This window comes from Dryobates pubescens, chromosome 5 (genome assembly GCF_014839835.1).
Source record: "Dryobates pubescens isolate bDryPub1 chromosome 5, bDryPub1.pri, whole genome shotgun sequence".
Taxonomy (NCBI): domain Eukaryota; kingdom Metazoa; phylum Chordata; class Aves; order Piciformes; family Picidae; genus Dryobates; species Dryobates pubescens.
The window spans coordinates 7,064,206-7,307,998 of NC_071616.1; the positions used below are offsets into that span (position 1 = coordinate 7,064,206).

The 243,793-nt window shown below is 43.8% G+C and overlaps 3 protein-coding genes across 3 annotated transcripts; 1 reads left to right on the forward strand and 2 right to left on the reverse strand.

The window, feature by feature from the left end:
• The first annotated feature begins 16,785 nt into the window (after positions 1–16,785).
• Positions 16,786–55,899, forward strand: LOC104298874 (cytosolic phospholipase A2 beta). The gene is made up of 21 exons (XM_009898984.2): positions 16,786–16,902; positions 23,965–24,037; positions 25,032–25,208; positions 25,842–25,978; positions 26,754–26,885; positions 28,192–28,250; positions 30,032–30,074; positions 33,021–33,084; positions 33,508–33,635; positions 33,757–33,867; positions 35,157–35,194; positions 36,620–36,755; positions 38,392–38,528; positions 39,377–39,599; positions 40,610–40,727; positions 41,694–41,831; positions 43,409–43,513; positions 45,868–46,053; positions 49,449–49,615; positions 51,025–51,211; positions 54,790–55,899. The coding sequence occupies exons 1-21, from the start codon at positions 16,882–16,884 to the stop codon at positions 55,032–55,034; spliced, it is 2,625 nt and encodes an 874-aa protein (XP_009897286.2). The 5' UTR covers positions 16,786–16,881; the 3' UTR covers positions 55,035–55,899.
• Positions 55,900–65,075: 9,176 nt separating this feature from the next.
• Positions 65,076–196,515, reverse strand: SPTBN5 (spectrin beta, non-erythrocytic 5). The gene is made up of 67 exons (XM_054161511.1): positions 196,405–196,515; positions 191,658–191,825; positions 189,492–189,611; positions 188,674–188,831; positions 187,609–187,837; positions 182,314–182,945; positions 180,582–180,720; positions 178,577–178,809; positions 177,338–177,491; positions 176,092–176,292; positions 173,178–173,384; positions 170,334–170,522; positions 168,652–168,804; positions 168,022–168,152; positions 165,793–166,044; positions 164,851–165,138; positions 163,962–164,208; positions 162,171–162,310; positions 159,757–159,856; positions 158,970–159,140; positions 158,715–158,879; positions 157,769–157,995; positions 156,548–156,734; positions 155,072–155,272; positions 153,832–153,948; positions 153,070–153,233; positions 150,915–151,047; positions 149,928–150,073; positions 148,750–148,864; positions 145,997–146,107; positions 142,704–142,883; positions 137,945–138,148; positions 136,248–136,397; positions 122,409–122,513; positions 120,940–121,125; positions 113,514–113,669; positions 112,698–112,889; positions 111,971–112,066; positions 108,634–108,752; positions 107,906–108,020; positions 107,274–107,387; positions 105,180–105,301; positions 103,354–103,516; positions 100,115–100,303; positions 98,007–98,084; positions 96,301–96,473; positions 95,177–95,267; positions 94,301–94,447; positions 92,635–92,772; positions 91,669–91,925; positions 91,315–91,501; positions 85,584–85,796; positions 84,638–84,834; positions 83,615–83,819; positions 82,683–82,877; positions 81,359–81,514; positions 80,615–80,832; positions 78,204–78,393; positions 75,131–75,307; positions 74,192–74,296; positions 72,307–72,921; positions 71,150–71,221; positions 68,284–68,370; positions 67,792–67,883; positions 67,342–67,427; positions 66,740–66,875; positions 65,076–65,396 (listed from the first exon to the last, which is right to left on the reverse strand). The coding sequence occupies exons 1-67, from the start codon at positions 196,513–196,515 to the stop codon at positions 65,207–65,209; spliced, it is 11,685 nt and encodes a 3,894-aa protein (XP_054017486.1). The 3' UTR covers positions 65,076–65,206.
• Positions 196,516–210,341: 13,826 nt separating this feature from the next.
• Positions 210,342–243,572, reverse strand: EHD4 (EH domain containing 4). Its single transcript, XM_009898982.2, has 6 exons — positions 243,298–243,572; positions 235,764–235,940; positions 229,821–229,918; positions 218,837–219,249; positions 214,905–215,069; positions 210,342–211,707 (listed from the first exon to the last, which is right to left on the reverse strand). The coding sequence occupies exons 1-6, from the start codon at positions 243,531–243,533 to the stop codon at positions 211,171–211,173; spliced, it is 1,626 nt and encodes a 541-aa protein (XP_009897284.2). The 5' UTR covers positions 243,534–243,572; the 3' UTR covers positions 210,342–211,170.
• Between the last annotated feature and the right edge of the window lie 221 nt (positions 243,573–243,793).

The window sequence follows — 243,793 nt, forward strand, 5'->3', positions numbered from 1 at the left end:
GAACGTTAAAAATTCAGTGGTGCTGGACTTATGCTACACTTCAGTTACAGTCATTTTCTTTTCCTCTTGTCTTTGTATATCTAAGTGCACAACATCCTTTGGCTCTGCTGAGCAGAGGAAACTTGGCCTTATTGAGCTCAAAGCAACGTAAACTGCAGCTCCAGGGACCCACTAAATGCCATTTAATCCCAGCTAGTCCTGAGGAATGCTTTGTACAGCACACCTGCTCGAGAGAGCTGTGCCAAAGGCAGATGTATTGGCTGATTAAGGAGTTTCATAACGCACAGCTATAGCAACAGTGAGAGAAACAGTTGCGTGCAGATATGGTAGGAGATTTAGCCAAGAAGATGGTATCTGGCTCAGGGCACATGGAAAGACTGCAGAGGAAGTGTTGGTGTGCATTGTGTCTTCTCTGCCAAATGGTGAGCATAGAGTAGAGGCCTTATGCTAACATCCTGGTAGTCTGTATAGGTTATATTGAGACCTTATAGAAAGGATAAATGTCTGTCAATGACTTACCACCCCTGCAGAGTGCAAGGTGCTCTGCTTTGATTGCTAGGATATTAGGTAGCTGGAGTGCTTCTCCAGCCTCCACAAACCTGAGTGCTTGTGGTAGGTTGGACTCAGTGATCTCAAAGGTCTTTTCCAACCTGGTTAATTCTGTATTCCTAAGTCAGCTGCTCTGCTTTGTAAGGAGCTTACTCTCCACATCGCTGCTGAGAATGATAGTGCTGCTTTAAGGTGGATAATTCTTAGTGATTGTTTTGCTGCTGATTTTGTTTGGGCCAGGAGTTCACTTGTAATATAGCTGGTTTGATAGAATAGAATAGAATAGAACAGAATAGAATAGAATAGAATAGAATAGACCAGGTGGGAAGAGACCTTTGAGATCATTGAGTCCAACCTATCATCCAACACTATCTAATCAACTAAACCATGGCACCAAGCACCTCATCCAGTCTCCTCTTAAACACCTTCAGTGATGGTGACTCCACCACCTCCCTGGGCAGCACATTCCAATGGCCAATCACTCTCTTTATGAAGAATTTCTTCCTAACATCCAGCCTAAACTTCCCCTGGTACAGCTTGAGACTGTGTCCTCTTCTTCTGGTGCTGGTTGCCTGGGAGAAGAGACTAGCCCCCACTGTCTACAGCCTCCCTTCAGGTAGTTGTAGAGTGCAATAAGGTCTCCCCTGAGCCTCCTCTTCTGCAGGCTAAGCAACCCCATCTCCCTCAGCCTCTCCTCATAGGGCTTGTGCTCCAAATCCCTCACCAGCTTTGTTGCCCTTTTCTGGATATGTTCCAGCAACTCAACATCTTTCCTAAACTGAGGGGAAAAATCCAGGTGGGCAGGGAAGGAGAGGGAGGGGGTTTGATGGCTATATCTTCAATTTAAGCTAAGTCATGTTTAGAATTATTCGGTCTACAGAGCATGGCTCTGTGAAAATTCTGGTGCTTCAGTATAAATTTTGGTTCCATGGTATGAACTGAGGAAGTGGTGGTGTTACTTTTGCCTTGAAAGTGACAGGAGACTAAGCACTAAAACCTGACCCACCAGATCTCTCCAGCGAGACCAGAGGAGCAGAAATGCCTTGGAGTATGTGACTCCCTTGAAGAAACAGCAGCAGCATCCAGGGTGGATTCAGAACACCAGAACACATTTGTGAGTAGCAGATTGTGTTGTGTTTGCTCTTCTTACTTGCAAAGCAGAAACAGCTTAGAAGTATGTTCAGTGACGTTTATTTAGGAGCACTTGAATATGATTTTGGCCTGTGAATCCTCCTCTTTTCCACTCACCATTGCTTCTGTAAATATCTTAACTGGAAGAATTCTCCATTGACCTCTGTGCTGGTGGTAGATCTTCTGCAGAGGATAAAAACAGTGTGTAGTTCATCCCGGGGGAAGAAGAGCCTGAAGCAGGAAGCAGCGTTGAACAGTGATCTGGAAAAGTAGATAGGGTCTGCTGTAGGAGAAGGTGGTGCAAGGAAACTTGGGAGTAAACCAGGCACCATGCCAAAACAATTTGTCCTTGTTCCACAAATCTTGGAAATTGCTGACCTCATTATCTAGACACAAAACTTCTCTTGGTAGTCTGCAAGGGAGTTTGATCATAACTGTAATTATCCTAATGGCCCTGCTGCCATGATGGTACATAAACAGGAAAGGCTGAAACCCCACTGACACAGATGAGATGCAAACGAAGAACTGGTGCCTCTGCTACAGGGATAGGAACAAGAAATGGGAACTGGCTGAGGAAATCCCTTAAGGTTTGTTTTCAGGAGCTGCCTTTGCAGCGTTTGCTCAGGGAAGAAAGGTGTGAAGAAGGGGAGGGACGTGTGCTTCCTCCCCTTGTGGTTTTATGAAGCCCAGGCCCTGGAACCAAGGCTCCTTCTGGGAAAGGTTTTCTGTGTTGCTCTGTGCAGTGTATTTTCTGGGAAGCTCTGTTACTCTGTATTTGTTGGAAGAGGTACACTACAGAGCAGTGCCAAGGGCGTTTAGTTTCCAACACTGTTAGACTACAGAGCAAGTCTCCCTGAAATAATGGAAACAGCCTGTCTCTACTTGGGACTGTTTTTCTAAGGCATATAGACCATCACTGCCTGTTCATTCAGCCTTACAACAGGGCTCTGAAGCCCTCAACACAGGAAGGGCATGGACCTGATGGAGCAGGTTCAGAGGAGGGCCATGAAAATGATCAGGGGGTTGGAGCACCTCTGCTATGAGGACAAGCTGAGGGAACTGGGAATGTTCAGCCTGGAGAAGGGGAGGCTCTGGGGAGACCTAATAGCAGCATTCCAGTACCTGAAGTGGGCTACAGGAAGGATGGGGAGAGACAGTTTACAAAGTCCTGTAGTGATAGGATGGGGGCAATGGTTTCCAACTAGAGAAGAGTAGATTTAGATTGGATGTTAGGAACAAGTTCTTTACCATGAGGGTAGTGGAACACTGGAGCAGGTTGCCCAGGGAGGTGGCTGGGGCTCCTTCCCTGGAGAGATTCAAGGTGAGGCTTGAGAGGACTCTGGACAACGTGATCTAGTTGAGGATGCCCCTGCTTATGGCAGAGGGGGTTGGACTGGATGACCTTTAGAGGTCCCTTCCAACCCATTCTATGATTCTGTGCATGTTAGTCAACTGCAGGCTCCTAATGCATATTTGAGATGCAAAGAAAAGCTTGATGCATAGAAGAAAAAAGAGATTTTTAAAGCTAAGGCCACCTATGGTTATTTAGTCTGATCTACACAAAGCATGCATTTTTCTCAGTAATTCCCAAATCAAGTCTCTGATGTGTGATTGAGCTCCACACAAAAGATAATCACCCAGTCTCGATTTAAATTTAGCCATCATGTGGGAGGGAAATGTGGTGAGGAGGCTGAGAAAAGTCAGGGGTCACAATGTGATAGGAAGGTGTAGGAGGGAAAAATACATAGTTTAGCTATAACACAAGTTTCAAAGATCAGAAATAGACTTTATTATCATTCATGGCACTGAGGCTGTACAGAAAGTCAACAGAGAAGTGAGCCCCATTTTGTTGGAAGTGCAAGAAGTTCCCAGATAAGCAGCTCAGGAAAAAACCCAGCCCTGCAATCTAAATAGATGACATGAACACCAACACAAACACCAACAGAAATGCTAAAACAGCAGTTAAAAGGACAGGAGTAGGGCAATATTTAAGCCTATGAATAAGATGTGGCATGTTTGATTTTTGTGGGGAGCAGAGAGAGAAGCCTGGGCTAATGCTTTGTGCATAGTCCTTTACCTATCCCGTTCATCAAGCACTTATGCACCTCAGGTGACCTCTTCATCCGTGAATTATCTTATTAATATCAGGCTGTTCCTGAAAGGAACATGTGCAAGTGCTTGAGAGGATCATATCTTTCAAGTTTTTAAATGCATGAGATGATAACTATAGAATGGATAACAGAGGAGCTGGCATTGCCTAACCACACCACCTGCTAAGCCATCACCTGTCGCTGCAGATCAGGAAGATGTCTCAGAATCTTTTCCACACCTCATTTTCCAACCCCACAGAGACAACTTTGATCGGTCAGAATTTTACTGCAGGGTGGTTTTTGACTGTCTCAATTTTGCCTAGCACCCCTCAGGAGGTGTAGTGTGGGAGATGAGGATTTTATTCACACTTGGCACCACACAGGGAGCAGTAAGAGCCCTGAGATGCTCTGTTGTCAGCTTGATTGGTGTTAGACGCTGTCCTTACATGGACAGACCACATAATGGTGATGCCTACATGTGTCAGGAGGAAGGAAGTGAAGCTGCAATAATAACAACCAGAACTAGAATTAAGAAATCAAATAGGTGTTCTTGTCTCCAGAGGCTAAAATGGATTGCCATGGGTTCACCTGTAGTGCTTCTTTCAAAATGTTAGGTATGAAAGCAGTTGTTAATAGGCAGCTATTAAGCTCTGCTTCCATTTAGGAAGGCACCAAATAGCTTCACAGTATCTTTGTTTCTTGGTTTTGCAGTGAATACCATAAAATATTCTGCTGAAGTTGTTAATATAGACTTCTTTGGACATGAGTATACTGACATGAGAAGAAAGCTATCCTGCTCACTGCTCCTTGCAGACTGTCCCTGGTGCTGGCTGAAACCATTAATTAAGTTTCTGACTCCCAGGTTATTCCCCGCAGAGCTGAAGGATGTTTTGCTGGGGGCAAGCAAACAGCATTGAGCTGCATCTGTAATAAAGTACTGCAACCATTCATTTAATTTGATTCAGAGCCACATCAGGCTAGAGAATGTCCTATATGGAATAAGAAGTATCTTCAAGTATGAATTCAGAGGGTGGGACACATGCTGACCCATGCTATGGCTGCTGGACGTTTTTGTGCTCTCTAGACCATGTGTAAAGTGATCTCTTCCATGACACAAACACTTAGTGGGAAATACACACAATTTCTCTGAACCCTGACAGTATACAAAGTTTGGGTTCATAAATGGAAGATTTCTCAAAGGGGTGTTTACAAACAGTAGGCATTTAGAGGAAGGACCAATGCTGTTCTGTAACAAGAGATTAATGATATTTTTTCTTTGCATTTGTAGTTTGTCTTCCCTCTGAGTCGCTCCAGTTTCTCTGCTCTCAGGTGAACTGGCTGCTGCTACTTCCATTTCATTTCACACCACAAATTGTTCACTAACTTGCCTAAGCCGTGCAGAGCAGTCTTGACAGAGCTAAGGAGTATTCAGATGGGGCAGGGATCCCACTGCCATTTTAGTTCTCATTTCCTCTCTCCTCTTTTTCCTGCAAGCAAGAGAGCGCAGCTGTTGCACAAGGCATTCTGTGCTCCACATATCTGTCCCTGTTGTCAGCTGTTTGTGTATCAAGTTTGAGGAGGAGGTAGAAATATGAGGTGTGCTAACAACAGTCAGGTACTTCCCATTCACAGTTTTAGCATCCACGAGGAAGTGATGTCTGATTAATAGAGCTGATCATAAGTTTCCTGACGCAACACTTCTCCTTTTGAAAACGCTGACTGGGTTTTGTATTACTGGGTTGGCTGGTTCTCCAGCTTCGTAGAAACCTGCTTGGAAAGTTGTCATGCTGTTGTGAACCTTGTGACCTGCTCCACTGGCTACCCACCATTCTATGATGCCATGACACTGCTGGCTCCTTCCAATTACTGAAGGCTACCCCCTAGGCTGGTCAGCAGCTGAATAAGCTACCCATTAGATGTCCTTCATCTGATTCCTTTGCTTCCAGTTTCCTAGATCTCTTAGCTTCAAAGCTTGCAGCCTGCCCAGGTGACTGCCTAACCACCCAGGTGGCAGCAAAACAGCTAGGCAGGCAGAGTCCTAGCAAGAAAGCTGGTGAGGGACTTTTTAGGGTGTCAGGTAATGAGAGGACTAGGGGGAATGGAAGAAAAAGTAGAAATGGGTAGATTCAGATTGGATGTCAGGAAGAAGTTCTTCACCACGAGGATGGTGAGACACTGGCACAGGTTGCCCAGGGAGGTAGTAGAAGCCTCATCCCTGGAGGTTTTTAAGGCCAGGATGAATGTAGCTCTGAGCAGCCTGGTCTAGTGCGAGGTGTCCCTGCCCATGGCAGTGGGGTTGGAACTAGATGATCCTTGAGGTCCCTTCCAATCCTAACAATTCTACAATTCTGTGCGAACTGAGGCATCAGCCCAGAAATGTTTTGAAGTTTTTCTTCTGTGTGTGAACGACACCTTTTTGGGAAGGGTGAGGGGAAGTGTGCCAACATGATTTCCTCTGTGGGCTGAACATTCCAGTTCCCAGCAGTGGTGCAGGCAAGTCACAGGACATTTTACCTTTTTGTGGTTCACAGCTTGCCTGCTAGTACTTGGCTGACAAATGCGTGCAGTATGTGTGTGAGTACACAGCGGGGAAGACCAACAATTAGTGGACTTGAATCATACAAGGCGAGGGTCTCTGCCACTTTGCATGGGGACAGATTGCAGAGTACAAACTGTGCGTGTTGCAGGGCTGGCACCATGAGTGGTTTCTCCTCTGCTGCGTTGGCAGGCTGTGGGTGAGGCTTGACTCCTGGAGATATTGATGAGATTGGTCACTGCCTGAAATCTAGTCTCCCATCAGATCTCTGCCCCTGGAAGATAGAGTCTCTGAGTGGGTGCATGTCTTCTAGCCAGATTCTCCCTGCCTAGGCTCAGGAGATATTATTTTGGACCTTTGGCACATAGACTTGGATCCTCTGGCAAAGGAGACAATGTAGGTATCTTATTTTGATGCTCCCTCTGAAAAGGCTCAATGCCTCTCATGACCTACACAAAAATGTTCTGGCTTGTTGGCCACATCATGTTTCACCTGCCACATAATGTTGGAGGCCTAAGGTTTAAAAAAAACAACCCTAGTTCCTTGAGATGCTGAAGGCTGTACATTTCTGTTAGCTTTGGTTTGAATTCCTGCTCTGAGTTCTCAGGTTTCAAGAAGCATTGTATAAACATCTTGGCAGCTTCAGTCCCAAAGCATTATATGAATTGAGGTTAAAAAAGTTTTGTACCTGTGAGACATCAATTTTCTGCTAGAATGAAAGCATTTAAAACTGCAGTCAAGTGGCTGAAACAGAAGAATTAACCCAGCCCTGATATGCGTGTGTAGAGACACCCAGAGCTAGCATCAGGCTCCATGGAGGACTCTGCCTTGGCTTTCATGGGACCAGCTGAGATGCTCAGTGTGTTAGAAGTGCAAGGCTCTCTGCTCACATTTGGCTGCCTCATACACAGGGCTAAGGGGAGCAGGTGACAGAACACTGCTTTCACACAGCTGGGATGAAGCTGGGAGTGCTTTCAGCAGGGCGAATTCCCAGTTACACCATCAGCAAAACTCTCTAACTTTCTTTTGCCACAAGAGTTGTGTGAATGGACTGGAAGATCAGGCACACACCTAAGAGAGACATTTTTCTCATCAGAAATATTTCCCACAGGGGTAAGTATCAGTGCAGAAGAAGCTTTTTGTATTAAGAGCCTCATGACTCTGTAGAGCCCATGAAGTCCTCATGAAGTAGTCTTCTGCTGTTGGGAGTTAGAACCCCCCAGGTCTGAGTCACAGGGATCTTAATTGCCGTATAGAAGCTTGCAAGGCTCGTAAGTCACAACAGCTCCAATGGCTAAGCCAAACTCTATTACTTTGTTTTAAATTGTTGCTATAGCTCACCTAGAGACTTTGTATTTTATTTTTTGTTTCCCAGGAAAAGAGACACAGTAGTGAACATAAGTGAAGGAAGGGGAAAATTGAGCTTTCAGTTTTGACAGCCTTTCAGTAACCTCAGAAGAACCCATACGAAAAGGTACTGAAAACCCCCACAAGTCTCTGGCACTTGCAATGATCCACTCACAGGGATGTGCACTGAATGATCTAATATCCTTTCCACCTCTGATACTCATTTCCCCATGGGTCTTCATGCTTTTTTGTCCATTGGAATGGGCTGCCCGGGGAGGTGGTGGAGTCGCCATCATTGGAGGTGTTCAGGAGGAGACTTGATGGGGTGCTTGGTGCCATGGTTTAGTTGTTTAGGTGGTGTTGGATGGTGGACGTGATGATCTTGAAGGTCTCTTCCAACCTGGTTTATTCTATTCTATTCTATTCTATTCTATTCTATTCTATTCTATTCTATTCTATTCTATTCTATTCTATTCTATTCTATTCTATTCTATTCTATTCTATTCTATTCTATTCTATTCTGCCCTGCCCTGCCCTGCCCTGCCCTGCCCTGCCCTGCCCTGCCCTGCCCTGCTCTGTTCTATTCTTTAGGCAGCTCTTATGGACAATGCTATTTGTCCGTGGTCAGATTCTCACTGAGCTTAAGGTGAATTTGTTCTGGTAAGCTGAGGTAATGACTATAAAACCACTGAAGAAGGGCAGCCCTGGATATTCCTCAGAAAAAGATAAAAATCAGTTTGCTACTGCTTCAGCTCCTCAAATGAGCTTAGCATTGGGCTAAAGGAGTGCCAGTGCTGTTCAGAACTCTCGAAGCTTGGGATTGGCAGGGGAGCAAGGCCTCCTCTTCCAGTGACAACTTGGTCTTAGATGAGTTTTGCTGCAGTGCAAAATTTTACCCGCAGATATTTTTAAGTCTTGAGCATTTGTAAGCTATTTGGTAAGGATTCTGTGCCAGTGTTCACTTCTTTGTGATTAGTATGCCTGCCACAAGGGCATACTTTGCAGGTAATTCCCAAGATGCTGCTGATACACTGGGATGTATTCAGTTCACCCTGAATTGTCTGTTTCTGTATTTCTTTGCTCCATCTCTATGCTCAGATGAGTGATTTTCTTACATTTGCATGCCACTGAAGTCTTCCAGATTACCTGAGCTGGGCCTTTAATTAAAAAGCCAACCCATCAGCTACACCAACCTACGAAATAACATAGTGAGGATATGGGCTACTGTCTTTAGTCTGGTTAATTTTGGAGGGTGTCCTGGTTTCAGCTGGGGGGCTACTACAGAGGGTTACTTAAGAGGATAAGCCATTGCCAGCAATGAATAAATTGAACCCTGAAGGACTTGCCTATCATTTGAAGTACATCCTTGTACATCTTTCATCCCCTTTTTAGCCAACAGATGTTGGTTGTGCTCAGGTAAAGGCAAAACCTAAAAAAAAGTCACATACGGAGCTGAAAGAGGATTTGACATAGTACCAAAGGAAATATTGATGTGTGTGTGTGTACCATACAATCACAGTAACCTTTGCTTTTTAATTACTCTCCCCCAGTATAATAACATTCAGTAGCAGACATTTCCTTTGTAGGTCTTGCCCCAGAGAGTGAAAAGCAACAGGAGAAAACAAGAGTTACTCTCTTGATTCTAAAAAGGTGGCTATTAAAAAAATACAAGAGGCTGATGGCAACTAAGGAAGAAACCCTTCTCTTGATAATTTGAAGCTAAATACCAGGACCATAAGTCAAGTCTTCCTGTCAGCCAAGTGGTGAAGTGTAATACTTACTTAACTCTTCTGAGGTCTTCACTCAAGCAATTTCATACTGACATCAGTGTCAGACTATTTGAGTAAGATCTGAAGATAAAGGTTTCAGAAACTGGCTTGAGTGGAATGACATGGAGATATCTTAATTATTTCAATTAGATGCTCTGCAATCACTTCATTTAACAATAAAGGAACAAGTGCTAAACATAAACACAGTGGGCTTCAACCTGTGGCTTTACATTGACGTGTCTTGGAAAGATAACACCTCCAGTCCTCAGATAGCCCAGGTAAGTAATAAGCAGCTTCCTCCCATCTTGAAGCTGCAAAGATCACTATCTTGCTGTACTTGCAACCACACCTCCCAGGTGTCTAAGGAAATTAGTAGCTCTCTTACTCTGGCCAGGAAAAAGGGCCAGTGACACTGGCTTTACTGTCTGGTATCTTTGCTTCAGATCACAGTGGTTCAGGAGATCGGTAAGAGGATGTAGCACCTTTTACTTTTCTGAAACAGGTTTAGATCTTGATAGCCAGAAGGATGGTTCATTTACAAATGCTGCTATCACCTCACTGCTACTCAGATAGGCAGCCTGGTATTTTGGTCTGATTAACATCAAGTGTACCAAAAAAACCCCAAAAACAACACCCAGAAATCTGTGTTTGGAAAGCATTCAAGGACCTCAAACAATTTCAAACTGAAAGGGAGGTTGTAGCCAGGCAGGGGCTGCTCTCTTCTCCCATGCAACCAGCACCAGCACAAGAGGACACAGTCTCAAGCTGTGCCAGGGGAGGTTTAGACTGGATGTTAGGAGGAAATTCTTCATAGAGCGAGTGATTGCCCATTGGAATGGGCTGCCTGGGGAGGTGGTGGAGTTGCCATCATTGGAGGTGTTTAGGAGGAGACTTGATGGGGTGCTTGGTGCCATGGTTTAGTTGATTAGGTGGTGTTGGATGATGGATTGAATGCAGTGATCTTGAAGGTCTCTTCCAACCTGGTCTATCCTATTCTATTCTATTATATTCTATTCTATTGTAATTCTATCCTATCCTATCCTATCCTATTCCTAGCTGTGCTGTTTTGCTCCAAAAGGATGAGGTGAAAAAGAAACAGTGAAAAAATTAGAAAGCTTTTGTTTCAAAAATGTAAATGCTTCAGTTTTGAAGGATCCCCAAACCTGGCATTTCTGAAGCTTTGCTTTATAGCTTCCAGTTTCACATGGCAATGTTGAACTGAAAAATGGAAATACATTTTGATACACTTTTTTGTTCTGTTTTGATTAATCTTTGCAGTGATGTCCTGGGTTAACAACCCATGACAAGTGGTGAAATAACTGAAATATGGGAAAAAAAAGGTAGGAAAAAAAAGAAAGAAAAGATTGTGCACGAGCCAGGGGGAAAAAATCCCACCCTTTTTTCCCCAATTTCTGAGGACAGGTTGAAAATGTTTGGTTTGAGTTTGAAAGTAGACAATTATTTTCTCAGATTACTCTAACTTTCCTAAGCTAGACACTGAGCTGAACAAGGTATTAACTGGGTTAGGATGGGCAGAATCCAAGAGCATGAGATTTAACACATCCAAGTGCTGGGTTCTGCACATTGGCCACAACAACCCCATGCAGTGCTACAGGATGGGGTCAGAGTAGCTGGAGAGCGGCCAGGTAGAGAGGGACCTGGGGGTACTGGTCAATAGTAGGCTGAACATGAGCCAGCAGTGTGCCCAGGCAGCCAAGAGGGCCAATGGCATCCTGGCCTGCATCAAGAACAGTGTGGCCAGCAGGAGCAGGGAGGTCATTGTGCCCCTGTACACTGCACTGGTTAGGCCACACCTTAAGTCCTGTGTCCAGTTCTGGGCCCCTCAGTTTAGGAAGGAGGTTGACTTGCTGGAACGAGTCCAGAGAAGAGCAACGAAGTTGGTGAGGGGTTTGGAACACAAGCCCTATGAGGAGAGGCTGAGGGAGCTGGGGTTGCTTAGCCTGGAGAGGAGGAGACTCAGGGGTGACCTTCTTGCTGTCTACAACTATTGAAGGGAGGTTGTAGCCAGGTGGAGGTTGGTCTCTTCTCCCAGGCAGCCAGTACCAGAACAAGAGGACACAGTCTCAAGCTGTGCCAGGGGAGGTTTAGGCTGGATGTTAGGAGGAAGTTCTACACAAAGAGAGTGATTGCCCATTGGAATGGGCTGCCTGGGGAGGTGGTGGAGTCACCATCATTGGAGGTGTTCAGGAGGAGACTTGATGGGGTGCTTGGTGCCATGGTTTAATTGATTAGGTGGGTTGGATTGGTTGATGGGTTGGACACGATGATGTTGAAGTTCTCTTCCAACCTGGTCTATTCTATTCTATTCTATTCTATTCTATTCTATTCTATTCTATAGGGAAGAGTCTGGCATCTCCCACAGCCACTGTTGGGCACAACAAGTAGTCTGTGCAAAGCTGCATGGCCTTCAGCCTCTACCTCCTCAATGGGGTGGCTGCATCCAGCCCTAGGAAGATCCCCAGCTTGCATGGGTGTGGATAAACAAATGTTGTCAATCAAATTCATAAGAGATTTATTTATATTTATATTTTTTATGTTATTTTTTATCTTTAGTTATTGGCTGGTTTTATTTGTATTTATTTATATTTCTAGTTTTAACTTTGATAGTTATAGGCCTATTTTATTTATATTTAGTCCTATGTATATTTTTAATTTTAATTTTAATTTATTGTTATAGACTTCTTTTATTTATATTTATATTTATAATTATATTCCTATTTATATTTATATGAGTGTTTCAGAAACTGCCATCCTTGCTTATGACGCTCTTTGGGATCGTGTGTGCCAGGACTAATGAGACAGTGGCTCAGTGAGGGCTGTTTTTGGACACCAAAGCTGAGACCTGTTTGTGTGAAATTTTACTGTGCTCTTGCCATTGCTGGGGAAAATAATGAAATCCACTAAATGAGTCTTCAGTACCTCCCATTGGTTCTGACCCACTTAGCTCTATGTTTCTGCCCGTAGGATGGAGCAGATCACAGCCATTTCGAGTTGGTACCATGCTACTGCTTGGTTTCTGGCAGCTCAGCTGTAGCTCTGAGTAGCTTCTTGCAAGGGACTGTTAGTGAGCAGTCTGCTGCTGAGTAAGTTGCATGAAGCTGAACACTGCATTAATTAACTTTTATTTCTTGCATACTGGGAGCAGCATGGGCTTGCATTCCTTCTGACACTGTTTCACGTGCTATCTTGTGTGAGTTATCCCACTGCCAGCAGGTAGTGTGTGGAGCAATTTAACCGCAGTGTAATTTGATATGGGGATTTTATGTCTTCTCCCCCCACCCCCTGCTTATTTCCAAGTGCTTTCTTAACATTAGCTCAGAAAAGAAGTAAGATTCAGTCATAAAGGTGGAATGACACCAGCTGAATTAACCCTTAAAATCTGGAGTCCCTCTTCACTTTGCCTCCTGAGCTGTCTTTTCTAAACTCAAAACTGCAGATCCACTGTTAGGTTTTCTCAATCTAACTCCACTGGTAGAAGGTTGACATGACTGTCCTTCCCCTAAAAGGGGCAGGGAGATGACGTTCTGTACCCCCATGAAGCTATCTCCTGCTATTGAGCTAGTGCTGTGCCCTCTTTGCTTTAGATACCACCTTTTAGTTTGTCCTTCCTTCTTTAGGCAGGTGACTTTTTTTGGTCTTACTTTCCTTATACTGTACTTTTTTTGTGTCTGTGGTAAGGCCTGACACTACACAGCCTATCTCTCTCATGTCCAGGAGGAAATGGACATGGTACTTTGTCAGTGTGCATGTTGACAAGCAACACAAAATGTTTGAACTGTTTTGGCCATGCTGTTCTACTGGAAACTGGAGGGGCTATTGGAAAAACTACTCTGATAACACTCCAAAATAACTTTTGCACCTTGGTTTGAAGACATGCTGGGAGCTTTTTTCCTTCTTCCCTGTTCCACTAAGACCTGGGTTTCCCTGCTGCAGCTGTTCTGTTTTTAATGTGTTGCTGCGTTTCCAGGCAGACAGACCCCTCTTTGTCTCTGGCTGGTTTTCCATTTTCCTTCTCTTTAGGAGGCAAAGTTTTCAGGCTGCTATTTTGATCTTTTGAGTTCACTACAGCAACAGAACCTGTGATCAAAGCTGCATAGGCAGCAGCTTTTTTCCCCCTCCCTGATCTCTGGAAATGGAATACTACAGACTCCTGGGCCCAAGGAAGCGTGGAGAAGAATGTGTACAACACAGCCTTGACTGGTCCTGTTAAAGCCCCCAAGTGAGGCTGTCAAAACAGTGTTACCACAGGAGCACAAGACCTGCATGGTTAATTGCTCTGATCCCCAGAGTGCTTTCTGATGAGTTTGGCTTCTGGTTTTATTTTCCCTGGGAGTTTTGCAGCTGCCCTTTTGATTTGCTGGAAGCACACAGCAGGCCTTTAGATGAGTTATATTTCCTTTTAATAGTTCAAAGATGGCAACATAACTGAGCACTTGAGTTCTCACCCTGCTGCGTGGTTGTGGTAGTTTTAGGCTATGCCTTTAAAATTCAGCTACAGATGTCGAGCAGGAAAGTAGAAAAATGTAAATCATAGAATCATAGAATCAGTAAGGTTGGAAAAGACCCCAAAGATCATCAAGTCCAACCTATCACCCAAGACCTCATGACTACTAAACCATGGCACCAAGTGCCACATCTAATCCCCTCTTGAACACCTCCAGGGATGGTGACTCCACCAGCTCCCTGGGCAGCCCATTCCAATGGCTAGCAACTCTCTCTGTGAAGAACTTTCTCCTCACTTTGAGCCTAAATTTCCCCTGGTGCAGCTTGAGACTGTGTCCTCTTGTTCTGGTGCTGGTTGCCTGGGAGAAGAGACAAATTCCCTCCTGGCTACAACCACCCTTCAGGTAGTTGTAGACAGCAAGAAGGTCTCCCCTGAGCCTCCTCTTCTCCAAGCTAAACAATCCCAGCTCCCTCAGCCTCTCCTCATGAATCACTCTTGGGTGTAAAAAGGAAAACAAAGTATTATTCTAAACAAATACATTGGATAACTGCTCTGGGGTAAAAGCAGCTGTATCATAACAATTCTTCACATTTCACTTCCATTCCCATTCCTTTTATCTTCTTCTCTGATCTTGGCTGTTCTGCTTTACCTGGGAGAAGATAACACTGCTGGCTGACCTTGATATAAGACTAACACTGTTTTCTCCCAGTTTCATTATCTCTCTCTTGGTACAAGGGGGGTTTTGGGAGGTTGGGGGGGGAGGGCAGTAGAGCAGCTTCCCCGCTCTCTTTTTTTGACCAGGGGGGTTTCTGTGTTGTTTGCTAATTGTAAATATCTGTATGATATTGTAAATACTGTATGGCTTGTACATATTCATTGCATTCCATTGGAGAGTATAGTTTTTGTTTGTAAACACAGCTTCATTTGCTTCTGACTGAGTTAGTCTGGCTAAAGCTAATACTGGTGGAAACTTCAACCCACCACATTGGGTAAGCCAGCATCCATGGTGGCTGCATGGCCAGCCACAGCAGAGCCTTTGTGAAATGTCTGTTTGAGCTGTTGTCGCTTGTATAAGCCCAGGAACATCTGACTACAGCTGGTTTTTGACAGTTTTTAATGGAAAGTTCTTTTAAAGTGGTTTAATTGTGATCCACAGTGTGCATCTGAGTTTCAGGGGAAAAAAATCTAGAGCCAAAGATTTCAGGTAAATATCCTCTTTTGCTAAAGAATAACTGCAAGTACATTTCATGTTTTCTCTTCTCTTTCTAAAAACGAGACTCATAGCTACTATTTAATAACAATTAACTCTTGGCACCCTCCCTTTCCGTCTGTGTAAGGCCACATTCGTCTTTTTGGTGAGGATTGGTCCTGTATGATATTACTGTCTCACAGTGAGGACTTGCCTTACTGCAAACTTGACTCCTGGCCTTTTTCACTCTGGGTCTGTATGACATCCAACATGAAATTACAAGTGTGAATTAAGGTACAGTCAGAATACAACACCTGAGAGGCACTGCATGGGTTGTCCATCAGTGGTCCACAGTAGGCATGGGAGAGGAGGAGGAAGCCAAGCCTGTGACCTCTCCAGAGGATGCCATCATTGTCGCCAGCAAGCTGATGGGGGAATACAATGGGCAGCTGGGAGGTGTGTGATATTGTCATGTTGTACAGAGAAAAGCCCAGGAAACATGCAGCTTTCCCTGCCAGCATTGGGTCTCCTTTTCTGGAGTCACCCTAGGTGATCCTGCTTTGGCAGGGGGGGTTGGACTCGATGATCTCTGGAGGTCCCTTCCAACCTCTAATGCTCTGTGATTCTGTGATCTCTGCATTGACCTGGTAATCTTCCAGTAGGTACTTGGAAGTAAAGAGTTTTGATTTACTTGTTGGTAGGAAGATTCCAAATAATATACCAAACCAAGGGAGAGTTGAAAAGAGCATCCAGAAGTGGGTTGGTTTCCCACCAGAAATGTTAATAGATGAGATCTGGCTATTGCTTTGCTTGGATTTTTAATTATTTTTTTCTCTCATTTTCTTTTTTTCTTATTTTTCCTTTTTCTTTTTCCTTTTTCCTTTATTATTTTCCTTTTTTATTTTTACTTCCCCCCCTTTTTTTTTCTTTTTCCTTTTTCCTTTTCCTTTTTCTTTTTTCCTTTTTCCTTTTTTCTTTCTTTTTTTCCTTTTTCCTTTTTTTCTGTCTTTTTTCCTTTTTCCTTTTTTCTTTCATTTTCCTTTTTTCTTTCTTTTTCCTTTTTTCTTTTTCCTTTTCCTTTTTTCTTTCGCCTCTTTTCTTTTTTCTTTTTCCTTTGTCCTTTTTCCTTTTTCCTTGTTTATTTTTTCTTATTTTTCTTCCTTTTTATTTTTTCCTTTTTCCTTTTTTTCTTTTTCCTTTTTTTATTTTTATTTTTAAAAAAAATTTTCTTTTTCCTTATTTTCTGTTTTTTTTTTCTTTTTATTTTTCCTTTATTTTTATTTTTCCTTGTTTCTTTTTTTCTTGTTTGTGGTTTCCTGTTTCTTGTTTTCTTTTTCATCTTTATTTTTTCTTTCTTCTTTTTTCTTTTTTCTTTATTCTTTTTTAGTTTTTTTTTTAAATATCCTGGAGTGTTTTGTAGAGAAACTTAAAATACTGAAAATTTAGCTACAGAGTAGATAAGTGGAAGAGATGGGAAACGCAGGAAGACCTTTTTGAACATGGCAGAATCCACCCCAAAACCTGTCAGGGCAATAACAAATTGTGAGAGGTACTAAAGCGACAGGCAAAGATGTGGTAACTGCAGCTCTCCTCTCGCCTCTGACACTGCCTATCTTCCTGTCTCAGCTGTAGGCAGAGACTTCTCCACACCGAGGAGGCAGAGGGTGGAGCTCAGCGCCTGTATAAATTATATGTGTCCTTCAGGTTTTTCCAGCAGCAACAACAAGCTGTGAGCGTGTTTGTCAGCTGACAACAGATCTGTTACCCAAACTGGGCTTTCTGTTGCTGTCGCCATCTTGCGTGTCATGGGGAGCCCACCGGCCAAGGTAGGACAACTGTAGCTCCATGCTTTTGCTCTGGCCCAGCACCTGGTTGTTGGGACCTCCCTGCTCCATCTCTCATCAGAGAACTCTCTTCTTTCCATCTGCTGAAGTGCAGAGACAAACTGCTGCTGGTGCGATGTGGTGGTCTTGAGCTTTGCAAACATTTGCTTTTCCTCTTCCACCTCTCGGTAACCAGCGTGTAAGCAAGCTACAGCAAAACCACAGCCAAATGTGGCCTTTTTCTTTGATCATGAGGTGTACATGCTGGAGGGAAGAGAGGGGCTCTGGCCATCGTGAGTTTACCTGGCTGTAAAATGAAACTGCTTTAGCCCTACTGCCTGCCTGTCTTGGGGTAGTACTTGTTTGTTGCTTGCCCCGGCTGAAAAACCCATCAGAATTTCTAGCAACACAGCACAATTTACATTACTTTAGCTGCAGGGGAGAGTTCCGATCAGCTCTTTGGCTAATTTAGCTATCTTTTAATGTAATGTGATTCCAGGAGAACTGTTTCATGTCTGGACTTGAGTTTTCTAGTAGTAAGTTCCATTCAGAGATTTTTAACTGATAGTTTTTAGCATAAAGCAACAGAACTACTAGCTGCAAGTTGTTTTCTCTTTTATATCTTAAAAAAAGTAAGGAACACAGAGTCTGAAAGGCCAGATGTGAATTATTTGCATCTACCAAACCCCATGTCAAATTTTGGAGGAAATAAAAGAAATATGGGCATTCATGGTTTGAAATGTAGTGAGATACAACGATAGGTGCCATGGCTTATTAAGGAGTCATTAATCATTAAGAATAGAGAATATTTACTGTACTTGTGTCATGCTAATATTTGCAGATGAAGCTAAAGATTCAGGAAGATATCAGTAGCTTGAACTGAGAGGTCAATCAACAGATGAAAAATATTCAAAGGTTTGATGCTCAGGGCAAAAGAAGAGATATTGTAAAAGTAATGTGCTTTCTGGATAACATCTATGTCTAATCTTGTCTCCCTGCTAGATCCAGAGTCACCTATCCATCATAGATATCTATATTATCTAACAATTTAACGTATCAGTGTCCTAACTAATAAGACAATTTTGGATCTGATAGATGAGTAAATAGCTCTGATTAAAATGATATCTACGAAGCCTCAATTACAGCAAAAAGTTCCTGCAGCCGATGTTCCATGTAGACACACTCCTGGTTAACAGGCACCACTGCCAAAAAGTTAGAGAGCCAGGCATGGCTTCAGGTCAGAAAAGTTTTGTTCCTGAGGAAGGAAACACTGCAGGTAGCTCTGCAATTCTGCCAGGCTAAGGCATTTTTTCAGTCTGTGCAAATTGGTAGATGGCAATGAGAACCAAGACAGTTTGTGTTTATTATTTTGTGTGTGTGTGTGTGTGGCTTTTTTTTTCCTCTCCTTCTATATTAATTTGAATATAAAGTTAACATAAAGGCAAGTTTTAATCTAAAGGCAAGTTGACTAGAAAAGGCTGGATACTTTGAACTACGAAGACACAGTAGAAGTCTCCCAGTTCGTCTTTTGCTGTTTAAAAAAAAGCTACTCAGTGATGGGTAACATTCATTTGCAGCTTGCTGAGAATGCTTTTGATATTCTTAACAGGGTCTTTCCTTCTGCTCAGACAAGAATAAATGCTCTTTAGCAGTTTAATTTTTGTGGATGATGGAATAATTTTCATGTAGTCAAATAGACAGAAATCCTGTCAATACAAAGCCCAGGAGACACCTGCTCATGCATGTAAAGAGGTGACAGAATGTTGGGGGTTGGAAGGGACCTTGAAAGATCATCCAGTCCAACACTCCTGCCAGAGGAGGATCACCTAGAGCAGATCACACAGGAACACACCCAGGCAGGTTTTGAGTATATTCAGAGGAGAGTCCACAACCCCCCTGGGCAGCCTGTTCCAGTGTTCCATCACACTCACAGTGAAAAAGTTTTTCCTCATGTTTACATGGAACTTCCTATGCCTCAACTTCCACCCACTGCCCCTTGTTCTGGCAACAGAATGGGAGTATGGGGATGCATCCCAAATCCACAATGTCTCCTGAAACACTCCATCAGTAATAACATGAAATAGACAGTCAATGTTTGTAAGGCAAATCAGATTTACTCACTAACTGGTCAGCTTCCACCGATAAGATTTTGATATCATGATCCCTGAGGAAAATGTGGCTTTCATGGTCGTGCTGTCTTCCTTCTATCCTCTCTCCTGGGTCAGCATATTTCCTCAGCCAGTCAATTCTCCTGCCATTACTTTGTATTCCTCTAACTTTAACAAAATCAGGCAGCTGGTTGGAAGGACAAATTGCTAGCACTATTCTCACTGATTGAGGAGCAAATAAATTCAGCCCATACCAGGTGTTGAAGGATCTATGTGGAAGAGAGTAATGTAGTGACAGACTTGGTGGAGTGGGTGAAATGGCTGGACTTGGTGATCTCAGAGGTCCTTTCCTGGATGATTTTGTGAGAGCACTTTGGAACCAGCATGGTCATTAAGCTTTTTATTTGTGTGTGTGTGTGTTTTAGAACTATATATCTTTCACCTTCATTGATGTATTTCCATGTTGTTGTTGAGCAAAATCCTCAGTATCTAAAGCAAACTAAGTTGTGAGAAAATGGCAAATGGTCATATTGGATGTGAGATCTTGTGCATAAACTACTGTACAGCTTCTAGCACACCACTGAAGAAAGAAAAGTAATCTGTGATAGGAAGCAATCATTCCTGTCTGAAAGACACTGATAAAGCTGAGTGATAAATCTTACATCTATTTACAGAATGTCAAAAGTCAGAGAGCAAACTTCTCATATAAAATGCATGTGTTATAACCTGTGGTAATATTTCTGCTCAGAGAACTGCTGAGGTTTGGTGCAGGGGGAGCAAAATGCTGAGATTCCAATCTACCAAAAAATGAAAATTAAAAAGTGGTGGTAATGGGAGGAGGCTCCTGAATTGCCAGGCTGTGCAGAATTTACCCACCCCCACCTCCTCTAGAAGATTAACATTCTAGTGGAGGTAGCCATGAGATCTTGTTCTGGAGGCAGCATGGGGGGACAATAAGGAGTTAAAAAAATATTAGTTGGTGTTTCTTCTTCCACTGCTATCCAAAGACCATCTTGGTCGGCTCCTCATAATTAATGAGCTTTGAGATGTCATACTCTCAGTAGGGATGAAACCTTGACATGACTAAGCACCTATAAACAGGAGAATTATGTGTCCTCCTGAAGCTGGCTGGCATATGACTCTCCTCTGGAAGCCAAACAGTAGACCAGCAAATGTGCATTATTACAATCAATGAGGTGTTGGCAACAGATGTGTTAAGGTTTGGCACAGCTGTGGCAATTCTGCCATGCTGCTTCTATCTCTTGTTCACTGACTTGTCTATATTTCAGTCTTGAAATAAATGGCTCCCCCCAAAACTTGCTTTGAGAGTGTAGAAATGTAGTTTAGTGCTAAATGCTATCCCATGAGAAGTTTAGCTTGTTTTTCCCCCATTCTTCCCCCACCCCCCATCATTTTTTAGCTTACTCTTTGGGACTTTGGGCATGATGCTGCTTCTTGGTCTGGAGTGTGAATGTCTAGCATGCAAACAGACACATGCAGCTGAATCCTGACATGCTGTCATTGGCCTCAATGTGGCACTACTAATTTCCCAAAGGGAAAAAAACAAACCAAAGGAGTGATATGCTTCTGGGAAAGCTGCCTTTGACTCTGGTTATCCTCAGAGGGGGGTTTGTTACTCTCTTTGTGGCTATGAAGGAAATTCTTTCTCCCAAGAAGGTGAACTAGTAAGGACAAGAGCAATATAGCTGCAAGACTGTCAAGAGCTGTCCTGGATATAGTGTCTGTGCATATCAATTTGCATTAATCATTAAATTGGTTTAGTTGATTAGATGGTGTTGGATGATGGGTTGGACATGATGATCTTGAAGATCTCTTCCAGCCTGGTCTGGTCTATTCTATTCTATTCTATTCTATTCTATTCTATTCTATTCTATTCTACTCTACTCTACTCTACTCTACTCTACTCTACTCTATTCTATTCTATCTCTGCTTTTCATATTATGAAAATATCAAATGGTAGCTCTAACCATATTGATTTTTTCCCCCACTGGAAGGGTATTCTGAAGTGTCAGCACTTTTGGGCAAGGATATTATTTTAGATCACTCAGATCAGATCCTAACAGTCTGCTCTGGACCTTTGTAGAAGAAAACTAGTTCTGCCTTTTTCTGATTAAAAAAAAAAAAGGAAAGGAAAGAAAATTAATTAGCCCAATTCTGAATGGTTCAGGATGGAGTCAGTCAGTCTTAGGAGTGCACTGGCTTCTGGCTTCCCCTGGGTTCACCATGGCCACATTTACTCATCTGATCCTGTTTATCTTTTACTCTGTGATGACACAAGGACCAGGCTGCACCTTATCAGAAGAAGCAAGTGGTCATCTTTGATGATGTTCCCATCGGTGGGCAGGTGTCGACATGTTTAAGGGAAATGAGAGGGGATGGGAGGAGGAGTGAGGCTCTCTGACTCCAGTGGAAGATGAGGGTGAAAACACAACACTTAATTAGAACAGAAAGTACTCTGTTGATGAACTGCAGGGACACCATTTTTATAAGCAATCAGAGAATTCTGATCACAAAGGATTCAAAGCAAACTGTATACCGGCAGCTGCTTCTCCACTGAAGGCAGACTCTGAGTATGGTTTAGGCTTCTGTTGAGCAAGGGGGAAATTAATTACAAAATAACATGGAATTAACATATTAATTAAAACCAGTCAGCTCTGTAATTGGCTACATAATCTAATATTTTATGTTAATAAAACCCATTAGGAATGCTGACTGAGTGTTCCAGTTGGTACTTCCATGTTAAATAACTATTTGCACAGGAAAATTAAAGTCAAAATGCTGTTAGTGGGCAACTGGAATAATATGCAAGTGTCCTAACTGGAACTTGTCCAAAATGCATTAACTTCAGAACATCACATATATGTCAGTTTTGAACTGGAAGAAAGCATAGCAACAACAGTTCCTGACACGCAAGAGCAAGTGGGTCTTGCATTTTTATTCAGAGAGGATTTCAACCAGCCAGTAAGAGGCCAGGAGACAAAGTAATCTGATTTAGTAGGTTTAACGAGGTTTCCCTGCTCAGAGAGACTCTTGGATATTAAGCCTTTATTTCAGAGCATTAATCCACAGTTCAAATGGCATCCATTTGATGCAATTTACATCAAAACAAAACATGAATGAAACTGAACAAAGTTATGTTCTCCTCTCTACTCAACATGCCCAGTGATCTCCACTCCATTTAAAAATAATGTCAGATTAACTTTAGCAAGTGACTCCTTCTGTAGAGAAGTTCCTTCTTGCACAGCAGTTTGTCTCTCCAAAGTTAATCATTTCATTGTCAGGAAAACAGCTCATGGTGTTAGCTTTCAAAATAGAATTGTCAAATAGTTTCCTGAGAGTGTTACTGGGATGCTCTCATTTAGACAAACAGATCAGGATCTTTTAGAATAGAATAGAATTAACCAGGTTGGAAAAGACCTCAGAGATCATCAAGGCCAACCAATCACCCAACACCATCTAATCAACTAAACCATGACACCAAGCACCTCATCCAGTCTCTTCTTAATCACTTCCAGTGATGGTGACTCCACCACCTTCCTGGGCAGCACATTCCAATGGCCAATCACTCTTTTTGCGAGGAATTTCTTCCTAACATCCAGCCTAAACCTCCCCTGGTACAGCTTGAGACTGTGTCCTCTCATTCTGTTGGTGGTTGCTTGGGGGAAGAGACCAAGCCCCACCTGGCTACTACCTCCCTTCAGGTAGTTGTAGACAGCAATAAGGTCTCCCCTGAGCCTCCTCTTCTCCAGGCTAAGCAACCCCAGCTCCCTCAGCCTCTCCTCATAGGGCTTGTGCTCCAGACCCCTCCCCAGCTTTGTTGCCCTTCTCTGGACATGTTCCAGCAACTCAACATCTTTCCTAAACTAGGCAGTGTGTCCTTAAAGCTGCCATTTGAACTAATGAAACACTTCCAACGTGGTGTGGCCCTGTTTAATTTACTAGTAAAAGCAGAACTGCATGCTATTATTGCTGACAAGGTGTGCAAAAAAACCCAGGTAAAACACTCAGATGCAAAAAAAATATATGTAAATGTTCTTATTTGAAAAAAAATAAGGCACTGTTTCCCCCCAGTTAGTATTGTTATGTGCCTGTGTTCTGTGTATTCATTCAGGCTTATCAGGAGGTCTTTTGGAAATGGCAAGTATCTTCTGACCAGCTTAGGTTGGGAAGCTTAATTCTTTGTTAGAGTTTGGAACAAGTAATGGTTCAGGAAAGGATATTTAGAGGTCATCTAGTCCAACCCTTCTGCAATAAGCAGGGACATCTTCAACTAGCTCAGGCTGATCACAGTCTCATTCTGCCTGACCTTAAATTCCATTAGGTAGTTTCAAGATGCCTAATGATGTTTGATTAGATGATATTATGCCTCCAAAGCAGGGCACTTTTTTCTTTATCTGAAGGGTGTCTGCTGGACCTTTGGTGCATGCACTCAAAGTCAGTTCATTCCTCTACATGCCTTTTGGTGAGCTTGGCCACTTGCTTACAAGTGTCATGATAATTTAGTCCTAGCTGGGATACAGATAAGGTTTTAGAGCGCTTTGGTGAACTGTCATTCCCAGGCTGTGCTACAGAACCCAGACAGGCAGCTGCAAGTTCTTAGTATTGCCTTTCAAAGGCCCAGTTTTGACATCCCTGTGATAGACTGGCATTACAACCATCACCATGGCCATGCATACATAAAGTTGCATCAAAACAGGCACCTCTAGGGTGATTACAAAACCTTTCCATACCATTGTCTGAATCTGTGTTTTCTTTCTCAGTCTTCCCTTACTCAAGCTGCTTAGCAAATAGCCCAACAAACACATATCATTTTGGCATGGTGTACTTCCACCAGGTGGTGGTCCCCTAACTTCAGACAGACCTGCATGGTTGAAAACACACCTTGGTTTTGGCATTGTGAGCTGATGAAACTAATTTCACTTGTTTTCTCTTGCAGATGAAGTTTTGCCCCATCCACATGCTTTCTGTCAGAATCATACAAGCTAGGAACATCAAATCAAGAGACCTGCGTGAGTTGTGGTTTGATTGTGTTTTTAGTCACCTCCAGAGATGACACAGTGAGCAATGTTCATATGTTTTGAAAGTATACAAACAATGTACATAAAGCACAGCAACAGAAGTACTATTGGCAGGGCTAAAATTAGATCAGTTGCCTGAGGTGTCAGGAGATTGGAGGTTGCATGTTGTAGCATTCCAGGAAACTGGTAAAAACCAAGACTCTCAGAGGAATTTCCTGGGCCAACAAGGGAAGGTAGACCTTGCAAGGACACTGCAATCTGTACATCTACTTGGGGTTGGTAGGTTTTGATGTTCACACACTGATGGATCTTTCACTGAAATGCATCAGTGATACACAACAATAAAAATCTCTTGAAACAGAGAATTTCAAGACTTTTGAAATATCTTCTTATTCCAGGTATTTGCTGTTCTCAGGTGACCTGTCGTGGTAAATCATGTAGGTCGATTCTGATGAAGGAGGGCCTCATCTAAGCAGATGCTGAACATGCAGGCAAAACAGACTTTTCTGTTTACTTTTGTATTCAGTCTTCCTTAACTTATCTTATCTTCACAGCCTCCTCTGGCTGCTCCTCAAGGTGTCCTATGGACCAGCCATTCAGCTGCCATTTTTGCAGAGATCTCCTGTGGGTTCCTCAGTTAGGATGGAGACCTGGAGCTACCTTTTTCATTCTTGAAACCTCTGATCTGTGTATTCCTCTAGTGAAACCCAGCATGTTCAGCTAAAAGAGCATCACTTTGCAGCGAGTTAGAGACCACTTACAGCTCACCATGCCAGCCAAGCACAACGTTGGCCTAGCCTGGATGCAAGGGAGACCAGAGGGAGTGAATCCTCTCTTGGTTGAGTAACTACAGTCCAAAGGACTTCCCATATTCCCATGGCAAATGCCATGTAGCAACATCTAGAGGTGGACACTGGAAAGGTGGTAGTGTGACAAGGCCTGTGTTTCTGAGTTTCAATGATCTCTTCTATCTACTCTATTGAAGGGTCAGTTCCACTTTCCTGCCAAAACCTTGCTGGGCATTGTTATTCACTGCTTGATACCAGTCTGAAGTATTTAGGCATCTCGGGCTGCAGTAGAAATCTTCCATCAAGTCCAGACTCCAGCTCTGAAAGACATCACCTTGGAGATTTCCTTTCACACCGTTGTCAAGCATCACAAAGTAAATGTGCTTTCCCACCCTGGCTCTTCTCGAAGGATGGCTGCACGAGGCACTGACTGCACTAACCCTAAGGAGTAGATCTAGGCTGGAAGTGAGAGGAAGATTTCTGACTTGCTCAGGCCCACGCTGGCCTTCAGCTGCAATAGATCTTCTTCCCTAGCACCTAACCTCTCCAGGCAGACAACACATCCCCTCCGCGTGTTTGACTAGACCGAGCACGCCAGCCTCCTCTGATCTTCTCTGTAATGCGTGGTCTCCTTTCCCATAATCATCCTAACAGCTCCTCTTGGAACTAGCTCTAGTTTCAGTTAAACTTTTTTTAACATTGTTGACTGGACTTGTAAGGAATGTGGCCAAGGAGTGGTCAGTGGGGTCTTTTATATACCTCTTTCTCTTCATGTGGGAATTGTGGCTCTTGGTGTACTTTGTGTGGGCATGAGTACGTTTGCAGTTTGTAGTTACTCAGGAATCAGGTGGTTTCCCTTGGTTGCTTCCAATTAATGGTCTCTTTACTTTTTTCTTTTTTTTTTTATTAATTTAAGCATTAATATTTATTAGTCCCCAGAATCATGGCCATGCTCTACTTCTAATCTATGATATTGGCATCAGGTTTTTAATTTTTCTCTGCTACAGTGACTGCATCAGACTGCTATGTGCGCTTGTGGCTGCCATCTGCTTCAAAGGGAAAGCTTCAGACCAAAACCATCAAGAATTCTGACAACCCAGTCTGGAACGAGACTTTCTACTTTAGGATCCAGAGAGAAGTTGAGGTAGTGAAAAAACAAAATAGAAATGTCCCCATTTTGAATAGCTGGGAATCCTCAGTTGACCCCCTGTCTATCAGCTGTGCTAAATAACTTCAGAAAATGCTTGTCTGACTGAATTTACAACCCACTGGTTAGCACAAAAAGGAGCCTTCTGCAGAAGGTGTTCCCCTGAGCTAGTTACAGACATCAGTGATAGAAATGCCTACATCTAAGGTGGCCCAGATTCCCTTTGTTGTCACCTGGGAAAAGTAGGTAGTGCGGTAGCATGTTTCACTTGGGCTATTTTGGATGGTTAATTTAGACAGAGGTTTCCCTCCACTGGTAGAAAGGGAAGGGCTGCTGTGGAGTAGACAGCAAATTTAATCCTATGCTAAGATGTGTGAAGAGACTTCAGTGATGAAGAAACTGAGGGTGTTCTTTGGGCAGGTTGTCAGTGTGGTGCAGAGCGCTGACATCTTTTCTGTCTCGGGATAGCAAGAGCTGTCTGTCGTAGGTAGCTGTCCTCTATTTCATGGTAAGTATCCAAAAGTTGGGTTTAATGGTGGCATTCCACATTAGCAAACTCCAGAAGGAATTCTTAGTTCTTACTGCTGTCCTAAGCAAGCAGCTGCAAAAGTTTATAACCACGTTGGTCTAGTAGTCATGAGGTCTTGGGTGACAGGTTGGACTTGATGATCTTTGAGGTCTTTTCCAACCTTGTTGATTCTATGATTCTATGTTTTGTTTCTGTGTCATAGCAGCTCAATAAGAGTTCCTATTTATTTTCTTGTACTACCAGAACATTTTAGAATTGGCAGTGTGTGATGAAGATCCCCTCACCAAAGATGACATGCAGTTCACAGTTCTTTTTAATGTTGCTAGAATCAGACCTGGGGAGACAGTCCGTGAGACATTTGCTTTGAAATCAGAGGTAAGGACTGAAAACAACAGGGAGAGGTCAGCAAGACTGCATTGTCTGCATTGGCTTCCATGTCAAGTAGGGTTTGGGTCTGCATAAACAGACATCCTTGTATATGATTATCAATATCTCATCGAAACAGGTATCGTTGTGCTGGATTTTGGGGACTTCATTAACCTCTTTTCACAGATTCAGAAAGTGAAGCAGCTTGTCTCTCATGCCCACCATCTCTGTGGGGGAAAAAATATGTTAACAGGGAGCATCTGTAAATAGTAATTTTAATCTTTTATAATCCAAATAGATAACTTCCTTACCTTTGGGCTTTATTCCACTTTTGCCACGCTTAGAGGATATTTCCTCTTAAATGGCAACTTTTTATTAGAAACACGAAGACAATCCACTCACCACTTGAATTAAATGATTCTTTCAAGGCTTCTCCTGTTGGTGTTCATGCTGGGTTTCATTCTAAGTGATGCAGGTTTCTGTAGCTCATAGTGAAGGGGCACCTGCTTTGCTAACATCTTTGGTCTTATATTAAGTAGGTCATGAGAGAGTTGTCCAGGGATCAAAGCTAGGATAAGTCTGTGACAACTCCTGAGCTTGCCTGAGCTGTGGTTGAGGTACTGCTACATGCTCATTGCAGGAAAGAGGCAGTCCATAGCCAAAAGAACAGCTACTTCCCAAATGCTGAAAGCTTTTTAACATGGATCCTCCTTGTGACTCTGCAGGCTGGTGCCATGCACATCTCAGCCAGTGGGTGAGTCACTGGGAAACAAAGTGATTCAATAACCACCTCAGTCCAGAGTATTCTTCCCAACTGCATCTCTACAGGTTTCAGTGTGAATGTGAATTAAAGCACAGAATGTTAAGGGTTGGAAGGGACCTCCAGAGATCACTCTGCTGAACCCCTCTGCCAAAGCAGGATCACCTAGGGCAGGTTGCACAGGAGCGCATCCAGGAGGGTTTTGATGTTAGTCACATTTGTTGCTGGACTTCAAAGCCTTTCCCCCCCCCACACCATCTGTGCAGAAAGTCCTTACCTTTCTGTTTCAGTCAAGCTTCCCCTCTCTGATTGTGTCTTTGGAAATATGTACATTTCTCCCTATCCCACAAGGGGAGGCTATTAATCTTGTGTGCCTTTTGCAGGCCTGTGGTTTCCATTGCAATCTCAGCCTTGGAAAGAGGTAGCACACAGCTTTTTATTGGTAACATTAGCAGAAGGGAACACTAGCCATGGAAGTGCTTCTTAAGTATGTCCATACTGCCAAATTCTTCCAGCCTCCAATAATCAGTATTTATTTTACCATCTTCTTTTCAGAAAGAGACGTGTGCTAAGAAATGGGAAAGTTTGGAAGTAGAATTCTGGATGGAAAGAATGTGAGTACAATTCCAAACTGGTAAAGTATAGATCTGCCAGGGAGTAGGGTATCTCAGAGAAAGAGAAACTCCTTCCAGCTCTTCCTCTCAGCAGGCAGCCAAACCAAGAGTTTCAAACCTTTTTTCCTTCCTTTTAATCTCAACTTCCCCAGTTAAATCTGCCTTTCAGTGTATTTCACACAAACCTTACCTTTTGCTTGTCGTGTATCCTGGTCATGGAAATGCAGTAACATTGGCATGAAGTGATAACTTGTGCACAAGATGCACACAAAACTGAAGAGATGCTCTTCAAGTTGTTGAGACTAATTGAACAGTGCCTAGAACACTCTGGTGTTTCTGGAAGGCCAGGAAATTGTATTGTTATAAAGATGTAGAGAGAGAGAGTGACGGGGACAGTGTCAGAAAAGTCAAAATGTCACATTGTAATGTCAACATACAACACAATACAATAAAAAATAGTAAAATTAAGACCACCCCCCTTAAGCTGACAGTCAGCATTGGTTGGAGGAGAACAAATTCCATAAGACAAACTTTTTCTCTCTTCCAAATGCTACCACAAGCTTGGTTGAAAAAAAAACACCACCCAAACCCTAACATGTTCTGACATACTTGAGCTTAGGATTTCCCAAAGTGAAAAAGGAATATAGTTCAATCAAAACTGACTACCTGCATGCTTAGAAGAAGGAACTGTAAATAAAGCTTCTTATTCTTAACATGGAAAAGCTGCAGAGGAAAATCACTGAGGAGCTTGGTTAATTTCTGCCACAAGGAAATTCAAGAACATCTATCTGATTTATCTCTGAGAGAGACTGTAAGAGATGGGATAAGGATCTCCTGTGAATGTGGAAGCTGTCAGAGCCAGATATATAAAAAAGCAGAATAAGCTGTGGTGCTTTGAAATAGGACTGAGCAGGTTCAGACTAGAAAAAAGAGGAATGTCTTTCACCATTCAAGTTACAATGCATGCAGGGGATCCTCTTAGGAAATCAGACCTCATTATTTATGTTTAAACACATTCTGCAGCTGAAACAGAATTTTTAAGGCTTAGAAGTGGTGCTTGCTAAAATATCCTGGACTTGGCAGAAGGTCTGAGACTACATCCTACATAACTTCAGTGGTCCTTTCAGATACATGAAAGCACTTAGGAATGTGTGCAACGTAGTGATGTTTGAGTATTGGCCTTAATGAGAGATGCTGTTAGTAGACTCGGAGGTTACTCACAGGATTAAATAACTACATCCGTTCAGTGGCAGATCTAGGTCTCCAAATGTGTGGGACAGAGAGTTTTTATTACTTGCCTCTGTGTTTTCCAGTCATACATATAGCACATTGGGAGCTAATTCTCTTTTACCATTCATCTGTGATCAATAGTAAATTATAATCTGGAACAGTCAGAAGTGTCTTTCCTAATAAGTATTTGCAGACTACACTAATAGCAGTCTTTGCTTTCTGCAAGTTGTGCAGTCATGTGTTAATAGCAGGACATGACTCCACACAGACCAGTAGGTCTTTGTTCTGCTGTATCCCAGCATATAGTTCTAAGCATTGGTATTCTTATGGGCTCTTCTGCCGCTCTCCTTGTTTGGCTACTACATTTTGCTTCATATGCTTAGCAGGTGATAATGTATCAATAAGCCCTTTAGAAAAGAGATTGTGATACTAACACAACTGTATGCAATTCTAAGCAAGAAAGATCATAAAACCATTTAAAAAACATACCAGATGCTCATACAGGTTTGTTTTGTTTTGGCTTTTTTTGCATATTGATTCTGTCTTTTCAGTCCTGGCCCTCCAGAGCAACTCATTACCAATGATGTCCTAGTGGTAAGTTTCACATATGAATTTAGTTTGGAGTGGCTTTTCCTTCATTTTGGTTCTCTCTTCTTGCCCTCAGCCATCTGATGTTTTATAGAAACAACAGGAGCTACTGTGATAGAAAAGAGCATTATAAGGTGAAAGATGTGGGACAATTCCCATTCCCAGCTGTGGCTTAAGTGTTGACCTCTCCATGCAAAAAATAGAAGCTGCGTTACTTGAAGTCATCCAGTGTTAAAAAATCACAAGATCACAGGATCACAGAGGTTGGAAGGGACCTCTGGAGATATTTGAGTCCAAACCCCCTGCCAGAGCAGGACCATATAATCTAGTGCAGGTCACACAGGAACACATCCAGATGGGTCTTGAAAGTCTCCAGAGGAGGAGACTCCACAACCTCTCTGTGGAGTCTGTCCCAGTGCTCCGTGACCCTTACAGTAAAGAAGTTCTTCCTCATGTTGAGATGGAACTTCCTGTGCTGTAGTTTGCATTCATTACCTCTTGTCTTATCACAGGGTGCAAGTGAACAGAGTCTGTCCCTTCCTTCCTGACACCCAGCTCTCAGATATTTATATACATTTATTAGATCCCCTCTTAGTCTTCTCCTCTCTAGACCAAAACACCCCAGATCTCTCAGCCTTTCCTCATAAGGCAGTGCTCCAGTCCTTTAACCACGCTTGTAGTCTTCTGTTGTACTCTCTCGAGTAGATCCCTGTCCCTCTTGAACTGGGGAGCCCAGAACTGGATGCAATATTCAGGGTGGGGGCTCACTAGGTCAGAGTAGAGGGTGAGGAGAGCCTCCCTTGATCTGCTGGGCACACTCTTCTCAATGTCAATATTTTGCCTAGCTGTGGTTTGTTAACTTTGCAGAACCCCATATTTGTTGGTGCTCAAAGCAAAACCTGCTTGTGTTTCATGTAACACAGCACGGCACTTGGGAGGAAACCCAAAGGTTATAAAAGGGATGAGTCTGTAGAAGGCAGTGGTAAGTATTCAGGGTGCTTATGACTGGAAGGTTATCTAATATAACAGCTTTTTTGGGCCATTAGTTTTTTAATAAAGAGTTATTCTAATAATTGAACAACAGAGCCCCTGTTTGGTGCTAGTTAGCATGTGGTACATTACCTACCTCCTTGAGCTGGCCCAGCAGCTAAGGAGTACACTTTGTGCCAACTACTCCAAGCCTGCACATGATTTCCTTTAACACCCCTGAGGCAAAGTAACACATATTCTGTTCTTTCCCCCTCATTTTCTGTGTGATGCATAAGTGCTGTAATGACTGGCACGCATTGTTCCTGAAATGGTTTGGAAAACTCTCCTGGCACGAGTTATTAAAGGTGAACTGGAATGACTCAGGAGGAGGGGAGGGTGGAATAAATCCATGATCTCCCTACACCAAGACCAGCCAGAAGATGCTTTCTAGACTAATCACTGCCACAATACACAGAAACTCATCATCAGGTGTTTCCCCCCACCCTTCCTAAATAATAATGAGATCTATGTGTAGCAGTTTGGGCAACAGTACGTTGCACAGAGTTTCCTGGTTTTGGCAGAACTCAAATGGGTATAACAACCTCTGGCAATGCACCAGCTAGTTCTGAAACCCAGTGTAACTGGGCTACTGTCCTGGGATAATGAGCTCTGAATGTACTCTTGTGCAGCTGGATTGCTTCCAGCACTGAGACCAGTTTAGTTGGCTCTGTGTTGTAGGCAGCATTTGTCTGCATGATGCTTCATTATTAGCTACAGATGTGGCATTTGCTATCTGGCCTGGTGGATGTGGGGAAGGCTGTGGATGTAGCCTAGCTGGACTTCAGCAAGGCCTTTGACACCATCCCCCACAGCAAACTCCTGGCCAAGCTGTCAGCTCGTGGCTTGGACAGCAGCACTCTGCACTGGCTTAGGAACTGGCTGGAGGGCTGAGCCCAGAGAGTGGTGGTGAATGGCGCCACATCCAGCTGGAGGTCAGTCACTAATGGTATCCCCCAGGGATCTGTTCTGGGTCCCATCCTGTTCAATATCTTTACTGATGATCTGGATGAGGGGTTTGAGACAGTCATCAGTAAATTTGCAGGTGACACCAAGCTGGGAGCAGGAGTTGATCTTCTAGAGTGTAGAAGGGCTTGACAGGCTGGACAGATGGGCAGAGTCCAACAGGATGGCATTCAACAAGTCCAAATGCAGGGTGCTGCACTTTGGTCACAAGAACTCCATGCAGTGCTACATGCTGGGGACAGAGTAGAGGAGCAGCCGGGGGGGCAGCCAGGCAGAAAGGGACCTGGGGGTACTGGTTGACAGTAGGCTGAACATGAGCCAGCATTGTGCCCAGGTGGCCAAGAAGGCCAATGGCATCTTGGCCTGCATCAGAAATAATGTGGCCAGCAGGACAAAGGAGGTTATTCTTCCCCTGTACTCAACACCAGTCAGGCCACACCTTGAGTACTGTGTCTGGTTCTGGGCCCCTCAATTTAGTAAGGACATTGAGACTCTTGAACGTGTCCAGAGAAGGGCAACGAGGCTGGGGAGAGGCCTTGAGCCCAGGCCCTGTCAGGAGAGGCTGAGGGAGCTGGGGTTGCTTAGGCTGGAGAAGAAGAGGCTCAGGGGAGACCTGAGGTTGTAGCCAGGTGGGGGTTAGTCTCTTGTCCCAGGCAACCAGCACCAGAACAAGAGGACACAGTCTCAAGCTGCACCAGGGGAGGTTTAGGCTGGAGGTTAGGAAGAAGTTCTTCCCAGAAAGTGTGATTGGCCATTGGAATGTGCTGCCCAGGGAGGTGGTGGAATCCCTGTCCCTGGAGGTGTGTAAAAAGGGATTGGACGTGGCACTTGAAGCCACGGTTTAGTTAGTCATGAGGTGTTGGGTGATAGGTTGGACTTGATAATCTCTGAGGTCCTTTCCAATCTTGTTGATTCTATGACTCTATGATCTTCACGCTTTTCCACTACTGTCTCTTACAGTCCCGTGAGGTTTGCTGCTTGGCAGTGCAAGTGGACGCTAATGAAAGCAAGAAATATTTGAAAGGTATGCTGATTTCTTTGTGAGGTGAGGCCGTGACCAGATCAATCCTATCGTTATCATGCAGACCCAGATGGAGGCACTTAGGACATCTAAGAATACTACAAAGACAATAAAATGTAATGCAGTCAAAGTCCCTGAACTGCCTCGAGCTGTAACATCCATCTCTGCATATTTTCCTTGAAGCTACCAAGTCTGAACACAGTAAACTTTGCTGGTGGAAGTATGAGAGGGTGTTGACTTGGGGAGCACTCCAAGCTCTGGGTTGAAGGCAGGGGTATGAGTCCCTGTGCTGTAGGGAACGTTGCCAATGTGGCAGCTTACAGAGGAGTTACTAGAGGGAGTGACTCCAGCAGAAAGTTTGCCAGCTGTGTTAGCTGTTGTGCCTGAACAGCATTATTGTTCTCTAAACAAATCTGTTTTCACTAGAGGGTAAAAACCTCGTGCTTTCGGTGCCTGCATCTCATGAGGGAACACAGAGGACTACAGAAGACACAGATACTTTCTACTTCCATTGCGTGAAGGCTTGGGAGCCAGTCCTAAGAGTCAGGCTGCAGGTAATGGGCACTATGCAGTACCACTCTTCTACTGCTTCCTTGTTCCCAGTGTCACCAACACTGTAAAGAACTGGATTGTTTCTGTTCTGTGAGTAAACCCCTTTCATTTTGCTCTCTGTAGAAAGTTTCTGATCAGGAAGATGACAACAGCAATTTGAGTGACACCTTAACAGTACCACTGAAATTTCTCCCTGTCGGACATACAGTGAAAGTAACCCTCCCTGTAAGACATGTAAGTGCTTCACCACTTGTATCATTTTTTTTGGAGAGAAGAGTAGAAAAAGCCTCAGTATTTAACACCATCACATTAAATAAATAACTAGATTAATAAATCTGAGTGAGAGGTCTGTGCAAATACAAGTTTTCTGGGAGAAAGGTTAGGTTTTTCTTGAGAACCAGACATTTTCTGTCAAGAAGATACTTGGTGATGCTTGGATACTTGGGAACTCAGCCTGGCCAGTTTTAGATGCATTTCAGGCCAACCTCTGCTGTGCTTACACAGTTGAACAGTCAATACCCCCCAACAAGGCTTTGGGATGCCCCATTGCTCTTTATCAAGCTCAGGGGGTAGCTCAGTCTATAACATGCAAATTCAGGATGCTAAACTTAGATGAGTTGAATGTTGCCCTCAGAGAAAAATTCTGTTGCATTCTTCTATGTGTGCAGTCGTGATGGTAATTGGTGGAGAGACAAAACTCTAAGATGCTATAAAAGCAGTAGTGATGCTGCTTTGGGGCCAGATGTCCTTTCCCAGACCTTGCAGCAAATGAGAGGCAAAAATAGGAGGTGAATTTCTCAGCAGCCTTTTCCATGAAGAGCAGGGAGAATGAATGTCTGTTTCACCACTAGTGATTCCCCACCCCTCTGTTTGGACTCTCTTTTATGTTCAGTAATGTTTTGAAAAGATGTGGTGACTTGACTATCCCCTTGATAGGACAAGGGGCAATGGCTTCAAACCAGAGAGGAGCAGACTTAGATTGGATGTTAGGAACAGGTTCTTTACTATGAGGGTGGTGGAACACTGGAATAGGTTGTCCAGGGAGGTGGTTGGGGCTGTGGGCAACATGATCTAGTTTGGGGTGTCCCTGCATACTGGAGAGGGGGTTGAGCTAGATAACCTTTGGGGATCCCTTCCAACCCAGACCATTCTATCATTCTGTCACTGTCTTTATGTGGCTGCTGTTCTTCATCCTCAAGAACAGGAGAGTGGCAATGTGATACTGCTGCTGGCTTAGGATGGTTTATGGAAAAGGCATATTCACAGCAATGAAGAAGTCGTTTTTCACAGCCTACTCATCTAGTCACTTCCACCCAACCTGCCTCTTTTGTGTTTTGGGTGTTTTTTTTTCTTCTTGTGTAATATGTTCAGTGTTTAGTTGCTTTCCTTCTCTTGCTTGGCACAGTTTTCCAAAACACAGGGTGGTAGTGGTGGGCCTTTCCAGGAGGCACTGAAAATCTGGAGCTCAAAACTTCTCTTTTCTCCAGTCATTCACATTCCTGCTGTCATTTCTTCATTTACAGAATGTGCCACTGCAGTTGTACCTCCAGTTAAATGACTGGTAAGACAACTCTTTTTTTTCCCCCCCTCTAAAGGTTTTATTACTCTTTGAGCTGTGGATTCTGGAACAGAGAATCCTTTATTTAGATATGAGGAATGCACAAGACTAGGGGCAAAACATAACAATAGTTAAGCTGCTATTAAAGAGTCACCACAACAGATCAAAGTTAAATGTCCTTGGGGCAAAAGACTCACACCAAGATGTAGCATCAAACAAACAAACAAACAAACAAAAAAACCAAACCAAAACCCAAACTAAACCAACAAAAAACCCCCAAAACATTATGAGACTTTCAAACAGTGAGGAACTTAGTCACTGAGCGAGAGAACAAAGGACTGAGATTGAAGGGACATGGAAGCAGGAAGAAGGCAGAGGGAAAAGAGAATTTGAAATAATCAAAACATCCAGAATTCATGTGTTACTCAAAGCACTCAGATATTCTTAACTAAATGGATTATGGCTCTGGTGATATCAATGGAAAGAAGAACAAGCTAGGGAAGACAAAATGTGACACTGTAAAATAATGACAACAAATAAACCAAAACTATCATAGTATCAGCCAGGGTTGGAAGGGACCACAAGGATCATCTAGTTCCAAGCCCCCTGCCATGGGCAGGGACACCCCACACTAGATCAGGCTGGCCAGAGCCTCATCCAGCCTGCTCTTAAACACCTCCAGGGACGGCACCCCAACCACCTCCCTGGACAACCCATTCCAGGGCTTCACCACTCTCATGGTGAAGAACTTCTTCCTCACATCCAGCCTGAATCTCCCCACCTCCAGCTTCATTCCATTCCCCCTAGTCCTATCACTACCTGATATCCTGAGAAGGTCTTCCCCAGCCTTCTTGTAGGTCCCCTTCAGATACTGGGAGGCCACAATTAGGTCACCTTGGAGCCTTCTCTTCTCCAGACTGAACAGCACCAACTCTTTTCAGTCTGTCCTCATAGGAGAGGTGCTCCAGCCCTCTGATCATCCTCGTGTCCCTTCTCTGGACACACTCCAGCACCTCCATATCCCTCTTGTAATAATTATCTGAACATCTTTTTTATCTTACTGTTTCTGTACAAACCTGTGGTACAAATCCCCACAAAAGACACCCTTGACTGAGCAATATGAAGCAGAAACAGAAAAGATTCAGCTTACAAAGCTACTGAAAGACACAAAGAAGCCTGCTTTCCCCCCCCCCCCCCCCCATATTAGCTATCCTTAGCTGGCAGTAAAACTCATATTGAAACATCAGAAAATAAACTGCACAGAAGCAAAGCAGTTGATGTCTTTGAAACTGGACGCTGTGATTCTCTCTCTAAACCTGAACAGAGAATCATGATTTTTTTATAATGATGTCTAGTGGAGTGTAGTTGCTGTAAATAGCCTCATATACATTTTAAACACCTGTGCCTCTGGGCTGATTTATGTTTCAGCACTGAAAAGCTGGATGTGCGCTTTGGGTATGACCTGTGCCGAGAAGAGCAAGAATTCCTGCTGAAAAGGAAGAGAGTGGTTGCCAATGCCTTGAAAAGGGTTCTTCATCTGGGAAGAGATCTACATGGCCATGAGGTCTGTGAGCTGGATTCCAAGCATGGGGTGTGGGGTCTATTGAATTAGAACTGGCACAACTCCCCACAAAATTTCTAGTCATTTTTGCATGTTGATGCCAAACCCATTGGTATGAATAGCAGCAGAGCAGAAGCTCTCAGTGTGGCATACCCCATCCTCATCTGTTCATGTCTCTATTCTTTTCAATGGGTCAAATTCCCAAGGACATAGAATGGTCTGGGAAGGGACCTCAAGGATCATCTAGTTCCAACCCTCTGCCATGGGCAGGGACACCTAACACTAGATCAAGTTGCTCAGAGCCACATCCATCCTGGCCTTAAAATTCTCCAGGGATGGTTGAGGCTTCCACCACCTCTCTGGGCAACTTATTCTAGTGTCTCACCACCTTCATGGTGAAGGATTTCTTCCTAGCATCCAATCTGAATCTACCCATTTGTAGTTTTTTTTCCCATTCCCCCTAGTCCTATCGCTACCTGACACTCTAAAAAGTTCCTCCCCAGCTTTCTTGTAGGCCCCCTTCAGATACTGGAAGGCCACAATAAGGTCTCCATGGAGCCTGCTTTTCTGCAGACTGAACAGCCCCAACTCTCTCAGTCTGTCCTCATGGGAGAGGTGCTCCAGCCCTCTGCTCATCCTCGTGGCCCTTCTCTGGACACACTCCAGCATATCCAGATCCTTCCTGTAATAGGGGCTCCAGAACTGGATGTAGCACTCCAGGTGGGCTCTCACCAGAGCAGAGCAGAGGGGGAGAATCACCTCCCTTGACCTGCTGGCTATGCACATAATACACAACTCTTCAGAGCCAGAGCTTCCAACATTCTGATGCAGTGGGTGAGCAAGATACGAGGTGCATTGTGTTAAACACAGCCCAGCCAGACAACCCCAAACAAGTAGGAAAACAGATGCATTTGAAATTCACCTCACATGGATATTCATGAAATCACTGTGATGTCCCTTCTTTAGGCTTACCTGTGGGTTGGTTTTTCATTTTCAAAACACTTTTCAGAAAAAAATCAGAATTCTGTAGAGTGGAGAAAGACCATGTTTTTAACAAGCTCCAGCTGAAGTATGCTTGGTTACCAAGATCCAGTCTTAATTCTTCAGTGAGCATTTATTTTCTTGCTGGAATTATACTGGCTGAATGGGTGCTGTCCAAAGAATTGGTTTGTTTGCCTGATAGATATTTTCCTTCTCTGAACTCTACTCAGGACATCACTGAATCCATTTTCAATTCCATTTATTACCTTGAAAAAAAATTGTAGTAAAATCATACCATTATCTGTTATGAATTTGTGGTGGGTTGAAGTTTCTCCCCAGCATTAACTTTCAAGCCAGACCAACTCAGTTAGAAGCAAATGAAGCTGTATTTACAAGCAAAAACTGCAGTCCCAACTATAAGGAACAAGGAGATGAAGGAAAGTGGAAATCATTGCATATTGAAACTCATCCAGGCATTGGGGTTTGGGGAAACCCACTGAGTATCTGGAGGTTGATTTAAAGAAGGTACTGGTAAAGTCTGACTGAATGTTGATTTAATGCCATTGTCCTCCAAAGTCTGCTGGGGAAATTCTAAGAGCTGTAATTAGGCCTTTCCAAGTGAGTAACTTTTTGAAGATAATGCTTATGTTTTGAACAGGTCCCAGTAATAGCTGTTATGGCAACAGGTGGCGGCCTCAGAGCAATGTCAGCTATGTTTGGCCACCTCTTAGCTCTTCAGAAGCTTCATCTGTTGGACTGTGTCACCTATGTCACTGGGGCGTCTGGCTCCACATGGTGCGTACAGAGCATGAGATTTGTGGTTTGGCTGGCTGTGACATTACATTCCCACAAAGGGAGAGAGAGGCACCTCTTTCAAAGTCTTGCATTGTTCATAAGTTTGATTAGTTCAGAGAGAGACAGATGCTCTTCTACCTCTTCCAGAAGGGGTGAAAGGAAAACGCTCACACAAAGGATGGGGTAGCATCGGAAAGTTGAAATGGAAGTGCTATCCATAGCTACATACAACAGTACAGAGCATGTAACATACACAGAATCCATAGTCTGGGTTTAACACAGAAGCTGATTAAGCTAAAGCTTCACACAAACCTCCTTTTAAATGAGGCCAACAAACCCATGCCTTCATGCCTCCCCCCAGCCCCCTTACCCTGGTGCCTCTCTGCCCCTCACACCACACCATCGTGACGCAGCTTAAATTCAGCTTGGCAGCTCCAAGTCCCAATTAGGCCACTCCAGACCTAACTGGCAGCATTGCCAAGGCCAACACCAGGCTTCCCCTGCAAGAGATAACAGCCTGTGTGTCCTCCAGGTAGGAGAGAGGGATGGAAAGGGACAGAAAACTGACTCTGCAGCCAGTTTTGTAGGGATGCAGGACTTATGGGAATAAAGTACATTCTTGTCCACCTCCTGGGTTCTCTGGACCTCCTGGAGGTTTGTAACTTTGTGGTTCTTAAAGGCACCTAGCCTCTAAACCATCACATAAGTAAACATAGTACCCTGCTAAAGCTATTACTGTTGGCTCTCAATCAGAACTTCAGTTTAGGCTTCCTTTGGTGAGAGTGGTTGGGTAAATTTCCAAACCTATCTGAATAAGTCAATGATTTTCTCATGTTTCTGTTCTTCAGGACCCTAGCAGACCTATATGAGCATGCTGACTGGTCACAGAGGTCTCTGGAGGGGCCACTTAAGGCAGTAAAAGAACAAGTGACAAAGTGCAAATTCAACCTTATGTCTATAGAGCATCTGAAGTACTATCACAAGGAGATCGCTGAGAGGGCAAAAGCAGGACATGTGTCATCTTTTACGACTTTGTGGTCACTTGTTCAGGAAATGTTCTTGCATGAAAAGGTATGTCTGTGGTCCTGCCACACATCCAAGAAGCATCCACTCATTTTCTTTAGAGCTTTACTCTTTGAGAGCATGACATAATGCGTGGAACCAATCCAAAGTGACGGAGGCATCCCTGTGTGATTAGTAAACAATGACAGAGGATAGAATACAGAATAGAATAAACCAGGTTGGAAGAGACCTTCAAGATCATTACTTCCAACCCATCATCCAACACCATCTAATCAACTAAACCGTGCAACCAACCTCCCTGGGCAGCCCATTCCAATGGGCCAATCACTCTCTCTATGAAGAATTTCTTCCTCACCTCGAGTCTAAACCTCCCCTGGTGCAGCTTGAGACTGTGTCCTCTTGTTCTGGTGCTGGTTGCCTGGGAGAAGAGACCAACCCCCACCTGGCTACAACCTCCCTTCAGGTAGTTGTAGAGAGCAATAAGGTCTCCCCTGAGCCTCCTCTTCTCCAGGCTAAGCAACCCCAGCTTCCTCAGCCTCTCCTCATAGGCCTTGTATTCCAAACCCCTCACCAACATTATTGCCCTTCTCTGGACATGTTCCAGCAAGTCAACATCTTTCCTAAATCACATAGCCAGGATTGTCCAGACTGGCTAATGTTTTGAAGCTGCCTCTGTACTAGGGCACCCAACAGCTAGTAGGCAAACTATCAGAGAGAACTGTGCAATGCCCCCCAAAATTCAGGTCTTCAGTCTGACACTTAAAAGCTAGAGTTATTTGTCCTCATGAGAATGTCAGTCTGAGCCTTAGTGAAGATTTGTGGGGTGCAGGCAGTCAAGGCACTTAGATATTAATGAAGAGGTTACTAGGCAACAAAAAGGCAACTCGGAAGGAAGAGCTGGAACATGGAAGAAGAGACCTCATAAAGATGTGACTCATTAATTCCTCTGAGTTGTAAAACATCTGTTATCTCTCTGCACCCAGGTAGATTGTGGCACAATGTTTTGCCTGTTGCTTCTCCAGAGATTTACTGTGCTATTTTTTAATCTCTTTGATTAGCCAAGAAAGTACAAACTCACAGACCAGCGCAAGGCTTTGGAGCACGGACAAAACCCACTGCCTTTCTATGCAGTCCTCAATGTGAAAGGTGAAAAGTTTGGTACCTTCAAATTTAGAGGTAAGCATTCCTAGAGTCTCTTCTGGCTCTGAATGAAGAGTAAAGAGAATTTGGAGGGAGAGTGTGTGAGTGTGGAGAGTAGCAGGGACACACACCTGTTGCTGGCCCTGGCTCAGTATTCATCTTTTAACAAAGTGTCTGTTTGGCAAACTGCTGGGTGTTGATTGGAAAGAGCAGATCTGCTGGGTAACATGCTCAGGCATGAACAGGGCATTTCTGAACATCTGGACTGAAGCTCTACCTATAAAATGGCTTTGCAGAGGTGCTGTGAAAAGTGGCTCTGTCACTTCCTTGAATACTACAGTGATGAGGGTGTAAAAATGGGGTGGAGTATGGCTGCTAAATGGGTGTGATATGACACCCTTTAAGTGGACACAGGCTACTTTCAACAAAAGGTGTTTAAAAAAGCAGATATTGGTAAGAAAAAACCCCAACAGTAGTTGTATTTGGCTAGGTTTATAGCTACTGTTCTACTGCAATACCCATCCAGGGCAGCTTGAGTCGGGAAACTCTGTGGCCATGCCCACACTGTGATACTTTCTAGTTAGGAGCTGGAGTGTCTTCAGGCTGCTTTGTTATATCATGTAGACTGACAGGTTTGGGTTAGTAGAGGTTGCATGCCAGTCATACCTGGTGGGTTGGATCACACTTGCATTGTTGTACCTTTGATGCTCTTGATTTAGAGAGGCAGGTGGGATCCCAGAATCTTAATACAGAAGTATATATATATCTGAGTTCATGAAGCTAACTCTTTCTAAGGAGCAAAAGTGAGTTCCTTTTGTATGCAAATCACCTCTCAGTTTTTGTGGGACTAGACAGAGTAATTTGCAATGCAAAGCTACTGATAGTACAGAGCTGCTGAGACAAGGAGGGTTTGTGGAGCTTGTGGGTAGCTTTATCCACAGGGAAGGCTTTGTTTTGTTGGTTTTGGTACAGTAAGCATGCCATGTGTCAATTCTTTTCTAGAGTGGGCAGAGTTCTCTCCTTATGAGGTGGCCATACCAAAATATGGAACCTCCATTCCCTCAGAATATTTTGACAGTGAGTTCTTCATGGGAAGGAGAGTGAAGAAGCTGCCAGAATCCCGGATCTGCTATCTGGAAGGTGATCTATCAGCGCAATGTAATTAACCACAACATGGTGGAAATCATGGCACTAGCTAACCACTGTGTTGTGTAAACACTCATTCCAGCAGGTCTGCTCTGTGTCTTGATACAATGGATTTTTTTATCTTTTTGTACACTTCTGCTCTCTGTAAAGCTTGTTTTCCTCTTGCATTCACTTTTAACCTGGGTGGATTTGGGAAAGTTGCAGCAGGTTCTCCTTCCCATTTTCTGAACCAAACAAGAAGGTGGAGAAAGCAAGTTGGGGAAATAATAAGCCTTTCTTCCCTGCCTCTTCCACATCATTAACTGTATTTCTAGGCATTGCTGGGGTAGAACTGGAAGGAGCAGCAAATAAAATATAGATTACTTAGGTCAACCCATCAAGGTGAGAACTATTTGAGCTTAATGGGTTCATAACAGTGTACTAATCTTCCCTGCCCATACAGATGAGGGAAGTCCTTTTAACTTCCAGCTTTGACTGGCTCTTCTGCTTCTAAAGGTGAAGGGGAAAAGCAGCAAGTCAGAGAAATCTATCTGCCTCTTGCAGATTTTGAATCCTTGTCAGAATTTTAGCTTTTGATACCAAAACCAAGGGTGTTCAGTAGAGACAGAAATTGTGTTTCTCTCACTGTGAAGTCTGCTAGAGACTGAATTTGTTCCTGGCATGAGGCTTAATGACAAAGGATAGTTCTCTCTTTTCCAAAGGCAGACTCACCTACAGAGCAAATTGTCTTTTGATCTTGGATCAGCTGAACTCCAGAGGAGAAAAACATGTCTGAAAGGGTGGGGAGGGGGAAGTGTCTTGCTCTCTACAACTACCTGAATGGAGGTTGTAGCCAGGTGGGGGCTGGTCTCTTCTCCCAGGCAACCAGCACCAGAACAAGAGGACACAGTCTCAAGCTGCACCAGGGGAGGTTTAGACTGGATGTTAGGAAGAAATTCTTCACAGAGAGTGATTTGCCCATTGGAATGGGCTGCCCAGGGAGGTGGTGGAGTCACCATCACTGGAGGTGTTCAGGAGGAGATTTGATCGGGTGCTTGGTTGCACGGTTTAGTTGATTAGATGGTGTTGGATAATGGGTTGGATGCAATGATCTTGAAGGTCTCTTCCAACCTGCTTTATTCTATTCTATTCTATTCTATTCTATTCTATTCTATTCTATTCTAGTCTAGTCTAGTCTAGTCTAGTCTAGTCTAGTCTAGTCTAGTCTATTCTATTCTATAGAATAATTCAGTTTAAAGAAGGGCTTTGTGCTTGTGGGCCTTACCATGCTTTCAAAGCCTGCTTGCTTTCTTAAGGACACAGCAAACACTCAAAAACCAGAGTCTGAGTGACTGATACCTCTTATTTTGTTACTCTGTGCTATACAGTGACTGGTCTGCGAGTTGTTACCTTGTGAGAAAGGACACTGAAGTACTGACACCATTATGTTTGAACTCTGTGAGACCTATTGCTTAAGCTGTGTCACAGCAGGGTCAGTTCATGTGGGCCAGTAACAGCTAGCATGGGTACTTCTGATGTCGGTGGTCAGCGTATGGCGGTGCAGTATTTTTCCCATCTGGTCTGACTTGCAGGTCTTTGGACAAACATCTTCACGAGGAATTTGCTGGACGGCTTGTACTGGTCCTCAAATTCAAATGAGTTCTGGGAACGCTGGGCCAAAGATATGGTAGATATAGGTAAGAGTTTTAACTCTTCAGGGGAGGATTAACTCTTCAGGGGAGGATTAAGACAGATGCGCTATTGCTGCTGCTTGTGAATAACCTCTCACATGTTCTCCTTAAACTGCTGCGTGTTGTGTTGCCTCACTGTGTATCTTCCTGCATGATGTTCACCTGTGTCAGAATGATTACTATGTGAGGTTTTAATTTCATTTCATTTCATTTCATTTCATTTCATACATTTAATGTATTTATTTTATTCTATTTTGTTTTATTTTATTATTTCTATTTATTTTACTTCATCCTATTTTATTCTATTTTATTTTATTCAATTTTATTCTTTTTAATTTAATTCTATTCTATTCTATTCTATTCTATTATATTTTGTTTTATTTTACATTATTCTATTTCATTTTATTTTACTTTATTTTATTTTATTCTATTCTTTTTAGTTTACTTCATTCTATTTTATTCTATTTTATTTTACTTTATTTTATTCTATTTTATCCTTTTAAATTTAATTTTACTTTATTCTATTCTGTTTTATTCTATTTTATTTTGCTCTATTCTATTGTATTTTGTTTTATTTTATATTATTCTATTTTATTTTATTTTACTTCATTCTATTTTATTCTATTCTTTTTCTTTTACTTCATTCTATTTTATTCTATTTCTTTTACTTCATTCTATTTTATTCTATTTTATCCTTTTAAATTTAATTTAATTTCACTTTATTCTATTCTATTTTATTCTATTTTATTATGATTTTATTTTATTTTACTCTATTCTATTCTACTTTGTTTTATTTTATATTATTCTATTTTATTTTACTTTATTTTATTCTATTCTTTTTCTTCATTCTATTTTATTCTATTTTATTTTACTTTATTTTATTCTATTTTATCCTTTTTAATTTAATTTAATTTTACTTTATTCTATTTTATACTATTTTATTATTATTTTATTTTATTTTATTCTATTTTATTATGGTTTTATTTTATTTTACTCTATTCTACTTTGTTTTATTTTATATTATTCTATTTTATTTTATTTTACTTTATTTTATTTTATTCTATTCTTTTTCTTCATTCTATTTTATTTTACTTTATTTTATTCTATTTTATCCTTTTTAATTTAATTTAATTTAATTTAATTTTACTTTATTCTATTCTATTCTATACGATTTTATTATTATTTTATTTTATTTTACTCTATTCTATTTTGGTTTATTTTATATTATTCTATTTTATTTTATTTTACTCTATTCTTTTTATTTTACTTCATTCTGTTTTATTCTATTTTGCTTTATTTTATTCTATTTTATCCTTTTTAATTTAATTTAATTTTCCTTTATTCTATTCTATTTTGTTCTATTTTATTTTATTCTTTTAAATTTAATTTAATTTAATTTTTCTTTATTCTAATCTATTTTATTATGATTTTATTTTATTTTACTCTATTCTATTCTATTCTATTCTATTTATTCTATATTATTTTATTTTACAAATATTTTTCTTTTAAAGCTTGAGGCCTGCTTCAAATGTTACAAATGTTTTCAGTTCAAAATTCGCTCATGGTCTGCTCAGTAGCTCCTCCCATGGCAGCAAATGAGAAAGGTAGCTTTGACTTGTAGGCAAAAGTACAAAGCCTCTGTGTAGTTTGAAAAAGTAAAAGGCAGAAGCTGTGCTTGCTTTGAAGAAAACCAGCTGTCTCCTTGTTGAAATGGGATTGGTCATGTGCGTGTGTTTCATAGACTCATAGAATCAGTCAGGGTTGGAAGGCACCACAAGGATCATCTGGTTCCAACTCCCCTGCCATGGGCAGGGACACCCCACACTAGATCAGGCTGGCCAGAGCCTCATCCAGCCTGGGCTTAAACAACTCCAGGGATGGGGCCTCAACCACCTCCCTGGACAACCCATTCCAGGGCTTCACCACTCTCATGGTGAAGAGCTTCTTCCTCATGTTCAGCCTGAATCTCCCCACCTCCAGCTTCATTCCATTTCCCCTAGTCCTATCACTACCTGAGATCCTGAGAAGTCCCTCCCCAGCCTTCTTGTAGGCCCCCTTCAGATACTGGAAGGTCACAATAAGGTCACCTTCTTTTCTCCAGACTGAACAGCCCCAACTTTTTCAGTCTGTCCTCACAGGAGAGGTGCTCCAGCCCTCTGATCATCCTTGTGGCCCTTCTCTGGACACGTTCCAGCACCTCCCTATCCCTCTCATAATAGGGGCTCCAGAACTGGAGGCAGACTGCAAGAAACAGAGAGGGGAGGAACCCACAGAATGAGTTGTGAGGGCAGCTGGGCAGAGAGGGTGCCCAGCAGAAGAGATTGCTGATGGTTTTCCTTACAGTTCCTTCTCTGTTTCAGAAAAACATTCCCCTGAGGAGGACATCACCGTTATCGAGCCTCCGTCTTGCTTGTCAGGGAAGCTGTATGAAATGTTTCAGGACATTATGACCAAGCGTCCACTGCTGGCAAAGTCTCATAACTTCCTGAGAGGCTTAGAATTTCACAAGGATTATATCCATCAGAAAAAATTTATTGAATGGAAAGGTAACTGCAACAAAGAGTTAGCTGCAGCGTGCAGGTAACATCTCAGATTGTTTGGGTTTAAGACTTTGGAAATCTCCCCTTTAGAGATATTTTCTCGGGGCTTGGATGTCTGCTGAGGTGGAACTATGTTTATGGTGTCTGCTTCTCTAGGGTAATGGGTTAAAATTAAGTAGTTCATGTGCCAATCTTTCACCTCCTGAAGATATATGCAATGACAATCTTTCACCTTCTGAAGATATCTGCAGTGTGTGTCAAAGGGTGGGGTTTTTCTACAGGAATTTTGTCGCTCCGTGTAGGTACAGCAGTCAAAATATTCAGAAAGGGTAGAAGCTTTTCAGGTCAAGAAACAAAGGTGCCACTAGAAACATGAGGCAGCAGGTTATTATGTGGGTCAGATGAGGAACAGGCCTGGCTGCAAGCATGTGGTTGCCCATGTGTGGTATGTCTGCCTGATGATCCTACTTATCCAGAGACCTCTCTTTAAACCTTCAGAAACACAAATCCCAAGATCCAACGACAGCAAGTTAAAGCCACATGTTAAACAAGGAGAGTGTGTAGGCTTGATGTGTAAATTGAACAGCAGCTATCTATGGCCTGTGCTCTGCATGTAGGCTGAATCAACAGTCATGATAGTTGCACTTCAAAAATCTGTGAAACGATCTATGAAATGAAAGCAATCTATGAAATGATAGCAAGGTGGTGGAGCTGACATTTTGTACATCACAAGCCTTCCTGTAATCCCAGCATCCTCATTTGTTCCATGAGCTGTGTGGGAGGACCCCACTTTATTAAGATTAATCTGACTTCAGCAAGAAAACATGTGTTCTCTGCCTCCTCTGAGCCCTTCCCTTTGCCAGCTTGTATTTTCTCTCCTCTGCTTCACAAAAGTTACAGCAACTTTTGTTGCTGGTTGCCGCTGCTACATGGTTTAATGACAGTGGCAAGAGATGGTGGAGCTTTTTTGTGGATTAAGGCAGAGCCTACAGTGTACTGAGACCTGGGGTCAGAGTGGCTGGAGAGTGGCAAGGCAGAAAGGGACCTGGGGGTACTGGTCGATAGTAGGCTGAACATGAGCCAGGAGTGTGCCCGGGTGCCCAAGAAGGCCAATGGCATCCTGGCCTGCATCAGGAATAGTGTGGCCAGCAGGAGCAGGGAGGTCATTGTGCCCCTGTACTCAGCACTGGGTAGGCCACACCTTGAGTACTGTGTCCAGCAATTTAGGAAAGATGTTGAGTTGCTGGAATGGCAACAAATCTGGGGAGAGGTTTGGAGCACAAGCCCTCTGAGGAGAGACTGAGGGAGCTGGGGTTGTTTAGCCTCAGGAGGAGACCTTATTGCTGTCTACAACTACCTGAAGGGTGGTTGTAGCCAGGTGGGGGTTGGTCTCTTCTCCCAGGCAACCAGCACCAGAACAAGAGGACACAGTCTCAAGCTGTACCAGGGGAGGATTAGGCTGGATGTTAGGAAGAAGTTTTACACAGAAAGAGAGATTGGCCATTGGAATGTGCTGCCCAGGGAGGTGGTGGAGTCACCATCACTGGAGGTGTTTAGGAAGAGACTGGATGGGGTGCTTGGTGCCATGGTTTAATTGATTAGATAATGTTGGATGATAGGTTGGACTCGATGATCTCAAAGGTCTCTTCCAAACTGTTTAATTCTATTCTGTTCTGTTCTATTCTTATTCTATTCTATTCTATTCTATTCTATTCTATTCTATTCTATTCTATTCTATTCTATTCTATTCTAAGATTTTTGTGTCCTCTTTTGACTGCCTGCATGAGACCAGTCTAAAACTAGGTCTGGATCCATCTCTAGGAGCAGAAATGATAGCCTGATAGCCTTGTGGGAGTTGCAGTCCCCAGAATATAGCTGTGTTTTAACAGCTTCTCTGCAGCTCAAGTAACCTGACACATTAAACCAAGACTTTAAATGCCATGTGAAAAGCCTGATTTTTATGGTAAGAAATTTGAGAACCATAGCCTGGAATGAGTGTAAAGCATTTTCAGCAGGGTTCATGCTTTCAGGGGAATTCCTTGGGCAGAGTCCTCTTTTGAGTGTGGGATGGCAGAGGAGACTTCCCTAAGGAAATGCCCACTTCTAGCTCACATATCCAGCCATGGAGAAATGCTGCATTGCTCCATCTCTGTGTTAAAAAAACGAGTAAGAGAATTTTAACAACAAAACCATATTCACTAGGCCATAGAATACTCTGTGCTCTGTTTCTTCTGTGAGGGGCTGTAGGCAAATGTCTGTCATTGCAGCAGAACCTGTGAATTCCAAGCAGCCATGGATGCTGAAAGAAATAATTTTTATAAAGACCTGACAGTGAGAGAATGGAAAAACAAATGAGTTATTACTTCAAGCTGCTGTCAAACATTCCAGGCTATGGAACAAGCTGGAGTTACTCTGCATGGTTTAAATCAACTCTACAGAATGAGACCGAGGAGGCAGAGATGGAAAGAAGGGAAGAGCTGGAATTTACCTGCAGTGTGTTTATGATCCTCAGTTTCTTACGGTGCCTAAGCACAAATGATTTAGGGCTCAAGAGGTCTGCTCTGGGCTTTGCTACCTCCTTTTGTAAACTTGAGGAACATTCTTAAAGCACTCTTTTGATATTTAAAACCATGGCAAAATGCTTCTTACTTCATGGGACTAGAAATGGTACCAGAGGAAAAACAGTGGACTTGCTGGCTGTGGGTCAGGGTGGAGAGGTTGCTAGCAGAGAAACAAGGGTCTAGGTGTTAGAAACTGGCTTTAGATCTCAACTTGCTTGTTGTTATAATCCCCTTTTGGCTCCTCTTGGTGTTAATATGAGGTTTAATAAATTCAAGCAATATATTGAGCTGTTGGTAGGGGATGCTGTGTGCATGATGTGTTGGATTATTCTGTTTTGCAGCACGGCTAAGATAATTTCTATGAGAGATCACTGAAGGGTTTTTTTCACCTTTTGTAAGGACTTCAATGCTGAGAATGGAAAAGCAAAAATAACCCAATGCAAATGTGCAGTGATGTACTGCATTTGTTAGCTCTGTTGCTACACTGTGAAATTGGTTCTGTTCACGCTTTCCCCTTCTCTTAGGGGGAAAAAAACATGGCAAAAATTATGTTCTGTGAAAAAACACTCCCCAGAGCAGCTGTGAGAGCAATGGAGTCTGTGCTTCACTTTTCTCTGCCTGGCTGCCTCATGGCCTGCCATGTGAGTGTGTCTAGGAGAGTATGGGAACAGGCCAGATGTGTGCACAGATGTGTAGTTTGGAGGGCATGCTCCTGAGGCCCCGTTTGTGGACTCACAATACAGAGGGAGGTGAAGGGGCTGCCCTTAATGTGCAGCACAGAGAGAATTACTGACTCCTTTCCTACCAATGCAACTCTAACTGTGTTAAAATATTTTTCAGACACTGTGCTGGATGCTTTCCCTAACAACCTGACACCGTTGCAGAAATACCTTTGCCTGATAGATGTTGGCTATTTCATCAACACCAGTGGTGCAGCACTTTTCAAACCAGAGAGGAACGTGGATGTCATCATCTCACTTGATTATGGTTTGGGGAACGTGTTCAAGGTGAGAAGATCATAGTATCATAGTATCCTAGTGTCAGTCAGGGTTGGAAGGGACCACAAGGATCATTTAGTTCCAACCCCCCTGCAGGGACACCCCACACTAGATCAGGCTGGCAAGAGCCTCGTCCAGCCTGGGCTTAAACACCTCCAGAGATGGCGCCCCAACCACCTCCCTGGACAACCCATTCCAGGGCTTCACCACTCTCATGGTGAAGAACTTCCTCCTCATGTCCAGCCTGAATCTCCCCACCTCCAGCTTCATTCCATTCCCCCTAGTCCTATCACTCCCTGATATCCTGAGAAGTCCCTCCCCAGCCTTCTTGTAGCCCCCTTCAGATACTGGAAGGCCACAATGAAGTCACCTTGGAGCCTTCTCTTCTCCAGACTGAACAGCCCCAACTCCTTCAGTCTGTCCTCATAGGAGAGGTGCTCCAGCCCTCTGCTCATCCTCGTGGCCCTTCTCTGGACACCTTCCAGCACCTCCAGATCCCTCTTGTAATAGAGGCTCCAGAACTGGAGGCAGTACTCCAGGTGGGGTCTCCCCAGAGCTGAGCAGAGGGGGAGAATCACCTCCCTTGACCTGCTGGCCACACTTCTCTTGCTGCAGACCAGGCTCTGATTGGCTTTCTGAGCTGCAAGTGCACACTGAGAGCTCATGTTGAGCTTCTTGTCCACCAGCACCCCCAAGTCTCTCTCCTCAGGGCTGCTTTCCAGCCAGTCACTGCCCAGCCTGGATCTGTGCCTGGGATTGCCTCAACCCACATGCAGGACCCTGCCCTTGGTCTTGTTGAAACTCATGAGGTTGGCTTGTGCCCACCTCTCCATCCTGTCAAGGTCCCTCTGGATGGCATCCCTTCCCTCCAGTGTGTCTGCTGCACCACACAGCTTGGTGTCATCAGCAAACTTGCTGAGGGTGAAGATTAACATGCTCTGTTATTGTGTTATTAAAACTTCCAAGTAAGTGTCGCTCTGAATTTTGATCATATGCTCAAGAGCAAACCAGTCACAATATCTTGGAGGAGGAAAGAAACTTCCTTCAAGATCAAGACTGTAGAAACTGTTAGGCTCTTTTCTCTGTAGTGGATTACAATATACACTTAGAAGCCCCAGGGAATTGCAGTTGCTGGGCACATGACATTGGTTTCTCCTGGTCTGTCCTCATGACAAATTCTAAGTGTTGTTTTTTCCCTCTGGCTGTAAAAAACCACCAACATTATAGGCAGGTAAGAAACCTCTTCTGATTTGTGATGAGTGGTGGCAAAAAGGAGCTGTAGCTAGTTTGGATTACACATTCATTGCTGGGCAGTTCTAGGGACCGGGTTAGAATGCTGTAGTATTTCTATGATACCTCAGTAAACCTGATTCTTGTCTTAGTGCTGGCTTTAAGGCATTGACATTCCATGTCCACAGCAATTAGAGATGACATACAAGTATTGCAAGATACAGAAAATCCCATTCCCCAAAGTGGAGCTAAGTGAAGAAGATGAGAAGAACCCAAAGGAATGTTACGTGTTTTCGGATGCAGAGGACCCCAGAGCACCCATAGTCATCCATTTCCCTCTGGTGAATGACAGCTTTCAGAAATACAAGGAGCCTGGTAAGAGCAGCCAACAAAACTATACTTTCTAATTGAGTTCAGGCCTTTTTCTTGGAGGGGGGGTGAGGGGGGAAAGGAGGGAGAGGGGGAAGGAGGAGGTTGGGGGGGGGCACAACACGGGTCCTATTTGTCCTTTGTAGCAATAATTTAGAGTGAGGACACAGCCTTTATGTGAATAGAGTTGAATAGAATAGAATAGAATAGAATAGAATAGAATAGAATAGAATAGAATAGAATAGAATAGAATAGAATAGAAAAGAATAGAATTAACCAGGTTGGAAAAGACCTTTGAGATCATCAAGTCCAACCTATCACCCAACACCATCTAATCAACTAAACCATGGCACCACATGCCTCATCCAGTCTCTTCCTAAACACCTCCAGTGATGGTGACTCCATCCCTGGGCAGCACATTCCCATGGACAATCACTGTTTCTGTGAAGAACTTCTTCCTAATATCCAGCCTAAACCTCCCCTGGCACAGTTTGAGACTGTGTCCTCTTGTTCTGGTGCTGGTTGTCTGGGAGAAGAGACCAACCCCCACCTGGCTACAACCTCAGGTAGTTGTAGAGAGCAATAAGGTCTCCCCTGAGCCTCTTCTTCTCCAGGCTAAACAACCCCAGCTCCCTCAGCCTCTCCTCACAGGGCTGTGCTCAAGGCCTCTCCCCAGCCTCATTGCCCTTCTCTGGACACGTTCAAATGTCTCAAACTGAGGGGCCCAGAACTGGAAATAGTACTCAAGGTGTAGCCTAACCAGTAGCCTCCAGGGCAGGCTGGCAAGCCACAGCAGCCTCACTGATGTTGATTGAGACACAGGAGAGGAAAAGGCTGTGCAGGGCACACTGGAGAAGGCAGCACTTGCAGTGGGAAGATGTTGGGGAAAAGACAGAGGCAGAATTCCTCCTCAGTTTGGGAAAGACCAAGAACTGGTTGCTTCTCCCATACTCTCATGCTTTTGTGCCACCCACTGTCTAGAGGGAGAGAATTAGCAAATCTCCCCAGCAATAATAAGAAGGATATTTGTGGCCCAAGAGTCAGAGCAGCAGAAACAGGCATGTGGCTGCTAACAGCTGGGTCAAGCAATTCTGGTGTGAATATATTCAGAAAAATAAATAGCAGGAGGTGGAGGAGATGCAGTGGTTGAGTGGCCTAAGGGTAAGAAGCATAAAAGATACTGGCTGCCCTACCTTGGCCTTGCTATTACATGGTACTGGTACAAGCATTGTGGGAGAAGCAGTTTACTTCCTTTAGTAAGAGACAGTGAGCAGAAAAAGCTGCCAGAGGAGCTCTCTTACTCTGTGGTATACACAAGGGAAAGCATTAGCTCAAAGAGCAGGGCCATGTCCTGTGCTTGCTAAAGAGCTTTGCACATGGGTTTGGCAGCCCTGTGCATGTAATTAACAGACTGCAAGACCTGGAGTTTTCCAGGTGACACAGCTCACATCCTTCCTCCCTTTCTCCAGGGAATTCAACAACAGACTTAACTTTGCTATAGGGATATATGCAGCTGGGTTGGTTCTGCATGGAGGCCTAGAGCAGTGGGGTCTGCTCTCAGGTGTTGTCTTTGAATGCAGCAGCAAAGGCCATGGAAGAACAAGAGAGCCTCAGTACAGACTAGGTTTTTCCAACAGCTTGTGGGATGCTCCATGAAAAACCAGACAGGCAGGATCATTTTGATGCCTCTGCTGTCTGACTTTCTTAACCTGAGACCTTCCTCTGAGCTGGAGCTCTTGGAACAAGAAATCCTGAAGTGTCTCATGCAGCACCCTTTGAGTTATCAGGCTAGGGGGAACTTCTAGTCTCCCTTGCTACTGCTTAACACAGCAGACAGAGCATTCACTCTCCTTCCAGCTTTACCCAATGTGGTATTGTGGTACTGAGACCACAGCAAAATGGATGCCTCTGAGGGAACATGTGGGGAAAGTTATGAACAGAAGTAAAACAGGTTAAGTAAAGCTCCTTTTCTGCTATGATGTTCAACAGTGCTCAGAACATTTGTGCAGTAAGAGGCACACCAATAAAATCACATCTAGAAACTCTAGGGTGGAACAGAGGAGATGCCCAGTGGAAAGTACTGGGCTTGTTAGATAGTGGCTGAAGGTGGTTCAATTGGCAATGCATGGTGAGAGGTGGTCGTTGAGCTGTGGCTAGCAAGGTGAGTCTCTCCAAATAAAAGCTGGATGAGATTACACAGAGCAAAGCAGCTGCTGCAGCTTCTCAGTGCTCCAGGCTCAAATCTGTGGGCTGTGATGCTCACCTGCCTGTCTCTGAGTGGCCAGTGATTCATCAATCAAACTGACAGCCGGCAACTGAAGTGGGTGGCTGGGGGAGGAGGGACCTTGGCAACCTGCTTGCATGGATTTCAAGTTTAACAGTGAAGCTTTTCATTTCTAGATGTCTGAGAGACACCTTGTGGAATGTGGGTACTTATTTTTATTGCTTTTAACTGTTTAAATTCTAGAAAAGATAATTATCTTGTGCCTGTTTAGAATGCAGCTACAGACTCTGCTTTTGTGTGCTTGAAGCAGATGCAGCTCTACCTGGATAGCACAGACTATTCAGCTCTCTGAATATTGGGAGGCTCAATAGAGGAAAACTTGGACATTTTTAGTGCAGACACTTCTAGTGCGCAGCACTCTGAGATCACAGAATGGAAAGGACTGGAGGAGATCTCTGAAGATCATCTAGTCCAAGATCATCAAGCCAAGAAACTCCTAGGATAGAATAAAACCTGCTATGTCTCAAGCCAAATTCACATGTCATTTTCATCAGGTTCTGGTAGATAAGGAATATATCAGCAGTCTGTTTGTAGTCATCTCACAACACACTTGTGGTTTGGGCATGTTTGCCTCAGACTGCAAGGAGCTAAGTGAAAAAACCCAGATGGTAAACTTAACTCTAGACACTTTGTAGAATCACAAGCAGAAGGGTGCTGAAATCCCTGGCAGAGGGTCTCTGGTGGCCTTTTAAAGCAAAAGGATTGATCTAACAGGGAGGATGGATGCTGGCATCTCCAAGAGATTGGGTTAACCTGAGGCTAAGTTGAAGGATTGGAAAGATCAGAGGGTGATGTGAAGCGCTCTGTTCCCTCTGCCCCTCAGCACTCTGTAACACACAGTCCTGTGTGGTGTCACAAGACCTCTATCTATGTACTCGATTGTCCACTTGCTCTAGTTGGCAGATGTGCTCTTGTCACTGCTAATCAAGGCCTGATCATGAATTTTGAAAGGTATTTCAGGTGTCTGGCTTGCCTGAGAATCAGATTTCTAGGGTTTGGGAAAGGATGTGGATGCAGGGCTACTCTGCCACGGAGTGATTGTTTGCATAGGATGAGGAGGAAGGTAACAATTCCTGCCAGTCCTGCTTAGAGTTTTCCAGATATGATGAGGAGGGGAAAGGAGGATTGGCTGGGGAAGTGGACCAGGAATGGCTCTTTCAAGCTGTGGGTGGGTGCAGTCTTTCCTGGAGGCTGTTTTTAGCAGCACTTTCTGCTGTGTAGTCCAGTCTCCTCCAGCACCCTGTGTTTTGTGTCCCAGGTTCAGCTCCCTGTGATGGATGGCTTTTGTGTTTCTCTGCAGGGGTAAGGCGCTCTCACTCAGAGATGGAGGAAGGCCAAGTAAATCTGGAGAACAACTGCTCACCCTACTACCTCATCAGGCTAATCTACTCCTCTGAAAACTTTGACAAACTTGTGAATCTGAGCAAATACAACATCCTCAATAACAGAGAGCTGCTCCTCCAGGCAATCCGCAGCGCCGTAGAACGGAAGAGAAGCAGCAGGACTGGGAATTTCCCCAGCTACGCTGGAGCTGGATACCTCTAGGCTGGGAACAGTGCCTCTGGCTCTGTTTCCCACTGGAGGCTGCAGCACATCACAGTCACATTACATCACAGTCACACTACTACATACCACAGTGTTGATTATTTGCAGGAAACTGAGGAAACCTCTACATTTCTCATCTTGCCATGTTCCAAGTGTCTAGCTTTCAAAAGGGCTTATTTAATCTCCTTCCTCCAAGTTATCAGACCATGAGAGCCTCACATGGTTGTCTTTCTTGTTAAGAAATTAGGGTCCTGGTTAGCAGAGGCCATCCAGGACCTCCCTGGTAGATATCCTATAGAATATGGTGGTGGTGATAGCTATAGTTCTTTGTATGTGCCTGTCCCCTCAATCCTGAGCCCACTCTCAGTGTCTTGTCAATGCTCTGTTGCAAACCCAGTCCTGGCCATTTGCATTCAGTAATGTCCAGATTTTCAGACAGGCTGAGCTAGTAAAACTTGCACTGAATTGATGGGCTCAGCTTTGAAGTCAGGCCAAGGAGTCATATATATCTGTGAACAATGGCCAAACTGCAACAGGGGCAATTGCATTGTCCTCTAGCTGATTTTGAAATCATTCCCTTTTTTCCCCCACTTCCCTGCAAGAGTTTGGCACAGAAATGCTGCTCCAGACTGCCATGAGGGGGGCAGTTACATTTCAAGGAGAGAGGATGTTAGCTGCAGTGAGCAAGTATGGTTCCCTTGAGCCTCGGCTGGTGGAAAAATTGTGCATAAGGCATGAGTGATGGTAGTGATTTATACAGCAAGCTTTTGATACCAGAGACTAGAGAGGAATGATTGCCGTAGACTCAAGTACATTTAATTCAATGGTCTTGACCAAGACATAAGCTGGTGCTCCTTACAGATGTAAACTGAATGTAGGCTAACCCATCTCACTGACAGAGCGCACAGCCGTTGCGTCTTTGATGATGAGTTTTTCCCTTTGCAGCCTTCTATCCCTAACATCACAGGCAAGGTATTTTTAACAGGTGCTACACTAAACCAGAGCACAAATACAATTAAAACAAAAAAGAAAAAGGAAATTCTTCTATTACACCTCCCTGCTGGAGGAAAATATTTGGCTTTCATTTGGAGGGCAATGAGAGACTTCGCCTTGAACTAGGAGCTTGGAATATCTTTGCAGCCCTCCACTATGTTAAAAATGGTAGGGAAGGATGCTGAACAATACAAAACAGAGCTCCACAGAAGTCCAAGTTTCCTGACTTCCAGGCACCAGGATTTGGACCTGCTTCTGCCTTATTTAATCCAAGCACAGCGTATTCATCGTGACCTCCAAGGAAAATCTTACACATTTCTCCTGTGTTGGAAATTTACTTGACATTTAGAATTATTTTCACTTGAAGTCCAAAACTAGACAGAGAAAGAAGAAGAGAGGTCTGCCTTTTCAGGCTATGCAGACAGTATTCAAGCTCAGGGGGAGAGGATTTACAAAAGGCCTCGCTGCCTGAACCCTGCATCTTACTAAATGCTGTTATGTTGCAAGCAAAGGCAATGAACAAGCCTCAGCAATATTCCTTGTCCAATACTTCTTTGCTGAGCTAAGGAATACCATGTGGAACCTTGGGAGTCTGAACAGCTGGAATGCAACTGTATGACCGAGTTCAGAACATGGGAAGATAAGAACTAGTCGTCAGATACTGGCTGCAAGAAAAAGAGCCATTTTGAGTTGAAAGGTGAGATGGCAGCAGAGGGCTAGCTCAAAAGAGAGAGTCCCACCAGCAGTATCTGTTCCCTTTGTGTAGGAGAGCAGCTGCACGTCCTGGCAGAGCGTTGCCATGGTGCAGGTGTGTACATGTACACATCGCTGGGTGTGCACTCTCTGTGCTCCTCTGGCTGGCCCTGTAGAGAAACCTCTTCCTAAACTTGCTTGAATCGAACAAAAACTGATTCCAGTGTGACTGTGAAGAGGGTGTATGTGCTGTCATGTCCCAGGGTCTGTGGCACCTGTGTTCTGTGGCCTGGTGCACCCTGATTCACCTGGGCTCCAATCAGTGTTTGAATGCCTGCTCACCTCGGCTAGCTGGTGGGAAGAGAAAGGGTTGACAAGGAGTGGTGTCATCATCCTGCCTGTCTCCATGCCCTCACCATGTTGATATGTGTGTGTGGCATCAAAATTTTGCTCATGTCTTCCAGCATTACACCATTATACAGGAGGTGCAGCAAAGGGCTGAGCTGGAGGAGAGGTCTGAGGGGGGCTGAACAGCTTAATGGGAGTCCCAACAATAGCAGCCAATGGTGGCTTTCCTGCTGCAGTGGTTAAAGGGTGCAGTTCAGTCAAGGACTCTGATGTTCTCCACAGCAGACTGGGATTTCTTTTGGCACTAAACCAATACCATCTAACTGAGCTGGAGGACTTGGCTGTCAGGAACAGAGATTCAGGGCAGCCCCTGCTGAGGAGATTTGTCAGGAACGAGCCCAGCAGTGCTGCTGTGCCATTGCCTTTTGTTGTTCTGTATCATCCATACTGAGGTTTTACCTCTTCTGCCTGATTGCCATGCTATGCTGCTGCAAAAAGCTATCCTTGTTTTGTCCATGGGCTGCTGTGAGTCATCTGTAACCCTCCTGAGCCTTGGCAGTACATGTCCAGCAGAGAGGCATTTCAGTCAGGATGAGAAAACCCATGTGTTTGTAAATGCTCCAGAGAGAGATGGTTGAGGTGTGTTTGGTGCATTCAGAGTGCTGCTAATGCAACAGAGATGCCCTCTAAAATGGAAATGAGCCAAAAATCTCCTCACAGGGCTTTCAGGTAACCCACAGAGAATAACTTTTCTGAGGGACCATTAAACTCTGTTACAGAGGGAGAGAGGTAGCCGTGGGTAGGGAAGAAGGTGGCAAGGTGGTGTGACTCTCCCTTTGCTGGGAGAGCCATCACCCAGGGTTGTGCAGACACAGTATGGCTGGGGACTGCCCAGAGGCACATATGAACATGTGCCCCTTGATTTCCTTGGATGCCCCTGTAGCTTTAAATGGTAATAGCTGGTTTTTTAATCTATTTTTGCATTTCAGAGCCTGAAGTTACATGAGGGCTGGATCATTGCCCCTCAGGGTGTTTGGGTTTATTTTGGGGTTTGATTTTGTTTGTTTGTTTTTGTAGCATAACATTGAAGGAGTGTGTTGCTGGCCTGATGGTGGGGCAGAAGGACAGGCAGGACATTTCTGAGGGCAAAGGGTGCTGGTGGACTCTGCAGGGTGGAGGGACCCACACCTGACGTGGTCTTGTCCATGCAACTTGTTGGGACATGGTGGCTCTTACATGCTGTCCCCAAGGCACAGCTGCAAACTTGCACAGCCTGAACCCCCCCAACCCTATAGAGCTGCAGTGATGTATGGCTGATCTGTGCTTGGGGCTGCTCCTTGGACTTTGTTTCCTTTAGTGTGTAGACCAAGTCCAAAGGAATGGACCATCGAAATCGTGTGTGCTTGTTGCCCAAAGGCCGTGTGTTTGTTTCTTGTCCCCAGTCTTGCCTGGCCCGGTGCCACACGTTGCCAAACGGCTGTTTGAGCAGCGTGCATCAAATGCAAAACAGGCACTGCAAGGAGAACACTGTCTCTCTGCAGCTTGCCATCAAAAGGTGTGTGTGTAATAAGGCTCAGGGCCTTGCTGGTCTGGCCTGGTGTTTGCTTAAGCACTGAAGATGGATGCATGCCTGCAGGAACCTCATCCACAATGCACCCCAGATCACTGCTCTCAGAGGAACGTTTTGCTGGAACCCCCCTGCAGGGACAGAGCTTGCTATCTGCTGCCAAACACGAGGAAAGCATAAAGTTTGTTCCTTTAACTGTTAACTCTCTTCCTAGAAACTGCTTGCTTGTGCCTTTTAGCCATTTAATAATATATTTATTAAAAATTAATGATTGCAAAGGAGCACCAGACCCATGACAGTCTTTATGCACTTCAACACAAGGCTGCGTTTCTCCCTGTGGTATTAGCTAGATGCCTTCTGCTAGATGCCTGCTGAGCACTCTGTAGCATATTTACTGGGTGGAAAAAGGAAAAAAAAATATGACAAATATGGTTTACAAAGGCATTGAGAGCCTGGAAAAAAGTGGAACAAAATCTACCTCCTATATTAAAGTCCTCTTTAGTGGAATGGCACAAGGTAGGGTAGCTGCACTGAGCCATAGCCAGAGGCTTGATTTTGCCTCTTGGTGATTTGATTTAAATGTGTACAAAAGCCTGCCTCTCATTGAACTTCACTGTTACTGGTCAAATGGAGAGTTTAAACCACCAAAGTTTACTTCTGTAAAAGCAGTTGAAAATGATTATCAATAAAGGAAAATGCATCAGTTTCCCATTACTTTAATTTTCTGTATTGTTTTGTGACAGGCAGCAGTTCTGGCAGAGGTACAGCAGATGAGAGAGCTGGACTAGACAAAAACCATAACGATTAGATCACCTTGTTGGATGTGAGTGGCTGATCTGGATCAGTCTGAACACAAATTTAAACTCTAGGTGTTGTGTTTTCCCATAAAGTATTTACATAAACTTGGTGCTATGCACTCTCCTTCACTGCCACTGGAGTCACAGAAGCACAGAATCAACCAGGTTGGAAAAGACCTCAGAGATCATCAAGTCCAACCTATTGCCTAATACCTAACACCTCATGACAATTAAACCATGGCTCCAAGTGCCACGTCCAGTCCTCTCTTGAACATCTCCAGGGACGGTGACTCCACCACCTCCCTGGGCAGCACATTCCAGTGGCTAACAACTCTCTCTGTGAAGAACTTTCTCCTCGCCTCAAGCCTAAACTTCCCCTAGTTCAGCTTGAGACTGTGTCCTCTTGTTCTGGTGCTGCTTTCCTGGGAGAAGAGACCAACCCCAACCTGCCTTTCAGGAGGCTGTAGAGAGCAATAATGTCTGCCCTGAGCCTTCTCTTCTCCAGGCTAAACAATCCCAGCTCCCTCAGCCTCTCCTCACAGGGCTGTGCTCAAGGCCTCTCCCCAGCCTCATTGCCCTTCTCTGGACACGTTCAAGAGTCTTGATGTCCTTCTTAAACTGAGGGGCCCAGAACTGGACACAGGACTCAAGTTGTGGCCTAACCAGTGCTGAGTACAGGGGCACAATGACCTCCCTGCTCCTGCTGGCCACATAATTTCTGATGCAGGCCAGGTTGCCATTGGCCTTCTTGGCCACCTGGGCACACTGCTGGCTCATGTTCAGCCAGCTGTCAATCAGTACTCTCAGGTCCCTTTCTGTCTCGCTGCTCTCCAGCCACTCCGACCCCAGCCTGTAGCACTGCCTGGGGTTGTTGTGGCCAAAGTGCAGCACCCAGCACTTGGACTTGTTGAATGTTGGACTCTGTCCATCTGTCCAGCCTGTCGAGGTCCCTCTGGGGAGCCTTTCTACCCTCTAGCAGATCAACACCTGCTCCCAACTTTGTGTCATCTGCAAATTTACTGATGATGGACTCAATCCCCTCGTCCAGATCATCAATAAAGATGTTGAACAGGATGGGGTCCAGAACTGATCCCTGGGGGACACCACTAGTGCCTGGATGCCATCTGGATGTGGCACCACTCACCACCACTCTCTGGGCACAGTCCTTCATCCAGTTCCTACCCCAGCACAGAGTGCTGCTGTTCAAGCCAGGGGCTGACAGCTTGGTCAAGAGTTTCCTGTGGGGGACAGTGTCAACGGCCTTGCTGAGGTCCAGGTAGACTACATCCACAGCCTGCCCCACATCCACCAGGCGGTCACCTGATCATAGAAGGAGATAATTTTGATCAGGCAGGACCTGCCCTTCCTAAATCCACATTGGCTATAATTTAATCCCATAGCGTTTTCATACATTCATAGAATGGTTTAAGTTGGAAGAGACCTTGAAGATCATCCTGGCATTGGCAGGGACACCCTGCACTAGAACAGACTGCTCAAGGCCTCATCCAACCTGGCCTTGAACAGCTCCAGGGAGGCGACATGCACAGCCTCCCTGAAGGACCTGTTCCAGTGTCTCACCACCCTTATGGTAAAGAGTTTCTTTCTAATATCCAGTCAAAATCTACCCTCTAGCATTTTTAATGTGTGGATCACCTTTGAAAGGTCAACTGCCTATCCTGCAAGAATCTGGCAAACCACAGAAAGTGCTTTTTATTAGGAAATAACTGCTCTCTTTTTTCCCCCCCCCAGGAGTGATGCTCAGGTGGCTGCCAAGAGACTTTTTGTTTTTTTCATGGATCACAGTGAGGTTGCTGCTGACATTCAGCTGCTGTGACTCTGCAGAATGCCATTCAGAGCACTGCAGGCAAATCCGTTGTGCTGAAGCTGCCCTGACTCCGCAGGGCCACTGATTCAATGGATCCTTTACATCAGCACCTCAAGGCAAAAATAGAGCATGAAAACATCATAAGACAAGCATTAAGTGCAATTATCTTTCATCATTGGAGGCTGGAGATAGGGTTGCAGTTATTCTTAGACTGATCTCATCTAAGACCGCAGCAATGCAGTTTGGTCTGACCAACAATCTCTGCAGGTGAGGCTCAGACCCAACAGCTTCTAATGTCAATAACAACCTCAAACCATTTAAAGACTGAAGTCTTCCATGGGCCTGCAGTGTGGGCCACCTGGACTGCTACAGTTCAGCTTCTGGGAATCACAGAACAGTGAGGGTTGGAAGTGATTTCTGAAGATCATCTAAGTTCAATCCCCACCCTGCTAAATCACCTCGAGTAAATCACACAAGAACATGTCCAGGCTGCTTTCAAATGCTTCCAGAAATAGAGACTTCACATTCTCTGTGGGCAAACTGTTCCAGTGCTCTGCTACCCTCAAAGTGAAGAAGTTTTCCTTTATGTTTACAAATGTTGACAACTCTTTTCTGGCAATTGCTGCCATTATGATTAGATTATCATTCCTCTCCTGGAATAGCATTTTGACTTGTCATCTAGTTTCAAATGCAGCAAAGTGGTGCGAAGGGAAGGAGACCTTTGTACCCAGAAAAATCCCTGCAGTCCATGTGAGGCTCTAGAACTTCTTTAACCAGGGTTGGTGATTTTTACCCTCTCAATCCTCAGCCTTAACCACTGAAAGGAACTAGTAAAACAGCATTGCTGTTGGGATGGTGAGTTTGGAACATGACTGTGTCCTAACACAGGTGCATGTGTGGGTGTGCACACATCTGTCCATCAAGGAGGTTCTGTCTAGCTCCCTCCAGGAAAAGATTCAGGTCAAGATAGCTGTCCACTTAATCCATCAGGTTCATAGCAATTATTTTCTGAAGTTCCAATTTGTTATCTCTACTTGGACTGCTAGAAGCTGCAATGAGGCAGCCTGGAGGCTATCAACCTAGCCAAGAAGAAAAATGGACTTAACAGTAAAAGTCTACAAAGTCTGAGCGGTCTTCATTACATAGATTCAGGTTTCTGACTTGACATATGAAGAGGCATCCAAGAGCCCTGTCAGGAGACTGTCTCCTGTGTGGGACAGAGGCACGAGTCAGCTGGCCAGACCTTTTGTCCTGGGACCTTTGCTCCTTGTCCAGAACCCAGGCTTGCAAGAATTGCTGTGAGTTCACTTAGCTATAATTTGCTCTTTAACCATGTAGATATCAATGACAGAAATTCAGTGGGGCCACTACAGAGACAAATGGATGAGTAAAACCTGATCATGGACCATATAGAAGAGGCTGAATTATTCCATACTTCTTTTCTTCTTTTTCTTCTCAGTACTCATGGATAAACTCATGGTCAGGGAAGGAGTTGGGAGATCACACACTGGGGAAGCAACATATCAGGTCTACTTAGAGGTCAGAGTGAAGTGCTGCACTAGCAGGATGTGTGACACTGAAACTGCTGCTTTATTACCTATGAAGTATTATGGTGGCTGGAGGAGATCTCTCATGAAAGACTACAGTCTAAGGTGAAGGCAGGAAGGGCTCTAATAAACTATACATGAGTCCAATCAGCCTCACTGGTGAGATCATACAGCAAATCCTCCTGGACTTCATTCCAAGCACATGAAGGACAAAGTGGCAATCAGGAACGTTCAGAAATGGATCTACTAAAGGGGCATCAAACTTGGGCCACATGGTTGCTCTTCACTGTGAGGCAACTGTTAGGGTATGTGATCACCTGGAGAAAAGTAGATGTAATACACTTCAGCTTTATTAAGGCTTGCACCTTGTCTGTAAGAGCATTCTCTTTGGATGCTGTCTTGTGGATAAACAGACTGTTAGAGGGCTCAGAAACTGGCTGAGCTGCCCTGTACAATGGCAGCAATTAAGGCTTGACTTCTAGGCATTGGCTGGTGACAAATGGGGTGAATACTGTGACTAGTGTTGTTCTGTGACTTCATTAAGAGCTAGAGCACATCCTCAGCACATTTGGGGACAACACTAAAAAAAAAAAATCAGAGAGTGGCTGGCGTGACAAAGAACAAATCTTCAGTCCAGAAGGACACTGAGGAAATTGGAGGGTTGAATCAAAAGATATCTCATGAGGCTGAATAAGGCAAAGGGCCAAGCTCAGCATCAGGTGCAGGATATGCCCCTTGGTCAGCTGAGACTGAGCAGCAGCTGCCTGAGTAGCAGCTCTGCTGAAAACATCTGGCAGTTACAGGGGAAGCCACAGTCAGTATGAGAAGGCAGAGCAAATAAAGCAAAGCACATAATGGGCTATGTCAGGAGTGTAACCCCACTTAGCTGGGAGTGATGAAGACATGCATGTAATATGGAGAACAGTTTGGGGATGTTCAGGGCAAGGGGGAACCAGAGAGACAAAAAGTGGTGTGATGGATGGTCAGGGGGTTGAGGGCACACAGCCTATGATGAGAGGAGGCCGGGAATGTTGTATGTGCCTAGTCTGGCAAAAGAGAAGGCAGTGTGACAGCGCCTTCAACTGCTGAAGTGCAAGTACAAAGCTGATGGGCCATGCTCTTCTTGGTAATGGTATAGGATGTATCAGGAGACAACAGGCACAAGTCCTGGCTTGGAAGGTTCATGCAGAAGTGTAGGAAAATATTTACTTAGACTAGAGCAGCGCTAGGCAGGTGACCCAGAGGGACTGTGGGATTGCCATCACTGGAGGGTTTGAAAGGTTCATCTAAAGAAACCCATGTCCAATATAGTGTTGATGATTACCTGGCTTTGGGTAAGACACTGAATTACAGACTCCAGAAGTCCCATCCCACCAACAGTTCTGTGTTTAGCCCGAAGGGTGGTGACTTTTCAAAGTAAGCCTTGTAGCACTTGCTAGAAAGAAGAGCAACCTGCTGATGTAGCCACCTGTTGCCACTGCTGCTGTGGCATCATGCTAGGACTTCACTGTATGCACTCTGGGGATTCAAATATGGTAACTGTGTGTGCCTGAGACTGTTCAGCTGGAGGGGTTTAGGAGCATGAGAAAGGCCAATCATGCAAAAGCTGAGACCACACAGATAACATCCTATAGCACAGGGCTCTTCTTTCCTTCCCCATGTTTCCCCCCCAAACTGTTATATAATTTCTACTCAGTCCAGCCTCCCAAGAGGCTCTTGCTTACCTACCTAGTTTTTGGCCTGAGTGGAGCAGCCTGGGGGAGTAGGCTTCCTCCTTACTCCCCTGTGCTTCCTCTCCTTTTACACCAAAGACTGACTGCCCATGTGTTATTTTGGTTTCAGATTCCCTTAACAATGAGTTACCATGCAGGACTTTCCTCCTGGTAACCTCATCCAGAAAGAATTGGCAAATAGTTAAGGAACTGTTGGTTATTGTGCTGTAAAAACGAATGACAACAAAACAGTGCAGGAAGTGTATTACAAACATTCCCCTTGAGACTTCTGCTTCTGTGGAGTACGGAACACCCATTCCTCTTACGTCTTACCAGCTGCTCTCTGCTGAGCTACTGGCAGCTGGCTGCTGTTCACTCACAGTTTGCATCTTGTGTTCTGCTCAGTGCTCCCCATTTCTGTCTCACAGACACTTCAACTTGAGCCATCTGGCTTGAAGGCCCCTTTCCTTTTCCATTAGGGAACTTGGAGTGGGTATCATATAGATGATAGGACGAATGACAGAGGTATCATCTATACAAAAGCATAGCAGCTGCACTCTTGTTTATTTGCATTTAATGGCTTTACTAGATTTAATGCATAATTAAGTTCCAAGGGTAGTGATTAACTTAAACCACATCAGTACATTTCCAGAAGGCTGGGTTAAGATATATTGGTAAAAGGTCTGGCATTCATTGAAGCAAATGCCATTTTTCTCTTCCTGCTTCTGGCACAGATGGAAGCAGTTTTGATTTTCTATCACTTTGGTTGAGGCTAAGGGTGGTGGTGGAGGCTTGTGTCACTGCAGTCCCATCATCCTTAAAATCTCTGGAAGACTCTGCAGACTCTCTCTCTGTTTTGATTTTGAATGAAGGTGTTCTCCTGTGAACAACATGCATCACCAGAAGATCAGGTATGGGCTGGAGGAGCTTTAGTCACTTAGTATACGTGAGAACTTGTTGGGCATCTAGCTCAACAGCAAAAATCTAGCAGGCAGAGGGACCAGGATTTCACACCATAGCCTGTAAGACATTCACAGGCTCCAAATGCAACAGAGGCTGCCCTACACTACAGGAGAAATTTCTCAGTTTGCCTGTGTCTGCGCTTTCCATGCACTCTCAAAACAGCCTTTGAGGAAAGCATTCAAACCATGCAACAGTAGACAACTGCTTTGGCTCCTTAAATTAGGAGGGTGGGTTCCTTTCAGACCCTGCTGGGGAGAATGTTCAGAGGAAAATCCAAAGCACCTATGTAGGCTCCTGCTCTGATTCCCTCATCTTTTGGGACAAGCCTCTCTCCTTTGAGCACCCAAGTAACTCAGGCTTCAGATCAGATACTTTATTTCCAAAACTTTGGTGCCTACAAGAGGAGGTACAAGAATTCCTCTGGGTGCCCCAGTTTTAAGTCCTTGACCACAGGCAAGATATGGCTGACTAGAGTGAGACCCATTCCTAAAACCTGGCTATGGCACATCATAAAATGGCACAAATTAATTGAGACAGGGTCATACTCAAGAACAACATATTTTACTGGAAGAGAATCAGAGAATCTAGTTTGGAAAAGACAGTTAAGATCATTAAGTCCTCCCATTAATCTGGCACTGCTGAGTCACTACTAAACCCTGTCCCTCAGCACCATAACTACACATCTTTAAATACCTCAGGGATGGTAACTCCACCGTTCCCCTGGGTAGCCTGTTGCAGTGCTTGAGAACTCTCTTGGGGGAGAAATTTTCCCCTATACCCAGTCTAAACCTCTTGTGGAACAACTTGGTGCTGTTTCCTCTTATCCTATTGTTAATTGAGAGAACAGACTGGCACTCACCTCGATATGACCTCCTTTTGGGTAGTTGTAGAGAGTGATAAAGTCTCCCCTCAGCCTCTTTTTCTCCAAGATAAGCATCCTCACTTCCCTCAGCCACTCCTCAGAAGACTTGTGCTCTAGACACTCCACCAGCTTCATTGCCCCTTCTCTGGACCCACTCCTGCACCTCAATATCCTTCTTGTAGTGTGGGGCCCAAAACTGACCCCAGTATTCAAGCTGTGGCCTCATCAGTGCAAAGCACAGGGAGACAAATACTTCCCCATTCCTGAGGGGGCACACTATTTCTGTGACACTGGTGAGGAGGGGAACTGACTTTAGGGCAATCTCCCTTTGTAGGTGACTGTTACCTGAGCACAAATAGCACTGACATCTCTTTATTCTTGTGGCATAGAGCCCCTACCTCAGGAGTGAGCTTCTGGTTGATAACCTTTCAGTAGAGTCTCTATCTGGGAAGCTCCACAGTCTTGTCTGGGAAGTCTCTGTGTTTGGAGTTAAAGTCTGCACCACCACTGTGGAATATGATCTGTTGCTGTGTCCTGCAGAGTCAAAGAACACAAACAAAACCCTTCTGAAGTAGCATTACAGATGTTTTCCCACTCTGGGTCCATGAAAATTTTCTTTCAACATCATTGTTGTAACTGTGCTCCGGCTTCCTGTCCAGTAAGCCACCACCTAGTGAGGTGTACAGACAGATCTACATTCAGAGGAAAAAGCTGTTAATCAAGATTCAAAGCAAATCCTTACTAAGGGCATGAATACAGTCTTTGGGAAAGGTGCTTCCCTGGCAACATCCTGATGCTGGCAGCGGTGCAACTGCTTTGCAAGTCATCCTGGGCATGCTCCTGCCAGTTTGTTATGTCATGAGATGGCAGGTGACTTGCACACTGCTGTCTAGCACAGGCAAAAAGGGCAGCTCAAACTGCCACAGCCTAAGGAGATCTTCTCAGTCTCTGTCACCACTGCTTGCTGGAAACACGGTTCATTCCTGAAGTGAGAACATACCTATGTTATTCTGTAATGATTGCAGCCAGTCCTCCATCAGTGTCTGAGAAGGTGCAGAGAAGAAATATTCTGCCCCATCAATCAACCTGTAAACAAGGATAGGAGGATCACAGAATCATAAAGGTTGGAGAAGACCTCTAAGGTCATCAACTCCAACCTTTCACCCAACATCCCAAAATGCCACTACTCATTTTTTGAACACATCTAGGGATAGTGACCTCACCAGCTCCCTGGGCAACCTGTTCCAATGCCCCACCACTCTTTGGGTAAAGAAATGCTTCCTAAGAAGGTGGATTACAGTTAGTCCTTATACCTTCTGTCCTTGTGAGTGGGGCAAGCACTATAAGAAGACATTGCAGCTACATCTTCTAACAACATACAGGCTTAGGTGACTGTAGGCAAATTCAGCTGTGCAGGCTCCCCATCAATGCTTTCCTCCATCAGACTTACCTCAACATGAAGGTGTTCTCTTTCCTGATGTAATTTGCCAGCCTCTCACATTTGGCACCGGGAAGGCTGATGGACAGGAGTGTGGATGAGTTCTGAAGGAGGATGAAATGAAACAAAAATATCTTCCATGTCTTTTCTGCTTGGATTCAATTCCATTCCAACCTGCAGGCTGACTACACACCCACATTACCCTTTTCTGGTTCTAACTTTATAACTGGAATTGTGAATAGGAAGACCCACAGAGGAACAAGGGGCTACTGCCTTGTATCTTGAAGGCAATTCTTGAATAAGATACTTCTTTTAAGGAAGCTTTTCATTCTGTCTTATAGTTGGTCTCAGCTGAACAACTGCTGATTTATAACTCAGCTGACACATGGAAGAGAATTGATTACCCCAGCCCCAAACCAAAGCAAGTGTAACTCTGTTTTCTTTTAAATAAATAGGTAAAACACAGAGATTAGTAGAAAGATTAAAAAACAACAACTAAATTACCTTAGATGCTTCTTGTTCATCATTGTAGAAATCAAGCTTTAATCCATCAAGTTTTACATAGAAGGGTTTCCAAGACCTTGAGCCTGGCTACATGAATAGAAATGGGAATTAAATCCAATTATTAGCTACAGGTTTTATTGGAGTAGTGAAATCTTTCATGTGCAATTTCCACAAGAAGCTTGGAGCTCACAAGAAGCTCTCTTAGTCATGATTATCTCCTAGGAAAACCAGTGGGTGATTCATGAAGGGTCTCTCTGTGAGTCAAGACTGAAGAAACAATCTGATGCAAGCAAGCTCAACACCATGTTGGGCTCAGCAACATCTTTAAGAGCAGGTGAGCAATCAAAGTTATGACTATTTTTGGCCACTAAACCCTCCACATTTTTCCCAGATGGAATGCTGGTCCTTGCCTACTGGTAACAGTTTAATTTTATGAAGTGAGTGGCTTCAATCCAATGTGGCTGCTGAATTCTTCATAATTTCTGCTACTGAACAGTGCAAAGGTAGCTACCCAACTATGTATCACTAAAGGTTAGTGCCATGAGACCCTTCTGGATGAAGGACCCATTGCTTTAGTTTGTTATGACAGAGAATGGAATGGAATAGAATGGAATGGAATGGAATTAACCAGGTTGGAAAAGACCTTCAAGATCATTGAGTGCAACCTATCATCCAACACCATCTAATCAACTAAATCACGGCAGCAATCACCCCATCCAGTCTCTTCCTAAACACCGTCAATGATGGTGACTCCACCACCTCCCTGGGCAGCACATTCCAATAGCCAATCTCTCTTTCTATGCAAAACTTCTTCCTAACATCCAGCCTAAACCTCCCGTGGTGCAGCTTGAGACTGTGTCCTCTTGTTGTGCTGGTTGCCCGGGAGAAGAGACCAACCCCCACTTGGCTACAACCTCCCTTCAGGCTCAGCAATAAGTTCTCCTCTGAGCCCTGAGCCTCCTATTCTCCAGGCTAAGCAGCCCCAGTTCCCTCAGACTCTGCTCATAGGACTTGTGCTCCAAAACCCTCCCCAGCTTTGTTGCCCTTCTCTGGACACGTTCCAGCAACTCAACATCTTTCCTAAACTGGGGGGCCCGGAACTGGACACAGGATTCAAGGTGTGGCCTAACCAGTGCTGAGTACAGGGGCACAATGACCTCTCTGCTCCTGCTGGCCACACTATTTCTGATGCAGACCAGGAAGCTATTGGCCTTCTTGGCCACCTGGGCACACTGCTGGCTCATGTGCATCCAGCTGTCAACCAGTACCCCCAGGTCCCTTTCTGCTTGGCTGCTCTCCAGCCACTCTGACCCCAGCCTGTAGCACTGCCTGGGGTTGTTGTGGCCAAAGTGCAGAACCTGGCACTTAGATGTGTTAAATCTCACGCCATTGGACTCTGCCCATCTGTCCAGCCTGTTGAGGTCCCTCTGCAAAGCCTCTCTACCCTCTAACAGATCAACACCTGCCCCCAGCTTGGTGTTGTCTGCAAATTTACTGATGATGGACTCAATGCCCTCATCCAGATCATTGACAAAGATATTAAAGAGCATGGGGCCCAGCACTGATCCCTGGGAGACACCACTGGTGACTGGCTGCCAGCTGGATGTGGCACCATTCACCACCACTCTCTGGGCACAGCCCTCTAGCCAGTTCCTGACCCAGTGCAGAGTGTCACTGTCCAAGCCATGGGCAGAGAGCTTGGCCAGTAGTTTGCTGTGGGGAACAGTGTCAAAGGCCTTGCTGAGGTCCAGGTAGACTACATCCACAGCCTGCCCCACATCCACCAGGTGGTCACCTGATCATAGAAGTGGATCAGGTTGGTCAGGCAGGACCTGCCCTTCCTAAATCCACGCTGGCTGGGCCTGATCCCTTGGCCACCCTGTAAGTGCTGTGTGATTGCACTCAAGATGACCTGTTGCATCAGAACCCAAGCTGACAATTTGGACATTCAGAGAAGAGGAATGAAAAAGTCCTGAGGAAGATAAGTCATGGTATTTCGTGTTTGGTAGTATGGAAGTTCAGTCTCACAGCAGACTAAACTGAGTATATCCAGAGGAGATGAAAATCTGAATTTGTCTTTCAGAAGACAGAGTCTATACCAGATGGATTTTTTTTTTTAATGAAGTCTTTCAAGTTGAAAATTTCAGAGGAAATACTCTCTAGAACAAACAATCCAAGACAACTTGATTATATGCAATCTCTCAGCAAACACTCAGATGTCTAAACACTGGTGGTGAATAATGCAAAATGTCTTGCCCTGGGTACGATCTAATAATCAAAACAATCACAACTGACCTGAAGTGATCTTTTTTTCCCCTGGATGTTACAAGTTACAGCTGAGTTTCATTCAGCCCTGGCTTAAACAAACCACTTCTTCAAAGACAAACAGCAACCTGAAATCTCTTCTAACATGGTGAGAAATCACAAGCATTGGGAGCATGGGAGTGAGGGCTTCCTCAGCCAACAAACTGTCACGTGCTGGTACAGTGTCCTGAAGTATTTACTTTTATCTTAAATATTTATTTTATTTAATTTTAAACTCAGTTGATATATTGAAGCCTGTACTTATAATTATCTTGTTCCTATAGCTTAGGCTTTGGTTCATAAATCCATTAAACATAGACAGACCCTGTTCTGTATGATTTCCATGACAGGCAAAACCTCCCTTGTCTCTTTCTCTTAAGGACTTGGTCAGGTACTGCCCAATTTAATGGAGATTTCTTCAAGCATGTTATTTGTAACTGAATTAAACCCATGGTCCTGAGCTCTTCTTCAGCAAGAGTTTGTTCCTGAAGAAGTTAGACCAAACCTCAACTATAACTCAAGGAAAGGTGTATTAACCCAGAGTGATGCCATTTGTTCCTACCTGTTTTCTTCCTGGAAGGAGCTGGTCTCTTTTTTCTAGGAATCCCTCCATGTGTTGGAGACTTGCAGAAACCTGATTCACAAAAGAACATTGTTCTTTAATTTTTTAAATGGCCATTAATCATATGTTACAATTTCTGAAGGTCTTTGCAGGTAAATTCCACATAGAGAAATTAGAATAGAATCGAATTGAATCGAATCAAATAGAATAGAATAGAATAAACCAGGTTGGAAGAGACCTTCAAGATCATCGTGTCCAACCTATCATCCAACACCACCCAACCAACTAAACCATGCAACCAAGCACCCTATCAAGTCTCCTCCTGAACACCTCCAGTGATGGTGACTCCATCACCTCCTCGGGTAGCCCATTCCAATGGGCAATCACTCTCTGTGTGTAAAACTTCCTCCTAACCTCCACTGCTCCCGACCGTCACATCACAGCTGAAAAAACCTTTCTAGGTTGCAGTCTCCTCTTAAATGAGAATTCATGTCCTTCTAGAACAATTTGCTCATGGAATTTGCTCTGTCACAGTGGATTAATTAATTTATATGTATCATTTTTATGCTTGGGTACATGGCAAATGCATTCCTCTCAAAGTGCAAGAGGGGAAGGGAACAATTTTGACCTGCCCTTAAGTTAACAGTGCATTTCCTGCCAGGGTGGGCCAACAGGAGTTGCTGGTTCTAGTCTTGCACCAGGTCAGCTCTTTGGCAAGGGTGCCATTAAGTGCTGCCTCTCTCTGACTTCTAAACTCAGTGGACACTAAGCATCACCAGCTCATGTGGAGGGGATGGGTAAATCTGCAACCTTGCCTCTTCATGAGACATCATCTCCTGGCTCTGCTAAGTGTTCAGTAGCATGAATAAGCTCTAGTTTGAGAAAGAAAACCAGAAATCAACAGAGTTGTCAAGACCTGGGCTATAAAGGTGAGGAAATTAAAAACGCTTGTAAGCTGTACCTAGCTGCTTAAGTCTGCCTTCTAGGAAAGTTTATCCACTGCAAAAGCCTATAAAAAGCCTCTTGCTGTTTGGATCCACTGAGATGCCCACTTTGTGGGCTTTTTGACTTTCACAGAGAACTTCCTGTATTTCCTTACTTTAACAGGCACAGCACAGCAGGTCTGGGGGAGAGAGCCAGGAATCGCTGGGACTTACCAAAGCTGTGTTTTCTAATCTCTCATAAGAGGAGTTAGACAGTGCTAAGTTTGGTGATTTGTCCAGCGACCTTTGGCTTGGCTCAGGTGGAGTTGTCGTTACTTTTGCCTGCAGGCTGGAGAAAGAGGAGCCTGCAGCACTTTTTTCCTGAGGTGACAAAAGGCCTGTGGATTCTGACAAACTGCTGTTGTGTTGCTGGCTTACGGGACTCGGTGATGAAGGAGAGCTTAGGGAACTGTGACTCTTCAAAGATGTAGGTGGCGGACCCATCATCTTTGGTGTAGGTGGAGTGATAATATCAGTGGGCCTTCCCTCAGCTTTCATTTCTCTTTTGTTGCTGCTTGGTGCTTCTGGAACTTCCTCAGCAAGGAATTGCTGGAATGCCGACTGAGACTTTTCAACGGGGGAGAAAATAGTTTCGAGCGGGGTCCTCCAGGTCGCACTGAGTGAGGGCACAGCTGGCAGTGGTGTTGTGCCATTTGTCTCTGCCACTTTTGGTGGTGCACTCCTTTTGTCAGATGGTTTTCTTTTCAAAGAGGGAACCCGTACAACCTTGCTTCTATCCTTCGGTTCAGTCTCTTCGGTGTCCACTTGTTTGAGAAGATTCATCTCCCTCTGAAGAGCACAAGCATTACATGTTTTAGAATTACCTCCATTACATTTATATGTACTTACCTATGATTTCCCCCCCCCCCCCCATTTTAAGCAGGAGTAGTTCACAGGATCACAGGATGTTAGGGATTGGAAGGGACCTCCAAAGGTCATCGAGTCCAACCCCCATGCCAGAGTAGGACCATAGAACCTAGCACAGGTCACACAGGAACACATCCAGATGGGTCTTGAAAGTGTCTAGAGAAGGACACTCCACAACCTCTCTGGGCAGTCTGTTCCAGGGCTCTGTGACCCTCCCAGTGAAGAAGTTCCTCCTCATGTTGAGGTGAAACCTCCTGTGCTGTAGTTTATACCCATTACCCCTTGTCCTATCACAGGGTGCAACGGAGAAGAGCCTGTCCTCTCCCTCTTGGCACCCAGCTCTCAGGTATTTATAAACATTTATTAAATCCCCTCTCAGTCTTCTCATCTCCAGATTGAAAAGCCCCAGGGCCCTCAGCTTCTCCTCACAGGGCACTGAATTTAAGTCCTGTACCTCCATTGGCATTCTTGACTTACAACTGAACTTGGCTGCTACGTTCTGAGCATTATTTTGTCACCTATGAATGCTGATGGTAGTTAACCACAAATAAGTTGAATTTGCCCTTGCAAAGTTCTCCAGAGGCTGAATATTTAATAAGCTCTAGAAAACCTCAGTTCCTCTTCTGTGGCATTGCTTCTTTAAGTTTGCTGTAGGAACATTGATTATCCAGTAGTGTTCACACAGAGAATTATAGAGTGGAGGATCTTTGTCACCTCCTTTATCCAATTTGCAAATCACTGAACAGAAGTTGCCTTCATCTCCCTTTGTTTTCAGTCCTTTGTTATCCTCCAGCACTGTCAGCTCCCTGCTGAAACTGTGAATGAATCGAAATCCCTCCCACCCCTGTAGCAAAGTATCACCCTGTTTCTCACACAGCAATGTGCACCACACACCCTTTTTGCTGTTCCTGGCAGAAGAAAGCTTCCACTTCTAGCCTAGAGCTTTGGCAAGGTAATCGGACTCTTTGGATTCTTATCCAGGTCTCCTTCTCAGCTGCTCTATCTGCACTACCTCAGCTTTGTTTACTCATTTACTCCATCTCAGCACAGGATTCCAGGTTGGACTCGATGATCCCTGGGGTCTCTTCCAACCTTAGTTATACTGTGATTTTCACTCTTATGTGGAGTGACTGAGCCCAAAACATTCAAGCACCCACATCATCCTGTCTCACATCAACCTTCTACTTCTCACCTTGGTTTTCCTGCTGAGCTGTGCAAATTTCTCCTCCTGAGCTGCAAGCATCTTCTCAAAATCATGATGCTTCTTCAGTAGCTCCTCTACTTCAGACACAGAATCCTGGACAGAAAAATGACCAGATACAGTAGTCCTAAATCAAATTAAGCAGACGAGGTTGTGCCTATGGCCATTCTATTTAGACAAATGATGACTTTGAAATGGTTGTAATTAAATGTCTAAGCCATCAGTAGCATGTGAAAAAAACCAATTTACACTTTAAAAAAGACTTAACAATCTTCCCTATTCTGTGTAGCTATGTGGTACCATTACCTCCAGCTACAACTATTTACAAACAGATGTAGTACTTGGAGACCAGTTTGTGCTAAAGACAGTTTGTTCCTGCCCAACAACATATGTGTCTTAAACCTCTGTCTTGCACCCTGCTTAGTTTTTGATACTTGAGTTTATGGCACTGTTTCCCCACCTTACAAACCATCAGAAGACAGGCAACCACGAGACATAAAAATTATAGTAATAAAAAAGGTCAGGGATGCTGGTGTTTAAAATGGAATTCACAAACGAGCTATCAAGCCATCTGTGCAAAGCATTCTACTGCCCAACTGAGATGGGAAACCCCCTTTTTCCTTTTAAAACAGGCTCTCAGCATGACAGGGCAAGTCAAACCCTCTGCAAGTTATCTCATTACATGAAAAAAATAATAATATGGTCTGGAATTCTCTCCAGTCTCCTATCACCCCCTAAAAGCCACCTCCTCCTGGAGCACATCACCGTGTAAAACATGTTCTGTGAGACGCTGGAGTTCCTGCCCTTTGTAATCTCAAGGGTGCACTGCTGTTCAGATTGTAATTAACTTCAGACCTGAGCTGATACGTGCTCCAAGCACTCTGTATATGCTCAAAGGCATTTCAATTGTGTTGCACTGTTGTTACTCACCCCATAGTTGGGATCTGAAAGAAAGCCCTCCTTGGCAGCCAGCCATGCTTCTGCTTGTTCTAGCTCTCTGCGGAGCAACTGAATCTCCCAGTTTTCTATATATAACTCTCTCCTCACGTCCCAGCTCTCCTTTACTTTCTTCATCAGCTCTGACAGCTCAAGCAGTTTTTCTTCAATCTAGAAAAAACAACATTCGCAATGCCAGGAGGTGAAAAATCCAATTGGACTTTCATGTGATAGCCAACCAGCGTGGAATCTGCCCTCATGATCCAGAAGATGACCAGGGATCAGTGCTTGGCCCTGTGCTCTTTAACATCTGTATTGATGATCTGGACGAGGACATTGAGTCCATCATCAGTAAATTTGCAGACAACACCAAGCTGGGGGCAGGAGTTGATCTGTTAGAGGGTAGAGAGGCTCTACAGAGGGACCTCAACAGGCTGGGCAGATGGGCAGAGTCCAAGGGCATGAGATTGAACACATCCAAGTGCCAGGTTCTGCACATTGGCCACAGCAACCCCATGCAGAGCTACAGGCTGGGGTCAGAGTGGCTGGAGAGCAGCCAGGCAGAGAGGGACCTGGGGGTGCTGGTCGATGGTAGGCTGAACATGAGCCTGCAGTGTGCCCAGGCAGCCAAGAGGGCCAATGGCATCCTGGCCTGCATCAGGAACAGTGTGGCCAGCAGGAGCAGGGAGGTCATTCTGACCCTGTCCACTGCACTGGTTAGGCTGCACCTCGAGTACTGTGTCCAGTTCTGGGCCCCTCAGTTTAGGAAGGATGTTGACTTGCTGGAACGTGTCCAGAGAAGGGCAACAAAGTTGGTGAGGGGCTTGGAACCCAAGCCCTGTGAGGAGAGACTCAGGGAGCTGGGGTTGCTTAGCCTGGAGAAGAGGAGACTCAGGGGTGACCTTATTGCTGTCTACAACTGCCTGAAGAGGGGTTGTAGACAGGCAGAAGTTGGTCTCTTCTCCCAGGCAGCCAGCACCAGAACAAGAGGACACAGTCTCAGGCTGTGCCAGGGGAGGTTTAGGCTGGTGGTTAGGAGGAAGTTTTACACACAGAGAGTGATTGCCCATTGGGATGGGCTGCCTGGGGAGGTGGTGGAGTCACCATCACTGGAGGTGTACAGGAGAAGACTTGATAGGGTGCTTGGTTGCATGGTTAGGTGGTGTTGGATGATAGGTTGGACATGATGATCTTGAAGGTCTCACCCAATCTGGTCTAGTCTAGTCTGGTCTGGTCTAGTCTAGTTTAGTCTAGTCTAGTCTATTCTAGACAGCTGTGTGTTGTTAACAGTTTAGAAAGGATGTCCAAGCCCTCGTTTTTCTGACTTGAATTAATTTAGGCTGTATGTTGCCTAGCTGTAGTTTGTGTGCCTATTCACACAGTTATCATCCACATACTGTATGACCTGCTGTATGCTTTCCTGTGATGAAAATTTATATCTAGGAATTTGTATATTAGAACTAGCCAACAGAAGATGACTCAGCAAATACTCCCATTCATGGCAAGGCAATGATGGAGGACCTGGAACTCTGGAAAGTTCTCTAATATTTTTGACCACACAAGTAATGCAATCTTGCATAAATTCTGGAGATGCTTTTGACAAGGTGATGTCTGGATCCACAGGCAACATCAGGATGAGCTTGGGTCCATTGCGAAAGTCAGAGGCATAAGGTACATAGACTCACAGAGATTTTTAGTAAATTTAGTGGGTTCACAGAAATTTTAACATTCTTGCCCCTTTGGATCTGTAACATTCCTGAAGAACTACATATCTCCTAGTGTACTCAGGGACATCACACCATCCTATAGCTGACCGCATTGTGACATATTTTAACCTGGACCCTGTGCAGTTAAAAGTTGAATTCTCTTTTATATGGTGCATTTTTAGAATAGGATAGGATAGGATAGGATAGAATAGACCAAGTTGGAAGAGACCTTTGAGATCATCGAGTCCAACCTATCACCCAACACTATCTAATCAACTAAACCATGGCATCAAGGGCCCCATCCAGTCTGCTCCTAAACACCTCCAGTGATGGTGACTCCACCACCTCCCTGGGCAGCCCATTTCAATGGGCCACCACTCTTACCATGAAGAACTTCTTCCTAACAACCAGACTAAACTTCCCCTGGCACAGCTTGAGACTGTGTCCTCTTGTTCTGGTGCTGGTTGCCTGTGAGAAGAGCCCAACCCCCACCTGGTACAACCTCCCTTCAATAGTTGTAGACAGCAAGAAGGTCTCTCCTGAGCCTCCTCTTCTCCAGGCTAAGCAACCCCAGCTCCCTCACCCTCTCCTCATAGGGCTGTGCTCCAAACCCCTCCCCAGCTTTGTTGCCCTTCTCTGGACACATTCCAACCACTCAACATCTTTCCTAAACTGGCGGGCCCAGACCTAGACACAAGACTCAAGGTGTGGCCTAACCAGTGCTGAGTACAGGGGCAGAACGACCTCCCTGCTCCTGCTGGCCACACTGGTTTTCTGTGGAATAGCAATAACCCGTAGCCTTAATCAATCCAGTGAATATTCTTTTATGGTTCCCTTCAAAATCAGTTTATTAGAGGACTAAAACCCACAGAATTACAGAATATTAGGGGCTGAAAGGAACCTTGAAAGATCATCTAGTCCAACCCCCCTGTCAGAGCAGGATCACCTCGAGCAGGTCACGCAGGAACACATCCAGGTGGGTTTTTAATATCTCCAGAGAGGGAGGCTCCACAACCCCCCTGAGCAGCCTGTTCCAGGGTTCTGTCACCCTCACAGTGAAAAAAAATTTCCTCATCTTTCCATGGAACTTTCTATGCCTCATCTCCCACCCATTGTCCTTATTCTGTCACTGGGCATCACTGAGGAAAGCCTGACCCCATCCTTTGGGCAGTCACCCTTTAAAAGAACTTGAAAAGGTGCTTTCTTTTTCTACATGATACATGAAGTCTGCAGCTTTCAATAGCAGAGAACCTGTTTGCCCTGTTCAGTTCTATTTTGAAAGACAGACAAAACCCGCAGCTCCTGTCTGGTCAACATATTCTTTGTTCACTCTTTGTAAAGCATTTAACTCATCAACACACCTCCACAGACATGAAATGTCCATTCTTCATCAGGTCACCTCCTGCCCTTTGTATTTCTTCATATTTTAGCCACTGCTTCTCTATCTCACGCTTGTACCCCTCGTGGCGCTTGATTAGCAGCTCTGCTCCCAGGACATCGTTAGCCAGTTCCTCGGATATCACTAGTGCATGCATCTCATTGGCCCACGTCCTAGGGAAGGTAAAAGAGATGGAATCTGAGTCTGTTGGATACTCTGGAATGCACATATCCCGTGGCTGTGGATCCATGTATGCAGACTCCTATTTACTCATGAAAGATACATTGATACACAGATACATTGATGGTGGATTCACTCACACACCTATGTGTTTTTACAACTTGATAGAACATTCCCAGTCCTGGGGCAATACATTGTTAGAAAGGCAACTGCTGCAGCAGTGCATATCCAGATCCTCAGAGGGACCTGTAACTGCCATTTGCAGTACTCTTACACATAGTACTGGGTCACAAACTTTCAGATGTCCATCTAACCTTATCACCATACAGGAAAGTACTTCATATAAACACAGAGCACTCAGGCAAAGCAGCACATTGATAGATATTTCAGGAAGAAGTTCTTCACAGAAAGAGTGATTGGCCATTGGAATGGGCTGCCCAGGGAGGTGGTGGAGTCACCATCACTGGAGGTCTTTAGGAAGAGACTGGATGGGGCACTTGGTGCCATGATTTAGTTGATTAGATAGTGTTGGATGATAGGTTGGACTCGATGATCTCAAAGGTCTTTTCCAACCAGGTCAGTTCAATCCAATCCAATCCAATCCAATCCAATCCAATCCAATCCAATCCAATCCAATCCTATTCTATTCTATTCTATTCTATTCTAAATCTTGAAAGGAAAATTTTCTACTTCATGAGCCTCAGATGGCATAGACAATGCATCTTGGTCTATCCCTTAGCGTAGTAAATGTGCAATGGTCAGTGGTAACCACTTCACACTCTTTGCCCTTCTGCTCTTGTCGTGGATTGCCTCTTTCATTAACTACACTGTGCTAAAAATGTTCCTGTTTAAACAACAATTTCCATCATAATTGTATCAATTTTGATGAACAAGGCATTACAATGATAACATCTGATATTTTATTGTTGACCTGCCACTTTAAGTGTAGCACATTTCTATTACTTATTCCAATTTTACATGAGGCCTCTGCTTATAGATGCTTTGGCTTAACTGATTTAAACAAAATGAGATATTTAGCTCAGCACATATGTTTAAATAAATACATTTTGTAGATGCTTCAAACATTCAGCATTTCATTCTAATTCAGCTTTAAAAAAAAAGAAACACAAACCCATAAAATTTCCCAGTAGCTGAATTCTTGCAAAACCCCTGACTCCTGATATGAGTGAACAGAATAGGATACAACAGAATTAAACTGGTTGGAAATGACCTTCAAGTCCAACCTACCACCCAACACCATCTGATCAACTAAACCATGGCACCAAGTGCCTCATTCAGTCTCCTCTTAAACACCTAAAGTAATGGTGATTCCACCACCTCTCTGGGCAGCCCATTCCAATGGCCAATCTCTCTTTCTGGGAAGAACTTCCTAACATCCAGCCTAAACCTCCCCTGGTGCAGCTTGAGACTGTGTCCTCTTGTTCTGTTGATGGTTGCCTGGAAGAAGAGACCAACCCCCACCTGGCTACAACCTCCCTTCAGGTAGTTGTAGACAGCAAGAAGGTCTCCTCTGAGCCTCCTCTTCTCCAGGCTAAGCAGCCCCAGCTCCCTCAGCCTCTCCTCATAGGGCTTGTGCTCCAAACCTGAAGTGTGTGCATATGGGCAATGGCACTAAACGTGTGCAACACATTTTCAGCACTTGAGGAAGGGATAATCTTTGCTAGAAGGTTGTTTTTAATGTCGTTGCTTGGGATCTAAGAAAAACGGGCACTGGTGTTTCTCTAGGTGTACAAATAGCTAACTAGCAGAGACTTCCCCATCTCCCTACAGAATTAACAGTAATTTTGGTTGGGATTGTGGGACTAGCAAATCTACCCAGAGCGACTGAATTCTCCAAGACTGTCTAGGAAATAAGTCTAAAAAGGTGGGCTTGTCATGCACACTGTGCTGGAGTGGAGTGGCATGGCCACCTCTGATATGTCATAAATTCTGTGAAGTGCTGCTGGGAAGACATCATCTGAGCAACTTGGTCTAGTTGAAGATGTCCCTGCTTACTGCAGGGGGATTGGACTAAACAACCTATAAAGGTCCTTTCCAAGCCAGACTCTTCTGTGGTTATTCAAAGAAATTTACAGGGAAGCTGCAGGTCACCTGGGGCAGGAGTCAAATAACTAACAGGTGTCATTTAGAAAATCCTAGAGAGGAAAGACATGAAATAAGGCCCCTTGCCAAACTCATGGGACCAACACATACATCAGCTCTCTGCAGTCATTGAAGTAAAGCTGGACTTGTTCTGCCTGGCTCAGTCTTGCCTTCCTCTCCTGAAACTTCTTGTCCAGGCTTTCCCAGCACTGATCCACATCTGTGAGTCTCTCCATGATGTTTTCCTTGACTTGGGGGTATGTGCGGCTGAGGTGCCAAGCCTCCCCCCGAATCCGCTCCAGCTCTTTCATGATGGCTCCTAGGTCTCTCTGGAACAGAGACAGAAGGCATTGTAAGACCATCACTGCTTACACCTATCAAAAGCATATTGTAAAGATGGTGCATACATTTTCTATCCCCTGTCTGCACAGAAGCTGGAAATATAACTCTGAAATGTTTCTTCCCAGTTTCCTCCTAATGCCTTTTGACATTCATCATCAAGCATCAAAGAAGCTTCTTCAGATGTGACACACTGATTATTTGGTAAGCGTGGAGCTGAAATCTTCCCCTGCTCAGATGACACCTTTGCAATTATAATGCTGATTTGGAACAGATTTTTAGAAGAGCAGCTCCTCCTTAGAAGCAAAAGCATGAGTACCATAATACCACAATTTTAAAACAAAACAAAAGAAAAATCTCTCCTCCTGTGAAGCACAAAGGATATTTCAGGAAGAAACGGGCTCATCTTTTGTTGGCCTGCAAATGAGACACTTGGGAGGATTTCAACTCAAGCATCAGCCTCCTTATTTTGCCATTTATGTTTTTCTGCCACTGCTGCTTGACAGCTCCCCTTACCTCTACTCCTTCAAGCTGGCTGAGGAGTGTCTGCACACCCGGAAGATCATATCCGTAATCTTCGATATCCACCACTGCCTCTTTCTCCTGCATCCAGCCCTTTACTTCATCCACATCATGATCATATTGGTGAACTTCACGAGCTGCTCTTAGGTTCTAGAATAAAGAAACAATTTAATGGTGACACTATATATTGTCTGCAACACAAAAAAGGGCAACTCTGCTAGGTCCTAATGCAGCACAGACTGAACAAGAATGGGAGTGAAATACCTTCCCAATTATGTCATCTACAAGTGAAATATTTAGAATCATAGAATCAATAAGGTTGGAAAAGACCTCAAAGATCATCAAGTCCAGCCTGTCGCCCAACACCTCATGACTACTAGACCATGGCCCCAAGTGCCACATGCAATCCCTTCTTGAACACCTCCAGGGACAGTGACTCCACCACCTCCCTGGGCAGACCATTCCAATGGCTAACAACTCTCTCTGTGAAGAACATTCTCCTCACCTCAAGCCTAAACTTCCCCTGGTGCAGCTTGAGACTGTGTCCTCTTGTTCTGGCACTGGTTGCCTGGGACAAGAGACCAACGGCCTCCTGGCTACAACTTCCCTTCAGGTAGCTGTAGACAGCAATAAGGTCTGCCCTGAGCCTCCTCTTCTCCAGGTTAAGCAATCCCAGCTCCCTCAGCCTCTCCTCATAGGGCTTGTGCTCGAGGCCTCTCCCCAGCCTCATTGCCCTTCTCTGGACACGCTCAAGTGTCTCGATGTCTTTCTTAAACAGAGGGGCCCAGAACTGGACACAGGACTCAAGGTGTGGCCATCGGAATGTGCTGCCCAGGGAGGTGGTGGAGTCACCATCACTGGAGGTCTTTAGGAAGAGACTGGGTGGGGTGCTTGGTGCCATGGTTTACTTGAATAGATGGTGCTGGATGATAGGTTGGACTCGATGATCTCAAAGGTCTCTTTCAACCTGGTTAATTCTATTCTATTCTATTCTAAGTGCCAGAGACAGCCTTCTATTAGTGGTGGTAAACTGTTAGATTGGTTTAGTTTTCCAAGAAGCCAGAGCTAACAGCAAATTAAGGAAAAACAGAATTTCTCTAGGCTGATAAATATCTTCCAAGTATAAGCCTTATGAGGAACAGTAGGGTAAGCAGTGGCTGGAAAAAGAAATGGATCAGGAAGTAAGAAACCAGAATACACCCATTGCTTTTATGAACCTTGTGTTTCAACATGATCCATGTCCTGGCTTGGGAAAGGAAGAAGGATGTGGGAGCCTGCAGAGAATTCAACACCCCATTTTTCCCCATGTATTTCCTACCTCAGTCCTTGTCTGGATGGTATGGCATAGCCTCTCCCACATCCCATTGATTTGCTTTGTTCGCTTCTGGATGATGTCCACCTTGCTGTGGCCCTCCTTCTCCAGTTTAGATGCTAACTCATTTAAGGAGACAACTTTGGAATGTCCCAGAGGTTTCACCTCATTGACAAAATCTTCAAACTTTTTCTCCAGCACCTGTGGGATAAATGGGAACACAGACTTGGATAAAAGAATTTCTGCTTAACTCTATGAGAGAGGCAGAAGGAATCGGTCTCTCTGTCCTGTATAAAATGAAACCTATGTATTGGAGTTTACAACTGCAAAACATAGGCCCTGGAGTCAGAATGGGGCATCCATCATCTTGATCATTTAACATTTTGCATCACAGCAAAAAATCAGCCACATCTAACAGACAGATACTGCTCAGATCAAAAGCTAAGGAACATAACCTGTTAGGCTGTCCACGTATGCAGCATTTGTTGAGGAGCTGATACTATAAATTATACCTCTTTGTACTCTGTGCCCTGAGGAGAAATTTGTTCTTGAAATCAGCAGCTACAGGTGTGAATCCTGCATTCAAATATTTTCCACTGAAACTGTTACAAAACCATGGCCCTGTTCATGTCAAATATTTTTTTAGGCCCCGTCAAATCTATAGTCAGGGCTAGCAGTGAGGTGCCCTGACCTCACCTTATCCCAAGAGAAAGCTAATTTTCTGCTGCACCTACTTTTTCCTGCTGGAAGAGGATGCTACCTCAGAGAACCCCATATAAGCAGACAGAAACCAGCCTGAGCTCTTGCAGCAGAGATGGTTGGTTTGCTCAGTTTGTGCCATTGTAACATGCTTCACTGTCAGCAGCTACACAAAAATCGCAGCAAATATACTCCTGCTTTGCCACACAATGTGTACAACACTTCTTATTCTCTTTTACCTCAACATCATCTAAGTCCTGCCCATAGTCATCGGATTCTGCTACAGACTGTTTACTGGCAAACCATGCCTCCACCAGCTGGAATTCTCTTTCAAACTGATAAAGCTGGAATTGTTCTTGCAGGCGTTTTCTCTGCGTCTCAGCCTTCTGTAGGAGAGTCTGATAGTCTGCTAGGATCCTGTGGAGCTTTGAAAGTATGGTTGAACTGTAAAGGACAAGAATCAGACAGGTTGAATTTGCAACACTTTCAGAATCCAGAAGAATCCAGATAACATCATGGAGTGACTTGTGCCAAGCTGTTAAAACCAGCTAGTTCAGGAAATTAAAGTGTCTCATATGAGTGGCTGCTCTTTTCACTTCCTCCTCCCCAGATACAAAACCAAACTGGCAATAAAAAGCAAACCAAACCAAACCAGTGAACTGTCAAGCATGTTTGCTTCCTCCTTCCCAGATACAAAACCAAACTGCCAATAAAACACAAACCAAACCAAACCAGTGAACTGTCAAGCATGTTTGCTTCCTCCTCCCCAGATACAAAACCAAACTGGCAATAAAAAAACAAAACAAAACAACAAAACAGTGAACTGTCAAGCATGTTTGCTTCCTCCTCCCCAGATACAAAACCAAACTGGCAATAAAAAACAAACCAAAACAAAGACCCAAAACAAAACAGTGAACTGTCAAGCATATTTGCTTTCTCTCCCAAGCACAGTGCTTTTTGAAGCTTTATGGTAGATGAAAAGTAGATGACAGGTCCTGGGAACACCTGACAAAGATGATGATCAGCACCAATTGGCCCGTTGTTAAAAAAAAACAGAACCCGACATGACAACATTAAATCAATCATCAAAATTCTTTGGGGACTGAGTGTACTTGATGGTGGTGAAGGAAGGACTGATGTTCCCTGAAGTCTCATTTGTACATGAGCCATCAAACTGCTACTGAAGTGTGAACGTTTCTGTATTTTCTTTCTCTGGGCATTTCTGTTAGCTCTGGAGCAGAAGGTGTTTTTCATTTGCCTACCTCTCTGGGCTGTCTTTGTTTATTAAGCTGGAACCTGTCTCCTGTGCTTTCTCTATCCGGGGCCTGAAACCATCCATGTCCAGCTTGGTAGCTTCCAGTTTACGAAGTAAAGCTTGTGTGGATTCTTCATTCTTCCCATAATCAGAGGTTTCCAGAACGAAGCTCCTCTCTGCCAGCCATGCCTCCACCTCCATCAGCTGTATAAAACACAGATATGAGCCTGAGCACAGCTGTGATTTAGGTCAAGACAAAGAAAACTGGAAAGCAGTGATGCCGAAGAGACAGATCAGTGAAAGCAGAGAGCAAGTCAGGTGCTTTCCTCTGATGCAAACCAGCAGATATTGCTAAAAAAAAGGAAAAAAAAGGGGTGAAAAAAAAAAAGAAAAGAAAAAAAAAAGGAAAAGAAAAAAAAGGAAAAGAAAAAAAAAGGAAAAGAAAAAAAGGAAAAGAAAAAAAGGAAAAGAAAAAAAGGAAAAGAATAAAAAGGAAAAGAAAAAAAGGAAAAGAAAAAAGGAAAAGAAAAAAGGAAAAGAAAAAAAAAGGAAAATAAAAAAGCAAAAGAGAAAAAAGGTAAAGAAAAAAAGGGGAAAAAGGGGGAAAAAAGGAAAAGAAAAAAACAAAAGAGAAAAAAAGGTAAAGAAAAAAAGGGGGGAAAAGGGAAAAAAAAGGAAAAGAAAAAAGGGGAAAAAAAGGAAAAGAAAAAAGGAAAAGAAGAAAAAAAGAACATGTACTCAGAACCCAGTAGTTATGGTTGTGTATTCATCCCTCACTGCAATTAGTTGGGAAAGTAACTGTTTCTCCACTGTATCTGTATTTACTAGACATGAAAAATCATGACTGTGTGAGTTCTGCTCCTATCTCAGCTCTTGCAACCACTCCACAGTACAGGTGTTGGTTCTTTTAAACAAAGAAAGAGCAAAATAAATTTCTCCTGAACCATCTTTACCTCATTCAGGAACAGATGGGCCTCATATGACTGCACAAGCCGCTGTCTCCTCTCTTGGGCCTCCGCCTTCAAGGTTTCTACAGAAGTCTCAAGCTCCTTCAGATGCTCCATAATCTTGCGAGAAGCTGAGTGGCCTCCCCGTACCAGTTTCTGCCCCGTACTGAGCACTGCTTTGGTCAAAGCATCCCGACTGCTTATCTCGTTCTCCAAGTTCTGCAGAGAGTAGAGAGTGAAAGGATGGACCAAAACCAAAAGCTGTGGAGAGTTCTATACCAGATAGTCCATTGTGAATTTGTTTTCTATACACAAAGATCACAGAAATCACAGAAAGCTTCAGGTTGGAAAAGAGCCTCAGGATCACCAAGTCCAACTGATAACCCTACTCTACAAGGTTCACCCCTAAACCATATCCCCAAGCAACACATCCAAACAACTTTTAAACACACCCAGGGTTGGTGACTCAACCACCTCTCTAGGCAGTCCATTCCAATGCCTGACCACTCCCTGTGAAAAGTTTTTTCCTAATGTCCAGTCTAAACCTACCCAGGGAGGTGGTGGAGTCACCATCACTGGAGGTGTTTAGGAAGAGACTGGAAGGGGTGCTTGGTGCCATGCTTTAGTTGATTAGATGGTGGTGGATGATAGGTTGGACTCAATGATCTCAAAGGTCTCTTCCAACCTGGTTAATTCTATTCTATTCTATTCTACTCTACTCTACTCTATTCTACTCTACCACGTTGCAGCTTGAGGCCATTCCCTCTTGTTCTACCACTAATTACCTGTGAGAAGAAACCAGCATCAACCTCTCCACAGCGTCCTTTCATGTAGTTGTAGAGGGCAATGAGGTCTCCCCCTCAATCTCCTCTTTTCCAAACTAAGCAGTCCCAGCTCCTTCAGTTGCTGTTTGTAAGCTTTATTCTCCAGGCTCTTCCCCAGCTTTGTTGCCCTCCTCTCACTCAGTCCAGCACCTCCACAATTCTCTTGTATTGAGGTGCCCAAAACTGGACACAATACTCGATGTGTGGCCTCACCAGAGCTGGGTACAAGGGGGCAATCACCTCCCTATTCCTGTTGGACACAGCATTTTGAATACAGGCTAGGATTCCATTGGCTTTCTGGGCCAGCTGGGCACACTGCTGGCTCTATTCAATTGCTTGTCGATTAGAACCCCCAGGTCCCTTTCTACCATGCAACTTTCCAGCCACACTTCCCCAAGTCTGCAGCATTGCTTGGGGTTGTTGTGACCCAAGTGCAGGACCTGACATTTGGCCTTCTTGAAGCTCATCCCATTAACATTGGCCAGATGGGTCAGAGGTGCAAAGTCTGCATGGATGCTGATAGTGTGGCGGAGGAGTTTTTTGGGGTGAAGGAGGGTTTACAGAAATCCAATATAGTCAGGAAGTTTGGACCTTGGATTATATCCACCTCAGTGTGGAGGGAAGAGGTTTTTAACCACAAACCTCTTATCTCTGGATTCCTCTGAAATATACCTATTTCCACTCAATTACATGGTGTTCCTTAAATTAGAATGTGTCTAGGCAAGAACAATGAAGTCACCTGCTTATCCCTGTTTATAATCACTTTCTTTTGTAGAAGATGCAAGTTTGTACAGTAGCCATCTTGCAAACTCTGGGGGTACACACACTAGCGGGCAGCCAAGACAAAAAGGAGAGGTGGAAACTACTGGGACCAGTTCTCAAAGACTTTACTTCTAATTAGTTTTTGAAGACTGGTAGATTTTAAAATCACAGGTGTACCTTCACATACCCCTTCATGATATATTGGGAGCTGGGGTTGTTTAGTCTGGAGAAGAGGAGGCTCAGGGCAGACCTTATTGCTCTCTACAACCACCTGAAGGGAGGTTGTAGCCAGGTGGGGGTTGGTCTCTTCTCCCAGGCAACCAGCACCAGAACAAGAGGACACAGTCTCAACTGAACTAGGGGACATTTAGGCTGGAGCTGAGGAGAAAGTTCTTCACAGAGAGTTGATAGCCATTGGAAAGTGCTGCCCAGGGAGCTGGTGGAGTCACCATCCCTGGAGGTGTTCAAGAGGGGATTGGATGTGGTACTTGGTGCCATGGTTTAGTAGTCATGAGGTCTTGGGTGACAGGTTGGACTTGATGATCTTTGAAGTCTCTTCCAACCTTATTGATCCTATGATTCTATGATTTGTCTGGGTGGGCAAGGACCACACAATCGATTTGTTGGTGGGCAGATGTGCATTCCATGGTTAACTGCACCTGAGCACCTTGAGCACAAACCAGTCCCACCATTTAACAACTGTGCTGTTTATTTTCATAGCTATGAAGCAGGCAGGTTCAACTGAAGTACCAAACATGGCTGAAAAAGAATTCTGATTCTAATCTTGCCTTTAACTTCCCCCTATTAATTTCAGGTCAGCCACCATGCTGTTGAAAAGTGACACCATATCCAACACCAGCAGGATGGAATCCAGTGGCAAAGATTATGAAACATCTTGCACTGTGTATTAATAATCAGCTAGCAGCATGAAGAACAACTTTGCAGTTGAATGTGGAAGGAAGATGTATTCATGGTACTTCCTTTCTAAAAACAGGAATGCAAAAGGGGAAAAAAAAGAAGAGGAGGAAGAGGAGAAGGAAGGGGAGTGAGGGGAATCTCTGTTCCAAGCCAAGCAGCTGTACATAGGGGATCTTACAGGAAGGCTGTCTGGTGACAGGACAAGAGGGAATGGTTTTAAGCAGAGGGAGAGAGTAGGTTTAGACTGCATCTTAGGAAGAAATTCTTCAGCATGAGGATCGTGGGACTCAGGAATAGGCTGCCCAGAGAGACTGCAGATGCCAGGTTGGATGAAGCCTTGAGCAGCCAAGTCTAGTTGAGAGGCATCCCTGCCCATTGTGGGGAGGATGGAGTAGATGATCTCTGAGGTCTCTTCCAGCCTAAGCCATTCTATGATGTTATGCTTGTGTGTAAAAGCAGCTTTGCAAGACAGTATGAACTGAGGGTTTATTTTAGGTTGATACATTTTACAAACAATCACTTTTGTAGTGACAAACCAAGGACTGAATTTTGCAAATCTGGCTCACTAAAACAAACAATAGAGGGTGGAACTGACAGTATGTTCAACTCTTGGCTGTTAAGATACCACAGAGATTTGTTTGTCAGTAAGCCAACATTGAAAACAAAGATGTAGAGACTCCAGCTACTAGAAGATTAAGAATTCAAAGCTTATATTTTAATCCTGCTTCCAGGAGAACAAGAAGCAAAATGGCAGGAAGAATTGGCATTGTATTATGCCCTGCTATTATGGTCTGTATCTCCTTTTCTCACAGTTCATTGAAATATAGCCAATTAACACAAAGATAATTGCAGCCTTGAGCACTGTCTCCACTGGAGCACTATCGCTCAGATTAAGTGAGCCCAAACATTCCTTTCATCTGTGAATCTAAATACATGGTAGGCTATGTCAGTCAGTTCCTACGTTTCAGGAGTAATTGAACACACAACATTTCTGCTTCTCATCATGATGAAACAAGTTTTTTTTGTTCTTACTGTCTAGTCTCAAAGTCACCAACTGCATCTTCCTTAAATACAGATTATTTTTTTTTTTTCACAAGCAGAAGAATTACATTTCAATACTAAGGAGGTATAAACTACTCACAATATACCCTTGAGTTTTACTTGGGAATATTCTATTCTACTGGGATGTATTTTCACAGAATCACCAAGGTTGCAAGAGACCTCAAAGACCATCAAGTCCAACCTGTCACCAAAAACCTCATGACTAAACCACAGCACCAAGTGCCACATCCAATCCCTTCTTGAACACCTCCAGGGATGGTGACTCCACCACCTCCCTGGGCAGACCATTCCAATGGCTAACGACTCTCTCTGGGAAGAACTTTCTCCTCACCTTGAGCCTAAACTTCCCCTGGTGCAGCTTGAGACTGTGTCCTCTTGTTCTGGTGCTGGTTGCCTGGGAGAAGAGATCAACCCCCTCCTGGATACAACCTCCCTTCAGGTAGTTGTAGGCAGCAAGAAGGTCTCCCCTGAGCATTGCCCTCTCCAGGCTACACAACCCCAGCTCCCTCAGCCTCTCCTCATAGGGCTTGTGCTCAAGGCCTCTCCCTAGCTTCATTGCCCTTCTCTGGACACGTTCAAGTGTCTCAATGTCCTTCTTAGACTGAGGGGCCTAGAACTGGACACAGGACTCAAGGTGTGGCCTAACCAGAGCAGAGTACAGGGGCAGAATGACTTCCCTGCTCCTGCTGGCCACACTATTCTTGATGTTGGCCAGGATGCCATTGGCCTTCTTGGCCACCTGGGCACACTGCTGGCTCATGTTCAGCCAGCTGTCAACCAGTACCCCCAGGTCCCTTTCTGCCTGGCTGCTCTCCAGCCACTCCGACCCCAGCCTGTATCACAGTATCACAGTATCACAGTAACTAAGGTTGGAAGAGACCCCAAGGATCATCAAGTCCAACCTGTTCCAACAGACCTCACAACTAGATCATAGCACCAAGCGCCACGTCCAATCTCCCCTTGAACACCTCCAGGGACGGCGACTCCACCACCTCCCCAGGCAGCCCATTCCAATGACGAATCTCTGCATCGGTTGTTGTGGCCCAAGTGCAGCATCCGGCACTTGGATTTGTTGAATGCCATCCTGTTGGACTCTGCCCATCTGTCCACTCGGTCAGCTCCTCATTAAATTTTGAGTATGAATAGGATAAATCAACTTCTAAAGATACTTCATCCTTGTCCTTCTCTGTCACCTGTAGCAGTCTTGAATATTTACCTGAAGGACCTTTCACGTTTTTTTGTGAGTTCAGATTTTTATTTGTAGACATGCAGACTGCACCAAATGCTTGGGCTTACTGCCTCTCTCTACGTGTGTGTATCACACACAGTCTTACTTTCTAAGATCTTCTGTCTTTCCCAGCCTTGTTGCAGAATGTAACAAGATTTCCCCAGAGGCACTTGGCTTGGAACTTAGATGAGCTGTCATTTGCTAGCATTAAATACCAATAGCTGCTGGAAACTTTTAGCAGGGTTTTTTTCTTTTCTTTCTTTCACCTTGTGTTTGCAAAGAGACAGTGCTCCTTACTAACAAAACATTAGGAAGGCAGCTGCTGTTTTATTGGTATTTGAGATGACAGTGTTCCAGGCACTGCTTTCTCTGAGAGCCCATCTCAATCTTACAAAATAATTCAGCAGCTATCTTGAAAGCTACCACTGGAATGAAGGCCAAGCTAAGGACCATCATAATATCCTGCTAACTCCTACCCTCCAGAGAAGAGTTCTGGGGAAAGATGTTTCCCTGGGAGCTCATTCTGAGATGTCTAAGTAATGAACTTTCTTGGATGTACTTACTGAGTTTCAAAGTACATTTGTTAGGACATCTGTTGCCCAAGGAAGCTTTAACAGCATGCATAACAGTTTGTAAAATATATTTTGCTTGTAAAGTCCAAGTTTTGAACTCAGTTCACAGAAAGAACCAATGAGCCCACAGAAAAGCATATGGTGTGATACCTACCCTACTGCCATGACAAGCAGCAAGGAATCTCACATGTTGCCAAAGTCATGGACATATCCTTTAAAAACTGTTGGTATTATCAGAAAAGGATAGAAGTAATCCTTGGCATCACGATTCCTGCTAGCCAAAGCACTGCAGATGAAGTTTGCTGGAGGCAAAGTGAATCCCATGTTCTTTCTGATTCTAAATGCTGAGAATTGTTCTCACATGGCATTACCTGGTGCTTTTCTTGTAGACTTTGAACTGTTGCCAGGGATTGGCCATAATCCCTGGAAGAAGCCATGGGGAGCTTCTCACGAACCCAGGCCAGCTCCTCATCAACATCTCTGAAGAACTGGTACTGAAGTCTGCTTGCCTCCAGACTCCCACGCCTCTCTTGCAGAGGATCACGTAGACGTTTGTATCTGCGGGTTTTGAAGGGAGCCCAGTGAGGATCACAGATTAATAAGGCATGAAAGCATGAGGTTCTATACAGAATGATGCACAGAAGGAAAGAAAAAAATATGCAGGAAAGAAAAGGGCTGACAAAAAGAGGAAAAAGGTGGCAGGGAACAGGGTGGCACTAGCACACCTCTGCACCAGCTGATCCACTTTCTCTTCTAGTTCATCAGCAAGGAAATGTTTCCCACTTTGGAATTGCTGAGCTGTGACCACAAGCTCTTGTAGCCGGTCCCTGTGGCCAGAAATATCTTCCTCCAGTTCTTCTTGTTTCTTCAGATGACTGTTCAAAACCACCAGATCATTGTCGCTATATGGGGCTTTCAACTCATTTTCAACATCATCCAACCATTTCTCCATGTCCTCTATACTTCGCTGAAAATGAAGGCCCTGAGGACAATCAGGAAGAAAAGGTCATTTAAAATTTTAGGACAGACAGTATGATGCAAAAATCTTGGCCACTTTCAGGAAGAATTGCACACAAACACAGAGAACCTTCCCAGAGCTCTGTGAACTATTCCCTGATATGATGGTGGTCCAAATGAAGACGACAATTCAGTCAGGGCGATTGCAAGAACAGATGCAGAGAACACCAGAAGCTAATCTTACTTGTGTTGCACAAAGGTGAATGGTGGACACAGTAGCTTGAAAGGCAGCCATTTAAAGGCAGAGCTCTATTTTACACCTAGAGAGTGTGTGGTAGTCCATGCAAACCTTACAGTCATGAGAACTCATGTGCCTTGAGCTAGAAGAATGGAAGGCAGCTGTGGGCTTCTTTCTCAATGTGTTGGAGAAAAGATGCAGAAAGTTGACATATAAGAGTGAACAGGTTTTCCCTCAGGATCCCTCTCTGGAACACTGATCTAAATCAGCAGTAGAATGTAGAGGCAAAAGAGCCTATAAATCCTTTTCCTTTCATAGGGATATCCAGTCCTCCCACCAATTCCATTCCACTTAAGAGTTTCTTTGCTCAGATAGTCTTGAGGAAACAAATCTGACTGTATGTAAGTCATGTATTTGTAGGTGAGATGTGTAGCAAGGCAGCTGTGTTGTCTCTGGAAATGACACCAAGACCTCACCACCAGCATCCCTGTGTTACCTTGTAAGCATCCTGCAGCTTGGCTCGTTTATCCTGGCAACTTGCTAGCAGTTCCTCCCACAGCTCCTCCATTTCTTGTAGTCTGGAGAGAATGGCTTCAGGGGCATAGTGACCCTCACGGAGCATCTTCTCCCCTTCCTATAGCAGAGAGAAAAGTCAAAGTTTTCTTTCTTTGCTGAATGCACCAGAATGTCACTTTTTCCTCCAAGAACAAAGTCTAATGGCAGCTGCAGCCATCACTTCCTGATGTAACAGACAGAGGCTGCAGAGTCAAACAGATAAAGGTTGATTAAAACTAGGGCAGACAGTGATCTTCCTGTTTTTCTGACCTCTAAAATGATTTCAGATGCTAGAATACAATATTGGAAGACAATGAGTAAAGAAAGCCTTCATTATGCAACAGCTACATTGCCTAAAAGCTGGCAGGGAGCCTGGTTTGCAAGGACTTAGTTTTTTTTCTGTGATGTTCCACATTCTGTGATCAGTGTAGAGATTGCTCAGTCACCTATCCTTTTCTATTCCCTTCCTTGCACATTAAGAGAGAACTATCCTCGTTCTAGTGAATCACCGTACAAGATATTAAAGCCTATTTTAACCATGTGCTGATGTAACACTGCATTATGACTCTGTGTTTTTAATCCCTGAGCTGCAGGTGCTTAACAGGTTGGCAAAAGAAGAGGCAGGGAAGGCCTCAATCAGGTAGAAGAGTCTGTAGATACATCCTTAAGCTGGGACCAAGTCTGTTTTAGAAAGTACACTGAACTATTTCTGCATTTTGCAATGGAGAACAGGAGGCACAGCAAGAGAATGATGCTAACTCAGGACAGGAGAAGTTATTTTTCTTCTGAAAAGCAACTACTTGGGTTATTCCCAATGAAAAGGGCCTATATAGCATCAAGAAGTAATGAGAAAGATTTTGCAAACAGTTCTTTAAAACCAGATTAGTTTGGAGAGAATTGTAACTCCACCCTTTAACCCCCTTTGTGTGTCTGAACACACGGGGCTTTAAAGGCCATAAAAGAAAGAAAGAAGTCTTCTACAATACTGCAGTCAGGTGAGTCTGATGCAGGATTCTATCTTTAATGCTTAGTTATCTATTGCAAAATACACCTAGCAAACACTGTGCTGCAAAGAAGGTCAATAAACATGTAACAGTCTGTCCTTCCAAACTCATCATCTGATCACAGCATCTGCCAAGAATCTGACAAAGCTTGTCAGATTTCCTTCACATCTCTCCTACCAGCATGCCTCTGCAAAGGCAAAACTTGAAGGCTCTTCTTGATCCTTTTCTTGGATACATTTTATCTGACTTGTTGGAGTTCGGCATCCAACCAGCTAGATTTCCTGTTGGTGAGAAGCAGTAATACCTCTGAAGTGACATTCACTCCAGAAAGCAGTTCCTAAATTCAGTGGACTAAGTTGCTCATTGAAAGCACCCATCTCTTTGAACTGCATGCACAGTAAATATAGATAGCAAGCACACACTAGGCAATTAGAGAAGCTGGAAGAAACCAATGGACACAGGAAGTTCTTGATGGACTGAAAAAGAGTAAGTTTCCCAGCCCCTTCAGAGACAATGTGACTGATATCAGTAGGAACAGTGAGTCCTTCTGGCTTGTTTGAGATGACAGTTGCCCACCCTCACCATTAACCCCACTTCTCTCACATATTTAGTGGAGTCCAGGCGATTTCTATTGGCCATGATCTCTGCTTGGAAAGTCTGGTGCTTCTGCAGTTTGGTCTGCAGATTGCTTGGATCCTTCCAGCTATCATCTTGGGCAATGCTGTTCTTCTCATTGATCCAGGCAGCCACCTTTGGGGAGGAAAGAACAGAAGTAGACAAAATCTTCAGCACTTCTTCATTTCCAACTTAGCAGAATCTCCTCTAACATGTACAAAACATGGGACTAGTGAGTGGGGACATGAATGAATTGTCCTTCTGAGGTTCTGCTTCCATTAGCTCTTTCTGTCTTTCATAATGAAGTGACTTCTATACCTGTTTAGCAGCACTGTTACCTGTGAAGGGGTCTGTGTCCACGAGAAAGTTCCTGTGCAGTGTGAAACTGCGTGGGCACATGTGTGCATGTACAGACATGTGCATGGGGCAAAAAGGGCTGTTATTTCCTGATTTCTAACACACTGGCAGTACATCACAAGAAAAGAACTAATTTGTCTCTTCCTATGAAATTAAGAGAGCGGCACATTGCCTCCTAATACATTTTATTTCATTTGGGTTTTGCTGGCATTCAGCGCACAGTACATCTTTCATCTGGTGACTGGAGGAAAGCTGTGACTTAGCTTTTTTTCTGTGATGTTCCACATTCTGTGATCAGTGTAGAGATTGCTCAGTCACCTGTCCTTTTCCATTCCCTTCCTTGCACATTAAGAGAGAACTATTCTGAAAAGTATCCCTCCACAGTTTTCCTCATCTTTCCCAATATCATTTAATTCCAGATTCAGTTCCTTGTTTTTTTCCTCCCAGCGATTCCATTCAGGGATTCATTATGTTCTAAGAAAGCAGAATAATCCTATGTAATTGTACCTCAAAGGAATTCCTAAGAAACTTCTGCAGAAGCCTTGATTCCTCTAGCAGATGTCTGCGAGCAGCGGTGGTCTCCAGCAGTTTCTCTTTTCTGAGATGAAGACAGATGTGTGAGGTAAAAGCCACAGAGTGAATTAGGTAGCACAGGGGGTTTCAGTTTTCATCTCTAACACACATGTCATCTGACTCTCCATTCTCTAGGAGAGAAATGTCCACAACATGCACCCTCTCATGATTTGGACTGTCAGAGAGGATGCTGAGGACAATGTGAGAAGGATTACTAGCAGACAGATGTGTTTAAAGTGCACACAAATTCTGTATATATGATACCTGCCTCTAGAAATCACCATTACTGTCTCTCAGGGTACAAGAGAACAAACTCAGCATGTTTCTTATATGGAAAGCCTGGGAGTGTGATGGTGTTTGTCACCAATGAGCCAAAGCTACACCATTCTTTCATCTTTGTCCAAATGTGGGCCTGCAGCACATGTCAATGCAGTCACGAGCTAGTTTGATCCTATTAAAGAATTCCTATGTTTACTTTAATGTCTCTTCAGAAATGTTACACATATCTTTTCATCTACCACAGCACTGAACAAAACTGCTTTTACTGCCAGCATTTAAGATGAACAATATGCAGTGGGCTAGGAGAAATAAAGCAATCCACGTGAAAGGGCAAGGTCTGATCAGAAAAACTGCAAATGTCCTCATAGATAATTTGAGCAGGGTTTTAAGATCAACCTCATTAGACTAGTGAAAAAGCAGTTGTGTAGCAAACAACCTTTCTTGATGGTATTTAATGATAATGAAATATTAGCAGCACAGCAGGCCTCTGTCTTTTGTTTGCAGCACTGTCCCTAAGGCCAGACCAGAATTCAGAAATACGATGAAACTGCCTTTTTCTGAATCCTGGATCCCCCTTCGCTCAGCTGCAATTTGGAAACCTCCTAATGAAACATTGACTAGGCTCAGGCCAGTTTGGCAAGACCACAGTGCAAAGCACAAAGCTGAATAAATGCAAACCACTTCATGCTTCTCTTAAATCATCTAAAGATATTAGTCACATGGGGAGAGTTTTGTTGCGGAGAAGATGGGTCGCTGACACGGGAAGAGTTTGACTTCACCTCCTCAGGACGGCCTGGCATCTGCTGGTGATGTTGTCTGAGTCATAATGCTTGTTCTGAGTTAGATGCTGAGCAAATGAAGCCATTTCATCAATTTTCTCCATCTGAGCTTCCAAGGCTTTTTCAAACTGTGTATGTTTCCGCTGTAGGCTCTCCACACTAGACACCGAGTCCTGGATAGAATTCAAGGGAAAGCTGCTTTCAGTCAGAGTTTTTCCATCCACACCACAGAATACCCCACATTTGCAAGCGGTCAGGAAAATTTATGGGTCTTTGACATTTATTGGGATTGAGTCTTGAGACTTGGGGCCTAAATAATGCTCTCTGCATAGTCTGAGGCCACTATTTCAGGGTCAAAACTAAACTGCTGGCTCCTTACATTGTCCTGCATATTTTTGTGCTGGGTAGAACATGTTACTTCTCAAGAGATAAAGCACCGATTGTCAACAATTCTCCTTCAGTCTTAAGGCAGGTGTCATTTTGGAAGCAAATGTGAGATGCCAAGTTAGGATCAAAGTTAAGTGAACAAATACGCCACAGAAAGAGATTAAAATTAGAGCCTTGATTTCAACTCATGGAGTTGGGAAGAGCTCAGATCCAGTTATGAATCTGAGGACTGTAGTCTGACATTACAGTTAATCTGGAGAGAAACACAGAGTGTTACTTCTTGTAACATTTCTGAACCTCCATCTAAATGATTCATATTTCTCTTCTCAGCATCCCTCTGCACTTTCAATTTTAGAATCGTTGGTGTCACAATGTTGCTACTGCAAAACACTTTTGCTTTCCCACTATCGTAACTGAAGCAGGAAAGCTCACATCAAATGGGTCAGAAAAGTGTCTAAACTTCTGGGTTCCCATGAGTCATGGGAAGGACAAATATTTACAGAGCATTTCCTGTAAAGTGCTGCACTAAATATGGCTGGGAAATGGGTGGCTGCTTCTTCTAAGTCTCATACTCTTCAAAGGAGGGACTATACATGCATCTATACCTCCAGAACAGGAAGCCTCTCATGTTACAAGCTGAACTTCAAGCCCCATAATACTTTGCTCTGGCCAGCAGTTCATTTTGAAGCTGGCATTGCAGCAGGATGGTTTTGAATAACAGCAACAGATTTCAACTCAGCCCATGACACAGTGACAGACACGAACCACTAGCATTATGTTTTCCATACCATAGGCACCAATTATCTCTACACACTAAACTCTGAGGTGTAATTGCAGTTCATGATGACACAGCTAATTTGGCAGCACTACCTATACCTGGGCAGGGTAAGCTAAACATCCAGCATCCTGCATAGCTCTTGCAACCTGTGCAACCAGTCTGTGGTTTCAGTTATTGCAATGTTACTGGTACCTGAGGTATGTAATTTAAAACTACTGAGTATGTCACCAGTGACAATACTGATGACTTGCATGCTGCCAGCAAATACATATGGGGCAGATATGACAATTTAGAGACATGCAGTTTCATTTTCCTGCTATTATGGGAACAGTTGAACCATTTTGTTACACTTGGTGCTGAGAATTCTATCCTGCATAAAGTATCAAGGAAGGAAATCTGATCCTAAACTGTCAAGAAGATGGAGCAGTAACTTCAGAAGGAGAAAGATGACAGGAAGGTTCAGAACACATCATCATAATTCACAGATCCTTTTCCTCGGGGCAGATTGCAGGGAAAAATCATAATTTATTGGAACACCTACCCCTAAGTCCTCATTAGCTAGGAAAGCCTCTTTGCTGCTGAGCCAGCTCTCAATCTGTTCCACATATCCATAGAATTTCTGTAAAGGGAAAAAGACCAGTCAAAAACATGGAGTAAAAGAGAGGGAAACATGATTTGGGCAGAGTATGCTGAAAGAGCCAAACATCCAGGGTTATTCCAAAAAATCAACTGCATAGCAATAAGCATTAGATGCTATAATACCCACATGTGTAACAATAGTTATTGTAACCTTCTCCTTTATAATATGATTAGTCCTTTTTATCTAAGACATGGGATACAAGTACTTGTAGCTGGTCTGCTTATAGTGTAGAGGTTGCTTTGTAAGGTAACTGGCCAAAGAAAGGCCTGAGATAAGCAGAATGCAATGCATAAAGAAGCGTGAAGGCAAGCCTTCCTGCATCTGGGTCGAGGCAACCCCAGGCACAAATCCAGGCTGGGCAGTGGCTGGCTGGAATGCAGCCCAGAGGGAGAGAGACTTGGGGGTGCTGGTGGACGAGAAGCTCAACAGGAGCTCTCAGTGTGCACTTGCAGCCTGGAAAGCCAATCAGATCCTGGGCTGCAGCAAGAGAAAGTGTGGCCAGCAGGTCAAGGGAGGTGATTCTCCCCCTCTACTCAGCTCTGGTGAGACCCCACCGGGAGTACTGCCTCCAGTTCTGGAGCCCCTATTACAAGAGGGATCTGGAGGTGCTGGAAGGTGTCCAGAGAAGGGCCACAAGGATGAGCAGAAGGCTGGAGCACCTCTCCTATGAGGACAGACTGAAGGAGTTGGGGCTGTTCAGTCTGGAGAAGAGAAGGCTCCAAGGTGACCTCATTGTGGCCTTCCAGTATCTGAAGGGGGCCTACAAGAAGGCTGGGGAGGGACTTCTCAGGATCTCAGGTAGTGATAGGACTAGGGGGAATGGAATGAAGCTGGAGGTGGGGAGATTTAAGCTGGACATGAGAAGGAAGTTCTTCACCATGAGAGTGGTGAAGCCCTGGAATGGGCTGTCCAGGGAGGTGGTTGGGGCGCCGTCCCTGGAGGTGTTTAAGCCCAGGCTGGATGAGGCTCTGGCCAGCCTGATGTAGTGTGGGGTGTCCCTGCTCATGGCAGGGGTGTTGGAACTAGATGGTCCTTGTGGTCCCTTCCAACCCTGACTGATACTATGATACTATGATATATGGTTTAAGTTCTCATGCATACATGAAGCTTTTTAGATGGGACTAGTAGCACCAGCTGATGTTTAAGACACATGCCATTCCCCCTTGTAGAATCTCCATTTTGTTTATTGATAATTTCTGCCAACAGGCCATTTGAGCAGAAATTTTCTGAGTGAGATGACAGCTGCAGGGAAATATTTCTGGAAAGCTGGAGCCAAACCAGTTATTTTCTTAGAGAAAAAAAGCCAGGGGGAAATAGAGTGTTCTGTCCATCCTACATTTTTCTTCAGACAATTACTACAATTAAAGAAAAATAATTTAAAAATGCTTGCTGCCATTATTTGCTGAGGGAGGCTGGAGATTTTGGTAGAGTAGTGATGTTCTGCTTTTCAGTATGTGCCTTTTGCCAACTGTATGAGGGTCTGACCAAATTCTGCTATGTTTTGCAGCCTTTGAAAGCTGTATGAGTACATATTCCACAGAACTTTCTTTGATTTGTTAAAGCACAATTTCTGAATCATAGAATCAATAATGTTGGAAAAGACATCAAAGATCATCAAGTCCAACCTGTCACCCAAGACCTCATGACTACTAAACCATGGCACCAAGGGCCACATCCAATCCCCTCTTGAACACCTCCAGGGATGGTGACTCTACCACCTCTCTGGGCAGCACATTCCAATGGCTAACAACTCTCTCAGTGAAGAACTTTCTCCTCACCTCGAGCCTAAACTTCCCCTGGTGCATCTTGAGACTGTGTCCTCTTGTTCTGGTGCTATGTCCAGTCACCCTGAATGTGCTTAGCCCTCAGCATGCCTTCCAGAAATTGGCAAAATGTACATTAAAACATTGGGTATTATTAGCTTATCTTTCATTATCCCATCTCAGAAATTGGCTGTTTACACTGAGGAAGTGCCATGTGCATTCTCTGTTGAATACCTTTCTACTCACCTGTAAGTCTTGTGCCTGAAATAATTTTCTATATTGCTCCTGCCATGCTTGGATCAATTCAGACCAGGCTTGCTGGAGTCTGGAGAGGGACTGGTGAATCTCAGGGGTTGCATAGTGACCAGATTTGGCAAGTTCTTCCCCGTAGTGACCGAGAGAGTTGAATCTTTCCACTCGTGCTTCAATCTCCTCCTAAAATATATTGCTAAGGTTGATGTCAAGGGTTTATGGAACACCAGTTATCCAGAGTACAAGTCTTAAGGGGAAGAATATGGGCTGCAACTTTCCGACAGTAATATTTCTATGGAAAATAATTAATCTTTGAGCTATGTAACTGGAAGAGCACAGGACTGTCTTAGGAGAAAATAAATGTGGACAATAAATTACTTTATTGCTCTACAAACAGCTGGTGTCCTGCAAATCAGAATTTTGGATTAAGTTAGAAGCAGCTTAGAGAATGCTTAGATATAAATGAACACGGTTTTGAGCATTCATAATACTGTATCCCCCCAAGTCTTCCTGCATAAAGATGGTTCTTATGAGAAACAGTACCTAGAATTTTTCCTCTCCTGTCAAAAAAAAGCTGGCATTAGATTGCTACACTAATGGCACAGTATTGCCTCTTTTTTTTTTTGGTGGCGTTAAAATTAATGATATTTAACTTTTTCTTCTGGTCTGAGGAATGAGTTTTGCCCATGTACTGAGCTGTGAAGGTGAAGGCATGACAAGCAAGTATGACCTTTGCAAACTGAATGTGGAATTCCTAATGTAAACAACTTGCAAAGAAAAACAACCATGCAATGAAAGAATACCATGTAGAGAATAAACAATTATAAATCACACATCTAAATAGAATAGAATAGAATAAACCAGGTTGGAAGAGACCTTCAAGATCATCATGTCCAACCTATCAACCAATCCAACCCACCCAATCAACTAACCCATGGCACCAAGCACCCCATCAAGTCTCCTCCTGAACACCTCCAATGATGGTGACTCCACCACCTCCCCATGCAGCCCATTCCAATGGGCAATCACTCTCTCTGTATAGAACTTCTTCCTAACATCCAGCCTAAACCTCCCCTGGTGCAGCCTGAGACTGTGTCCTCTTGTTCTGGTGCTGGCTGCCTGGGAGAAGAGACCAACCTCCACCAGTCTACAACCTCCCTTCAGGTAGTTGTAGAGAGCAAGAAGGTCACCCCTGAGCCTCCTCTTCTCCAGGCTAAGCAACCCCAGATCCCTCAGTCTCTCCTCATAGGGCTTGTGTTCCAAACCCCTCACCAACTTCATTGCCCTTCTCTGGACACATTCCAGCAAGTCAACATCCTTCCTAAACTGAGGGGCCCAGAACTGGACACAGTACTCAAGGTGTGGCCTAACCAGTGCAGTGGACAGGGTCAGAATGACCTCTCTGCTCCTGCTGGCCACACTGTCCCTGATGCAGGCCAGGATGCCATTGGCCCTCTTGGCTGCCTGGGCAGACTGCAGGCTCATGTTCAGCCTACCATCGACCAGTATCCCCAGGTCCCTCTCTTCCTGGCCGCTCAGGGCTTTTGTGTGGAATGGTGTTCCCCAAACCTAGATAACACTACCCTAAGAATAACCATTCCAATTGATTCTTATTTTTTAAAATTGAGATCAGCACCTCGTGTTCAGTTCTAGCCTCTCCTAAGGCCTTTGGTTTAAGCCACTAACCTCAATGAAAAAAACTCCCATTCTTCTTGCCCTGTCTATAATTTCAGTCAACCCAACACAAAGGAATACTTTGCCTGGATTCCTCTTTCTCTGTATGACTGGCTCCTTAGAGCCATTTGACTTTATAGACATATCTTGCTACCATTTGGTCTATATCTGGAGTACACTACCTCAGTGGTTTGCAGTGTTCCTATTGTGACAAAGAATTATGGACCAAACATTGTGATGTCTGTGACAGAGAGAGTATTGTTAAAGATTGGAAAAAAGAGGGTACTTCAGGTACTTCAAGCTCAATTCAAGTCTAGAAAATCATGGAATCATAGAATTGTTTCAGTTGGAAAAGACCTTGAAGATCATTGAGTCCAAGCACGAATGGATGAATCAGAATGTACAAACAATTTGTGATAAGAATGGGAGCCCAAAGCCACTGTTTTCAGTCATGATTCTGGGAACATGATTTTGAGAAAAAGTTAACAACTGCAAGGAAGAGGTATCACAACAGCTGAAAGAGAGGTTTGACACTGTGGAAAAAGTAAAATATTAACCTTTTTTCCAAGGTTAATTAACAATATCGCTCCTTTTAGAAGGATTATTAGCCTCATTTGTCACCAAATGATTGCATGGTAATTAGCACTGGGATATGATATAGAACACAACAGAATCAACCAGGTTAGAAAAGACCTTTGAGGTCATCAAGTCCAACCTATCACCCAACACCATCTAATAAACTAAACTATGGCAGCAAGCACCCCATCCAGTCTCTTCTTAAACACCTCCAGTGATGGTGACTCCACCACCTCCCTGGGCAGCACATTCCAATGGCAAATCTCTTTGTGTGAATAATTTCTTCCTAACATCCAGCCTAAACCTCCCCTGGTGCAGCTTGAGACTGTGTCCTCTTGTTCTGTTGGTGGTTGCCTGAGAGAAGAGACCAACCTCCACGTGCCTACAACCTCCCTTCAGGTAGCTGTAGACAGCAGTAAGGTCTCCTCTGAGCCTCCTCTCTTTTGTTTCACAACCCATCCCAGAGCTTGTTTCCATCCTTGCCTGCAGCACTTAATTGTTTTTGGTTTTCCTTCTGTTGTAGAACAGAACGTGTGGAAGCATACAATGGGAATTTAATGCCCTGTGTGAGACAAAGTGCTTGTTTTGTTTTCCTTCCAAGCAAATGGATTTTGCCACATAAAAATCTAGCTCAAAGCTGGAATTAGCTGGCATTAAGTTTTTGACAATTGGAATAAAGGTATTGGCAGTGAGCATGTTTTGATACTGACCCAGCTTTTTACCTACAGGTTTGGACAGCAGTACTTGTGAGAGAGCTAATGGGACTTTCTGAGACTTTTTGCAGTGACACCAGCTGCCAAACAGCCCATGAGAGAGAGTTCTATCAAGATGTAAGTGACTTTTGTCCCTAGCCTGTTACTGAGATTAGCCTTTTCACCATGATATTGATGGACACATGGAGCAAAATGCTGCTGTGTCTGCAGCAATTGATTCCTGTGGGAAATGTTCCCAGTATGTTCAATGAAAGCAATGGTGATACTTGCCTTTCTCTCTTGATGCTCCTCAATCATGCTTTCAGCTTCGTTTGCACTTTTAGGAAGTCCCCCTGCTTCCATTAAGCCTCTGATGGTTTGGGTCCAATCAAGCATCTCCTTCACCTCCAAGTTAAACTTCTGCAACTGATAGGAGGCTGCTAGCTTCTCCTTCCTGCCATGCGACGTGCAGTTTAGCATTATGAAACACAAAATCATCTAGTTTCCTCTCCCTCCCCATTTGCAGAGGAACATCCAAATGAAGTGAATTCAGGCCTCCGAGCTTTCCCTTCAGCTCCTAACAGTCTTTAGAATAGAATAGAATAGAATAGACCAGACCAGACCAGGTTGGAAGAGACCTTCAGGATCATCATGTCCAGCCCATCATCCAACACCATCTAATCAACTAAACCACGGCACCAAGCACCCCATCCAGTCTCTTCCTAAACACCTCCAATGATAGAATCACAGTATCATAGTATGAGTCAGGGTTGGAAGGGACCACAAGGGTCATCTAGTTCCAACCTCCCTGACTCCACCACCTCCCCAGGCAGCACATTCCAATGGGCAATCACTCTTTCTGTGAAGAACTTCTTCCTAACATCCAGCCTAAACCTCCCCTGGCACAGCTTGAGACTGTGTCCTCTTGTTCTGGTGCTGGTTGCCTGGGAGAAGAGACCAACCCCCACCTGGCTACAACCTCCCTTCAGGTAGTTGTAGACAGCAAGAAGGTCTCCTCTAAGCCTCCTCTTCTCCAGGCTAAGCAACCCCAGCTTCCTCAGTCCCTCCTCATAGGGCTGTGCTCCAAACCCCTCCCCAGCTTTGTTGCCCTTCTCTGGACTCGTTCCAGCAACTCAACATCTTTCCTAAGCTGGGGGGCCCAGAACTGGACACAGGACTCAAAGTGTAGCCTAACCAGTGCTGAGTACAGGGGCACAATGACCTCCCTGATCCTACTGGCCACTCTGTTCCTGATACAGGCCAGGATGCCATTGGCCTTCTTAGCCACCTTGGCACACTGCTGGCTCATGTTCAGCCTACTATCGACCAGTACCCCCAGGTCCCTTTCTGCCTGGCCACTCTTCAGCCACTCTGACCCCAGCCTGTAGCACTGCATGGGGTTGTTGTGGCCAATGTGTAGATCTTGGCACTTAGATGTGTTAAATCTCATGCCCTGGGACTCTGCCCATCTGCCCAGCCTGTTAAGTTCCCTCTAGAGAGCTCTCCTACCCTCTAACAGATCAACACCTGCCCTCAGCTTGGTGTCGTCTGCAAACTTACTGATGAGGGACTCAATGCCCTCATCCAGACCATCGATAAAGATATTGAAGAGCATGGGGCCCAGCACTGATCCTTAGGGGACGCCACTAGTGACTGGCTGCCAGAGACAACGTGCTTAACTTATGTTCTACATCAGCTCATTAGGACAAGAAAGGTAAAAAGCCCTTCATAGCTGTTGCTTCCAGCAACAGCTCAGCCCTGAGTCTTTCTTGTTTTCAAAAGATGCAAGGAAAAAAATAATCTTCTAGAGCCATACAAAATTAAGCCTTTCACAAAGGCTTCACTATAGATTTAATCTGATAGCCTGGAGGCATTTTGGTAACATTATTTAGTGGGATAAACCACAGACTTCTTGTATCAGTTTTTCCAAAGTCACATCAGTGGAACTTTTCTCCAGTGAAGTCACACATTCTCTAATGCAGCTCTCTGAGCTGCCTGCATAAGCTTAGCAAAGGATCCTCTGAAAACTTTAAAAGGCCCTTTCACAAGTAAATCTGAGACCCCAGGGAGCAGCTGTGCTCGTGCTGAGAGATACACAGACCACCACAACTCTTTACCTTTGTTTGGCCTGTCCCTGGAGTCGCAGCCAGTTGTTTTTCATCTCTTGTTTCTTCATAGTCAGCTTGTCATTTATGGATGGGTTCCTTGTGGAAAGGCGGAAAGATTCCAGTTCCAATGGCTGGGAAGAGATTTATCGTGGGTCAATTTATGCCAAATGCTTATACTCATTCCTAAGTCTGTCTTTCAGGAAAAGCAGTACATTTGAAGAACTTAGTTTTAAAAATCAGGTACTTAAACCACAACAACAAGCATGCAAGGAGACTTATTACCTGCACAAAAAGTACATACGGAATCGCAAACCATCATCCACGTAAAGAAAGAAAGGTGTGTGGTGATTCACACAGACAGAATCACAGAACCACCAAGGCTGGAAGAGACCTCAAAGATCATCAAGTCCAATCTGTCACCACAGACCTCATGACTAAACCATGGCACCAAGTGCCACGTCCAATCCCCTCTTGAACACCTCCAGGGATGGTGACTCCACCACCTCCCTGGGCAGCACATTCCAATGGCTAATGACTCTCTCAGTGAAGAATTTTATCCTCACCTCGAGCCTAAACTTCCCCTGGCACAGGTTGAGACTGTGTCCCCTTGTTCTGTTGCTGGTTGCCTGGGAGAAGAGACCAACCTCCTCCTGGCTACAACCACCCTTCAGGTAGTTGGAGACAGCAATACGGTCTCCTCTGAGCCTCCTCTTCTCCAGGTTAAACAACCCCAGCTCCCTCAGCCTCTCCTCATAGGGCTTGTGCTCAAGGCCTCTCCCCAGCCTCATTGCCCTTCTCTGGACACATTCAAGTGTCTCAATGTCTTTCTTAAACTGAGGGGCCCAGAACTGGACACAGGACTCAAGGTGTGGCCTAACCAGTGTTGAGTAGAGAAGCAGTTTTGCAGAATAGGGAAAAATATGTAAGAAAACAAAATGCTTCATCTAAGATGGGTAATGAAAGCCATGAAAGCATGGCAGCACACAGAAGCCACCAAATTTGTCTTTCAGCAGAAGATTGAAAAATCATTTTTGTTTCTTTCAGCTAACAGCAGCATCAAACCATTGCTTTTAGTGTGGACTGCTAGTTGATGCTGTTTTCCTTAACACAGCCTGAAAAACGGTAATGAACACTCCCTAACCCAGGTTTAAAGTTGGTTTCTTTCTTGTAAAACTCCATCACCTTGATTAAAATGAAGATTCTTAATTATGCAGAGAGGAGAATATGCCAGGCTGATTTTAATCTATACAAAAAGTACAGCTATACTTTGTACATGGTATTTGTGGAAGCATCCAAAAAAAGTCCCAAACCCAGCTCATCTTTCTGTTTCCATGCAGCACTCCTCCATACAGCCTTGCTCTTGCTATCTGTGGAATGCTGACTGGTAATCACCCACGTCACATATGAGAGTTAGCTAACAAAGTCACAATGTGTGAAGTTATCACACATAATGTCACCACTTGCATACTACTGGGAAGAAGAAGTTTAGAGAAAGTTTGCAAAAATATTCTCTACATGAAAAGGTTTCACACTCTGGCCAGCAGTGAACAACAGAGAGGTTGTCAGAGCGTTTCTGCTAGTGTGGTTCAGCTGAAAACTTTTCTTTTCAGTGAAAATACACAAATATATAGAAACTCAGACCTGTATCTAATACTCAGGATTAGAATAGAATAGAATTAACCAGGTAGGAAAAGACCTTTGACATCATTGAGTCCAACCTATCACCCAACACTATCTAATCAACTAAACCATGGCACCCAGCACCCCATCCAGTCTCTTCCTAAACACCTCCAGGGATGGTGACTCCACCACCTCCCTGGGCAGCCCATTCCAATGGGCAATCACTCTTTCTATGAAGAACTCCTTCCTAACATCCAACCTAAACCTCCCCTGGTTAAAAAGGGACTTCTTAGTGCATCAGGAAGAATAATATTTGGTATGATAAAGTAAGATTAAGCATCATGGTATTTTACTGAGTGGGAATCTGTGCTGCAGTGCAGTTCACACAATGAATCTGAGGAGTCAGGCTCATCTTTCCATCCTCTTTCCAAGAAGCAAAAATGAACTTTTTAACATTATCCACCATACTTCCCCACTTCTTACCTCCATTTTGGACTTAATAACACTGATTTCTCTCTCCATCTCTTCATGCCTTCGAATCAGGTTTTCCACACTTTCCATATCTTTCCCGTAGCCCAGTGCTTGTATCAGTGCACTCTGGAGGAAGCAGTGGGATGTACAAATGGTGAAGATGATAAAAAGCAAAAGGATCAGATCTTAATTCTTTCAAACTCTCCTCCACTTTTTTGTATGTCCATCTGAATGTTCTTACTGTCTTTTTTAATAAGACTTTTTTTCCTTTTCATGTTACATCTGTTTGGAACTCTTGTTAATGCAGTTTACACCTCTGACCCTGACCATTTCACTATGGTATTCCAGCTTCCACTTCTCTGTAGCCTCTCAGGAGGTAAAGACAGCACCCTCATTTCTTGCAGACTAATAATCTCTCTCAATACGTTTCAAATGTACCTTTGTCACTCTGAGTGCCCTGGCTTTGGTAACCTGCAAAATATTTAATGCCATTTTAACCTTCCTGCACACCTGATACACAGACAACTACCAAAGGTCACTGCTAGATACTCAGTGTCTCTCTAGCAACTGGCACACTTGGGTTTATCCCTGTGGGCAAAACAGAACATTTTCCCACTTCTATTAATCAAAATCTGAGAACTCACCTTCTCAGTAATTCTCTCTGTGATGTCATCAATTTCTCTGATTAAGGCATGGATCTCTAGGGCTCCCTCTAGCTTCTTCCTGTACGCATTCAAGTTACCATGGAAACTGTTCCACCTTTTGTAGAAAAGAATATTTTGGAGGTGAATTTCAGAGGTGAGGAGTTCCACCACTGAATTTTAGGATGCTCAGATCTAAGTACAAAGACATGTGAAATGTGTAATGATCCCTGGTTCCTCATAAGAGGGGACACATTGCACAGATAAAGCACTGGCCTGACAAGACTGCTTATAGATATTTCAGGTTTACAGAATGGGATGGGGGTTAAAAATCTAAAGATTACTGACACCATTTCCTTAAACTCTCAGTAACCTCACAGTCCCCATTTTCATGGTTCTTCTCTGATGGGCTGTAAAGGAGCCAAAGCAATGTGCACTTCACCAGGCTAACTATGTGAACAGGAGGAAGTGTTTTATCTTCATGGATCTAGTATAATATGTTGTAAAACAGCACATTTGCCTCCAAGGATAGAAACTTTGGCCATTCTGGGTTAGAAATCCTTCTGGCTAACTGCTCTGAGAGTCTTGAAAGGCAGCTCCATTAATAGTCATGATGCTGAAGAAGAAAGTATAAGATATATAACAGACATATATGATCTGTTTATCTCAGCCCAAGTCCTCTAATCTTCCTTTCTTGATTTTGTTTTACACAGAAAGCTTTAAAAACACACTTCTCATTGAGCTGCTTCCGACGCTCATAGATGGTCTTTGTTTCTTCCTTATTCTGTCTCTCCAGTTTCATGGCCAGGGCGTTGATAGACCTGATGTGAGCATCATCCACTGTTGTCTCCTGTAAAGGAGAAAGAAAAGGACAAAGGTGTGCTCAACATGCTTGTGACTGAGGTCACTGAGATGTGAAAAGTAACAGCAACCAAACACTTCAGGCACAGGGGGTTTACTCTAGTTGCAGAACTGCTGGTGTTACCAGTCCCTTATGAGAAAACAGTCAAGGCAAGAAAGAACACTAATGACTGTAGACAGAACAATGATCTAAGTCTAGATGGGGATCCTCAGAGCTTCATTCTTAAGCTAGGCATTCCAGCAAGGGCTCTTTTGTTGAAGAAACACAGGTGCAGTAGATGTGAGAAGTCTCGAGCACAAGCCCTATGAGAAGAGGCTAAGGGAGCTGGGGGTGTTTAGCTTGGAGAAGAGGAGGCTCAGGGGAAACCTTATTGCTCTCTGCAACTACCTGAAGGGAGGTTGTAGACAGGCGGGGGTTGGTTTCTTCTCCCAGGCAACCAGCACCAGAATGAGAGGACACAGTCTCAAGCTGCACCAGGGGAGGTTTAGGCTTGAGGTGAGGAGAAAGTTCTTCCCAGAGAGAGTTTTTAGCTGTTGGAATGTGCTGCCCAGGGAGGTGGTGGAGTCTCCATCCCTGGGGGTGTTCAAGAGGGGATTGGATGTGGCACTTGAAGCCATGGTTTAGTTAGTCATGAGGTTTTGGGTGATGATCTCTGAGGTCTTTTCCAACCTTATTGATGCTATGATTCTATAAATAGATGGCTGCAGTGCAACAGCTGATGTGTGGCAGATTGGTCCTCTGTCAGACAGGTAGTGACCTGTGTCTCCTAGCCCTACTTGCTGGGTTTAATTGATGGGCTTCTGTCCAGAAGTGCCTTCTGTACTGTGGACAACAGACTTAAAATCCTCATAGCCTTGAGAAACCCAGACAAGCCCTGCCATTGCATTCTTCTATGGCAACCTCACTGCATTTTGAAAGGCATGCTAAATCTCTGAGGCAACTTTCTTCTCATGTACATACCATAGAAAGGATAATATTTGCACATAGTGCATATAAATCTGGACTATAGTGGAAAAAATTGTTCTTTTGGAGCATGAAGGATGGCCAATATTGAATACTGCTCCAAGATTCATAAACATTCCCTATTTTTCTAAGGCCAGTAAATCACAAGCTGAGCAGGGAGACATTAATCACCGGTGTAGTAGAGGCACAGCTGCAAGATGCCAGCACACTGTTAATAGAAGTATTGACTCCATTTGTGTTTTATTTATGCTACACCCGTACCAATGTGCATGCTTCCATATGTGCTTTACAGCCGTAATGTAAACAAGAGAAACCAGCAGACAGACAGATATTCCTCAGAAATCCTGCACTGTCCTCTCCTGGGAAATAATAGCAGCAGAATGTGACAGAATACGAATGGAAAGTCTGGCAGCCATCAATGCAGGATGAAGCTCCCTACCCTGATCTCAGATTAGTCTGGTGGGAAACCCAGACTGGATGGATACACACACTATGCCAAGATCAGCATGCTCTTACTTGTAGCACTCTATGAAGTACTGTATCACTAAGCATCAGCTATGAAGGTATCATTGTCCCTGTCTTTCTCTGAAGGAATCATGTTCAGAGTGTTACAAGAGCAACGGCTGCCAGGTGATAGTATCAAAAGCTAAAAGCTTCCTGTGCATGTAAAATCTAACTTGGTTTATGGAAAAGCTTTCTTACTTAGGGCCATGCTGACTGAGAGACTGTGTTCTTTCTGCCTCTATCAACATCTTTCTTTTGGCTAGTACAACCTGTAGGAGAGCCCTTGTTACATCCCTTATGTCACAGGTCGGCTAACAAGGACTGAAGGGTCAATGAAGGTCTCTTCACTAATTCCCTGATGCTGTAGCTTGAACATTGTGCAGTAAATTCTGCTGGGCTCTGGAAAGGGGAGCTCTGGGTTTTCTCCCAGGTGTCAGACATATCTCTACTGCTACTTTGCATAGAAGAGGATTATATCCTTCTGCTATTAGGCAACAGAAGTAGAAGGCGGGAGCTGCCGTAACAGGAATTATCAACAAGATAGCAGGCAAACAAAAGATAAAGAATAATAGGAGTGAACAATGTTGTAACACACATGCTTCCAGACCTTTCTCACAGCTTCCAAGCTAAAAAAAAATCAGCACAGTAATCTTTCCTATGTGACACTCAGACCTGTTAGGTCACATCTGTGGCAGTTCACACAGAGAACAAGAGGCTGCTGCAAATGCATCCCCTCAATGTATGGCCTTACTGCTCTCATCACAAGGCACCTCACAAGGAGGCCCTGTTATATGCTGGTCCTGCTCCCCAGCATTCCCATGCCTTGATGCCCAGATTGGCACATCTTGCTGCAGTCAAGAGAGGCAGCTGACATGACTCAGCACCACACAAGAGGGTCAGAGATCTCAGCACAGAAAGTTGAACTGTGCAGCTGTCATGTCACATGGCTGCTATCCAAAGTGTAAACCATTGGCTCTGTTTTACTAAATGTCTGATTATTAGCATTATGATTCATGTCTAACAACATGTGCTGTATCAACAAAGGCCCCCAGATTGATGTGCTTCATTTGGATGAAGGAATATGAGAAACTTGGCTGATTCTCAGGAGGTGATGAAGGGAGAAACAAAGGAGGAAAATGAAGAAAGTGATTAATTATTTTTTTTTATAGGCTTGTTCATGAAGGCTTCACATAAACTTTCAGAGTCAAGAAATCATGGCTGAAAGAAACCATTTTTAATCCACTTTTGGGTGGAGCTCACTTTGCCTTTGCAGACAGCATAAGCCAAACTAGAAATGTGCTCAAATTCAGGCTCACACAGCCAGCTTTCCAGTCATGTAATGCAGTCCAAAGCTCTAGGTTTTGTCACGAGAGCCTAACAGGTCTGTTTAGACATCATCAAAGCAGAAGGCAGAATGAGGGAGGATTTTACATTTTAATGGCTTATAAAGTGGCAATCAGAGAATGGTTTCAGTCGAAGATCTCTAAGGTGATCAAGTCCAACCACTGATCTAACACCACCATGGCTGTAAACCACATCCCAGAGTGCTGGGTCTACACATTTTTTTAACGCCTCCAGGGACCTTGACTCCACCAGCTCCCTGGCCAGCTTCCTACTCCCTGATCTTTCAACCTCTTCGCAGTTTGGAACTGTATTTGCTACCTGGATATACTGCTGTGCTGAAAAATTACCTGCTCTTTCCAGCCACACGAGGAATGTGCAGGATAAAGACCTCTTACCCCTGATGTAGCTCCACGAAACTCGTTCAGCTTTTTCATGAGCTGTAGGCAGTGTTCATAGTCATTTCCCACGTCTCCTACATTAATCATGACTTCCTGGGGAAATAAGCAGCAGACAGGCCAACATTCAGGCTAATTGTACAAGAACACAGCATGCCCCAATGGTTATGCTGATGCAGTAAGCTCTGTGCCTGTAAATGACTGACTTGCAGCTTCTGAAGCCATTATCCTCTGATCTTTAGGTAATCATGAGACTTAGCCCAAGTTTTCCCTCCAATCTGTTACTGGGGAAGCAAACTCTGAATCAAAATTTAGTGTGACTCTTCCCTCACTCTTACAAAGAGAAACTTTCACATATGATACACAATGAGAGTGAGTGTCAGGTACCAAATGCTTCAAGTCTCTGCCATTCCAGTCTTCTTTCATTCTTCTGTTTCAACAGAGACAAGGGAGGCAACCTCCAGTAGTCACAGTCTCCCTGTGTGCACATTTTACATGAGAACATGTGCTAATACTGTCCAAGTGACTCTGGCATGGACACACTTCAAAAGAATGGTTAGAATTTGCTGAATTATTCCTTTCATAGTGTTTATAGAACATGTCATGATTCTCCTAAGGAAAAAGTCCCTGTGAAAATATCTTGGAAGAAGACACATTTATCAGAAGTTCACTGGTAAATAGCAAGTTTCTGGTGTGATGCTTGGGTCAAAAACTACAATTCATTTACCTTCTCTCTGATCCAGGCTTCCACCTGGTCCACCTTCTGGAGAAATTCCAGGAAGTCCCTGCTGTCCTCCAGCATCTTTCCACGGGCAGCAACAGCTCTCTTCAACTTCTCCCAGCGCTCCTGAAGCATGCGGACTTGGCGACGGATCTCTCCTGATTTTGGGTGGCCTGTTGATATCAAGGCTTCTCCTTTCTTTACATTTGGAAGAAGAAGTTAGAAATGAATGTTGCAACCAATTTCTAATGTGATTACCACGTTATGTGACTTTTCTAGAAGAACGCTCTCGCTTTCCTAACCTGGACTGCACAAGAAATCACTGATATGAATTTTTACTGCCCAAATGATGCTGCTCAGCTGGAAAGCTTTTTCCATCTGAAGGGAAGCAAGAGCTTTGATTATTTCTCTGGATTTGGATATTTCTCTGCCAAGAATGGCATTCATGGACTGGGAGCACCGTGAAAGGTATTAGAGGTGATGGTGTCCTTCAGCTATGCGATTCACACAGTTTCAACATGAATGTTCACAAATTGGGCATGAAATCCTATTTCACTTTTGTAGGACTAACCACCCCAGGCAAGGAAGAAGTTAGTGATATGTTCCTGCTTGGGCAATGAGGAAAGATGGAAGTTCCCTGAACAGAGCTATTAACAAATCTCTGTGGTGTAAAGGAAGAGCATTCCATTTGCATGGCTTAGCAACTGGGCTCTTGTCACACAAGATACAGGGGAGCAAGTTACCCTTCCTCTTTTCATCCTACCTATCTGTCCTTCTTTGGATAACCAGCTGTGATCTGTAGAAACACCAGCAAAGTGTTACCTTATTAACAGCTGTGATGATTTCTTCATTTGCTAGAATCTCTGCCTCAAAGACTTGATGTTTCTGCAGCAGCTTCATTTTGTCCTGCAGATTGCTGGGGTCTTGCATGGAGGGATCCTCTAGCTTCTGCATGCGCTCACTGATCCAGTCTTCTGCCTGCAGCAGCGTGAGGTTTCAGTTAGCCTGACATACTGTCCTGGGGCCTCCTCCCAAGGCATGTCATTGTTTTGTGCAACTGCCTATGCCTAGGCTAGGCAGATCCAGCTGGCAGCTGAGGTGGGCCTCCAATTTCTGAACTATTCTACTTGCTAGGAAATAACAGCAGGTTGGAATAAAGGTGGAATCTGACCAAAGAATAGTTAAAAATTCCTTGAATACTCCAAAACTTATCCCAAAATATAAACAGATTATACAATCATTTAGATACAGAGAAATCCTTAAGCAGATACGCATCCTTGACATGGTAGACACAATAAAAATGAGATTATGACAGCTGAGACTTGGATTTAGAATAGCATAGCATAGAATAGAATAGAATAGAATGAACCAGGTTGGAAGAGACCTTTGAGATCATTGCATCCAACCCATCATCCAACACCATCTAATCAACTAAACCATGGCACCAAGCACCCCATCAAGTCTCTTCCTGAACACCTCCAGTGATGGCAACTCCACCACCTCCCTGGGCTCTGAGCTTCACCTCCTATCTCTGTCATTGACCTACTGGTGAAATAGATTGAGATTCTTAAGAGTTCTGCGCTTCACCTATAAAACAGCACCAACATTTCCTGATCTCAGCAGTGTGGTGAGATCTAAATGGAAAATTCAAAGCAAATAAAGCCTTACTAATGAGGCCAAGCAATAGTCGGATTATTTGAAAGTAATACAGCTCTATCTACTTTTACACTTCATAAAATTCAAAATGGTCTACTTAGGAACCTCAGATTTAGACCAAGCAGCTGACAGTGAGGACTAACAAAGTAAGGGTAATGCATTTCTCTTAGGGAATTATTTTTCAGGGGATTTAAATGCATGAAGATGGGATAGTGAGTTTTCCACTGTTTTCTTTAAAGTCTGCTAAATGTTAGGCCTTGACACTAAAGGAAATATTTTCTATTCATCCAAACACTGAGAGCTGGACACTTGATACATGTTGTAACTGACTCTGTTGTCCTCAGACTACTCAAGTATCCTGATGTTTTGACAACACAAGAACAGCAAATGGAAGCCAGGTTTAGCAGTTTCAAAGCAACTTGGCTGTCCTTGTGGAACTGTGCTGCATGCACACAAGACTTGACAACTGGAGGATTTTCTCAGTTAATTAATGATTTGAAGTGTTGTTTCAGCTGTTGAAATTCTATAAACAATAACAGAAATAGCTTTCACTCCAGCCTGCTCTCCAGAAACTGTTCCCCTCCAAGGCATACTCAGAGACCCAAACAGGAACCGTATGTCAAGGTTGCTCAGGACTGCACACTGTCTTCTTCTGTTTTAATTTCTGACACCCTCCTCACAAGCTAAGGTCTTCTTCCATTACCCAGCCACCCATAATACCTTTAACATCACTCATTTGTGTGGGAGAAGTTCACCCATATGGTTAGGATGATAAACAAATTAATCCTCTGTATACAGCCTCTAAAAGGACCATTTCTCCCCTGCTTTTAATAATAACCAATGGCTTAATGACAAACTGGACCAAGCCATTAAAGCCAAACCAACAAAAAAATCAAATCTGCACTCTTAACAGCTTGGTTTATTTTAAGACTTAATTACAATGGCTCTAGAGAGTGAGAGATCCTTCTTGTGGCCCCATGTCCACATCCAGATGTGAAACAAGGCTCATCTGTTGTCACAAAGCCTTTCTATGGAATGACTTATTGTCTGGACAGGCATTTACCCTTTATTGAAGATAGCAATAATACTAGTGTTATGCTCAGTGCAGACAGAGTCTTGTTTCTAAAGGACTCAAAAAACATGGGCACTATCCATTTAGAAACCTACCTTTTAAAGGTATCAGTTGCTGTAGCCTCAAGAGCACAAGCTTATTGTAAACTGCACTGATTTTTAATAGCAGAAATATATCAAACATGTAAAAGAATGTACCTGTTCTAGAGATTGGGAAATAACTACTAATCCTCTCACTCATCTGAAATAAAGAAGCAAGTGGGGTTTATTCTCATTTACAAAGAGGGCAAAAGGGAAAAGAAGTTAAGTGACATTAATACAATGACCAGGTTTCAGAGTGTGGTAGTTTTATGCTGATGCCTAGAAAATTCTCCACAGATCTTGAACAGAAAGTAGCAGAATGTAAATAAATTACCTTTGGATGCGAAGGGAAAATAATGATAAGGTCTAAATAGTCCCATTGCCCTGGTATCACAGTATCACAGTAACTAAGGTTGGAAGAGACCCCAAGGATCATCAAGTCCAACCTGTTCCAACAGACCTCACAACTAGATCATAGCACCAAGCGCCACGTCCAATCTCCCCTTGAACACCTCCAGGGACGGCGACTCCACCACCTCCCTGGGCAGCCCATTCCAATGACGAATGACTCGCTCAGTGAAGAACTTTTTCCTCACCTCGAGTCTAAACCTCCCCTGACACAACTTGAGACTGTGTCCCCTTGTTCTGGTGCTGGTTGCCTGGGAGAAGAGACCAACCCCCTCCTGTCTACAACCACCCTTCAGGTAGTTGTAGAGGGCAATGAGGTCGCCTCTGATCCTTCTCTTCTCCAGGCTAAACAATCCCAGCTCCCTCAGCCTCTCCTCATAGGGCCTGTGCTCAAGGCCTCTCACCAGCCTTGTTGCCCTTCTCTGGACACGTTCAAGTGTCTCGATGTCCTTCCTAAACTGAGGGGCCCAGAACTGGACACAGTACTCAAGGTGTGGCCTAACCAATGCAGAGTACAGGGGCACAATGACCTCCCTGCTCCTGCTGGCCACACTATTCCTAATACAGGCCAGGATGCCATTGGCCTTCTTGGCCACCTGGGCACACTGCTGGCTCATGTTTAGGCGGGTGTCAATCAGCACCCCCAGGTCCCTCTCCGTTTGGCAGCTCTCCAGCCACTCTGACCCCAGCCTGTAGCTCTGCATGGGGTTGCCGTGGCCAAAGTGCAGCACTCGGCACTTAGACTTATTAAATGCCATCCCATTGGACTCTGCCCATCTGTCCAGTCGGTCAAGGTTCCTCTGCAGAGCCTTTCTACCCTCTAACTGACTAACATCTGTTCCCAACTTGGTGTCATCTGCAAACTTGCTGATGACTGACTCAATCCCCTCATCCAGATCATCAATGAAGATGTTAAAGAGGATGGGGCCCAGCACTGATCCCTGGGGGACGCCACTGGTGACTGGCCGCCAGCCGGATGTGGCACCATTCACCACCACTCTCTGGGCTCGGCCCTCCAGCCAATTCCTAACCCAGCACAGAGTGTTGTGGTCCAAACCACAAGCTGACAGCTTAGCCAGCAGTTCACTGTGGGGGACGGTGTCAAAGGCCTTGCTGAAGTCCAGATAGACTACATCCACAGGCCTCCCCACATCCACCAGACGGGTCACCTGATCATAGAAGGAGATCAGGTTGGAGAGGCAGGACCTGCCCTTCCTAAATCCATGTTGGCTGGACCTGAGCCCTTGGCCATCCTTCAGGTGCGCAGTTATTGCCGCCAGGATAATCTGCTCCATCACTTTCCCTGGCACTGAGGTCAGGCTGACTGGTCTGCAGTTTCCAGGTTCCTCCATCCGTCCCTTCTTGTGGATGGGGACCACATTGGCCAGTTTCCAGTCATCTGGGACCTCTCCAGTGAGCCAGGACTGGAGGAAAATGATGGAGAGCGGCTTGGCCAGCTCATCTGCCAGCTCTCTCAGCACCCTAGGATGGTATCTGACATAAAGCTAGTTGTGTCAACTCATTTTCTTCTTTCCTCTGGCAGATACTAGCTGCTACTTCTGCTAGCTTGCTGACCTTGGATGCATTTCTTAGTTGTGTTAAGTACTAATAAGCTCTCTCCCTGCTTTTCTCCTTTTTCTGCTTGTCCCCTGTACAGGGGGTAGGGGATGGGCAGGAAGAGGAGGAAGCTGTTGGTAATCCCCTGGTTTTGTCCAGGAGGGTTCTTGTGTTGTTTATAAATTGTAAATATCTGTAGATGTTGTATATTTTCTACATATTCATTGCATTCCATGTTTTTAGATTGCAGTTTTGCTTGTAAATACAGATTTGTTTACTTTCAACTGAGCTGGTGTGGCAATTTTATGTTGGGGGTGGGGGGTGGGGTAATTTCAACCCACCACACAGAGTCAGCACTAAAGTTCAAAAGTCAAAACTTTGAGCTGTATGAACCTTTCTCTGCAATAATTTAAATAAATACACATATTTCTGAGTAATAATCCTTCCATTTGCCTTCCACGTTAACAGTGAGATACAGACTTTGCCCTATTGTCACAGCCTGTCTCTCTCATTTCTTTGGCACTAGAAAAGCACCCTATTTCTGCTGTGGGAAAGGGTGCCCTATTTTGTGAGCTCCTGAAGTAGTTGTTGAGGATTTTGTGCAGAAAAACACCAAAGTCTTACGCTCTGAAAAGGGTACAAACTGCAGCAGCTAGCATTCTAAGGAGACCATACCAAGCTGAAAATAGAATAGAATAGAATAGAATAGAGTAGAGTAGAGTAGAGTAGAGTAGAATAGAATAGAATAGAATAGACCAGACCAGACCAGACCAGGTTGGAAGAGACCTTCAAGATCATTGAGTCCAAACTATCACCCAACACTATCTAATCAACTAAACCAAGGCACCAAGCACCCCATCAAGTCTCTTCCTAAACACCTCCAGTGATGGTGAGTCCACTACCTCCCCAGGCAGCACATTCCAATGGCCAATCACTCTTTCTATGAAGAACTTCTTCCTAACATGCAGCCTAAACCTCCCCTGGCACAACTTGAGACTGTGTCCTCTTGTTCTGGTGCTGGTTGCCTGGGAGAAGAGACCAACCCCCACCTGGCTACAACCTCCCTTCGTCTTCTCTCATCAGTAGTCACAGACTGTTGTCTTTGTACTGATGTGTGTATCTCCCTGTATAATTGCTTCTAGACAGCAACTAGGAGAGTGTTAACAATGGCAGTGCTCATTATTTTCTGCTGACACAAAAAATTCTCTTTGATCTGTCGAAATGACTTGAGATGATTTCAGTAGGGAGAGGTTTTCAGTGGAGTGGGAGCTGAGCTAAGGGATTTGTACTCATAATTAGTAAGAACAAGCAATGACCTCACTGATTTCACAGCTCAAAGCCAAACTCTGCAACTTCACATCCCTTTGGCGACTGTTGGCTTATATAAACTCGTACACACCCAGAACATCATTACAATCAAATTAAACATTCCATTCTACCCAACAAAGAGGAAGAGACACATTACTGTAAGATTATAAATTTTTTTAATTCCTTGGTGGAATTCACGTTCTACAGCAGTAGGCAATGAATTTAGACCGGTGAGGTAAATAAGCAGGTAGTTTGAGAGCAAAAACTCCCTACAGCACCCTTGGCTGAATGTATGTAGAGGAAGTTGATGAAGGAAACATTCCTTACTATGCAGGGCCCAGGCAGCCAAGAGGGCCAATGGCATCCTGGCCTGCATCAGGAACAGTGTGGCCAGCAGGAGCAGGGAGGTCATTCTGCCCCTATACACTGCACTGGTTAGGCTGCATCTTGAGTACTGTGCCCAGTTCTGGGCCCCTCAGTTTAGGAAGGATGTTGACTTGCTGGAACGTGGCCAGAGAAGGGCAACAAAGCTGGGGGGGGGTTTGGAACACAAGCCCTATGAGGAGAGACTGAGGGAGCTGGGGCTACTTAGCCTGGAGAGGAGGAGACTCAGGGGAGATCTTCTTGCTCTCCACAACTACCTGACGGGAGATTGTAGACAGGCAGAGATTGGTCTCTTCTCCCAGGCAACCAGCACCAGAACAAGAGGACACAGTCTCAAGTTGCACCAGGGGAGGTTTAGGCTGGAGGTTACAAAGAAGTTCTAGACAGGGAGAGTGATTGCCCATTGGAATGGGCTGCCCAGGGAGGTGGTGGAGTCACCATCATTGGAGGTGTTCAGGAGAAGACTTGATGGGGTGCTTGGTTGCATGGTTTAGTTGATTAGGTGGTGTTGGATTCTATTCTATTCTATTCTATTCTGTTCTAAAGAACAAAGGGGGACTCCAGCCCAAAGACTGATTCGACAATTACAGGAATACAGGAAGAAATGCAGAAGTATTCCTATCTAATGGGTAGGACAGCATTGACAGTTTCTTTACCAAAGAGAGTGCTGGCATTTCTGTGACCTTTTCCATCAGAGGTGCATTGCTCTTTTGAAAATATAACACTGTGCAATGCACAGTCCACTCCATCCACTCCTCTGTGCTAGTCTGGCCGTAAGTGGTGGACTGGTTCATACGACAGGAGAAGTATAGCTACATAACACAAGTTAATATTTGGCTGTGTAATTAATTTCTGATAAAGTTTACCTTAGAAAACAGCCCAGCATGCAGCTCTGGTTCTGCAGTGTAGGCAGAGAAGAAGGTATTTAAAATTTGGATTACTGTGGTGGGATGGGGGAAAGTGATAAATTTGGTTGTCAGCAGCAGTTATGTTAGAGGTATTCATTCTCCTTTGATGACAGTCATAACTTGACCCGCACCAGGCCGTATCTTTTTCATGTGCTGGGAGGTGAAAAGCATCTGCAGTTTTTCTTTGAACCATGAAGGATGTTCCATGAGAGGCAGCAGCAGAAAACATGCATAACAGACCAGCAAGAGGTTTTTAAATGTCCCTCTGTTGGTGTTTATGCCAGAACACTGGATGCCAGCACAGTTTTCAGTCACACACATTGTGCTGCCCTTTGAAAGACTGACCCAGTATGTCCTTCCAACAGTTGTGCCAGCAACAGAGCTACTCAGTTACAGGACCAGGGCCAGAACAGGAGACAGAAAGAAACACATTCTACAGAGACCAGTCTAGAGCAGCTGAAGAGCTATGCTAAGTAAAAGCACTGCTCTGAAGGCCTACTAGTAAAGCTTGGCACCCTTGCCATGCTGCTTTCCACTTTGTATTCACCCTGGTTTGAATTTTCCTTTATTTCCCACCAAAAGAAACCACGAGGTAGTAGCTGGCAGTTTCCCTTCTATTATTATTTAGCTGGCAGTTTTCCTGTATTATTGTTTAGCAGGGCTTCTGATGTGTAAAGCAGCTGTAATGGGCACAATGCCACAATGATGGTGTAGTAACAGCAATGCCATTGGAGAGTCTCTTTGCCTGAGTGTGGCAGGAGTTTCCATACCAGAGTAGATTACAAATCCACCTAATAGCTGACAAAGGCAGGCATCCAACAGAGGCAGGCAGTTCTGCTGCCTTCCACCTTTATCTCATTCTAAAATCCTCTTACCTCCTCCAAGTTCTGGTAGAAAAGTGCCAGAAGAAGGGAAGTCTGCAGTTTCTCTCTCCTACTCTGGGACAGAGCCTTGACCTGCTGCTTCCTTTCACGAATGGCATCCAGTTTTTGATGGATCTTTAGCCCTTCCACTCCATCAACCTTTTCTAGTCTCCTTGCCTGTTCTTGAAGAGACATCATCTGAGAAGGCAACAAGTCAGAAGTTACTTTTATGCAAAAGAAACAAAAAAACCAGGCTCCTTTCAATACATAAAAGAGTCTCCTATATTCTGTAATGAACTAAGAAGAGCAGAGACAAGTTAACCAACATCTCTCCACACTCACCATGTACTATGCTATACCTATGACATCCTTGTCAGAGAATCATACAGTCATTTCAATTGGAAAAGAACTTTAAGATCATCTAGTCTAACTCTACCAAGTTCTACTCTTTGGCCTCTGTAGTGCACCCTGGCTACTTAAATAAATAAAAGCAGTAGCTCCAGCAGTCCCTGTGCCACTGACCATGCACTGTAAGGATTCATGGAGCATAGAACAGAATAGCATAGAATTAAGAGGTTGGAAAAGACCTTCGAGATCATCCAGTCCAACCTATCATCCAGCACTATCTAATCAACTAAACCATGGCACCAAGCACCCCATCCAGTCTCTTATTAAACACCTCCAGTGATGGTGACTCCACCACCTCCCTGGGCAGCACATTCCAAAGGCCAATCGCTCTTTCTGTGAAGAATTTCTTCCTAACATCCAGCCTAAACCTCCCCTGGCACAGCTTGAGGCGAGCAAGCCTGACACCCATGAGTGCTCAGGTTTTATTGCTTTGTGGCAATCAGGTGTTGGAAGGTAGATCTCAACATAAGCAATCAGTCTGGCAGGGAGTGCGCCCAGGTTTTGAGAGCTCATTCCTCCTGAGAAACCCTGGCATAGCACCAGGTTTCAGTCTAGCCCTAGCCTGGATGAATTACAGCTGTGGCCACCACACAGGCAGATGCCTGGGTAAGCAATTCAGCATCTGTTCCAAAGGTGCAAAGGTACTAGCCAGTTTGGTACAGATATTGTAGACCAAAGGTGCATTTCAGTAATTAGACAAGTCGCCCCCTCTGATCTACTCCATTTTACTTCCTACAAAAGCCACTGATGATTTAAATATATAAAATATGTCCCCAGAACAGATGACATAGCCTGCTTTAAATGTTTCTTCTGCTAAGTTCCACTATTCAACTTACTAAGCAGTGTTTCTGTCTACTGAAAGATCATAGAGGCAGGACTTGGGCGTGGAGCGTTTAATGCTAGTTCTCCACTGCTCGGTCTCTTATTTCTCAAAGCTTCCCCATTTTCTCTTTGGGTCAAGCACATCAGGCATATTACACCTGTCAGCAGTTTAGTCTGTTGCCATATTAAAAGAGAAAAACAAAATAAGAAGTTTTCTAGATTACTGGTAGAATAGTTGTTGATTTTGGTACCTTCTCATCCTGTGATGCCAGAAGCTTCTCGAAGGCCTCGTGTTTCTTTATGAGTTGCTCTACTTCATCTATAGACCTTCCAAAGTCACTGCTTTTCAAATAAATCTGTAAAACAAAAAGGTTGATGTTTTTCTCAGTGGATTAATTATCACAGGAACCTGATTCATAAGTATGAGAAGAGGTAATAGCTCTGCAGTTGAGAGTACACTTCAGATGGAAAAAAGAAGAATGAAAGGGAAAAAAACCCAAAGGGAACACGAGACAATTGAAAAGGGAAAATAAATAGTGAAGCTGCATCGTCTTGGACAAGAAAGACAAGCATTAACAGGTCCAGCTAAGGAAAGTGACCTATTTCTGCTCATTGCAATCACTAAGTCACAAGGCTGGCAGCAAATTCTACAGGTCTAAACTCTCCCTGCAATCCAAAGCAGCACCAACACTGTCATGTCTGACAGGCATCTGTATGATTCCTTCTTAGAAGACTTCCAACAACAGAGCCTTTGCAGCCTGCCTGGACAATTTATTTCAGTGCTTCATAACTTTTAGCATTAGCAAGTTTTTCCTACTCTCTAGCCTAAAAATGCACTGCATTCACCTCGTTGCACGCTGCCCCCTTCATGACACTAAAGAGATCATTCCTTTTACATTTGCTTCAGTTTGTATATGTGTGTAGGCTTTTTGCATACAGGGTTTTCTGTCTTCTCTAGACTAAAACTACGCTAATCTGATCAATCATTCCACAAAGGCTGTCTCTTCTTGACTGCGATTCTTCTCACTGATCTGCTCTGCTTTTTCTACATGTCAACTTATTTTGAAAGGAGGTTCCTACACTTGTTGCAATAAGCAACAAGGCTGCCAGAATGAAGGTAGGGGAGACAGTAAACAGCTTATAGAATCATAGAATCAACAAGGTTGGAAAAGACCTCAAAGGTCATCAAATCCAACCTGTCACCCAAGACCTCATGCCTACTAGACCATGGCACCAAGTGCCATGTCCAATCCCCTCTTGAACACTTCCAGGGATGGTGACTCCACCACCTCCCTGGGCTTATGTGGATCTTTCAAGCTGTAATCCCCTGCATGTACCTGCGTATGGTCCTTAACTTCTCTATGATGCCATGGACTGAAGTGCACCTTGCAATCTGCCCTAAGCTTCCAGAAACTTTTCAGAAGAACTGCTCTCAGACCAGCTTTTCCCATCCTGTATTAATGCAGCTGATTATTCCTGAAAACTCTCACAGCTTGCACCTGTACCAAGTGCATCTTCATCATCATCTGCTATTTTTTTTCAGGCCATCTTTACAATTTGCCTGAATTCATTTCATTTACTGCCTGTCCTGTCAGTCTCTGATGCAGAAAGACTGTAATCTGAAATAACAATTGCATTTTAAAGGAAAATGACCTCTGATTTGCTTTGAATACTGTGAGGACCATTTCCAACTAACCCACACACCTCTCTAAGGCACTTCAGTGCTTTTTAACTCTTTTCTGGTGTTAAGGAAACTGGCTGCCTAATTACTTCTCCCATGCATTTTGCCACATTCAGGCAAAATGCAGGGTATTTTATCTATCCCCATCAACAACAACTACAAGCTATTCCTCAGGCCAGCAGGAATTTTTACTTTTCCCAGCAGATTCAGTTGTCCACAACTTCCTCCCTTATTCACTGATGAGATAAGAGCAGGACAAAAAGCCCAGACAGAGGCTCTGATGGGACATGAGCCAAAATTACCTGTGCACAAGGTTCACAGTGTAGTGAATATGACTGGACAGGCTTTTGGAGTTCAGGCTGCTAAAAGGGACTGTATTTGTTGGCTGAGACATAGCCCTGGGTAATCTATTTCTGTGAGCTCATGGAATCGTAAGTATTTGGATGAGAAATTCCAACCAGTAACTCTGCCTGCATAAAGTGTAATTAGCAGAGATAGAAGAAATATCTGAGATCAGTGATAATGGTGTGAAAGAATTAAGAGGCAGGAAAGAAACAGAACAGAACCAATGGAACAACACAACTCCTAGTAGTAGGCTGGTAAAGAATATAGGTACACCTGTGTCTTAAAACCATGGATGTGCATAGTGAACATTACATCTATAGAAACCTCTCTTGCTTTGCAGAACATTACAGATCTGTAGCAGTCTTACAGAGCATTTTTCACAGGAGAAAAGAAAGATATTTTCCAGCACTTGCTTTAGAAAACCAGTAACAATTTTCATCGCACAGAAATACTGGATGATTGTTAAACACCACAGGGCATCTTCCCAGGCATATGTCATGTGCTGGGGACAGACCTCTCAGGGTCTGAGTGCACCAAATGACTCTGCCAGCTTTGACTATTCCCTGGACAGACCCCCTGCTCCCACCTGGGGGTCTCTCTGAGGCTCAGTCGTGGCCCCAGCCCTGGTCTTCCTGGAAAGACCTTAGATTTCAGTCGTTACCTGGCTTGGTCTCCAGCTTGCTGATGGACCTTGTTGCTCTGGCTGCCACTCAGCCCTCCTTGGCAGCTGTGGCTTAGAAGAGTAACAGCCAGACTTGGCCTGACTTTCTGGTTTGGTTTTTGAGAGTTAATGAGAGTAGTATTTCTCATTCGCAGAAAACCGCACACAACATCATGCCCAGGGCAGATGTTCAAGCTGCTCTACACTAATCCATGCCAAGTATCCAAAGAAAGGTGAGTGAATTCTAACACAGCAATCACTGTCAAGAAGAAGGAAAGGCCATTGTACAACAGGCTTAAGTTTTTAATAAGTTTGGCCCATAAATCATCAGGATGCCTAAAGAAATGCATTAACATTAACGCCTCTGTTATGCCTCTCTATGTTGAATACAACCCATACCAGCAGGCAGATATGCTGCCATTCAAATTTGAATTCTTTGATGTAACCCACTCATCAAGTGTATGAAATTATGACAGGTTCAAATTTTTTTAATTATTTTTTTTTAAAGAGTATTTTTGGATTTGGTTTGCTCTTGTGGAGGAAGATTTCCACACGTGTAGGCTCCAGGTCTGTCAACAGCGATACTTTGTTCAACTACTTTATAATTACCATCCATATTTATTTACACTGCCATCACAAGCAGCGAAATAAAAAGCTGTCAGCTGAATCTAACTCATACCTGCTCAGGGTACACAAACATACAGCCACATGCTGCACCTTGAGTCCAGTTCTGGGCTCCTCAGTTTAAGAAGGACGTTGAGACTCTTGAACGTGTCCAGAGAAGGGCAACGAGGCTGGGGAAAGGCCTCAAGCACAATCCCTATGAGAAGAGGCTGAAGGAGCTGGGGTTGTTTAGCCTGGAGAAGAGGAGGCTCAGGGGAGACCTTCTTGCTCTCTACAACTACCTGAAGGGAGGTTGTAGCTAGGAGGGGGTTGGTCTCTTCTCCCAGGCAACCAGCACCAGAATGAGAGGACAGACAGACTCAAGCTGTGCCAGGGGAAGTTTAGGCTAGAGGTGAGGAGAAAGTTCTTCACAGAGAGGGTTGTTAGCTATTGGAACCACCAGCCCAGGGAGGTGGTGAAGTCACCATCCCTGGGAGTGTTCAAGAGGGGATTGGATGTGGCACTCAAAGCCATGGTTTAGTAGTCATGAGGTCTTGGGTGACAGGTTGGACTTGATGATCTTTGAGGTCTTTTCCAACCTTATTGATTCTATGCTGGGTGTTTAAACACTGCTTTAAAAGCCCTGTAGCAACTGAATCCTATTTTGTGGATTATCTACATTTTTTTGGCCAAAGATTTACCTGAGGAAACAGAAAATTCCCATAATTTCCCACATATCACCCCATGGACCTTCATTTAGTAACTGTTAGCAGTGACAGTGCAAACTCTGATACCTGAAGAAATAGTCAGCTATCTTATTTTTCTGACCACTTATCTGTGGTGGAAGAAAAAGTCAAGGGACATCTACTGGCAAAGGTGGTTACTTTGGAAACAGAGAGCAGAGACATCTGAGAGCAGGGGTGTGGGACAGTGAGTCATAAGCAGCTGCACTGGAGTGCTCCCACTGAAAATTATTACACTTGAATAACACTGAGCATTCAAAGCTCCATTCCTTCAGCTGTTAAGGCAGTGGGAAGAAGTTCTCCTGACTTCTGAAAACTTTGGACCAAGTTTTGCAAGTAGAAACCCGTGCAAATGCTCTTGGCAGCCCATCAGGTTTTAATACTGAGAAAGAAAATTGGTGTACAAAAAGAAAATTGGTACAAAAGACAAGTGGCTGCATACAGGACAGAGAGGTAATGGCAACAGGCTTAGAAAGAAGGAGCCTCAGTAGCCCTAGGAGTGCTATTTGGAGAATTGAGGGGTGAAAACTTTCCATCAGTCCTTTAAACAAAACTCTTAGGACAGCAATTGCTAGAGTCAGTACCACAATATATTTTTCATGTAAGCATTTGTTAATCCAACCTGAAAGCAGAATGGAAACTGCCTCCCACACTACAGTGCTGGCCTGTGGCCAACTACATCAGTTTTGGGCAGATTTATAGACAGGTCCCCAGTCTCCTGCTTTGAATGAGATGTGTTGAGTTCAAGTACAAAGTCCTGCATAGCTCTCCTCAGGTAAGCTACCAGCTATACCTGCACACAGCAGGTATAAACTTTCTTTCAAGTTTGTTTCTGTTCTGAATGATGGCCCATCATTGGGAATTTAGTACTTTGCCACAAAAAAGCACCAAAAGACTTGATTGCTCACTGCAGAATGGACATGGACCTGTTTTTAGGTGAAGGCTGGCAAAGATGCTTAAAAGCACAAAATGGACTTGGCCCCTTCTGAGATTCGAAATGGAGCATGTAATAAATAGCTGAGTTATTAACAATGCAAAGCACAGAAACAGAGGTTCTAGCCCTACTTAACTGGAGTTTGTCGCTATTTCTGAGTTCGTTGCATAGATTAGCCACCGTGTTGCAAGATGCAGAACTAAATTTCAAGTCCAATTAGAAAGCTCCCATGTTTATTCTGAAGAAAACAGGGCTACAGACACACTCGAGAGACAGCACAGGCCAGCTTGAGCTGCTTTTGGAGAAATAATAAATGACACATTTTAGTCATTAGGGAAACTATGCTGTCTGGATGCCACAACTTCACATTTATATGCACTGGAAGCTGACACAGCCCCAAACCAATTTTGTCTTCCAAGAAGGGGCATTTTTATTTCTCCAGAAGAAAAACTATCTTGAGTGTTTGTGGAAATCTACTCCCTTCTCCTGTTTCTGCTCTTTACAGTGTAACAAGCTCCACAGGCTTTGCCCCTCACCGCCTGCACTGGGCTTGCTGCGGAGATTGTTGGAACTCTACTGAAAATCTTTAGTTCCAAGCATGTGCTAAAAGTCAGAACTGCTCCAGGTTTTAAATGCCTTCACTTCAAGCATGTAAACACGTTCAAACTCTCTGCCTAGGTAGGTAACAACAAGGTTTGATTTGACTTACTTCTGATAGAAGTCAATAGAAAATAGAATCAATGAAAAAAAAAAGAAGTTTTACTAAAGTAAAATAAATGTGCCTAATACCAGGATTATATAGGCTTCACAAATATGTTGCACTATGCTTCATTTCAGTAAAAGTCATGATAAGATATCATACTGTAATCATAAGTGGCATAAAACACACTGAAGTCGTTTATAACCAAAAAAAATAATCATACACCTTCTCTGTCAGATTGACACCACTGTATTATTGACCTCTGACCTCACAAGCTAGATATGAAATTCTGAGGCTAATTGTATTTAACATTTCCCTCCCCCCTCCCACTGCAGGTTGTCTCATTGGCATAAAATGTAATTATCTGATATTGGAATTGTATATGCAAAAAAACAACCCACAATGAGAAGTCAGTATTTTCCACAACCCCTTCCTCCCATGGATCTCCTTCTCCTCCAAATTCACTAGCTTGGCTTCTACCCTTTTAACTAGTAGGTGTTAGGTCAGAATCCTATGCTCATGCAAAGTCACCATTAAAGTATTTCCTTATGAAACATTTGTCTGAAAGCAGACTAAATTCCTCTTAAACTCCCTGTAGTTTTTCACTGCTAGAAATTTTGCTGGGGTATCCATATTTGAGATGCTATGGAGACCGAATTCCCTTCATTTCCCTTAGGAAAGGGTGGTACCTCTCTTTTTCTAAGAGGAAAGAAAGAGTAATCTCTTCCAACACACTGAAGTATTTTTGGGTTTTAAAACAAGTATTACTTCTGAAAGTTACAAACCCAGGAATTAACCATTTAGAAATACAGTATAATCTGACAAGTACGAAAATGGAAACAGTGAAATGGAATAAACTAAGAAAAATTGCACAGAGGGTTTGTCCCAGGTCCCAGACTGACTAGCAGAGAAAAAAAACAGCTCTTGGTTCTGAAGTCTTGACCCTTCAAACAGCAGAGCACTGATTTGCCTGATGATGCACAACCTCTAAGCGCAGGCAAAGCACAGAGCACATCATGATGACAACAGTAATGGTTGTAACGAACACTTATTAAGTGCCCAATCAGATCAGAGTGCTCAGCTTCATTTAGGATGGATCAAGAAGTAGCTGCAGCCTTGGTGACAGCAGAACACGAGTAGCTTTCTGGTTGTCCTGTAAGTCATCTCTAGGGAGCGGGAACATGGCAGGAAGCATACAAAAAGAAATCCACACGGCTTGTTTAACACAGCTTAAAACTTCTGTTTGCAAACGTTCCTAGAATGGAATGGAAATCTTCACCACTCTCCTCCCAGATCCAAAGGAGGCAATGTTGACAGCAATAGATGGGCACCATTCATCCTCCATGTCTCTGTGAGTTGGGGATGAGGTAGGAGCCGGTATGTTTGCCAAAAGGTTGTTAGGGCATACACTTTTCAGAGTGCATGTTTCCTGAGAAGGCCTCAAACCAGTTCTTGCCCAATGGCTGGAAAGCAATTCTGAGCAGCAAACTGGATTGACTGATAGAGAGAGGCCGGCCCCAATCTCCACAGGGTGAAAGGATGTCCCAGCCATGTCTGAATCATGTGTTTTGATAAAGGTTGTTGGACTTGGGCTTCTTTGAAATTCTCTTACCACCTGGATAGGCATAGAAGTCCATGGGGTGGCAAGTATCAGGGTGATTTTGGAAACCTTGTGGTGAGTAGGTGTTAGACCATCACATGGAGTCTTCCTAAACTCTGGCCTGCGATGGTTCTGAAAGACAATCAGCTCTGGATTTAAATCTTTGCTCATGACCTCATTCCCACTAGGTGAATTTTCTCTTCCAGTCAGCACAGCTGGGGACAGCCATATATCTCTAGAAACAGTCTGCTGGGGAAGACCAGGGTACTTTGTGGAAGTCACATGAAATCTTGTGATTTGAAGGGCTGGAGACTCATCTGAAGGGAAGCCTTGTTTTGGTTTCTGTGATCCCATTGGAAGACCAGCTGGAGTTTCAGGCACCTTCTCTAACTGTGGCATGAGCAGACCTGAATGAGTGTGACTGCTTCCATGGGAATCTGCTCGAAAAGGCTTTACTGTCAAGCTGCAAGTTGAAATGTAAAGCTTCATTGCAGCATGGAGGTCTGTCATTCGGACATTGCACTGACTGCAGCCTTGCTGAGGTGGGAGAGAATCACAAGGTTCCAAGGATGCATGTAGATTTTTGCTGTTGCGCGTAGAAACAACTGGGATACCAGATAGATCAACATCGAGGCGCGACGTCCAGCTTGGTGGAGCTTTGCAGGAGAGGACATCAGAGGGCAAAGATACAGCAAGCTTCAAGGGATCATTTTTTTCAGAAGTGAGAGGAACATTTTTCCCTCTTTCTGAATAGTGCCTGTAAGATGCAGACTGAGTGCCAGAACCCTCATATCCATGGTCCAGAGGCTGCCTGGGAGAACTGGAACATCTTGATGTCTCATCAGACAGACTGACGCAGTGAGTAGTGCTCCCAAAACCTTTCCTCTGGTCTGCATGAGCCAGGATGACATCTAGCCTTGAGCGGTACGCTGCAGAAGACACGTTGCTTGGCGATGAACTGCCATTTCCTGGAGCAAGCTCCGCAATGGATTGACCAGTGGGAGGATGCCATGCTGATGCTGGCGTCTTTTGAAAAGGCCTGTCCTGCATGGCAGTCTCAAACGGTGGAGGAGGGGTCTGTCTGCTGGAAGACAGCATCACTTCCGCAGTGGAGACATAGGTTGCAGAGGGAAGCTTGCAGCGATGGTCCCTGCATGACATTCTGAAGCTCAGTTCTAAACGGCACAAAAATCAAAGCCACAGAAGCTTGCCTTTCCCCCTCTTTTTAAGACCAACTCCTAATCCTTTTTTCCTTGGGCACTGGAAATTTCCATTCTTCCTCTGAAGCAAAGGAATGAGAGATGAAGAAACATTCTCCAGGAAAAAAATAAAAATAAATAAAAAATTGAAGAAAAAAAAAAACACCAGTAAAAAAATATAAAATAATAAAACCTCACAGCTCCTCCAGGACTGCTACCACCGCCTGTCACGTCTGCAAAGTGATATGAGTGTGGGATGGGCAGAAAGATAAATTACGGAGCATGAGGTTTGTCTCCCTGAGAGTTCTGACAGTGAGACTGCAGACAGAGTAGGAGGGAGCCAAAAATGCCTGCCAGAGAGACAGCCTGCAGGCTCGCTGCTGTTTCACCCGTGAATAAAAAGAAAGAAACAAGGAGAGCAGCTAACCTGAGCAGTGCATCTGCTGCTGGGAAAAGGTTAGAACGCAGCAAACTGTGCTGGACACTGCTTCTGCTCAAAGCAAAAGTGATTTCTTTCCTTTTTTTTTTTTTTTTTTTCCTCCTTTCTCCCCCCCCCCCCCCTCCTTCTTTCACTTTTTCAGCTGTTGCTGGTTTGCACTCCAAATGGCAAGATCTCCGTCTGCAGGTCTTAAGAGAGTTTTCCTACCACAGCTCCATGCAATGGCACAACTGAATTCATACTAAAAAAAAGAGGAAATACTTAAAAAAAAAATAAAATTAAAAGATAGACGTCTGTTTGCCTAATTTTCTCCACATGTGCTCTATTTGCTTTAACATAGAACAATCCTAGGCTAAATTCTGCAGAAATCCTTCAAAGGTTTAAGTAACTTGGATGTAACATAAGATGCTGGCAGGAAGTCAAACCTGTCACACTGGCACAGCGAATGAGAGTGCAGCTCTCGGTAGCAGTTCTCAGTTTGAAACACTCCTCTGTTGCCTTCTTCCTTCCCCCGTTCCTTGCTGCTGGGGGAGAGACGTGGTCTAAGGCATGTGAGATACTGGAAAAATAGGATCCAAAAATGTGGGATGGTAGAAGCTGCTTTCTTATGCACGTATTTTGCAGATGTGCAAAGTGAAATGCACGTGACTGAGCTTTGCCTGAAACACAAAAGTCAGAAGAAACACAGGGGGCGGAGAGGCAGCTTGTATTCGTTTGCCTCACAGGAATCATTTTGGATTGGATTGTTTGGTTTTGTCCTTTCTGAAAGCAGAAAATTGCAAAATCCCCATTGGGAAAGCGGTTTGAGTGCCTTCAATTGATGCCTTGGCTGAATGCTACTTGAAAACACGTTTGAAAGGACAGCTTTCATACCATCCTGCCTGTCTCCCCAGGGTTCAGAGTCTGCGTCACTATGCAACCCCACTTCAACCCTGGATAGTAGTAACAGAGCTCCATCCAAAAAGGAACAGATTCCTCTTCCAATTGTTCTTCGGATGCAGAGAAGTAAAACACAAGCAGTGACTAGAGAATCTCACTTCACTGTCAAATTGTATTGACTGATCCATAAGGCAGATGGCGGTAGCTGCAGAAGTCAGCTTTGACGGCTCTTGCTATTTCTCCCTTGTTTCAATGGGAGTCCCACAGTACAGCCCATGTGATGAATGATCACACTCAGAGATGAGAACAAAAGCACTAGGGCATGTTCTGGGAACACAGGAATTCCAGGTGCAGAGGAACCAGAACAGTGTTGCTGTTTCTTTTCAGGGCCAGGCTGATGCATTGCATATTAAGGAAGGACTAAAATCTGGTAGAAGGTAAATTAGAATAGAATAGAATAGAATAGAATAGAATAGAATAGAATAGAATAGAATAGAATAGAATAGAATAGAATAAACCAGGTTGGAAGAGACCTTCAAGATCATCCTGTCCAACCTATCATCCAACACCACCTAATCAACTAAACCATGCAACCAAGCATCCTGTCAAGCCTCGTCCTGAACACCCCCAGCGACGGTGACCCCACCACCTCCTCGGGCAGCCCATTCCAATGGCCAATCACTCTCTCTGTAAAAAACTTCCTCCTAACCTCCAGCCTAAACCTCCCCTGGCACAGCCTGAAACTGTGTCCTCTTGTTCTGGTACTGGTTGCCTGGGAGAAGAGACCAACCTCTGCCTGACTACAACCCCCCTTCAGGTAGTTGCAGACAGCAATAAGGTTCCTTTCTGCTCTTCCATGAACAGCAGCAAATGTACAGCTTCTGTATTGATTTGCTTTCTTTCTTGATTTCACCCCTCAAATTCTTCAAAGATTCAGCTTATTTTTTATGTAAGCATACAAAATTACTTCTCAAACATTTGTCTGTCTTCTCAGCAGCCTAATCACCTAACCCTCCATCATTCTGCATTTGTACTCACTGTGGACTGACACTGCTCCTTCACACTGGAGTGTTTGACAACACTGCCAGGTATCAAATCAGTAAAACTGACTTAAAGGCAGCAAAATTCGATTTAAAATGAGCAGGTGGCAGTGGAATTTTGAAGTAAAGTTGAGATGTGCTTTCATCAATACTCTCTAGCTCTGAGGACAACCTGCTGTTCCTGGGTAGGGTTTTTTTAATTCATGGTGCTTTTGCTCAGTGCCAGCTGTGGGTAAAAACTGAGATGATGAGAATGGAAACACAAGTGAGACATTATGATGGAGGAAAGTGAGTAATTTCTGAAAGGAAAAGCCTTCACAGAATTCACCTAATTGGTACATCTGAGGTAGCGAGTTGAAATTCACCCTGAATGCTCACAGCTTGTTGAAGATCTGCTTGTTTGCACCCTTGGATATGAACAACTACATCATTTCTTCCCATCTAACAGCACTTTTACATTTCCTGGGTTAAGTTTGAGCACTAGTCTGTGAAAGTCTCTTCTAGGCACTGTGGGAGCTTGGGGATGGCAGGGACTGTGTCAGTGAAGGAGACGACACATGGCTGACACTGATATCCAGATTACTAATTTAAATACCCATTAGCATTCTGCCATTTCCCCAGCATATTGCAGGCCCCTGACTGCAGTGTAGACATTTGCTTATGTGGTCACACCACTCCTGCTTTATAACAGTAACTCTGTGAACGTGCAACTGTAACTCACAGCCTAAAACTACCACACATGCATAGACCTCTCACAAAAGGAGGAGTTCTTCAACCTGTTGTAATCTTCTGATGATTAAATATAAGCAAAAGTGGTAAACAAAAGGTGGATGAATCTTCTTTCCATAGCTAGAGTGTTCTTGCCAACCTGAGTGCTCTTTTTTAAAGGAATGAAAATTAAAAACCCCAGAGTGTGGTGGAGGGACCAGACAACTGTGGCTCTCTCTTTCTCTGCACCTCCATGGACAAGACCAGCTTGTCAACATTCCCTTATTTTCCCGTCATTCTCCATGACCATAAAATGCCATTGGTGGGAAGAGGTGCTGTGTGGGGCAGTCAAGTATCCACACCTTACTGTTCTACCTTCTGAACACTTAGTCACAGTGAAAACAATGGGTACCAGGCTTCTTGGAAGCTCAGAGAGAAAATATGTGGAAGAAAGATTCTGATTACAGAACCCTCATAGAATCACAAAGGTTGGAAAAGACCTCAAAGATCATCAAGTTCAACCTGTCACCCAAGACCTCATGACTACTATGATCCTCAAGGTCACTATCTGCCTTCTCAGGCTTTGCTTTGGCTGAAGAAACTTGTGGTAGGAGTGACCGATTCCACCAAGAGAATTTACCCAGTCTGTGATGAACACTCTCCCCTTTCATGTCATTCTACCTTGTAACGTATGGCAATGGATGCAGCTTATTTTTTATGTAAGCATACAAAATTACTTCTCAAACATTTGTCTGAGTAAAGAAGTTACCCGGAGTGCAGTTTTTCTGCACAGAATGTGCGGGGGGCATACGGAAAATGCCAGGTGCAACCCTTTTCATCTAAGAATATGTTGTCTTTGTCAGGACTGTCGTCTTCTGTTGTCTTCTTCAGGACTGAAGAGCAAGAACACTAACCCATAGTAGCTTCCTACACCTTTACCTTTGAGCTATGTATAACAAAGCAGAAGCCACTGTCACAGTGCTCTGCATGTTGGCTGATCTCCAGTTGGTGAAAAGAGAATACAGCGGCCAAAATTTTGCAGAATTTGTATTTTCTCTGCTGCTGCTTCCTTTGCAGGAGCATAACCATGATGTATCACTGCTTGGTAGGGAACTGAGATAGATGTAATGGAAATGGTGCCATTTGCTAATTAAACAACAACAAAACTAAACAAGCAAACACAAAAAGGTAGAGCTAGGGAATATTTAACTCCAGAAACCTGAACCTAGACAAAATTCTGCCAGTTTCATGTTTTGTTACCAGCTTGGAAATGAAGGCCATACTTACCAGGGAAGTCAGTTGTAGGGTGTTATGAAGATATGCATTTCCTTCAAGGAATGAGAAGCTCAGACCTTCAGGGGCTAAGTTTCACTGCATGGCACAGCTCAGGGTCAGTTTTCCAAAAGATTTAGTGCCAGTGGCAAAGCCCTGTTGGAAACTGGAGCTCAGCACAAACTGAGAGCCACTATATTATGCTGCCAGTGGTCGTGGAGCATTTATTCTTTTTCCTTAATAAGAAATGACCCAAAGGTACAGCCTCCTTTAGCTTGGTTTCAACCCTTCAGTTTGGCAACCTTCAACTGATTGCTGTGGCTTGCATGCCAAGTTTCAGCACAGTTACAGCAATCTATCAATTCATGAATTTGCACAACCTAACATCTGAATTCTATACTCCTTTTGTAATAGCAAATGTCAAACCTCAAACTGGAACCAGTTTAAATAGTTCCATGAATCCAGAAAACTGCAAGAAAGACAAAAGATAATTTAATATTGGTGGGAAAAAAAGCCCCAGCTATTTCAAGAGCTGCAAAATGATGATAACAAAAAGGTCCCTCTGTCTCTCTGCTTTAAGTGTATTTGCCTTCTCACAAGAGGGCTTTTTTTTCTTCTTCGTTCTCTTAGTTCTTTACTGTGTGAAACAGAAACAAATATTTCTTACAATCAAGTTCTCAGACAGTTGCTCTGCACACTGCTATTGACTCCCTTTCTGAGCTAAGAAATCAATTCCTTTTCCTGAATTAACTCACACTGCCAGCATCCATTTTCCATACTTGCATTTACCCAGCACTAACCACCGCCTGGGGTGAGGTTTCCAGCAACACCAGCACAATAATCCCCCTGTCTGCCTTCAAACCCTCTTTTCAATTTCCCTTCTCTCTGAAACCTACCCCCCAAAATAAAAATTGCCAGTGGTTAAGGAGTTACTTTGCTCAGATCAGTTTGTAAAGCAGACTGATCCTGGTCTGTTGTCTCCCTCTCCTGTTGTGACTCTTGCCTGTTAGCTCTTATGTTTATATGCGATGAACAGTTTTTCAGGCAAGGGTCATCCTTTTGTTTCTAGTTCTGCACCTAAGTCCCATAAGAAAAGGGGATCTTGTACATTGCTACAGTCTCCAAGGGAGGCCACAATGCAAACAACAACAATAAAGAGAGAGTCTTGTCTATGCACAGACCACGAGCTTTTAAGTTGTGGGAGAAGAGTAGTGCTCTTTTAAGTCTGCAAGAGTTCAAAAGCTTGAAGAATTTAATTGCTTATTTCAAGTTTATAATTCACTCACCTCCTGTGAGTTCAGAAGCATGTCCAGGTGATCCCAGTCCTTGTAGAACATTTGTTCTTGGTGTGTTTTCTCCAGCCACTCCTTCTTCTGTTTCCATTCATTGTATACCTTTTCCTTCTCTTCCAACAGAGCATCTAGCTTCTGCTGAATCTGAACACAATTTCCAATAAATAACTGATGTTGATCTTTATTCCCCACAGACCAGGGTAAGGTGGGAGGAGAAAAGATTAAGTGGAGTGGTGGATAAGGCCCTTAAATTGCAATAGAATTACCCAACAGGAAAATGTTGGATAATTACCCAACAGGAACAAGTTCCAATACTTATATTTGGGCAGAGGGATAATCACAGGTGCCTCATATGAGGGATGGGGTAATACTCCTTACAGCATGTACAGCAGTCCAAGTCAGGAGCAAGGTAACTGCTTCTATAGTGTACATTCTAGAATCAAATTCTAACCTAATTTCAATCTAATTCTGTGTTATCTTCAGTCACAGCAGTTCAATTACAGCATTTCAAACTGGAATAGGACAGATACTGAAGTTATCAGCACAGCATATTCTCCTAATTGATGCATACATGCCTTGCTGTCAGACCATGTAATTTCAGCTTCCAAACCCTCTATATCCACAAGTCTTCTATAAATAGGGGTGGGGTTTTTTTTGGGTGGGTTGTTTGTTTGTGGTGTGTTTTTGTTGTTGTAGTTTCCCCCTCCCTGAATTTTTCTACCAGCAAAGGACTTTACACTCAGGAAGATTTCTAGTTACTCTGGTAATACTTTGCAATATTCAAGAAGCTTTCAGGAAATAGCTTGCTCAGAGGAGGTAATAATTTGCACAGGCTCTGCAGTTTTCTGAAGATATTAAAAAGGCATGTTAATGAGTTGTCAGAGAAGCAAAATAGTAGGTAATGGGGGGAAAAAGAAATGATGCTGGGAGAATCTTAGAAACTCTCCATCTTGAGTAAGCTTATATTTTGATTTCCATCTCTCATTTCCAGGGAGTTAAAAATACTACCATATTCCACTACTACAGAAAATGTTTCCACTAATCTTTAAGATCTCTCATATGTTTGAGTGCTTTCATTCTTTGGTTAACAGGTGTTTGTTCAGCCTGGACTGATATGGGTATAGCACTGTGACTCAAACCATAGTATTCGTGTGAAAACGCTGTCTGGGAAGTGTGTAGAACCATCTCTATTGAATAGCAAACCACACTGAATTATAAGGTTTGGAAGGGAACTCTGTAGATCATACAGTCCTGACACTGACAGAGCAGGTTCACCTAGAGCAGGTTACACAGGACAGGATCCAGGCAGGTTTTGAATGCCTCCAGATGTCATTCATCCTGTTCTAGCACCCTGCCACCCTCAAAGTAAAGAAGTTCTTTCTTATATCTAGATAGAACTTCCTATGTTCAAGTTTGTGCCTGTTACCGCTTGTCTTGTTACTGGGCACTGCTGAAAAAAGACTGGCCCCATTTCCCTGACACACACTCTTTAAATATTTAGAAGCACTGAAAAGATTCCCCCCTCAGCTTTCTCTTCTCTAGGTTAGAAAGCCCCAAATCCCTCAGCCTTTCTTCATGAGACAGATGTGCTTGTCCCCTGATCATCTTTGTAGCTCTTTGTTGTAACCCCTCAAGAAGTTCCCTGTTCTTCTTGAATGGGGGAGCCCAGAACTAAAATGAGTTTCAATTACCTCTTTTGATCCTGTTTCCTCATCTTGCAAGAGTGACTGTCCCAGCTGTACAACATGACTGTACTTCTCTTCTCGTGCTTCAATCTCTGCCAGTAGTTGTTGATGCTGGGTAAGTCTCAGGCCACTAGTAGATATATCCCGAACGGTCTCCTTGGCTCTCATTTCCCTTATTATTTCTGCTGTCCATGAGAAATAGTCCCACACCTGGAGCACCAGAAAATGATGAAGCTGAGGTTAGAGCTCAAGCTTGGGTTACCAGGTAGAAAAGTCATTACCTGACTGTTCAGCTTTAAGTGAATAATAAGTAATAAAACCACAAATGAGAAAGAGAGTTCTTTAGAGATTAGAATACTTCCATGAATTTTAACAAGGGTAGATAACATGAATGCAGAAATGGGTACATGCAGAGTTAAAGGACACATGTTTTGTAATATCATAATCATAACTGTGATGGGTTATGCCCATCCTGAAAGCAGGGGTGGTGGGGGGGGAGAAGGGCTTGTGAGAGCATTGCCCTCCCTGGAGGGAGTTTTCCCCCTGGGAAGCTGAGTTAGTCTGTTCCACTCCCCCTCCCTGTCCAGCAAGCCTATAAAAAGGACAACACTGAAGCCATTAACTCTCTTGGCCCCTGCCTTTGCCTGGACAAGGACTGCTGCTGGCTCCCTGCTTCTTTGCCACATGGTCAGGCCTGATCCTTCTCCCTGCTACATCCACGCCTCTTCAAAGAGATTGGTTTTGTATTCTTAATTTTTCCCATCCATCCTTGTTCCTGACCCTTGTGAACCCTTCCTGTTATTGGTTTATATATATATATACACACACACAATATATATATATTGTTTAAAGAATTTTTTATTACCTCTCCACTTCCAGACTGACTCCAAATTATTTCTTGGTGGATTTGCCCCCTTCCCTTTTTTCTCTCTATTGGGAAAGAGGAGGCGGGGGACAGGGGAGGGATTATTCTCAGCCTTGCCCCCATCAGAGCCCTTAGATCCCAGTTAAGGCTCAAACCACCACAATGACAGAAGAACAAAATTAATCAGGTTGGATGAGACCTCCAAGATCATCCAGTCCAACCAATCACCCAACCCTATCTAATCAACTAGACTGTGTCATATCACGTCATTGACAACACGATGTCATTCCTTGCCTTTTAGCCCATCATACCTTAAGTGTTTTCTGGTGTTATTCCTCAACAGAGGATAAAACTATATCACTGTACTTTCCTGTGACTTAGACTTGCCTAGCACAAGTCTATTGTAAAGTTAAGTTGCTGACATATTCTAAAATGAGTGTAAATTTTCAGGGGAAAAACAAATGTGCTCATGCTGAGAGAGGTGGGAAAAAGGCAAATCACAGATCAGAAAAAACTTGCTTGAGCCTAGTAGGTAAGAAGATTCAGCTCCTGATTTGTGGAACTGTGTCACTGAGATTGGCACAGAGGCAATTCTGGAAGGAACAAGAATAGATTAGATTAGATTAGAATTGGAATGGAATGGAATGGAATGGACCAGACCAAGTTGGAAGAGGCCTTCAGGTTCATCGCATCCAACCTATTATCCAACACTATCTAATCAACTAAACTATGGCACCATGCGCCCTATCAAGTCTCCTCCTAAACACCTCCAGTGATGGCGACTCCACCACCTCCCCAGGCAGCCCATTCCAATGGGCAATCACTCTTTCGATGAAGAATTTCTTCCTAACATGCAGCCTAAACCTCCCCTGGCACAGCTTGAGACTGTGTCCCCTTGTTCTGGTGCTGGTTGCCTGGGAGAAGAGACCAGCCTCCACCTGGCTACAGCCTCCCTTCAGGTAGTTGTAGACAGCAATAAGGTCTCCCCTGAGCCTCCTCTTCTCCAGGCTAAGCAACCCCAGCTCCCTCAGCCTCTCCTCATAGGGCTTGTGTTCCAAGCCCCTCACCAACCTTGTTGCCCTTCTTTGGACACATTCCAGCAGGTCAACATCTTTCCTAAACTGAGTGGCCCAGAACTGGACACAGGACTCAAGGTGTGGCCTAACCAGTGCAGTGTACAGGGGCAGAATGACCTCCCTGCTCCTGTAATGCTAGTTCACTTTCAAAATCTAATAACTAACTTTTACAGTATCTTAAACTGTCTGAAGCATTCTGCTAAGGCAATTATGAGACAGAGAATTCTCAAACAAATGAGTGAGAAATGATTTCTGAAGAAACTTGTGCAAGTAAAAATAACATTTTCTGTATCTCTTCTTCTGCATTTGATTCTGCTCCTTCACCGTTCCGCTTACTCCAGACACCTCTGCTTTGATCTTATGTGTTTGCTGGTAAAAACAGGGCTACAAAGGACTGCACTGAGGAATATATGGGATGATTCTTTAAGTTTTATTATAGTTTAATTGTGTTTGGCTTAGTTTATTCAACCCAGAGGTGACAAGCAGTCTTCTAGTTTATAAGTGCATTTTAAAAGACTCTTTTGCACAGTGAGTGCATAGAAAGTGCTGAAGAAAAACTTTGTCTTGTTTCAGAGAACTAAAAATTTTTCTCATGTGAATGCTTGCTGGCTTTTTCACTGAAGGAAATTATGTAATGGAAATAGCTTCTTGCCTTTTTCCATTTTACCTGTGGACCTACATCACTACCATTAACATTTTGTACAGCTCAAAGATGGCTTGAGAACCACCTAGGTAAGGAAAACAAAAATAATAAGAGTCTTCAAAGAAGTGTCACGAAAGTGAAACTGGCCAATTTGGTATCCTGAGAGGTCAGGATTTAAAGCCAGGATGCTCTTTTCTTAAAGCAAATGAACACAGCTACTAAATGACTGTTTGGAAGAGCTGTGGACCTTCTGAAGTGGCCCACATAGTGCACATGCATTGGAGTAATTTTGATTTGCAGAACTAATTTGCACACAGCTGAATGTCACTGTAGATGCTGACATGACACATGGCACTGCAAATGTCTGAGACTCTCTGAGATTCTAAGTTAAGCATTAGGAAAAAAATGTGTAAATTTCAGGATATTTAATGGAATGGAACAAGTTATGAGGGAATATGAGATTATTAAACTGCCACTGCCAGCAACTTTTAAGGATAGACTAAGGATCAGCCTGCAGGAAACTCCTAAGGAGAGCCTGACTGAGACCATGCACATCCTAGCAACAAACTTCAGAACATGAAACTCAGATTGTTCTGAAATACTTTCCATCTGTGTCTAAAACTTTTTCCTTGACAGAGTTTCTTGGAAGATTTGGAGCCCTCTGCTGTCAGTGTCAAGGCCAGCTCTGCTCTTAAACTTGACTTGCTAGAACGTGTCCAGAGAAGGGCAACAAAGCTGGGGAGGGGTTTGGAGCACAAGCCCTATGAGGAGAGGCTGAGGGAGCTGGGGTTGCTTAGCCTGGAGAAGAGGAGGCTCAGAGGAGACCTTATTGCTGTCTACAACTACCTGAAGGGAGATTGTAGCCAGGTGGGGGTTGATCGCTTCTCCCAGGCAAACAGCACCAGAACAAGAAGACACAGTCTCAAGTTGCACCAGGGGAGGTTTAGACTGGATGTTAGGAAGAAGTTCTTCATAGAAAGTGATTGGCCATTGGAATGGGCTGCCCAGGGAGGTGGTGGACTCACCATCACTGGAGGTGTTTAGGAAGACACTGGATGGGGTGCTTGTTGTCATGGTTTAGTTGATTAGATAGTGTTGGATGATAGGTTGGACTCAATGATCTCAAAAGTCTTTTCCAACCTGGTTAATTCTATCCTATCCTATTCTATTCTACTCTAAACCAAAATTATACTTGGTGGGATGCAAGAAGATACACTGGTTGATTGTGCAGAATCCTAATTTAATGGAAAAGCTGGTTTGTGTTTGTTTAACATCTCAATCTAGATATAATTTCATAATGAAAATGCCCCATGGACTGCATATGAACAATACTAATAAAAAAAGTACATTTAATAGTTGTGACTCACTTTAAGTTTGTGGACCTATTGGTACAGCTGAAAGAGGAAAGGAAGAAAAGCTGCCTCTTTGCACTCAGGAAGTGCAGGGAGATATTGTGCAGCAAAGATGCTCTAAACTGCCCTAGAGCTACTTAGAATCTCCTAGTCATTAGACATGGCTGCATAACCCTGCCTTGTCTCATCTGGGCAGAAAGATGAGCCTACCACATTTGTGGAGTAAGCCCTTCACTTATTCAAGAACTGTTGTCAGAAATTAAGGCAAAAATGGAGAGGTTCAGAAATACTTCCTGACGGCAGACTGACATCACCAAGATAAGTAGGTGCCTGAGACATAATCCCATGTGGGCTTATCACTGAGAATACAGACATCTGGCATTGTAGCTTTGTTTTAAAGATGTTAAGAAAGTGCCTCAATGACTTTGCAATGACTGTGTAGCCTTCTATTAAGCACTCACAGATTTATATATTTGAAGGTGTTCATTGCTTGTAAATTTACCACTGCACATAAAAGGACACACTGACAGAGTAAGAAATGGACTATAGATCTAGCATTTGGATCACAAGGTGCATCACAGACTTCAGATCAAATGAAAACTAAAGGTATTTAGAATAGAATAGAATAGAATAGAATAGAATAGAATAGAATAGAATAGAATAGAATAGAATAGAATAGAATAGAATAGAATAGAATAAACCAGGTTGGAAGAGACCTTCAAGATCATTGCATCCAGGCTGAAGACTTCAAAAATCTAATATATATTAGAAGAAAACATAGAAGAATTTTGCCCTGTTCTTACTATCCTTCCGGGGCACATATGCTTACATGTGTCTGGAACTGGTAAAGCTTGTATGCGTGTTCCAGAAGTTTCTTGCGTTGCTCTACTTTAGACTTCAGAGCTTTCCAGTTGGTCACTATTGCCTGCTGCTTTCCTCTCAGGTCTTCCACCTGCTTCTTTGAGCAATGGGTCAGCACACGATCTGCAGAGTGGATGAGCTCCTGCAGCTGTACACAAGGATGAAAGAGGAGGGTAGGAAAGATAGTCATAGAGATCCAGTTAATATCAGAAACACTGTGATAAGGGTTGTGTTAACTGTACATGAAACTACAACTCAAACAGTTCCATTGCTAAACGAGTTTCCCTCCCTAACCTCAGTTCTATGGAATAACAGTGACATCCAGTGTTTGCTAAGGCTCACCACAACTGTGTTCTTTTTGAAACAGGCAGGCAGATTTTGTTTCTGTGTTTTGCTATACTGTTTGCTACACGAGTAATACAAATAGCAGCTAACCATGCTTTGTTTTCCCCAGTGAGCCTACAGATTAACTGTGACTGTGGTATCTTCATGCATGCCTTTGGCTCCTCCACCTTTTAAAGTATTGAGCAGCTGGTGAGATCAGTCCTAGTGTTACCTGCTGGAAGGCCAAGATCCAAGACCACCGAGATAACTACTTCAGTAATGACAGTAATGCTGTGTTAGCTACACCATTACATTTACTAAACAAAGGGACGAATAGAAAACTCATACTAGTTTTACTGGTCTAGTTGAAGCTAACCAAATCTCCTATATATCAAGGAGGCTTTCCAAACAGCAGCTGCTCATAGAACCAATAAGGTTGGAAGAGACCTCAAAGATCATCAAGTCCAACCCATCACCCAACACCTCTTGACTACTAAACCACGGCACCAAGTGTCACATCCAATCCCCTCTTGAGCACCTCCAGGGACGGTGACTCCACCTCCTCCCTGGGCAGCACATTCCAATGGCTAACAACTCTCTCTGTGAAGAACTTTCTCCTCACCTCCAACCTAAACTTCCCCTGGTGCAGCTTGAGACTGTGTCCTCTTGTGGTGCTGGTTGTCTGGGAGAAGGGACCAACCCCCACCTGTCTATAACCTCCCTTCAGGTAGCTGTAGAGAGCAATAATACATAGAATACATAGAATACATAGAATAAACCAGGTTGGAAGAGACCTTCAAGATCATGGCGTCCAACCCACCAACCTATCCAACACCACCTAAACAACTAACCCATGGCACCAAGCACCCCATCAAGTCTCCTCCTAAACACCTTCAATGATGGCAACTCCACCACTTCCCCAGGCAGCCCATTCCAATGGGCAATCACTCTCTCTGTATAGAACTTTTTCCTAACATCCAACCTGAACCTCCCCTGGTGCAGCCTGACACTGTGTCCTCTTGTTCTGGTACTGGCTGCCTGGGAGAAGAGACCAACATCCGTCTGTCTACAACCTCCCTTCAGGTAGTTGTGGAGAGTAATAAGGTCTCCCCTGAGTCTCCTCCAGCCTAAGCAACCCCAGCTCCCTCAGCCTCTCCTCAAAGGGCTTGTGTTCCAAGCCCCTCACCAACTTTGTTGCTCTTCTCTGGATTCGTTCCAGCAAGTCAACATCCTTCCTAAACTGAGGGGCCCAGAACTGGACACAGTACTCGAGGTGCAGCCTAACCAGTGCAGTGTACAGGGGCAGAATGACCTCCCTGCTCCTGCTGGCCACACTGTTCCTGATGCAGGCCAGGATGCTATTGGCCCTCTTAGCTGCCTGGGCACACTGCAGGCTCATGTTCAGTCTACCGTCAACCAGCACCCCCAGGTCCCTCTCTGCCAGCCACTCTGACCCCAGCCTGTAGCTCTGCATGGGGTTGCTGTGGCCAGTGTGCAGAACCCGGCACTTGGATGTGTTCAATCTCATGCCCTTGGACTCTGCCCATCTGTCCAGCCTGTCAAGGTCCCTCTGCAGAGCCTCTCTACCCTCCAGCAGATCAACTCCTGCCCCCAGCTTGGTGTCGTCTGCAAATTTACTGATGCTGGACTCAATGTCCTCGTCCAGATCATCAATAAAGATGTTAAAGAGCATGGGGCCCAGTACTGATCCCTGGGGCACACCACTAGTGACTGGCTGCCAGCTGGATGTGGCACCATTCACCACCACTCTCTGGGCTTGGCCCTCCAGCCAGTTCCTAACCCAATGCAGTGTGCTCCCATCCAAGCCATGGGCTGACAGCTTGGCCAGGAGTTTGCTATGGGGAACAGTGTCAAAGGCCTTGCTGAGGTCCAGGTAGACTACATCCACAGGCCTCCCCACATCCACCAGGCGGGTCACCTGATCATAGAAGGAGATCAGGTTGGTCAGGCAGGACCTGCCCTTCCTAAACCCATGCTGGCTGGGCCTGATCCCTTGGCCATCCTCTAAGTGTTGTGTGATTGCACTCAGGATGACCTGTTCCATAATCTTGCCTGGCACTGAGGTCAGGCTGACAGGCCTGTAATTCCCTGGCTCATCCAACCGGCCCTTCTTGTGGATGGGTACCACGTTGGCCAGCTTCCAGTCATCTGGGACCTCTCCAGTGAGCCAGGACTGATGAAAAATGATGGATAGTGGCTTGGCCAGCTCATCTGCCAGCTCTCTCAGCACCCAGATGGATCCCATCTGGTTCTATGGACTTGTGGGGATCCAAGCTGCTGAGGAGAGCTCCAATCACTTGCTCATGGAACATAGGGAAACTATGGCGCTCCCTGGCTCCTTCTGCCAGCTCTGTAGGCCAGCTGTCTGCTAGACGTTCTGTCCTGCTAGTAAAAATTGGGGCAAATAAGGTCTCCCCTGAGCCCCCTCTTCTCCAGGCTAAACAACCCCAGCTCCCTCAGCTTACACAAGTGTTTGCAATGAACTCTACCCTCCTTTCTCACAGTCCAATTTCTACCCCTCTATTACTTGTTGAAGATTCCAGACTGCTGCCTCGTCCTTCCTTCTACAATTCTATAAAGTGCCACCTTTTGAGAAGGTGGTAAACACATCTTAAAACCTGGCAAAACCACACATTTCAAAGAGTGAACAAAAATATCCCTGTGAATCACTTGAATATTCTGGTGCTTATTATAACAGATCTTTTATTCCTAAAGTTTTAAATGAGCTACTTCACCTTTGCCATCAAACCCTGAACATACTAAAAAAGCAGAAGACCTAAGGAAGATTCTTAGATACTCCCAGGCTCCCACAAAAGCCCTGTAACAGTTTGGTTCAGAATACCATATTGTTACCATGGTTGTCTTGGAAACTTGCATTTTGGCTACTCATCAAAGGCCACAAATGACTTTCGTTACCTGCTGCTCATTCCCAGAGAGCTCATGCTCCAGGGCCACATGGTTCCGGAGCTGGGTTTGCACACCTCTCATGTCCTTTGCAACATCATCTGGAATACTTTTGGACTTCTCCTAGAAGCAGAAATCACCAAAAGATTGATTACTTTTTACTTCCAAGCAAAACATTCTGAGTCCACTTCAGTCATTTTGTGTAGCATATTTCATACTGCATGGTGAAGGACATTCCGAGTCACTCAACTATGGTAGGTTAAAGGAAGATGCAAAAATCTGTCCCAGTAACTCATTTTTAAGTATCTCAGTGATTAAGCTCCCCAACTAGACTGTGAGACATGAAAATTAATCTTTCCTTGATCAGAAAATACAGGAGAATGCCATACAGGCTTTGAGCTGGGAATCAATCTTAAATAGAATAGAATTAACCAGGTTGGAAAAGACCTTTGAGAACATCGAGTCCAACCTATCATCCAACACTGTCTAATCAACTAAACCATGACAACAAGCACCCCATCCAGTCTCTTCCTAAACACCTCCAGTGATGGTGACTCCACCACTTCCCTGGGCAGACCATTCCAATGGGCAATCCCTTCTATGAAGAACTTCTTCCTAACATCCAGCCTAAACTTCCCCTGGTGCAGCTTGAGACTCTGTCCTCTTGTTCTGGTGCTGGTTGCCTGGGAGAAGAGACCAACCCCCTCCTGGCTACAACCTCCCTTCAGGTAGTTGCAGACAGCAAGAAGGTCTCCCCTGAGCCTCCTCTTCTCCAGGCTAAGCAACCCCAGCTCCCTCAGCCTCTCCTCACAGGGCTGTGTTCCAAACCCCTCACCAACTTTGTTGCCCTTCTCTGGACATGTTCCAGCAACTCAACATCTTTCCTAAACTGAGGGGCCCAAAACTGGACACAGGACTCAAGGTGTGGCCTAACCAGTCCTGAGTAGAGGGGCACAATGACCTCCCTGCTCCTGCTGGCCATACTGTTCCTGATACAGGCCAGGATGCCACTGGCCTTCTTGGCCACCTGGGCATGTTGCTGGCTCATGTTCAGCCTACTATCAAGCTGTACCCCCAGGTCTGTTTCTGCCTGGCCACTCTTCAGCCACTCTGACCCCAGCTCTGACCATAGCTACTATAAGTGACACAGCATTGCTAAACACCAACAGTTTCAGGCCATTATTTGGGCTACAGGTGAACCTGTTTAAATAAAAATTTAGTTACACATGCTCAGGAAATATGAGTTTTAAAATGTCATATATAAAAAAAAAAAAAAAAAAAAAAAAGGCTGTTGTAAAAATGAGGGGAAAATGTGAGGCCATCACATAAAAGGAGACCTAAACATTTATTTAGCCTAACAAAGATTTTGAGGAGATTTATTCTATACGGGGACATGCGCTAGGGACAGAGCAAGCAAAAAGAATAGGCATTTCAACTGGAGGACAACACTGGTGCTCCAGGTGCATTTTAAGTGAAAATCAGAATGTTTCTAACCACTGGAAAAAATAATTTCTGTAACAGATTCACAGTCTGGTTTGGGATATTAACAAGGCTTCTTGGCAAGGCACTGTAAAAGGATATACATGTTGAAGCTAAGATATGACACTGGACATTGTGACTTAAGATCTTCCAGTACTATGTTCCTATGAGAAATGGCTTTCCCTAGTAGACAAATGACCAGGGTACAAAGAAAGGGATGGGCATGATGAATAAATTGCTCTCCCACTCAGTAGTGAAGCTTATGCACAAAACATGATGCAAGAAATGTGTATTGGTTTCCTGCGCCAATTGCAGCATCGGGATAAACCAACTGACAGTCTGTGGGGCGTTTCTGAGCTATCACTTGTCACTGCCACAGAATGAACTGCTTCATCACTGAAGTTAAAGATGTGCCAGGTTCTGAAAGCCCTGACTGGTATACAGTGAAATATTATGAGGTTTGATTTTCCATTCACGACAGGATAAGAAAAGGGGAAAAACATAGTTGAATAAGGCAGCCTTTGCCAGCATGAGCAAGTAGAGAATCTACTGCACACAACCCAACAAAGCCCTGTTGCCTTGCAAACAGTGGAAGCTCTATTGGATCACTTCCTCTTGTACACATCTGCATCAGGGAAACCACTCCCCTCATTACAGCATGGTCAATTTGCCAACTCCTTCAGCATGCTCTGATAAAGCAGAAGCCTGAATATTTTCCTTGGGACCTCTCCCCCATTTTTCACGTTGAAACTGTTTGAAATCATTGCCAACACTGGGCACTGAAGTGAGAAAAAAATGAGTTTTTGCCACAACTTTTTGCCTTAGGTCACACAATTTCCTGACAAGCTTCCAGTCCACTGTAATCCACACAAATGCCTTGTTCACGAGACTGTTCCTTCTTCACCTCATGGTGTACAAAGAAGAACCACAGTGGGGCAGTAAACGGTTTCTTAGTCAAGCCTGATGGCTGCAAACAACATTGTTATATACATTGCACTGTAAGAAATGGTAACTTAAGCCCTACTCTTTTTCTCTTATCCCACAGATCAGCAGCTCTAGTTGTACCTGGCTTCACCAATGGTTCTTAAAGGGTGGCCAGTCAGGCATCTAACCAAGCTTCACCCAGGATTATTTGGGTTTTTTTGAGTAATCTCTACTGTGAATCTCTACTGTGGATTTTTAGAAGTCAGCAGTAAGCATGCTGAGAATCATAGGAATACTCCACCAATTAAGCTGAAATGAAGTTCTCATTTTATGAGATTATCCACTCTCCTATTATTTCTTACCTCAATATGGGCCAGAGCATCTGTCAGATCTTGATAACACTTGTAAATTGCCTCAGCAGCTCTCAGACGCTCACCTCGTAGTCTGGTAATTTCCAACAGCTCCTCCCAGGAATTCCTACAGGGGAGGGTGGGGAAAAGAATCATGCAAAATATTCAAGCTAGGAGTACAGGAGATTAACTGCCTGAAGAAAGACTGGAAACAAGACCTTCTCTTGCTTTGTCATTCATTCCTGCCGTTAACTTCCATTGGAGTAATTCTCTGAGGGGCAGCATATTTCTCACCCTGCTCATTTCATGTCCCCTTGTCTGCTCCAGACACTTGAAAAATGGTCCTATATAAAGGTGCCCCTCTGCAATATGTTTTTCAGGTTTTAAATGTACAGGACATTACATCAGAACCTCTCCTGTGAAGAAAGGCTGAAATATTCAGGGTAGAGAAGGCTCAGAGAAGACCTTATTGTGGCGTTTAAGTACTTAAAGGGAGCTTATGAGAAAGATGGGAAAAGTGTTTTAAGCAGGACCTGTTGTGACAGGATAAAAGGTAGTGTTTTTAAATTAAAAAGAGAGGAGATTAAGATGTATGGAAGAAAGCATTTACAGCAAAGGTGATGAAATACTGGCCCAGCTTGCCCTAGGAGGTGGTAGAAGCCCCATCCCTGGAAACATTCAAGGTCGTGTTGGATGGAGGTCTGAACAACCTGATCTAGTTGAAGATGTCCCTGCTCACTGCAGAAGGCTTCAACTAGGTGACCTTTAAATGTCCCTTCCCACCCAAACCACACTCTCGTTCTACGGTTCTATAAGAAACTCGGAATATATTAACCTTGTTCTGCAGAGCAGTCATGGGTCTCAAACTTAAATAGCAATAAAGAAGTAACTAAATGTCTACCCTTCCAATTAGGTGATCCTATTCCAAAGGTCAAAGGAAGTTCAATCATCCCTTACTTGTAAAGTACCTCAGATGCAATTTACAAGAAGTCAAATCAGCAAGTAGATAATGCCTGCATTATAGTAGGCTATTTTTAAATGGAGCGTGGCAGCAGCTCTGTCTCAGTGAGCAAACCACATAGTTTGCAATTAGAGAACTGGGAGGACACTCCTTGTCTTTTTTCACTTCCTCCTCCTTGAGAATGAGTTTTGAGGACAAAGCTTGGAGACAGCTAGCACAAGTTTCCTACCTTAGCTCTTTCTGCTTCTGCCGAATTTCCCGGGACTCGGAGTGCCCACGGCCCAGCAGGCTGTCTGCCAGCTGCTGGCAGGCCACCACTCTCTTCCCAGCAGCTTCCAGCTGGCGTCGGAACGTGTCGTATTTGGCACAAAGTTGCTTTTGAAGGAAAAAAAACAACAACAAAAATGCATTTTGAGTGCTTGCTTTCAGCCAACTCAGACATTAGGGCACAGGCAAAAGACAGGTGATAAGCAAATCCTATTTGGAAATGGGGAAACTGCAGAGAATGACTGCATTTTGCCTCAAAAACCCACAAGGAACTACAAATTATTGGATGAATATGAGGTTTGTGATGCAGTTGAGAGGCAGAAACATTATTGCTGGGGATTGAAGCTATCATTTAACATACAATTGATTTCAATTATTAGATGATATAGAATCATAGAAGCAATAAGGTTGGAAAATACTTCAGAGATCATCAAGCCCAACCTGTGCCCCAAGACCTCATGACTAACTAAACCAAGTGCCACGTCCAATCCCCTCTTGAGCACCTCCAGGGACAGTGACTCCACCTCCGCCGGGCAGCACATTCCAATGACTAACAACTCTCCATGTGAAGAACTTTCTCCTCACCTCAAGTCTAAACCTCCCCTGGTGCAGCTTGAGACTGTGTCCCCTTGTTCTGGTGCTGGTTGCTTGAGAGAAGAGACCAACCCCCTCCAGTCTACAACCTCCCTTCAGGTAGTTGTAGAGAGCAAGAAGGTCTCCCCTGAGCCTCCTCTTCTCCAGGCTAAACAACCCCAGCTCCCTCAGCCTTTCCACATAGGGCTTGTGCTCCAAACCTCTCCCCATCTTTGTTGCTCTTAATGTTGTCATGGATGCTGTAGACAATTTGTCCTGTCTTCTTGATCCTACCGGGGACCCACAGGCACTGAATTATTATGCATGGACCTAGCAGTAAATACAGTATTGAAGATCTGTTACTGGACAAACTCACCAAGACATGTTCATAATTGTTCCCATAGTCTTCAGAGCTGGCTGCCTGTTTCCGTTGATTGATCCAGTCCTGCAGATCTTCATATTCTCGTAGAAACTCGTGCAAGACAAGAGTCTCATCCAGCTTTTTCCCCCTGTTGGGGAAGGGAGATAAGACAATACAATTAGACCAAGGAACTAGAAGAGGAGGGAAATCAGCAGCTTTCTTCCTATTGATCTCCCAAGGCTCTCACCATCAAGACTCATCTCTTTAGTGAAAGGCTCAAGTTTATTTCTCAAGGTTGGAGATTACTGAGAGAGTGTCTAGCCGTTGGAATGGGCTGCCCAGGGAGGTGGTGGAGTCACTATCCCTGGAGCGTTCAAGAGGTGATTGGACGTGGCACTTGGTGCCATGGTTTAGTCATGAGGTCTGTGGTGACAGGCTGGACTTGATGATCTTTGAGGTCTCTTCCAACCTTGGTGATCCTGTGATACATTTGAGGATGGCAGCTGTCAACCAGGTCAGATTTGCTGCTGGGGGTTTCCCAGCTCAGTGCTTTCTCTTTAATTTTCATTTTTGGAGTTTGGGTTTGTTTTTTTGGTGGTGCTTTGTTTTGTTTTGTTTTGGTCTATCCTATCCTATCCTATTCCATTCCATTCCATTCTTTCTGTTTTATTTTATTTTGCTTTGCTTTGCTTTGTTTTCTTTCTTCCCATGAAAATACTGTTCATATCTTTTTGCAGATCTGTCTTAGTATTTCTTTCTAAAGATCACTGAAGATAACTTGTGAAAATGAGAAGGAAATATGCAGATGATGCAAGCAGGAAGGCAAATGCTATGAAAGCCATTTTAGGCTATTCTGTTTGCGTTGCCTTTTCAGCAAAACTGCTGCAACCTGCTGCGCATTTCTGAGCATTGAGATCAGCAATAATGCACCATGAGACTAAGGCTAACATTAAACATGAATGAACACAACATATTTCTGTGCTCAGCACATAAGAATTGTTTAGATATTTCTAGAGTATTTCTTTTTCTGAACTTTTCATTCACAGGATTTTCTCCTGATGCTTTCACATTTTTAATCATAATCAGGAATAAAAACTAAAGGTAAAATAGAGACTTTCCTTTAGGCTTTAGTTATTCTACAATTCAGGATGATTTTTTGTTATTCCACTTGCAGACTCTCTTCTCTTAGTAAAATTTTTGTGGAGGAAAACCCTAAACTGTTCACACATTTTTTCCCTCCTGACAAGAAACCAGCAGTGTTTAAAAACCCTGTGTACAGCATCCTGTTGTAAACATCTTACTCTAACAATAACAGAAAGCAGGTGAAATGAAACCTAAATGACTCATTAGGTCATTTCTATTTCACACTTTCTATACTATAACAGCCACTGCCCATGAAAATAAGAGTAACTCTAATTGTCACTTTATAGGAGGGTGATGAAGGATGAAGAGGAAATATGTGGGCCTCAAATCCTTAATGTAACAAAACTCCTTAAATAAAATGTAGGGTTCTTGCTTGACAATAATGAAAAGCTCCTAAGTGCACAAGATGCTAATGCAGAACCAAGCAATTTTCTAATTGGTGAGGGGCTTGGAACACAAGCCCTATGAGGAGAGGCTGAGGGAGCTGGGGTTGCTTAGCCTGGAGAAGAGGAGACTCAGGGTTATTGCTCTCTACAACTACCTGAAGGGAGGTTGTAGACAGGCAAATGTTGGTCTCTTCTCCCATGCAACCAGAACAAGAGGACACAGTCTCAGACTGCACCAGGGGAGGTTTAGGCTGGATGTTAGGAAGAAGTTCTATACAGAGAGAGTGATTGCCCTTTGGAATGGGCTGCCTGGGGAGGTGGTGGAGTCACCATCATTGGAGGTGTTTAGGAGGAGACTTGATGGGGTGCTTGGTGCCATGGTTTAGTTGTTTAAGTGGGTTGGATTGGTTGATGGGTTGGACACGATGATCTTGGAGGTCTCTTCCAACCTGGTCTATTCTATTCTATTCTATTCTATTCTATTCTATTCTATTCTATTCTATTCTATTCTATGTACAACTGAAAGAATAGATTATAGTGGATATTTATTAAATTCCAGTGAGGTAACTGGAGATATCCTTTATTTCCTTCAGCAGGCTCTAAATCAAACCCAGAAACCAAGAGGCAGTTCTAGTTTATACCTTGCTGCTGCTAGTTTCTGCAGCTCCTCAAGTTTTGAATGGACTTGTTCCTTTGGTGCATCAATGTCATCATAGTGGATGAGGCCCACAAGAGGAAGAGTTTGGGCACTTTCACTCAGTTCTTTCATCAAATTTTGGTAAATAGTGATCTCATGCTCCAATATCTGGCAGAGAAGAGAGTCAATCAAGACACAGCTGTCAAATACATCCACAGTTTGAACTTTTGCCCCAGCTTATGGTGTAGTCACTGAGATATTAAAAGAGGAAAAAGCTTTATGGAACTGTGTGACATTCCCAGCACTAGATCAGTTTTAGACCATTTTGTAGCAACATTCTTTAGGGGGGAAAAGAAAAAGGGGGACATAAATTTGAATAAATAAGGTGAATAAAGACAATTAGAAATTCCTGATGCATTATTAGGCAGTAAAACATATCCCTGGAATAATACTCCATCTCCAGGGAAAAAAATGTAAGGGTTGTGCACACCTCTGCTGAAAGTGAAAAGCAGGTATCAGATCATAATTAGTTTTGACCTCAGAAAAAGAGGATGAGAATATTCATCACCACCTTTTTCCCCAAACTACATTTTATTCCGATCTTATTAAGCTGCATTGTTCTCTTGTAACAGTCCATTGGCATGTAGACATGTATCAATGCAAAACATCTTGCAGAGGCTGGACACTCAAGTACCAATGAGACAGAAAATGTACCAATTGTGGTCAGATCTGAAGATCAGGACACAGAATTTAAGCAGAGAAATACCTTGTGTTTCTTGAGGAGTTTCAGTGTTCCATCTTCATCCTTACCATAGTCCTTGCTTGTCACAAGTGGATATTTTTCTGCTATCCAAGCCTCCATGTCTGAAGTATTCATTAAATACTATTGGTTAAAAGAGAAAGCAATTAGTTTCTACCTCAACTTTCAAAATAGTCAGAGTCATTTTTTTGATCTATTAAATTCTAAATGGAGGCTGTACTGCAAGATTTACTGTGATGTTTTGTTAACAGAGAAAGAACACTAAATTCAAAGAAGTATTATTCTACACTCTTTTGTTCTGTCAAATCACGTAGAGGTGAAGGAGGCCATAGAAGGAAGGCTTCAGTGCAGGATAATTAAGGTCTTCTCCAGATATCAAAGCTCTGACAGTACATTTCAAGTTGTCTTACTGTTCTTTTCTTCACATCACTGTCCTTAGTTGACTCTTCCCTTACTTTACTCATTTAGGGTAGGGACTAACTGCCTAATATCAGTGTGATACTTCCCCTTCTCCTTCCTGAGAAGTTCAAATCACCCATAAAGCCTATAGTATGGACATCTGTTCTTATTGGTGGAGGAAATAAGAGCCAGGCAATCAACACACTTTAGGTGGGTCTGTGAACTCTGTGCAAATGATGTTTATGTTTATTAAACTACATGTGTTATCTGAGTAACTGCATTCCCACATGACCCACTGATGACAGAAAACTTGGACTCTTGAGACAAATATTTGCAGGCAATTTTTCTTTTCCTTTTTAAGAGGCCAAAGATAAAGGTCTGTTATTTTGTTGAAAAAAAGAGCAAGAGTATTAGTTTCTCATTATCATTTTGTTGCCTGGAACCATTGCTGCCTGGAAGAGCTAAAGACTGGATGGCACAAGAGACCTTTTCTTTTCCGACTTCCTTGTCATAATTCTCCAGTATGAAAGGCCAGTTCAGGATCCACTACACTACTTCAGTCAAAGCCTGACACTCTATAAAGATATTGAAAAAGTAACTACCACCAGAAGAAATGTGTTCTACTCACAACTGGAAGGGGTGATTATAAAGTCCAAGGCAAACCCCTAGAGCAACAACTCTAAACAGGGGGTTGCATTTGACTGCAACCCAGCCCTCCCTTCTCATGGATCTGGACTCAAGCAACTGAAGAGAATACCAGTCCCAGCAAAGCTGCTTTGTTATTCAATGTAAAACTTTGGTTGTCTGCAGAAATTACTGCGTGAGCACTTTTTTATGTAATTTGTACCTCCTGGAAGCCAACTGAGTGCTGCAGCTGCTTCATCCTCTCTTCACAGGCCTTCTCCAAGCTTTGCCAGGCAGTCACAAGCTCCTGACATTTCACACTTATTTGCTGAGCTGATGGGTGTTGGTCTACAATCATTGTCCTTCCTTTATCCAGGACCCTCTGGACTTGCTGTTTGTGGGCATTCACTTCTGCCTGCAGTTCCTGGGAATCAGGTAAAAGAAAAAATAGGAATAAAAGAAGGGTATGTGAGGACAAAGAAATTCCATATGCTCTTAGTCCTGAGCAAAACTGGCAGCAGGTAATGATGGGCAGAGTACAGCCAGTGGACACAAGGATTTTCTGTGTCTACAATAGCTGCAGCCTCAGCCACTGATCCCAGCTTCACTTATGTAATGCTCTGCCCTTGTGCTGCCATTGAAGGAGGAGATAAGAGTTAGTAGGCTGGCAGCAGACATTCCTTAACTTCCTCCTACACCCTTGGCATTACTCCCCAAAGCCCTCAGCCTGGTGCTCTGGCCTGGTTCTACCCCTTCTCCTTACTATGCACATACTCCTGCCCAGCAGCCATGGAGGTTTATGAGATGAAGCAGGTCAAAGGATGAGACACAAAGCTGGGGGAGTCAGAAAAGTGTTGAACTATTGATGGGAAAACAAAATATCCCAGAAAATGAATGGGCTAGAGGATGATGGGAAGAGAGACATTTTCAGGAGTACCAGGAAAACCATTAGACTCCTGATCCATAAAGCCTCATCCCCACTGTTTTTACCACCTTTCTTACGCAACTTGTAATTCAGGTGCTGCAATATCTGCAGAGCTGCCTGCATTGCAGAGCAGCTCTGAAGTGTGGCCCTAGCTGTGAGGAACTGCTGCAAAGCATTGAACTCTCACAAATCAGTGCTAACTTATCTTTATAAACATATTGACTGTGGCTTTTACATTTTACAGTAAGTACAGAACTGAATTAAAAAACCCCAACAAACAGCACATTAAATGCCTGTACATGCTCTCCTAGAGCATCTAGCACGCACATACCTCAAAATCCCCTGTATAATGAGGCACAACAGTCAAAACGTTCAAACCAGGTCAACCCACAAAGCAAAAACTTCAAGTATTTTGTTTTCTATTCAATGTGAAGTATGCTGACTTCTTACCCATTTGTAATGGGAAGAGCTACAAAATTTCTCAGAATAATAATAATGCAAAATATGACAGATTTTGCAATTCTTACAGCAATTACATGTTTGCTCTAAAAATCATTGGCTGCATTGCTGATTTGTCTCAATCCACTGGAACTCTTTTAGCTGGGATAGTGCTGGAATCAGGGAATGCACTCGTTGAAAGCGTGGCAATACGTTTTGCTTCCAATAGCCTTCCTGAAAGCCAGGAGAACGGGCTTTCTCCTGAAGGAGAACTGCTCAGGTGGTTGTTTGCAACCTGAAGTTAAAAGCTATAATTCACTTGATAAAATGATTTACCTTGTGTTTTTGCAACAGGCTTTGAGCCACATCCAAGGACTTCCCACAGTTGGTGGAATGGGCAATAGGCAATCGCTCATTAATCCAGGCCAGCTCCATATCATGGTCATGGTAGAATTCATAGAGATCCACTGAAGCTTCCAGCATCTTGCGCCTCTCATCAAGAGGTGCTTGCAAAGACTCAAACCTGGGGGTCATCCATTAAAAACACATCAAGACAAAGCTTTATCTTGATTCTGCCAAGGGAATGAGGCTCTGATACCATTTTGAAGACCAGAAAACACTGGACACTTGGGAAGTAAATTTCAATGGTTAGTGCTGGCTGCACATGCAAGAATCCATCCTTCAGAAGGCCAATGGCATCCTAGACTGCATCAGGAATAATGTGGCCAACAGGAGCAGGGAAGCCATTCTGCCTCTGTACTCAGCACTGGTTAGGCCACACCTTGAGTCTTGTGTCCAGTTCTGGGCCCCTCAGTTTAGGAAAGATGTTTGAGTTGCTGGAATGTGTCCAGAGAAGGGCAACAAAGCTGGGGAGGGGTTTGGAGCACAAGCCCTATGAAGAGAGGCTGAGGGAGCTGAAGTTGCTTAGCCTGGAGAAGAGGAGGCTCAGTGGGAAAATTATTGCTCTCTACAACTACTTGAAGGGAGGTTGTAGCCAAGTGGGGGTTGGTCTCTTCTCCCAGGCAATCTGTGACAGAACAAGAGGACAGAGTCTCAAACTGCACCAGGGGAGGTTTAGGACGGATGTTGGGAAGAAATTCTTCCCAGAAAGAGTGATTAGGCATTGGAGTGGGCTTCCCAGGGAGGTGGTGGAGTCACTAGCACTGGAAGTGTTTAAAAAGAGAGTGGATGAGGCACTTAGTGCCATGGTTTAGTTAATGAGATGGTGTCGTGTGATAGGTTGGACTTGATGATCTCAAAGATCTTTTCCAACCTGGTTAATTCTGTATTCCTATAAAGCAGTCAATGACCTATGGGTATGCAAAGGACTAGAGGAGGAGTGCAGCTAGCAAGAAGCAAGGTTCAGTAATAAATGTTGAAGTGAGTCAACAGGCAACTATGAAGGTACAGATCAAAGCATAGCTGTGGTGCAGCTGGGAGAAGGAATCACTCCTGAATATGGGCTAAACGCAGTGAAGCGAAAGATGTTTTCTGAAAGGTAGAGCAAACAATGCTATTGTCAGACAGAGTGGAGACAAAAAGAAAGTGACACCTCACCTTTTCAGATATTTCTGTGTTTCATCCAAAATCCTCTGGGAGTCAAAGTGATTGGTGGCCATTTTCCTTGCATGCGATACAATGGAGTTCATTTTCTCTGCCAGCTCACGTGTCTCGTTTTCCAGCTGCCTGTGCTGCTTGAGGAGATCACGGCTGGAGCGCAAATCATGGCCTGTCTCGGATTCCTGAAGAACTTTCTCGATTTTCTCTATCTTCTTTTTGGCATCCTGACAGGAAAAGATTATGGCCTGCTTGCACTGACCTTTCAACATTTTCTTTCACTCATCCCCTCCCATGACAGCTTCTTGGACATAAGTTTTAAATCCATGGCCTTTCTTGGTACCACGCAGGCTAGGGCTCTCAGGGAGACATCTCCTAGGAAAACCTTGTTTTGCACGCTATTTTGGGGTACTCCTCTCTCTTAGACACTAAAGCACATCATTAACATCAGCCTTTTTGAAGTATCTTCAGTAACAGAGTATAAAACAATCAACCTTTAATGGTTTCAGGCTGCCGTTACAGCACAAGAGCAGTTGTGTGACATAGTGTTGTCAAAACAGCTTCACAGCACATTGCCTTATACAATTTGCCTGGGTGGCAATCTGTACTTGGCAGATTGTCATGCCTCCAGCCCCCAGGATGACTTCAAGCAAGCAGAGCACTGGCCCAAACAGGGAGTTTTAATTGTTTTCCCACACAGATGCAGTGCTGAGCCTGAGTTCAACAGCTTTGTGTCTTGGTGCTGTGATGGGGCTGATATTCTGCTCATAATTTTAGAGTAAGTCAGTGCTGCATTGGATTTTCTCTCTTGAGACTGTAGACAAAATGGACACCTTAAAATACACTTTCATCTGGGTGGGATTCTGCTCTTTTTCATGAGGACCACATAACATAGGAACCTGGCTCCCAGGCCATTCCCATGCTTCTTTCCCTGTCATCTACTGACCTGGAGCAGTTCCATGAGCTGCTCTTGCTGCCCAGCTTGTCTCAGCTTGTCACCTCGCTCTATCATCTTGCTATACAATTCTTTCCACTTCTTTTGAAGCTCGGACATCTTCTTCTGGATAGCAACTGCAGCATAATGGTTGTCTTGAATCATTTGATTGCCTTTCTGGAGAAACACAGCACATGATTTTTTAGTAGACCAGCAGCTATGCAGTCTGGGACAAGATGGAAGACTTAGCTCCAAAACTGGCTTCACCTTTATCAGCATTGAAAAGTGCTCCTCATTAGCCATCATTTCCTTCTCAGCAGCCTCATGCCACTTCAGTTTGCGCAGAACATTTGTAAGGTCACGATAGGATTCGTCTGATGCGATCTTATACTTCTCTTCCATCCATAGCAAAAGCTCAGCAGCATCGCGATTGAACTCCTTGGAGAAACAAAAAGGATTAAACCGGTTTCACTTCTCATTCTGTGTGCATCTGCAATGCATCCTCACTGTTAGGATCACACCCTTACTCTTTTTTTCTTAACAGTGAGGAAGTGTGATATATTTTCTATTAAAAATTGCTCTACAAAATCTCTTAATTGAAGAGGTATGATCTTGAAACATTGGTGAATTTTTAAGCCCTTGGAGTAATATTTCTTAGTCCCCATTTTTCACTGCTAGATTCATTCAACTGCAAGCGGTCCAGCCCTCCAGTAGAGCTTTGTATTTCAGCACTGGGAGAGAAATTTGGTGCCAAAAGTGCGGTTACTTCAAGTAACTGAGCAAATTATCAAGGCCCAGAGCAAGAGAAAAAAAGAATCAGAATAAAACTGTTTTTCATTTTAACATCTCTGGTTTCGGTTTGGAATTTTGCTGTGGTTGTGGCTCTGTAAGATTTATCACCTGGCTCCCTGGAAAGTGAAGCTCTGTCTCATAGCCAAAGAGGAAGAGGGTTGCAGTAAGAATGCTCAGTAGTTTGGGATTTGTCCCACAGTAAGACACGGGGTAAAATGACTTCGTACATGCCTAGCCAGGTCTGCAGTATCAGCCCTTTTACCTGGAACTGTAGGGAATCCATCAACAACTGTCTTCTCTTGGCATTGCTTTGTATCAGATGCTCCCACCTTTGCCGGAGGATGACCATTCTCTCCTGAATACTACCAAGAAAAAAGAAGTTCAGACTGGATGGGGTGCTTGGTGCCATGGTTTAGTTGATTAGATAGAGTTGAATAATAGGTTGGACTCGATGATCTCTAAGGTCTTTTCCAAGCTGGTTAATTCTATTCTATTCTATATTGGCTCCCCTTCGTTGTACTGTAATCATGACTATGACATAAAGGGAATCTAGTTCAATGTCCCTGTTGACAGGATGAATGCATGACCAGGCTGGGCTCATCTGGGAAGCTTGCCAAATGCTCCAGATTTTCCTTTTGTATGGCTGTGTCACAATAGGGAGTCACTTATGTCTGACTGAAACACCTAAACCTTTCTCTTTCCCAAATATTCCCCGTTAGCTAATAATTTTCTCTGCAATCTAAGTACAATGAGGCTCTGGAATGGCCTTCTAATGGTAATAAAGCAGGTAAGAAATCAGAATTTAAGAGCTGTTTTATAAATGTGTGCAGGTAGTTTTCAGGACTTGTGCTCACAAGAACATGCTCTTTTTGACCCATGAAGTTCATTCTGACTATACACTTGTGAGAGACTAAAGCTTGTCTCTCCCGGTATGACTCAAGAAAGATAAAATCACCTTTGCTGCTTGCCCAGACAATAGCTGATGTGTATTGGGCAGAGCCACTGGAACAACTGGGAAGGTGCAAGGATAAAAGATTGCTCACTGGACTACAGCTGGCCTGACAACAATGGACCGAGGCCACTGTTATCGATAGCTTCGGGAATATGCATAAGACAAGATCATCTCCACCCATCAGGTACCCTGGAAAGGGAGGATGGTGAGACAATGGATTCACCACCTGGCCCCTGATGTGTATTGGGTGTGTGGGCAGGTAAATGGAGAAGGAGGAGGCAGAGCCCTCCTCCCACCTTCCTCCAGACCCCTGTCCAAACACAAAGGAATACACAGGAAGGTTTCCCGGGGGACAATACTTGGACACATACCTAAGGACTGAAAACTGTACAAAAGGACTTGAGAAACTACTGGCTCAGTAGAAGAGAAACATAGGAGGAAAAGAGAAGGACAATGCTGCTGAGAAGGAAAACATGAGAAAAGGAAAAGCCTGGGGCAATGCTGCTCTGAAGAAAAATGGAGAGAATACCAGAAGAGAAAAAAATGACAGAGACATCACCATGGAGCCTGGAAGAAGCAGACCAAGAGGAACCCTCTCTCCATGTCCTAAGTTCCACCTGCTGCAACTCATAGAGCTGAAGAGGCTGCCCAGAGGACAACATCTCTTCTACAGCCAAAGCTGTAGCACCCTTCCTCTACAGACCCAACATCTCCTTCAGCACCTTTCCTCCACAGACTCAAACTGTCTTGGGGGGTGAGGGGTGTGGTAATATAATTCCTTTCCTCTTCTCTCACTGTCTATTTTCTCTCTCTCCCCTTCTGATCCATCCACTTTGTGTAAAAAATAGCCTAGCTGTTGATATTTTGGCCTTGTTTGTGCCTCTAATTTCATAACAGGGGAATATTCAAAAGAACTGAGTCTCTTTCCCTCTCTGGACTGAGACAACACTCCTAATTCTATTTTTTTATGTAGAGTTTCCCTTACTAGATTGTACTGACTCTAGCATGGTAAAGTAATTCAATGACAGACCAGTTTCAGCTATAACATGAATTCATTTCCTTGTGAAGCCTTCTGTAACTTTTTAACAGCAAACATTAATTCTAAGGTGTGATACCAATAAATGAATGAAATTTTGGTTTATGTAGGCATTTAATGAACTAACATTAACAATATTTTAACATTGTATGTAATTTACCATACAAGGCAAATTATTCTGGTGTTCTGTCAAATGCAACTTCTAACCTAAGGCACTGTGCTTATTTGCCCTGAGAGCAGAGAAGTCTGTATTTTTGAAAATATTTCTTCTCTCCCCCTTTATCCAGCAGATCACAGCTTGGAGGTCTCTTCTCACAGGTAATTTTGGATAGAACAAGAGGGAATGGCCTCAGGCTGCAACAGGGGAGGTTTAGACTGGACATCAGGAAAACTTTTTTCACAGAAAGAGTGGTCAAACATTGGAATAGGCTGCCCAGGGAGGTGGTTGAGTCACCAACCCTGAATGTGTTTAGAGTACCTTTAGATGTGGTGCTTGGGAATATGGTTGTGGGGTGAACGTTGTAGAGTAGGGTTAATGGTTGGACTTGATGATCCCAAGGGTCTTTTCCAACCTGAATGTTTCTCTGTGATTTTCTGTGATTCTGTGAAATCCTGGCCCAGAGAAACATTGACATCTCACCCTAATCATTGTTAAAGTTAAGTAGAACAGGAGGAAGTTTGGACTTACACATGAGATGCAAAGTGCCTGCTCTCTATTAGGCTCATTCCATTTTCATTCAGCACTTCAACTCGTCTCTTCAGCACCATCAATAGCTGTTCAAATTCCTGATGTTGCTTCAGCAGGCTTCTAACAGCATCTACATGGTCCTGCAGTTGAGAAAGAAAATTTGATCAAGTTTTTCCTTGACCATATATTGTTTCTGCAGCAATAATAATAATAATAATAATAAAAGAACTGTGGACCTTCTTTTCCTCCTTCACTTTCTAGCACATAGAATACATAGAATAAACCAGGTTGGAAGAGACCTTCAAGATCATCGCATCCAACCTGTCAACTAATCCAACCCACCTACCTAATCAACTAAACCATGGCACCAAGCACCCCATCAAGTCTCCTCCTGAACACCTCCAATGATGGTGACTCCACCACCTCCCCAGGCAGCCCATTCCAATGGGCAATCACTCTCTCTGTATAGAACTTCTTCCTAACATCCAGCCTAAACCTCCCCTGGTGCAGCCTGAGACTGTGTCCTCTTGTTCTGGTACTGGCTGCCTGGCAGAAGAGACCAACATTTGCCTGTCTACAACCTTCCTTCAGGTAGTTGTAGAAAGTAATAAGGTTACCCCTGAGCCTCCCCTTCTCCAGGCTAAGCAACCCCAGCTCCCTCAGCCTCTCTTCATAGGGCTTGTGTTCCAAACCCCTCACCAACTTCATTGTCCTTCTCTGGACTCGTTCTACCAAGTCACGAGACACAGTGTACATTTTGCATGAGCCTATGGGACGTTCAGGGCTACAAACAAGCAGCAAGTGTTCAGGTTTGAATCATCACTAGTTCTTCTGCTTTATGTTTCTGTTGTGGTTGCATTTTCACCTTTTTAAGGAAATCTGCATTCTGAATGGCACATCCAGGTGCATGCAATTCAAGAGGTTGTAACTAACTAATTCTTTATTCCGCTTAGTTGATCTAAAGGTATTGAAGTTTCAGCTTAAAACATAAAAGATAGCGAGATACCACAATCTCCTTGACTGATCTTGTGACTACTGCATGTGTTTGTTTTTCCTTTCATTTCTTTTAATGTTCTTAAAATATTCAGTGAAAAGTAGAAGCCTAATTATTAGAATCATAGATTCAGTCAGGGTTGGAAGGGACCACAAGGATCATCTAGCTCCAACCCCCCTGCCATGGGCAGGGACACCCCACACTAGATCAGGCTGGCCAGACCCTCATCCAGCCTGGGCTTAAACACCTCCAGGGATGGGGCCTCAACCACCTCCCTGGACAACCCATTCCAGGGCTTCACCACTCTCACAGTGAAGAACTTCTTCTTCACATCCAGCCTGAATCTCCCCACCTCCAGCTTCATTCCATTCCCCCTAGTCCTATCACTACCTGATATCCTGGGAAGTCCCTCCCCAGCCTTCTTGTAGGCCCCCTTCAGGTACTGGATTTTTTTTAAAGTCAGGTTTGTACGTCACTGAGAAACCCAAAATTATATACAGGATGAACTCTTTTATTCATTAGGCACCACATAAGTCAGTTGTATAAAAATCACCTGACCTGTACAAACACAGCAACAAATTGTAAAGACAGCTAGAGCTGTGATTTTTTTTTGACAGCTTTGTTCTCATTGAGATGGATAAACAAGAAAACATTAATAAGAACCTGAAAGTCTAGTTTCTGAGTATTTAAATGCCATGACCACAAGAATGAGGAAATGGATCTAATTTAGGAAATCATTGCTACTACCTGGATAGGGAGACAAAGTGGGAGAAAACAAAACCAGCTGTTGTACATACCCCAAGGTCATCCCCCCGGAGAAATGCCTCATGGCCAGAGAGGGCTGCATTGATACGGTCTCCTTCCCTATTGAACTTCTGCAGTTCCAGGCCATCCTGCAGCTTTTTCTGTCGCTGTTCCCACATTTTCTCCAGCTCTCTGTTCTCCTTGGCAAGCCTCTCCATGGCTTGGTAGACATCTGTAGTCCTGCCATTACTGGGTTGGTTGTGGATTACTTTGTGTCCTAGCTCTTCCAGCTGCACAAATCTTTCCAGAGTCAAAAAAGAAAAGTGAGACCTCATCGCACAGGAGAACATGAATTCTCTTTCATCACAGCTCTTTGCCTTCTTGGCCGTGCCCAGACATTGAGCTTACCTCCCCCGCTTTCACTTTTTTTCCTGCTAGCCATGGCTGTGCACCACAAAGTGCAGGTATTTATTTGTTCTGGGATACATGTTTGAGGCAGTAGGTGATACTTCCCCATTTGGAATGAAAGCCCATACAAGCAGGCTTTCCCTGTTCAAAGAAGAGTATCTGGTACTTCCTAAGAGTGCAGAAGGAGAACTGAAGATGATGGCAACTGGAAGCATACAGCTTGAGAATGGAAGGAATAGGGAAACTGGAACCAAGTGAAGATGACAATATTTGAGTGTCAGGAGAGCTTGTGGAATGCCACTCCAAACATACAGCTTCTCCTTCCCCCTCCACCAGTCATCAGGATAAGTATGCAAAAGTTCACTGCATTTTCTGTTCCACAGTCTCCTTATGACACTAAGTTTCAAGAGCATTTGTATAAACTCTTAGCATTACTTTTATACACAATTGATGTGCATAAGAGACCTGTTTCATTTCATCTTTGCAGTGTTGTCATTTCACCCCACACTGCCCACCCTGACAGAATGTCTCTACCTTTCTTTCTGAGACCTAATTTCTTTCAGCAGGTCCTGATGTTCCTTCAGCAATTGTTCTGCAGAAGCCACATCCACTCCCATTTCCTCACTGCTCATTTTCTCTCGAATTCCTTCTGCCCACAGCAGGAGTCTGCGACTCTCTTGCAGGAAGGATTGCTGATTTTGGGCCTGCTGCAGAATGTCCTGCTTCTTTTGGGTCTCCAGCTTGAGCTTTGCCAGAAGCCTCTCCATGTTCTCCACCTGCTCAGTGATGGCCCTGCTCTCTGCAGGGTTAGTGTCCTTAATCCTACACGAGGAAATTAAATACATTCAATTAACTGAACAAACACTTTAGGAATTTAGAGCTTGAAATGATACTCTTTAAAAGGAATTGATTTGGGTATTTACTTTCATTAAAACAAAGTCATCTAAGGCAATGAATGTTCCACAGGAGGAAGAAATATTGTTGTGAATATGGTCTACTGCAGAAAGTGCATCCCTTTGAAAGACTCTAGCAACAGTGTTAGGATTCAATGATTCACTCCCATTGAGAATGTACAGAAAGCTTAAAGAAGCAAAAACCTTTAAATTTGTCTTTTGAATTCAAGCTCCTATGTACAATTCTCTGCTTTCTCCATCATTGCTTCCTCTAATTACCTTCTTTTGAGGACCTAAATGATACTTAGTTCAAAATGTGACATTTCTATTAATAGAAATAATTTGTTAGAGCCACAAACAATCCTGTGGTATTTATTCTCCTTTACCACTGAAGTCTGGAAGCAATGACTTCACCAATCACCCAGCCATACACAAGAGAGAGGACTTCATTCTGGCAAGTAAAGTTCTTCAGGTTGCTAGAAAGAGAAACTGAACAAGCTGCTCATTGTCTTTATAGCCATAATTCACAACATGATCTTAGAGACCTAGCAAAGAATATAGAAACAAAGTGCAGGCTCCTTACGATTTTGCAACGCTCCTCAGGTATTCAATTTTCCTCTCTATCACCAGGACCTCTCTCTCAACCACAGAGAGTTTACGCTTGTCTGACTCCAGCCCAGCAGGTGAGCTCCCTGGTTCCAGGTCCCTGAGTTGGACCATCTTGTCTTGCAGTAGTACTCCTATGCTCTGACAATCCTGAAGAAATGTCTTCACATCAGCCACTCCAATCAACTCAGAGCCCTTTTCCTCCTTCAGAGTTTCCATGCTTTCCCACCTTGGAGAGAGAGAGAACCAGTTACTTGCATCTGGCCTCAGCCACTATTTCAAAATGTGCCTTCACCTAGAGAGCAGATTCAATTTATAGTCCGGTTCTGGGCCCCTCAGTTTAGGAAAGATGTTGACTTGCTGGAACGTGTCCAGAGAAGGGCAACAAAGCTGAGGAGGGGGTTGGAGCACAAACCCTATGAGGAGTGGATGAGGGAGCTGGGGCTGCTCAGCCTGGAGAAGAGGAGGCTCAGGGGAGACCTTCTTGCTGTCTACAACTACCTGAAGGGAAGCTGTAGCCAGGAGGGGGTTGGCCTCTTCTCCCAGGCAGCCAGCACCAGAACAAGAGGACACAGTCTCAGGCTGCACCAGGGGAGGTTTAGGCTGGATGTTAGGAAGAAATTCTTCCCAGAAAGAGTGACTGGCCATTGGAATGGGCTGCCCAGGGAGGTGGTGGAGTTACCGTCACTGGAGGTGTTTAGGAAGAGACTGGATGGGGTGCTTGGTGCCATGGTTTAGTGGATTAGATAGTGTTGGGTGATGCCTTGGACTTGATCTCAAAGGTCTCTTCCAACCTGGTCTGGTCTGGTCTGGTCTATTCTATTCTATTCTCTTTTTTCCATTCATAAAATGACTGGTATAAGGATTTCATCAGCACTTAAGTGGGTTGAGAGGGTGAACACTGGCACTCCCCCTTAACCTTGAAGTTCATTTCAGTGCTATCTCACGCAAGAGAATGCTGCTCAGGTGAGCAGAACATACTGGACATGATACCAATAAGCAACAGTAGTCAAAGCTAGTGCTTCATTCATCATGCCAGTCTTACACACATAACAGGTACTAAATATATTTGATGAAGTCAAAGAGGTTTTAATGCCCCTAGCACCCTCCCCCTGATGTTTAAATAACCAATTCAGCTGCTGCAGTGCAATACAAACAGAACTGCTCTGCATCCATCTCTGTAACCTGTGGGTGGATTTGTGCTGTGCTTTACACCCACAGTAATTGCTGCACTTTAATTATGTCAGTGTAAGGGACATAGAAGCACTTGCCAGTGCTGGAGGAATAACACCAGGCATGGGGCCATCCTAGAGCCAGTGCAGCTGAGGTCTGTCCCCTTCCCATTGGTGAGCGTGGGGAGAGGCTGTCAGGTAGTTTGGACTACTGGGACTCAGACTGAGAGACACTGGGCTGTTTAGCTTGGAGAAGATTGATATGGGATCTTATCAATGTTTGTCAATATCTAAAGGGCAGGTGTCAAGAGGATGGGGCCAGACTTTTTTCAGTGGTGAGCAGGGAAAGGACAATCAGCAATGAGTACAAATGAAAATATAGAAATTTCTACCTAAACATAAGAAAAAAACCTGCTTTCCTCTGGGGGTGACAGAGCACTGGACCAAGCTGCTCAGAGAGGTTGTGGAATCTCCTCCTCTGGTGAGATTTAAAATCATAGTACCACCTGGATGCAATCCTGGGCAGCCTGCTCCAGGTGAACCGGTTTAGCAGGGGTGTTGGACTTGATGATCTCCAGAAGTCACTTCCAACCTCTACCACTCTGTGATTCCCAGGCCTCACACCAAACACATCACTCTCAGTCAGGCTGCAGCTCTGTCCCCACAACACAGACTAGCCAGGCTGTGGAGGCTATGGGATATCCTCAGAGACTACTACTGCCAGGCACCAGAGAGCAACCCCTGTCCCTTTGCCCCAGGCTCTGTCTGGTGGTAAAACCCACACCTGAATACAGCAAACCTCAGACACATGGAAAGTCTCTCCCTTCAAGCAAGTCTACCAGACAGATATGCTCACAGTGCAGTCGCCCAAGACCTCTGGTTTAGTAGTCATGAGGTCTTGGGTGACAGGTTGGACCTGATGATCTTTGAGGTCTTTTCCAACCTTACTGATTCTATGATTCTAGATCAGATGTGAAAGTTCTCCTCTCTAACTGATGCCCTGAGACAATCAGTATCATTAGTAGCATCTTTACCTCATGTTGATCTCTTCCAGCCAAATCTGGATCTCAGCATATTTTCTGGGACTGATCTTTCCATATTTAATAGCTAAGTTTTCAATGTCTCCCAGCTGGCCTTTGCCTGCAGCCAGTTCTGTTAAAAAGCTCTAAAACAGAAAAGATACAAGAATGCAGAACTTGCAGGTTTTCCATTTCTCGGGACACAATCCTCAATAATTCACCATGTCCATGTTCCCAGTTAGTTTCTTCACCTACCTGTCTGTTGACACCATACACAACTGTGCACACAGTTCCCTTCTAACCCTCCTGACCCCCCCTGGTGTACCCACCACACCGATGCATGCATGTCCCACTCCACTGCAGGATTTTTTCTTCACCTGGCGATTTTCATCAAGTGGCATAAGATAAACCACAGAAAGAGTCCTTTTGTACCATGATATTTTACAGGAGAAGCTAAAGGCACACAGTTACAGCAACTTCAATAACCTTGGCATAGTTTATACCAAAGAAGTATCTGATCTATGCATGACTCCAGGAGTGGAAATGAATGCAAAGACTCTCGAAACTTCATTTCTCAGCTTTATCTATTCTTCCAAGGTGAATCTGATTTCAAAGGTGTCACCTGTGAGCATGGAAAAGGACTACCTGATATTTCTGCTGCATGACTTCCACATTGTCTGCCTGAGGCTGAAGAGTCCGGAAGATGTTCTCTTTTTCTTTCATCCACGACTGAAATTCTTCACAAGAGCTACAGAAGCGGTAATATCCAATCATCTCTTCCAGAGCCTTTTTTCTGTCCTGCAAAACATTTGGAGGCTTAAGTATTGCTGGAATAACTCTGCTGTTTGGAGAAAAAAACCCAATTAAAATAAAAAGGATCCTTGCACTTAACTACAACACACAGGTAGTAGCTTAGTAGTTTTGCCAGACGCTGCTGACCGAATAGAACATTTTACCTTAAGATCCCAATACTTCTATCCAGAACAACAGTGGCTTAAAAGCATAAGAGAAACAGCTGGGGAGTGCTCAGTCCCTGAAAGGCCCCAAGGCCACTGGGCTCCTTGCTGCTGCTGGCTGAAGATTTACCTCAGTAAGATGCTTTTGTTGGTATTTAGGGCAGGATTGTGCTAGGTAGGAGCAACTGTAATAAATGGAGAATGTAGTTTACAGTTGTTGGCTTTTTTGGTATCAAGTAAGGCACCCCAAAGATGTAGGAGTTCATTAGCAAGTATTAGGAAGAAGGAAGAAAATAAAAAATACACAAAACCCTCCACTCTTCATAAAGTAAAAAGACTAAAAGGTAAATAGGAATTTTGCCAATATAAAACGTGTTTTGACACCAAAACTTCAAAGGTAATCTCAAGCTTTAAACCTCATGAATGCTTATAAATATCTTAAGGCTGATGCCAAGAGGATGGAGTCAGCCTCTTCGTGGTGATGCCCAAAGAGAGGACAAGGGGCAATGGGTGGAAGTTGAGGCATAGGAAGTTCCATGGAAACACGAGGAAAAATTCCCCTGTAAGGGAGACTGAACAGTGGAACAGGCTGCCCAGGGGGGTTGTGGAGTCTGCCTCTCTGGAAATATTCAAAACCCATCTGTGTGATCTGCTCTATGTGATCCTGCTCTGGCAGGGGAGTTGGACTACATGATCTTTTGAGGTCCCTTCCAGCCCCTAATATTCTGTGATTTAAAGCCCCACAGGACTTCACAGGATTGAGACATTATAAAACTGAAAACCAGAAGCTAGCACAGCACTTTGGACTTGAGTATTTTACAGAATACAAAATTAACCAGGTTGGAAAAGAGTCCAACCTATCATCCAACTAAACCATGGCACTAAGTGCCCCATTCAGTCTCTTCTTAAACACCTCCAGTGATGGTGACTCCACCACCTCCCTGGGCAGCACACTCCAATGACCAATCTCTCTTTCTGTGAAGAATTTCTTCCTAACATCCAGCCTAAACCTCCCCTGGCACAGCTTGAGACTGTGTCCTCTTGTTCTGGTGCTGCTTGCCTGGAAGAAGAGACCAACCCCCTCCTGGCTACAACCTCCCTTCAGGTAGTTGTAGAGAGCAAGAAGGTCTCCCCTGAGCCTCCTCTTCTCCAGGCTAAGCAACCCCAGCTCCCTCAGCCTCTCCTCATAGGGTTTGAGTTTCAAGTCCCTCCCCAACCTTGTTGCCCTTCTCTGGATGTGTTCCAGCAACTGAACTTCTTTCCTAAACTGAGTGGCCCAGAACTGGACACAGGACTCAAGGTGCGGCCTAACCAGTGCTGAGTACAGGGGCAGAATGACTTCCCTGCAAAGTACTGGAGGGGATACTATACCTCAGCCATGCTCTGAAGATTTTCATAAAGTGAGTCTATTTCATCTTGGGTCTTCCAGATGTTCTCTGGCAGAAAATGAACATCTGTGCTGGAGGTTCCAGGGAAAGCCGTTTCAGGTGTCACCAAGGTTCGACTGAACGAGAGCTTAGCTTTTTGGGTTAGGTTACTTGGGGCTTCTGTCTTCACCATCTGTTAAGCAAAATTTAGCGAAGTCAGTGGATGAGTATTTCTGATGTGGCTAAAAATTACACATGGGAGGAAAATTTGGACTGGCTAGTTCAAATCACAGAGTTCTGATTCTCCAGTATTTGTTTGAATCTGCATCCTTTGTTTTCTTTGGAAAAAAAGAAAACCCAAACAAAACATAAAAAACCCCAAACAACTGAAAAACAGTTCACTTTTGTTTAGAAAAGTTTCATTTAGCTCACTTTAAAATATATTGAGTCAGTAAAAACTCTCATTTTGTGCCTGCATCAAGGTTGTTTTCTGTTCATTTGGAGTTGTTGTTGTTGTTGTTTTTTTAAGAATAAAATATTTGTCACTAAATCAAGAAATTAACTCTGCTTGCAGATCCATTTGTGCTGATGTTTCAGTATCTGAACATTTCCCATTTCAAAGCCTGGGAGCGCCCTAGTGAATAAATGCTTTTATTTGCACATTGATACCCTCTTGTCACGTGCCTTTTTGTGCTTAATAATGGAGCAATGCAATTTTTATTCTAATAAAAAGTTTTATCCTGAGAATTTTTGTTCTAATGAAAATTAGTATTGCAATGATGAGGTGAAAGAAAGGCCCACAGTGGTACTCACAGCTCTCAAACTAGTTTGGCTAAACACTGAGTGATCATAGAAGTCTTAAAGGAGCAAGATAGAATAGAATAGAATAGACCAGACCAGACCAGACCAGGTTGGAAGAGACCTTCAGGATCATTGCATCCAACCCACCCAATCCAACCCACCTAAACAACTAAACCATGGCACCAAGCACCCCATCAAGTCTCCTCCTGAACACCTCCAATGATGGTGACTCCACCACCTCCCCATGCAGCTCATTCCAATGGGCAATCACTCTCTCTGTATAGAACTTCTTCCTAACATCCAACCTAAACCTCCCCTGGTGCAGCTTGAGACTGTGTCCTCTTGTTCTGGTGCTGGTTGCCTGGGATAAGAGACCAACATCCGCCTGCCTACAGCCTCCCTTCAGGTAGTTGTAGAGAGCAATAAGGTCACCCCTGAGTCTCCTCCTCTCCAGGCTGAGCAACCCCAGCTCCCTCAGCCTCTCCTCATAGGGCTTGTGTTCCAAAGCCCTCCCCAGCTTTGTTGCCCTTCTCTGGACACATTCCAGCAAGTCAACATCCTTCCTAAACTGAGGGGCCCAGAACTGGACATAGTACTCAAGGTGTGGCCTAACCAGTGCTGAGTACAGGGGCACAATGACCTCCCTGCTCCTGCTGGCCACACTGTTCTTGATGCAGGCCAGGATGCCATTTGCCCTCCTGGCTGCCTGGGCACACTGCAGGCTCATGTTCAGCCTACCATTGACCAGTACCCCCAGGTCCCTTTCTGCCTGGCTGCTCTCCAGCCACTCTGACCCCAGCCTGCAGCACTGCATGGGGTCGTTGCGGCCAATGAGCAGAACCCGGCACTTGGATGTGTTCAATCTCATGAAATATGAAATGTGTCATTCATCTCCTCCGAATTATTTTGCTGAATGAGCTGATCTCAGGTCAAAAGTTCCCTTTCTAGTCAAGGAGAAAGAGGGGAATCTGCAGAGGTTGACTTCATCCCATGTGTTTTAAACGCTCATTCCAGGTTGGCATGAATTGCTCCTGGAACTGTGGAATGGTTTATCAGTACACTGGGATACAGGAAGAATTTGTAAAGATGTTTAGCTTAAATATCTGTATTTTGAAGCTGATTGAAATTAACAATGTCATGAGAATAAAGAGTGAGATGGTACCTGTGAGGGCCAGTAGAGGGATCTAATATAGACAAGAATATTTTTGGCATGTCCCGGAAGGTTAATCAGATGGGCTCCAACTGCCCAACAATTCATGAGGAGAGAAAGGAGGGAAGAGGAGAGAAGGGAGGGAAGAGGGGAGAAGGGAGGGAAGAGGGGAGAAGGGAGGGAAGAGGGGAGAAGGGAGGGAAGAAGGGAGAAGGGAGGGAAGAGGGGAGAAGGGAGGGAAGAGGGGAGAAGGGAGGGGAGAGGGGAGAAGGGAGGGGAGGAAGGGGAGAAGGGAGGGGAAGAGGGGAGAAGGGAGGGGAAGAGGGGAGAAGGGAGGGAAGAGGGGAGAAGGGAGGGAAGAGGGGAGAGGGGAGGGAAGAGGGGAGAGGGGAGGGAAGAGGGGAGAGGGGAGGGAAGAGGGGAGAGGGGAGGGAAGAGGGGAGAGGGGAGGGGAGGGGAGGGGAGGGGAGGGGAGGGGAGGGGAGGGGAGGGGAGGGGAGGGGAGGGGAGGGGAGGGGAGGGGAGGGGAGGGGAGGGGAGGGGAGGGGAGGGGAGGGGAGGGGAGGGGAGGGGAGGGGAGGGGAGGGGAGAAGTAACCAAGTTGGAAGAGGTGTTTGAGGTCATCGAGTCCAACCCATCACCCAACACTATCTAATCAACTAAACCATGGCACCAAGCACCCCCTCCAGTCTTCCTGAACACCTCCAGTGATTTGTAATCTAAAAATCTGCCTCAATTCTAATTAAAAATTTCTTCTAAATAAATAAAGTAGTAATAAATGCTTGTTTAGGTAACTTGGAACATTCCATTTTGGCAACATCAAACTATTTCATGTCATTAAAACTCATTTCTTTTGTATTCTTCACTAAAATGTGACAGAAACACTCATTTACTCACTGCAGCGGGAGCTTGCTGCGCTGCAATGTCAGCCTGCTCTTTCAGACGCCTCATCTCAGAGGAGTAGGCTGCAATCTCCTTCTCCAGGCGCAAGTGACGATGCAGCAGAGCTTCAGCACTGGATTCGTCTTTTCCATAGTCCTTGCTAGCCAGGAGCGGCTGTTTTTCTCGCAGCCATGAGTTTGCTTCATCGGCATCAGCAAAGTACTGAAGGAACACAGAGAAGAAAATCATAGACTTAATAAGCTTGGAAAAGACCTCAAAGATCATCAAGTCCAACCTGTCACCCAACACCTCATGACTACTAGACCATGGCACCAAGTGCCACATCCAATCCCCTCTTGAACAGCTCCAGGGATGGTGACTCCACCACCTCCCTGCTGTTGGAATCAACAGCTAACAATTCTCTCTGGGAAGAAATTTCTCCTCACCTCCAGCCTAAACTTCCCCTGGTGCAGCTTGAGACTGTGTCCTTTTCTTCTGGTGCTGTTGCCTGGGAGAAGAGACCAACCCCGTCCTGGCCACAACCTCCCTTCAGGTAGTTGTAGACAGCAATAAGGTCTCCACTGAGCCTTCTCTTCTCCAGGCTAAGCAACCCCAGCTCTCTCAGCCTCTCCTCACAGGGCTTGTACTCGAGGCCTGTCCCCAGCCTTGTTGCCCTTCTCTAGACACGTTCAAGTGTCTCAAGCAAAATACTCAGTTTCATTCTGAAAGAATCCTTTTGAAATTATTCCTTTTTGGAAATGATGAAAAAGAAGAAATGCCATTAGGTCTATAGCTGTAAGGCTACTTCCAGGTATTATGAAAGCTTTGAAGGCCAAGGGATGCATTAAGAGGAGCGTGTCCAGCAGATCAAGGGAGGTTCTCCTCCCCCTCTACTCTGCCCTGGTGAGGCCACACCTGGAATATTGGGCTCCCCAGTTCAAGAGGGACAGAGATCTACTCAAGAGAGTCCAATGGAGGGCTACCAGGATGATTAAGGGACTGGAGCGTGTGCCCTATGAAGAGAGGCTGAGATACCTGGGGCCTTTTAGTCTGGAGAAGAGAAGACTGAAAGAGGATTTAATAAATGTTTATAAATATCTGAGGGCTGGGGGTCAAGAGGGAGGGGACAGGCTCTTCTCCTTTGCACTCTGTGATAGGACAAGGGTTAATGAATATAAGCTACAGCACAGGAGGTTCCACCTCAACATGAGGAGGAACTTCTTCACTGTGAGGGTCACAGAGCATTTGAACTGGCTCCCCAGAGAGGTTGTGGAGTCTACTTCTCTGGAGACTTTCAAGACCCATCTGGATGTGTTCCTGTATGACCTGTACTAGATTCTATATTCCTCCTCTGGCAGGAGGTCCCTTCCAACCCCTAACATCCTGTGAATAAGGTAGCTCTAAATGCATGATGCATTTCATAATCACATCAAACACAAACAGTTCACAGAATCAGTCAGTAAAGAGATTTGAGGTTTGCCTATACAACTCTTTAAAACCTCCTAAGTAACTGGAATTTGGGGTGCTTAATAGTTGCAGGAAGAGGAATCCACAATGTATAATGCTGGGAGGCACTGCATAATTCCAACAGATATTTTCTAAAGGTTCTAAGGAAGATTCCAACAGCAAACAATGAAGCTGGTTCACAACAAAAGCCTTCCCCCCTCCCTGCCCCCCCTGCCTGGAGTTTACATTCTGCCTGGCTATGGCTGTAAAATAACAAGACTCTGAGATAGGTGCAATAAGGTTTAAAAGAGAAAAAGAAAACCCATGGTTGTGAAGGAAAAAGAAAGAGCTAACACATCATAATGATGTTAAAGTTACTAGACAAAACAGAGAATTTAGACTTTGTCAAGAGCAACGTTGTGAAGTGTGGTGGTTTGAGCTTTAACTGGGACTTAAGAGCTCAGATGGGGGCCAGGCTGAGAATCTCTCCCCGGCTCTCCCCTCCTCTTGCCCAATAGAGAGGAAAAGAAAGGAAAGGAGCAAATCCACCAAGAAATAATTTGGATTCAGCTTGGAAGTAGAGAGGTAAAGAATTTTCTTCAAACAGTATATATATATGTAAAAATAGCAGGTAGGGTTCACAAGGGTAAAGGAACAAGGATGGATGGGAAAAAGAAATATGAAATACAAAACCAGTCCTTTGCAAAGGCAAGGGTACAGCAGGGAGGACCATGAGGCAGAGAAGCAGGGAACCAGCAGCAGTCCTCATCCAAGCAAAAGGCAGGGGCCAAGAGAGAGCTACTGGCTGCAGTGTCCTCCTTTTTATAGGCTTGCTGGACAAGGAGGGGGAGCGGAACAGACTAAACACAGTTTCCCAGGGGTAAACCCCCTGCAGGGAGGGCAATGCTCTTACAATCCCTCCCCCTCCTGCTTTCAGGATGGGCGTAACCCATCACATGAAGTTTTATTCAAGCAACTTATGGGAACAAAAGACTGAGCCAAAAGCTTAGGTAAGAGGGGATAAGAAAATCTGAGGTGATGTTATGTGATTTGTGAATGCTCTTTATTTGCAGATGTCTGAATGTCTGTAGGTGTAAAAGTGTAGCCCAGAATGGCAAGGGTCACACATTTCCCAAGGCTTTGGATGGTTCATGACTGACCCAAGTCTTATGGCACATTTTTTCTACTGTTGTGTTTATGTTAGAAAATGCCACACAGATTCCCAGATCCCACTTACAAAAATACCCTCTGCACCAAAACTATGATGAGAGCCATTTCTATCAACATTCTCAATTTAGAGCAATTTCCAGCAGCTCCAATCTCCTGCCTGACTGGCTTGCAGGATTGAGACTTTTGATTGATTTTTTTGAAGACCAACAGCTGAAGGCTTCCTGCCATTCTTGCCCTGCATGCAGGGGCATGGGGCACAACAGAACCACATCTGTGTCCTCCATACCACACACCACAGCAGAGCCCTGCTTACCTGTTTGATGAGAGCTGCTGCCTGCAGGCGGCTTTTTCGATCAGCAACCTCATCTTGGAGCTGCTGCCACAACATCTGGAGGTTGTCTGTCTGCTTCAGAATGTCCTCCTGGTGTGCAGGGTTCTTCTGGCTCAGCTCCAGGCCCCTCTTCATCACTTCTGCACACAAGGCCCTGTGGGAACTGCATTCTGCCTCAAGAGCCTAGCAGAAGGACAGAAGACTTGTTAGCACAACTCACTGCCCACCATCTGAGAGTGAAGAGTAGTTCAGTTCTCTGCTCTGTAACACATTTCCAAGTTCCCTATGTCTTATCCATATCCATGACTTTTCTCTGAATCCCGAGATGATGCTCTATGATTCTATGATCACCCCTTGACTACACACACACAGACTACTGTCCCACTTAAGTTGATTAGGTGGTGTTGGATGATAGGTTGGACACGATGATCTTGAAGGTCTCTTCCAACCTGGTCTATTCTATTCTATTCTATTCTATTCTACTTTTTGTCTTTGATGTGAAGCTTGCTATATGTTCTTCAGTGAAGTAGATACTTGTTTATTGGCCACCAGTTCAGCAGCCTTTTATTTTCCAGGGCGAGCAACAGACAAAACAGATGCACACAAGTGTATATCTGAACTACAGAAAAGGCTCTTATTTCAGTTTTGTCATGCATGTTCTGAAGCTGACAGGTCTCTTCATTTGTTCACAAATTCTAGGCTATAGAAGGGCAGTAGCTCACATAACATGTCCAGAGAAGGGCAACGAGGCTGGTGAGAGGTCTCGAGCACAAGCCCTATGAGGAGAGGCTGAGGGAGCTGGGATTGTTTAGCCTGGAGAAGAGGAGGCTCAGGGGAGACCTTATTGCTGTCTACAACTACTTGAAGGGTTGCTAAAGCCAGGAGGGGTTTGGTCTCTTCTCCCAGGCAATCAGCACCAGAACAAGAGGAGACAGTCTCAAGCTGAGCCAGGGGAAGTTTAGGCTCAAGGTGAGGAGAAAGTTCTTCCTAGAGAGAGTTGTTAGCCATTGGGATGTGCTGCCCAGGGAGGTGGCAGAGTCACCATCACTGGAGACATTTAGAAAGGGACTGGAAGGGGTGCTTGGTGCCATGGTTTAGTTGATTAGATGGTGTTGGGTGATAGGTTGGACTCAATGATCTTTGAGGTCCTCTTCCAACCTTATTGATTCTATGATTCTATGTTTTAAAATCTTAACAAAGATGAGGCACCACCAGCTAACTAAAATACCTTGTGCTTCTGAATAGAAGCTGTAATCTGGCTGACGTCTTTCCCTAACGTCGTTGTTCTTGCTAGCTTCCATTTCTCAGAGATCCATGACTCTTCTTCTTTGCAGTCACGAAAGAATTCAAAGAGCTTCAAGGCCTCTTCTAGCTGAGCCTTTCTGAAACACAGAAACAAACAGTATATCTCACTAAGAACTGGAATCCCAAATAATCAAATTATTTGAGACAATAATCAAAGAAGACTTTAGAAAACCCAGAATTTGAATGCTTTTAAATCCTCTTTGCCATAAATTAATTTATTGGTGGAAGAAGACAAAGGAAACCAAATTGCATTTCCTGCTTCCTCTAGGAGATGAGGAGATAATCACATGTTATTATTCAGGCTTCACTTAAAGCAAGCCATAATAAATGCCGAGCATGAAGCTATTCTTCAGCTCTGAAAGCAAGTGATCTCTTTCACAGAATTACAGAATGTTAGGGGTTGGAAGGGACCTCCAAACATCATCTAGTCTAACAACCCTGCCAGAAGAGGATCCCCTAGAGCAAATCACACAGGAATGCATCCAGGTGGGTCTTGAATAATCTCCAGAGAGGGAGACTCCACAACCCCCCTGGGCAGCCTGTTCCAGGGTTCATTCACCCTCACAGTGAAAAATTTTTTCCTCATGTTTCCATGGAACTTCCCATGCCTCAACTTCCACCCATTGCCCCTTGACATCACCGAGAAGAGCCTAGATCCATCCTCTTGGCACTCACCCTTCACACATTTATAAACATTAATGAGGTCACCTCTCAGTCTCCTCTTCTCCAAACTAAAGACCCCCAGCTCCCTCAGCCTCTACTCATAAGGAAGATGTTCCACTCCCTTAATCATTTTTGTGGCTCTGCACTGGCTCTTTCAAGCAGTTCCCTGTCCTTCTTGAACTGAGGGGCCCAGAACTGGACCCAATATTCCAGGTGCAGGTTCAACAGGGCAAGTAGAGGGGGAGGAGAAACTCTCTCAACCTACTAACCCCAGCCCTTCTAATACAGCCCAGAATGACATTAGCCTTCTTGGCCACAGGGACACATTGCTGGCTCATGGTCAACCTTCCATCCACTAGGACCCAGTCAGCTGTAACCAAGACATTCAAGCTGTTTGTGGAATGCCTTTAAAAATGAAGACATTTCAAAATGCTGTCTTCTGATTAAAGAAGTGATTTGCCTTCCTAATCAGGAAGAAGAGGTGAAAGTACAGCCCTACCGTGACTTGCTCAGAGCTGTAAGGTTCTGATACAGCTGACGAAGCGTCTGAACTTTTGCATAAAGCACTTCAGGTTTAACTGTGCTGTCCTTGCTGATTTCTGCTGTCTTCTGGGAGATGTGTGTCAGTCTATCATCATAGGAAGAGATCTGTGAGTCAACCAAGTTGTGCTTCTGCAGCAAATCTACTACTTCAGGGAGCTGCTTCCCATAGTCCTGGGAATTCACTAGCACCTGCAAGCAAAGTAAGAAACAAAAGGCATTGGCAGAGAGTTTGTCCAAGGGCTTGGTACAAAGAAATTGGTTCAAAGGTTCCTGTTGACTCTCAGAGCTTCTAAATGTAAAAGAATAGTGTCAGCTAGGCTATGCTGAAAAGCTGCTTAATACTTTTCTTTGAATCTCATAGATTAATGGCAACAATCCAGGGGGTTTATCTACTGCAGGTAATGGCCTCTTCAAATAACCATTAGTCTTCACACCTAGGTTACTTCTATTAACTCAGCACTCAAGGCCTCAGAAATTGTGGGCAAAAAAGATAACCCTGTGCTATTCATCCATCTGCAGGCAGACTGACTCACAGCCTGTATTTGGGGAATTATGCAATAGCCAATTTTAAATGGTATGTTTTGGCTGTTAGTTTGAGAAACTGGCCTTTGGTAGCTAAGCAATGAAAATCAGTACTTCACAGCATTTAAGTGATAGCTGAGGAAGGACCAAGTGATTAAAAGTTTCTCCTCTATCTGTATCAATGGATACAATTCTCCCTCCTCTTGCAGGACGTTATCTTTCTTCAGCAGTCTTCTCCCATACCCTCATGCTTCCAATACCATCATTACCATTCAATGCTTTTTGCCTATTAACAGCAGGACAGAAAGATTCATAGTTTATAGATCACTCTTACATTTAACTTGACATTCACAACTTCATACAAAATCTCAGCTGAGGACTGAGTCAACCTTGAGTCCTGTGTCCAGTTCTGGGCCCCTCTGTTTAGGAAAGATGTTGATTTGCTGGAAAGTGTCCAGAGAAGGGCAACAAAGCTGGGGAGGGGTTTGGAGCACAAGCCCTATGAGGAGAGGCTGAGGGAGCTGGGGTTGATTAGCCTGGAGAAGAGGAGGCTTAGAGGAGACCTTACTGCTCTCTACAACTACCTGAAGGGAGGTTGTAGCCAGGTGGAGGTTGGTCTCTTATCCCAGGCAACCAGCATCAGAACAAGAGGACACAGTCTCAAGCTGCACCAGGGGAGGTTTAGGCTGGATGTTAGGAAGAAGTTCTTCATAGAAAGAGTTATTTGGCATTGGAATGGGCTGTCCAGGGAGGTGGTGGAGTCACCATCACTGGAGATGTTTAGGAAGAGACTGGATGGGGTGTTTGCTGCCATGGTTTAGTTGATTAGATGATGTTGGGTGATAGGTTGGACTCAATGTTCTCAAAGGTCTCTTCCAACATGGTTAATTCTATTCTATTCTGTAGCCATATGGATTTTTCTGTCTTTAAATACATTCTTTAGTCTTGCCTTGTATTAAAGACATTTCCTGAAATTACAAAATCAACATGAAACCAGCTGTTTCCTGTGCTAGAGGGAAGGCTTTGGGCTCTCTCACTTTGGTAACACTTGGAAATCCTTGCACAAAAGCCATCACTGTATATTTGCAGTGGAACATTTCTGTCTTACAGGTTTAGACACCTGAAAGTCAGACTTATGCCTGAGCAAGTCCCCATCTATGTGACCACTGGAGGTACTTCCAGAAGGCAATTGAGAAGAAATCATGTAGAATAGGAACGAGAGGCTGGTTTATTCCACTTTTGCTTTTACATTTCTAAACTTAGGTGTTCAATATTGCCTATCTTTATTTTACTTGAACCTCTAGTACCATGGCTGGCTTTCTGATTACGGAGAGCTCCTACCGAAGCAAGGCCTGTTTTTTCACATGTAGTTACCTACAATGATGAATGGATGTACAGTTATCTATCTAATGTAAAACTGATATATCTGATTGACTTGCCTGAAGCTCTTTCAGCTCCTCTGTAATGGCATCAATATCCCTCAGGAGGCCCAGAATTTCCTGCATTGTGCCCAGAGAGCGCTGCCGTCTCTGAAGCTGGTCCAGAAGGTCCTGCCACTGCTTTGAAATGCTGTTTTGCCTGAAAAGACAGGAAAATTATCAACTTGGGCCAAAGACATTGGGCAGCACTGGGAGCTTCTCAGTGCTTGCAGTGTTAGAAGAGCTAAATGAACACACACATCCCACAAACACTTGCCACCAGTGTAAGAGGACAGGCCACAACCACAAAACAGGTTGAAGCAATTTTGTTGTCTAATTACTCTTCTCACAGGGAGGAATTTTCACTAGCACATCAACTGCCATTAATTCTTTCAAATTTAGACACTGGGGTTTTTTTTTCATGGATCCTCATACCTGACATCCTATACTGTTTTCATTTGATACAATGGAAAGGCTTGGTGTGGGGGTAGGGGTGGGGAGGGGAAGAGTGATCTTTAAAATACTGCTTAAAGTAAAGAGAAAAGAGCAACTAAACCATATTGAGTCATAACCTGATCTCCTAAACAGTTTGGTTTACTCTTTTGCAACAGTTTTTCTTAGATTTCCCACAGTTTTCTGACTTCATGTGAACTTAGAAAAGTAGTGAAATACCACAAGACAATGCTTTTTGTGATACAATCATAGAATTGGCAGGGTTGGAAGGGACCTCAAGGATCATCTAGTTAAACCACAGTATCACAGTATCACAGTATAACTAAGGTTGGAAGAGACCCCAAGGATCATCAAGTCCAACCTGTCTTGATAGACCTCACGACTAGACCATGGCACCAACCTCCCCTGCCATGGGCAGGGACACCTCACACTACATCAGGTTGCTCAGAGCCCAGTCCAGCCTGGCTCTAAAAACTTCCAGGGATGAGGCTACTACCACCTCCCTGGGCAACTTGTTCCAATGTCTCACCACCCTCATGGTGAAGAACTTCTTCCTGAAGGACAAGGGAGAATAGATTTAAGCTTGAGGAGGACAGATTCAGACTAGGCAGTAGAAAGACATTCTTTCCATTGACAGTGGTGAGACATCGGAACAGGTTGCCCAGGGAGGCTGTGGATGGCCCATCCCTGGAGGTGTTCAAGGCCAGGCTGGATGAAGCCTTGAACAGCCTGGTCTAGTGGAGGATATCCCTGCCCATGGCAGGGGGGCTGGAACTACATGATCTTTATGATTCTTTTCAACCCAAACCATTCTGTGAATCTATCAATACAATTCACGTGTATGTCATTCTTAGCCATTCTCAGATCAGGCTGCTTTGATAATCAGAGAAGTCATAATTCCTCTAGACTTACTCTAAACTGGAGCCAATCTGAGAAGACTTTGTGTCTTAACTAACCTGTACCTCTCTAAACTACACACTGAAAAAGAAATGTGTTGCTTTGGGGGGGTGTGTGTATAAAGTATCCCTCTAAACATTTTTGAGAGGAGATAGAAATTTTGTCAGAACAAGTATTTTCATATATAATGAATAGTTTAAAACTATTTCACACTGGAAATCAGTTGGAGGGTTTGATCAATCAGGTGAAATTGTTTACAAGAAGAAGAACCTCCTGCCAGTTCTACTTATGAGGAGCAAAGCTGTGATTCATAGCTGCAATTCACTTCCTTCCACCACAGCACAGAATTTCAACTAATTTCGACCTCCTCCACCACCACCACAGTGTCACAAGTGCCACTCACTTCTTCACAATTTGATCTTTGCCATGGTAGTTCTCCTGGCTGATTACTGCGGCCATTTCATCCAAAGCTGCGAAGCGTTCCCTCCTGGGCAGTACATCTGCCACAATGGCTTCCAGTTTCTTATTGGCAGCCTCCATCCTGTCTACACTCTCTGGCCAGAAGTCCTGCTTCCCAATCACTTTCTTCATGTCTTCCAAGTAGGACTCACGCAGGGCTGCCTTCTTCATGAACCTCTGGGCTAGTTGTTCCAGCCTTTCTAGTCTCAGCATCTCCTTCTGCAGTGCTTTTCCTCGGTTGTGCTCTGCCTTTTCCAGGATAACCCAGTGCTTTTCCACATCCTGCAGGGTCCTCCCCTCCGGGGGCAAGTATGGCCATTGGTTGTTGGCTCTCTGCTTTGTCCTGATGCTGAAGAGATGAGCTTCAATCATGCCTTTCTCCTGGTATTTGGGGGGTTTCTCCACGGTGCGGAAAGTCTTGAAGTTGGCCATGAGTAGCCACATTTCCTGAAGAGAGTTGGGGAAACGACGATCATCCAGTTCCATCACCTTCTGTTTTATCCATTTCAGGAGGTCAGAGACCATCTGCTCATATAGAAGCTTCAAGTCATCGATCTCCTTCAGGAAGAATATGATCTGTGATGGGAATACGAAGTTACAAGCCACGTAAGAAGCAGAACAAAGCAAAGTGGATGAATAGGAAACAACATCTTCATACACCAAGCTTAGGATTCAAACAGTTGGATAACTGTCAAGAAAAGAGTATTTAGCAAGCAGGTTACCAAAGTTGTCACATTTTTTATCAATGTGGTGATAGCTGTCACATCTGAGGCCAGCGGAAGTCACAGAATAACCTGCCATAAACCACAGATAAATTAAAATTATCTGGTGTCTCACTTCCAATTCTAGTTAAGGAATTTTGGAATGAACAGCATGCAGCTGGAAACTGCCAGGAGTTCCTATGTGAGCTGATTAGGAAGCAAGAATCCCAAAGTGAAGGTGCAGATTTTTTGTTTCACAATAGGGAAAAAAATAGACTGTTTTGATTCCTAAACTTAAACAATCCTATCTCATCTAATATGCAATGACACCCTCTGAGCTTCACCACCTTTGGCTGTTAGGAGACCATGTGACAAGAGCCTGGCTCTCTCCTATGCCTACAGTAGACTGTGGTCAAACAGCCCCTTCCCAATCTCTTCTGCTGGAGGTGTTTTGCTTTATAGAAATTATTAGAGAATGTTTCATAGCCCAGGAGGATGTTAACTCTGATTCAGTACTGATTTTCCAAGTCCAGGCCATTTATCAGTTTCATTTGTGGTCTGATATGCCTTTATTTTTCTCAAAGGTCTCTTCCAACCTGGTTAATTCTATTCTATTCTATTCTATTCTATTCTATTCTATTCTATTCTATTCTATTCTATTCTAACTTCAGGTAAACACTGGAGCAAGCATTTAGAATTAAATCCATAATGAAATAAAAAGTGTTAGAATGGAATCATCCTTTCTTTCTATTTAGGTTTTTTTCTCCATCCTTGCCATTTTACTTTGTTTCCTTTCCCTATCTTCATAGCCCTCCTGCAGATGTCAGGTTTAATGCTGAACAAAGCTACCAGCCTCTGTCATTCCCCTGAGCCCACTTGCTCCAGCCAGGTAGATTAGCAAGGGAGATGGTACTGAGAAAAGATCCAGTCCCTGAAAGTGGTAATCTGCTTGTACCTACCAGATAGCATGCATGGCAATGAATACGTGTCACAGTGTTGGAAGAGGAGTAAAGCAGCACCAACCTTTAGTGCAGGAAAAGCAGCCCATGACAGCAGGGCTCCCCTCTGTTTGTTCTGCCTTCGTACCCAGTTCTCGCTGAAAGATCCTAGCAAATGCATGGTCACCTCACATGGGAGGGGTGAAAGGAGATTTACCTCCCAGAGCTGATTCTCTCTGCCATCCTGGTCACACACTCAGTCTGAACTCAAAGGCTTCCTTGACACATTCAGGCTTCCCTCTCCAATCCTATTAGTAAAGTCAGAGCTGCCTATTTGAGGGGACTAAGGACACGGAGAGATTAACATCTATTTCTTTCTTCTTGTGAATGTTTGTGTGGGTCAGAAAGGCAGGAGGACAGGAATGCAATATTAGAGGTAGAATAAGAACAGCGAAGGTGGCAGAGAAAGAAAAATCAATAGGTAGGTGGAAAGAGAGAAGGAAAAGAAAGAATAAATATACCTATACAAAATGGAAGAAAACAGTGGAGCACAAAAAAAAACTGAAGAAAGACAGAGTAAAAAAAGCTCTTATTGGTTTTATCTATAATACACAAGTTATGGCCTATTTGATCTTTACAGTTCCACTAACATATGCTCAGTGACTCAGGGACTATTTCAGTTTTGTGAGAATTAAAATGTCTCTTGGCTAATATCCAGTGACTCACATGTAGGCCAGTCAAATCCTACTGCCCACTCTCCTTGCTGATGCCTAATCTTTGATCAGATTCCAGGGCCTGCTCTCACCTAATAATGCTTCTCTTCACAGAACATCACTGTTATCGATACATGTCTGAGGGTCATTTATTCTTGCTTCAGATCACTTTGTTAGCTAAGCAAAACCTGTTTTACAAAAGCTTTTCACATTGTCACCATCAATTCACACATGTAAGTGCCGGGTTCTGCAAATTGCCCAGAACAACCCCATGCAGTGCTACAGGCTCCGGTTAGAGTGGCTGGAGAGCAGCCAGGCAGAAAGGGACTCAGGGGTACTGGTTGATAGCAGGCTGAATATGAACCAGCAGTGTGCCCAGGTGGCCAAGAAGGCCAATGGCATCCTGGCCTGCATCAGGAGCAGTGTGGCCAGCAGGAGCAGGGAGGTCATTCTGCCGCTGTACTCAGCACTGGTTAGGCCACCTTGAGTACTGTGTCCGGTTCTGGGCCCCTCAGTTTAGGAAAGACGTTGACTTCTTGGAACGTGTCCAGAGAAGGGCAACAAAGCTGGGGAGGGGTTTGGAACACAAGCCCTATGAGGAGAGGCTGAGGGAGCTGGGGTTGCTTAGCCTCGAGAAGAGGAGACTCAGGGGAGACCTTATTGCTGTGTACAACTACCTGAAGGGAGGTTGTAGCCAAGTGGGGGCTGGTCTCTTCTCCCAAGCAACCAGCACCAGAACAAGAGGAGGAGGTTTAGGTTGGATGTTAAGAAGAAGTTCTTCATAGAAAGAGAGATTGGCCATTGGAATGTGCTGCCCAGGGAGGTGGTGGAGTCACTGTCCCTGGAGGTGTTTAGGAAGAGACTGGATGGGGTGCTTGGTGCCATGGTTTAGTTGATTAGATAGTGTTGGGTGATACACTGGATTTGATGATCTCAAAGGTCTCTTCCAACCTGGCTAATTCTAGACTAAACTAGACTAGAGTAGAATAAGTGAGGTGGTGGAAGTCTTAGTTTGGCTAATTGTGCCTAGCACCAAGGAATATATTCCTCCTGCCAATCTCACAGGTAGTTCTCTAAGTGCAGATTGTTATTGAGAGCCCATCCTGAGTGTACAGATTTCCTGTGGGTAATTCTTCTGTATTTTTGACAAAACCAAGATAGATTATTCTGAAGGTAGAAAAGAAATTCTCTGTCAGTGTGGTAGGTTGAGAGAGGGCCTAGCTCTCCCTCCCCCACAGAGTAAGAAACCACGGCTAAACTCAGTCGGAGAAGCAGACTATATTTACAAGCATATATAGGAAGCAAGTTATATATAACACAATATATACAAGTATTTACAATATATATACAGAAATATACAGCAAAGAGAAATAACACAACAAAATTCCCTCCTCAGGGAGGGTTTCCCTCCCTGTAACCCCCTCTCTCCCCCACTACTTCCCTTTTCTCCCAAAAAGGGGTTAGAGAGAAAGGCAGGCAAGTTATTAAGGAAAAGAGTTGTTATTAAGCTTCAAAAGCCCATGCAGAATTAGTTTGCTTATCTCAAGGTCAGCTCCACTTAGTTTGCTGAGAAGCAGGCAGGCAGAGAGAAGCAGTTCAGGCTGGCATGGAGGACAGGCTGAAACCAAAACAGAAAAAATTCCAACTGCCCTACAATTTAAAGTTGCATTTTGCCCCTTCACCAATGAAATTTGTTTAGAATATCAGAGTGTTTTTGTTCTAGTACTGAAAACATTCAGCCAGTGTCCCCGCACTGTCTGTTTCTGAAAGGCACAGCCTCAAACGGTCACAGTCAGGAAGGTGGTCTTCACTGAAACAGCTATCAGTTTTCCATCAATAGGCTGCAAGTAGTTTTTAATATAACTTATAATCATATGAGACAAAATGCATTTGAAAACTGAAAAAAATATTTCTTTTTAGCTTTGGAGGTTTTTTTTCCCCCCCCCTAGGAATTCTTCCCCTTCTTTTGCACTGCCTCATTTTCCACACTCAGATGTGTTTGGGGATTTTGCATTTTGTATCTGACTAAAGAGTTAGAAAGAAAGGATGAGGATTTTCACAGAAAATAAAAACCCACAGTAATCTCAGAGAAGAAGGGATCATCTTTCCTATTAAATCAGGAAAACTGTTGACCAGGTCTGCTTTTGCCCAGTAGTAATCCTTCCATTATTAATGGGAGGCCTTGGAACCACATCAGTTGTAAAACAGAAATTGTGAGGATTAATTTTCAGGGAAATAAATGCAATCCCCTTTAGAGATCAGAGAGTCTACACGTATTTCTCACGATTCAAGTGATGGTAAAAGATCTTTCAAATGGCTGTGACATTTGATTCACTTCAAATAATCATAGAATGGTTTGGGTTGAAAGGCTTCTCTAAAGGTCAGGTAGTCCAATGTCCTTGCAGTGAGCAAGGACATCCTCCACTAGATCAGGATGCTCAGAGCCTTGTCAAGCCTGACCTGGAATATCTCCAGAGATGGGGCCTCAACCACCTCCCTGGGCAACCCGTTTCAGTGTTGCACCAACCTTATTGTAAAGAATTTGTTCCTAACATGGAATCTATATCTGCTCTTCTCTAATTTAAAACCATTGTCCCTCATCCTATCACCACAGACCTTTATAACTATTTCCTCTTCAGCCTTTCTGCAGGCCCTCTTCAGGTACTGGAAGGCAGCTATTAGGTCTCCCTGGAGCCTTCTTTTCTCCAGGCTGAACAATCCTACCTCACTCAGCCTGTCCTTGTAGGAGAGGTGTTCCAATTCCCAGATCATTTTCATGATAGTCACAATCCTGAAGTTGAGCTTGCACAAAGATCCCCACATTTCCAACATAAATTCATCTTCACATGTTTCATTTTTTACTTTCTGAAGGTAGCAATGCACTTACTTTGTTCAGTCGCTTTTGTATTGTCTGGCCTTGTTTCAGTCTGGAGAAGTAGTGGTAGTAGAGTGACACATAAGTCATGATGGATCGTTCATCTGGGTAGGGTCCTGCCACATCCTCAGCATCAAGCAGTTTGCTGATTCCCAGCTCTTTCTCAGCAACATCAAAGGCATTGTTCAGGTTTTTGATGGGCTGGTCCTGCCTCAGTGAACTGTAGTGGATAAGATCAGGCCTGGGAGAAGAAAAGGGTGTGGAGGTGAAGAAAGATTTATGCCTGTGCTATGTTCTTTCAGATTATAAACCATAAACCATTTATCAGACTAAGGAATGTGACATTAACATTGGAATTGCTCTCTCTGACCCTGAGCTTCATTCAAGAGCATTGCCCCTTGCCTGTATAACAGGAAGAAAGTTGTCCCTTATGAAATTGGAGCACCACTCCCTTCACTTGTTTTTCCTCTTTACTGATGGGTGAAAACCAAGGGAGGCAATTCTGAAAAAGAAGGTGCAGCCAGTAGGGGTAGTTATAGGATCACACCATGGTATTCTGACAGAAGGTAAGGAGAAGAAATGCTAAGGGTCTCTGGTTTCTTTCTCCTATCTTGAACTGTTCTCTTCACAATTTTTCAAATGGCCAGAGAAAGAAGAAAGGAAGAGACTGAGAGGTTGATTTACTCTGTTACAATTGAGCCAGAAGGTATACATGAACACAAAGTTCAAACAATGGAACCAGCCTCTAAAATAATAACACTTTTGACAAAGAGCAATGGGAACATGACTGAGGGACCCCAAAAAATAGCCATTGTACATAGGTGTGACAGTCCCTTGGAAAGTCAATCTTTTGCCCAGCTAAAAGAACTACCAAGTAGGAGGTGTTGACCCATCCTTACTCAGAGAGAGAATATGCATTTAAGAAAGGCAAGTCTTCAATGACAAAGGGTAAAAAGGGTAAAGAGAAAAATTGACAATTTCTTGACAAATACTTGTAATTCAGACCCTGCAACAACTTGTGCCGGGGCTAGAAACACCAATAAGCAATGCCTCCTGAAGTGATCCATCAGATCTTACCTGTGAGCATGTATGAGGGCATTGAAGGCAAGTCCATCACTCCAGCTTTTGGAGAAGTCCTTCACATTCACATTGGAATAGCTGGCAGTTTTATGCTGACACCAGAGTAGCAAGGCTTCATTGGCAAATAGAATATCAGCTCTGCCTCCAAATTCTTCCTGTGAAGAGAAGAGAGAAATGAAAACTCAGTGTAAACAATATATGGAAGAAGCATCAGTGGGCTTATGCTGTTGTTCCCAAGGATCATTTTGTATTACTCCTGTCCTACCCACAAGTCCCCTAAAATTCATGGCTTAAAGGTTTGAAAGTAGAAGGTTTCTATTGAAGTAAATGAGTTCTGAATGAACTCAGAAATTATACCATGAAATATAGGTAGTAGAATGTTTTTCAATGTTTCTCTTTGGCAAGGTTTGTAGAAATGAAGTGGAAAGTAAAGCTCAGTTTATTTGCTTCCTTAGCAACTCAGAACTCAGAAACAAAATATGAAGTATCCAGGTCTAATGTCAGAAGTTACTAACTTGTCTTTCTAATACTTGTATAGAATCTTATTTTCCATGGACATACAATGCATGTTAAATGATTTTAAAAGAATACTTCTACTCAGAGAAAGAGCAAGGGAGCTTCATGCAGCACAGATTTAGAGACCTGTTGTCAGTGAAGTTTTTCCTGGAGTCAAAAGTTTGGGGAAGAGAGAGAAGAACATGAACATCCCTTCTATCTCCAAGTTACTGCTTTCTGCCTCCTTGAAAAGAATAGGAAATAGATTCAATTGCTTTTAGAAACCGAAACAGGCAAAAAGAAAGAAGACACTGGTTTACCTTATCAAGTTTGATAGATGAAATCTGAAATCGAAGTATAATGATCCAGATAAGTCCCAGGATTAAGGTTCTGTCACCATCCACAATATTCTCAGGACCGATCAGTTTTACTTGTACCTGCTAATAAATCCACATCCATTCAGTATGCAAATACTCATAGCCAGCTCTCTGAAGGTGGTATCTGTAACAAGCTGGGCTTGAGGAGAGTGTTCAGGCTGTTTTCTTAAGGAAAGAAATTTTATGTGATCTCTTTGCTCGCATGAGATCTCATGTTCACACCTTGGTTCTCACATGCCCCAAGGGTGCTTGGTGCCATGGTTTAGTTGTTTAGGTGGGTTGGATTGGTTGAGGGGGTGGGACGCGATGATCTTGAAGGTCTCTTCTAACCTGGTTTATTATTATTATTAAGAATGGTGTTCTGCAAAAGCCTTGCAAAAGAATAGTGGTCTCAAGATAGAAAGTTCTTATTAGGGTTCTGAAAACTGGTGGTTATAGAGAGGAAAGAAACACAATTCAGTGTTTCTTTCCTCCAAGGGAGTGACAGCAGAGAAATGTCAGAGACCATCTGTATCCAGTTCAGGGCCCCTCATTTTAGGAAAGATGTTGACTTGCTGGAACGTGTCCAGAGAGGGCAACAAAGCTGGGGAGGGGTTTGGAGCACAAGCCCTATGAGGAGAGGCTGAGGGAGCTGGGGCTGCTTAGCCTCAAGAAGAGGAGGCTCAGGGGAGACCTTCTTGCTGTCTACAACTACCTGAAGGGAGGTTGTAGCCAGGTGGGGGTTGGTCTCTTCTCCCAGGCAACCAGCACCAGAACAAGAGGACACACCATCACTGGAGGTATTTAGGAAGAGACTGGATGGGGCCCTTGGTGCCATGGTTTAGTTGATTGGATGGTGTTAGGTGATAGGGTGGACTCAATGTTCTCAAAGGTCTTTTCCAACCTGGTCTGGTCTATTCTATTCTATTCTATGTCTTTCTAGATGTTATGTTTTCCCAGACGTTGGAAGAGTAAAAACATCATCAGGCAAAGCCATGGCACCAAGCACCCCATCAAGTCTCTTCCTAAACACCTCCAGTGATGGTGGCTCCACCACCTCCCTGAGCAGCCCATTCCAATGGCCAATCACTCTTTCTGTGAAGAATTTCTTCCTAAACATCCAGCCTAAACCTCCCCTGGCAGGGGAGGTTTACATTTAGGTGTGTCTTGTTTGAGGGGGACATTAGCTATTCATCAGCCATGTTGCTCAAATAATAAAGAAATCCAAATCTAATAAATTCTCCAGCATGTCATTAAGCATGTCATTATTGTGTATTAGAGGGGAAAATAATAATCATAGAGCATTTTGATTTGCAAGGGACCTTTAAAGGTCATCTAGCCCAACTCCCATGCCATGTGCCACGTTGCACAGAGCCCCATCCAACCTGACCTTAAATGTCTCCAGGGATGGGGCTTTCACCACCTCTCTGGGCAAACTGCCAGTGTTTCACCACTCTCACTTTCAAAATTTTCTTCCTTATATCTAATCTAAATCCACCCTCTTTCAGTTTAAAACCATCACCTCCTGCTCTTTGCAACAGGTCCTGCTGAAAAGATTGACCCTATCTTTATTATAGGCCCCTTTTAAGCAGTAAAAGGCACAATAAGGTCTCCCTGAAGCCTTCTCTTTTCCAGTCTGGATGACTCCAACTCTCTCAGCCTTTCTTCACAGGAGATATATCCCATCCCTCTGATATTTTTTTGTGGCATCCTCTGGCCTTGCTTGAGCAGTCCACATCTCTGCTGTACTGAGGACTCCAGAGCTGGATACATCAGTCCAGGTGAGGTCTCACCTGAGCAGAGCATGGGGCAAAATCACCTCCCTCAACCTGCTGGCCACACTTCTTTTCATGCAGGCCAGGGTGTGGTTAGCCTTCTGGGTTGTGAGTGCACATTGCCAGCTCATGCCCAGTTTTTCACTCATCAGTACCACCAAGTCTTCAAGATTGCTCTCAATCCCTTCATTCCCTGGCCTGTATCGATATCAAAGATTGCCCTGACCCAGGTGCAGGACCCTGCAGTTGGCCTTGTTGAACTTCCTGAAGTTGAATAACAGTGAACCATGAGCACAATCCTGTAATTAATAACACACATAAGCTTTTGTGATCTCTAGTATCAGTACTGATATACCTTGGATTTCAGGAACGTGATGGCTTTGCTGTTGTTCTCCAGAAAATGCACTCTCATCTTTCCCCGGTTAGGTTTGGGCAAAGCTTCTCCAGAGAGCAGCTCCAGGAGTTTCATGAGAGAAATGCCATCCTTCAAGTCTGTGTAAATATCTTCTATTTCGATCTTGACCTGCAAAGACCAGTCAGACAATGCAGACTCTGGCTGAACGTTTGAGCCACAGTCAGGTCCCTTTAAACGGAACGCTTAGTTCCATTTAAACTTATAGAGATAGTCTTCATATCTCTGCTTCATGCCGTACCCAGCAATGGTTTTAAACAGCTTTCTTGCATCATATTCTTCTTAAAAATATCAGTTACAGAACCCTTTACTTCTAATACTGAACAAAAGAGAACACCTTCTTGCTGTTTCACTGCTGCTCTTCTGTCAGTGCATATATGCCAAAAGTGATGAACTTTAATTCACAAAAAAAGGGATTTGCAGAGGGATTTGCAAAGTTTATGTCTAAAAGTAGGCTGAAATAAAAAAATAAATCAACCCACACAACTGAGCAAAGAAAGAAAAATTCATGAGATTCTGAATAATAGTAATAAATTATATTATAATATATTTTATAATAAATGTATTAGATATAATAACATAGAATCATATAATTAATAATAACCAGTATATAATTATATATTACTATAATATATAATTCTATATTATTCTAATATTATTGTCATCATTATTATTATTATTATTATGTGGTGGGTTGAAATTTCCCCTCCCCAACATTAACTTTGCCAGACTAGCTCAGTTGGAAGCAAATGGAAGCTTTATATACAAGCAAAACTACCCATCTACAATGGACTGCAATGAATATGCTTAAAATAAACAGTATCTCCAATATTTACAATTAACAAACAACATGAGCACTCCCCCCACAAGTCAGAGACCAGGGAAACTGTCCCTCTGCCCAGCCCCCCAAAAACGAGGGATAAAAGCAGAGAGAAATTAGTGGTTAGGCTTAACCAAAACAATGCAGCCAAGGTCAGCAGAAGCTGAATTAATGTCTCCCGAGCGAAGCAAGCAGAGAAGAGAGCAGAAATAGAGAAAGAATTGTTTTGGCACAGCCCGTCTTAAAGCACATGTTTCTCCAATTAATTTGTTTAGAATTGTCTTTAGTTTTCTGTTTTCCACCCAATAGTGATTTGTTTATATTTTTTTACTTTTCTGCTCAAAAATCCGTAACAAAATTTTAAAGGCATAGCCTAAACCCACTACAAATAATAATGATGATCACCATCAAAATATTATTATTATTAGTAGTAGTAGTATTCGTAGTATTAGTAGTATTAGTATTAGTAGTATATCATTATTATATTTTTATTATTATAACAAAAATTTAAAGACATAGTCTAAAACTACCACTAAAAATAATAATAATTATTAAATGTTTATGTTTACTATTATTGTATAATTATTATATTACATTTTAGAGTTATCATTTATTATATCATGGTTTATTATAGTTTGTTATATTAGCATTACACCCTTTTTATTTTTATTATTATTCTATAATTTTTATTATTATTATTATAACAATCTTTTAAAGGTGTAGTCTAAAACTACCATTAATAATAATTAGAATTATTTTTTTTATTTTTACTATTATTTAATTATTATACTACATTTAATAGTTATTATTTATTATATCATGCATTATTATATTATTATAACAAAAAATTATTTTTATTACAGTATCAGAGTATCACAGTATCACCAAGCTTGGAAGAGACCTCAAAGATCACCAAGTCCCACCTGTCACCACAGACCTCATGACTAAACCATGGCACCAAGTGCCACATCCAATCCCCTCTTCAACACGGCCAGGGATGGTGACTCCACCACCTCCCTGGGCAGCACATTCCAATGATGAATGACTCTCTGTGAAGAACTTTCGCCTCACCTCCAGCCTAAACTTCCCCTGGTGCAGCTTGAGACTGTGTCCCCTTGTTCTAGTGCTGGTTGCCTGGGAGAAGAGACTAACCCCTTCCTGGCTACAACCACCGTTCAGGTAGTTGTAGAGGGCAATGAGGTCTCCCCTGAGCCTCCTCTTCTCCAGGCTAAACAATCCCAGCTCCCTCAGCCTCTCTTCATAGGGCTTGTGCTCAAGGCCTATTATTCTATAGTTTTTATTATTATTACAACAAAAATTTAAAGGCATAGTCTAAAACTACCACTAATAGTAATAATTATTAAATTTTTATTCTTACTATTATTGTATAATTTATTTTATAGTTATTATTTATTATATTGTGTATTATTATACTATATTATAATAAAAACTCATTTTTATTATTATATCATTTTTATTATTATTATAACAAAATTTTGAAGGCATAGCCTAAAACTGCTACTACTAATAATAAACAATTATAATAATATTTTAATATATGAACATGATAGTGTATTATTATTATTATCATCATCATCATTAGCATTACATAATTTCAAAAAGAAACCATTCAGGAAGCACAGACATTTGTTATTTCCATTGAAATACCTCTTTTCAACTTTTCCATTGAACAATGAATGTAATTTAAAGATGGAGTTGCTAAGACCCATTCAGTGACTCAATTTTTACTCCATAGTCTCAACAAAGTCTGTTACATCCCGCTGAGACCCGTGCTACCCCCCCAAAATCTCCACATTCTTAGCCAGAGTCTCACGCTATGTGAAAGATAAAGATCTTGGACAAAAATGTATTTCATTGCTGCCAGCAGTGAGATCACCCAGTGCTTAGGTGATAGAACATGACACAGCGTGTACTCTGACCTAACAAGAACTTGCCTTGGGCGTTTCCTTCTAGCCTTGTGCCACTAAGCATCAAGAAGTGACATTAAAACGATAACTCACACCAAACAATCATTTACTCTGATTCTAAAAATCACAGGGTTTTACTGTTTTTATCTTCAGAGGGAAAAAAAAAATAAAATCTGAAGTTAAGTAGTAGAATAATGTAGGGAGGGGAAAGGGAAAGTAACAGACACGAGCTTTTCCATTCCTGACCAAGTCTTAATCAGTTTAACAGATTTTTTTCCGAAGGAGAAAGAAGAAAGCGTAAAGGAAATGCAGAGAGACTTTAAGTCTGTAACGTGTGTGGAACAAAAATGTACAACTTGAACTGATTACCCTCCTGAAAACCTCCCTGTTTCGTTGCCAGTTTTATTTCTTTTTGCATATGAAATAAACTTAAAATTCTCCTCATGGCATATTACCATAAAAAAAATAAAAGCTTGAAGCAGTTATATTCTATGACACTTAGTTCCATTTAAGTTTGTAGAGACAGTCTTCATGTATCTGCTCCATGCCTCACCCAGCCAGCATTGTTGGATCATATTCTTCTCAAAAATACCACTCACAGATTGCTTAACATTAAATTCAATCCAGCAGCATCCTTAGTGCTGGACTTGGAGTAGTCAGCAGTGTAACCAAGAATACTGCAGTGTCCTGTAGATGACTCAGTCACACTTAAGTGTGTGCTGAAAAGCTGAGTCTACACTGCTGAGAAGAACTAGATAAGGCGTCAGTCTGTGCACCATTTCTTACCCTATATGGTTTGGAAAGTGCTCACAGGCTGTTTTCCTCACACTTTTATGATATATGAACAAGTACTGTGTAGGAAGTAAAGACTGACATTTTAATCTCTGAACCTGGAGGTGCTTTTAAAATGACAAAGTAGATATATTCATTTGTAGCCAGAGATAAATGGTTTCCTACACCCTAAAACCTAACTTTCTGCAAGGGGGGAAACAAGAATATGTTTTGCAGTTCTTCTCTCACAATAAGCAAAACAAATGAAAAAGTTTGTTTTGTTCTGAGGCTGCCTTGCCACCAATCACCAACTTAAAATATTGCACTGAAAACAATTCATCTGACACTGAAATATCATATAACAGTGATGAGCTAGAACGGAACCAAGAGGCCTGAGCCTGGGCAGTGTTTCCAAGGTCCATTTCCATTAATATCAACTGCAGACTCTAGAATAAAGAGAACCGGGTTTGGACAATGTAATTCCCTGTTGTGACACAGTTGCACGATTTGTGTCTGAAATAAGTTTCTCTTGTTTGCAAGTCTGGAGAGTTTTGGAATGTATTGGAGTTACCTCACAAACACAAATCAACTGTAACTTAGCACTGAAGATTTTTGGAAGTCTGGAACCTACTCTACTTGCAATTGGGCTTGGTCTGCACTTGCATGACAGTATGCCTGAAAGTGATAGACCTAAGGCAAGCTTTTTAGAGGCACTGTGCAACAGCTCGAGCTGGACTGATGAGGCAAAGTAGAAAGACCTAAATATTGGCCAGGCAATTATGAACTGAGCATTGTTTGGGGAAATCCAAGCATTTGCAAATACTTGTAGGAAATAAAAGATCAAATTAAGTTCTTCCTCTGAGGTAGTCACCAATGGATCACGGTGGACATCACAACATCACAGAGTTATATACTCTACATAACAGGATCAGTGAAGACAGGTGTAAAGTGAAAGATACAGACTGAAGCACTCTGGTTAGTCAAAGCCTTCCTTGCTTGCATAAATGCACAACACACAAGACAGAAAAAGTTAAACAAGCAAACAACAAACAAACAAACTACAACAAAACCCCCAACAAAAACAAACCATAAAAAAAAAAAGATAAAAGAATACAGTGGGTGAAATGAAATAAAACCCAGGGAGAATCCTGAAATTGAATGAGCTACCTACATTTTCCCTGTAGAAGACATTGTTCATCCAGTTGGTGAAGGTTTTCTTTTGCATGGTCATTCGCTGCTCCTGCAGCTTTTTGATGTGATCCTTTTCAAATTCGCTTTCCATGGTCACCTAGGAGGTCAGAAACAGCAGTAAGGTGGCTTAGTGCTGAAGGTAGCTGCCTGGCCAGCTACAAAAGAAGCAAGCATATATCCAATACAGGTAAGGAACACAGCCCCAGTAGGTACAAGATGCAATACCACACCCACTATATAATGCCTTCATTTCCTTCTGCTTGCACTTTGCACTTTAACTCAACTTCAACTCATTTGAGTTCTCCCTTTTAAAACCCATCTCTGGTTTCATGATGAAACTCTGATGCATGCCTATGCAGTTTTACTTTCTATCTTTCAGTTTCTCCCCTGTCACTTCATCCCATGAGAAACGCCGAGATTTGAAAGCCATCAGTGCTGGAAGCACATGGCAGAGAGCTAGTACTAGACAGTGTCAGAAAGAGGGATCTGCAAATCACTTCCAATGCAGTACTTGAAAGTCTGTTATATTTTCTGAGGACTAGTTGAGGTGCTGCTGTTGGCTTTCAGACCACACTATTTCCAACAAAAATGGTATCAGCTGGATTCTCTCCTCTCATGAGTTCAGTTTTTGCATATCTATCACAGTGAGGATGGGGACACAGTTCCATAATCACATGGACAAGTTCTAAGCTGGGAGAAAGCGTTGTTCCTCTTCCACACACTCTCATAGTTTTGTCTGCTTCATCCATATCAGTGAAAAATCAGGTTTGTAATTCATCACAGCACACAAGCTGAACATCCAGGAATCTGTGACACCATAAACTGGATTTCAGCTTATCTGAAAAACTCTTTTGGAGTTATTTGGCTTACAGTGTAAATCTATAGCAGCAGTGACCTTGCTGTTAGGAAGGTAAAAGAATCACTTAAAAATAAATAAATAAATATATATAAAATAAATCACTGTAAGATCCATAGCTACAGACATCTTTAGTGACCAAACATCATCTGCCTGGACTACTGCCATAATTAATGGCATTACCTGCATATCAGCCTAGCTGGAAAACCAAGATACCTGTTGTAGTGGTGGAAGAGGCAAAAGATGTCTGCTGCCATCAACCCACCACAAAGAGAGGAGAGGATAAAAAAAATTAAAGCCTCTGACAAAATGCAGAGGCATGGAGCCCTGTGCTCTGCCTTCCAAATACTGTGTCAACTTTGTGAAGGCCCAGTTCTGAGCTAACTGGGCTCTGTGCCCTTTTAATTCATAAAACATACTGAACAAACCCCACCAGATTATCTGTCCTAGTGTGAGAAGAGAGCAATAAGGAACTAGCAACAGCAACCACTGCAAATGGGAGTTTGCTTGCCTGCTACTCTTCTGTGCTCTGATCAATGTGAAGAATGTTGCCATTTCACAAGAGATGAAAAGGTAGGAAGTGCAGAAATGCTGATTTGTTATTGCATTTTTATTTTTTCCCCCCAGATGTTTCTTAAGCAGCAGTGCTTGATTTCTGCCAGACAGGGACAGCATTGGAGCCTGGCAGCTCAGCAGCAGCACAGGGAAAGATCATGGCCATAGACAAAAGCCTTACAAATGAATAAATTTGGGTAAGTTTGAAAGAGAACTACAAAGAAGATCCTAATGACATTTTCTTATTTCTTGGGAATTGCTCACTTTCTCCACCTGAAGAGCACCCTGCCAGAGGTGTGATACTAACTCACTGCCACACAAAAAACCCTATAGAGTAAACCCATATCATAATGCCACTTCTGATTTTGCCAGATGGTTCTCAGAATGTCTGTGGATGCCTTTTTCTTGTAAGAGGCTTTTTATCCAAACATTGCAGCCACCCTGAATGATAAGCAAACTGATTTCATTCTGGGTGCAAAGGAAGCTTATTTGTTGAGCTGCTGCTTCACACAACCAGCTTGTTTGATTTACTAAATTAAATTAGAAGTACTCCTTGCATTAGTAGATCATAGAACCATAGAATCAATAAGGTTGGAAAAGACCTCAGAGATTATCAAGTCCAACCTATCATCCAACACTTCAGAACTAACTAAACCATGGCTTGAAGTGCCACATCCAAACCCCTCTTGAACACCTCCAGGGACAGTGACTCCACCACCTCCCTCCCCAGGCAGCACATTCCAATGGCCAATCACTCTTCCTGTGAAGAACTTCCTTCTCACCTCGAGCCTAAACTTCCCCTGGCACAGCTTGAGACTGTCCTCTTGTTCTGGTGCTGCTTGCCTGGGAGAAGACACCAACCTCCACCTGGCTACAACCTCCCTTCAGGTAGTTGTAGAGAGCGAGAAGGTCTCCCCTGAGCCTCCTTTTCTCCAGGTTAAGCAACCCCAGCCTCCCTTAGCCTCTCCTCACAGGGCTTGTGCATGATTACTTGAAGGCAGATTTATAGTAGATTATCTGCATTCACAGGATGTAAAGGCAGTGTCAAAAGGCAAAGCTGGCTATAATGGTACATTACAAAGAACATGAGAAAAAAAATAGTAAGTGGACTTACTCAGGTTTGGAGGAACCCCTTCCTGACAAGCAGCAGTTGTTCCTTCTGAAGAATGGCTTTCAGCTGTAGATACACTCCTATTCCTACGTTCAGTTCGCTGTTTCCATGCGAAGCGACCTTTGAATTCAGGAACAGAGACCAAGCATTTATGATCTACCTATGAACCTTCCATCCAATCTGAAGAAAATAACCTATCAGAATACAATGAGTAAAGGTTATCACCTTTGGGCCTTGCCTGACTCTTAGGTTAAAAGAAATAAGCATGTATGAGTAACACCACAATTACTATAAAGCAATGAAAACTTCAACCACTATGCTGATGCTTCAGTACAGAGCATCTCTTGCAGTTGCACTGAAGGCTCTGACTGATTACAGGCTGCTTTTCTGAAGGGATACTTACCTGACAATGGAGTCTGAAAATGAAAGCACAGCAGAAGGCACAAAGATCAGAGCAATTCCTGGGTGGTTAAATCAGGATACAGCAAACCAGAGAAATCATGAAATGTTAGGAATTTGCCAGTCATTGCTTGCAGGAAGCTCATGTGCACAGACACTTGCTGCTGGCAGTGCCAGCTGTTTCCAAAGTTTGCTATTGATGGACTTCTTGTCAATAACAAAAGGGAAAATAATTCTGCTAACTCACACAGCAGTGAGTCCTTTCTGTCACTTACAAGCACAAGACACATTGACTTGGTATCACTGCCAGGAAACAGGCAGGCTTCTGCCTTCTGAATCAGAAGCTCTAAGTGAAGACGCCCAGCTCAGACATGAGGTAAGGGAACAGCAGTCTTTTCCCTTCTGGCAAGTGTAGTTTATTTAACATCCAAAATGGATGGGTGGAAATACATATGGAGAAATTAACAGAGTGCCCCAAACTCAATTCAGATAAAACTTGACCAACAAAAACATAAACACAAGTAGAAAAATATTATACATACTGACACATGAGACAGCCCAAAACAGAAAAAACCCTGAATACATATGTTATAGGTATTACTGAAAATAGTCCCTCCACATTCTTGGACTAGGGTTTGCCAGCCAGCTAATACAACGGAGTTCTTAATGATCAGCAAATGGGAATGAGAGAAGACAAAAGGGATGTAAATTGAGCAACTGTTTACATCTTTTCTGTATGCTCTTTGCCTGGTTATAATTCCACTTTTTTTCTCTCTGGCTTTTAATTTTGCCTACATTCTTTTAAAAGTAGCATTATAGGCTGTTGGCTTAAGTCTGATATAGGTTGGCTAGCTTCTGTGTGTTGAGAAAACATTCTTGCTCCCATCAAATAGAAGTGATTTGCCCGTGGGTGCAGGCATTTCTTCCTATTGCAAGGTTTAGAATAGAATAGAATTAACCAGGTTGGAAAAGACCTTTGATATCATTGACTCCAACCTGTCATCCAACACCATCTAATCAACTAAACCATAGCACCAAGCACCCCATCCATTTTGAACTTCTTTTTTCTCTCTTCATAAGGCTTGTGTTTGAGGCCTCTCCCCAGCCTTGTTGCCCTTCTCTGGACATGTTCAAGTGTCTCAATGTCCATCCTAAACTGAGTAGCCCAGAACTGGACACAGGACTCAAGGTGTGGCCTAACCAGTGCTGAACACAGGGGCAGAATGACCTCCCTGCTCCTGCTGGCCACACTATTCCTGATACAGTCCAGGATGCCATTGGCCTTCTTGGCCACCTGGGCACACTGCTGGCTCATGTTCAGCCTACTATCAATCAGTACCCCTGAGGCCCTTTCTGCCTGGCCGCTCTCCAGCCACTCTAACCCGAGCCTGTAGCACCGCATGGGGTTGTTGTGGCCAATGTGTAGAACCTGGCACTTGGATGTGTTAAACCTCATGCCCTTGGACTCTGCCCATCTGTCCAGCCTGTCAAGCTCCCTCTGCAGAGCTCTCCAACCCTCTAACAGATCAACACCTGCCCCCAGCTTGGTGTCATCTGCAAATTTACTGATGATGGACTCAATGCCCTCATCCAGGTAAAGATATTGAACAGGATGGGACCCAGCACTGATCCTTGGGGCACACCACTAGTAACTGGCCGCCAGCTGGATGTGGCACCATTCACCACCACTCTCTGGGCTCAGCCCTCCAGCCAGTTCCTAACCCAGCACAGAGTGCTGCTGTCCAAGCCACAAGCTGACAGCTTGGTCAGGAGTTTGCTGTGGGGGACGGTATCAAAGACCTTTCTGAAGTCCAGGTAGACTACATCCACAGCCTCCCCACATCCACCAGGCAGTCACCTGATTCTAGAAGGAGATGAGGTTGGTCAGGCAGGACCTGCCCGTCCTGAAACCATGCTGGCTGGGCCTGACCCCTTGGCCATCCTGTAAGTGCTGTGTGTTTGCACTCAAGATGACCTGTTCCATAATCTTGCCTGGCACTGAGGTCAGGCTGACAGGCTTGGAAATCCCTGGCTCATCCAACCAGCCCTTTTTTGGTTTGTTTGTCATTTTAAAATGGTTGTCCTCCCCCTCCCACAATATGTACATGAGGTCCCAGCCCCTCTCTAAAATGGGAAGAAATGTTTGCTTTCCTTGTCACAAAAAGCAAGAAAGTGATAGTCAGCAGAATGGCGCTAATGTGGAGTTTGCTGCTCCCACTCCCATCCCTGTCCTGAGTGAGGGCTGATGGCCATGAGCTATTCCTGGAAGAGCAGAGACCCAATGCTGTGGAGGCCTTGCTGGTCCTGCTTTCCAAGCAGCCACACTGGCTTGCCCTCGTCACTGCCCTCACCCACTGGGATAGAGGAGTCTGCCAGAGGGGAATGCATTTACACAGATGTCTGCAGTTGCCTTCACGTGCCAAAGTGCCCCTATATAAGGCCATTCACAGCTGACAGCCCTGCAACTAAATAAGCCCTTCACTACACCAAGCTACTACATCTGTGCTCCAAGCTGCTGCTGAGCAAAAACCAGCTCTGATTTAAAAGCTCTGTGGCCGTACTCATGCCTGTTCCTCTTACAGGGGATTGTGTTTATTCACATGGCTCAGGTGAAAGGTTTGGCACAGCCTGTCAACCTCCATGTATGTTTTTCCTACACAGGGTCATGAAGGTACATGAAAATCCCATCTGATCATTGATAAGGAGAAGATTCCCCATGTCTCAAAAAACCCCACGTTAAGTGCAAACATGTGCACAACAGCTCAGCCCTCTACCCTCTCATTGTCTCCCCAGCCATGCTGCTTCCACATGGAAGAGTCTCAAAACAACAAACATCTGGGTCTTGACTCTGTGGAGTCAGAAGGCAGTCTCCTCTAGCCTCATCTCAGGGCCATGATCTTGTAGCCCACAGCATGCCAAATAAGCATAGAAACTAGCCTGCAACCTGGGGCTACTGGCCTGGGTCCCACAGGTAGCCCTCCCCAGTCCAGCAAATGTTCAGCCTTATCAAGGTAGTGTGGACACAGGCAAGATAAACCACAATCCCAGAATATTTCCTACCAAAAACTTAAATTACAGCAGAACTTAGACCTCATTTTGGCACAGAGGAGCTACGCTTTGGATCCTGAGAACACCAGAGAGCAGCAGGTAGAAGCTGTCCATTCATTTGTGGTACTAAGGCTGAAGAAAAGTTGGGGAGTTAGTCAAAAACAGCTTCAGAAGAGCATGGAGACCTCCAGCTGTCAGTCTGCACAGTTTCCCTGCTTTCACAGGCCTCTCAGCTGAACCGTGTCCCTAACAGCCAAATGTTTCAGCTTCTCTCCCAGAGGGGCTCCAGCTCACCACCCTCAGGCACAGCCAACCCTCCCTCTCCCCCACCACATACCTGCCTTCCCAGCGCTGCCCTCACCGGCTGGCTGCTCCAGGGTGCCACCCACCCGCAGACAGGGAGCTTCCTGGTGGATGGAGCCCCAGCTCCTCTTAACGCTGAACTCTGCCTGGGAGGATCTAAACTGGCATCCTGGGATGCTGGGTTGTTATAAACCTCAGCCTCCCCATGCTCTAGTCTAAACTAGAAGTTACTTTCCTCTTTGAATAGTTGGCTAGCGGTGACATGACATCAACAGGGAGCAGAATTCAAGCAGAACAGTTGAATTACATCATCCAAAGGAACTGGAGCCCCTCACTGCATTTGAAAAAAAAAAAAAAGAAGACAGCTTAAAGCAAAATCAGATGGATTTATTTTTCCTGGCACAACGAAGTTCAGTCATCTTTTTGAAACAGAAAATATACGTTTGCTTGTTTAGTCATGAATTTAAGACATTTTCCCCTTGGAGATGTTTATATTATCTTGAAATTTTCCTTCTGTTTCTGAACCTCAAATAGTTAACATGAGAGCTTCAAAGGCTTTGTGGGATGAACACATGGGACAGAGGACTTTTATTCTCTTTCCATTTTATACAACCATAGATAAAGGGTTTCGAGTGACAGGATAGCCTTCATGTTTTGAGCATTGAACGTTGCCTTAAAAATTGCTGCGTGGGCAATGCCAGATTTAACTCTGTGTATTTTTGTCATCTGGTTCAGATGTTTTCATTTTTCTTTACTGCTACAGAAGACCACTGCATGAGGGCAATACTCCTCCTTTACAGCTGTATTTTAGGAGGTGGTTGTATATCAGAGTAGTAAAGCATTTATCTCTATTTATCAATAAAACAAAATTGAGAGACTGAAGTGTAGGCTGAGTCCCAGCACCCTCAGTGCCAGAGCACCTCAACCCACAGGGATGGAGAACACCACAGTGTGTTCTCAGAGTTTGGTGCCCCACTTCTCTGATGGGATTACAAACATGGCTCCCTCCCAACCCAACCATCCCAGTTTTGCTGCAAATGCCACCCAGCAACAGGGAAAGATTGAAGCTAGTTGGCAAAAAGCACATTAAGGGTGCAAATTTTAGCAGACAAGAGAAGACAATGTAGTGCAAAATGAAGCAATACTTGCAGTTACTTTTTCCTTGCAGGTTAAGATTTCCAAGCCCTGAGCTCTCTGGTTAGAGTTACATTGTTGGTTAATTTTCCTTTCAAACTAGGCATGAAATGAACGTGGTTTGAGAAAAGGGACCACAGAATTATCTGAAAAGGAAATCACTAAGTATGACCAGTGATTAGTACCTTGTTTAAAATGGTTTTTTAAAGAATTATAATTACACAGAGAAATCTTTCTGTGCATCTGAAATACAGCATCTGCTGAGAGACACATACCAGCCATATAAAACGGGCTGCTTTCACTACAATGAAACCTTCAGAGCTCCAGACTGAAGTGGAATAAAGGGTGCTGGGCTAGCAACACTTTGGGAAGAATATGGGCAACCTCCATTTCAAGAGAAAAGAGTAGGTGGAAGAACAAGTTAGACTTGACATTAAAGAGTTTCCAGTATTTACTGGACCAGAAAGCAACTGTGAGTCCACAGTCTATCACCAGGGAAAATCTGCACTAGCACAAAGCCCTGTGGGGAAAGAAAGAGGAACGCAATACCATGTTTTCCGCAAAAGAAGGTATTTTTCCCTCTGTGGTCACAAAACCTGTATAGATACATGGCTTAAACAGATGTGTAACTGGGGATGGGGGTGGGGAAGAAGGCAAGAAAGAATGAACTGTGGATAAACACCTATAGCTTCTTCTGACTGTGTTTTGATCACAACAGTTGTGTCACAGTTTAACCCCAGCCAGCAGCTATGCACCACACGGCAGCGCTCTCACTCCCCACAACTCCTCCCAGTGGGATGGGGAGAACTGTGGGGAAAAAAAGCAGTAAAATTCATGGGTTGAGATAAGAACAGTTTAATAAATAAATTTAAAGTCTAATGATAAACATAACAAAAAGGAATAACACAACAAAACAGAAAGTGAGATTATAAAACCCCAAAAAAGCACAAGCGATGCACACTGCAGTTGCTCACCACTTGCTGACTAATGCTCCCAACAGTCACCTGTCCCTCCCAGCCAACTCTTCCCACTTTATATACTGGGCATGATGTCCTATGGTATGGAATATCCTTTTGGCTAGTTTGTGTCAGCTATCCTGGCCACATTTCCTCCCAGCTTCTTGCGTTCATGCTTGCTGGGAGAGCATGGGGAAGTGAAAAATCCTGATGTTAGAATAAGCACTACTGAGCAAGAGCTAAACCACCAGTGTGTTATCAATGTTGTTCTCACACTAAACCCAAACCATACCTGAAACCAGGATAAGGGATTTGCTGAGTTTGGGCATTTATTTCCAGAAATTAGCTCACTGTCATGAAACCCAAGCAAAGGGAGGCACCTTCAGCAGATGTTTGTTCATCTGTCTAATCAGGGCAAGGCTATCAGCTCCTTCTGGGGGTCTCCTACTGAAGTCAGGCAGGCCAAGGTCTTCTGCACTCACAGTTAATATCTGCAGCATGATAAAGCATTGGATCGGAGAAGCTGAGAATAAATGTCTACTCCAAAGCCCTTACAAATACACCAAACAAGGTTTGGAGAAACTAAATGGCACAGGAGGCATAAACAGAAAAGTTTTAAGAGTGCCAAACATGTAACAATTACTTCAAAACTCAATTGAACCTGTAGTGTGGGCGTTCATCTACTGTTCCTGGTGTCCAAACATAAACTGAGGGTTAGAACAGAACATCCAAAATCAAATGTGGTGTAAATCTGACAAAGTCTGAACTGCCTTGTATGTGAAATAAGTAAAACATTGTTCTGCTAACAAAAATAAATAAATCCAACCTCCACTTCCAAAACCCATTAAAACCTCATCTTCCACGAACGATTTCTGACTTCTATGAGGAATAATTCAAACTGGCTGTTGCAGTTCAACAGCAATGTAGCCTCCAGGAATCCACAAGCCGCTGTTTGTACACGAAACACTTGCTTTCATATGACAGATAGCATGACCATCATGAGCAGTAACAGCCTAACTTGCTAACACTGCTACAGACAAACCCTTTCAACTCTGCAGCAACTTCCACTGTAGCAGGAGCAATAGCTTAGCTGTAGCATCCTGGTGGCAGAGACCTGTTCTTGGAGATCACAGAATCATAGATTCAGTCAGGGTTGGAAGGGACCACAAGGATCATCTAGCTCCAACCCCCCTGCCATGGGCAGGGACACCCCACACTACATCAGGCTGGCCAGAGCCTCATCCAGCCTGGGCTTAAACACCTCCAGGGATGGGGCCTCAACCACCTCCCTGGACAACTCATTCCAGGGCTTCACCACTCTCATGGTGAAGAATTTCCTCCTCACATCCAGCCTGAATCTCCCCACCTCCAGCTTCATTCCATTCCCCCTAGTCGTATCACTACCTGAGATCCTGAGAAGTCCCTCCCCAGCCTTCTTGTAGGCCCCCTTCAGATACTGGAAGGCCACAATAAAGTCACCTTGGAGCCTTCTCTTCTCCAGACTGAACAGCCCCAATTCTTTCAGTCTGTCCTCATAGGAGAGGTGCTCCAGCCCTCTGATCATCCTCGTGGCCCTTCTCTGGACACATTCCAGCAAGTCCATATCCCTCTTGTAATAGAGGCTCCAGAACTGGATGCAGTACTCCAGGTCTCACCAGTGCTGAGTAGAGAGATACTTCAAGTAACTTGTGTGTAGATATGGGGAAATTAATTAAAGCACAAATTAATGTCCTACAGATATAATTGGTTATTTTTAAGTAGTAGCTACTGCTACTGTTGGGATAAACATATCAACCAAGTACATCTTGCTGAACTGCTATTTAATCTATTTCCCCCCACCAAGGTTAATACCCTCACTGCAGTTAAAAGAATTGCCTCAAGTTTCAAGCTTTCAATCCACACAGGAAGTTTTAAATGTATCTTCTGTACTTGGAGATTTCCATGTTTGGATATTAAGAAACCCCCAAATGACATTCCCCTATAAAAAGCTAATTACAGAGAGGTGATGAAGGTTTCTTTTTTCCTTTTTAAATATAAATTGAATTCTGGAATGAAGCCTTGGCACAGGCAGTAATTTCCTCAACAAGTTCAAGGACACAGAAAAGAAAACAACCATAATCTATTGTGGATACATAAACTGAGATGGGAAAGGTGCTTGCCAAACGACTATGAGCCTTAAGTAGCAGGAGTATGCAGTTTTAGTCGCTGAAAGATTACCGTCCAGAAAGAGGTTTACGAAACAAAGCATCAGGTAGTTCAATATTAGTTTATTAAATCAGCATTGTTTTTAATCACCACTTTCTAAAAATGATTACAAAGCATATTAAAATATATTACAGTATCTGCAAGGAATTTATTGTGTAATAAAAGTGCAACAGTAATGAACTTACAACTTTGTTTGCCTAGTTGGACAAACCGAAACGCGCCGCCCAGATCAAGCTTTCCCTCAAAACCAACAGTGCCTTTGAAGTGGAAACACAGTATTGAACAAAAAATATTACCAAAGGTGAAAATGTGGAGTACAAAAAGTTCATGCTCATTCTCTCAGTGCTAAGTTACACAAGACTTGTCAAACCATACACTTCAAACTCTGCTTGAATTCCAGCAATTGAAAGAGCCACCAAAGGGGATGCATGTTGTGAAGGAAAGGAAGTGAAAGGAAAAAAAAACATTTCAAGTACTGTGATGAACGAGGTTGAAAGTCTTAAGGAATGGATACTGCTGCTCCACATGAATCCATACCATATCCAACTAAAAACTAAGTCCTCGCTTTGACCTAAAAAAATAAAATCCTTGTAATCTCACCATATTCAGCTTTAAAAGACTCTTACTGAAAGAGCAATGTGGCAAGCAGCAGGCCCAGACTTTGTGCTCCAACCCACAAACAAATTCTAATATCTGCGGGAACAAAACTAGGGTTGGGAATTAAAAGCATCGCAGAATAGCTGGAGGAGGTAAAAGCAGCAGACTCTGCTTTGGTTTAGGGCAGCAGGCTATGCCAGTGGGCACTGATTTCACAGGAATGATTACTGACAGTTTTTAATGGTCTTGCAGCAAATGTAATCAAAATCCTAGGCATTAAATGGCCAAATTCAGCATCTTAGTCTTCCTTCAGCAGACATTAGTAATGCCAAACTGAACACTAAAGGTTACTTCACACTGCTGTTCTTGATAATTACTTGGAACACAATTTCACAAGAGGAGGATATCCTGCTCACTTCTCATGCTCCTAACACTTGAGCTTACTAACTCCACAGAACATTGGCCACACTCTTGTCTGTGGCTGGTTTAACCAACTGAATGGGTTTACAAGATCTGCAACAACCTCAAGAGCCAGCAAGGCAAATGGAGTAAGCTCACAGTTTTGCAAGGAGGTAGTGAGAAAAGAGATCCCTTCCCCTGAGCAACAGCAACCCGCTATCAGCTCAGCTATGCAAGAAACTGCTGTTTAAAGTCCACATGACACATCTTTTATTCCTTCCAACTAAGTATGTTGCCAGCACACTGCACTAAAACTATCTAGAAATACTTTTGTGTATAGCTTTGCATGCCAATCCTGAAACACTTCTATTCCTCCAAGTAATCCACCCCTACTCCTATATATGCTTTATGCATTCTCCTTCCAAAATTCTACAGGAAAACCAAGAAAAACATTCCAAACCTACCAAGGCAAAATATTTTCACTCACCAAACTGATGCATTTCACTTTGTCTCTCCTAAGTCCAAGTTAGCACAGCATCATGGAGACTGGGGAAAAGGCTGTGTTCTCCATTTTACCACCAATAAAGCTAGAAACATAAAAATCACTGAGAAACTATCCTGCTATGCTCACTGAAGGAGGAGGGGATCATATAGCTCCCATGTATTTAGAGCATCACCCCGAGAAGCTACACAGTGGGAACTCAAACATAGGTTGACCCTAGGACTCCTATGCCGCTGAAGATCAAGGTAAGGCAGAAAGAGGTAAAAGATCAGCACCTTCCCAGATCCTCTCAGCTTTGTCCACACTACAGTAGTCATGATACACAAGGTTGCTTTCTTTCTTCTAGTGTCTTTCCCTACTAAGCTAATCAGGTTGATCATTAGTGTATGTATTTGTTACTGACTGCAGACATCACACACAAACAAGCACACATTACTACTTCTGCAGTCTGATTTCTTGGTTTCTTTTTAAACAACCCCTGCAACATCTGTAGCCTTTTTGTTCAATCAAGAATTACACAGAAAAATCAGTTACTCTGCAGGTGTACAGTCACACAAGCAGACTCATGGTCAAACTTCACAGCTCTACTAAGTTGCACTGAAATGCATCAAGGCTAATTTGGCTCCTACATTAGGTCTACCAGAAACTGAGTTGGTATGCTTGAACAAAAAGAGAAAAACTTAAGAACTGAGAAGAACAACAAGCAAGCCCTCAAGAAAGATTTAACTACGCCAGGATATCCTTGCTAGAGGCCCGGAAGCCTGGCAAGGTAAAGGTGTTCCACCATTACTTAAAATAGCTTTATTGCTTTCCCCGTGGTACAGCCCTGGCTGTATCTGTGGTAATTTCACATCATAACAGATACAGGAAGATAAGAGGTCTGGAAAGATCTTAAGTATTAAACCAAACTGACAACCTACAAATGAATAATTTGAAATAAGAAGCCAAGGCTCTTTGGTGACCTACAAATCTGAACACATAAATGTGATTAAATCCCTAACTGGGAGCCAATACCCAAACTATTTCCCTTCCCACCCCTACTGCAAGGATGCTGAAAAACTTTCTGGCTTGCTCTGCCTCAGAAGGCACTACTCCTACCTCAGGAAAAAAGTGCTCAGAACTACAGTATCTTTGATGTGTGGGGAAATTCATACTACAAATGGAACCCAAGTCAAATGCTGCTCACATGCACAGAGCAAAACTTGTTTGCTTTTAGAAGAAAAATGGCCCTCCCTGAAAGATTCAAGCTCACAGGGCCAAAAATTTGTGGTCTCTTAAGGTACTGATAAAAATCAGCTGTAAGCAGCCAATACGTTCAGCTCTGATTGTGGTGTTAGAAAAATGAATGTTTATTAAGCATCCACTTCTTTCACAGATCCTTTTCAATACAGGAATAACAGCCATTCTATGCAACCCACTCCAGGTGAGCCTGCTCTGGCAGATTGGTTGGACCAGCTGATCTTCCAAAGTCCCTTCCAACCTCTACTATTCTATGATCTGGAAGGACCAGTCTATCATTTATTAGAGTCAATGCAAAGATTCCCATTAGCTTCCCCCTCTTTCAAATCTGCCACCCTAGGAACAGCGTTCCTCTTTTGTGGTTGTCAGCTACACTTTGGGAAAAGAAAGTTAAAAACCTTTCTCAGAAATATTATATATTGGGAAAAAAAAATATTTTAAATATATATGCACAGAGATAACTGCAAAATTATTTGCAAACAGAAATCAAATGCCAATGAAAGCTTCCCGAGACAATTTGATGTGCTTTGAAGAGGCTGGCTCTGAGCAATGCACCTCTTCTGAACAGAAAGTGAAGCCTGATTTCAACCCAAACGTGATTTGTTTTCTCAGCTTATGAAAATATTCTGCTATCACTTTGAAGAACTCAGGAATTCATCAATCTGCAGGGCACCTAAACCAAAACCTCAAAAGAAACTTCAAATCCAAGGAGCAAAGGGGATGTAGTTCTTCCAGTGCTAATACTGAGGATATAGTGCTGGCTGGAACTGAAGAGGCAGGTCTTCAGATAACAAGACACAATGATGACAGACTGGCAGAATCATCTTAATATTTTGCATTTCTGGATATAATCAGTAAAGTTTTAAGACAAGTCTGCTCATATTCTTAGCACTTAAAAAGCTCTCCCCATTATTCTTCTCTCTTTTTTGTAACTCCCTATTAAACAATGAAAAGAAAATGAATACTTCCCTTTTGTATCAGCCTTTTCTTAAAACTACAGAGAGGTTGACCTTCACTTGATGCCTGAAGTATGTTTTTAGCATAGAACATGTTACTTGCATAGGCAGGTGAATTTAGCATGGAGAGCTTCCTTGCACTATTTAAGTTAGTTTGGAGAAACCTATGGTTGCTAAGTCTTTAGGTTTGGTGAAGGTCAGTGGTTTCTATACATGGTCTTTGCTGTATGGCTGTAAAGGCAGCAAGACACAGAAGCAGGACAAAAAAAAACATTTTCACCTTATGACAGACAAGGCACTTGTGATAAGCATGTCAGAGTGAAGGTCAGCAGGGACAGTTACATGAATGTTTCCCTGCTATCATGCTTCTAATTTCAGTAACTCGTGTGAAATGTGCTGCAAGGTTTAAAGATTTAAGCCTAATTCTCAAATTTTGGTGGTTTCAACATGTTTGTTTAAAGATTTCCAAGCTCCTCTGTGTATTTTTCACTCTACTGTCTGGAGAGGTTTCCTGTGAGATGGTGGCACCAGGTGGGAAGGGAGTGTGCCAGGCAGTTCATATCCATCCAGTTTAATCTTGATGAGATGTTTCGCTAAGGCAAACTCCTCATCATCCAACATCCCATCGCCATCACAGTCCGAAAGTTTCCAGATCTTCCCTAAGACACTGTTGGGTAGTTTAGAAGTCACCATCTCCTTCTTTGCACTAATCCCAGATATTTTGCCATTGATTGGTGACAGGGTGTAGAAGATCTCATCGTAAGCAGGTTTATCTTTGGCCACAACCCATTCGTCTTCATCAGCTCCTTCCTTAGCACCTTCTCCATATCCGTGGCCAAAAGGTCCTGCCATGGTGCCATCAAATGCTCCGCCTTGGACAATCTCCGTGGGCATATTGCTTTCCTCCTGAGTGATCAGGTTCATCAGGGAGGCAATTTTGTTGGCCAGCATGTTATCCACAGCTTCAATGAGCTTTGGTTTCAGAGAATGAAATTTAGTGAAGTCACACGTCTCCAACAGCTCCTGTCAACAGCAAAGCGACAGCAGTTAGAAACATTCCCGATGCGCTGAAGAGATTAAAGAAGGGGCTTCACATGAAAAGAATGCTATCTTTTGAAGCAGTTTCCACAACTGAAACCCCTCTTGAAAGAGAAGCAAAGCTGACACATACGTACCATACACCCAATATACCGATCAAACACATTAAGATGGTTTTGCAACAATGCCTGAGGTCATCTGCTCCATGACATTCACAATCCCATTTTCAAAATGGCAATGCATGAAAGCACAGCAGTTAATGCATGTCGCCCAACAACTTTCCACTTGGTGATTTTTCACCCAACCATCAAAGAAAGCATGCAAATGGGTCCTTCAAGGCCTGCTAGCACTTATGCAAGTGTTTCAAGTTAAAAATAGATCCAAGAGTTTGCAGGAGTGATCTGATTTTGTAGATTAAACTTCTCGTTTGCGGTTAGGCCCCTTACCAATACAGAAAGCCTGAGCTGGGGTAACAGCACCACTGTTTTTATAGAAGTGCTGCCAGAAATCATGAAGTCATATGATCCTTGCTGGGTTTCCCCACACATAACACCCACCAACCTCAGTGAGATGTTTTACCTAGGTGATAAGTGCTATTCCAACACAAGCCCAAGCATGTTTTGCACCGGAGAATTAAAAATGCTTTAGGCAATTATCAAATGATTTCTACGTGCAAAATGATACCTGGGAAGAAGCAGCTACAGTGGAAACAAAACAAACATCTCCTCCCCACCAAACCCCTCTCAAAACCTGTCCAACCTCGACAGGCTGGACAGATGGGCAGAGTCCAAGGGCATGAGATTTAACACATCCAAGTGCTGGGTTCTGCACATTGGCCACAACAACCCCATGCAGTGCTACAGGCTGGGGTCAGAGTGGCTGGAGAGCAGCCAGGCAGAGGGACCTGGGGGTGCTGGTTGATAGTAGACTGAACATGAGCCAGCAGTGTGCCCAGGTAGTCAGGAGGGCCAATGGCATCCTGGCCTGTATCAGGAATAGTGTGGCCAGCAGGAGCAGGGAGGTCATTGTGCCCCTGTACACTGCACTGGTTAGGCCACACCTTGAGTCCTGCATCCAGTTCTGGGCCCCTCAGTTTAGGAAGGAGGTTGACTTGCTGGAGCGTGTCCAGAGAACGGCAACGAAGTTGGTAAGGGGTTTGGAACACAAGCCCTATGAGGAGAGACTGAGGGAGCTGGGGTTACTTAGCCTGGAGAAGGGGAGTCTCAGGGGTGACCTTATTGCTCTCTACAACTACCTGAAGGGAGGTTGTAGACAGGCAGAGGTTGGTCTCCTCTCCCAGGCAACCAGCACCAGAACAAGAGGAGGAGGTTTAGGCCGGATGTTAGGAAGAAGTTCTACACAGAGAGAGTGATTGGCCATTGGAATGGACTGCATGGGGAGGTGGCAGAGTCACCATCACTGGAGGTGTTCAGGAGGAGACTTGATGGGGTGTTTGGTTGCATGGTTTAGTTGATTAGATGGTGCTGGATGATAGGTTGGACATGATGATCTTGAATGTCTCTTCCAACCTGATTTATTCTATTCTAAAATTGTGTTAAACTGTTTTAACAAATCACATCTAATTACTCCAGGCTGCTCCTCCCAAACATATCAGAGCTATAACGAAATGAACCCAAGAAGTCTGAAGCACAGCCAAGTGGCTTTGCTCACACGCACAGAACTCAGGATTTCTCAGTGGAAAAATGCCAACCAACAGCCATCACTGCTGAGATGACATTTACACACAATCACCTGACTCAGTGCAACTGATCAGTATAAAACTATGTCATGCAATAAATCTTAGAAAGCAAAGGTCAAACCTGCTGTCTGTTTTATCACCATTTTGCTCCTTGTTACAGAGGTGACTGATCTCTTGTGTATATATTTGCTGCCATCTGCTGCTGAGGCTTTGTGACTTGCACTACTAGTTTGACAAGGCCATCCATATTTTGTTTCAATAAGCAAACTGACAAGAGATCACCTCTCAGTCTTTCATTTTGCATCACCAACAAAAAGTGACAATGGGGAAAAAAACCAACAAAGAGTCAAATTTTTCCACACCACTCTCTTTTAAAGCCTAACTTATAAAACGCTTCCAACAATCCTGCCTGTGAAAACCCTGCTGAAAGAGACCTTGTGCTTCATTTACTGCCTCATGCCAGTAATTAATTCCCAAGTCAAATAGTTCATAAAAGATATTTGTGCATCCCTACAGATCACCAGCCAGTCATCACTTTGTAATTAGCAGTGTAAGTGTTCCTCATAAATTGTCAGAATGTGGAAGACTCCCTCCATCACTCATGGTTAGCCAAGCAGTAGCCATAAACTTCCAAGCTGAATTATTTTCTAACTCAAAGGCCATTTCAGAAGCCTACGAACTGAGATCCAAAAGCTGCAAAATGAGGCTTGAGGAATAAATTGAAAAGTATTGCTGACATAACATTTGCTGTTCTACCCTAGGATACTTTCTAAACAACTCACCTCAAATGGGAGGACAGAAAAAAAGAAGGTGAAAAAGTGACATAAAAATGGTAGTAAGATCAAAAGAGGAACAAGAGACAAAAGGTAATTAACACTAAGAATAAATTGAGAACTTCTCTTTCCTTCATAGCACACAAACTCAAAAGGCCAGGAAAAAACCTGAAAGATGTAATTTTCAGAAGAGAGAGATTTTAAGTTGGACTTCTCAGGTAACACCTTGCCTTTATTACTCACTATCAGGCCATGTCAGTTAGAGGAAGGACAAAGTTAGGTAAAAATGAATGTGTGACTAAGGAGGTCTTTACCCACACAAGGACTTGATAGCATCACAAAAGCAATATAAATACACACATTTAGGGCACAAAACAAGAACCCATTTGACCTTTTCATGTCCACTGACATTTTATTTGCACAAAACATTTAGTACTGTCATGGGGGATCAAATGTGGACTAAAAGCACAGAAGGTCTGACTCCCTGTGGCAATTTTTGCAGTCCTGTATTGGGGATGCACACTGAGGAAGTTACCAGCTTTCTTGGTTCTGCACTACAACAAGGCATGCTAACCCAGTAACAGACACATGATTGATTGTCACTTCACCCTAAACTATAATGCTAAGACACACTGTCCTACCTTTTCCAATTTGGCAATCCTACTGAAAAGTTAGTATTATTTCAGTGGAAGTGTAAGCTATCCTCTTACCTGCATTTTCTTAACTTCAGGGAAGTCTCCTGCTGAGATATGATATTCCCTTTGCAGCTGGATGTATATCTCTGGTAACCTGTTGATCAGTTCCTTCTTCTTATTCTCTTTGCCAAACACAGAGGGCATTTCTTTTTTCAGATAGCTGATGATATAAGCATGAACCTAAGAAGAAGCAAAACTTAATCAAGACTACTGTTTATCAACACTTAACATCAGTGTTCTTCACCCAGATCTTAAAAAGAAACAGAAATAATATGTTTCCCTAGGCCAGCTTATGGATAAGATACTGTCAAAAACTGTTTCTGGAACTTCATATTTACATGAATAGTTACCAACTAGCTTTTGCTGCCTTCAGCATTCCTTTGAGGGGCAGAGAGAAAGTAAACACATTGGAAGGAAATACAAGTGCACATTTGCAGTTTAAGGAGAAGTGTGGTAGGACACTATCAGTACCAGCAGTGAAAGAAAAAATGAGAGCCCCCAAACCATATCCTGGCACCACATGTATTGATCATACACAGAGTGCCAGCCATACTGACCCACCTGTTTCACTGGTGAGATCTGTAACTTGATTTGGCTTATCATTACTGTGGGAAGCAGTGGGATAATGCCTCAAGCAATCCAAGTATGCTAACCCTAAATCCAAATATGCTAAGAGCTTATCTAACTGAAGTGGCAGTGTATCCTCACCTATTTACTGAGGCCAAATGACCTCCAGAGCTGTGGAAATCTTTACAGAAGTCAGGTCCCTTCTTGACTAAAAAAAGGATGCAGCTGTTCCCAAACCACAAGTTACAGTTTTCACACATGGGAAGAAAAATAAAATTAAATTAAAAGATGTCTTTCAAACTGTTGAGCAGTAAAAAGCTGAAATTTTGAAGACTGGACTGCCCCAGTGGCCAAGAAGGCCAGTGGCATCCTGGCCGGCATCAGGAATAGTGTGGCCAGCAGAAGCAGGAAAGTCATTCTGCCCCTGTACTCAGCACTGGTTAGGCCACACCTTGAGTACTGTGTCCAGTTCTGGGCCACTCAGTTTAGGAAAGATGTTGACTTGCTGGAATCTGTCCAGAGAAGGGCAACAAAGCTGGGGAGGGCTTTGGAGCACAAGCCCTATGAGGAGACACTGAGGGAGCTGGGGTTGCTTAGCCTGGAGAAGAGGAGGCTCAGGGGAGACCTTCTTGCTGTCTACAACTACCTGAAGGGAGATTGTAGCCAGGTGGGGGTTGGTCTCTTCTCCCAGGCAACCAGCACCAGAACAGGGAGACACAGTCTCAAGCTGCACCAGGAGAGGTTTAGGCTGGAGGTTAGGAAGAAATTCTTCCAAGAAAGAGCGATTTTCCATTGGAATGTGCTGCCCAGGGAGGTGGTGGAGTCACCATCACTGGAGGTGTTTAAGAAGAGACTGGATGAGGCACTTGGTGCCATGGTTTAGTTGATGAGATGGTGTTGGGTGATCGGTTGAAATTGATGATCTTGAAGGTCTTTTCCAACCTGGTTAATTCTATTCTATTATACTACCACAAAAAAAGTATCAGTAGTAGAAAGTGACTATGCAGATATGGTGGAAATAAAAATACTTGATACCTGCCAAACCACAACAGAATGGGCTTTACACAATCTGTACAGAGGAAGTGCTCTCCCATTCCTTTCCTTATTTATTTAGGAGGCTTACTGGAAAATTAATCTCTTTGTTCTTAAAGAAGAATTATGTAAGCAGATTTTATTTACACCTCTTCAGATAACAGCTTTCACACCATGTTGTTTCCTCATTAAAAAAACAAAGTGCATGCATTTTAACTGCAGATAATTTTGAATTTCTGCTGAGCAGAAGACAAACAGCATAAAGAAACTGCTTCTGCCTAAACTCACGACACCATCTAATAGGAGAGATGGGAGTATTCCTCCAGGATTTCAAAACTGATTCCAAAATACATTTCTAAGAGAGTTTATAAATAGTGGTAAGTCATTTTATGGATCCTATGTTTAAAATAATACCTCAGGCAATACCAGAAAAGTATGTTTATATTTCACAAGCACTAAGTTTCAGCTGTGTATGCTAGGCAGCCTAAGGCCTGCCAGCATGCACATGTGTTTCTTGTAGATAAGAGCAGTTCCCATCTTCAGTATGGGATGGTGAGTCACAGGACTTAAAGGAAAGAAAAAAGCCTCATGCCCAAATATGACAGCAAGTTAACAGCTTGCCTTCATTTCTGGTTGGCATACATCTTTCAGATGAGATTAAGAACAGAGTGGCATAGAAACAAGAAAACAAATAGCATGCAATGCTGTAAAAAGCCACATTTTTGAGTGTTAGTACTCAAAGTCAGTCTGGAATACAGACAACACTGGATGAGAGTGGAGAGATTACATTGCTGCTTCCCTGTGGATAAACAGTTTATTTCCCTTCCATGGCTGTCTAATTAGCCCGCCCTTTGAGCTTTGTATTTTGTATTCTGGTTTTCTTTTACAGTGCATCAGAACACCTGAAGACAATCTGACATTTCTCTTCCACTTCCAAAATGATTGTAACAATTGAAAGCAGAAAGCTGCCTACGACACCCACAAAACAGACTGAGATCACAGCAGCTTTCACCCCATCAGCATCAGAACATGACTTTAAGTGGAATTTTTAAAAAGCAAGTGTGTAGCAGAGTGCTTTTAACTATTAGTCTAACAGCGGCTGCAGTGCTAAACTAAAAATGAAATGAAAGAAAAAAAACACCTTGCCCCCCCCCCAAAAAAACCAACCAAAGAAAAAACAACCCAACAAAACCCAACCAAACAAAAAACCCAATAAACCAACACCAAAAGCAAAGAACCACCCAGCAAAACACACGCTGCAGAGTCAGAGAAACAGGCAAAGAAATATTTCAGACTGCAACCAAAGCTTATTCTAGTCAGGCAGTGAGAAGAGAGGACAGATGAAAGCGCTGTTAAGCAGAGACTCTGAAGATTAGGGTACAATATAACCAGAAGGTTTGGCAAGTAAGTCCTTAAATCTTGGTGACAATTCATAAGGCTTTAAGGTGACATCCGCTCATTCATCAAAGATAACTAGAGACCTACGGAAAAAATTGCACAGGTTTCAATAGCCAACTGTAGGCAGTCACAGCCTTGTCATGTGCAGCTTCCTCATGCCCACTGGATGGTGACTCTTAAGTTGTGTTCCTCCATAGCTGAAAGCAGTGGGAACAGTGACAGGAGCCACCTACAGTGGGACACACAACACATGCTGATGGGTAACAAGATGGCTTCTTCTGGATGTGCTGACACCACGCCTCTATCACCCAAGTGTCTCTGTGACTGGCATTCTGAGATGCTCAACAGCCTCAATCTAACAGACAAGCACCTCTCCAGTTCATCAGCATCTGTGCTTCATCAAGAATGAGGCTTTTAATTAGTCTTGTATTCCAGGGTATAACATAAATGCATTGAGCTAAAGTGGTTTTTTCCACAGCACCTGATTGACAGTAATGCATGAAGGCATTAATATGCAAAAAGATAAAAATAGGGTTTGGGGTAGGGTTTTTTGCCCACACCCCCCCACTTATTTTTTAAAGTGTTCTCTACATAACAACAAAAGAAGTGGATCTCTGAATAACATTAAGATTACCTTGCTGCACAGTGTCTATATATATATAAATTACTCTCCTCCCAAGCAAACGATAGCTTTATTGGCCTAAAAAGCATCAAATTCCTTTCCTATAGTTGGGGAGACATTCCAGTACAAGATTCAATTTCCTCCCACTTGCTGCTTCTGCATCCCAAGTGGCTTCCTCTTCCCTGAAAAAACTTACAATTCAATCCTCTTGCTGAAAACCACACAACCTATATGCAGAGAAAGACTGGGAAGAGTGAGAAAGAGCACACTGAAGGAGACAAGAAAAGATCACCCATTTCATTAACCTAGGGGTTTTATCTTTTCTTACCTTTGCAAGTCTTGCCCTCTTAATCAGGTCATTGAGTTTCCTCACAGCAGCCTTCTGTGGGAGGCTCTGGATGTCCTTGAAAAGATCCTGTGCCTCGGCCTCAAAGAGTCTTCGATTATCTGTGTTTCGGAGAGGATGGGCCCAGAAGGAGCCAATGTAGACCCGCAGCACCTCTGGAGTGTTGATCACCTTTCCCAGGGACCACATGAGAGCACCGTAGACCCTCATCAGCTGCTGTGTGTCCACTTGGTCAGCCTTATTAAGCACCACTCGAATCTTGTCATCTTGGCCCCGGAATGACTTAATAGCCTCTGAAAACTCATCAGATATATCCAGCTTATGGGCATCAAAGAGGAGGATGATGCGGTCGACCCTCTCAGCAAACCACTGGAGAACTTGGCAGAAGTCATAGCCTAAAAGAAGAATACAAAATTACAGTCCTACATCCAGAAAAGAGGGACTCAGAGATGGTTTAAAGCTGGGGATATAGAAAAAGGGATTCATAGCATCTCCCTGGGGGAAGAATAGGAGATGGATCACCTAGAAGAGAGTATTTGTGGACAGTGAGGTCAGGTACCCTGTATTTCCTTAGACCAGTCTCTATTACTGACTTTTTATCATTGTCCTTCCTTCAACCTTGCCATCCATGCCTTATGTCACTATCTTTTGTGCTGCTGTGAGTTACTGTCTCACACCCACGTTTGCCTCTTCCCAGGAATTCTGTCTCCAGCACAGTGCCCAAGGTCTGTGGGGCTTTTATTGTAAGCTCTTGTCATCACTGTTAACAGCGTCCACTTCAGTAACACTGCCTGTCTGTATGGACAAGGCAAACAGAGCACTGCAGAGTAAGTCAGTAACAGAAAATACTTGGATTTTAAAATAATTGCCAAACTCACCTCTCTTTGCATCACATCACTTGCTGGGATTTCTGTCACAGTGTACAATTTGCAAGTAATATGCCTACACTGCTGATGGCTCTGGGGATGCTCCAGGTTCCAGAGCGTGACCAGTGATCTTTCTGATCATCTGAAGCAAACTTTTTGATGTTCTAAAGGAAAGCCTATTCACAGCACCTGACTGAACAAGTTTTGTAAGTACAGCTGGTACCTAATCCCCACAACAAGCAGTACTCAGGATCTCCTTATTCAGAAGTGACACACATAATCCGCAGAGTCACCAATAGTGATGTGGCACTGGGCTTGGCGGGGGTGTGACTCATCTTGTTTGAGTAAGGAATGGTGAGGTATAAGCTGGAAGCCAACATTCCACCCCTCCCCTTCCTCTTGGAAAGAAACTGGATCTAAAAAGGGGAGCAGTCAAAATGCAGGTAACCCCAACAGAATCAGCAGTTTCGCCCCTAGCAGCATGTTTAAATACCAAGAGCAAAGAAAGCTTGGTTACCACTAGGGAGCTCCTCAGGGTATCTTGGGTCATTTCTCAGCTGTGCAAGATAAGCCTTTTAACCTCCAATCCCTCAGCAAAGAAACACTATTTAGCCTACTCATACATGAGCCAATTATCCAAACCCTTCATACACCTGCTCCAGATACAAATAAAACACTCTTCACCACTCCTCATGCTCCCTGGTACCTTTTCAAGAGAGGAAATTAAAGGGTATGGGGACATGGTAAATTTATTTAGCTTTTCTTAAAGTAGTGGTGGTTCAGTCGAGTCATTATTGTTGGTCTTTAAGAGGGAACTCAAAAGCAAGGCTTTTTTTGCTTCCCAGTGGAACCTGACTAGGGCCAACATCAAAAGCAGGAGGCATACATGAAAGTAACTGGAAAAAAAGGAGAAGTCCAGATTTGTGAGGGAGTGAACTTTTGCAGGTTTAGCAACACAGGAAAGAACTCAAGATTTTAATCTTTTGTTTAAAAATTACAGATAGCTTACAAAATTAAATCCAGAAACCCCAGTGTAGCAGTTTGGGCTGGGTGCCACCCTGCTGTGCCACATAAGACACCCCCCTTGGTGTCCCGAGGGTCCAGCCCAGTGGCTGGACACAGGAAGCTGCGCATTTCATCCCATAATGTCCTGCTCCCTATAAATCTACCTGCAAAGTCCTACACTTCCTCTTTCTTCCCTCACCACTCCTATGGAGATGGTCCCTATCTGGTAATGGAGAGGGAGCCATCTCCAGGCCTCCTGGGGCCTGACCAGGCATAATGCCTGGAGGAGAAGGGGGAAGGGCAATCTCAGATCTGGCCAGCTGCAATTAGCCTAATGGGGGGAGGGGGGGAATGCTTCTGGGTATGTTTTGGGATCTCCTTTTGTCACTGTGCTTGTGGTTCTCTGTAAAATATTCACTGCTTTTCCATTTCAACTTTCCACCACCTCTGCAATCTGTTTGTCTAGGTTTCATTTTTTCTGCCATGGTGGGAGGCAAGGGAGGCTCAGCCTTTCAACCCACCACATCCAGTTACCCATCTTTCCTGAACCCACCACCTTCCCCAAAAGGAGATCTCAAACTTTCACTAAAAATCCAGCATCCACACATCAAACTGAAAGGAGAGGGCTTTGTTATACAGTGGTAGGATCCCAAAGGATGCAGGTCAGACACATTAAGTGGCTACAAGAAAAAAGACAACATAATCTTTTCCATTAAAGGGATTATTTTGTAAAGAAAGCAAAATCTGATCCCATGCCAGGTAACTCTGCGCTGGTGCTTTCATACACTCTTCACTGTGACCAGTTGCTAAGGGCTGAACATAAGATGAAAGACAGGACAAGGAAGAAAGCTGCACAAAACACACTGCAAGAAAACTCTTTTCACTCTCCACTAAGAAGCTAATCAAAACCAGCATGAATAATTTATCTTCATAAAAACCTTAGCAGGAAAGAAAGGCAGAAGTGAGATCTTCTACATCCCCTGCATGTCACAACATAGTCACAACCATGCACAAACCTGAGCTATGCAATACCTTGATCTGATTTCACTCATGCAGAAGGAAATATGCTTGAAATTAAATACATAATTGTAAAATGAAGCAAGATAAAGTCTAGTACATTTTCCACACAAATGGCTACATGAGAAGGCGAGTTGTAAGGCTGGTTAAATAAGCGTATACATTCCCACCACACATTAGATGCAAAACCAATTGTACAGTCAACAAGTGTATGCTAACTAGCAAGACATTTAAGTATTAATTAAATATTAATGAAGCACTTGCTTTGTGAAATAAACAATTGAAGCTTGGTAAGAGAAAGACTTAATTAAAAAAATAATAATCATAGAATCAATAAGGTTGGAAAAGACCTCAAATATCATCAAGTCAAACCTACCACCCAACACCTCATGATTAGCTAAACCATGGCTTCATGTACCACATCCAATCCCTTTTTGAACGCCTCCAGGGATGGTGACTCCACCACCTCCCTGGGCAGCACATCCCAATGGCCAATCACTCTTTCTGTGAAGAACTTTCTCCTCACCTCCAGCCTAAACTTCCCCTGGTGCAGCTTGAGACTGTGTCCTCTTGTTCTGGTGCTGGTTGCCTGGGAGAAGAAACCAACCCCCACCTGGCTACAACTTCCCTTCAGGTAGTTGTAGACAGCAATAAGGTCTCCCCTGAGCTTCCTCTTCTCCAGGCTGAGCAATCCCAGCTCCCTCAGCCTCTCCTCATAGGGCTTGTGCTTAAGGCCTCTCCCCAGCCTTGTTGCCCTTCTCTGGACATGTTCAAGTGTCTCTATGTCCTTCTTAAAATGAGGGACCCAGAACTGGACATAGTATTCAAGGTGTGGCCTAACCAGTGCTGAGTACAGGGGCAGAATGACTTCCCTGTTCCTGCTGGCCACACTATTCCTGATACAGGCCAGGATGCCATTGGCCTTCTTGGCCACCTGGACACACTGCTGGCTCATGTTCAGCCTACCATCAACCACTATCCCCAGGTCCCTCTCTACCTGGCTGCTCTCCAGCCAGAAAGCTATTACTTCTAATGAAAAATTGTCATGAGACTATTTTATACACTATTACATGAGACTATTTTATACACAGATTCAGTGATTACACATTAGAGTGAATCTGAACTACAGAGAAGCGATACATGGTCAAATACTTCAGCCAAGGGTTACACATGGTTGATTTAATGATTTCTCCACCCTGACCCCACAAAGAACAAAGCACAGATCTAATCCGTTGGTCAAAGCAATGATCTTGAAAGAAAACACACGGCAGCACTGAGACACGATACATTTAGGATCCCATCATATACAGTACACATGTGGATTAGGGCTTTCAAAGTCAAGCAATACTATGTAAACACTGAGCAGTTTGGGAAATCTGACCAAGAAAATTTGGTGTGGATACTTCAGCTCCTTGTTGCTCTACCGTTGCTATTTCTTCAAAGGTTTATTCCAGCAATTATATCCATCCTGAGAATCTGTGTCTCAGCAGGTAAGATATCTACTTGCAAAGCATATTACAAAGTCACAAGGCACCCTTGTATCCAGCTAAGGGGCAGAGGGAAGCACCAATCCACCAGCAGCACTACAGAGCTGGAGCCTGTTTCAGGCTGCAGGGAAGAAGCAAGCTGGTGCCTCCAACAGAGGCATAACTGCTGGGCATCAGTAGTGGGCTGAGAAGAAACCACAGAGGACAACAACATGGAAGAGATGAAAAAGCTGGAGGAAAAACTGCATGTGGTTACCAGCCCTGGGAACACTGATGTGAGGAATGGTCAGGAGCTCTTGTGCAATTAGCACTGGGCAAAGCACCAGAGAGCCACTAGCCACACGCAAAGATAGAGCTGTGCAATTGTGCAGTATGAGCTTGGGTCAATTTTCTGTGTCAGTTAGCAATAAAGATTTAAACAAGTCAGTAAAAGTTTTAAACAAACATCAGGCTTTTGCTTCTGGGCCCAAGGTAAATAATTTCCAATTTGCCCATCTCCTACAGGCTTTCACAATTCAGAAAACAATTAGGGAGGCTTGCTGGGCCCCACCTACCCTCTGCAAGCACAGGCAGCCAGAGCGTCCAGTTCTTCCACCCCTGGGGCTGGCCTTACCAGCACAGCAGAAGGGATGTGCCTCTTGGATGACTGCTGGAATGAGGAACCTCCAAGCTCAGAGAACTGTACCCACATATCAGATCGATCAGGGCAGGGCACAGCGCTGGCCTGACACCACCTGCCAGTACCAAGCACCACACAACCAAGTCTACCACACAATTCAGGTGTGGACAAGAGCATGTTCTGCCCAGTCTGCTGTTCTTCTAATGCTTTGCCACAGGTAAGCATCTAAACTTCAGTCGTCCAAACAGAGGTCAGTCCCACATAGGAAGATGCACTTTTTGCTGTTCAGGGTGGAAGCTTCCAGTTATTGTACAGAAAGTCTGGCTCAGCCCAGCACTCCTGGGTAGTATTCTTGGCGCACTCCTGTTGGACTAATCCTAAAGAGAACGTACAGTCAGAGAAAGCCTGACACAATGCTGCAACTACACACATCACCTTACTTAATCTATGGCTATATTGTCACAAGCCAGTTCGACCTGAGAAAGTCACCTGTGTTAAGTAACCCCAGTTCTAAAAAACACAAGCCAACCTCCGCTTCCTCTGAGCTATCTCTATACTTTCCAAAACCTTTGTCTTCACGCCGCTCAAACACGAGCCAAACCTCTCCCCCTTTCTAAAAGCAGTTGCTCCCCCACACCCTGCCTGACACAGCTTCTCCTTCCTCCTGTCCCTACACTCATTGTTCCCTCCAAATCCTGCAGTCCATACGCACATTGCTGTCTGACATGGGCTTTGTGAACGTCACTGGTGATGCTGCAGAAGCAGTACAGAGAAGGTCACTGTCTGTCCAGGGACAATGCTGGCAAATGTCTGCATATTCTTCTCCAGCCACTTATGCAGCCCCTGAACTGGCAGACAGGAAGCTTCTGGCACATCCTCCCAATGACAAGAAGAGTGGGAAAGGTAGGTCAAGAGAGACAGCTTTGAATATTGCACTGTGACAATATTTGTGACCCTTCATAAAGCAATCATCTCCTTCATCCATAGCCTGGATGCTTTCCAGAGTTATAAATAAAGGTTGCTAGGAAGAGCTATTGGATATCCTGTATTCTTACACAGTCTCTTTTCCTGTATTTTTAAAACTGAAAGTTAACATTTAATTGCTTTGTTGGTCTCAGAAGGCTTCACTTCACTCCTAGTGATACCTGTCAAGTTATGCAGGTGTTACATCCATTCACAGGCAAAGAGTTAAAAAGTTGCATATGGGAAAATGGAAAAAAACCCCACACCAGCAGCAAAAACTGAAGGTTTTGTAATGTTATTCTTGCATCAAACACATTAAAACATAGCCAACAAGAAAAGCTGCTACTATCCCAGTTTGAAGGCAGATCCTCCCTTGCCTCCCACCAGGGCAGAAAAAAAAATGAGACTCAAACAAACGGATTGCAAAAGTGAAATGTTTTATAGAGAACTACAAGCACAGTGACAAAAGAAACCCAAAGCATACCCAGAAAGCCTCCCAAGACTTCCATTCTCCCTACCCAAGGGTACACACAAAACCCCCAGGGCTCTTTCTTCCCTTCCCTCCTCCCACACCCCCCACCCCCTCCCCCACTTCTCCCCCCACCCCCCCACCCCCCATTAGGCTAATCTCAGATGGTCAGATCTGAGATTGCCCTTCCCCCTTCTCCTCTTGGCATGAGGCCTAGCCAGGCCCAAGAGATCTTCAGATAACTCCCTTTCCATTGCCAGGTAGGGAGCATCTCCCATGGGAGCAGATGAGGGAAGAAAGAGGAAGTGTGAGACCTTGCAGATGGATTTATAGGGAGCAGGACATTACGGGTATGAAATATGCTATTTCCTGTGCCCACCCACTGGGCTGGACACCCAGGGCACCAGAGGTGCACCCTGTATGGCAGCAGCAGGAGGCACCCAGCCCAAACTGCCACAGCTACTCACCAAAGCTAGAAATAAGCTGAGCTTCTAGAAAGGTAATTTACTAACTTGGATATCACAGAATCACCAAGGTTGGAAGAGACCTCAAAGTTCATCATGTGCAACCTGTCCACAGACCTCATGACTAAACCATGGCACCAAGTGCCACATCCAATTCCCTCTGGAACACCTCCAGAGATGGTGACTCCACCACCTCCCTGGGCAGCACATTCCAATGGCTAACAACTCTCTCTGTGAAGAATTTTCTCCTCACCTCAAGCCTAAACTTCCCCTGGCACAGCTTGAGACTGTGTCCTCTTGTTCTGGTGCTGGTTGCCTGGGAAAAGAGACCAACCCCCTCCTAGCTACAATCATCCTTCAGGTAGTTGGAGACAGCAATAAGAACTCCTTCAGTCTGTCCTCATAGGAGAGGTGCTCCAGCCCTCTGATCATCCTTGTGGCCCTTCTCTGGACACCTTCCAATCAAAATACAATATTATAATATTAGTAATGAAAATGGATGTAACAAAGAAAGAGTATCAAAACCAAAGGCAGACAAGAGATGCACAGTGCAGTTGCTCACTACTGCCCAAAGCCCCAGCAGTGATCTACTCCTCCCCAGCCAACTACCCCCAGTTTATATACTAAGAATAATGCCCTGTGATATGGAATCTCCCTTTAGCCAGTTTCAGGTCAGCTGTTCTGACCATGCTTTCTCCCATATTCTTCAAGACCTGGCATCAGCACAGCACAGGAAACTGGAAAATCCTTAATTTAGGAGAAGTGTTACTTAGCAACAACTACAACATCAGTGTGTTATCAATGTTATTCTCACACTAAATCCAAAACACAGCACTGCACCAGCTGCTAGGAGTAAAATTAACTCTCTCCCAGCTGAAATCAGGACAGCAGGTCAGATAGACCTTGTTGTGTCAGCGACCAGTGAAACTTGAACATCATAAAGCCACCTGGTTGGACTCTGCATAAGCAGCCCAAATGTCATATACAGGAGACTTACCTCACTCCACAGTACAAACATGGACAAAGACAGTACTGCCTAACCATAAAAGCATGCAATAGGTCCACACAGTGACTTGCAGGTACGTCACATATGCTGATGCCTACATTTCATGTCTGTGAAACCTTAAATCTTGCCCTTCATGCCTGGGGCACAGAGAACACTGCTCTAAAGCTGTATCCCGAAACCTTATTTATGGTACAACTACACTGGTTATAGCTAAAAAGCATATAGGAGAACCACAGTTGTGATAAAAGAACTATGCCAAGTTGCATATTTGAGACAACCCTTAACACACTGAAAAACAAGTTATGAAATGCAAACTAATCAAATGAAAGCCTCTTCAGAGATAAGAGTTTGAGGCTATCACTGAGCACTGTCAACTTCAGTGAAAGTCTGCCATACCAAAGGGCAGTCCAGCTAGGCCATAAAAGCAATTGATAAGGGACATACCATCAAGAAAATGAGTTTCTGAACAAAAAACAACAACAGTTGCATGGTTTTTAAGTTACAAAAACAATTTTAGATGGCAGTGAAGAGCCATAGTCCTTTAAGCAACACAACTGCAGCCCACATGGAGTCTGGAACTTCCACAGCAATCCCTAATGGTGTTGAACTTCATCACAGAACTGCTCCTTTTTTCAGTGGCATATTGATATGATGCTCGAGCTCTCTGTTTATTTCATATTCAAGCCCTATGAAGAGAGGCTCAGGGAGCTGGGGTTGCTTAGCCTGGAGAAGAGGAAGATTAGGAGAGACCTCCTTGCTGTCTACAACTACCTGAAGGGAGGTTGTAGTCAGGTGGGGGATGCTCTCTTCTCCCAGGCAACCAGCACCAGAACAAGAGGACGCAGTCTCAGGCTGCACCAGGGGAGGTTTAGGCTGGATGTTAGGAAGAAGTTCTTCATAGAAAGAGTGATCGCCCATTGGAATGGCCTGCCCAGGGAGGTGGTGGAGTCACCATCACTGGAGGTGTTTAGGAGGAGACTGGATGGGGTGCTTGGTGCTATGGTTTAGTTGATTAGATGGTGGTGGATGATAGGCTGGACTTGATCACAAAGGTCTCTTCCTACCTGGTTAATTCTATTCCACTCTGTTAAGAAAGTGGCAACAGATAATTGAATGCTGCCTTGTAATATTTTTCCCTTGATATAACAAGCAGAGAAGATGTGCTTGGTTTTAATTAGTGGTGAGAAAAAAAAAGAGCTGAAATGCACAAGGGAGAAGCAGAAGGAGATTTAAGACTCTGTGCAAAGTGAGACTTACATATGTTGTGGATATCCTATGAGATTTTTCAGAATTGAAGATCATCAGTTATACAGTTTGTTATTTAGAATTATAGAATCAATAAGGCTGGAAAAGACCTCAGAGATCATCAAATCCAACCTGTCACCCAACACCTCATGACTACTAAACCATGGCACCAAGTGCCACATCTAATCCCCTCTTGAACAGCTCCAGGGATGGTGACTCCACCACCTCCCTGGGCAGCACATTTCAATGGCTAACAACTCTCTCAGTGAAGAACTTTCTCCTCACCTCCAGCCTAAACTTCTCCTGGTACAGTTTGAGACTGTGTCCTCTTGTTCTTGTGCTGTTTGCCTGGGAGAAGAGACCAACCCCCGCCTGTCTACAACCTCCCTTCAGGTAGTTGTAGAGAGCAAGAAGGTCTCCCCTGAGCCTCCTCTTCTCCAGGCAAAACAATCCCATCTCCCTCAGCCTCTCCTCACAGGGCTGTGCTCAAGGCCTCTCCCCAGCCTTGTTGCCCTTCTGTGGACACATTCAAGAGTCTCAATGTCCTTCTTAAATTGAAGGGCCCGGAACTGGACACAGGACTCAAGGTGTGGCCTAGTGCTGAGTACAGGGGCACAATGACTTCCCTGCTCCTGCTGGCCACACTATTCCTGATGCAGGCCTGAAATCAGCACCAACATGCAGTATTTGATTTATTCATCTGGTTTCACAACATTCAGGTCTCTCATTGCACAGATGTAAAACACTCATGCTGTTCATTGCTACTAGTTCCCCAGTGTATCACATATAGTAAAGCACAGCTCTCCTGCTATGATGAGCTCCACACATTCTGTCACTGAACAAAGAATCCAAAAGCATCCAGTAGACCAGTTTACTAAGCAAGCATAGTTTAGACTACAGACCCAGGAAGGACACTTTGCAGACAAATCAAGACTGAGGCTGCACAGCTGCCACATACTGTGCTCATTCCAGAATGTTCTCAAAAAATCCCAGGTGTGACACATTAAAGAATTGATTATTTCCCTTTCCACAGACCTGAAACACACAAGTTTCTATTTCCTAAGCAAAGGTCTGAAAACAGAGGGCAGCATAAGCCATGCACTTGATCACTCACTACCAATTATAACTCCACAGAAATCTGACACGCACTTAAATAAAGCTGAAGGAAACAAGGAAGAAAGTTATTAACATTATGCTGGCTTAGCAGTCTCTCAAAGACAAGCTAATTTCTTAAACAGTATGCCAAACCCAGGGTTCAGTTCTTTGCAGAAATGTCATTTTATTAAATATTCTCATTCCCTCCTCTTGCTATTACCTTAACTCTTTTGACTGAAAATTATATTATGGCATGACTGAGCAACTTTAAGATGCAAAACTAGCAGCTGTGTCTACACTAAAAGTGCCTCAGTTTTCAAATGTGACCAGCTTGAAGAGCTATAGCTACTATGAAACATCACTCAAACTTCAATGGTATATATAAGACCCTATTCATCATTACTTCCTCAGGAGTGTCAAAGAACTAATAATTAGTCAACAGACCATGCAACTATAGTCATTTGCAGCCATAGCAGCAGGATGACAGTTTTCAGGAGAAAGAATTTCAAACTCTACATCCAGCTGTAAATCATAGAATCCATAAGGTTGGAAAAGACCTCAAAGATCATCAAGTCCAACCTGTGTGAGTTGGAATAGGTCACATAGTAATAAAGTTTGGGATGCATCACCTCTCCATACCACTAAAACAGTCTCCAAACAGATTAGGATGATGACTTATCCAGTACAACAAAAATAGTGAGCTCAGTTAATTGCAAGCCCTGCATCTCACCTCTGCTGATGCGCTGCTTCTCTCCAGAGAGAATGCCAGGGCTGTCGATGATACTGATGCTCTTCAGTACCTGGTTAGGTAACTGAGAACACATGAACCTGATGGAGAGAGGGAGAGAAAAGAAACATTAACAATAGCTCTAGTTTACATGTAGACTGTTCCTTGAGAGCTTCCCTTCATGCACCTCCTTTTAGAAAGGTTCAAGAGATACTTTTCAGAAGATGTTTCTTAAGTCCTAATGAACCCCTAATGTTAACCAGATGTGTTTAAGACAACAAAACGTCAGAGAGTTTCTCATAAACAAGAATACACAGGAAAACCTTCTAAACCCATGTCTAGGTGCTGATAAAACTCCAGAGTTTGCAAGAGCCGGCAACATGGGCCATGCATGTCCATAAACCAAACATTTTGCTGTGACCCAAAATAGTACACACAAGAAAAAGCTCTTCATGTACTTCAACTTTCCCCCCATATTCAAAGACATTACCCAAAAGGGAAGCATGCCAAAAGTGATACTGATGACACTTTTATGCTCCAGTTACTGGCAAGTTCCCCTCTCACCTGCTCCAGCAGCATTTGAGCTGCCCCTGTCTCTAACCTACCACCCTCCTCGGGTGGGGCTTGCAGAGCACTGAAACCAACAGCACGCCTCCCACAAACCGAACAAAAGCTTTCACACTGCCAGAACCAAGAGCTCAAATTACACACAGCAGGCTCTAAACAATAACCTCCTGCCTCTTTGACAGCAGACAAATTCAATGGGGGGTATTATGAAAACCAAATAATTCACAAGGCTTCTGAGAACCATGCAGAACATTTTGTGTTAAGCTGAAGCTCCTCTGATGCTCATGGGACAGTTCACTGCTGAAGAACTTCATCTCCCTTCATCATAAACTGCCTTAAAGAGATTTGCATGAGAACTTAATCTTCTTATTGGGTAGCAGCTGAAGTCTGTACTAAGAAGCACACAGTGTAACCTGCCTTCCACCTGTGAAGCTCCCCAGAAGCAACCTAACACAGGGTTAAGCTGCAGGCTCAGGCTTTAAGATGGCCACCCTGCATTAACCCATCACTGCAGAAGGCACACTACCTCAAGAAATAGGGTACCACAGTAAATTTTAACTGTGCCAAGGTCAAAGAACGACTTTAAGACCAAAGATAGTCTGAGTTAGGAAGAGCTCAGGCAGTCAAATATCAGATATAAGATATGATAAGTTTTGGAAGCTGTTGCTGGACAGATAATGATCCAGATTATTCAAAGGAAAATCAGGAAGAAAAAAAAATCCTTGCACTTCACCTTGTTTTTCAGGTGACCTTGTAGTAATGAGTCTGAAACAAGAGCACACAGCATCCCTTCTTAGGGATGACAGAAACAGCAGGATCAGCCAAAACTCTCCTTGAGACCCAAGACGGCATAAGGAAGACAGCAGCCATCTCAGCTTGGTAAAACCTCAGGGTTATGTAAAGAGCACTACACTGTTTTGTTTTAGGGGGAAATTGGATGTTTGTTTTGTTTGGCAGTGTTTTTGGTTTGGGTTTTTGTTTGTATGTTTGGTTAGGGGGTTTGTGTGTGTGGTTGTTTTGTCATGCTGGGGTTGTTTTTGTTGTTGTTTTTGTTTGTTTTGTTGGTTTGGTTTTGTTGCTGTGTGTGTTTGTTTCTAGTGGAACATCAGGTATAGGGAATACTGCATATCTGCAGTCAACTCATCCACTAAGGCTAATTTTCTACTAGCTTAAGAGATGCACTTGAAAGAGAAGTGAACAAAATAACAGGTTTGAGTTTTCCAAATCCTAAAGCAGACATTACATTAAAGCAAACACATTTTGTGGAAGCATATGGGCCATGCTGTAAGTGACAAAGAAAATACATTCACTCATATCAAACATGACAGAAATAGACATCACCTAGTCTGTACAGCATGAAGTAGCTTTCAGAAAGCTGGAAGAGTGTAAGGACTGAGTTTTCTTCTTAAACACCCAAAATATTTAAAATCACTATATCACTTCAGAAAGCTCAACACTTGTTAGTCTCACTGAGATGTTTCTAGGCCTGTCTTACAAGACAAAAGGCACAATTATGTCAGTTGAACAATACAGTAGTATTTTGACTAAATGCATCACCCAAACTGGGACAGCTGGAAAAGTCATAGAATCAATAAGGCTGGAAAAGACCTCAAAGATCATCAAGTCCAACCTGTCCAACCAAGACCTCATCACTACTAAACCATGGCACCAAGTGCCACGTCCAATCCCCTCTTGAGCACCTCCAGGGACGGTGACTCCTCCACCTCCCTGGGCAGCACATTCCATTGGATAACAACTTTCTCTGTGAAGAGCTTTCTCCTCACCGCGAGCTTAAACTTCCCCTGGCACAGTTTGAGACTATGTCCTCTTGTTCTGATTGCCTGGGGGAAGAGACCAACCCCCTCCTGCCTACAACCTCCCTTCAGGTAGTTGTAGATAGCAATAAGGTCTCCCCTGAACCTCCTCTTCTCCAGGCTAAACAATCCCCGCTCCTTCAGCCTCTCCTCGTAAGGCTTGTGCTCAAGGCCTCTCCCCAGCCTCGTTGCCCTTCTTGTGGACACATTCAAGAGTCTCAATGTCCTTCTTAAATTGAGGGGCCCAGAACTGGACACAGGACTCAAGGTGTGGCCTAACCAGTGCTGAGTATAGGGGCACAATGACTTCCCTGCTCCTGCTGGCCACACTATTTCTGATGTAGTCCAGGATGCCATTGGCCTTCTTGGCTACCTGGGCACACTGCTGGCTCATGTTCAGCCTCCTATTAATCACTACAAGAAAAGGGAGAACTACAGGTCTTGGAAATTAAAAGACTCTGCAGTCTTTGCAGCAGTCATCAGTGGCAAAGGGAGGAGGAAAATCTAGAGGAAAAATAAATGAAATAGAAGGCTAAGTTCTAATTGGCTGTAGCTTTTAGAATATATCCATAATCTGAAGACAACAGATGGGTTAAAAATTGAACATCAAACTAATAGTTCAGACAACTTCAATCTGTAATGGTAGTTGTATATGAACATGTCTCTTTGACATTGAGATTTGACTCTGAATCACTATTTCTTACATGACCTGTAACAAAGTGTGATTTTTAAGTTCTGCTGCATAGAAAACAAAACTACATACTCTCTACCTTGATGACAGCAGATCTTCACAAAAAAGAGCCTTATAAAAATAGTTAAGATGACTGTAACTGCTTGTGACACAGCAGACTTTTGATACTGTCATGTTTTTCATATTATTATAGAGCTATTGTTAAGGAAATCCAGCAATGTTAGACAATCCTTGCTAGAGTTAAGTTATATTGTTTGCAAATAATCATCTTTGTAATCATAATTTTATTTCTTTTTTTACATTAGCTTTGGATCACTCAAAGACTCTAGTTAGAATTTGCACTCCTTTTTGTGCCTATTAAGATACCCATTAGAATAGAACAGGACCATGTGTTTTCTCACTTACTGTAGCCGACATCCAAGAGCACACAAGGTCCTGTCCCCATCCCTTCCTCTCCAGCTGTTCTTAAAAGTACACAGGGGAAATAAAAGATGAGTTTCTACACTGAGGAGCCTCACAGAAACATCTACCACAAAGAGTGAGATACACAGGGAAATAAGAATAGAATAGAATTAACCAGGTTGGAAGAGACCTTTGAGATCGAGTCCAATCTATCATCCAACACCATCTAATCAACTAAACCATGGCACCAAGTGCCCCATCCAGTCTCTTCCTAAACACCTCCAGTGATGGCAACTCCAGCAACTCCCTGGCCAGCACATTCCAATGGCAAATCACTCTTTCTATGAAGAATTTCTTCCTAACATCCAGCCTAAACCTCCCCTGGCACAGCTTGAGGCTGTGTCCTCTTGCTCTGAAGGGGCTGTGGAGGAAAAAACCAAAAGAGGCAAGTAACATCAATAAACTACACAGCTGATTAGTAAGTACAATCCTTGATTGTGCATTGTGTTCCTGTCTGATTTTAGTTTCTCCATTACCTCAGCCACCCTTTCCTTTCAGGGCACATATGCTAGGAAATAATTTTTTTTTAAGTGGGGGCAAAGGGGAGGGAGCATGGAAAAAAAAATCTATTAAGACAGGAGTGGAAAATGTGATATTGAATATAAAGGTTTGTCAGCAAGGCAAATGAGGAAAAGCAAAGTAAAAGATCTAGCATGATTGCAGGAAAGAACAGGGGGAAGTGACTCAAAAAAAATACTGCACAAAAGCCTGAGACATTTTCAGCTAGCTGAAGGAGGAAAGAGAAAGGAATTGGCAAGTTTTGAGAATGCAGCAGTATGATCAGAGTGGCAAACCAAGGGTGATGTTAGGCAAAGACAAGCACCTAGGTCTCTACTGCAAAATTAAACAGCAAATATGACTGTTGAGGAAGAGAAGGTTGCCCACAGCACTGCAATACAATAACCACAGTCACAAAAAGGACTGGAATAATGCAGTCAGTTACTCTGAATGTACATCTTTTTAGCTAGCCAATAATAATCTCGCTTGAGTAAGACTCCAACTAGCTAAACAGATGATTTAGCCAAAAAAAATTATGTATACCAATCATTCAAACACACACACAGCATTACTACATGTTTTGTGTAAATATTTGAATATTGTGCAAAATACTATTTACAGTATAATTATTTTCTCTCTTTCATAGAAAGCACAACGCTGAAGAAAGAAAAAAAACACGGTAGTGATCTGGAGGTCAGGAAATAATCTCACAGAGAGGGGTCTTGGACCACAAAATTGTTATTTAAACTAGGACTTGACCCCACATATCCTTATCTCCCAGCAAAGTAACAGCCAAGCCAACTTATGAGCAACTTTCTTCTGTGAATAAGTGCAGCAAGAGATAAGACTGTACATGATGAACTTTTAACACATATGCCAGTGTTTATCAGCCAAACAGGAAAGTTTATTGTTAAAAAGAGAACCAATTTAGATTAACTGGCTTGCAAAGCCAGGCCTCCATGTCAAGCTACCATCAAATACAGGAAGAAAACAATGTGATAACTCACACAATCTGAACAAAGTTATTAATTACTTTTGAATGGAAACATTCAGCCTGCTACATACATCACCTACAGCAATACAACTGCAGATACACAGCAGCCTTCCAGAAGCTAATGCTGTGATCTATGCAACTGCTTGACAATCAGCTACTCAAACACTTAACAGCTTGCATACATATTTATGCAGAAGGCATGTTCAAACACTCTCCATTCTTGGAGGCCTTTTTACATATCCCAGCTATTCACAAGTTTAAAGAGCTACACAAAGACTTACGGTGAGACCAGTGAAAATGAACAACACAGCACCAAAGGGAAAATAGTTTGATGTTTGTTTTTATGTTTTGGGTTGTTGGGTTTTTCTGGGGGGTGGCAGTTAATATTAGTATCAATCCATCAGTTTTACTAAGCAAGAGAATTTGTGCCCAAACAGACCATAGAATCAATAAGGTTGGAAAAGACCTCAGAGATCATCAAGTCCAACCTGTCACCACAGACCTCATGACTAACTAAACCATGGCACCAAGTGCCGCGTCCAATCCCTTTTTGAATACCTCCAGGGACAGTGATTCCACCACCTCCCTGGGCAGCACATTCCAATGGCTGTGAAGAATTTTTTCTGTGAAGAATTTTCTCCTCACCAAACAAGTGAGCTGGTAGAGCATTTCAGCAATCTTCTGTAAACTAGTTTTAATAACGATTTTCTGCTCAGGTAACTGAATGTCTCTGTGCTACTGCTACCTTACCTAGTACTGCTTTTTGGGTTTGTTTTTTTATTTTCAGTTAGCTTGAACTGCCTCCTCTCCTGCTTATACTCCATGCTGTTCAAAGGAAATACAGCAGGCTGAGGCTGCAGATGGTATCTAGTAGAAATTTAAACACAAAACTCCAAGGACAAGAAGCAAACAGATCTCACCTGTTCAGGAAAGCATTTCCAAAGCGGCTGAGCTTGCGGAATGGTTTCTTAGGATCCACAACTAGGGCATTTCCAGGAATGTTTCCTTCTGATTCTCCATACATCACAGCAATGAAAGAATCGGTGGTGGGCTCTGGACCAATCCGCATGCCTGGGAAGTCTTGTTCGAGCAAGTATCTGGAAGTGAAGAATACACAAAGTAACCAAATAGAATAGAATAAACCAGGGTGGAAGAGACCTTCAAGGTCATCATGTCCAACCCATCAACCAATCCAACCCACCTAAACAACTAAAGCATGGCACCAAGCACCCCATCAAGTCTCCTCCTGAACACCTCCAATGATGGCGACTCCACCACCTCCCCGGGCAGCCCATTCCAATGGGCAATCACTCTCTCTGCATAGAACTTGTTCCTAACATCCAGCTTAAACCTCCCCTGGTGCAGCCTGAGACTGTGTCGTCTTGTTCTGGTGCTGGCTGCCTGGGAGAAGAGACTAACATCCGCCTGTCTACAACCTTCCTTCAGGTAGTTGTAGAGAGCAATGAATGACTGCAGACTACAGCAAAAGCAAAGAACCTGAAAATTCCAAATTATATACACAGTCTGAACTAATAATTGCATGTTTTCTGTGTTTCCCGATTTCTGTTACCTAGGGAAAGAGGAAAAACAACAAAGGACTGAATTCCAGTTGTTCACAACAACTAGATTTTTAAGAGGATAAAGTAAATTCCTTTACAAAAACAGGGTGGAAAATATTCCCTCAGCTGCAGCACAGGAACCATTCGAGAGGATGTTAGCCTCCAGCTTCCAACATTCCTTCAGCCTACACTGTGATAACTGCCACTTCTCAATATCAGCAGCAGGCAGCTCAGATTAACTTTAAAACATGAGTGCTATCATCCTTATTCACCACAGCAACATCCTGAAAATGTTCACCTCAAGGCTAAGACCAAATTGTTTTCAAGCATGTTGCAATGTGATGATAGGGAGCATTAAAATTCTCCAATCAGCTCAAGCCTTGGAGTTCTGCAAAAAAACCCCAACCCTCACAAGAATCACAGAATCACCAAGGCTGGAAGAGACCTCAAGGATCATCAAGTCCAACCTGTCACCACAGACCTCATGACTAAACCATGGCACCAAGTGCCATGTCCAATCCCCTCTTGACCACCTCCAGGGATGGTGACTCCACCACCTCCCTGGGCAGCCGTTCACTCTTTCTATGAAGAACTTCTTCCTAACATCCAACCTAAACTTCCCCTGGTGCAGCTTGAGACTGTGTCCTCTTGTTCTGGTGCTGGTTGCCTGGGAGAAGAGACCAACCCCCTCCTGGCTACAACCACCCTTCAGGTAGTTCTAAAGAGCAAGAAGGTCTCCCCTGAGCTTCCTCTTCTCTAGGCTAAACAATCCCAGCTCCCTCAGCCTCTCCTTGTGGGGCTTGTGCTTGAGGCCTCTCACCAATAATAACCAAAGACATTTAAACTTTTCACATAATCAAAGGTGGCTTTAAATGAGAATTCTTCTTCAGGTTCAGGTGATAGACCTACAGCCAATGACAGCACTGGTTAGGTTTCAGCACGTCTACATCAACACTGGTCTTTAAATAACATTTTTTTTTCCCCTCATCCTTATTCCAGCAGCATTTTGCCTGTTCTGCTATCATTTCATAAACCAACATGGATTTGAGAGGACTTTAAGGCTCCTTGTGCTGAAAAAAACCACACCCTTATATAAAGCATCTGTACCTGCTGAATAACCTGTCTTTAAATTCAGTATCCAAACATTGACAGACTTTATAGATCAGTGCACAGAAGGTGAATTTATGGAATTAAAGATATGTACACATTTCAAAGATTTTTCCCACTACCCTTAGCAAACTGGCTCCAATTAGCTCAACCTATGATGTGGGAGGCTTAAGGCACAGAACAGTTATTTACATAAGATTTCCTGCAGCTTTCTGTTTCCAAACAAATTAATGGTATAAATAAAAATCCAATGCTATAAACTAGGAGAAAGGAAGAACATAAGCACGATCATGCCAGAACACGCCAGAGGCAATTTGTTCTACTTCTAGAAGAAGCTGTACCAAATGCATGTTAACAGGGAAATAAACCAAACCTCTCTTTATAAACAAAACAAACTCAGACCTCTCTACCCATGCAGGAGTGTACGACACAGAAAATCCCCCATCTTCTGAGGTAGATAATGGAACAAAATGAAGACAAAACTCCTTTGGTAGCTCAGCAGTTGAGCCCTTTTTGCATGGAAACCCTGGACTGTCAAGTGCGGCACAGATGAAACACAAAAGCATTCCTGCCTCTTCGTGGAACACCACTGCAGACTAGGACATTCTACAACTGGGATGCAAAGGATAACTCACAGGAGCCACTGCAATTTTCCAGATTGGATTTATCCACAGCATTGATTTAGAAAGATGAATTATATTTCCACCTTCTAAAATAAGGTATTTTGACTTGCCACAATAAAATGTCCTACTTCAAAGTCTCACAGTTCTTCCTTTCCTTATAGCCTCATTTTAAAGGCTATAAAGGAAAGGATCTCTGAGACTCTTAAGTTCTTGATATAAGTTGTCACTACCAGACTTCTGTTGACAGAGGGAACAATTCATAAGGTAGCAATACACATGATAAGAAGCTCCAAGAGCAGCAGTAAAGAACATCATCCTGAATCAAATGCATTTGAGGGAAGTCACAGAATACTAAATTATGGGATGTGAGTTCAGGATAAGACATCTCCAGGGTAATAGGATAGTCACTATATGTCATAAGCTTATGAACCTGCCAGGCATGGATATGGCCATTCAGTGGTGACAGTCTTTAAGATAACTTCTATGGCCTGCTCATGAAGTTGCTGCACATGTGACATCTGCAGAATTTACAGAGCTGGCAGTATGGAAGACCTTTCAGGATTTCCAACATTTGTATTTTCAGCTCAGAACTCAAACAATGACAAACTAAGATTGGCTGGATCCAGAATAAAAAGCGCTACTGAATTGCAATGATACATCCAAGTTCATATCACAGATGCAGCTTTAAAATCCAGGCTTTCATAGAGATAACAATCCAGGAAGGCAAGCTCTCCTTCCAAAAATTGAGTCCCACCCAACAGTCATGGTACTGATCCTGGTACAGCTACTTAACAGACACAGGAACCACTCTGCAAGGCAGGTATTTTCCATTAAAACTGACCAATAGCTTGACATCATGAAACAGTACAGACCTCAAGAAGCCCCGGTTCTTGAGCACTGGCTGTACAAGCTATGCCACACGTTCTCTCAGCATGAAAATACCAGTTTCACTTAGCCACACTAAAGGGATGAGCACTCTTCTGTAAACTGAAAAGCTGCAAATGTTTCTGTACAGTACGCTATATTAAGACAGGAGAATACCTGGATTCTTAGCATCCGCAGCTGCATGCCTTTCTCAGGAATTTTCAGCAGACAGGGAGTTCAAAAGGGTTCACAGGAAGAATGCTTAAAAATAGTGAATGTCCCACAGACAGTCTAGATCAAACAACAGACATCCTGTTGACTCTACTCCCTTTGTTTTTACCTGGACTATAACCTTTCTGCTTTGCCAATAAACATTCATCTATGTTCCTTTGCAAGATGTATAGCCAGACTATGGGAAACGGGTTTACAGAGTTCCAGAGATTGCAAAGATTACTCACAGTTTCGCATACTGATAATCATCTGAGGTCTAAATGAGGTGAACTGGACAGAGCAGCACTGAGCAGACATACTGTGCAATGGATTGGGAGACAAGCTCAATACACAGAATAAACCAGGTTGGAAGAGACCTTGAAGATCATCACGTCCAACCCATCAACCAATCCAACCCACCTAAGTCTCCCTTCATAAAACTGCTCATCTCCACACTTCATACTGCACCAAAACCTCCTCCATTATTTTTCTTCTTCTATTTTTTTTCATACAATAAAAGTAGTAAATGGTTGCTTTAGTGCAGGAATTCTGCTCCAAATTACCCAAAACTTTAATGCAGAGCTCATAAAGAAGTTTCAGCTTTCACCTAAAGACATAAAGAAGGACCTTTCCACACAGAAGAAATAGATGCAGCCCATCAAGTGCACCCTCCTTGCAGAATGCAGACAATATGCAGACAAAAGGGTGCTGTCACTAAGCTCTGCTGTGGCTGAGTTAAGTAGAAGGAAGTTTACCATTTGAATGTCTGAGTAATACCTGTGAGCAAAGTAAAAGCACAGCCTGGCAAGCTGAGGAATTTACTTCTGTTTTTCCTCATTTTGATAAGTTCCGTAGAAATGAGTCAGCCAGTTACCCTTCTAAAACAGCAAAGATGTTAACAATTCAAACCTACAAGCTTAATTCATTGTTAGAGGGAAAGAAAAAGGTCAGAACTGCAAACTTGCACTGACCAGCTCCTATCCCTTTTTCATATGCTACAGCTCCCTCCTGTCCCTCTTTTCCTGCTCTCCTTCTCTAAAGAAGACAAGGCATATCGAGAGAACTACAGAAGCTGCAAGGCCAAACAGCTCGCATGCAAGATAAGCTTTTGGCTCTCACCCATCCTCCTACTCTGTTAAAAACAGACAAGTATTAACATTTGGGCCTGGATATATTTGTTTCTATTGTTGCCATTGTCAGATACTTGAATAAAACAGCGTCGCCACGCTACACCTTATACTGCAAAACTGCATTGTTCCAAGTGCAAAGAGGATAAACAGCACCCAGTGAAACACCAGAAGAGCTGTTAGAAACCTGGAAGTGTTTGTTTGCATATCTCAACCCCTGGGGACATTCAGTCATTGCTAGATGAGTATTTTCCACGAAGACTGGGTGGAAGGAACTGGGTGGACGTGGATGTGTCAGAGGTATGAAAATGTGAAGTTCTCACGATAACATCTAAATCAAAGTCAATCCCAAATGAATATTTGCCAGCTAAACTGAATTGTTATGTTCACACATAAGACTAATAGTAAACACTTATCCAGCATGCCCTTCTCAGTAGGAAATGGAAAAATGTGGAACAAAAAGCAGGTTTAATTAAGATTTCCAGCAACATTTGCTCATTAAAAAGCTGGCAAGAAAAAAAATCTATAGTCCAACTTCATTTTAAGAAAAATTATCTATAATAAGACCAGAGTTGTAACAATCCTGAGAGAGGTGACTTTTTTTTTATTCCCCCAAGGGAAATTCAGTCTAGTAGAAGGGAAATTCATTTGTTGGAGACCTGGAGGCTATATTTGCCTAAGTGCTCTAAGTCTTGCCTTCAGCATACAAGTACTTCTCTTTTTAGGTTCTTCTTTTTCTTCCCTAAATCGGATTTTGAGTAACAGTCACTGTGACACTACTAAGCTGCTGCCCACCCTGAATGGCATATTTTCTCATGCCAATTTATCCAATTATTGTCTGTTTTATAGTGAGCCCTGATTTAATCAGTGAGATCAGATTGTGGTCCTTTAGAAGCAGGAACAGCTGTTCGATCACTGATTTGGGCTCAGCAGGCAATTCCTGTCCTCTCCAATACCTAATAAGGAATTAAAGCACTCTACCTAAAATGGGGACAGGAAAAAAGTGCTAAGTGAAGAGATGGGCACCTCCCAGTAGAAGTCACCTCCTCCACTGAGCCAGAAAACTTTGTCAACTTTGTGCAGTGACCAATGCTGGAAAAAGCTTGAAAGAGCTGCAATGAATGATACTTTTCTCATTCAGACTCTACATCAGCAGCCACCAACCCTATTGCTCAGTGTGTTATGGTTAAAGTGGGAACGAGTTAGTCACAAAGCAACAATACCAAAAATACATCTAAGGCACTGCAAGGAATATAGGCATTTCAAAGCACAATATTGACTTGCACTCGAGTCAAATGTGGGTAACTGTAAAGGACAGAGAAGTTGAATGCTGGTGAATTAGGAATCTCTTCTCTCATCCAAGGACAACTCGGTGCCCGGGGTGGGGGGCCAGGGGGGCCGGTTTCCTATGAATCATGAATGACACTGCAACTCAGCTGACAGGCAGAACAGGTTCTGGTATGTATTTGGGACCATTCTGTCTCCATTAGCCATGCTCTCACCATCCCAAATCCATAAGCCAAGCAATAACAATTATCTGGAAACCCATACTGGCTGACACAGCAACTGTCATTTTCAAGAAGAAAATCAATCACCACGGCTAAAGAAACGTCTGGAAAACCCAAATCACCCTCCCCAAAAGGACATGACTACCTTTGAAGATCTTGAAACTAAGTTTCTCTTCTTTTAATTATAGCCATATTTTTTAAAATACTCCTTTGAGCAAAGCCCACTCTAAGTATTTACAGGAATTCAGTAATAACCAGTAGAGAACCAAGTGGAACTTCTAGCTTCCAATTAGCTAGTTGTAAAACCAGAAAAGGAACATGATTAGCTCTGTAAACATCTGAAAAAGCGATCAGGTGAATGAAGGCAAACATTGCTCTTCAGTGGAGAGGGGAGGGAGATCTGCACACACTAAAAGTGTTCGGGCAAGGCTGTCTGCAACCTTCGGAACCGAGAGAGAAACATTTGTAACATTTACAGAAGGGTTATTAACTAACTTCAGACACAATAAGTAGGTCAAAATTTGATCCAAGTGACCTGCGTCTTTTGCAGAGTTTGGTATAACCTTAGGGTGATTCATAAACTGGTATTACACGCTCAAATACATGCAAGATATTCACAAGCTCCTGACACCCGAGGCATACTCCAGCTTCCTCAAACAAATTGCTAACAAAAACTTCGCAATAAGAAAGGCAGGGAAGTTTAGAAAATACTACAACAGCAGCAGCATTGTCAAGATGCCTTATCAGTGACTTTGGTGATGCAATACAATTGACCAAAGGAGTTGCGGTTATAAAAAGGACCACACGGGTTTTGTCTCAAACCGTTTTCGAGTTTCTCTCGCATCTTCACAGCCAAACCATAAAAGAAATGGGAAGGAATGGGGAGGAGATAAGGCTAAATGGTCTGTGACGGGCACTCCCGTCATTCTGTTTTAAAGCGAATAATCTAAAGATTTTTAAAAGAGAAAGAGGAAGCAGAGGAGGTTACACTTTCTCAGCAGAACATGAAATCGACCATGCTTACACAGGAAGCTGGCAGGAGGCTTACAGACCATGTAATAGCCCCGGGAGCTGCACCCATCCTCGGCACAGCATGGGAAGCTCTCGGACAAGCCCTGCTCCTCGGAAGGAGCACGGGCTGTGTCTCCACTGCCCTAGACTGCCGGCGGCTGCCAGCAGCCAGCCCTGCCGCGGAGCCGTTTGCCTCCTTTCCCCGGGACGGGCGCTCAGCACGCCGCAGAGGGCGGCCCGGCGGGGCGGCCGATGCCCGGCACGGGAGAGCTCGCTGCAGGGTGAACTGTCAGCGCGTAGGAGGCGTTTCTGGAGCAGCAGAACCGCCCTGGGCAGCGCTTGAGCCAGGATTACCGAGCGGGAGGCGGGGGCGATCCCCATGCGGGCCCGGGCGCGGCGGCGGCCTCGAGGGAAAGGACCCGAGCAACGCTGGGGGTGGCCTTACCGGATGAAGGTGGTCTTGCCGGTGCTGTACTGCCCCACCAGTAGCACCATAGGCTTGTTCTCGAAGTCGGCCTCCTCCAGGGCGGGCGAGTGGAAGTCATGGAAACGGTAGTGCTCTTCCAGCGGCAGCAACTTGCGGAGGTAGAGGTCCCGTAGAGCCCCGGTGACCGTTTGCACCACATCGCTGCCACCGGCACGCTCCCGTCCGCCGCCCTGCTTCCCCAGCCAGGTGAACATCCCGCCGCCGCCAGCGCCCCGCTGCACTACTACTACTACTGCTGCTGCTGCCTGCCGCTGCCGCCAGCGCCTCCCCGCACACGCAGCCGCCGGCGGGGCGGGAGGGCGGTCACGGCCCAGGTCCAGGCCCGGCCCCGGCGCGGGGGCGGTGCCAGCAGCAGCGCTGTCTGCCCTTGTCCCTGCCTTGCCTACCTCGGCTGTCGGGTGGGCTTGGGGTTGGTTTTGTTGTTGTTTTTTTACATTGAGGAGGCCGTCGTTAT

What these genes read in the sequence shown, in the direction of transcription:
- LOC104298874 (XM_009898984.2), top strand. Translation starts at nt 16,882, where the DNA reads ATGGGGAGCCCACCGGCCAAG. An exon ending in AAATGTTCTTGCATGAAAAG is followed by an intron (nt 39,600 to 40,609) that starts GTATGTCTGTGG and finishes CTCTTTGATTAG; the next exon opens with CCAAGAAAGTACAAACTCAC. An exon ending in AAAATTTATTGAATGGAAAG is followed by an intron (nt 46,054 to 49,448) that starts GTAACTGCAACA and finishes AATATTTTTCAG; the next exon opens with ACACTGTGCTGGATGCTTTC.
- SPTBN5 (XM_054161511.1), bottom strand. Translation starts at nt 196,515, where the DNA reads ATGGAAAGCGAATTTGAAAAGGATCACATCAAAAAGCTGCAGGAGCAG. An exon ending in TCATGCAGCAGAAATATCAG is followed by an intron (nt 168,153 to 168,651) that starts GTAGTCCTTTTC and finishes TTTCTGTTTTAG; the next exon opens with AGCTTTTTAACAGAACTGGC. An exon ending in AGGCACTTTGCATCTCATGT is followed by an intron (nt 159,857 to 162,170) that starts GTAAGTCCAAAC and finishes TTTTCTTGGTAG; the next exon opens with TATTCAGGAGAGAATGGTCA.
- EHD4 (XM_009898982.2), bottom strand. Translation starts at nt 243,533, where the DNA reads ATGTTCACCTGGCTGGGGAAGCAGGGCGGCGGACGGGAGCGTGCCGGT. An exon ending in GGCAAGACCACCTTCATCCG is followed by an intron (nt 235,941 to 243,297) that starts GTAAGGCCACCC and finishes CTTCACTTCCAG; the next exon opens with ATACTTGCTCGAACAAGACT. An exon ending in GAAGCAGCGCATCAGCAGAG is followed by an intron (nt 219,250 to 229,820) that starts GTGAGATGCAGG and finishes TTCTTCTTTTAG; the next exon opens with GCTATGACTTCTGCCAAGTT.